At 45.9% G+C, this 288,358-nt stretch overlaps 1 protein-coding gene and 1 non-coding gene across 2 annotated transcripts; both read right to left on the bottom strand.

Annotated features, from left to right (window-relative positions):
• Nucleotides 1–89,179: 89,179 nt before the first annotated feature.
• On the bottom strand, nucleotides 89,180–287,435 carry MAN2A1 (mannosidase alpha class 2A member 1). Its single transcript, XM_069592653.1, has 22 exons — nucleotides 286,359–287,435; nucleotides 249,892–250,149; nucleotides 242,243–242,387; nucleotides 223,310–223,481; nucleotides 206,650–206,777; nucleotides 196,153–196,326; nucleotides 193,365–193,551; nucleotides 189,025–189,202; nucleotides 181,439–181,641; nucleotides 178,509–178,691; nucleotides 174,059–174,173; nucleotides 172,878–172,945; nucleotides 143,870–144,035; nucleotides 142,249–142,467; nucleotides 141,439–141,561; nucleotides 138,490–138,604; nucleotides 119,928–120,061; nucleotides 116,989–117,130; nucleotides 114,367–114,497; nucleotides 105,053–105,247; nucleotides 93,682–93,792; nucleotides 89,180–91,920 (listed from the first exon to the last, which is right to left on the bottom strand). Exons 1-22 carry the CDS (start codon nucleotides 286,491–286,493, stop codon nucleotides 91,768–91,770), a joined length of 3,435 nt encoding a protein of 1,144 aa, XP_069448754.1. The 5' UTR covers nucleotides 286,494–287,435; the 3' UTR covers nucleotides 89,180–91,767.
• TRNAC-ACA (transfer RNA cysteine (anticodon ACA)) lies at nucleotides 203,013–203,084 on the bottom strand. Its single transcript has one exon. It is a non-coding gene; the product is annotated as a tRNA-Cys (tRNA).
• Nucleotides 287,436–288,358: the final 923 nt, after the last annotated feature.

Genomic DNA, 288,358 nt, shown 5'->3' with positions numbered 1-288,358 from the left:
CATAAACTGAGATAACACCAGTATCAGCCTGTGATATTATAAAAATTAAATTATTTAAAGACTGCTCCATGTAAGGCATTTAAAACAGTGCCTGGTACAAAGTAACTGCTAAATATACGCTAGCTATTAAAGCTGATCATTTCTGCTGTCTTTCTTCTCTAAGTCTTACCCACATTAGCAAGTGTATGTATGAGCTCCTCTTGGGAATGAAAACTCTCATTCAAAGAGGAAGCAAACCATTCATTCAGAGAGAAAATTCTGTCCTTAAAATACGCCAGCATATATGTTTAAAACAGATCACTAACAAGGACCTCCTCTAGAGCACGGGGAACCCTGCTCGGTGTTCCGTGGCAGCCTGGGTGGGAGGGGAGTTGGCGGAGAATGGACGCTCGTGTATGCGTGGCTGAGGCCCTTCGCTGTCCACCTGAGACTGTCACAGCACTGTTAACCGACTGCACCCCAGCACAAGACCAAACGTCTTTTAAAAAAATAAAGTTAGTAACTATCCTCCAGTCGTGTGTATTTCGCCTGCACTTGGTAGGAGATGTCTAATATTTTTGTGTTCGTAAGTAGCATTGCTGAGCATTTTAGAAAAACCCTGCCAGCACACAGGGAGATGGGTGGGCCTCTTCAGCACACACGTGCGAGAGATGGGACCGAAACGGAGAGCTGGCTGCAGGCTGCCGGCGGCCCAGAGCCCGAGCACCATCCCTGCAGTGGCCTGCCGGCCTGTCCAAGCCCACCCGGGGTCCCGGGGGTGCCCCACATCACCGGATGCGGTGGAGGCAGCTGGGATCTGCCCGGGTCTTGCACCCCGTCCACAGCAGAGGGGAGCCGTGCCCACAGGCTAGCCCTGTGCTGGCCGGGGAGCCATGCAGTCACACTGGTTCTCACCGTTTTGTCCCTCTACCAGACCGCTCACGGTGCGTTGTTTTCTGTCTGGGTTCAATGTTCAACAGACTACAGTCAATTCACGTTGTCAATAATAACTGCTACCCGCAGCTTAGGACTGTCCTGCGCGGCTTGTCTCCAGTACAAACGCCAGCTCTGGGCTTCCCAGGTGGCTCAGCGGTAAAGAATCCGCCTGCCAACGCAGGCGGGTCCCATCCCTGGGTCGGGAAGATCCCCTGGAGGAGGAAACGGTAATCCACTGCAGTGCTCTTGCCTGGAGAATCCCATGGACAGAGGAGCCTGGAGGGCTACAGTCCACGGGGCCGCAGAAGAGTGGGACACGACCTAGGGGCTAAACAACAGCTCTAAGTCTGCGAGGCAGACACGGCTCGCAGCCATCATTCTAGAGCTCCAGAAAGAGGACGGGGGAGGGGAGGTAAGTTTCCCCAAGTCCGCGAAGCTACGCAGCAGCAGGCGTGGGATTTGATCGTGTGTCCACAGACTCTAGGCCCAGGTTCCTCCACCACGTTCTGCCGTCCTCTACCCAGCGCAGAGCCGACACCCCAGCGCGCGCTCTGCTGCCTCTGGAGAGCGGTCTGGGAGCATCTCTGTGGTCGGTGCATGTTGGACGGCCCCCACAGCTGCTGGGGGAGTCATCTTCACAGAACCCGCTTCTGGCACTCCAAGCTGCCCCCAAGCTTTCGCTGGAGAAAGAGCTCCTCCCATCTGCCGCTGAGCATGCTCAGAAGCGCTCTCCTCTCGGGATGGTGAAGCAGGCACTGGGTCAGCCAGAGCCAGGCTCAAGCCCCGCTCTGCTATTTATCAGCTACAGCCCCTGAGCAAAGCTACTTGGTCTAAACTGCTCTGAAAATGAGGATGTTGGTGCCCAGCAGGTCTCTGAGTAAGGGTTAGGTGAGCAGAGCTTCGTCAAGCGCCTGGCACAGCGCGTCACACACAGCAGCAATGCCTTAAGCTGAGAATAAGAGCCACACTTCCCACCAGCAGGAGAGGGGAGAGCATGCTGCTCACCGTAGCACCCCACCGCCAAACATGGGAGACTTATTCCCTGTCTTTCCCCTTCAACACCAAAATGCCCAGCTGGCCCAGCTGGCCCAGTTGGTACTGTTGATCCTGAAACTTCAGTGCAGTTCAGGAAGGTTAACAAATCTCCATCAAGAATAAGATCTTTAAGAGTAAAATCTTACTTTTTCCCTATTCATTTTGCTCACTCAGTTCACTAAACATTTATTGATCCTAGGTACTGATTTGTTGGCATCTATATTGAGCTGTGTTGTTCGAGAAGACTCTTGAGAGTCCCTTGGACTGCAAGGAGATCCAACCAGTCCATCCTAAAGGAGATCAGTCCTGGGTGTTCATTGGAAGGACTGATGTTGAAGCTGAAACTCCAATACTTTTGCCACCTGATGTGAAGAACTGACTCATTGGAAGAGACCCTGATGCTGGGAAAGATTGAGGGCAGGAGGAGAAGGGGATGACAGAGGATGAGATGGCTAGATGGCATCACCGACTCGATGGACATGGGTTTGGGTGAACTCCGGGAGCTGGTGATGGGGGAGGCCTGGAATCCATGGGGTCACAAAGAGTCGGACACGACTAAGTGACTGAGCAATAAGAGCGACATGTTGTTCATATATATATAAGGTCTATTTGTATATTATCGTGATACGTGTATACAGATCACTTACCTATGTTTGGGTCTATATGCTTACGAATACACGCATGCATACCTGTGTATTTGTACACAGATACACACACATGTACATAATTTCAAAGGATTCTAAAATGTCTATCCCAAGACCTCTTCTTAGGAACCTAGGGCAGACCGGGGATTTCAAAAGAAGCTTCCCTGTGAGTTAGTATTGAAACAACCGGGCTGTCCTTTGTGGAATCAGCTGTCTCTTTATTGTCTCCTCAGGCTGAACTTGGTGGGAAGGCCGCATAATCCCGCTGAATCAGCTCAATGCGTTCCTTTACAGTTTTCCACTGACGTGACTTTAAGTGAGAGCGACTCGGACCCTGTGCGTCGGTCGTGTCCGGGTCCTCCAGCGCCAGATCACCGCTGGCCTCCCCAGCCTCCCGGCCTTTATGGGGATGTTAACCATCCGCCTCTCGTGCTGTCTACCTATTTGCGCCTCTCCTGAGTCAGTGCTGACCTTGGAGTGGCAGGAGCCCGGGCATTAACATTCACGCCCACGTAGCCCACCTGCTGGCATAACTAATGCCCATTAACCTCACCTGAAACCACTCGGTTCAGAAAAGGCGGAGAGCAAGCTCCGGTCCACTGACGAGGTTAGCCGAGGCCCTCCAGGGCAGCGCCCAGACTGTCTCATGAAGCCTGCAGTGAACCACAGACCGTGCAAAGGCCACAGGATTTATTCCACTGGAGCTGTCTCCTGCTCTACTAGGGGTGATAGCGGCAAATAGCAGGGGCTTGAACATTTTGCGAGAGACGCTTTCTGCTCGCAGTAACTGAGCTGCTCAAGCTCTCTCTCCATCTTTCTCGTCTCCTTTGCTCCTAAACGTTCCAGCTCCTGACACACATGCAGTTTCTGTGTGTGCATGTGTGTTTAGACGTCGAGGAAAAAATTTCAAGGAGACAAAAATACAAGGAATACAACAAACGATTGACAACATTTATCAGTAACTGTCAGAGCAGCAACACTGACTATCGCTGAGCATTTCATCTCATACACTTCGGACTTTTATTTTGTAAAATTAAAATAGACCACATTGCAGTTTTCTTGGACCGTCTTCTCCCAATGCAGAGACACCATTAGCATGAATTGCTTTTACGCTATAAGTGTATATGTGTGTACGTCATGCATATGTGTGTACGCCATAAGTATATACTTCTGGTCCATTTGTTGTTCTTTAACATACACACAAATACCTATTAAAATGCATTAGTATATAGTGTCTATATATATACATATTGAAGTTACATGAACAACATCAAGCTATACTATTCTGGAAGTTGCTCTTTCTATAGTCTGTTTTGGAGACATACACCTGATATGCACAGATCTAATTGATTTTTCTTAATTTCCAGGATAAGGTCACAGGACAAGTTTGTGTAAGAGAAATAAAAATTGCCCATTTTATTACCAAGTGGTACAGAATACTAGGGACTCCAAATTACGATCAGCATACAGCAGTGGCCTTGAAAAAGTGTCCAGTTAATATTTATCAAATTACTGTACTCACCAAGAGTGCTCATCACACCTTACCTTAAGCTAGGCAAATTAAAACCACAAAGGGGCAGCTATCATTACCAGACTGACAACTGAGTAGGAAATGCCAATCTAACGCTTGAAGGAAATGAGAGATAGAGTAATTAGATTCTTAACGGTGTTGCTTTGAAGGACAAAATCAATTCAGAGCTGGGAAAGGTCTCTGAACAGGTGTAAAGAGGTCTTCTTGGAAGAGGCAGTCGTGGAGACAGGTAGTGGAAAATCAGAAAAAGTTCAAACACCATGAAGGCTAGGAAAGGCAGAAAAGACTCGGGCTTGTGAAAACAGGGTTCGCAGGTTGGAATAAGTATGGAGTGAGCAGGATAACCCCAAAAGGAGGGCGGAGGCTGGAGGAGGAGGGGTGTGGTGAGCGTGGAGAAGCTTGAGCTGGATGATAGAGCCCCGCCTGTCCACGGGGCACCCTCTCAGCACCTCGCTCGGCGCTGGGTCTGTGTGCAGCTCCGGAGCCTTCCATGCCCTCCGGCACCCTGGCAGCTCTGACACACTTCTTCCTCCACAGGGTGCCACTTCTGACCCTGCTCTGTCTGCAGCTTCCGGCTCAGCAGGACACCCACAAAGCTCCCTGCACACCCCTAGTCAGCTCCAGGTGTCCCTCCTCACTCACTACTTCAAGACCTTGGGCTTCCTTCCAGCATAGAATTTGTCAAACTGGTTTGTAATTACGGTATCTTTCCCACTGAATTATGAACTCATTAGGAAAAAGGACTTTGACTTATTTATCTTTTGGGTCCAGACTGTAGCCCATACGTGTTTCACAGAGGTACTGAAGCAGTGTTTGCAAGAAACCTTAATTAACGATTAAATCAAAGAATTATGGGTATTCACTTAATTTTATGTATTTTAAAATATTTATATGCAAATATTACTCACAGAGGCTAAAAAGAAATCAATATTTTGATGCCTCTTGACTTTTAGAATACTTCCTATGAGAAAAGACAAATTGCAAATGGTAGCAATATAAAATACTATGAAAGATAAGCCAGAGTTCTCTTTCTCCTGCAAATCTTCAAAACTCAAAACCTTTTCATCTACAGAAAAGAGAAACTAAGAGCGCTTTGATATTACTGACTGACACTTCAATCATGCCATTGCTAAATGGATGTGACGTCAGCGAAGCCCAGTAACAGAGTCAGCGAAATGAAAATGGAACCTGGGTAATAAAGCTCACCTTTCTTTCCTTAGAGTTTGGTCAGGTTTCAATGGCTCACAGGGTGCTGGGCGTGGAAGCCCGTCACGCCCAGCATTTCAGGACAGAGGCACAGGTGCCAAAGGGCTGTGCCTACACCTCCCTGGTGGCTCAGCTAGTAAAGAATCCGCCCGCAATGCGGGAGACCCCAGTTCAATTCCCTGGTTGGGAAGATCCCCTGGAGAAGGGAAAGGCTACAGTTCACAGGGTCAGAAAGAGTCAGACACTACTGAGCCACACACACACACCCGCTAAAGAGGCTAAAAGGGCACAAACACGCACACCCCACCCCCACTGCTGCTGCTGCTGCTGCTGAGTCGCTTCAGTCGTGTCCGACTCTGTGCGACCTCATAGATGGCAGCCCACCAGGCTCCCCTGTCCCTGGGATTCTCCAGGCAAGAACACTAGAGTGGGTTGCCATTTCCTTCTCCAATGCATGAAAGTGAAAAGGGAAAGTGAAGTCGCTCATTCGTGTCTGACTGTTAGTGACCCCATGGACTGCAGCCCACCAGGTTCCTCCGTCCATGGGATTTTCCAGGCAAGAGTACTGGAGTGGGATGCCATCGCCTTCTCTGCCCACCCCTGCTAAAGAAGGCTAAAAGGTCAACGTTTAGCCAGCCAATCACTATATAGTCTCCACACCTGGTTCAGGCTTTAGTGAGTTCTAAGGGAAGGGACTGTCTATCCCCTCAAAGGTCGATTCAAGTTCAAGCTATGCTTTTAGACAGTGGCTGCCGTAAACACCTGTGAGGTGCTGAAGCCTAGAGAAACGGGCCCCCGCAGCGTGACTGCATAGAAAGCGCTGCTGCTGCTGCTGTTTTCTCTCTAAGCCGCGTCTGACCCTGTGTGGCCCCGCAGACTGATCCCCACCAGGCTCCTCTGCCCACGGGATTCTCCAGGCAAGCACACTGGAGTGGGTTGCCACTTCCTTCTCCGGGGGGCCTTCCTGACCCAGAAATGGAACCCAAGTCTCCTGCCTTGGCAGGCGGATTGTTTACCACCGAGCCAGCTGGGAAGCTCATCTAGAAACCACAGCCAGGATCTATTCCAGTCGCCTGACCTAGGAAATGAACTTGCCCCAACAGGCAAGGCCCAGACGCCTTCATGTTTAGGGAAAACTAGACACATGGCCGTTTCCCCCTTGCCAACATTCGGGCCACATCCTGAATTATCTGGTGTCCTTTCTCTCTGAGTGTTCGGCCGTCACTCAGTCGTGTCCAACTCTTCGACCCCATGGACTGCAGCCCACCAGGCTCCTCTGTCCATGGGATTTTCCAGGCAAGAACACTGGAATGGGTTGCCATTTCCTCCTCCAGGGGATCTTCCCAACCCGGGGAACTGAAGGTCTCCGGCATCTCCTGCATTGCTGGCAGATTTTCTTACGACAGACTCTTTACCATCTAAGCCACCAGAGAGCCTAAAGGCTAGACAAATGGTGGCCGCTCAGCGGCAGGAATCGGCGACCCGAGGCCTGGTGACGTCCCCCACACTTACAGGCGGCGGGCGAAGTCCTGCCCCTCCGCCCGGGGCAGGCCGGCTCCCACTCAGCAGGAAGAGTTTCAGAGAGGAAGCTCACCCCTGGGAGCCCCTCGGAATGAGGAGCGGGAGAAAAGACGGAAGAGGGATTTGTCGCCGTTAACAGTTCTCGGGACATAAAAGTAGAGCCTGGCTAATAAAATACGGCCTAAGGGTGCTGCGATTCATGGGGTCGCAAAGAGTCGGACACGACTGAGCGACTGAACTGACTGAACTGAAGCTTTTCTCTCCTTTTCTGTCGGGCTTCACCAGCCGCACGCGGTCGTGGGTGCAGAGGCCTCCGCCTGCCGCCTGCCGTTTCGGGCTGGGGGACCGTGTGCAGAGACGGCGCTGCCCTCGGCTCTCCAGTTTGCGCGGGATCGCGGGGGGGGGCCGCACGGCGAACCTTGGCGGAGGCTGCTCAGAGGGCCCTCAGGACGCCTTCCCCGCCGCTCCGTCCGAAGCTGCTCTTCCAGCATCCCGGCGCCCACTCCGCTCCGTTTCTTCCGCCGCCGCTAGGAGCGGACAGTGCTAGATTCCAAATTGAGCCCTTCCTTGTCTGCGTCCTCCGTGGAGGCTGAGACTTCATTTCTACACCCATACCCTCGCTACCCGGAAAACAGACGGGTGAATGCATGAACACAGGCAAGGCCTCATGTAATGCTTGCAAATGCATAGGCGTATCACCACGTGCTGGGGAAGAAAAGCATGACCTCGTGAGGAGCACTGGCTGCTGGGGTCGCCCGGGTCCTCGCCTGTGCTCTCAGTCACGACAGTAGTCCGTCTGCTCTTGGCTCCACTGCATCCCGCCGACGGTGATGCTACCAGAGAGAGCGCCGTCGCTGGGACCCCTGCCACCTTGCGGCCCGCCAGAGTGACACCGTCAGGGCGGCGCCCGCAGCTCGGTTCAGCAGATGCTCGTGCCGTCTCTCCATCTCCCGGGGCCAACCGAGCCCCACTGTCCCCGCTCCCAGCTCTTTCCTCCTTGATCTTTTCTGGGCGGACTCAAAGACGCAGGCCCGTCGGAGGAGGGAATTGTGAGCAGAGCGTGTCCTTTGATGTCTTTCCCCAGCTGCCTACATTCTTCCGCAGAAAGGCTCCCTCCTTCTGGCAGAGGCCTCTTGGTGGCGCCTGACCTTCTGCGGTTTGATCTTTCCTCAGCCTGTCTCAGCCGTTCCCTCACACCTACAGGTCCCTTTCAGTGTTCGGAATACTGATTTATTTTGAAAGAGCCCCATCGGCCCGTCTGCTGTGCTCCGTAAGTTAATCAATAACCGAGACCAGCCCAGCAGCGGGTCATTGACATTCCCCTTCTGCTCAGACCAGCCTTCCAGTTCTGCCTCGCCCCCCGGTTAGGAGGTCGTGGAGTTCCAGGGCCTGGGAGGGGCAGGGCATACCAGGGAGCAGAAATGCAAGTGCAGATCAATGGATCTGCGGAAAGTAGGGTAAACTCAACCTCCTTTTGAGGAAAGACCTTTCCTCTGTTAGCTTTTTCAAAGGGAAACACAGAAAGAACCATTCATGCTGCCTCCACGCCCCTAGCTCCATGCAGCCCTGAACATCCAGTGAAGAGACGGGCTAGTTAGACACTTCCACCCCAGCAGAAGGGACTCGTTCAGGCCCCGTCTCCTCTTGACTTCTCCAAGCCTGCAAGCTGCGGGCTCACCAGGCTTTTCACCACACTGCCTTCAAAACCTAGAATTTCCCTCTGTGCCTCGCACCGTCAGGCGCGGGACTGAAGCAGCTACATCATGTGTGGAGGTGTTGAGTCAGTGCCCCCCTGCGCTTTCCCGTTCCCTCCCCCATCAGAGCCCTAGCCAGCGCTCTGATTCATGGCCTCAGGGCAGGTACACTACAGAGCGAAGACCAGGGAGCCTGCCAGACTCTGGCTTTGTGTAACCTGGAACCCCTGCAGAGGAGAGGGCTGCGGGGAGAATTGGAGGGGCTCGCAGAAGTCAGGAGGACAGCGGGGTCCCCTGGCCTGGGGAGGGGACACAGCTCAAGGGCCCGGGGAATGGGAGAACCCCCTGGTCCCACTTCACGGTGGTGCTGGGGGGCCCAGAGACCCCAGAGTGAGAGGGGACCATGGCACCCACAGTGGGACCCTCGGCCCAGACAATCTTGGCTTCATCGGAGCTGCCCACAGCCCTGCGTGTGGGAACAGGAAACCACCACGTGTCAGAGACGGCGAGAGTGAGGCCAGCAGCGGACACAGTGGGCCCACAGAGACTCTGGGGGTGTTGCAGACATCCCTGGAAGCCTGCCTCTACCCCAGGCGCTGGTTCAGTCCCAAGAGGAAGGACGAGTCCCAGCGACAGAGATGGGATGCGCCCCCAGGTGAGCAGGAAGTGGGCGCTCGGAGTCATAAATCAACTTGGCCTTCAAAAAAGCGGTATTTTTCCTCCCAGGAGCCTATTGGAACGGGGTTCACACACGGCTTTAGACCACCCTCCTGGCTTTCCAACGTGCTTTTCCCCAGACTCTCTCCCGTGAACCTGCTTGGACGCAGGTCAGTTCCAGGCAGACACTAGGGTATCACAGCCAACCCGGCTGCAGGCTCCTGCTCATCTGCGGGGACAGGAGGCTTCTTCAAACAGACACCCTAATTCACTAGCCTTGCCGGGTTAAGTGGTCCATTTTTCCTTTTATTCACGTTATGTGGATACCTTGAATCAAGCATCCCCAGAACTCGGCTAATGTCTCCCCAAAGCAAAAGCCCACAGTCAGCCAACTCCTTCCTCCTCCTCTACACAGAACCACTTTCCCGGAGATTCTGCAACAGAAATATCCTTCAGATCTTTCCTCTCCTCTTTGTCTCCACACCCTTATTTAGGACTTAATAATCCTTGCTAATAACTCTCTTAATTAATACAGCATGGCAAACATCTCATGAGTATTTAAATGAACACGTAGTAACAATGAAGTAAAGAACCACACAGCCATGCATTTCATTACCCCTTGCTTATAACCAATGAGTTCTAATATTGCTGGAATGTATTCTATGGAGAGAGCTTTATATTTAATAACTATCTTCATTTTACCATTCTCTAACAAGCATCTGTCATCTTTGCGTGCAAGGGCCTTTGAACTTTGCTCTCTCCAAACGCTGGCATCACTTGGAAACCAGCACGGGTAGGGCACTGTCACAATGCCCCAGTCTGCCAGCTAGTCAGCAGCCTGAATTCAGCTTGGGGAGCCAACCAGGGTCAGTGGTCACTACCTGATAAAGTCAATGCTCCAACAACCGCAGATTCGCAAACGCGCTCTCAAAAAAAAGAAAAAAACAGTTGAGACTAGAACTAGGATGGTTATTCTTTCTCGGTGGAACTGCCTTTGAACAGACAGCTTGCCAGCACCGCAGCAGCCAAGAAAAGGGGTCTGTTTCAGTGGATGTGAATCCACTGGGTTATGTTTCATAATGTGGAGATGGCAGGCTTGGTGATTAATGGCGGGAAACTTGGACACAGTAAGTTGTGAGAAGGTATGAAATCCGACGCGGCCATCACGCGGACATGGCCTCGACACGCAGACCCCCATCAAGGAGAGGCCAGCCCCCTCCTGCCAGAAGAGAGCAGCGGGGAACAGATGTCTCGCAGAGCCCCCCAGGCCTCCACTCTTCCACGTTTGGACGCAACGAGACACATTTTCAATATTCACAAGGGAGGAGGTAACCACTGCCTTCCAAATGGTTCTTTACCTTTAATTCATTTGCTATCTAGTTATCGTATTTCGAGAAAGTGGAAAAACTGATTTTTTTTTAATTTTGCATAGATTTCCACTGCGTATATATTTGGAATCAATTTTCGTTGATTCGTCATAGCTACAATAAGTTAGCTCTTATCAGTATATCCTTTCCCTCTGGTTTGTGCCCACACTCTCACTGTCCTAGCAGCGCAGATGTTTATCTAAGGTTTTTAGTAACTCCAGAGCTACAGGTGACGCGTGGGCCTCACTTAGGACGTGCTGTGGATGGGCTGGCTGGCCGCCTTCACTGACCTCTCACCAGGCATCCAGCAGTCACTGAGGTCCATGTCAACCCAATTCCCATCCGTGCAATTAACCCCTAGGACTTGCGGTCACTGTTTGAGAATCACTTCTGTGATTTTATTTTGGCCTGTGCCACCTGAAGCAGAACTCAGTATCTTAAAGTTCCATCATCTAAACCTGCAGACATACGTTGGCTGTGTGTTTGTTTAGACCCAGTGTTTTAGGAAAAGGGGCACACACCCAGTAACTGCTGCCATGGGGAGAAGCCCTTTGTCCCTCACCCACTCCTTTCCCTTAACAAAAATGCGTCTGTGGAAGATGAACAACTCCAGTCTTGATAATTAAAAGGTAGACACACTGGGCTTTCTAAGAATCAGAGATTTTAATATCACTGAAGAGGGAGAGGATGTCACCTCTCCCCACTCACTCTTCCACAATCCCGCCTTCCAGGCTTTCTTAATTTATGCCTCAAACTCTAACACCTTCTAATACTATGTCAGAGTGTGTTAGGCTTCTGAGACCAGGAGAATAATGACCTTGGTGAAAAACTTGACAGAGTTGGGAAAAGTACTATAAATCAAGCCAAACATTCTTTACAAACTATACAGAGATAAATTGACTGGGAGACAAATGATGGCTAGATATGGATTTATTAGCCCAGGCAAAACTGCAAGGATATGGATCAAAACGGTAGTGGTCTTTACCACTAAGAAGCATATTAGTGATTTGTATCATCTTATTTGGTTTTCAAGATAATTTTTAGGTGAAGTTTTAGGTTCAGAGCAAAACTGGAAGGAAGGTACAGAGGCGTTCCCGGTAACCCCTGGCGCTCCCCATCATCAACATCCCTCAGCAGAGGGACGCATCTGTTATCGCTGATGTCCCTGCACCGACACGTCTCAGCCACCCTAAGCCCATGCTTTCCCTCAGGGTCCACTCTCCATGTTATGCATTCTATGTGTTCGGACAAATGCATGATGAAACATTTCCATCAGTATGGTTCTGATGAGAGAGAAAAAAAAAACCGTTTCATAGTACAGTAAAATTAGATTGGTCTGAAAAATTTTCAAATGCTGGATAAGATTATAACCACCACTTGGGTTGCTTACATTAATTATTTGAGAGAATGCAGAACTTGCTTAAGTTGAGGTCCGAAAGCGGGCAGCATCACTTCTGCTGTGTTGTGTTGGACGAAGTAGCCACAAGTTGGCCCAGATTCAAGTAGACGAAGGCAGTGAAGCTGGTTCTCAAGACAAGTGACGTCATTCTACCAGAGGGGTGTGATCAGAAGGGGAAGAAGGCAGAAGCCCCAGGTGGTGTCGACTTCTGTCTGATTCTGCAGAGGAGCTCAATGGAGAGTCACGTCTCAAGGTACCTCAGTGTAAGGGACACAGCTCCATGTTCTCACACCAAGAAGCACTGGTCCCCAGGGAGGGTGAACCCAATTCAAAAATAAACAAAGGATACGAAGACGTTTATTCAAGGAAGATATGCAAATAGCCAATAAGCACATAAAAATCATTCCACATCGTTCAGTTCAGTCGCTCAGTCATGTCTGACTCTGCGACCCCATGGACTGCAGCACACCAGGCCTCCCTGTCCATCACCAACTCCTGGAGCTCACTCAAACTCACGTCCATCAAGTCAGTGATGCCATCCAGCCATCCCATCCTCTGTCGTCCCCTCCTCCTCCTGCCCTCAATCTTTCCCAGTATCAGGGTCATTTCAAATGAGTCAGCTCTTCACATCAGGCGGCCAAAGTATTTGAGTTTCAGCTTCAGCATCAGTCCTTGCAATGAATACCCAGGACTGATCTCCGTGAGAATGGACTGGCTGGATTGTCTTGCAGTCCAAGGGACTCTCAAGAGTCTTCTCCAACACCACAGTTCAAAAGCATCAATTCTTTGGTGCTCAGCCTTCTTTACAGTCCAACTCTCACATCCATACATGACTACTGGAAAACCCATAGCTTTGACAAGACTGACCGTTGTTGGCAAAGTAATGTGTCTGTTTTTTAATACGCTATCTAGGTTGGTCATATCTTTTCTTCCAAGGAGTAAGCATCTTTTAATTTCATGGCTGCAGTCACCATCTGCAGTGGTTTTGGAGCCCCCCAAAATAAAGTCTGACACTGTTTCCACTGTTTCCCCATCTATTTGCCATCAAGTGATGGGACCGGATGACCACTGGCATCTAGTCCACGTCATTAATCATCAAGAAAACGTAAGTTAAAACCATAAGAAGATACCATTTCACATTCACTAGAATGGCTAGAATCAAAAAGTGTGATGATAACAAGTACCGGTGAAGATGTAGAGAAATCAGATCCCTCCTACACTAACAGTGGGCATATACCATGGGTACAGCCACTTTGGAAATACGTTTCCAAGATATTTCTTTTGTTTGGAAAAGAAAAGAAATTGCCAGTTCTTCAAACAATTAAGAGTTACCGGTGATCTAGTCAATTCTGCTCCTAGGTGAAATGAAATATGCCAACAAAACACACGTACGTGGATGATTATAACAGCACTGTCCATTGTCGCCAAAAGGTGGAGACAACGCAAGGCCCACCACGTGATGAGCTAACAGTCAACACGATGGACTGCCACCGTCTCACAGACATGCGTGAAGCACTCGCCACCGCCACAACGTGGAGGAGCCTTGAAAGCTTCGTGCTGAGTGACAGCATCTATGATCCCACCTATATGAAATGTCCAGAATGGGAACACCTAGAAAGACAGAAAGCTGGTTAGCAATTGCTGAGGGATGGGGAGGGGATTAGTGGGACAGAGAGGAACAGCCACAGGATCCGGGCTTTGCACCTGAGGTGGTGCAATATTCTCACGACGACGGAGGACAGTTGCACGTGTCTGTGGCCACACTAGAAACCCCCGAGTTGAACCTGTGGTAGACGGTGTGAAATCACATCTCAGTACTAACTTTCTAGCACTGCCGTAACGGCTCACCATAAGCAACATAAACAGCAGGACGCACCCTCCCTAATTCTGGAGGGCGAGAAGCCCAGAATTAAGCTGTCAGCAGAACTGATTCCTCTTGGAGTCTCTGGATAGAACCCTCCCCGGGCTCGCTTCTCGCTGCTGCTGCGGGCCTTGGCTTGCTAGGCCTACAGCTCTAGTACTGCAGCCTCTGCGCCTATCTTGTTGTCTTTTTCCATCTGTTAAATCTCACCCGCCTCTCTACTATAAGTGCACCAGCTGAGGCATGCCTCGGGGATAGTGCTGGTTTGCTTCCAACCACTGCAATCGAGCAAATGTCACATTACAGGAAGCACGTGATGCTTTCGGCCTCCCATTGCACATAGAAGTTATGTTTACGCTGTACTGTAGACTATTGCGTGTGCAGTGGTGTTCTGTCTAAAATCAATGTACATACTTCAATTTTAAAATACTTGATTATTAAAAAATGCTAACCATGAAAAAAGGTTTTTTTAACAGGTCAAAAACAAATATAGGAGGAATATAGACTCCTGGGCACCTCCAGTTCCCTGTGGTTGAGGCAGAGTGTCTAGGGCAGCCAGGGAGGGGTCCTCAGAAGAATCATTATGAACAGCCCCTGAAAACACACCAAAGTTTTAAGGGTAGAGAGGGGAGAAGGCTCACAGGAATGGTAAAGAGAGAGCTCAGGGTCAGCTTAAGACCTATCCCTTTTCCTTAACCAATTACAAGAGAAAGTTCTGGCCAGAGCTCTGGATCCTGTGCCCTCTTTGAAACTAGACTGAAGGTGGGGAAGAGGGAGCCCCCAACGGGCAAGCGGGAACTCAGAGGGAAGGTGGGCAGCTGCAGGCGAAGCTCGCTCGCCGTGAGAACTCGAGTCCTACGGCCCACTCTAAGGAAATCCTAGAAGTGGAGCGTGGAGGGCTGCCACGGAAGAGACAAGGCCCCCTGAGCAAGAGGTCGTCAAGCAGAGCAGAGCCGGGGCTGGACGGGCCGGCTTCTCAGGACAGCATTTTAGAAGACCCTTTGGTGACTCCTGCTCCCTAGCACTGGTGCCCCTGTGTGACCCCGTCCCCGTGACTGTGGGCTGGAGGGAGCGACCCCCTTCTGGGGGAGAGGACGCAGTGGAGGCCACGGGAGGTCCCTTTTGAGCTTAGGTGGCTCCACCTTGGATGTCCTCCGCTTGACCTCCTGGGCTCCTGCTCACTTACTGCGAGGGCCACCACCAGCCACACTGGCAGCACCTGCGCGGGCCCCCGCAGAAGGCCCTGAGTCTCTGGAGCAGCCCGTGAGGAGACTGGCCACCAGGTCACTAGTGAGCACATATCCCCAGGTTGGGGATGGTGCAGACTGCGGATGGCATGATTTGAGGGTGAGGACTCCCCGCCCTCCATCTGGTTTGGAGGGGGCGCAGGATCCACAGTCTTGCTCAGAGTCTTCCCTCTCGGTAATCGGCTGAGGAAAGCGTGGAGGCCCCAAGCTGGCCCTGACTTGAGACGCTGGCGGCCTCGGTGGACACCGTGGTTGCAGCTCCATGAGACGCACTGAGGCAGAGGCCTCAGGCCAGGCTGGTTCCCTGACCTGCAGACGGTGAGATAATCAGTGCTCTTTTCAGCTGCTACGCTTGGGGGCAACGTGTAATGCAGAAAGAGATGACTCTCGCAGACCTGAAAGCGCCTTCTCATCCCAATACTAGCTTGAAGATGCATTTCATCACAGGGACTACGGCAGCGGTGTGCGTGTTCAAACAATGAACACGAGTGTGTGTCTGTATCTGCCTGAATGTGTTTTGAAAGGGAGGCCAGGAAGGTGACGTACAGAGAAGGAAAGATGACAGGAATGCCAAGGACCCCGCCCTCCTGATGGCGACGTGCCCTGGCTCTCCCTAGCAGCATGCTGGCCTCTGCCAACAGGACTCATCCCATCCTTCAGAAGGAGGAAAAGCAGCGCTGTGCCGGTGGTCACTGAAGAGCTGGAGCTTTGCGTCTTCGCCAGGCTTCCTGCCCTAGGAGAGACGGCCGCCAGCCGCTGAACCTTAGCCGCCAACTTAGGCCCCAGAGAAAGCATTTAAAGTACAATCAGCAGCATTTAGACTGTCTCGGGTCAGTGTGGACGTGGTCAGGAGCTTCTCGAGCACCATTTATCCCACCAGTTCTACTCATGGCTTCACAAGAACACGTTAGCTTTTTTTTTCCCCTCTGCCCACAAATGTATGACTGCCCATTCTGAAGCTGTCAATCATGCAGAAAGCTCTGACGTGCAGAGATCAAACCTGGACCGCTACCCAGCATTCATTCGTGCCAAGAGCCTGCCGCCTGCCCGTCCTGGAGGGAGGGGTCCTCCCACAGCAGGGGCAACACAAAACTGCGGACGCGATCAGAAGTTCGGCTTCTCTCCCGTATCCCTCCTGCCCCCACAATTAGCCTCGCTCAGAGCAGCAGCTTGGCCCCGTCCCAGGGGGGCATGGTAGCCAAACAGGGGCTGGCCTCGGAGAGCAGCGAGGGAGGGCCTGTCTGGGGCCATCAACACCCCCAGAGGCCGCTCAGGAGGGGGCGTCCCCGGGGCTGACCCTCAGACGCTCAGAGGGCCTGCGGGGGAAAGGAAGGCCAAATTGTCTCAGACACGCGGCTCAGACGGCTCGTGCAGAGCCCAGCACCACCTTTCGCTCCGGCCTGCCGAGGATGGGCCTGGGCACCAGCACACCATCCTGGTCCAAAGGGCTGCAGGGCAGGCCCCTCAGGCCCTGCTCCCACGAGGACAGAGGGGACCCGCCTGCCTCTGCAGCCAGCAGCCTGGCTCACAGGTCTAGTAATGCAGGCAAGACGCTTACCTGCGGACAGGAGGCCTGGACTCCAGTTTCGAGCCTTTCTTTAATCAGGTTGTTTTGGTCAAGCCTTTTCAAAAATGTATAATTAAGTAAAATCTAGTCCAGGACTTTCCTGTAGCTCAGACAGCAAAGTATCTGCTTGCAATGCAGGAGACCCGGGTTCGATCCCTGGGTCAGGAAGATCCCCTGGAGAAGGAAACGGCTACCCACCCCAGTGTTCTTGCCTGGAGAATCCCATGGACAGAGGAGCCTGGCGGGCTACAGTCCACGGGGTCGCAAAGAGCCGAACACGACTGAGTGACTGACATACTGCTAAAATCTGCTCTAGGCCCAACAGGTCTCGTGCGCAGGGCGTGCACAGACGCTCCAGAAGGAACTGGAGGCAGGAAGCCAGCAAGCCTCGAGGCGCTTCTCTCCCTCTCTAGGGCCTCTCCTCCAGCGTCGCCGGGCGGCTGTGTCTCGTCTGCCTCTGCTCTCGCACGCCCGCAGAAGTCAGGCCTCCAAACGTGAAGGCCCCTAGTTCAGACAGCCAGCTGCACTGACCAGCATCGCTGAACTCCCTTTCCAAGTTCCCAGGTGAGAGCCTGTGACTGGACACGTGGGGCCAGGGGCCCCCTGGTGCAATCAGCTGTGGTCCCCATGGGCCAGGGGAAGGGAAGAGACCCTACAGTGGACAGAGAGCCGTTAGCAGCGCCTCTGAGAACCGGGGGAGGAGGGTGGAGAGAGGGCGGGCACAGGCGGTGCTTCTTGGACAGGACACACATCCCCAGACACAGGAGCCTGGAGGGCTGCAGGCTCTGGGGCTGCGAAGAGTGGAATGCGACTGAGCGGCCAGGCACAGCCCGCCGTCGGCATTCATCCCTGCTAGTGCAGAGCCTGCTTGAATTCCGGCTCCTCCAGGAGCTTCACCTTCTCACTCCTCAAGTCCTCCCCTCCCTGTGAGCCTTGACTTCTGTTCAACAAAGTCTCAGCCTTGCAGTAAGGTAACATCACCTAAGGTTCGCCCTCAGGAAGGGCAGAGGGTCCAGGCGCCAAGTGCAGTAAGCCCTGCGGTCACAGAGGCGACGCGGCATCTCGAGGACTAGTCTGAAAAACGAGGGAGGCAGGTTATGTGACCACATGACCTCTGCGCCCTCCTCCCCCAGGGCCTAGAGGAAGGGGCAGGAGGCTGAGGGCGGAGCTTTAGCTGAACCGCTACAGGCCAATGCATTAGGCGATCAGAACTCCCCGACTCCCTGAAAGGGCCCCTGCACATTAGCACAAAGTGCCTGGGTCCCAAAGGCCTAGGAAGAGGCAGCGGGCCGCCCTAAGCACCCTGCTTGCTTCTCCACCGGAGCGATCGGAGCCCTGCAGAGGTCCCTCCACACGAGCGCAGCCGCATCGCGGTTTCCATGGAGACACGCACCCCACGTTGCATACGCGGGCCGGTTTAGGGATTCTCGCTCCAGTGCATTCATGTTGGTTTGCTTCCCATTTTAGCCCACAAGTCATCTCTTTTTCACTTTCCCGTCTTCCTACAAATGGTTGAGAAGTCTGGGGTTTCCTTCCCCGTCAGTCGCACTTGGATCAAGGACTTTTCAGTCGTCCTCTTGCTATTTTTCTAAATTACCGTCTTCCGTAAATGCTTCAATAAAACGGTCCTCTTATTATTCTGATGAAATTCGGGTCTATGGGACTTCTGTTTTTGTGAAGTACTCTGTTGCCAGGATACCCAGGGTGAAGGTGTCAAAGGGAGACGCGTTGAAAGGACCAGCTATGGTGAACATCCCAGAATCGGCCCCTTGCATACTAATCATTCTGATTTACCCTGCGCTGATTCTGTCTACTATAGGAAAGATAGGAGAGCCCAGTTTCTAAATAATAAACTATCGGGAGAACAGAAAACATGTATTATTCAATCGGGCAATGCACCCTTCACTCTCTTCTTTTTCCTTTCCTTTAAAATGTAGCCCTAAGACCGTTAGAGAGAAATTCTGGTATTTCATTAAGGTAAGTAAGGAGATGAAAGAGAAATAGATTCCTACACGGACTACTCCAGGAAATTTACAACAGAGTGAAAAGGAAAAAAAAGGGTGAGAAGAGTTAAAGCCACTTCCAACAATAGCAGAAAGACTCCATGATCACCTGATTATTTAAAAAGCATATACTAAGCACTTTGTTAACAAGCATCTTGTAAGCACCTTCCAGGGACATCATATACTAAATAAAGCCTTAAACTAGATTCATTTGAAGTAGTATAGATGTATGGTTCTATACTCAAATGAATATTAAAAAAAGAAAAAGAAAAGGCAATTCTACAAGTTGAGACCAAAGAGCTGAGATTGTCTTGGCAGTAACTCCCAAGGGCGCAGCAGACAACAGATTTATTATAAGCAAATAATGTGATGTGCCAGGCTCCCCAGGTGGCGTAGTGGTAAAAAATCCACCTGCCAACGCATGAGACGTGAGTTTGATCCCTGGGTCAGGAGGATCCCCTGGTGCAGGAAATGGCAACCCACTCCAGTGTTCTTGTCTGGAGAATCCCATGGACAGAGGAGCCTGGTGGGCGACAGTCCACGGAGTCACAGAGAGTCGGACACGGCTGAGCAGCTGAGCACGCGTGCAGGACTCATCAGGGGTGGGGGAGGGGGGACTTGACCCTGGACTCTCTCAGCAATATTGTTCTGGCCACGTGAGTACCCTGTACTGTTAGAAGGCAGACTAGCCATGCCAGACGACACCCAGGCCATCATGCTAATGCAGACACTGCAGGACAAGAAAACTGGCCACTACCTACATTCCAGATGAGAGCAACGGGCCTGAGGATGAGGAGGGCTAGCCAGAGGGAAAACTCTAGAAGTTACTCTACAGGAATAATCAAGAAACTGAGGGTGTTTAAACCAGAGAAGTTCACAGTGCTGCTGAAAACGCTATTGGCATGGCAGAAACCGCCAAAACCAGCTCTAAACTCATTCGTCTCGGCCAAACACTGAGCTCGAAACTAGCATTGTCCTCTCACTGTCTGCCAGAGTAAGAACTTGAATGGCACATTTCCCAGAGAAAATAAGGAGAATATTCGGCCAGGCACCGCTGGGTCCTCGAGTGGAGCCTGGGCTTTAGGGCATCTTGTTCTCAGAGGTGCCTTCCCATCTGCGCACAAAGTCGCTTCTGGGGGCGTCTGCTCCCCCCCGCACGGCAGAGCAGGAGGACTATTCCGAGGGCTGTTCGGCAGGAGCAAGGCTTCTCTCCCCCTCCCCTGAGGACCGGTTCAGAGAGAACCGCAGAGCCTGGCAGACCAGAGCTCTTCCCACCGAGGCACAGAGCACCAGGCTCCCCGAGACCCACTCACCGAGTTTCTAAAGGAAGAAATTTCCTCCCTGCCTCCCTGCCTGCTGCCGACCTAGACTTTAAAATAATTTGAGTACAATGATGGACAAGAAAAGGGGCTATCGAGACTCTCGGGAAAACATCAGGCCATGAGAAATCTGAAGCGTAACAGAGTCAGCCTATACCAACTGTACGGAGCATGGAAGAAAGCAGTTCTATACTGAAAAATACAGATTAATTTATATATTGGCCAGACCAGCATATCGTACAGAGAAAGGCATGGATTGTTGTGCTGTTTATGCTTTAGTGAGTGTTTAGTAATTATTAAAATCATCATGGAAAGAAACAGTGGTGAGCAGACCGTAGCATTTTAAAGCAGCCTCTTAGCTCTCCAATCTGCGTAAGTTTAAAAACTCCTCGCCTTTCAGCCTAACATTCCTCTCTTCCTTAATTTTCATGCAGAAGAACTAGGCCCAGGTGCACACAAAGGTTAACATTTCATACATTTGAAGCAAGTGAATTCTAATACTTTGAGAGTAATTATGCTAAGTTTCAGAAAAATTCATCCAATGGAACCTTAACATGATACAGTTACGAGCCAGAAAGGGTGGAGAGGGTAGAGAGCTGGAGCAATATGACCAAATGAAACAGCCGGAAGAGTGGGGCACTTGGATGGTAGAGACCCAGGTCATATTTTCCAGAGTAAAACCGAGGAGGATGGCTAAGTAACAGCACGTTAAAGACACGACTTCTCATGTAGTTATTCATACTCCAGGTGAAGCAGCAAGTGAGTCACAGAGAAAGGGAAAACAGAATCTGGTTGAGTCCGGACCCCTACACCTTGCATCTGCAGGATACCAGCCACTCAGCTGTAACTGACATTTCATCAGCTGAACCTAGCTGCCTCAGCACGGTTGCATCTGGACCAACTTTTCTGCTGGTCTTGCCAGCACGGCAATCTGCCACTTTCATTTCAGATGAATTGTCTTCTGTTACTGGAGACTCAAGTCCCAGAGAACTCACAAGCCTTTCCACAGAAAATGCCATGTTTTCAGAGGAAGCTGAGTTTGCTGCAAAAGATCATGAGAGAAGGGCTGGAGCCTAGGAAAGCATCAAAAGCTTCAATGCATGAAATGCACCGGGAGACCTCAAAGGGGGAGGATCCTGAGGCCATTATGACGTCCCCGAGAGGGAATGCTCTCCATGCTCCCGAATTCAGCACTCCTGTGTCTCATAGCAGGATGACTTGCGTTCATTTCCTCCTTTGCCCCCTAGCTCTCTTTTTCACTTATTTCTCTGCCCTATTTCGTTGTCAAGAGTTTGCTTCAGCGGCTGTGAGGTACAATCCAGCCTCACCCCCACCTCAGGTGGAAAGACTTTGTCCTAAAACAAACTTCAGGGCTCCCTGTTGAGGTTCCCACACTCTTCAGGTGTTCTCACTTATACATGTTGACCCAGTTAATTCTCATAAAAATTCTATGAGATTCTATTATTTGTATTCTCTAGGATAAGGAAACAGAAGCTCAGAAAATTTGAAAGTTGACTCTTCACGATTTCCAAACAAAGAAGTAGGCTTCCGCCAAACATGGAGGCCCCTGCCTCTTAAGGCCACCTCTTGGTGATGATTTAAGTGCTAACAAACTTCTTCTCTCTATACAAACAGCATGAAACCAGCGCAACACTGGTGTGAGCTTCCTTTTCCTCTCCAACTTGTAACTAAAATGCACTCAGGGTCAAGTTAACAAACAGCTGAGAACCACTGCTGGCTCTGCTGGCCGGCCTGAGACGGGTTTAAGTCAACGACTAAATTAAAAGGGACATTTGCCTCTCTTCCTCCTACCTGGACGTTCTCATTTCACTGTTTTTCCACGTATGAGAAGATGCAAGACCCAGGCTCACTGACGTTATGCCTCCGACACGCAGCTTCAGCGCTAGGGCTGGGATCACGGCACGGATGCCCCACCTGAGGGGGCTCAGGAAGCAGGAAGACAGAGCGCTCTGAAGTCAGTGACTTGAGAGCTCTGCTCTCTGTGATTAGCAGCAATCTTTTTTTGTTCACTTCCATGTTTTTATTTTTGTTTTTTTTCTGGCAAAAAATCTATATATCCCGCTCCTCTCTTTAGGGCAGTTCCTCAGAGCTACATGAGAGGCTGACGTCCAGGCCACAGTCCTCAGTAAAATCCCCGAATAGAACTTAACTCACAGATTTTTAGCCTGTGCAGACTCTCTTCAGTAATCCGACATCTCAAGGAAGCTCTTCAGCAGCCATCCTTAGAGACGCAGGAAGCAGCAACCACTCCGACCCAGGGCTCTGAGCCAGTGGGCTTTGCTCTCGAGCCAAAGGGCCAAACGAGGCTGAGGCTGAGACACCCTCAGCTGGCACTGCCGTGGTTGCAGATAAGCTACTGCCTATCAGGTAGAAAAGGCTGGAGCTGTGACCAGGAATGGCCACAGGAGATAAAGAAGAGGACGATGAAAGATGTCCGAAATGCCCGAGGCAGGCTGAGAGGCCGCGCGCTTCTCGTCAGCGTTGGAGATCACCATGAGAGACCCACAGACACCGCAAAAAAGCCTTCTGTGAAATCAAACTCAGTCATCCATGCCAAAGCGCGAGTCTCTAGCAGGATCTCCTGCAGTTGAGGAAATGACTGGGTTGTATTTAATCCGATGTCACCCGGTTCCTGAAGACCAGCTGTGTGCAGTCCCTCCAGAACAGGGGGGCCCATGTCCCCAAGCGCGGATGGGTGTGCGCATATGCTCTCCCCATCACACCCAGGACAGGGCGCCAGGCTGAGGCAGCGCAGCGCAGCGGTCAAAGGCCTGGAGCCGGGACTCGGAGACCGTGCTTCCAAGTCCTGGTTCCACGGCTTGTTAAACGTGTGACTTTGCTGCTGCTGCTGAGTCGCTTCAGTCGTGTCCAACTCTGTGCGACCCCATAGACGGCAGCCTGCCAGGCTCCCCTGTCCATGGGATTCTCCAGGCAAGAGCGCTGGAGTGGGTGTGACTTTCCTGTGTTACTTAATTTCTCTAGATTTCTGGTTCCTCCCTGTCAAAAGGTGGGGAAGGGGTAATCATGGTAATCAAACCCTGCGTGGAGTTTGGGAGTAGAGTCAGTCTATGTGAAATGGTTACACAGCGTCTCACAAATACTATACACCAAGCGAGTGCTGACTCTCATTACGGATAAGAGACGCACATGGACGGCTTCTCCCCGTTAGACAAATTCATACTTGTTTGAATCCCTCTTGTTCTATAAAGAATGTGAGGCAGCCAACAAAAATAAGTAGAATTACGGGAGACTAGCATAATTTTCAAGTGGGAACAAAAGAAATCAAAGCAAGAGTGGAGCTAAAATCGAGCCGGATCCTCATTGCACTCTTTATGCTGAGTTGACCTCACCAAGACAGCGACACGGGGAAGGAGCCCCCTCACGTACGACACGCAGTCACAGCAGAGGCGGCAGCCTTGCTCACACAGGATCTCCAGGTCGACGTGTCGTCGCTTCCTTGGAAGTCCACGTTTCTGCCAGTCTTGTTCTCTTTCGTTTGCATCACTGAGCCTTAACGCTCATCCTGTGTGTGCGTGTGTGTGTGTGTGTGCGTTACTTGCTTAGTCGTGTCCGACTCTCTGCACCAGGGCCCCCGTCCCTGGGATGCTCACACTGGAAACACGTAGAAGGGATGCAGAGGGCACTCCCAGAGGGAGGGGGCAGTGGGCTGAGAACAAGGGCGGGCGGGGCACAGGCCGGGGCGTCGGGCACCCAGCCCTAGGAAGATGAACTCTATCTACCGAATCCTACAGGCTCCCAGGATCTTCAGGGACCTCCCAACCCAACCTCTGCTTCCAATTAATGCTGCCCATTAACATTTTCACGAGGTGAGGCATTTGTCTTCTGAATACGGTAATGATCTGAGCTCTTCCCTGTCCTGGGAGAATTTATGCACCGAAAGGCTCTGCTTCAGGAACCAATTAGGAGAACCCTGCCTTAAAGAATCTTACTGCGGTCTGAACATCAGAATTAACTTCAGTGTAGGTCATGTTTACGTGTCACAGAAAGAGCACTGTTATTGATATTCTAAAACTTGGATGATCACAATAACGACTCATGCTCAGGTTCTCTAGACCAGAGGGGACCTTTGAGAGATCACTGCATTCTGCGTCCTCATTTTGTGGCTGAGGAGAAGTGGCTTTCCCAGGACCACCTTGTGTGCGTGTTAAGTGACTTCAGTCATGCCTGGCTCTGTGCAACCCTTCAGGGTTAGGGTTGCAGCCCGCCAGGCTCCTCTGTCCAGGGGACCCTCCAGGCAATGACACTGGAGGCGGTCGCCGTGCCCTCCTCCAGAGGATCTTCCGGCCCCGGCCCCGGGCTCGAGCCTGTGTCTCTTGCGTCCCCTGCACTGGTGGGCGGGTTCTTTACCGCAAGTGCCACCTGGGGAGCCCAGACCACCACCTCACCCTGACCTTGGAGAAAGGGCAGATTCACGAAAGTAAACTTTTTGTCGAGTGAGCTTGCTGGAACACCTTGCAGGATTTTCTCAGGCCTCAGTGTCGGGCACCTTCCCTCTCGGGTGCGAGACGCGCCGGGCGCCGCACTCACTCAGGAGCCGCTGTCCATTCTTCCCGGCCGCCCAGCCGCCTCTGTCAGCTCCGCCGCCGTCATTTCTCATGAGAATCAACCGCGACCTGAGACGAGGGGCCGCCGTCAGGGGGAAGCCGCATCCCCGAATGACTGCGTGGGTAGCATGCTTTGGTTCAGAATTTCATCAGTCACTCTAGCTGGAGAGCCGGAAGGTAACTGTGCGTGTGCGCGTGAGCGTGAGCTTTCTGCCACCGATTTTCCTGACATCTCACAAACACGGTGGCCACAGCAATGGCCCCTGGCAATGGACCGCCTTGGTGACCAGCCATGGGGTCGGGGGCCAACCTCTCCTAGGCGTCAGCTTCCTCCTGTGGGAACTGAGACTCTAACAACGGCGCCTGTGACACACGGTCACTGCCAGATGCAGATAAGATAGACCAGGGAAGGCGCTGTTACATGCAGGCGATAAACAAAGCCAGAGCGCTAGCTCAGGCCCGGGAGGAGAGAGACACTCGCCTAACACCGAAGGTGCGGAAGAGAGACCCCAAGCTGCCAAGACATCAGCCTCTCCCGTGCAAGGCATCCGACGGGGGCTGCGTTCAGAGACTCACTCAGCGCAGACCTCTGAGGGGCCTTGCTCCCCGCCCGTCTCCACCCTCACGACCCCACGCTTTTGCAGCTCCCCCGCCCCCCACCCCCCAAACACACATATCCCACTCAGCAGACAAGAGTGGATTGAGCAAGGAATGACGGGCCTCCGTGCTTTGAGGCTGAACACAGGGAACTGCAGAAACAGGAAGGATGGGAAGCAAGGGGTTAGAAGCGCTGAGAAACCGCAGGGAGCGCTATAAGGCGGGAGGGGGAGGCCAGCCATGCGTCCAAGGTCCCCGAGCCTCTGGACGGCAACCTGTGGGCAAACCGGGCAGAGCAAGGGATCTGTATTCCCTTCGCAGGCGAAGCAGGGGTGGAAGGGAGCACATGGGGTTCTTCCCCACCCCTGCCCTGACTTCCAGGAAATCACTGGGTCCCTCCATTTAGAGTTTGGGAGGCAGAGAGAACCAGGGACGCATTTAGCAGCCCTCGTAGTAACAGCTGACTCAGACCCATCAAGGGATGATAAAATCACTGGGCAAAAGTTTGATGAAAACCAGGGTGTTGCCATAGTTTCCAAATACTAATTACAAAGAAGAAAGTGGTAACTTGATAACCGATGCCTGATAACCACTCAATCCAAGCTCACATCGTCAACAAAGAGACAAACGGATGTTACCTTTGTAAATGGACGCCTCCTGATACGATTCATCAAGGAGGACACAGCGTCGCTTCGGTAGTGTTCCTTCCAAACACACATAACCTGAAAGTAATCGTGAGGAAAGAGCCAAACGCGTATCAGCGGGCATTCACAAAACAAGCCGGCCCGGTGCTCCTTCAAACTGCCAGTGCCCCGAAGGACAGCTAAGGATGAGGAGCCGTTCCAGGGCAAAAGAGATCAAAGAGCACAACAGGCGCGCCGAGCTCTGATCCTGAGCGAGCAGAAAAACCTGTGTGAGAGGTATTACTGAGACGAGATCTAAACATGAACTCCGCATTAGAGAATACTATTGTATCAGTGTTAAGTTTCCTGAACTGGCTCATTCCATCACAGATATGTAAAAAGTTTTCTTGTTTTTAAGGGATACACACAGAATTATTTAGGGGTAAAAGTCATGGGATTTCAAATCATTTAACAAGTTTAATAAGAAGGAAGAGGAGGAAAAGAAGTGTGTGATGGCGGTGAAAGTGAAATTAAGAATCACTTAGCCGTGCCCAACTCTCTGCGACCCCACGGACTCCATGGGATTCTCCCGGCCAGAGTACTGGAGTGGGCATCCTTTCCTTTCTCCAGGGCATCTTTCCTGTGGGAAACCCAGGTCCCCCACACTGCAGGCGGACTCTTTACCAGCTGAGCCACCAGGGAGCCAAGAATCCTGGGGTGGGCAGCCTGTCCCTTCTCCAGCGGGTCCTCCCAACCCAGGAATCTCACCGGGGCCTCCTGCGCTGCAGGCGGACTCTTTACTAAGCTGAGCTATGAGGGAAGCCCTCATGGAGCGGTGGGGCAGATAGAAGGAAAACACAAAGACAAGACAGCAAAATGTTAACACTGGCGAATCCAGGTCAATGGCGTAAGGAGATTTCATTACCTTATACTTGCATCTTTCTACAAATTTTGAGCTTTTTCAAAATAAAACATTTTGTAAAACATGAGCAAAAAAGGAAAAGAAGAGATGTGTATGAGGCGACAGGCTGACGGCAGGATGGATTTGCTGCGGAGGCATCACCCCTTTCCGAGGGGCGCAGGCTGACCTCGACGCCCTCCACCTGCAGTGCTAGGCTGGGTTCCTGTATTACCACAGGCCCCAAGATGTGACCACCAATCACGCTTCCACGGCAAAGACAGACTGCCGATTTTACGTGGCCTTAATTCTTTCTGAATTTACTAATTTAAACCAATTTACTAATTTAAATTAATTTAATCAAAACCACAATGAGGTACCACTTCACACCAGTCAGAATGTCTGCAATCCAAAAATCTGCAAGCAATAAATGCTGGAGAGGGTGTGGAGAAAAGGGAACCCTCCTACACTGTTGGTGGGAATGCAAACTAGTACAGCCACTATGGAGAACAGTGTGGAGATTCCTTAAAAAATTGCAAATAGAACTACCTTATGACCCAGCAATCCCACTGCTGGGCATACACACCAAGGAAACCAGAATTGAAAGAGACACATGTACCCCAATGTTCATCACAGCACTGTTTATAATAGCCAGGACATGGAAACAACCTAGATGTCCATCAGCAGATGAATGGATAAGAAAGCTGTGGTACATATACACAATGGAGTATTACTCAGCCGTTAAAAAGAATTCATTTGAATCAGTTCTGATGAGATGGATGAAACTGGAGCCGATTATACAGAGTGAAGTAAGCCAGAAAGAAAAACACCAATACAGTATACTAACACATACATATGGAATTTAGGAAGATGGCAATGACGACCCTGTATGCAAGACAGGAAAAAAGACACAGATGTGTATAACGGACTTTTGGACTCAGAGGGAGAGGGAGAGGGTGGGATGATTTGGGAGAATGGCATTCTAACATGTATACTATCATGTAAGAATTGAATCGCCAGTCCATGTCTGACGTAGGGTGCAGCATGCTTGGGGCTGGTGCATGGGGATGACCCAGAGAGATGTTGTGGGGAGGGAGGTGGGAGGGGGGGTCATGTTTGGGAATGCATGTAAGAATTAAAGATTTTAAAATTTAAAAAATAATAAATAAATAAATAATGAATTTACTAATTTAAAGGAAAAAAAACACAAAACTCCTGCTATGCTACCTGGGGCTTGCCTGATAGCTCAGTTGGTAAAGAATTCGCCTGCAATGCAGGAGACCGCGGTTCGATTCCTGGGCTGGGAGGATTCACTGGAGAAGGGAACGGCTACGCACTCCAGTGTTCTGGCCTGGAGAACCCCATGGACTGTCCATGGGGTCGCAAAGACCGGACAGGACTGAGCGACTTTCACTTTTGCTTTCTTATGCCGCCTACCAATCAGGAAGAATAGGTAGCTGGGTGAGCGTAAAAAGTCAGCGGAAGCAGCAAACCATTTTCAAAAATGGCACATACATGGCTTAAACACTTCTTTCCCTTGAAACTGTGTGTACTTTCTGCGAGTGGGTGTTTGCCAATTGGAGTTACACGTTGTTTTCCTTGAATCAAGCACATTCGTACAACTCATACGTCACCGATTATTTCCAGATTTAGGTTGTTTAAAGTTGAAAGTGCTTTTCTTCTAGATGTTTACTTCTTTTCAAGCATTTACAGGTATCTTACCCACTGATTTTACAAAGACTGTTTAAGCTCTTGACTTTACCGAGCTTCACCAGAACATTCACTTTTTTATAGGAAAATAAAAACCCTCTTTCCTTACATGTATCATCAGTTTTGTAATACAGATTTAAATTCTATAATTATAATCTGAAGCATAACTGGATGGATGGGATTTGGAAGTAAACGCAGTTAAGTCTTGGTAAGCACACAGGCTATAGTCAAAGCTCTGGTTTTCCCAGTAGTCATGTTGGGATGTGAGAGTTGGACCGTAAAGAAGGCTGAGTTCTAAAGAATTGATACTTTTGGACTGGGGTGTTGGAGAAGACGCTTGAGAGTCCCTTGGACAGCAAGGAGATCAAACACCAGTCAGTTCTAAAGGAAATCAACCCTGAATATTCGCTGGAAGGACTGACGCTGGAACTGAAACTCCAATACTTTGGCCACCTGATGCAAAGAGCTGCCCCACTGGAAAAAGCCCCAGCCTGTCGATGCACGTTAATTCTCTGTGAAATATACTGGGACTTCCCAGTGGCACAGTAATACAGAACCTGCCCGAAGTGCAGGAGACTCAGGAGGCAGGGGCTCGATCCCTGAGTCAGGAAGATCCCCTGGAGGAGGAAATAGCACCCACTCCAGCGTCCATGCCTGGGAGCTCCCACGGACAGAGGAGCCTGGCGGGCTACAGTCCATGGGGTCACAAACAAGTTGGACACAATTGAGCACACACGTGAAATTTATCGCCTTTCAGAGACGCTAAAAATAGGAGCAGTGATTTGGTTACATGCAGAAAGTTGAGTGCCCACCAAGTGCCCAGCGCTGTGCTGCGTTCTAGGGTGCAGATGGTCCTTTGTGGAGTCCCATCCTCACGGATCAGGTTCTGTGGTGGAACTGCTGGGCCTGTTTCTCTACCCTGGTGAAAGTGAAGTTGCTCAGTCATGTTTGACTCTTTGTGACCCCATGGACTGTAGCCCACCAGGCTCCTCCATCCATGGCATTTCCCAGGCAAGAGTACTGGAGTGGGGTGCCATTTCCTTCTCCAGGGGATCTTCGCAACCCAGGGATTGAACTCGGCATTGTAGGCAGACGCTTTACCCTCTGAGCCACCAGGGGAAGATCCCTGGTAGGATCCGGAAAAAAAAAAAAAAAAGCTTGCTTGATTCAATAAGCAAAGAATTAATTCAAGGCTGTCCTTTTTCTCTTCTGAGGAGCTGGAAGGATGAAAACGAGGGAACGCTTTACCCTGTGTCGAGTTAAATGATGTTATCATTTGCCACGCGTACGACATGCTGTTTACGGTGCAGTCAATTGATCATGACGCCGGAAGCCAAGTGATAGATGGGGTCTGGCTGTGGCGGCAGCAGGAAAACTAGGGAAAATAGCCACGGTTAACATATTGAGGCCCGCTGATGCAATTTCGTGTCTGCTTCTACTGAAGCAATTTTCTAAATTTGAGATGATTCCGTTAATTAATCATAGAGCCAAGGCTTCTTTGTTTTCGGTGTTTATCTTTGCCTTCAAATTACATTAAAAAGACTGCCACTGCTCTTGGTGGAAAGAACCTTGCCTTAAAGTGGGAAAGTCACCTTTGAGAAGGCCCCTGAGACACAGGGGCTGAGGGGCACAGCGCTAGGCCCAGCAGGGCTCTCTGCGCCACCCGCCCCCGCGCTGAGTCTGCCCTCCTCCCTGCCTCTGGCCGGCGCCCACTCCTCGCGCTCAGCTTGAGGCCCAGGGCGGGCCAAGCCCTCTGCAGATGCACACCCGCCCCCAAGCCCAGGTCTCCTGCCTCCTCTCCACTTTGCTAAATGCTCAGATGAAGGCTCCTCCCTCTAAGCAACTGTCCATCCCTGCTCCTGTCTCATGCATGCATAAAAGTGCACCTCATGAATATTTTTTTAGCAATGACCAACTTCAAACTCTGGAGTGGGGTGCCATCTCCTTCTCCACGGGATCTTCTCAACCCAAGGATTGAACTCGGCATTGTAGGCAGACGCTTTACCCTCTGAGCCACCAGGGGAAGATCCCTGATAGGATCCGAAAAAAAAAAATGCTTGCTCTTTTCCAAAGAAAACTGAGATGAAGAAAATGAACAGCACGGCCCCTGTCACAGGGTAGAATGGGAGCAAAACTGCAGTCTCCTCTGCCCCGGCTAAGAGCCATTTCCACTCTTTTTGTGAGTTTAGCACTTACTTGTGCAGCCGCGGCATCGCTGCCACCAACCTGCCTCCCAGAAAGAATCTATGGGTTCAGTTCCGTGGAGCTTGCCCATCTGAAGAGCGTGCAGGCTCCTTGAGGGCAGGAATGGTACCTTTCACGCCCCTGGCTTTCACGAAGTGAGAAGACAGAGTAAAGGACAGCCAGATTTAATTAGCTAAATCTCAGCTCAGACAGCACCAGATCCTTCCCCCCGGCCACCTGCCACTACCCCAGTAATCTCAGCTGGCACACGTCTCCCGACTGCATTTCCAGGTCCTCCCGGGCCTTTGATGAGCTTCTGTGTTTTTCAGCCGCTGCGTCTCCGAAGCAGCCATTGTGTTGCCCCAGGTGGGAGACAGCACTGCAGGGAACAGGCAGTTAATAAGCCTAACAGGTAGGGACAGAGGCTCGCTAATGGTTGCCCTGTGATTTGTGGCTACTCCCTCCCAGCCCCTAAATCTTGAAATAAATATATTCAGAGACTCCGTTATCCCGGAAGAGGACACGGAGCATTTTTCTTTCATTAACAATGGAGCCACCACAGCAACATGTGTATTTATACACACATTTCCAAGCCTAGAAGCTCCCCCTTTAAACCTGCACACATTTCCAAGCCTAGAAGCTCCCCCTTTAAACCTGCTTGCACTGAATTTTGGTCAGCCCTTGATGAAAGAAGTTACAGATCGCAGACAACCTGGTGGCCATCTGTGCCCAATGCATATTAAAGAGATGCAAATTCACCCGAGCTTCCCCAGCACAAATAGGTTTATCCACTCCAGGAAGACAGAGGACGATCAGATGATCTGGGACCAAATCTCTGGATTCAGCAGGGCCATGTTAATGAGGAACTTTGCTGAAGTGAACAGCAGGCAGGTACCCTCAAGGAAAGAAATTTCTGGATGGAGACTGTCTCCAATTTTCCTCTTTCTGGTTATCTCTCTGTCATGGTAGACACTTAGGGATGTCTCTGTCCAACCACAGGACCACACACACACATCCCTGAGCCCTAACAGGTGTGGGTCCAGGCAGCTACGTCATTATATCCCGTGACCCTCTCCCTGGGGCCACCTTCCCCGGTGCCCCGTGTCCATACATCCTTGGAGAAGCTTTTGGCCCAGGCTGAGAGGCGTCCACTGCGATCGGAACTCAGGCCATCACAATATCCTCCGTCTAAACCCTTTTAATCTGCTCTGACAATCTCAACTGCTCAGATATTTTTCTGTGACTTTGGAATGGACGCAGAGAGGACCAACTCAGACGTTTGACTGAGAAACATCCTTGTAAAGTTGGGGGTGGAAGGGGTGGCATCTTCTGCCATGTGCTGAGAGAAACAGGCAAGGCTGGTGCGGCGGAAGAGCAGAAACAAATCAGGTAGGTGGTGCCGAGCGGGGCAAGGCCTGCCAGTCCGGAGGGCGACAGACGGACAGGTGTGGCTTGCTGGTCCTTCCCGGTGCCAGCCCGGGCCAGCCTTCCCTTGAGCTCCAGGCAGCAGCCCCGTTTTGTAACCTCGGTGTTCCTCTCTGTTCAGTCTGGGTCAATCAGAGAGCCCCGAGGAAGGTCCTGGATGAGGAAGGGGGCTCGAATCCAGGCCCCCAGTGAGGCCCCGCGCCCGGGAGCGGCTGCTTCTTACAGAAGCAGCCCCTCCAGCCCTCTGGGAAGACTCTGCGATGTTCCGTCTTTGCCAGGAGCACGTGGAGCTGGAGGCAGAGACGTTGGGGATGCACAGGGGGCCTCTGGCAGAAAGGAGAGTGAATCCCACCACCTCGACAGCGGTGTCTACAGCTGGGACCCGGCAGGGTCCTGGAGCGCCCCTGGCCTGCCGGGGTCAGGGACGCAGCGACTGCCTCACTGCGGCATCTGCAGCCCGTGGCTGGGGGTCCCGAGCAGCCGGGGCACAGTCCTCTCCCGAGGAGAGGTGGGCAGGGCCCGGTGCCCACGAAGTGATGCAGTCCTTTACTGGAGGTGCTCTGGCAAGCTCAAGGGGGTGCCGTCCAACACAGGGAAGCTAGCTAGTACTTCCTGATAGTTGCAGAGGGAAAATGCCCACAAGATTGTATAAACAGTACAAGAGATGTTCTGACATGCGTGCCCCTAATATGATCACCAAGACGCTCACGTCGCCCCCACAGTGTGCCTGCCACAGAAGGCACCACCTCTTACTAACCCTGAGGACGCACAAGCTAAACACTAACTCAGGGGCTTCCCAGCAAATCCAGGACCAGCCCTCCCCCCAGGTGTCAAACCAGGAAACACAAGAGAAAGCAAAGTCTTGTCAAGGACCGAGAAGCCAAAGGGAAGCGGAAGACGGAACACGTGGGACCCAGAGCGGCTCCCAGAGCACAAAGATGGCTAATGGGAAAGCGGGTGAGCCTGAGTCAGGTCTGTAGTTACAGCCCTGTGCCAGGGCCAGCGTCTTAGCTTTGATAACTGTTCCATGGTTAGGTAACACGTTAACAGAAGGAGAAGCTGGGTGGGTGGGAATTCTCTGTACTGTTTTCCCAACTCTTCTGAGTTGAAAATTATCTCAAAATAACGGAGGTTTTTAAAAATCTGAAAAAAAAAGGAGAAAGATACATTATATGTGATTCCAGTTCCATTAAAAACTCTATACCCAACCTGCTCACAGTTCTGTCTTTCCCGACCTCTAATACATGTTCTTGGGTATCTGAACGCTGGAGCCAAACGGGTGCCGAAAGAAGGAGGGGCGTCTGGAGGAGAACGGACACGTGCGTGTGTGGGGAGCCCCCGCCATCCACAACAGCCGTAATCAGCCGACGCCAGCAGGAGTGTAACCAACCAAACAACAATCACGGAAGCCTCCTTCCCTGCCAGCAATCGTGTCTGTTCTCTTATTTTGTTGACTTCTTTTCAATCTCTAAAATGTTAAGTAAATTACTTGTTAAAAAGAAAAATCTCAGTCCCCCAGAGAGGAGCGTTATCTACACAGTCGCACCAAGGCACCACCCCACGCCCATCTCCCCACCACCCTCCCTTGAGAGGTTCCCCCCGGCACCTGCAGAGCCAGAGGGAGGAACTCAGCGCCACACAAGACACCTTATCCTCGAGGTGCTGCGTGCAAGTTCAGACTCTTCTCAGCCCACCTCGCAGGCTGCTTTCTCTGATAGAGCCACTCCCGATTTCTATCCGGCTCAGACTCCGGGCGTCCGGCCATGGATGGTTCCAGGCCTAAGCTGCATGGTGCATCCTGTGATCTGGGCTCAGGCAGTCACCCCATCCCGCCCCCACGGAACCGTTTAACCTGCTTTGTTTTGATTGTTGTAAAATCCTGCCAAGCCTCCTGGGGGTAATGCTCAGCTGAAAGCAGCCTCCTGTCGGCTCTTGGCACAACAGGGCTGTTGGCGATCCTCTGCAAGAGACCAGAAGCCTCTGCTTCCAAAGTGCGGGGCGGGGGGGGGCGGGGGGGCGGTGGCAAGAGTGGAGAAGGCACCCCCACCTGAACCTCTGAAGTCAAAGCCTACCCTCTGCCTGCGGCTCTGGCCTCAGCTCTTGGAAGGATCCAAGCAGCTGCAGAAGCGCCAGGTCTCAGGATTCAAAAGGTCCCACCAGCAGCTCTCTCTGAGTTTGTAATCAAAACAAAAGCACACCTGTGTTTTGGCAGCTTCAAAGGGGTTACGAGCGGGGCGGGAATGCCACGTGGTTAAGAGAGGCGCACTGTGAGCCTGTGCCTGCAGGGACGCACCCCAGCATGCTGGCACCACAGCCGCGTGGTGACCTCGAAGGGTCACCTGGGGGACCCCAGACATGAGAAAGTCACAGCTGGTTTGCCTTGAACAAGGGTGCCCTTGGGAAATCAGTCTATGATTAAAGACGCTCACCGCCTGCCTTTCCGAGGCTTGGATCTGTACCAGCCTCTTTAGCACTGAATCAAAACTTCCTGCAGCCTTCCCTTTGTTCTTGGCTCCTGGGATGTCCTTCCCTTCCCCAGCTCAAATCTGGCACATTTTCTAAGACCCAGCTTTAGCGACTTTTCCTTGGAGCCTATCTTGGCCGCGTACCACAGCCTCCAGTCTCCCCCCACAGCCCTCTCAGGCGGCTGCACGCCGTTCTGCAGTCCTGGATTCCTCTCTGCTGTTCTCGGCCATCGTGTCTGTGTTAGTATTGCGTCCTTTGATGTCATGGGCTCCTCCAGCCCAAATCGTTTGAATGCACTCTTGGATTGCACGACTGATTAGAGGGAAAGACGCTGATAAAACGGTGACAACGCAAATCTCAAGCCACGGTTTCTCGGCCATCTTCCCTCGGAATCCGTACCCTGAATCAAGAGCACGCAGCACCGTGTAATTTCCAAAGGTCAGAGCAGGGTGATCGGGGTTGGCGACAGAGGTCTGGTGAGCCTGAGCACCCGGGCGTTCCTGCTGTCTATTTCTGGGCACCCTCCCCACAGCGAGGGTGTCTGCAGGGCCAGTGGAGCTCGCTTCCCATCCGTGATCACAGCTCCCTTCCTTTAGACCCGGGTTGGGGGGGAGGGGGTCAGCCCTGAGCCCCTGCCTTGGCAGCCGAAGGCCTGACCCAGCTGCCATCAACTTCAAGAATAGCAACAGGACCGTAAGCCTCCTACAGCTGCAGGGACAACCACAGAGGACCACAAGCGCCGGAAATGAGAAACAGAGCCCAGCCTGCTGGCTTCAACTTGGGCGCTCTTAGAAGGCCAGGCCCAGTTGAGAGAGGAGTCAGGAAAATTAGAAACGAGACTTTGCAATGAAGCTGTCTAAAGGGAAGGCTCCTATAGACCCTCTGTCTCACTGACCCTGTTCGTGATGCCAACTGTCTTGCCGTCCACACTGCTTGCTGAACCCAGGGCAGACAAGTGCAAGCGAAGAGGCTGGAAGGAGACTCGAGGAGCCATAGGAACTGCAGACATGTGTGCTCTCTGCTGGCTGGGACAGCAGCCATAACATGACCTCTCATAACATAACCGTAACGGAGGCCACAGCATGACCTTGTGGCACAGAACCACAGTGTCGCCCCAGTGCAGCCAGGGCTTTCCAGGAGGAGCTCACACAGGGGCACCACGCACGGCAGCCCATGACCAAGCGGGTCACCTTGGGACACGCACACACAGAGCTCTAAGTGACCTCGGCTGCAACAGAAGCATTATTTACAGAACGTGGGGCAAGAGTGCCTGCCCACAGCGTCTTGGCTCGTGTGCCCTTTCTCGGCACTCCCTGGTAAAAAGGCCTACGTAACAGCAGCCAGCGACCCCATCGGCATCGCTCTCGAGGACCCACAAAGAGGGCCTGCGGCTGCAGCCGACCAAGCGTCCTCCCTTCCACTTCCACAGCCCCTGGGCCACAAACAGGGCCCTCGTGGGCCTTGGAAATCCTGGTCGCTCTCAGTGGTAGAGAGGAGGAGCAAGAAAGAAAATTTGTCCAAAGTCAGCTTGTGGCAGAGTCCGTGTAAGATTAAAACAAAAAAAATGCAAGTCAATTCAGAAGGATCCAGGAACTCAGGCATTAGCGGATTTCTCTGTACTCAATCTATTGTAGACGATAAATGTTTTGGCTCAAGTGTTTCTTGACTGGGGTATGAAGAGAAATGTTATATCTTTTATCTTGCCCAGGAGGAGAAACAAATTTGCAGGGGTTGAGAAAGAGGAACATAAGCATTTAATTTAAAAAAAAAAAAAAAGGGAGGTTAAAAAATCAGAATGGGATGAATTGAGAGAGTAGCATTGAAACGTATCCATCACCATTTGGAAAACAGAGAGCCAGGGGGATTTGCTGCACGACGCAGGGAGCTCAGCCCGGCACTCCACGACCACCCGGGGGCGGGGCGGGGCGGGGCGGGGCGGGGCGGGGCGGGGCGGGGCGGGGCGGGGCGGGGCGGGGCGGGAGCTCCAGAAGGAGGGACGGTGCATACCCACAGCTCGCTCATGCTGGTGTACGGCAGAAACCACACAGCATGGTAAAGCAATTACCCTCCAATTAAAAATGAACTAATTTTTAAAAATGCCAATTAGGCATATGAAAAAAATTAAATGAATACATTCAGAAACGCCTGTGAGACTGCAAATATCACGCTGCTGTACCTTTTACGGAGCTGTGTCTGCTCTCAGAGGCCTGGATGCCCCTTCCCGGAATGGCCTGCTCTCCACCCTGAACTCCCCCCACATCCCGCATGCCAGGACCCCCGAGCTCACCCCACCCCTCAGCATCACACATCAGCGCAGCACCTCCTCCTGGCAGGAAGTTCGCCTGTTATCGGGCTTCTGTGAGATTAAATTCGGTCATTATCTTGGAAGAGAGTTATCTGCTGTTGACAAAGTGGCTCAGAGTTCGCTGTGGAGAACTTTAATTTCCACGTTCACACGAGAGTTGAGTTTGGTCGGGCGTCAATTAAGCACTGTGTACCGCGCAGGGACCTAGCTTCGGAAGAAGACGCACTCCCCACCCCGGGCTCGCTCAGCTCTAAGGTTCTGTTCTTCCTAAAACCATCATCTGAGGTTGCAGGGCAGACTCGGAAGTAATGGGCAAGACGTTCACAGTAGCACACACGGGTTTGACTGCGGCTTTTAAAAAGAGCCGTAGCATTCTAAGTCACAGGCTCCCTTTCCTGGGTCAGCTCAGTCTCAGCGAGGACAATAACGTGCGGCAGTTGGGAGCACGCAGGCAGACCTGAGCCCCAACCTCACGCCGTCGGGTTCACCCCTGCCACACCAGGCCCATCAGCTAGCCTCTCCACATTCAGGCTCCTCATCTGCAGCCCAGGAAATAACAAAAAGACGGTGAACACAGAGGCGTGGCACAGTGCCTAATACAGCATGAGTATTCAGTGAACAACGGCTGCCATTCATCAGAAGCCCTCTTAGGGTTTTAACCATTTTCTACTTTTGATTATACATTTATTCAGTCATCAAACATGTGTTGAGAACCTTCAACCCATCAGGAAAAGTAAAAGAGATAGAGAAATAAAAATATGTGGTCTCTATGACCAACCTAGACAGCATACTGAAAAGCAGAGTCATTACTTTGCCAACAAAGGTCTGTCTAGTCAAGGCTATGGTTTTTCCTGTGGTCATGTATGGATGTGAGAGCTGGACTATAAAGAAAGCTGAGTGCCAAAAAATTGATGCTTTTGAACTGTGGTGTTGGAGAAGACTCTTGAGAGTCCCTTGGACTGCAAGGAGATCCAACCAGTCCATCCTAAAGAAGACCAGTCCTGGGTGTTCGTTGGTAGGACTGATGTTGAAGCTGAAATGCCTATACTTTGGCCACCTGATGCGAAGAGTTGACTCATTGGAAAAGACCCTGATGCTGGGAAAGATTGAAGGCGGGAGGAGAAGGGGATGACAGAGGACGAGATGGTTGGATGGCATCACTGACTCAGTGGACATGGGTTTGGGTGGACTCTGGGAGTTGGTGATGGACAGAGAGGCATGCTGCAGGACTGGCGTGCTGCAGTCCATGGGGTTGCAAACAGTCGGACATGACTGAGCGACTGAACTGAGCTGAACTGAATCCTCAAAGGGCTTAGAGTTTGTTTGTTTTTTTTAAGGAAAGTTTGCAGATGGGGAGCCTGGTGTGGTACAATCCATGGGCTGTAAAGAGCAGGACACAACTCAGCCACTGAACAACAATGGAGGGGGTGATCACTGGCAACTGGTGGGCAAAACTTTCATAGGTGACAGAAGGGGGCTACATGCAGAAAAAGCACAATCAAAGAGCTGACAGTTTTGAGGTGGGACATACTTCTCAGCAAGCGTCTGAGTCTGTACACAAAGTGCTGTGAATATATTAGAGAAGAAGCATCCCAAATTGACTGAAGAAATCAAGGGAGGCTTTATAAATAGAAGGGGTAGCTCTTAAGCTCAAAACAGGACGGTAAGCGTGCGTGAGAAGCACAAATGCGGGGAGGCCATCCCCTCCAGAGGAAATAGCTCATGCTAGGCCCTGGGGGCTTGGGAGTCCAGCTCACCCCGTAACCCCAGGCTGGGCCGGCCTGCCCGGTGAGGAGAGGCGGAAACAAAGCTGAAGGTGCAAGCAAGGGCTGGGTAATAAAGGGCCAGCACAGGCCCCCAGGAAGGGACAGTGTTTTAGCAGCTTTGCACTTGGAGGCTAGGGCCCGGCTCGTATAGGTGAAGGTACCCAACCCAGAGACATGCTGAGACGCTTCATTTTACGTGTCAACTTAAAAGGGGCACAGCATGCCCGGATCTCGGGTTCAACATTACTTCTGGGTGTGTCTGTGAGAAGATTCCCAGAGTAAATTAGCACTTTAACTGGTGAATTGGAGGAAAGCAGACGGTCTCCCCAAAGTGGGTGGGCATCAGCTCACCCTCTGAGAGCCCAAGCAGAGCAAACAGGCAGAGAAGGCTGCGTTCAGTCTTCTGCCCAAACGTGCGAGGCGAGACGCTGGTCCGCACCACGGCGCTTGCACCACCAGGCAGTCCTGGCGCCCAGACCTTCACTCGCACTGGCTTTCCTGGGTGACAGCTTGCAGACAGCAGGCCGTGGGACTCCTCAGCCTCCGAATCAGGCTCATCTGTGCCTTTATCGATACTTATGTCAATATTGATATTGGTATCTATTTCCCCTATCCTGTTTCTCTGGAGAAACCCATCCGCACATAGTAATGCTCTTTAAATGCTACTCAAAAGACAAATTAATGAGTAGAGCATCCCAGGATTACCATCTCACTTTCAGGAATCAGATCAAATTTTGAGAGGGAAGGGATTAAAAAGGAGGAAATGGAACCTCCCGCATAAGTCTGATCCAAAGCCTCTGTATTTTTGCACAGAGAAAGCAAGGCGTCACACGTGAGACCCAGGATATACGTGGGCACACTTCTCTAGCTCTGAACTAGCACAGAAGCAGTTTCTACTCAGGTGACACCGCATTCCAACATCAGTGTTTCCACCCTCAACCGGGGGCGCTTACTGTAGGGTAAGGCAATGTCTCTGGTAGGAAAGCCCAAGAACCTTTCAAAACAGAGGGCTCGGGAATTCCGCAGAGCCAGAGCCAGCCCTCGAGTCCGCACGCGCTTCTGACGTGGGAGCGAAAGAGGGGCTGGGTTGGTGGGGGGGGGGGCATGGAGGAGACCACGGGAAGGAAGCTGGCGTCTCCTGGGTCCTCTGCAGAGAGGGCACCGGGGGTACCACAGCTGGTCCTCCTCCATGAAGCCCTGCCTTTCCTCATTAACCGTTTTGCTTGGCGCTTACCCTGCACGTCCCGACGGGCAGAAATTTACTTAAATGTGTGTTCTGTACTTTGCTTATTATTGCCACCCAAGAAAATACTGAACAATAATGAAAACTGTGCCTATGTAAGTCCCACCCGTTAGCTCATAAAGGGGGAACACAGAGGCCACAGAGAAGGGGTCTGCAGAGCGGCCAGCTTTAGGGGCTCACCCTACACTCCTCGGTTGTTCAGGATTACACAGGGCCTGCTGCTGAGTCAGCTCAGTCGCATCGGACTCTTTGCAACCTGATGTACTCTAGCCCACCAGGCTCCTCTGTCCATGGGATTCTCCAGCCAAGGATGCTGGAGTAGGTTGCCACGGCCTTCTCCAGGGGGTCTTCCTGACCCAGGGATCGAACTCGCAGCTCTTCCACCTCCTGCACTGGCATGAGTTTTTTAACCACTAGGGCCACCTGGGAAACCCCCAGATTACACAGTAAACCAGAAGGCGTAAACACCATGTTTCCATGCTCACTTGCTTTGGTAGGCACCAAAAAATAACTTGAGAATCTAGGTAAAAGGGGGCTAAGGCGGCTGATTCTAAGAGTTCAGGGGGAGCAGGACCCATTAGTTATGAGGACAGAAGACCAAGAACGCTCTGCTCGGCGGAGTGTTCCATGAAGGGTTTGTCGAGACCACTTTCTCAGAGAAAGAGCACTCTGGATGAGGCTTCCGTTGATTTTATTGCGTGTTCTAAGTTCTTCTGTGAAGACGATTCTGAATAGAAATGAGCTTCCCAGGGTCACGTAGCAGCGTTGGTAACAATTTCTTTTCCCTTCATTTACAGTCCATCCTTTCTCTGACCTTCAGCAGGAGTCAGCCAGAGCGCACCGCAGACAGAGCGTGTTCTGAAAGCCGGCGCGTCCTTTGCTGTCCACGCGATGGAGTTCAGTCGCATTCTCCTAGGCCGGCCGCAGCTCCCTGCCCACGCCACCAAAACCATTGTTTTGCCGCTCAGAGCGGCTTCTTTCTCCTTCGGAAGGTCTCCCTGGCAATGTTAGCACACACGTGAACCCTAATTCTCACATGTTGGTCAAGACCACGCTTGTTAATTAGATTCCACGGTGGCCTGGGTGAGTGGGCAAAATCAGCTTTTGTCTCATTAACAGCTTCACACTTGGAGTCAGGCTTCCTGCAAGCCACAGCTGCCCAGGGAGGCTGAGCTGGAAGAACCAGAAAGAGCCCTTGTCCAAAGACATCTGCACCAACCAGAAGCTACAGGGCTAGAAACTTTGCCATTGTCAATTCTTTTTTCTTTTTTTGCAGAGTTAGCATAACTCTTTCAAAGAGTTCCGTGTTTTCTATTCCGCAAATACACATCACGCGTGCACAAGCGCTGTGGGACACTCCACAGTAAGACAGCTTGTAGCACAGAGGCCATACGGAAGATGGGTAAGCGTCGACAACCGTCTTCTAGAATAAAAGCAAAATGTCTTGAGAGAGCTTCAGATAAAATGCTTTGGGAATTCAAAAGGGGAAGTTGTTGATTATTTCAGACTCAGAGGATGGTTTGGCATTTGAGCTGTGCCCTGAAGGTGGGTATGGTTTACACCTATCTGCAAGGCTTTCAAGAGGCAATGAAATTGGTGAGCTTTCCTCCTGTCTTTTTAACAGTAAGTATTCTAAAATAAATATGTGATTTTCTTCTTCAAATTCTGTCTGTGGCTTGAGAGGTTTGAGCATCGTGAGTGTTTCATCTGGTACCACACCAGCACGTCAGAGAACAGCCACCAGAGCAGCTGATCACTGAGCGCTTCACTCTTCCCTGCAGCAGGGAAGACTCTGATACAAGTGACAGAAACCGATGCCTGCCAGTAACTCCTCTGGGGGATATGCGGCCAGTGGAGGGATGTGCAAAGCCCTGGCCCAGAGTGGCAGGGCCCCCAGGCCCATCAGTGGTGGGGCGAGGGAGCTCGGGGAGGCTCTGTCCTCAGTCTGGAGCTGCACGTAGGGGCAGTGGGCCAGCCACGACCAGCCCAAGGTCAGCAGGTGATGCTCTGAGAGGGCGGGCATCAGTTCAATTCTAGCAGTTCCCTGAGATACTCAGATTGGTCATAAGGGTCTTTTTTAAAAATCTTTTAAAATTCTAGTTATGATAAAATATACATAACATAAAATTCACCATCTTAACCGTTTTTCAGTAGCGTTAAGCTCATTCACCTTGTTGTGCATCCAATCTCCAGAGCTCCACTCACCTTGTAAACCTGAAACTTTACACCCAGTCAACATTTTGCCTTCCTCCAGCCCCTGGCAACTGCCATTCTTTCTGTTTCTGTAAATTCGACTATTCTAAATACCCCTTGTAAGTAGAATCAAACAGTATTTGTCCTCCATGGGGCTGGCTTGTTCCACTTAGTTAATATCCTCAAGTTTCATACATGCTGTCAGCTCAGTTCAGTCGCTCAGTCGTGTCCGACTCTCTGCGACCCCATGGACCACAGCCCGCCAGGCCTCCCTGTCCATCACCAACTCCCGGAGTTCACCCAAACTCATGTCCACTGAGTCCGTGATGCCATCCAGCCATCTCATCCTCTGTCATCCCCTTCTTCTCCAGCGTTCAATCTTTCCCAGCATCAGTGTCTTTTCCAATATGCCAGCTCTTCACATCAGGTGGCCAGAGTATTGGAGTTTCAGCTTCAGCATCAGTCCTTCCAATGAATATTCAGGACTGATCTCCTTTAGGATGGACTGGTTGGATCTCCTTGCAGTCCAAGGGACTCTCAAGGGTCTTCTCTCACACCACAGTTCAGAATCATTAATTCTTCAGTGCTCAGCTTTCTTTATAGTCCAACTCTCACATCCATACATGACTACTGGGAAAAACCGTAGCTTTGACTAGATGGACCTTTGTTGACAAAGTAATGTCTGCTTTTTAATACGCTATCTAGTTTGGTCATATCTTTTCTTTGAAGGAGCAAGCGTCTTTTAATTTCATGGCTGCAGTCACCATCTGCAGTCATTTTGGAGCCCCCAAAAATAAAGTCTCTCACTGATTCCCCATCTAATTGCCATAAAGTGATGGGACCGGATGCCATGTTCCTTGTTTCTGAATGCTGAGTTTTAATCCAAGTTTTTCACTCTCCCCTTTCACTTTCATCAAAAGCGCCTCTTTAGTTCCTCTTCTCTTTCTTCCGTAAGGGTGCCGTCGTCTGTGTGTCTGGCGTCGCTGACTGATGCACGCTGTGGCATGTCACATTGCACACACACCGCAGTCTGCATATCCATTCGTTTGTTGACGGGCACTTGGATTTTTCCACTTTTAGCTGCTGTATAATAGCTACATAGATTACTGTGATTCTAATTTTATATTTATATTACTATAGTAGTATAATGTGATATTCAATTAAAATAGAATAATACTGCAATGAGTATGGGCATACAGGTATCTCTTCCAGATCGTACTTTCGATTCTTGGGGTATATATTTCCAGAAGTGAGGTTATTAAATCACAAAGTTGATTGATACCTGAGGAACGGCCATCCTGCTCCACCCAGAACCACCCCGTCTGACACGGCCGCCGACAGTGCACAGGTTCCAGCTTCTCTGCATCGTGCCAACCCTCGTTGTTTTCTGGTTTTCCGAAGGTCCCAGCCAGTTGGGCAGGCAGGTCACAGAGATTTATGACAGCACTGAGTGGGCGCACGGGAGCGTGTATAGTGAACCAGGAAGCCCGAGGCCAGCAGGCCAGGTGCATTTTTCCCAGCCTGTCCGCAGGGAGGGAGCCACTAGGCTAGAGACCAGGGCAGCTTCAGTCACCACGCAGAAGAATGGGCAAGAGCGGCTCCCGGGAGGAGTCGCCTGCCTGAGTCAGGCCCGCCCCGAAGCCCCAAGAGGCGCCCTCTGAAGCCGCGGGAGCAGTTCCGCCAGGTGAGGTCTGGGTTGCAGCCTTGCTGCAGGGGACCTTGTTCAGAGGAGCAGGGTGAGGCGCTGGAGGTGGAATGCCCACCCTGTTCTCTGAGGCCTGATATGCAAGCCCCAAACAGCACCCCAAGAGTTGCCGAAGGAGCCTCAACCAGCAGCAGGTGGCCCAGGAGACTAAAAGTGTCTAGCTCTGTGCTAAGACTAAAACAATCTAGATTTCACGGAACTGAACCTTCTTAGCGACGCCAGATGATACGATTAGCCCACCAATTGTAGCATGAACTCTCAGAGGGAGGAAGGTACAGGGTGTTTTTTAGGACACTGGAGTGAGTGTTGTTGAAGGGGACAAACTGGATTTAAACCGCATCTCTGGCCCGTGTAGACAAGGCTCTGGGATTCTGGGTGAAAGCTTCAACCACAGAAATATGAGTCTCTGATGCAGACGGACCCATCTCAGACGGAGAGGTGGTGCCACGGTCGAGGCGACACCTAGCTCCCCTCAGAGATCAGCTGCCCTGTCGAACAGGCCCCCGGCCCTCGGCTGATGTGAGCCCCGCCGGCTGCGGCCCCGGCGTCAGACGCTGGTCCCCATCGGGGTGCTCTGGAACGCAGGCATGCCCGCAACTCCTCCCTGGGTTCACCGCAATATTTGGGATACAGTCTGCTGTTTCAAACGGCTGCTGCTGATTTCCTTGGGACACATGCTGGTTTTATGTCAAACAGAACGTCACGCACACTTCTCCACGGAATTCTAGTGGAAACGAGATGCATAAAGAAGATAAGGACGGCTTTTATAAATGTTAGCCTACATTCTAGACCCCCTGTATAACGTTTTTCAGACACCCCGGGAAATACTGCGCCTCTCTGTCTGACTTCAAGGTTTCCTCTCCCATCACGCAGACTCCCATGTCTACATGAGCCAAAGAGGGACGGGAGAAATGTCTTTTGACATGAAGCACCGGTCACACGAGGAAGCCTCTGATAAATACTGAAAGCATCATGAACAAAGTGACAATCCCTTATTCTCAAGGAGGGAGCTCACCTCCTCAGGCCTTCTCTTTGCTGGCCCTTCCTTTCATCCCCTGACCTTAGCCACTCGAGCCTTCCTTGAGTCCCCTGACCTTCTCATCAGCTTTATCTTTCCAAACTGAAACCAAATCTGTTTGGTTTAACAAAGACTTCTGTTCACAGGGTTACTGAGGACAAATAACACATCACACTGTGAGCACTCTGAGGATATAGAACAGATATTTCGGCTATCAGAAAGACTGCCAAATGTGGGCACTTAATAAATTCCTAAAAAAAATCAATCCAGCTGAATGAAGAGTTGGTCAGGGCTCAAGAAAGAATTATCTGAAGGACTCGCCGAGTGGGAGTTTGTCTCTCCTTTATCATTACGCCCTCTATCCTGCACATAAGCATCTGCTCATATGACTCAGCCCTACACTAACCCCCCTCACCTTGCCCCAGGCCGTCAGTAGCCGCCCGCCTCCCAGGCCCCAGCCCCTCTGCTGTGCCTGGAGGTGGCACCTGGGTCTGTGCCCACAGGATCTGTTCTCTCTTCATTGTGCCAGAACCACCCTGACCTGGCTTCCTATCTTGCCAGCTCATTCTCCTCCATTCTCAAGACCAATTGCTTCAAACCACGGTCTTCAAGCTGACGCATCTGGGCTTCAGGAAAGCAACCAAATAAGAAGGACCCAGTTGGGGTTTTTTTATAGCTTCACCAAAAAGCCAATTTCAAAGCAGATCCAACTGGTAAATTTCCCTTGTGATCCATGATACACTGACGTATATAGGACTGCTTAAAGGGAAAGGGAGGGAAGTCACTCAGGCGTGTCTGACTCTTTACGACCCCATGGATTTTAGCCCACCAGGCTCCTCCATCCATGGGATTCTCCAGGCAAGCGTACTGGAGTGGGTTGCCTTTTTCTTCCTGCTTAGGGAGGAAAAAAACACAGAAGGCTAAAGAGTCAGTCACTAAATAAACTGCCGCCCACCGTCACGATGAGAATCAAGAGGAACACGGAGCAGTTAGCCACCACAGCAGACGTCTTCTGATCCCGTAAACAAGACCTGGTCTCTTGATGCATCAAGAGTTAAACAAAGCAAAGCAATTTTGAAAGAAATTTGAAAGGTGTAGTGAATTAATCAGATGCAAAAAAATCACTGTCTGGCAGGTCTTAATCTATTCAAGCTTCTGCAACAGAAGATCCCAGGCTAGGCCGCCTATGCAAACACTAGGAGTTCATGGCGGATCGTTCCGGAGGCTGGCAGGGCCAAGGCGGGGAGCTGGCATGGTCGCCTGCCGGTCAGGCCCCTTCCTGGTTCTCAGCCAGCCCCTCCAGCTGATGTCCTGACAGAGCGAGGGAGCCCCCTGGGACCTCTTTTACAAGAACACTACTCTCCCGGTGTAAACTGGTACAACACCGTGGAGAACAGTGAGGCGTGTGCACGCTCAGTCTCTCAGTCGTGTCCAACTCTGCGACCCATGGACTGTAGCCCACCTGTGACAGGCTCCTCTGTCCACGGGATTCTCCGGGCAAGAATCCTGGAGCGGATTGCCATTGCCTTCTCCAAGAACCGTACAGATGCTCCTTTAAAAACTAAAAGCAGAATTACCATGCAATCCTGCAATTCCACTCCTGGGCATATAGCCAGAGAAAATGAGGGTTTGAAAGGACACATGCAGCCTGCTGTTCACTGCAGCCCTGTTTACAAGAGCCAAGACGGGGAAGCAACCTGTACGTCCATCAGCGGAGGAATGGAAAGGAGGCGTGGCACATCGTACACAATGGAACGCTACTCAGACACACAGAGAGGGAGTAAGACCATTTGCGACAGCATGGATGGACCCAGATGATACTAAGCGAAGTGAGTCAGACAGAAAGACAATTATCACATGACGTCACTTGTAGGTAGAATCTAAAAACTAATGCAAATGAATTTATTTACAAAACACAAACAGGCTCATAGACTCCGGAAACAAACTTATGGATACCAAAGGGAAACGGTGGGGGATGACTAAACTAGGGTTTTTTGAGAAACATATATCTAATAATAAATGCTCTGAAGAAAATATAATCAGATTGAGGGATCGTGGTGAAACAGTGGTGGGGCAAGGACTATTCTAGGTTGGATGGGTGGGGAAGGAGCCCTTATGCAAACTCTTCCAAAGATCTGGAGGAGACTGCTCAGACAGGAAAGAGTGACTGCAAGAATCCTGAGGAGCAGATAAACCTGGCATGCTCACAGAACCTGAGAAAGACCCCGTGATCCCAACAGAGTACATAATAAGGACAAAAACAGAAAACTAGATTAGAGAAATAGGTCGAAGCCTGTGGGACTTGTTGGACATGATAAAAGTTTTTATTTTAATCATAGGTGTGATAAGAACATAGGACTTTCCAGGTGGCCCAGTGGTAAAGAATCCGCCTATCAATGCAGGAGACGCAGGTTCGATCCCTGGGTTGGGAAGATTCCTGGAGGAGAAAATGGCAACCCACCCCAGTATTCGTGTCTGGAGAATCCCATGACAGAGGAGCCTGGTGGGCTGCAGTCCAAGGGGTCGCACAGAGTCAGGCGTGACACGACTATGATAGGAACACGGTGGAGAATTCAAGTGAAAAGTGGCACAATCTGACTTAGGTTTTAAAAATGCCATCGAGGCTGCTGGGTGCTTAGATCTGAGGCAGTTTCAGGCAGAAGCAAGATGACCCGTAAGGATGCTTTTGCGTGAGTCCAAACAACAGATGAGAGTGACGAAACAGAAGAGCACTCTCGAAACTGAAGAGTAGTCAGATTTGAGATACAATCTGAAAAACAGAGAGGACTTTTTGATGGGTACAATCTAGGATATCAAGTCAACAAAGGATTAAAAGATGGCTCCTATCATTTGACCTCAACAACTCAGTGGTTTTTGGTACATGCTAAGTCTGAGAAATTTATTGGACACTGGAGATTTCAACAAGGCTGTGATTTTGCAGTTCAGAGGAGGGGATGAGGCTGGAGATGTAGGATATACATGACATCCTAAGATATGAAACTAGGGGATCATCTTAGGATATACAGAAGGCAGAGCCCTTAGCCAGGAGCTCCAGTATACCACAAGTACGTCCAGAAAGAAGAGGTGGGTCCAGCAGGGAAGGCTGAGAAGTACTTGAGGATACAGAATGAAGATCAGAAAATTGTCTAGAAGTGAAGTGTGTTTCAAAAAATAAGGAGTAAAAATTCGTGTCAAATGATGCTGAGAGTTCACAAAAGAGGAGAAGTGTAAGGTGGTCACTAGAGTCAGCACCAGGGCAGGGACTGGGGACCTCGCCAGGAGCGGGAGAGCAAACACAGGGAGATGAACTGGAAAGGGGGCCAGAGAGCTGGGGCGGGCCGAGGACCGCCAGCGGCATCCGAGCTTCTTCCCCGAGAGGAGCCGGGAAAGCAGGCTGTGGGTGAGGAAGACCTGAGACCCGGCGTCAAGCTTCTTGCCTTGTGGCTTGTTTTAAGATCGGAATTATTAAGAGTATTTTTATACTATCCAGTAGAGAAAAGAAAATGGATTATACACCATAGGAGCTGAAGGCTTCTGTCTCCCCAGCGTCGTAAACTGAAGCCCTAGTCCCTAGTGTGATGGTATTTGGAGGTGGGCCCTCTGAGATGTGATTAATTATAAGGGCAGAACACTCATGAAGAGGATCAGGGCCCTTATAATAAGAGACACTACGAGTAAACTCCGGGAGACGGTGATATACAGGGAGGCCTGGCGTGCTGCAGTCCATGGGGTCGCAAAGAATCGGACAGGACTGAGCAGCTGAGCTGAACCGAATAAGAGACGCAGAGTACTGGTGTGGCTCCACCATGTGAGATACAGCAAGGCGTCTCTGCAAACCGGGAGAAGGGCGCTCTCCAAGAGATGAGTCTGCCACACCTAGGTCAGCGCTCACACTGTGAGAAGCAAATTCCTGTTGTTAAAGTCACCCAATCTATCAGGGAACTCACCCCGAGGTTGGTAACAGCCCAGCGGGGTGGGAGGGAAGGGAGGTGGGAGGGATTTCAAGTGGGAGGGGCCACGGGGAAACCTTCGGCTGACCTATGTGGCCGTTTGGTAAAAACCAACATAACACTGTAAAGCCATTATCCTTCAATTAAAAATAAATGATTTTTTAAAAAGTCACCCAGTCTATGGTATTTTGCTTGTAACAACCTGAACTAAGACAATACAGGATGGAAAATGAAGAATTGCTGGAGTTTAATTAAAAGAGGATCAGCTCCAGTTTCTAAATGAATTGATGAGTTAGCTTTGATAAGACAAATTTTTCTAATCTAAGTGCTTTTTTCTCCAAATAAATATACTAATTGCTTCCTTTTTTTCTCTCCTTTAATAAAAGCAACCCTGTGAGATACATATGAAAGATAAGGATTATTTATTTCCTCTTTCACTGGGAAACTGAGACAACATAGTTAAGCCACGTGTCTGAAGCCAAGCAGCGACTCTCAGTATCAGAGCGGGTCTCGGGCTCTGAGCTCTGAGGCCCCATCCCCTGTTCTTCTTGCTTTTCCCACAGCACCTGAGTCAGTGACGCAGGGGAAATGCCGCTCTTGGGAGGGTGAGTCAAAGTCACTGGCTTAGCATCTTGCGGAAATCACGTAAGGTCGTCTTTTAACGAATTCGAGACACGTGTTTCTTAGCTTTGATCTGCACCCTTCTGTTCCCCAACCAGCCTGGCCCACAGACTCAGAGCTGACAGGTGGCTGTTAAGACCTATCAAGGGAGCTTCCCTCCCCCTTCTCTTCTGCCAGTTCCTCCAGATGTATTTCTTCTCAAATGGCAGGCTTATCAAGGATATAGCCTGTTCTGCTAGCCAATAGACAGGGGATGGACCAGAATCATACCAGACAGCAGCAGCAAGATGGTCTGCAGTTACACACTGGCTGGGACCAAAGCTCAAAGGCATAATTAACAGCACACAGTTGTGGGTCGGGCATAGTCCTGTAACAGTCAGACCACCTATAGTACCGAAACCTGGGTGTTTGCGATTCTTCTCGCCTCAGTATAAACTAGGAGGTTGGAAGCTTTCTCTTTTAAACAGATTACTTCCTTTTTCCAAGTCTCTACCACCACCTAACCTGTCCTTTTAAAAAAAATCTGCTCAGATTCTCTCAAGGATAAGAGCAGAGTGAGAGGTAAAGAGGCCATGAATCTGAAAGGTGCTCTTTGCTGTTTTGCCACTTCTGCAGGGAATCCCGCAGCTGGCAATGAATCCCAGAGATCACGGGATTGACTGTCAAGCCACACGGGTCCCAGCTGTAGATGTGCTTGTGAAAACGTTCAGGGATTTGACCACAACTTTTCAGCATCAGGAAGGAGAGGTGTGAGAGCTCTCAGAAAGCAGCTCACTCAGCTCCTGCCAGGTCTGGAATTTTCCCTCGTGGATGAGATTCTAGCAGATGCTTTCCAGACTCTTGCTTCAAGTGTCCTCACTGAGTGCACCCTCCCCTTCCCGAATGAAAGGCTATTTCACAGCCCAGCGGATCTGATCACCAGGCTGTGTTCTCCAGAAAGTTGCCTGAAATCCATCTTTGGTTCATTTCTTGGCATAACTCGGGTTTCCTCAGTTTGGCAGCTCACCTGTGAGCAGCCTCTGTCCCTGGACGGCAACTAAGCGAGTAAACCATCAACTGAGACTCTCCGGGAGGCTTTCCTCCCGGGGTGGGCGTCCCCCAGGTCCTCCTCCCTGTCGGGCACACGCAGCTCGCTGAGCGGCGCTGGGCACTGGACACCTGGTGTGGCTGCGGCCTCTACTCTGTCTCTTCAATTAGCCCTCGGCACTCAGCCCCTGCCCGGAACCGGCCCGCCCAGCAGGCTCCGCCGGGGACGCGGTCATCCGCGCAGGCGGTTACGGGCCGCGACCCCCTCCCGGCCCCGGCCACACGGGCTTCTGCACCGTCTGCACCGTCAGGGGTCTGGGGCCCTCCCTGCTTGCCGCCCCCACGCCGCCCCGAGCGCAGATCCCCCAGGCCCTTCCTCCCGCCCATCCTCGGTCTCGTCTCCGCACACGGCCCTGCTTTCACCTCTCTGAACCCGCTTCTCTTTCTTCTTCGCCTTACAGCTCTTACTTGGACTCCTGCTCTGAAATACTATTAATCACTTTTATCTTTCCTTTGAAAATGACAATCCTGGGGGATATATACATATGTTCATATATATATTTCCACTTTTCACACACCGGGAAACTGAGACAGGTGGTCAGGTGACCTGTCTGAAGTCAAGCTATGTTATCAGCATCAGATCCAAGTCCAGTATCGGGATCCGGCCCACAGGACCAGCCCGCCTGGGCACCCGCGGCCCCACGCCGCGCCTCCCGGCCCCCCTCCCGCCCCACGCCGCGCCTCCCGGCTCCCCCGCTGCGTGTGCTTGACGACAGACAATGCAAGCGGCCTTCGCTGGGGATTCCCCTGTTCTCCCAGGATGTACTTCACAACTAAATATACTTATTTTAATGCCAGAAGGAATCAGCCTTCTAACTTTCCTTTTTATAAGATTGGGTAGTTTGGATGCTTTAAATGATTAAAAACAAAGAAACAGGTTTTTTTTGTTTTCTTTTAGCATTAAGACTAAATGTGTTTCACTATCTAGAAACGCTTCGGTACATTAGATGATGACTGAAAAGGGATTTCACAGAAGCTACATTTTGAATCTGAGGAAATTCCATTAGGCTACGGATTTATAAAGACAACTTTTATTTCGCTCTTGCTTGAACTACACACCCATCCTGCCACAGCCAAACAAAACACTGCTTTTGTCTTCCCAAACAGATGTCACTTGCGTTGCTCTGTTTTAGAATCCACAGGACTAGAGCGGAAAACAAAAACAAAACAAGCAGAAACTGGAAAGCGGGCAGGAGCAGGAAGATGTGACTAGCACACCTGCATGCTGCCTACTAAATCGCTGCAAATTTCCACACAGTCTAAACGACGCGGACTTCAGTTTCCACATGGCATGTCAAGAGCTTTTGCTTCACTACTCTGGTTTAATTTCTAAAAAAAACACAGGGTTTCACAGTTATGGCCAACTGCTTATCCCAGGCAAATTAAATTAAGCCCCTGGCATGCAACTAAAAGTCTGTTTCGCCTAATTGAGCAGCTAATGGGTATGGATGAATTTGAGCTACAGATAAAAATATTGTTTTCAAAGAGCCTTTCTGATTAGCATGCTCTGAAACAAGCAAAGAAAAATATTTGCAGCCATTTTTATAAGCCTGTTCAAATCTATTCGTTAGGCTCAGGGAAGATCTTAAAGGGCCCGGTCCTGTCTTTACGTGAAGCGAGCTCTCAAGTGCTGAAAGAAGACTAAAACCCTCCACTAAAGACATTCTGACGGTCTGCTGTACCCACACCCAGCCAGTGGAAAAGTGTGCTCTCCCCATTATCAGCTTGTGTCTCCACTCGAGGACTGAGTGTGTCTCCGTTCCAACGGAGCTCCACCGTTTCATTGCATAAATGGCCCTAGTGCTACCGTGCCACTAAAGCAACTAGCAGGGGCTTAGAGCAGCGAGGAGACACTAACCTGGAACTTGTTGCATTTGATTTCTAGCCTTCTGCTGTGTTTGCTTGGATAGTGCTGAATGTCAGGGCAGATGGCCATTTCGCCCTATGAATCTCCTCTTCATTACTGCCTTTTAAAAATAAGTTTTCATCAACAGCAAAACCAATGTATTTATTATTTCCTACAGCTTATAATTAGAAAAGAAATGCAAAAAGACATCATGCTTATAAAACTCAGTTTAAAATAAGTTGGTTAAAGAAAACCTTAGAGACAAGCTATTTTACATGTCGGCTGTCCCCGTGACAAAGATGCCGCGCCCTCAGCCAGTATTCCTGTGCACACACACACAAGCCTCCGAGGGCCTCGGGTTTGTCTGTTTGTTCTTCAGATCTGGTTTTCTTTTTAGCTCTCCTGCCCATTTACAATGAAAGAACATGGGTATTGGGTCAGATACAAAAGGCACACAGATTATGACCCAGAAGCTACCCTCCCTGAAAACTGAAGTCAGGTTGTCCTGGGGCTAATTCTCCAGCAAGTGCATGACTTGATGGGTCTCCATCCACTGGCTTCACCTGGCCCACAGGTGAATGGTCGCATCACAGTTACACAGAGCAATGAATCATACCGTTTCCAGTACATCCTGGACCATAGGTGAGCTCCTACTAGAAACATTCTGTATCCAAGTAACCTATTTCCCAAACCTTGGTCCAGAACTGACTGTCAGGGATGAACATGTCACCATCTTAATATAATCTGGCCCCTCTTTTGCTGAGGTAGGAGCATAGCATTTGGCAGACACTTTCAAATTTCAGAACTGTCATGAAATTCAGTTACATCCCCCAGCCCCACCTCAGATTCACATGTTGAAGTCCTAACCACCGGTGCCTCAGAAGGGGACCATATTTGGAGACTGGATGTTTACAGGAGAAATCAAGTTAAACTGAGGACACAGCGTGGGCCCTACTCCAACGTGACGGGGGTCCTGGAGACAGGGCCACAGAGATGGGGGTGCAGTAAAGACACAGGGGAGGACGGCCAGCTACCAGGCAAAGAGGAAAGCCGGGACAGACCGTCCATTCATGGCCCCGGAGGAGCCCGTCCCGACAGCCTCCAGAGCCACAAGCAAACACAGCTCTGAGACTCACACCACCCAGTCTGTAGCGCCTTATTGTGGAAGCCCTGGAAAACCAAGACGGATAGTCGTTTAGTAGCCACGTCCCTTGCTCATAAGAACCAAGGCTGACCTGGAGAGGCTTCCACATCCACCAACAGAAATCCCCCACTCTGGGTACTGGACAGGATTTAAACACGAAAGTTTTTGTGCTGTTTGTCAGTCTGCCTCTGATTAAATTCATTCTTACACCTCCTGGCTTGTGTATGAAAATGTCACTCTCGTTTGTCCCATTAAAGTGCAGAACTTTTTATCCGGTCCCATCACTTCATTGGAAATAGATGGGGAAACAGTGGAAATAGTGTCAGACTTTATTTTGGGGGGCTCCAAAAACACTGCAGATGGTGACTGCAGCCATGAAATTAAAAGACGCTTACTCCTTGGAAGGAAAGTTATGACCAACCTAGATAGCATATTAAAAAGCAGAGACATTACTTTGCCGACTAAGGTCCGTCTAGTGAAGACTATGGTTTTTCCTGTGGTCATGTATGGATGTGAGAGTTGGACTGTGAAGAAGGATGAGTGCTGAAGAATTGATGCTTTTGAACTGTGGTGTTGGAGAAGACTCTTGAGGGTCCCTTGGACTGCAAGGAGATCCAACCAGTCCATTCTGAAGGAGATCAGCCCTGGGATTTCTTTGGAAGGAATGATGCTAAAGCTGAAGCTCCAGTACTTTGATCACCTCATGCGAAGAGCTGACTCACTGGAAAAGACTCTGATGCTGGGAGGGATTGGGGGCAGGAGGAGAAGGGGACGACAGAGGATGAGATGGCTGGATGGCATCACCGACTTGATGGACATGAGTTTGGGTGGACTCTTGGAGTTGGTGATGGACAGGGAGGCCTGGCGTGCTGCGATTCATGGGGTCGCAAAGAGTCGGACACGACTGACCGACTGAACTGAACTGAACTGAACTTTCTTCCCCCAAACTGACACTAGCCCTGCAGGTCGTCGGTCTCCACACTGAGACCAAGATTCCCACCACATTCTCCTCTGGGGCAGAAGTAACAGATGGTCATCACGCCGCATTTCTTTGCTCACCCACTACATCTGAACGCGCAGTAAATGTATGCTCCTTCATATGACGCACGTACATTCATGAGCCACATGGACACACACGCACACTTATCACCCACCCTGCTTTCTACAGAGTCTTGCTGTGCACCAAGAGCTGGCCTATCCTAGAGTCCAGGTGGAGCTCGCACCTGGAATGGGAGGGATGGGAGGAAGGAGCTTAACCTGCATTAACCACCTACTAAAAGTATATAAACTTAAGGCATACATTAGCCTAATTAACCCTTGCAGCGATACTGTGAGAGATGTGCTGTTTTACAGATAACAACAAAAGGAACTCAGAGTGGCAAGGCTGCTCACGTTCAGGGTCCCGGCTGGGACAGAAACCTTTCTTTCACCCTAAATCTTCGCTGCGTCCCACCCATGCATTATATCCAGGCTTCCTCCTCAGTCAGAAGAAACTTCTGAAAGGTCCGGAAGAAGGAGCACTGGCCGGCCCTCATGGCCGCGGCAGAGTCTCCTCCTTGAAACCCTCCATGGCGAGGCTGTTACTGGGGCCGGGAGTGCCTGGAGGTGGGAAAGCCTAGCCGTCCAGACTGGCTCCAAATCCACCATCTCACGGGGTGGGGAGCATTTAATGGGGCCAATCGGACCAGTGGAGATTGGTGTTTAGGCTGCTGTCCAAGACCTCTAGGATGGCCCGGAAACGTGACCGTTGTTGGCAAGGAGTCCAGTGCTTACTGTGGTTTTGTTTTTAAATAAACCTCTCTAACAGTTTTTTTAGTTGCCTTTTCTGTTGAAAGTTCTTTCAGTTCTTCAAATCAATTCAGTCAGAATTCATTGAGCACCTATTCTGTGCCAGACACAATGGGAGTATAAGAAGATCGCTAAGACACCGCGACAGGCGCCTGAGGAACTGGGGGGTGCAGTCACCCTGCAAATACTGCTGAGAGGCAAAGATGAGCGCTGTAATGGAGCACAGATAAAGAGCTACAGGAGCCCAGACAGAGGAGACGCGCCCCCTGCTTGGGAGAGGAAGACTCCGCGGACGAGGAGCTAGCATTTGATACAGACCTTCAGGAATTATTCGGTCGAAAAGTACTTACTGGACGCACATCATGCGCCAGGCACGTGCGAGAACTGGAGACACAAGAGGAACGCGATCCGGGCCTCAGGCTGCCTGCGTTCTAGCGAGTACGCAGGCCGCAGGCCAGTAAGCAGGTCACTTCCAGCTTGCTACGGATGTGAGGACTGAAGACCAGGAGGCGCTGGCTGCACCGCCCGGGCTGGGTGGCGCTGGGGGCGGGGCAGGGTCCTGCTTGGGCAAAGGGGGCAGGGGACGTCTTCATGAGCTTCAGTGGAGATCTGAGGCACGAGGGAGAACCAGCCATTTGAAAAGCGGGGTTGGGAATTAACAAAATCCTGTGAGCCCAGGTGAAAAGTTCTTAAAAAGAACTGGGGATTATCAAGAAGGACTCAAGGGCCAGGCAGCTTGAGAAGGAGCTGAGAAGCAGGTGGGCTTCCAAGGCATCCATCAGGAGAAGGAATCTGGATTTTCTCCCAACTGTAGAGAGACTTTCGAAGGGCTTCAGGCTGAGCGGTGGTGTGAAGCCAGTTTACATTTTGAAAAGAAAGTCAGGGAAGAGCACCGTGTGGAGAACGGGCTGGAGCTCGGGGGGGAAGCGGACGGCAGCGGTGGTCCCTTTGGGGCAGCGTGCTTTAGACCAGGGTGAAGTTGGGAGGTGGGTAGATAAATTTGAAATACATTTTAGAAGAAATGACAAGAATCACTGGATTGAAGTAGCACAGAGCATATGAGGAGACAAAACCACATAAGCAAAGATTCAGAGGAAAACGGTGGGTCCACGTGGGCTGCCTTGAGACTGGAGGAGCCCTGGGTCAACGAAGAGCACCACCCTAACTGCAGCTGTCCTTCCCACCCCCAACTCCAGCCTCCACATAAACTCACTGTAACAAAAGGTAAAGGTTGCAGAGTTCACAGACACCTAAGCAAACGGCAAGGCCAACGTTCCCCAGCACGCAGTCTATGTGATACTTGCTACCCTACATGCTTCTTGTACAAAGAAAGAGGTTTTGTGGCCAAGTAAGTTTGGAAATGACTCTCACACCCCTTTCCTGGATGACTACAAAGCACATTGGCACACTAAAGACTTGGGGATTTTCTTTTAACACAGCTGTTTCCCTACTGTTAACAGTGAACCACTGTTTCCATACCTATAGGCTTTGGGTCCCTTAGTCCATAGAACAGCTGACCTGGCCCACAGGACCAGCTGAATAATTTGCAGGGCTCAGCGTGAAGTGAAAATGCCCGGCTCTTTATTCAAATATCGTCAAGAATTTTCCAAGCCGGCGAGAACAGAACACCAACCCAAGTGTGGGACCATTTAAACGTGGGCTCCAGGACTTCCCTGCTGGTCCGGGGCTGAGACTCTGAGCTCCCAACGCAGGGCGCCGGGTTCTCTGCCTGGTCGGGAACCAGACCGCACATGCCACAGCCAAGACGGAAGAGCTACAGCCGCAACTAAGACCCAGGGCGGCCAAGTAAATACATTTTAAAACAGCCAAGCAGAAAACAGCCAAGCCACGGGGCTCTGAGGGGCGGCAAAGCCCCAGGACACCGTGAAGCCAGCCTTCTGGAGGCGCGTCATCTTCCAGCCAAGGAGGAAGGACAAACCCAGAGCAGCGAAGCGGCCTCCCCCGGGATCTCACGTAAGGCCAGAGGGGGCCCTGGGTCTGCACCCCGGGCCGTGTGATCGCTTACGGGATGCAGGCGGGCTTCTGCAAGACGAGGCCGATCCCCTGAGAGGCGGCTCTCCCTGCTGCATCATAAGGGACCTCACTCCCGAGCCGGGAACAGCCTCGCCGTCTCTGGCCTTGACCCACTTGGCAGGCCCCCTACCCCCGTGAAGGACCAGCCCCTGCACAGCTTGCTCCAATTTGCTACCCAAGCCAAGGTGCCCGCTCTCTCCAGTCGTCACCCTGGCTTACTGCAACTGGTCACAGAGCCTAGTTACCACTCTAACAGCAGTGTGGGGGCAGAACCCGGTTTATAGAGGTGCTGAGGACTGTCTAACTAGAGATGAGTAAGAAAACCAGGCTAGCAGGGCGGAGGAAAAGACCATATTATCTGACTCTCCCCCTGTTTGTGAGAAAGAGAGAAGTATTTCCTATCCATTTTCCATAAAACATGTGACACCGTATTTTATACACAGCAGGGACCCGAGAAAGAAAGAGCTTTCCCTCCAGTAAAGGCAGGGAGACTGAAGCAGTTAGCGAGGAAACAGGACGAGCAAACTGAAATATGCTTCCAGTGCCCGGTGAAACTCTAAAGTGGGTGATGACTGGCTCTCCAAGAATAAACTCAGGGAGGCCGTCAAGGAGAGGATACGAAAGAGCTCCAGAACAGACCTCCTGAAACAGACAGGCTTAGGGCGAAGACAGCAAGAGTTTCTGCTGTTTATCCCACCCTGCTAGTCAGCACTCTGCAAGGAAACAGACCCCGTAGGCTCTACCGACCTGCCCACACCCACAGAGAGGGACCAGGCGGATCATGGCTCATGTGACTGTGGAGACTGACAGGTGTCAAGTCTACAGGGTGAGCTGGCACACTGAAGAGCCAGACGATCCAATGAGGCCGGCAGGCTCAAGACCCAGGAAACGCGAGGTGGGGACCGCTGGGGACACCTGTGTGGAAAGGACGCACCTAGGAATGCTGTCAGCACAGGAGAGCGGAGCTGAGCAGTGAGGGCAGGGAGGAGCTGGGTGCTGGTGGCGTGGTCTGAGGCCCCGACTCAGCTTTGCTCCAGCACTTTAGTGGCCTGAGTTACGAGCCTCACTGCCTGCGCTTCGTTTCACGCTTAAGCTCCCTTAAGGTGTTCTCTTCTACACGCAGTCAGCCCTGCCATGTGCTGTGGGCGCATTATGCTCAAAGAGCAAGCCAAGGGAGTGGGCTCCCTTATCGGAGGAGCAGTGGGCTGGCTGCCTCTGCCGCCCAAACGTTCCCTTTGAAGGAGTTACAGGGTCGCTGAAGGGGGTGAGTGAGCTGGACTTAGCGCCGGAGGCTGCAGCGAAGTCTATGAACTACTTGCTGCTGCTAAGTCGCTTCAGTCGTGTCCGACTCTGTGCGACCCCATAGACGGCAGCCCACCAGGCTCCCTCGTCCCTGGGATTCTCCAGGCAAGAACACCGGAGTGGGCTGCCATTTCCTTCTCCAATGCAGGAAAGTGAAAAGTGAAGGTGAAGTCGCTCAGTTGTGTCTGACTCTTAGCGACCCCATGGACTGCAGCCCACCAGGCTCCTCCGTCCATGGGATTCTCCAGGCAGGAGCACTGGAGGGGGTGCCACTGCCTTCTCCGATGAACTGCTTGCGTCATGCCATTAACTGGAAATCCTGCTGTTCCTGCAATTCCATCCATCACTTTGACCATGAAAATCACCTGGTGTAATCTGATACTCGCGGGGGCAGTGTACCGTCAGGGCTGGGATTGGGAGAGTGAAGTAAAGCTTAAAATTCCAATTCCTATTGGCGCTAAGTGTGGGGCTCTGGATGGCTGCGGGGAAAGGTTAGCAGTGCTGGCTGAGGCTCCCTGATGTCCCCAAGAGGGTGAGATGAGAGGCGCTGATCCAAGCCGGAAAATGAATGAGCGGCTCCTGCATCCAGACCGAGTGCAAACCCAGCGACGCCAAGACCAAAAAACAGAGAGAACGCCCCCGTACCGCTACCCCTCCCGGCTTAGGACCCTGCGATCAGGAGGGACCCCCGCTCCAGGCTGCTCCTAAGGGGCAAAGGAGTTGGCGCAGCCCAGAGTCCCCGCCTTCTGGGCGCTGCCCGAGAGTCCGATCGCCCCCGCGCGTCTCAGCAGGCTGAGGGCCCGGCACGCGCGGGCCCCTGGAGCTCCCGAGGACAAGGCTGACCGGCGCGGGCCCCCGCGCGGCTCGTCCCTGCAGCTCCGCGCGCGGTGACGGCCGCCAGGCCCAGCTTCCGGCGTCCCCCGAGGAGGACAGACAGGTCGGGCGCTCATCTCACGTCCCAGCTCTCCGAGCAGCCGCCCAAGGGCCTGTCTTCTCGTGTGCCCGCTGTGCCGACAGGACCCGGCACCCCAGACCCCCGAGGGCTGCCGAGAGGGAAGCACACGGGCCCTCAGCCCAGAGCGCGCAGGGGCTCCGCGGTCCCGACGGCACCTCCTGGGCGTCTCCTCCTAGGGGTCTCCTCCTGCGCCAGGCATCCATGGAGACCGCGAGCAGCAGCTGTTTCAGGTAAGGAGCAGACACCCACGCCGAGTCTCTGTCATCTCGCTCTTTAGGATTTTCCCTGAGGAAAAAAAAACAGCCTGCGGTGAGTCAGCTTCATGTTATTAGGATTTGGATGGAGCATTGTGCAGAGTGCTGAAAAACTGGAAATACCCTAAGTGTCCACCCATAAAGGAATAATCCCATTGATTTCAAATATAGTGCAAATAGGGAAAAAAAACTCATAAAACTTTCAAATATATTGATAACTTTTTAAAAACTAATGATGTTAAAATAACTTTAAAGTGCTGAAAACTATGATTCTAAGACTATGTAGATAAATATAAAAAAATACCATGCAGCAAGAATGTAAGTGATTTTTAAAGGAAATCTTTTTCTCAGTCATCTACAGTGAATGCATGTTAACTTTAAAGACAACAGCAACATTGTTAAGTGTTGAGGAATTTTCCAGAGAAAAGAAAATTCATTTCTTTTGTATACTTGACTGACTTTCAGCGAGGAACAACAGACAAAGTTATACATTTAAGAGGAGTGCATTTAAGTCTCCCGTTCCCAAAGCTTTCCTGGTGGCTCAGAGGGCACAGCATCTGCCTGCAATGTGGGAGACTGGGGTTCGATCCCTGGCTTGGGAAGATCCTCTGGAGGAGGAAATGGTAATACACTCCAGTATTCTTGCCTGGAGGATCTCATGGACAGAGGAGCCTGGTGGGCTACAGTCCACGGGAGTCAGATACAAGTGAGCGACTTCACTTTATTTTCTTTCTTTCTTTTCGCAAAGAAACCCCAGAAAACGTGGTCCCTCAAGCTCCTACCACTCACTCAGAAGGACAGTCGCTGAGTGCAGTCTTCCTGGGCCTTCCACGGTCAGCCTGCACCGAGGGCCCCTGCAGCTGCTGTGCTGGGGGCGGGCAGCAACACCGCCCCTCGGCAGGGCTGCCGCTCCCGGGTCTTTGGACAGCCTTCGGCAGCAGAGCCAACCTCACAGAGTAAGGGAGGCTCAGCAGTCACGTCTAAGCATGCCATATCAGACTAGATGCCGAGGAGCTGGGTGAACCTGGGCCTGGCCGGCAGAGACGCCGCCTGGAGCCTGCAGGGCAAGAGCCTGTGCTCCGGCGTCTCCCGAGCGGGTGAGCGCTAGGCTTCCCTCCTCCCTGCCCCTGCTAGTTGAGGGACAGCAGCAACACTGCTTGACCTCCTTGAGCTCGGCTTCCTCGACTATAAAGGAGAAATGCTCGTCTCTTCCTCCCGGGGTCAGGCGCAGGGCGGCCAACCAGGCAAAACTCACCGGTTTGGCTGTATTGACTGAGAAAATATGAAAACCTTTCAGTGCAAATAGCTAAATAGTTACTTCCCGAGTGTCCGCAGGGTTCCCCAAGGCCCGGTCACACGTCTCCATAATCCTCCAGCTAAGGACTTCCGGGTCTCTTCGAGGGTGCCCTTTGAATCATCTGTGAATCATCTTCTTGGTTTGTTAAATGTTTTGAATACCATCTGTTGTTGTGGGAATTAGATATGACTGAGGTGGTCCACATCCATGAGATTTTAGACTGCAGAGATTCGCAGATTTTTTATATATATACTTTTTTGTATATACTCGCAATAACTGACCCAGGTCAAAAGGAACAAGATACCTCCTCTGAAAAGGTGAGGAATACTTGAAGGGGAAAGACCACTGAATAGTGAGACCTAAAAGCAACCCTCTCGGCCAAGTCAGAGGTGTGGGCAGCTCCGACGTTTCAGCAAGCCTCATTCTGTAATCGCCAGAAGTGACCTTCCTCAGTCTTGCTGTTCTGTATGTGAAGAGCAGAACTAGCTTTTTCACAATAGAAATAGTTTCTCTACAAGGCCATAGATTTTCATAGATGACCCGAGAGTTTCAGACACTGATAAAGTTTAAGTGTTGAACTTACCGTCCATCTGGTTTCAGGGCTGGGCTGCCAACCCCTCAGAAAACAGAGGCTTTAAGAGGAAAATTCTTAATTTGTGATTTTATGATTGTGGACTTCTCTCCAGAGGCATTTTGTCCTTTCTTTACAAAGAAGGCCCAGAGCAGTCTTCCCAGAGATATTTCCTAAGAGTGGTCAATAAATAAGGTAGACAGCACTCATAAAGAACAACTCCCACATACTTTTCTCCAAAGCATTTTGCTTGCCCTTTTATGAGATAATATTGAGAAATCTGGATACTGATAGTGACACAAAGTTGTTAAGAAAATGTATTGTCTAAATGTATTGTCTAATATTCTAGAAATATGCACATTACTGATACCAGAGTGAATACAACTTAAACAGAATTACTTCTTTCTTATTCTCGAAGAAAATGTTACCAAAAATAACATGATGTTAAACTAGGCCAGTTTCCAGGGGCATTGTTATTTGGCTGGAGTGAGAATTACGCTAATCCAAGTATATGTAAGTGGGATAGAATTCAGATACTTTTTTCACATATTAGGTTTCCTGTTAAAAATGTGGCTATCTTAGCGCTGTCTGTTCTGCTCACTCTTGGTCCTAATAAAGTCCTGGGGAAAACAGAACAATCCAAATTCTTTCGTGCCCGTGTCCATTTTTTTGGCACTTAATTCTTCACACCTGCTCTGCTCGTTTGGAAACCTGATACTCAGAGGCTCCAGGGCCCCTAAAGACAGTCTCCTGAGCCAGTAGCGTTCTCTCCCTCAGGATCAGCAAAGCGTGTGAAGCTCATACCCAGACTGTGCACGGGGGAGGGGGGGAGCAGCATGCCCTGGGCACAGGTGTTCCTAAATCAAGTCTCCGAAAAGACTCATCTGCTAGCTTTTCCTGATGACTTCTATTTCAAGGTCTTCTCTCTCTAATTAGCCTCCCCAAATGGACTGTTTAATGCATAACTAATCTTGAACTTGCTCTTTTCTCTGACTGGAGAGAAAATTGCACTTCATTTTGTGGAGCTATGGCGCTTGCGTCACACATTTAGCAAGGAGTGATATTTTAGAATTCTAGATGGCAGCTGTTCAGAGTTTCCTCATTGGCAATTACTAATGGTGAATATATAAACCCTCTTTAATAGGCAATCTAACCAAAATTTTTCTAAATATTTAGCTTCTTAAATTCAAATTATTTTCTAAAGAATATTAGTCTAATGTGAACATGAAACATTCTTTTTAGGATCCAGAGGAAAGTGGGAAGCGTTTATAGCCTTTATCATGTGGCCAAATAAATCACTGATCACACTAAAATGCTGTGTGTTGATTTTAACATCTTCCTAGTTATGCCTTAACATCATTTTACCCATTTCTATTATTGTCTTTTAAATATTAATCTGAAAAAACCATACTTGTTGTTTCCCAAGGTCATTTTTTAAAGTTTGTTTTAATTTGCCCTCCTACTACAAGTAAAGACGTGGAACAAAATGATACACACAAGCTGAAATCCTACAGAGAGTTCACGACATGACTCTTCTCCATGCTCGAGGCCTCACTTTTGTGGCCAGTGCACAATAGGGTCTCTCCTGTTCTTACGAGCAGACAGAGCTCCCTTGGTGCAAATAGGAATCTGTGACAGAGAGCCCAGGCCATCGAAGAACCTTCCTACACTTTTCTGAGAAACACAGTCCTCACCTTTCCTACAGGACCCTTGAGCTGACTAGAAAGTGGGCACCGAAACTGAAAAGCTTCAGGTGAGGAGGTAGGAAGTGTCCACCAAAGCAATGATAAACTGGGAAGAGTGACAAAACCGAAGAGTGAAAACGGGGGAAACAGGGGCTCCAGGATTGCCTCCGCGAAAGGAGGCACTTGGGAGGTGGAAGAGGAGGTCGGAGTCCCAGAGACAAGGGAGCGGAGCGGACAGGAGCACCCGCCGTCACGCACACACCGACCCGCCGCCCTGCCGCGACCTGTCTGCAGGAGCCTCAGGGATCCCAGGCTTGGAGTAGGCTGAAGCTCGGACGGTAGGTGGGAACTGCATTCAAAATGATGCACACAACGACGAGGTCTGCGAGGCTTGTCACACACACGGTCCAAACCCAGTTTTGACTTTCTCAAATTAAGGGTAGAGAATGGTGGATTCCCTGGTGGCTCACACGGTAAAGCGTCTGCCTGCATTGCGGGAGTCCCGGGTTCGATCCCTGGGTCAGGAAGATCCCCTGGAGAAGGCAATGGCACCCCACTCCAGTACTCTTGCCTGGAGAATCCCACGGACGGAGGAGCCTGGTGGGCTACAGTCCATGGGGTCGCAGAGTGGGACATGCCTGAGCGACCTTTCTTCTTTCTATGGTCGAAAAGGATTCCTACAAGGTGGTTAAAGGGCAAATGGGCTGTGTTTGGGCAAGATGTTGCATCCAAAGATGGAACTGCACCACAAGATATCCAGGGACGGTGAGAGGAAGCCGGTGATTGGGACAAACTTGCACCCACATCAAAGGAAAGATCAGTGAGAGACTGCCAGCAAAGGGAGGCTTCCAGGAAACCCAGGAAAATGTTCTGTGGCAAAGCCAGCTTGGGACGTCCACCACTGATCGAGGCCAGTCAAGGAAGACCCCCGCCGCCTCCCTGCCGCCTTGCCTCTCCTCCCTCCCTCCCGTCAAGGAGCTGAGGGCGGAGCTGGCTGGGGGCCTGATGGAGCTAGTCCCACGCCTTTCCCTTCCCACATCGCCAGAGCTGGAGGAAGGAGAGATTGTAAGTATGAATACAATTCGGAGTTTTGACTAGAAATCCAGGTGTTTGCATTGAGGCTACTCTACAGATTAATTTTTTTTTTTCTAGCTATGACCAGAAAGGTTAATGGAACATTTCTCCAATTTTATCTGGGGACAGAAGAGAACCAACCCTTGGAGTGGGTTTGCTGCACCAGCTATAAGACAAAATAAATTTGAAATTACTATATGATTGTTCCTTAAAAGACCTGTTTTTTCATTGTAATGGTAACATAGAAATGTACCTAAACAGTTAAACAGGTAGGTGAAAGCAATGACTTTCGAATAACTCTAAAAATGAGACAACACTCCATGGAAGAGATGTAGAATTAGGAAAGACTGAAAACCTGCTGGAGACACAGAGGAAAGTCTGCAGTGCATTTAGGGAAACATGGGAATGGAACCAAAGGGGCCCTGAATACAGAAACTGTCTTTTAGAAGAAGCTGTTGGTGGGGATATAAATTGGCACAATCGTTACGGAGAACAGTGTGCGGTTCCTCCAGAAACTAAAACCAGAGCTACCGTATAATCCAGCAGTCCCAGTCTTGGACATATATCTGGAGAAAACCGTACTTTGAAACGATGCGTGCACCCCCGTGACCACTGCAACACAGCTCGCAAGAGCCAGAACGCGGCAGCAACCCAAAGGCCCGTCAGCGGAGGGAACGGGTGAGGACGGTGGTGCGCATGCGCAGCGGGTGCCGCTCAGCTGCGAAAAGCATGAGGTCAGGCCACTTGCAGCCACACGGGTGAGTCCAGAGCCTGTCACACTGAGTGAAGTAGCTCAAAGGCAGTTACACTCTGGCATCGCTTATACGTGGAATATAGAGAAAAAAAAAATGGTGCAAACGAACTTACTCACAACACCGAAGGGGAGTCACGGAGATAGGAAGCAAGCCAGTGGTTACCAGAGCGGGGAGTGGGGGAGGGATAGGCTGGAAGCTTGGGGCTGACGCGCACACATCACTCCACACAAAATACACAACTAGGACGGACCCACCGCATGCCGCAGGGGACACTTCTCAGCACTCCATAATGACCTGTGTGGGAAAAGAATCCATAGAAGAGCAGATATGTGTTCATGAATAACTGATTCATTCTGCGGCACAGCAAAAACTGACGTGGCATTGCAAATCAACTGTGCTCCACTAAAAGTTTCAAAAACATTTTAGTAAAATACTACAGCAAAAACGATGAAAAGATAAACTACCTTTGGACTGAAAGCCTAACTTCCTCTTTTATAGGAAGATGAAATAAGAACTGTCTACACATGTGGACCAGCAACCAGCCCGTCCTAAAGGACATCAGTCCTGGGTGTGCACTGGAAGGACTGAGGCTGAAGCTGAAGCTCCAGTACTTTGGCCAGCTGATGCGAAGAGCCGACTCACTGGAAAAGACCCTGATGCTGGGAAAGATTGCAGGCAGGAGGAGAAGGGGACGACAGAGGATGAGATGGCTGGATGGCATCACCGACTTGATGGACACGAGTCTGAGTGAACTCTGGGGGTTGGTGATGGACAGGGAGGCCTGGCGTGCTGCGATTCATGGGGTTGCAAAGAGTCAGACACGACTGAGCGACTGCACTGAACTGAACTCATGTGGAAGCATTTCTCGGTCAACCCTTAAATCAGAAGGAAGTGACATTTGTGATTTGATGACTGGTCTGTTTTGGGGCCCTGTGCCTCCCGTATAATTCAGGAAATCAACTTCCTAAGACAAAGTAGCCGCCCTCGGGTCTGTTCCCCCAGAACCTCCTCACTGAGGTGCACTTTCCCCCGTGCGCTCTTAGCTCTAGTCATGACGTCTCGCCTGTGACTTCTTTCTCTTCCCAGGCTTCCTCTGGTCCGCTGTGTCTTCTCCCCCGTCCCTGCCAGCGATACAGCACATGGCAGGATGGAAGAAATGGGGTGATGTCCAAAGCTCAGCCCTCTAGACGCCTTCCTCAGCCTTTTCTAAAATCCAGCCTGGCACCACGCTACATGTAATGTCGTGCCAACTGTGGAGATGCTCTGAAATACATCCCAGGATAAGCCACTCTTCTGGAACATGTTTGTGCTCCATACTCCAACAATTAAAGCCCAAGGGGCCAGGCAGCTGGGACAGTCACATCTGATGACTTGCATTTCTTCTTCTTTCTTCTCTTAGCAACCTCCTCTCAAAAAAGGAAGGGCTTTCCCTGTCTCTCTAAGGGGGAAATGTCCCTTAGAGCAAATATCAGTCCTCGCTACAGTCATCCAGATCCTGTAGGCTTAGCATTTGATTTGTAATGGGAATTTTGGCAAATTTAAACCACCTTCCCCCGCTCCATCTCCCCCAGCAGAGCCTGGATTTCAACACTATGCTCTCACTGTGAATTTTTTAAAATATGGTTTTCTACTCACTGCCAAGAAATGACTTCTCCATTTCAAATTCCCCTGAGTTTGAAGTGAAGTCCATTGATCTGTTAAATACAGAGCTACATAGCTACATGATTTCTGAGAATGAAAAAAAAAATGTCAGGTTAATGTTTGCAAAAATATTATTCCTGTAAAAATTAAAATTTAGACTTATCTGCTTGTTGGAAATTGTCAGCTAAAAGAATGCTTTATGCGAGCGTTACCATTGCATGTAGGATCATAGATGATAAACTGCCTAAGACCAAATGCTGTTGAGTTTCTACACGTTTGGATCCCTTGAAGGTGCTGGAATCACAGAGACACAGGGGGTATAGGACGCTATAGAGATTATCACAGAGAACTTTGGTACGATGAGAGATGACGTCTCCTGGGAGCCAGTGAGATCAGTAGTGCCCCTTATATCGCAGTCCAGCACTGCAGCCATGTTTTCCATCCCTCACCTGTGTCAGCCGTCTCTTCCAACAAAGCCAGCCGCCCCACCGACCCCCAGACTCACTGACAGCTCTCCTACATCTGTGTCTCTGCTCTCGCAGTCAGTTTAATCGGACTGCCCCCAGTTTAGAGCTTTAAAGAGCGAAAACCCACCAGAACTAAGTACCAAAAGTCTTGCTGACTTCTCACACATTTCCACCAATTAAGAGAATCTTGTGTTGTTATCAGAATGGAAACACAATATTTCGTTCCATTGCTTTAAAATTGGACCACAGTGGTATCTTACTTTGAGGGAAAAAAAGATCCAATTTATCCTTGCTACAGTTTGTCTATTCTTTTCAAAAGGACATCTGACGGGGAGTCGTGAGGCTGAGTCTGGCTCTAAGGAGGGGAAATGGGAGCAGAAACACTGAGCAGGAGGCAGGGAGACGATGGTTGTTGCCATGGCGATGAACACCCAGTCTGGATGGTGCTGTTGCCGGCTTGTGTTACTGAGTGGGAGAAAACCTCCTTCCTTCTGGACTGGTGGAGCTGAGGACAGAAAAATCCGAGTTGACCAATTTAACTCTCCAGTTGAGAGCTTAAACTGTATTTCTACAGATACAGCCAATGTTTATTAAGCATCAACGAAGTGGTTGGCAATGTGCTGGATACATTAGAAGATTTAATGTGTGTAAACCCCAAAAGTAGGGACTAACATCCCTATTTTAAATGTGAAGAAAGTAAGTTTGAAGTGGGTAAAGAATTTGTCAATTACCTAGTTAAAAAGGCAGGGCTAGGGTTTAAATCCAGGTCTTTAATTCAACTGAATTTACTTTCAATGTAAACCTATTTCTACTAAGCTGCAACGATGCCTGTCAAGGGACAAGGCAGGAAAATCACGTCCATCTGAATAAGGCAAGCTCAGAAAGTCCACGGCTAACCCAAGCCTGGACATTGTATAGTTTCCTTCTCTTGCAAGTTTTCTAGGAAAATAATTGACTTTAAAGCTTTCTTTCCTTCATTTAAAACTGAATTGGTTTTCTGGTAACAAATAAATTAAGAAATTATCCTATATGACAGCTTTCAGTGTATTTTGCATTGATGTGACAGTATCAATGATTTATTGACTGTAAACATCATTTTATAGATAATCCAAAAGTCATGGAATTACCTCACTTGTTCTTTTTCTTCCCAAATAGGAGAAAACTTTAAAATTTTAACAATAATCACTTATTGCCAGTAAAATAAATAATATCAAGATACTAAAGGCCCTAATAGTTCTGTTCTGATTCCCACCCCCTATCTAAAATAAGAAGTTGGCACTTGTCCTTTTTGAACATTTATGGACCATGTAGTGATTCAGAGTGCAAACTGACACTTCAGTCTCACCACTTATAAGCTGTGTGGCTAGGCAGATCAACCTCTTAGACCTCAATTATTTATCTGTAAAATAGGGATAATAATACTACCTAAACACATGTGACTGTTGTATGGGGTAAAAACGAAATTTATTTTTGAGATAAATTATGCCAAATGCATAGCACAGTACTGGGCACACTGGCAGTCAGTCAGGTCAGTCGCTCAGTAGTGTCCAACTCTTTGCGACCCCATGAATTGCAGCACACCAGGCCTCCCTGCCCATCACCAACTCCCGGAGTCCACCCAAACCCATGTCCATCGAGTCGGTGATGCCATCCAGCCATCTCATCCTCGGTCGTCCCCTTCTCCTCCTGCCCCCAATCCCTCCCAGCATCAGAGACTTTTCCAATGAGTCAACTCTTCGCATGAGGTGGCCAAAGTACTAGAGTTTCAGCTTTAGCATCAATCCTTCCAAAGAAATCCCAGGACTGGTCTCCTTCCAAATGGACTGGTTGGATCTCCTTGCAGTCCAAGGGACTCTCAAGAGTCTTCTCCAACACCACAGTTCAAACGCATCAATTCTTTGGTGCTCAGCTTTCTTCACAGTCCAACTCTCACATCCATACATGACCACTGGAAAAACCATGGCCTTGACTAGACGGACCTTAGTCGGCAAAGTAATGTCTCTGCTTTTCAATATGCTATCTAGGTTGATTATAAATTTTCTTCCAAGGATTAAGCATCTTTTAATTTCATGGCTGCAATCACCATCTGCAGTGATTTTGGAGCTCAAAAAAACAAAGTCTGACACTGTTTCCACTGTTTCCCCATCTATTTCCCATGAAGTGATGGGACTGGATCCCATGATCTTCGTTTTCTGAATGTTGAGCTTTAAGCCAACCTTTTCACTCACCTCTTTCACTTTCATCAAGAGGCTTTTTAGTTCCTCTTCACTTTCTGCCATAAGGGTGGTGTCATAGCACTTTATAAGTATATGCATATATATATATGTATGTATTATTTACAGAAATGAATCATGTTATATATATCAAACTATAATTCTCACTTAAAACATCTTAAGACATATACCCATGGCTATATGCAAGGATTCACTCTATCATTTGCTGAGTAATACTCTGTAAGACAATGTGTCCTCCGTGTGCGTCTGTGGAGGAGAAAAAGCAAGCTCTCCGCTGTCTGTTTCCAAGGGCACTAACCCCATCATGGAGGCCCCATCCCCATGACCTGTCTAACACAAATTACCTCTCAAATGCCCAAACATCATCACACTGGGGGGTCAGGGTTTCAGTTGTAAATTTTGGGGAGATGCAAACATTTGGTTCATCCTACACTGAGCAAAGAGACCGGTTTTTAAACTGTGTGTTAATATGCATCGTCAGAGTTTCTGCAGTTCACACTCCTACCGCAGTAGGTGAGAGTTCCCATCTCTCTGCCTCTTATCATTAGCAGTTTTCATCACGACTCACCTCATTCTTTGATAATCTCATCAAGCACCACAACTAACTTTGGTTTACATATATTTGATTAAGCCTGAGGACAGACATTCTTTCTTTATTGGTGAACCATATTTCTCCATTTGCGCATTTCCAGTATATATCTGTTGATTTTTCTATGTTAACGTTTTTCTCATTGATTTCCATGAGTTATTTACACACTGTAAATATTAACTCTTATCTGTCAATACCCCTCCATACCATATTTTCCCGTGGCATCCAGACTTGACCTTTATAATGCTTAAAGAAAGTGAAAGAAAGTGAAGTCGCTCAGTCGTCTCCGACTCTTTGCGACCCCATGGACTGTAGCCCACCAGGCTCCGCCGTCCGTGGGATTCTCCAGGTAAGAGCGCTGGAGTGGGGGCCATTTCCTCCTCTACACTGTGCAGTGAGCTCCTTGCTCATACAGTCCCACGCGTTACGAGGTGTGGTCTGTTCTTACCTTATCCACCGTTTGGTTCTCGGCACCAACTGCAGTGTCTGGCCCAGAGTTACTGCTCCAGAGCTACTGAGTGTATTAATTAATAACGTATATATTGCAAATATTTACCAGTGTCTGTTATTTTTCTTTAACTATTTCTGACATCTTGGCCACGCCATTTCATCAGATTTGTCTAACTGTCTTCACAACTCTCAAGTTCTCACCGTGCATAGACATGCCTTCTTCAATCCAAAATCTGTATTTTATGTATTGTCTTAACTTTTGCAATTAACTTTTTGACCTGACAATTATTTTTCTGTGTTTGAGTAGATTGACAATTTTATTTCCCTCTAAATAAAGACCATGCTATTTATTGAATAATCTACCTCTTTGCTACAGATGGTGACTGCAGCAATGAAATTAAAAGATGCTTACTCCTTGGAAGAAAAGTTATGACCAAGCTAGATAGCATATTCAAAAGCAGAGACATTACTTTGCCAACTAAGGTCTGTCTAGTCAAGGCTATGGTTTTTCCTGTGGTCATGTATGGATGTGAGAGTTGGACTGTGAAGAAAGCTGAGCACCGAAGAATTGATGCTTTTGAACTGTGGTGTTGGAGAAGACTCTTGAGAGTCCCTTGGACTGCAAGGAGATCAACCCTGGGATTTCTCTGGAAGGAATGATGCTAAAGCTGAAACTCCAGTATTTGGGCCACCTCATGTGAAGAGTTGACTCATTGGAAAAGACTCTGATGTTGGGAGGGATTGGGGGCAGGAGGAGAAGGGGACGACAGAGGATGAGATGGCTGGATGGCATCACGGACTCGATGGACGTGAGTCTGAGTGAACTCCGGGAGTTGGTGATGGACAGGGAGGCCTGGCGTGCTGTGACTCATGGGGTCGCAAAGAGTCGGACACGACTGAGCGACTGAACTGAACTGAAGTTGCCACCAACGTGAACTGGAATCCTTATCGTACTCTATATAAGATGTTACGTCTGTATGTTTTAGTACATGATAAGGGGCAGATCTGTATTTTTCTTCTTTGAAACTTTTTTTCCTGGTCTTATTCAGGGACACAGCCAGGTAAATATGGTGTGAATTTATCAAGTCCCTTTTGAGTCACATCAATCCCTAGCAAGCAAGCCAATGAGCAGGGCATTGGATCAGAATAAGCTACCTTCCAATCATGCTGCCTTTATTAGTTTTCCAGCTTTAAGATGCAGAGCTTTGAAAGATCCACAATCATACCTATCTGACCTTCTTCACAGAGGTATTGTGAGACGAGAGCGTGCAAATTAACTTGCATATTAAAAGTGCTTTGCAAATGAAGCTTCTGGGAAGTAAAACTCAGTCGTATTGTTTATTATTGACAAGTATCCCACCCCCTCACCTTGTGCAGATTTACGTAAACTGACTGGAAATAGAGAGAGAGCCTTCTGTGGTGAATGGGGGCAAATTGCTGCGCATGCGTTCCTGCTCTTTCTCCCCGGCGTTCTCTGCACCGCCAGCGGGTGGGGAGCCCCACAGAGTGAATCAAACGCCGAAGGGGCTCCGGTCTAGTCTGGTGCTCCTCTCTTTTTGGCAAAGCGCCGTGTCTGCCGAAGATCAGCATAATCCCACAGCCTTTCCTTCTCGAACAGGATCCCAGGGAGACTGGGGAAGCCCTGTGGGCGTCCCCAGATGGGCTGGATTAGGGCGGCTCGGAGAGGTGTGTCGCGAATCCCCCATTCCTTTCCTGAGGCTGCTGGAGCAAAGCACTGGAACTGCGTGGCTTAACACAACAGAAGGGTGTCCTCTCACAGTGGCAGAGGCCGAAGGCTGAAATAGGCGTCATCGGGGGCACGCTGCTTCTGGAGGATCTGGAGGAGGACCCCCGGGACTCCTGAGCCTGGGGCCGCGTCACTCCAGTCTCTGCTCCGAGGTCACTTTGCTTCCTGCTGGCTATGTTTTCCATTTTGTCGCTTATGAGTATATTTGCATTGGATTTAGGGCCCATCCAGATAATCCACGTCATTTTGAGTTGTTTAATTACATCTTCAAAGACCCTTTTCCCATTTAGATAGCGTTAGCAGGCTCCAGGGGTTAGGATATGGACAAATCTTTTGGGAACCACCCCCCGCCCCGCCCCCACACCCTCTTCATCCCACTACAGAAGCCTGTATCTTCAGAAGAGATCAGTCTCAGCGGATGCAGTGCTTTACCACTTTGAGATGTAACGGGCCATAGCTGATGTTAGCCGAATGGAAGTTCATTACTAAACAGTGGACCTCAAGTTCTGACATCTTTCTCTCTCTAAAATATTCATAGAGCGTCTTTCAGATTCAAGCTTGACTGAGGTTGAATTCAAAGATATACATTTAATTACCTCCTTCCCACTCCCATTCCAAATCTTTATACTTTTGATACAAAAGAGTCACAAGCGTATCACCAGATTAACACAGTCCTTGCTTCAAAGGACCACGATGCATTATGGGAAACTGAAAGTCACTCAGTCATGTGTGTCTCTCTGCGACCCCAGGGACTATACAGCCCACGGGGTTCTCCAGGCCAGAATGCTGGAGTGTGTGTGTGCGTGCGCGCGTGCACGCTTGGTTGCTCAGTCGTGTCCGACTCTTTGTGACCCCATGGACTGAAGCCCGCCAAGCTCCTCTGTCCACGGGATTCTCTGGGCAAGAACACTGGAGTGGGTTGCCATGTGCTCCTCCAGGGCCTCTTCCCAACCCAGGTGGTTCTTTACCCGCTGAGCCACCAGGGAGGCCCTGCGTTACTGGAACAAGATATAAGTCCCATCGCCAACCTTCTCATCAAATCCTCTTCTCATAAGACAGGATCTCAGGCACTTATCACAAGGCAGCCTGTAGTTTTCCCAAGCAATCTTTCCCTTAATCTTTGGGTAAAGCTGCACCAGGACTGATTTTAACCACAGATGGCCAAAGGCCAAGACTCCCTGAGATTTAAAGTGATTTCTCATCTTCGTCCTGCAATGGAAGACTCTCTCGTTCCACAGGTCCCCACCTGACCGCAAGCCCACAACGTGTAGGAGCTGTTGGTGCTGATTCGCAGCTTGAAACTCAACGGTGTTCATACACTCCTTTTGGGATTTTTTATGTTACTCTTCACATTCAGCCTTCTGTCTTCCCAGAGAAAGCTTCAGGCTCAGGTGGTTTTGGTGGAAGGAAACCCTGGCATTCACAAAAACAGAACAAAGATAAGTTGAACAGACATTATATCCCCATTCTGAAACATTCTTCCACCCAAAGGTGCTGCACCCCTAACATGCAGAAATGAGACTTCAGAAGGTTATTTGCCGAGAGCTGTGAGCGTTGCCATGGAGAACTGGTAAAAAATGCATTTTATTTGATCAGTTAAAATAGCTTTTTGTAAACCAGAAAAAGTGTTTGGGGAACCTTTTAATTTGGAAGCTTGGCAGTGTAGCTTTAATGAGCAGATCAGGGGAGAAAAATATTTTTTAGGAGTTAGAGTGACTTTTCCAAGGACCTAATGTTACTTTTTGCAGAACTGAGAGCAGAATCTAGATTGTCAGCCTCCCTAGCCTAGAGCGCCTTGCACTTCTGCCGCATTTTCCATTCTTTTACGATTAGCACATTCTCAACATTCACTCAAGTGGGGATTCTACGTCAACTGGACTCTATGGTCAGACAGATAAAAGGTCTACTGTTTTCTCTCATGGACCATTAGTAAATATTTTCAGCTTTGTGGGCCATGTGGTCTCTGTCACCCCCGCCATAGAGTAGCCATAAAAAGTATGTACCAAGTGGTGTGACTGTGTCCCATTAAGACCTCATTTGTACAAACAGGGAGTATGTTAGCTTTGACCTGTGGATCACAGTTCTCAGATCCTCAAGAGACCAAGAGTGGAACTCACTTTCCTTTTCTGTAAAATGGGTATAATAACAGTATAGCCTTTATACAGTGGCTGTAAGGCGTTCCTAGATACGCCATGGGTTTACAGTGCCCGGCACATAACACTCATTAAGTGTTGGCAATTTTTTTTATCATCATCTTATTTTCCTTTTGGTCATGCCTTCTGAAAAGGGGAGAGAAAAAGGAGTCAACACTTGGCTCTGCTTTATTTCCCCTTGCCCCTGACATTACCCACCGGCCGCCAGGAGCCTCTGCAGCCCTGCGTGCGTTGCCAGGTAGCTGGCGGTCACAGCCCCGCAGGGGGCTGCACCGCACTCCACAGGCCCAAGACGCACTCCTGCCTTCCACCTGGAGCTTGGGCGAGCCTGGAGCCCCTGCAGCGCCCTGGCCCTGTGGTGCCAGGCGCTCGGATAGGGGCTTTCATTTCAGAGTCTACTCCCAGAGACTGCAATGAAGCCAGGCGCACAGTTTTAAAGGCCAGGCATCTGTGTCTGTGGCCTCTTGACCCTCGTGTTCCCTTCTAAGCCGAAATGTCCCCAAAGGGCTCTGCTTTGGTCGTGTTGTTGAAGCTGAAAGAACTGGGGCTACAACGGTTGGAACCTCACTCACCTCTCATCTCCAAAAGGGTGGGGCTCAGGCTAAGACGGACTAGTCTTCACCGTGCATAGGCTTGCTGGCGTTCACACCCTCGTCGCGAGACTGCCGTGGCGCAGGCCCAAGAACGCCGCATACGACACCCTTTCAGAGTTCACAGTACTGCAGGGACGTGTCTCACGAGTTCTTTGATTCTTAGCTGGGTGACAGGTACTCCGGAGTGTATAGCTGACAAGCTGACCCCAGAGAGAGCCCCGGAGCAGACTGGCGGTGGACTGACAGGAGGGGCCAGCGGCTCGGTCCCCTGGACCACGGCTCTGCCCAAGCTTGCGGGGGAGGCTGCTGTTTCACAGACAGGACCGCTGCAGGGTTCTCACACACAAGAGACTCACGTTTCATAACTGCCTTGATCAAACAGCACATGGCTACACTGAGAAACGTTAATTTGGATACACGTTTCCTTTTCTTCACAATGATCGACAATTATTAAGGTTTCCTGAAAATGGCACTCACACTTCTTCCCTTCCGCCTTCTTAGCTGTGCTCACCAGCCGATATGCACGTGGATACCCCGGCTCTCTGTTTCCTTCTGTAGGTTCAAAGTCTAAATACAGAGCAGGGGGAGCCTTTAAATTATACAAAATCATGTCCAGCCTAACTTCCAATGACTTCCCCTCACCACACTTGCCCCAGACACGAGCTTTCTTGTTTTGTGTGTGTGCTGGGGTCACCGCCCTCCACGTCTAGCTGGTGATACGCTTCCATCCTCCCACTCAGCTCATACCTGCCCTCCCCTCAGCACTCCAGACTGAAGCCACGTCCCCTTCCCCTGGGCTCTGCTTACCTCATACCAAGGGGCCTCTCAGCCTCTGACCTTACGGCACCGTAACTCCAGGCAGGATCTCTCTCCCTCACCAGACAGGAGAGCAAGACGATTAAAACCCCACTCCCCCAGAGTGCAGAGTAGGCATCCCGCTCAAATGCCGACTCCCACTAACGTTTATTGGAACTCAATGCAAAATCTAAAACCAATTGCCAGCAGGCTCTATTAAAAGGCGTCCCCACATTCAGTGAAGAGGAATCTGTAGATTTTCCTTAATAGATTTAAACTTCAAACTAATCATATTAACTGCGCTTTAAAAATCCATTTAGGAAGACAAAATAAACAAATGAGTCAAATTGCTTTTTTTGGAAAACTCCCTTCCACACAGCCGTCCCGAGATGATTTCAATCCTGCGTTTGACAAGGACATCCATCCCAAGGAAAGCAAGTGCTCTGATCTGATCCGGGGTTAGGGGGTGTTTTGGATCAACACAAAGGCCTCCCTGCAACTTCAGATCATGCTTTGAAAGCCAAGCAATGAAGGTTCCATTTGGTTTATTTTATTTATTTTTTTTTTATTTTTATTTTTTTAATTTTAAAATCTTTAATTCTTACATGCGTTCCCAAACATGACCCCCCCTCCCACCTCCCTCCCCACAACATCTCTCTGGGTCATCCCCATGTACCAGCCCCAAGCATGCTGCACCCTACATCAGACATGGACTGGCGATTCAATTCTTACATGATAGTATACATGTTAGAATTCCCATTCTCCCAAATCATCCCACCCTCTCCCTCTCCCTCTGAGACCAAAAGTCCGTTATACCCATCTGTGTCTTTTTTCCTGACTTGCATACAGGGTCGTCATTGCCATCTTCCTAAATTCCATATATATGTGTTAGTATACTGTATTGGTGTTTTTCTTTCTGGCTTACTTCACTCTGTATAATTGGCTCCAGTTTCATCCATCTCATCAGAACTGATTCAAATGAATTCTTTTTAACGGCTGAGTAATACTCCATTGTGTATATGTACCACAGCTTTCTTATCCATTCATCTGCTGATGGACATCTAGGTTGTTTCCATGTCCTGGCTATTATAAACAGTGCTGCGATGAACATTGGGGTACATGTGTCTCTTTCAATTCTGGTTTCCTCGGTGTGTATGCCCAGAAGTGGGATTGCTGGGTCATAAGGTAGTTCTATTTGCAATTTTTTAAGGAATCTCCACACTGTTCTCCATAGTGGCTGTACTAGTTTGCATTCCCACCAACAGTGTAGGAGGGTTCCCTTTTCTCCACACCCTCTCCAGCATTTATTGCTTGCAGATTTTTGGATCGCAGCCATTCTGACTGGTGTGAAGTGGTACCTCATTGTGGTTTTGATTTGCATTTCTCTAATAATGAGTGATGTTGAGCATCTTTTCATGTGTTTGTTAGCCATCCGTATGTCTTCTTTGGAGAAATGTCTATTTAGTTCTTTGGCCCATTTTTTGATTGGGTCGTTTATTTTTCTGGAGTTGAGCTGCAGAAGTTGCTTGTATATTTTTGAGATTAGTTGTTTGTCAGTTTCTTCATTTGCTATTATTTTCTCCCATTCCGAAGGCTGTCTTTTCACCTTGCTTATATTTTCCTTTGTTGTGCAGAAGCTTTTAATTTTAATTAGATCCCATTTGTTTATTTTTGCTTTTATTTCCAGAATTCTGGGAGGTGGATCATAGAGGATCCTGCTGTGATTTATTTCTGAGAGTGTTTTGCCTATATTCTCCTCTAGGAGTTTTATAGTTTCTGATCTTACATTTAGATCTTTAATCCATTTTGAGTTTATTTTTGTGTACGGTGTTAGAAAGTGATCTAGTTTCATTATTTTACAAGTGGTTGACCAGTTTTCCCAGCACCACTTGTTAAAGAGATTGTCTTTACTCCATTGTATATTCTTGCCTCCTTTGTCAAAGATAAGGTGTCCATATGTGTGTGGATTTATCTCTGGGCTTTCTATTTTGTTCCATTGATCTATATGTCTGTCTTTGTGCCAGTACCATACTGTCTTGATGACTGTGGCTTTGTAGTAGAGCCTGAAGTCAGGCAAGTTGATTCCTCCCGTTCCATTCTTCTTTCTCAAGATTGCTTTGGCTATTCGAGGCTTTTTGTATTTCCATACAAATCTTGAAATTATTTGTTCTAGTTCTGTGAAAAATGTGGCTGGTAGCTTGACAGGGATTGCATTGAATTTGTAAATTGCTTTGGGTAGTATACTCATTTTCACTATATTGATTCTTCCGATCCATGAACATGGTATATTTCTCCATCTATTAGTGTCCTCTTTGATTTCTTTCATCAGTGTTTTATAGTTTTCTATATATAGGTCTTTAGTTTCTTTAGGTAGATATATTCCTAAGTATTTTATTCTTTTCGTTGCAATGGTAAATGGAATTGTTTTCTTAATTTCTTTTTCTACTTTCTCATTATTCGTGTATAGGAATGCAAGGGATTTCTGTGTGTTGATTTTATATCCTGCAACTTTACTATATTCATTGATGATCTCTAGTAATTTTCTGGTGGAGTCTTTAGGGTTTTCCATGTAGAGGATCATGTCATCTGCAAACAGTGATAGTTTTACTTCTTCTTTTCCAATTTGGATTCCTTTTATTTCTTTTTCTGCTCTGATTGCTGTGGCCAAAACTTCCAGAACTATGTTGAATAGTAGCGGTGAAAGTGGACACCCTTGTCTTGTTCCTGACTTTAAGGGAAATGCTTTCAATTTTTCACCATTGAGGATAATGTTTGCTATGGGTTTGTCATATATAGCTTTTATTATGTTGAGGTATGTTCCTTCTATTCCTGCTTTCTGGAGAGTTTTTATCATAAATGGATGTTGAATTTTGTCAAAGGCCTTCTCTGCATCTATTGAGATAATCATATGGTTTTTATTTTTCAATTTGTTAATGTGGTGAATTACATTGATTGATTTGCGGATATTGAAGAATCCTTGCATCCCTGGGATAAAGCCCACTTGGTCATGGTGTATGATCTTTTTAATGTGTTGTTGGATTCTGATTGCTAGAATTTTGTTAAGGATTTTTGCATCTATGTTCATCAGTGATATTGGCCTGTAGTTTTCTTTTTTTGTGACATCTTTGTCAGGTTTTGGTATTAGGGTGATGGTGGCCTCATAGAATGAGTTTGGAAGTTTACCTTCCTCTGCAATTTTCTGGAAGAGTTTGAGGAGGATAGGTGTTAGCTCTTCTCGAAATTTTTGGTAGAATTCAGCTGTGAAGCCGTCTGGACCTGGGCTTTTGTTTGCTGGAAGATTTCTGATTACAGTTTCAATTTCCGTGCTTGTGATGGGTCTGTTAAGGTTTTCTATTTCTTCCTGGTTCAGTTTTGGAAAATTGTACTTTTCTAAGAATTGGTCCATTTCTTCCACGTTGTCCATTTTATTGGCATACAACTGCTGATAGTAGTCTCTTATGATCCTTTGTATTTCTGTGTTGTCCGTTGTGATCTCTCCATTTTCATTTCTAATTTTATTGATTTGATTTTTCTCTCTTTGCTTCTTGATGAGTCTGGCTAATGGTTTGTCAATTTTATTTATCCTTTCAAAGAACCAGCTTTTGGCTTTGTTGATTTTTGCTATGGTCTCTTTTGTTTCTTTTGCATTTATTTCTGCCCTAATTTTTAATATTTCTTTCCTTCTACTCACTCTGGGGTTCTCCAACTCTTCCTTTTCTAGTTGCTTTAGTTGTAGAGTTAGGTTGTTTATTTGACTTTTTTCTTGTTTCTTGAGGTATGCCTGTATTGCTATGAACTTTCCTCTTAGCACTGCTTTTATAGTGTCCCACAGGTTTTGGGTTGTTGTGTTTTCATTTTCATTAGTTTCTATGCATATTTTGATTTCTTTTTTGATTTCTTCTGTGATTTGTTGGTTATTCAGAAGTGTGTTGTTCAACCTCCATATGTTGGAATTTTTAATAGTTTTTCTCCTGTAATTGAGATCTAACCTTAATGCATTATGGTCAGAAAAGATGCTTGGAATGATTTCGATTTTTTTGAATTTATCAAGTTTATATTTATGGCCCAGGATGTGATCTATCCTGGAGAAGGTTCCATGAGCACTTGAAAAAAAGGTGAAATTCATTGTTTTGGGGTGAAATGTCCTGTAGATATCAATTAGATCTAACTGATCTAATGTATCATTTAAAGTTTGCGTTTCTTTGTTAATTTTCTGTTTAGTTGATCTGTCCATAGGTGTGAGTGGGGTATTAAAGTCTCCCACTATTATTGTGTTATTGTTGATTTCCCCTTTCATACTTGTTAGCATTTGTCTTACATATTGCGGTGCTCCTATATTAGGTGCATATATATTTATAATTGTTATATCTTCTTCTTGGATTGTTCCTTTGATTATTATGTAGTGGCCTTCTTTGTCTCTTTTCACAGCCTTTGTTTTAAAGTCTATTTTATCGGATATGAGTATTGCCACTCCTGCTTTCTTTTGGTCTCTATTTGCGTGGTATATCTTTTTCCAGCCCTTCACTTTCAGTCTGTATGTGTCCCTTGTTTTGAGGTGGGTCTCTTGTAAGCAGCAAATAGAGGGGTCTTGTTTTTGTATCCATTCGGTCAGTCTTTGTCTTTTGGTTGGGACGTTCAACCCATTTACGTTTAAGGTGATTATTGATAAGTATGATCCCGTTACCATTTACTTTGTTGTTTTGGGTTCGGGTTTATACACCCTTTTTGTGTTTCCTTTCTAGAGAATATCCTTTAGAATTTGTTGGAGAGCTGGTTTGGTGGTGCTGAATTCTCTCAGCTTTTGCTTGTCTGTAAAGCTTTTGATTTCTCCTTCGTATTTGAATGAGATCCTTGCTGGGTACAGTAATCTGGGCTGTAGGTTATTGTCTTTCATCACTTTAAGTATGTCTTGCCATTCTCTCCTGGCCTGAAGAGTTTCTATTGAAAGATCAGCTGTTATCCTTATGGGAATCCCCTTGTGTGTTATTTGTTGTTTTTCCCTTGCTGCTTTTAATATTTGTTCTTTGTGTTTGATCTTTGTTAATTTGATTAATATGTGTCTTGGGGTGTTTCGCCTTGGGTTAATCCTATTTGGAACTCTCTGTGTTTCTTGGACTTGAGTGATTATTTCCTTCCCCATTTTAGGGAAGTTTTCAACTATTATCTCCTCAAGGATTTTCTCATGATCTTTCTTTCTGTCTTCTTCTTCTGGGACTCCTATAATTCGAATGTTGGAGCGTTTCATATTGTCCTGGAGGTCTCTGAGATTGTCCTCATTTCTTTTAATTCGTTTTTCTTGTTTCCTCTCTGATTCATTTATTTCTACCATTCTATCTTCTATTTCACTAATCCTATCTTCTGCCTCCGTTATTCTACTATTTGTTGCCTCCAGAGTGTTTCTGATCTCATTTATTGCGTTATTCATTATATTTTGACTCTTTTTTATTTCTTCTAGGTCCTTGTTAAACCTTTCTTGCATCTTCTCAATCTTTGTCTCTAGCCTATTTATCTGTGATTCCATTTTGATTTCAAGATTTTGGATCATTTTCACTATCAATATTCGGAATTCCTTCTCCGGTAGATTCCCTACTTCTTCCTCTTTTGTTTGGTTTGGTGGGCAGCTCTCCTGTTCCTTTACCTGCTGAGTATTCCTCTGTCTCTTCATCTTGGTTATATTGCTGCGTTTGGGGTGGCCTTTTTATATTCTGGTAATTTGTGGAGTTCTCTTTATTTTGGAGCTTCCTCACTTTGGGTGGGGTTCTATCAGTGGCTTGTCAAGGTTTCCTGGTTAGGGAGGCTTGTGTTGGAGTTTTGGCGGGTGGAGCTGGGTTTCTTCTCTCTCGAGTGCAGTGGAGTAACCCGTAATGGGTTACAAGACATCAAAGGTTTTGGGATAATATTGAGCTGCCTGTATATTGAGGCTCAGGGGATTGTTTCTGTGTTGCTGGAGAATTTGCGTGGTATGCCTTGTTTTGGAACTTGTTGGCCCTTGGGTGGAGCTTGGTTTTGGTGTAGGTATGAAGGCATTAGATGGGCTCCTATTGCTTAATGTTCCCTGAATTCATGAGTTCTCTAATGTTTTCAGGCTTTGGATTTAAGCCTCCTGCTTCTGGCTTTCAGTTTTATTTTTACAGTAGCCTCTAGACTTCTCCATCTATACAGCACCGATGATAAAACATCTAGGTTAAAGATGAAAAGTTTCTCCACATTGAGGGACACTCAGAGAGGTTCACTGGGTTATAAGGAGAAGAGAAGATGGAGGAGGTAGTTAGAGGTAACTGGAATGAGATGCGGTGAGATCAAAAGAGAAGAGAGTAAACTAGCCAGTAGTCACTTCCTTATGTGCGCTCTATAGTTTGGCCCGCTCAGGGGTATTTACAGAGTTATACGGGGAAGAGGAGAGGGAGGAAGTGGACAGAGGTGACCAGGAGGATCAGAGAGAGGAATGAGTGGGAGAGAGACAAATCCTGCCAGTAACCTGTTCCTTAGGTGTTCCCCACCGTCTGGAACACACAGAGATTCACAGAGTTGGATAGAGGAGAGATGGGGGGGGGGAAGAGACAGAGGCCACCTGGTGGAGAAAAAGGAGAGTCCAGAGGAGGAGAGAGTGGTCAAGCCAGTAATCTCGCTCTCAGGTAAACTGGGGTAGTGAAGTTTGGGTTTTTAAATGTACAAAATTGGCAATAAACACCTAAGAGCAAAGATTAAAAATCTAGAGTAGAGTTTGGATTTTCAAAGATACAATATTAAAGAGAAGCAGAAGGAAAAAGGAAGAAAGAAAAAAAAGAATTATTAAAAAACAAACAGACAATCAAAAAAAAAAAAAACCATCAACAACCATCCAAAGACTATATATGGTGTTTGCCTTAAAAAAAAAAAAAAAAAAAAAGGTCTTTAAAAAAAATTAGTAATAATAGGTTATAGAAATAAAAATTTAAGGAGAAAAAGAAGACAACAATTAAAAAAAAAGTTAGAAAAAAAAGCAAAAAAAAAAAAAAAAGGAGTGCTTTTAAAAATATTAAAATATATATATATATATATCTTGCCCTTTCTGGTATTATGGGCCGTGTGGGATCACTTCCAAGGTGGTTCCCTCTGATTAACTTCTTCTGTTTGCTGGTTTTTTAGGATCACTAGTTCAGTCGCGCTGTGGGGAGGGGGGATGCTGCAAACAAATAGCACTGTCGTGTGCACACAGTATCTCTGCTCCGCTTGACCTGTCCTTTCTCGCGGCGCACAAACCGCTCCGGCTCTACGATGCTCAGCCGGGAACCGTCTGGGGCCGGCCCTAGGCTGCGTGCACTTCCCCGGTCCAAGCCGCTCAGGTTCGGCGCTCAGGCAGCCCTCAGAGGCACAGATTCGGCTGGAACTACGCTTTGTGCCCTTCCCAGGTCCGAGTAGCTCAGGAGTTTGGCGAGCGCGGTCACCGCGGCTTGTCACCTTTTCTGCCGCTGCTGCTCAGCTTTCTGGGCGGACTGCTGGCGCACCCCGTGAGGCAAATTGTGACTGTCCAGCTCCCCCAGAAGTCTTAGCAAAGGAGCCTGCTTGCAGTTAGGTAAGCAAAGTCTCTCCGGGTCTGCAGTTGCCCCTTTCCAGACCTTACGGCTCTGGCTGCCTGTCCCCGGCGGGGGATGGTCTGCAGCCGGCTTTTTCCGTTCCGTCCTTTGTTCTGTGCTCGGTCCTGGCGGGGTCTTATGTTCGAGCTTTTCGCGTGGTAGCTATCCCACAGTCTGGTTTGCTAGCCCAGGTTAGGTCGTTCTGGTTGCGCGTGGGGCGTTCCTGCCCGATTCTTACAAAGCTCTGCAGCCCGCGCCTCCCGCGCGTCCCTGCCCTGCCCCCACTTCCCAATGGCGGATGCAGGCGTCTGTGCTGCTTTTCCGCTGGGGGAGTTACTGGTGGGCTTGTAATCTGTTGGTTTTAATTATTTATCTATTTTTCCTTCCTGTTATGTTGCCCTCTGTGTTTCCAAGGTTCGCCACAGACTCGGCAGGGAGAGTGTTTCCTGGTGTTTGGAAACCTCTCTTCTTAAAATTCCCTTCCCAGGACGGGCTTCCCTTCCCGGGACGGAGCTCCCTCCCCACCTCCTTTGTCTCCTTTTTCGTCTTTTATATTTTATCCTACCTGTTTTTGAAGACAAAGGTCTGCTTTTCTGGTTGCCTGATGTCCTCTGCCAGCCTACATAATTTGTTTTGTGAAGTTTGCTCAGCGTTGAAATGTTCTTTTGAGGAATTTGTGAAGGAGAAAGTGATCTTCCCGTCCTATTCCTCCGCCATCTTTCCCTCCTCCTCCATTTGGTTTAGTAAAAGTGTTTCATACATCCAGACCCTAGAGACTCATCTTGCTTGCTAGCATTGCCATTTAGATTTGGGATCAGAAAATGAGCTCCAAGACTACACTGATGACTCAAGATTTGGAAAGCTACACAGGGCATGGGGGCCAGCTACACAGGGCATGGGGGCCAAGAACGCTCGGCTCCACGGAGACCCTTAAAATCGGTGCTTAAAACCGCACAGTCACAACTGCCTTTCTTCACCTGGTTTGGAGATTCAGAAACTCACAGTCCTCCAAAGAGAGAAATCTCCTGGAAAAACTCTTATAGCAGCGAAGAGGTAGCTGAGCGCTTCACAGAGGCCCGGCCCCGCGCCTGCCCCGCCCCCGGGGCCGCCCATGCCCACCCGTCAGCTCACCTCCCCCCGCAGAGGCCGAGCCCGCTGGGCTGGCGCTCAGGGCTGGGCCAGAGGGGCTCTGCGCCCCTCGGCATGTTGCTGGGACAGACATCCTGCGTTCATCTTGCCTTTGTTATCTTTCCATCTTATACTTGAAAAAAGTGCCTACGCAATATCCTTCAGAACAGTTTCATTAAATATTTTGAGCAAATGTGCAAGGCGGCGGGAGCAATAGGGACAGAGTAAGAGGCTGTGTTCTGAGAAACCGCCCTGAGAACCCGAGCCAGGTGGGCACACGCGCACCACTCTAGACGGTGTGGGGTGCCGAGGCAGCCGTGAAGAGCAGCCGTTTAGACGCCTTCGGTTCTTTGTGACCTAACACTGAACTCCGAGGGGCTGAAATACTGCCGTGTCACGACTTCATGTAATGAAAAGGTGGGAGTCGGCTCACGCAGCAGCTCAGCACCGACAGGGACCCACCAGGCTCTGCTCCTTTTTATTGGGTCCTCAGGCTTCTCTCTGCAGGGCTGCAAAATGGCTGCACCGCTCCAGCATCAACACTCCCCAAAACTGCCTTTGAACATGGCTGCATGAGGATGAGGCGCTCTCCCCTTTTGAAGATGGGGGAACCCTCCCTGCAAGTCCCCAACTGACTCCTCCTGACAGTTCGCTGGCCAAAACTGTGTCACAAGCTAATTCTTAAATCAGTCATCAAGGCTATAGAAAGAAATCGTGACTGATTTAGACCAATTACAACCCACCTCCTGAGGCTCTGATACGTAAAGAAAATCCGGATTTCATTAGCAAAGAAGCCAGAGGGCCAGTGGCTGGTTGTGAAGCAAGCATAATACCTTCCATAAGGTCACATCCTTGAGGGAATTAGGAATGCAGCTTGAAGCATTTATGCTAATTTCGGGTAATGGGAACTTATTGAGGGTTTCTTGAGCAGGAAAATACCATGAACAAATATTTTTTGATACAATTAAGACGTAAAGGACTTCTCAGTCTTCTGTTCTGAAAACTGCAATTGTCTCTCAACATTCAATGGTGATAAACATTTTCACTAATTTATTGAACACACATTTTCTGAACACCTGCTGTTCCAGTGTGGAAATACAAAGTTGAACAAACAGCTGGGGTCCCTGCCCTCAGTAGCGCTTACATTCCACTGGGGAAGGCTAACTGACATTCCACACTTGGCTCTGTTAAGACGAGAAGCGGGGTAATAGATACTCAGTGAGGAAGAAGGGGAACTAGTATGAACTGGCTGTTCCAGGGGGATCCTTGAGAAAGTGGCAGTGGATCGGAGCAGAACAACAAGGAGCCTGCTACAGGAAGGCGTGAAGGCAGGAACACTGGGGCAGAAGGGACAAGGGCAAAGCCCGAAGGGCAGCAGTGGCAGCGTGTGAAGCTGCCCTTCTCTCCACTCCCTTGCCAACACTTCCTACCTTTTTGGTAACAGACCTTCTGAAAGGCGTGAGATTTTCCTTCTTGAAAAATGTTCTAGGCCAGTGCTTTAATGCATGCTAACCCTCTGGGGAGGGGTCTTGTGGAAACGGAGTCTGTGATTCATCGGGCCTGGGGGTGGGCCTGAGACTCTGCATCCTGACAAGTTCCCAGGTGTGCCCATGCTCCCGGTTTGAGGGCCTCACTGCATGGCAGGACTGTAGCCCAAGGTGCCCAATCAACGAAAAACGCCAACAGCGTGGATCTCTAGTTGTTTTTCCTACCGGTATCTTACACATGCCACGTGCTGCAGACCAGCGTTAATACTGTAGATGCACGTTGCTATTCAACTAGAATGAGCTATTCAGTTCCTCACTTACACGCAGCTCATCTAAATGTTGGTGGACCACACGTGGCTAGTGGCCGCCATACTGGACGGCACACGTAGAAAGAACCTTGCCATCATCACAGAAACGCTTTACTGGACAGCGCTGCCCCAAACAGAAGGAACCATTCCCAGTTCTTCAGGCTTGCTGTTGCGTCTTCCCTTATTCTGGTTTTTACGGAGAACATGCATACTATTTCTACCTGCTGAGGTCGAATGTATCTTTTAGGCACTACTTCCATGGAGCCTTTCCTGAGATTAAAGCCAAATGTGCTTTCTGCACCTTAAACTCTGCAAGTTTGCTTCTTCTCAGCTGCGTTATTTCTTACTCTTGCTTCCTTAGGATCCAAAGTACCCTAGCATGCAACTCCCTTTTCTCTTGTTTCTATGGGGTAGGGGGTAAGGGGCAGGCTACTTCTCATGTGTTTTTCCCATGTGACTCAGTTGAGCCTAACTCTACCCCTAGTCATCCTCACCAGGATATGAACAAGATGACCGCCAGTACTGTCAATGCCGGGACATTTGCTGAAAATCCGAATGAAGATGCTCTCACCAGTGAGGTTACGAAGCCGGCTGGGTGCAGGTCTGTCTCTGCTGGGAGCCATCTTGCCACTCCATGTGCAGCCCCTGCCCGAGAACTCAGAGGGACACAAAAAAGAGAAGAAACCACATCCTGGATGACATCACCCTATAGGTGGGTACAGCTGTACTTGGAGTTCCATCTGCCCTAGGTGTTGCTACTGGGGACAGTAAGTCACTTATTTTTGCTCAGGCCAATGGACATTGCAGGGGCCTCATTCACTCCAGCAGCTCTTCAGCCGCCCCTGGGACCATTTACAGCCACAATCGCCCTTAGTTGGCTTCACATCACAGCTTCGTAGGAGCAACTTAAGTGTATGCCCATCTAAACTAAATTTTTCCTTACCCGTTTTAACTTTCAAACGGTTCTGGCATGTTGATAATCAAATAATATGGAGCCAAAAAATTTTCATCATCTGATTATGAAATTAGTATTTTTATTCATATTTCTCTAGGGTTTTACAGCTCAGTGTATATTATAAATTGATTAGTCTCTTCACGTTGTAAGTCACCCAAAACAAGCATAAACTTCCTAGTTAGCGAGTATTCTTTGCCTGGCTAACACATACGTATCTCTGGAATATGTCTCCCTTTCCCTCCCCCAACTCCTGGCTTTGAGGAAATTCCTCTAAAGCCACTAAGCTGCGTGCTGGCCTGGCGGGCAGGCTGGAGGGTGTCTTCAGACCCCCACCCTTCCAACACACCTTACCTTCCACATCTGCTCACACGGACCGTCTGTTTCACATCTCGGCTTACTCTCATCTTATCCTGGAATACTGCACTGTGACCACAACCTCCCCCTCCTTACTGGACCAGAAGATTCCACAGGCACAGTGTTGCTGGTAAGGCTTCTGAACCCAAACTCATAGCTGACCCCAAACCCAGACATGAAATTCACTACCACCCCTGCCTGCCATTTGCCTGCTATTAGGTTGGCCAAAAAGTTCCTTCGGTTTTAAAGTACAAGTGAGAGACACATTTTTCATTTTCACCAAGAACTTTATTGAACAACATATTCACCGCCTTTTTCCCCTACTACGTTCTGCCATTTTCCAGGCAACTTCATAATCTCATCTTCCCAAAAACCTTTTATCTTTTTGAGCAAAGAACTGTTTCAAGTGTGTTTATGGTCTTCCAGGGAACTGAAATTTTTTCCATTAGGAGAATTCTGTAAAGACAAAGATAAATGGAAATCCAAAGGTCTGGAGAAATAGCTGGATGAATCAGAACTTCCCAGCCAAGCTGTAACAATTTTTGTCTGGTCATCAGAGAAACATATGGTCTCATGCAAGCCTGGGAGGAGATGATGCCTTTTCTGCTGACCAGTTCTGGATGCTTTTCCTTGAGTGTTGCTTTCAGCTGGTCTAACTGGACGCAGTGCCTGTTGGAATTAATCATTTTCCAGCAAGAGCTCATAAAGAGGACTCCCTTCCAATCCCACCACATATGAAACATCGCCTTCTTTGGATGAAGACTGGCCTTTGGTGTGATTGGTGGTGGTCTCCCTTCCAATCCCACCACATATGAAACTTCGCCTTCTTTGGATGAAGACTGGCCTTTGGTGTGATTGGTGGTGGTTCGTTTTGCTTGCCTCACAATCTCTTCCCTCCCACATCACTGTACAGTATCTATTTTTCATCACCGATACGATTTGTTTTAAAAACAGAACATTTTCATTACCTTCCACTGGAGAACTGCACGTGGAAAGATGGTCAAGAAGGTTTTTCTCTTCATTTACGAGGAACTCACACATCACAGCAACTGACATAACCAAGGCTGGCGCAAGCGGTTCTCAGCGCTTGGTTTGGGCATGCTGAGAGCTGCAGCGACCTCCCTGTGGCATACGCTGATTGCTCTCAACGCCTCCCTTTGACTGCGATCAGCATCAACTGGTGTACATGGCTGTGCAATACTGTCCAGCAAGGAACAGCAGCATGAAACTTCGCAAACCACTTTGAAAAGCTGGATCAGTCCCAACACCTTCTTCATACACTGCACAGATATTCTGTGTGTGTTTCAGTTGTATTTTTACCTTTCTTGAGTAAAGCATAATATGTCCAAAATGTTGCTTTTTCTTCCATCTTCATTACTGAAATGGCCAACTGATTTTTTAAAAAATACACGCTGATATGACAATAGTCACAACACAATCTAACAAAACTGTTCTGAAGATAAAGACACCTAGATAAAGTGCTACTAGAACCATCCATCGTAGAGGAAAAAACTGAATAAACTTTTTGGCCAACCCAACAGAAATGGACCAAAGAAGGAGCAGTTCACTCATGACAGAAGACAAAACAAGCCCTTACTCCTCCACTCTACCCACCGAAACAGTTAATATACCTTGTTTACAAAATCGGATTTAAGAACTACTCTAGAGGACCATGCACATGGTAAGATTTATCTTTTATTAGATATCTTATATTACATATTCCCAAAGAGATATAAAATCTTCCGAGAAAATATCAAAACCTATTGATTTCAAGGAAAGCAACATAATCAAAATAAAAGCAAAGATTTTCTTCCAAACAAAGGAATGTGAAAACCTTTCAGCACAAATACAACAAAGACGTGGAAGGTAATTACAATGTTTTACAACATGTTTTACAGCATTTTGTTTTAATCAGTATTTGCAGAAAACAAAGATGCTGAGTTCTCAAACACTGCAGTTATAACCCCAAATTACATTTTAAAAAAAAAAGAGAAAGTCATCAACTACTTGGTCAACTGAACATCTGTGATAATGAACGTAATAAAACCTAAGCAAACGAATATGCCACTGAGATCGCCACTGAAGTGTACGATTAGTGTGCGCCAGGGACACTAGATCATTTAATCAGTTCTTGACCACAACCCAAAGCAAAAGCATCCTCTCTTCATTTCCCTGATGATTTATTCTAAAAATAAAAAGCAGAAACTTGCTGGTGAAAGGGAATTTCTGCTTTACCTGTGAGCAGCCGGTGACCACACACACTGTAGAAGACCCCGACGGAGCGCAGGACAGACCCGTCTCAAACAGCCTGGAGTGGCAAGACCACTGTTATTGCATCGAGATTTTTTATTTCAACTGATCAGAGATTCCAGAACGATTAAGTACAGCCACTTGCACCCGAGAACACAGTGAACTCCTATAGGAAGGTTTTACACTTAAGATGCGATGGAAATACTGATCTTATTCCTGGGATTTGTGTCTGGCCATCCTAGCGTCTGCAGATGTTCACAGAAAGTAAGTTCGTTTTTTGTTTTAGTTGTTTATCCCCCCAGAACAAGGAAGGACACTTACAGTACATGGTTATTGCAAGAAACTGCTCTCTTGTAATATCTTCATCAACACTAGTATTATTTCCTTAATTATTAAAGGCGAAAGGAGTTTATGAACTTAATGGAACAGTGATCTAAGGAGCTGCATCTTGACTGAAAACACAGATGATACTCAGGCGACATAAAACAGACGACGTTTTTATTTCTGTATGAAGATGTTGGAATGGCAGGAGGTGAGACGGAAGTTTAAAGTCAGAAAACACTAAGTCTATCAGTTAACACAGAATTTCCAGCAGCGCACATAGTCAGGAATCCTTTCTATGCTAAAATGGAATACTCTAAATGTCGGTTTTATTTTAATGTCAAGTTAACAATGATCCCAAATAAATTTTATCAAAAGTACTGTGATGGCACATAGGTTTAGAACTTCATTTTGAGGTTAGCACGTACAAAAGTTGGAAATTCACTGAACAAACATATTCTTTAATATGATAAATTATGATGAGTTACACATAAGTGGGTTTCAAAATGGTCTATTTTAAAGCATTCTCTCTTCAAAATGGTGAGCTTTTGTGAAATGAAAACAGTATGCGGATTCTGCTTGTTACAAAATCCTAGCTTCAAGCTGCAGTCTCCTTGGCAGCAGCATATTTTAATTAACAATATTTTTCTTCCTTGTTTTGTTTTCTAACATCTCAGTACATTCAAATAGTCAAAATGTTTAGAGTAACATCACCACAAATTTAATGAAACAGATCAGAACGTGGCCAGCATTGTCAGGCAAAAATTATACAATTTATGTGTCATAGAAAGTACCCGCCCCTCCCCCAGCCACTCCCCACCTTCCCCCAACAGTAATATGGACACCAGAAGATTTAACAAGACTTATAAAAAAATAAGGCACATTTATTCTGATATGATAATTTTAAAATAGAAAACCCCTTCTCAGAACATCTGTATTCAAATGAGCTGTGTAAAAAGACACCTTGTGGTACCCAGAAGAGGTCACGGTACCTGTAGAATTGCTTCTCCTAGCTCAGTGACAATGGATTAAATTGCACCTACCCCACATTGTCAAGTAACGAAAATATGCCTCTTTGTCTACTACTGAATGATTCAAAATCTGGTACTTCTGGAAATACTCACAAAGGACAGGAAGGGAGGGGTCAGGTGGTAGAAAAGCATGTAAGAGCAACACTGTATATTATCAGGGTGATGGATTGCACTTTCCCACATGTTCCAGCACATATAGTTCTGACACGTATGAACGACCGCAACCATTTTGGCCATTAGCTATCACCCACCAGCGTTTTATTCCATTTTGGTAAAAACGGGTATCTTTGTAAAACTAACAAAGGGTCAGCAACAGGAATACTTAGGACAGTCTCTTCACAGCCCCCAACGCAGATATAATTAGTCAGCATTTAACCTGAGGCGCAATCTGCTGAGGGGCCGCCTCTAGACATTGCTTCGCTTGCTGCGTCAGTTCATACCGATGATAGTAGTTCATGGGAGGAACTTAAAAAAAAACTAGTTTGTAGCATGGCTTTTTTTCTCTCCTACTGTACTGGTTTAAGAAAAAGAATCACAGAATTCATGTCCTCACAGTAGCCAGAAGCTGAAATAATGTGCTTCTCCATTGCACGTAAAACCCAGAAGTACGTGAAAGCCAATGCTGGAGGCGGATTGGAAAATCCACGTCTGAAAGCCAGGTTCACCTCAGGCGGATTCGGAATGCGCTGATCTCCATGGGACTCAAGTTGATTTCACTTATATTTCGGGCGTCTGGAGGAGAATGCATCAAGGATAATGACGAAGGTATGATGCTCACAACAGTGAACGTGCTAAAAAGTTTCTGGACCAGTATCTAAAAGTAAATGATAAACAAGTACATGGTCAGGATAGCTCTGAAGCAAGATAAGTGCGCACCTATACACTCAGCGTGAGACACAGTGAGAACTATGTTTGGAATACTGTCGTTTAGTGAAAAAGCAGGGGTGAAAAAACAGGGGAGGGGAGGAGACTGAGTCCACCTCCACACACCTGAGCACCGAGACGAACTCTGGCAGGAGACCGGAGCCCAGGAACAGGAGCGCTGTCTTCCGGGCCCCTCTCAGCTGCTTAACAATGCATCGCATGCGAGGGCCCTTCTCAATGAAAGAAGGGCTACACAGACCAAGAGCGTGAAACACAGCCACTCCCTCTTTCAGTCAGCATTTACCCCAACAGGGGTGCTTCTCCACCATCTTCCTGAGCCAGAAAAGCCGGGAGACAGGCCCCAGGCCCCCCAGGAAGGCCCTCATGTAAGCAAGCCACTGACAGGGTAGGAAGGTCGTTGGGAAAAACCTACTCTCACTTCTGGCAGGCTCTTCTAGTGTGTCTCTCTGGATCATATGACCCCCTTAAGACTCAACACCTTAGTGTTTGAGTGCAAATGCTCACACTCAAATGTCTCAGATCGTCACTGAGCAGGGAGAGAGTAAGAGCAGTGAAACCAGCAACAAAGATCAGTGCTCCTCCGAGCGCCAATGACATGCAGCGTGGGCAGGAGGAATGGACACCTGTCGCCCCAAGCAGCTTCCGGCCTCCCCACCGCCTCACTCTCCCCTCTTTCTGCAGCCTCGGCTATGCTCATGACAACTGCGTAGGGCAGAACGGACTGCCTTGAGTCTGTCTGACACGCCGTCTAAGAGGTCTTCAAGAGTGGGTCGGCTAGCTGACTTGGTGTGGGAGGTCTGCCAGCATGCTGCAGACAGCCCCAGCCTGTCAGAGCCAGAGGCGTAAGGCTGGAGGTTCCCTTCCCTCCGAGAGTGGCTGATGAGGACCGCCAGCAAGGCCAGCTTGAAGAGAAATCAGAAGGTGCAGCTGGCGGTCAGCACTCAGCCTGAGGACCCACTGGGCTGCACAGGGTGGACTCACGCACACCCGCTTAATCAGAAGATCCGGCCGTGGGAGACAACGGGCGGGGGCGGAGTCCAGCTGCCCCCAGGGCCTCCGCCGAGTCACCCCGTCGGCCAGTCTCTCGTCCCCACCACCCCTGCTGCAAGCCTGCACCCGCTTTGTGTGTGTGCCAGTCACTCAGTCGTGTCCGACTCTTTGTGACCCCACAGACTATAGCCTGTCGGGCTCCTCTGTCCATGGAATTTTCCAGGCAAGCATTCTGGAGGGGGTTGCCATGCGCTCCTCCAGGGGTCTTCCCCACCCAGGGATCAGAGCCGGGTCCCCTGCACTGCAGGCGGGCTCTTTACTGACTGAGCCACCTGCAGTCACCTGGCCCCCGCAGGAGCTGGGGTTGCCATCGCTGAACTGGGTCACACCCGAGCGTCTGAGAGAGGTGGGAATAGAGGGGTAGGCAGAAGCCGCGTTGCGGGTGGGAAGCAGAAAGGCTAAGACTCGGCGAGGCCCCGTCTCCAAGCACGACCTGCCTGCCGGGGCAGTCTGCTGTCAACAAGGAGGGGAGACTGGGCACTGGGACAGGGCTCCCTTAAGAAGGGAGAACGAGCAAACCGGAAGCTGGGGTGAGGAGTCCACAGAGAGGCAATGAGACCGCTCCTTCTCAGGATTATCTGCAGAAAGTAAGCCTTTCAAAGCACACCAAATCAACAGGGAGAACAGGCTCTCGGCTCACCTTTCCCTGGGTTGTGGAACACAGCAGCCCGGGGTCTCTGCTAGAGAAGCGGCAGTCAAACCCCTTCCTGTGGAGGATCAAGGCGGCCTCGCTGGAGTGCTTGCCGTCCACCTATAAGTGAGCAGAGAGCAAGATGCCACGGGGACGCTGAGAGCGAATCCTGACCCCACTGCACACCCGCGACGTCCCTGTCCCCAACCACGAATGCTCCCGTATCTGAATCTTAAAGTGACCTCAGGCCCGTCCACTCCCATTCAGTCTCCGTGCGGAGCCTGCCCACTCCCCGACGACACCGCCTTCCCCAGGCGCTCAGCTGACGTGCTGAGAGTCCCTGGCAAGTCACTCAAGCCTCGGTTTCCTCCACGGTTCCTAGGGACACGGGCTATCTTTTGTCCACATGTTACATACCAGTTTGTCAAAGTTTCTTCAAATAAAGTGTTTCATTTTCACTTACTTTTAATAAATCCATCAACTGAATAAAGTATACCTGAATTTGGTCCTTATCTGGCCACTGAATGATGTATCATCCATCTTAAAACCGAAATGTGCTTCTTCACTGAATGCTAATTTTTGTTAATTGCATTAACATTTTTAATCTTCAATGTATTGGTTCATGATTTTTATATAAGAGACATTTAAATCAAATTAGTTATGCTTATCACTTGCTAAGCCAGCCACATTTATTGGCTTGATGTATCATTTAAATTCACATTACAGAAGCTATTCTTCTTGCTCAAGAAAAAAGGAAAACACTAAAAATGACAAGTCAGCTGCAGCAATCAGTATACACTTTCTTGCACCCAATTCAAGTAACAATGCCTTGAATGCTTCAAGTCCTTGAACATTTAAAATTATAACTATTTAATAAGTTTTACATTTTCTAAACCAGGCAATGTTTATGATAAATAAAATGGATAAATAAAATCTTTGGAAAAGTTAAGCAATGCACACTTACTGTATAGACACATTTACCCTTTTTTTTTAAAATGTGACCACAGATGTGAATATGCCGAGGTTCTTGATCAACGTTGAAAGTGAAAGTGGCTCAGCTGTGCTGACTCTTTGTGATCCTATGGGCTATATACAGTCCGTGGAATTTTCCAGGCCAGAATACTGGAGTGGGTAGCCATTCCGTTCTCCAGGGGATCTTCCCAACCGAGGGACCATACCCAGGTCTCCCGCATTGCAGGTGGGTTCCTTACCGTCTGAGCCACCAGGGAAGCCTTGGTCAGCCTTACTAGGGCATAAAGCTTTTTTAATGTGCTACAGAGACATCTTTTCTGAACAGCTGCCAGCATTCCCAACACTGATTTGAGTTTAATGTGACTGAACAATTTAAATCTGTCCTCACCTCAGACTCTTGGCTGGAATAACCTGTTTTATGACATTTTACACTGGTATTTTGCAGTGGTACTGCTAAAAATTTTTTTTGAAGGAAGAGAAAAACGTCATTTAGGGATTCTGAGTCATCACAGGACCACATAACACACATAGCAAGCTGAAGTAATATGATAAAGATTCCTAATGAAATTTCAAACAATCTCATAGTCCCTAAATAGCATGAAGATAGCACATTAGAAAGCCCTGTATTCAGTGTGTACAGAAGGATAGCAGTTATGCCAATTCTGAAACCCTGGAACACTCTCTTATTCTTCCTGAGTGCCGGGCCTCCTCGTCTGTACGGTAGAGCTACCGCGTGCCTCCTCTCCTCCAGTCACAGCACCGCAACAGCCCAGCTCCTAGGGCAGGCTGCGCTCTCGCAGAGACTGGAGAGATGAGAAGGCCCCCGTCTGGGCTGGGAATCAGACAGCCCAAGATCTGTAGCCTACTTCTGCAATTTACTAGCTGCTGATGCCAGCAAAACTGACCTCAAAAAAAAGATAAAAAGAGGCAGCATAGTAAGGACTTAGCCCAGGGTCTGGAGCAGAGAAAGACCTTAATATATTATTATTTATATCAGCATCATCCATCAAATAAACAGTGGTTATTTTCATAACAGTTACAAGTTAAACAATATTCTCTTTTAACTTCTTATTCCCAAATTTATTTTATTGGCATCACAGCTTTGTAACTAAGGAGTCAGGATAGTCCTAAATTATATGTCCACAACCATACATCAAAGTCCTAAGAGTTCTGATTCAAATTCACAAACTAGACAGCCTCTTAATTAAACCCCAAAAGCACTTATCACTATTATCCTTGGCATCTGGCCATTTTAGCTCACTGCTGCTGCTGCTAAGTCGCTTCAGTCGTGTCTGACTCTGTGCGACCCCATGGACTGCAGCCCACCAGGCTCCTCCATCCATGGGATTTTCCAGGCAAGAGTACTGGAGTAGGTTGCCATTTTCTTCTCCAATGCATGAAAGGAAAAGTGAAAGTGAAGTCGCTCAGTCGTGTCTGACTCTTAGCGACCCCATGGACAGCAGCCTACCAGGCTCCTCCGTCCATGGGATCTAGACCATCCTTAAAAAAACACTGATAAGCAGGTGTTGTGAAAATTCCTGCAAAACATTTGTCCTGGAGTAACGACCGTGCGAGGTCTTTAGCAGACTGACGAAGACCCAGAAAAATGGGAAGGGAGACACTCAGGACTCTGCCATCGAGACTTAACTTTAACAAACTGTGCAGAATTGGAGATTAAAGTCATACAAATTAATTTACACTTACAGGAAAAAAGTTTTTACTTTCTCTAAAAACTAAAACTGCATCATTTTCACAAGGACTAAAAGACTAATAAAATGGCATTCATCTTGGGCAAGTTTTTAAAAATCAAATATTCATGAAAGGATCAGTTTTCAAGCAAAAATACCTGAGGCAAAGCAGCAGTTTTTCAGTTTCAAAGTCTGTCTAGACATTTTATTTCCAAGAAAACTGTTTTTCAAAGTAGGGAAACTGTGATTCTAACTTGAGTATGTATGCAGGAAAACCAGTTGCCCGCAAGTAGTCACAGCATACACTCTCGGAGAGTAAACAAAGTTTGAAAGACCTCTTTTTATATTCATTAACACGCTAATAAAATACAGACCTCAAAAAGCGGGGGCATGGGGAAGAAAGCTTATAAACCTGAAACTGCGTCATCACTGTGCTGGGGGAGTGTCACACCGTCTTTGTAGAACAGATCACTGTTGAGGCTCAATCACTGCGTGGATGTTCCCAAGCTGTACCAGGAAAATCCACTGTAGAACTTATCTCAAAGGAAAAACCAACACCAAGTTTCTAGACTAAGCAGGGCTCATGAAACTTCTCCAGGGACTGAGGAAAGGCTGGGCAACAAGATCTGGCTACAAGTGATGTCGGCAGGCTCAGAGAAGGCTAGCCTGGAGGCATGGTCTGGCTCCAGCAGGAACCAGCTTAAGGGATTGAGGCTGTCATTTCCCTCTGGAAATTCAGGGAACCAGGTGAGACTTGGGAAGAGTCCCTTCAGCGGTCAAGGGCCAAGCGCAGCAACAGTAACAGTACCTGCAGCTGACACTTGCTGGGCACTTGCTGTGCGCCAGGGCTGTGCAGAATGCTTTGCAGGGATAAAGTCATCTCCGCTCACAACCCCTCTGAAGTAGCCAGGCAGCATAAAGACGCACGGCTATATTTAAAGGCACAGGACACTGATCGCAAAACACTCCCTCTCGCACGCAAACAGCAGTTATACTAGCAACGCCACTTTCGCTTTTCATGATCTTTCCTCACCAATGGGTGATGCGTCCTTCCATGAGTATCCCACTATTACTGAGCAGAAAGGAAGAGAGCAAGCCGGGTACTGCCCAGCGTTGTCCGCACTGTCCCAGACAGAGGGCAGTACAAGGCAGTGAGCAGGCGTCTGGAGTCAGACTCCCCCGGCGCGCCTCCGAGCATCACCACTCCCTGGCTGTGTGACCCGGAAGGTTTCCCACCACCCCCAGGGAGTGGTGCCCCTTCCTCTTCTACACAAGGGGCCCGGGCACCGCCTCCTCTCCTTGCGCTGCCCTGAGAGCTAAATCAAGCTCACAGAAAGCACTCAGTGCAAATGCTGGGGACAGAGGCAGCCTTAGGTACGTCGTGTTGGAGCAACCTGAGAAATCAGCAATAAACTATATAAGGAATACACATCAAAGTTACATCAAAATTTACTGTGGCAATAAACTTCAACTTTCTCCAATTAAAAAGAAAGTGCTAATATTTTTATTTCAGCATTAGTAACAGTGAAACTGCTGATGACTGAACGATCACAGTTGAGAACCTTGTTAAAACTTCGTGCTCACCACGTGCCAGATGCCACTCTACATGCTTGACAACTATCAGTCTACGGGAGCCTGACGGGGCCTCTCTTGGGTGACACTCTCACTGCCGCCTGGCCACTGGGGGGGGCACTGGCGTCGGAGGACGCAGGGCCTGCTCTGGGACAGCGGGCAGCGAGCGGCGGCAGTGCCCTCGGCCCCGCGGGCCCGGCCCCCAAGCCTGCGCCGGCGCAGCTGCATTCTCTGCCTCCGCTCTGCTGCGCATCGCTGCAGACGGACACCGGCTTGAGGGGAAGGAGGAGGGTCGCTTTTGACTTAATACAACAAAAGGTTATCAACTTAGGGAGATCACTTAAGGAGACTTTCCAGCTTCTGATCTCAGGCTGGAAAATGCGAGTATTTAATCAATGGTTCCAACAGAACTAAAATCATGATTTACTAAAACATTCAGAAAGAAAGGTTTAGAAGTTATCATTTCTACCCATTTACAACCTGCCCAGCCATCCACTCATCTCATTTTAAAAGATTTAAGAGACCTGAAGACGGTCTCTTCTAAGCCAAGGAACAGGGAGATGCTCCTCCCCCACAGAGGATGGAGCTCTGCAAATGTGAGAGCGGAGCCGCTCCTGTGGGGCTCACCACCCGTAACTGCTGCAAACCATCCACGGTGCCTGTGGATACACTGTCCCCTGAGGAAGACAGGGGCCGAGACTGTGGCCGGACTCTCCAAGCAGGGTGTGAGCCCGCCCTCCTCGGAGGACGCGCAAGGCACACACAGACGACGCCTCGGCTCCAAGCTGCTCAGATTCTTTGGCGATGCCAGACACCTCTCATATTTCAGTGCATTCTGGCAGGTGGCAAGGCTAGAAAATCTCACACTGTGTTACATACAAGTCCTGAGACAGGAAATAACCAGTAGAAATGCATTTTCCAGGGCACTTGTAAAAATGTCAATAACAGTTATCCTGTTTTAATCAACAAGGTAGCATGACAGAAAGAAAGGGGAAGGTGGATGGTTGTCCTCAGATATGTACAACAAAGAACATTTTTTTCCCAACAATTTTCACCTTTCCAGAAACTAGGGAGATCAATAAAGCACCAATCAATTCTTTTAAGAAAGGCAAAATAAAGTATAAACCTTAAACTGCCTCTTACAAGAGAAGGAGGGGGTGGTGAAAGAAAGTTGAGAGAAGACCTTATTCAGTAGGCGGCGCTGACATTGAAATGGCTGGTTAATTCTCCGCAAGAAAGAGTGAAGCACAAACCAAAATAAACCCCACACAGAACAGAGAGTCACATTCAACACGTGCAGATAGAGAGCGGAGGCATACACACAGGTGTCTAGGGATGAGGGCGTCCCTGGGGCTCGGATGGTGAGGTGCCCACCCACACCAGGATCCTCATCTAGAGAATTCCACGGACAGGGGAGCCTGGGGGCCTACAGTGCACTGGGCCACAAAGAGTTGGACACGACTGAGTGACCAACACTTTCACTTCACATCTACGGATAAATGAAATAAAAATATATTTGAATATAAAAGCAGGGAAAACAATCTGCAAAGAGAGAGGAAGTAGATATCACTGCTCAGAGCATCAGGCACAACGGCTCCATGATGCTGAGCTGAGCAGCTTAAGTGAGTTCCTCCTCATCCCTGGAAAGCCAGCATTCCAGACGGAACTTTTCACTCTAGCTTGATCCACGGCTCATCCTCCCGTGAGATTCTCCCAGCATCCTCTCTCCCAAGGCTCTCCTCTCCCTAAGTCACTTCCCTCTCCTGAGGGTGCGGTTTTCCCAGTTAGTGCACTTGAGTGGTACTCTTATTCCCCAGTTTTCAAACCTTCATAGAAGCTTCTTTTTATAACTCAGACTGTTGACAGTGCAAGAAAAGGGAGTGATGAAGAGAAAAGAGTTGGACACCATATATACAGGCTGAGCAGGCTAACATTTACATTCCTAACAGTGGCTGGAGCACGCTGGGCCATACAGCTGTGAGGCAGGGTTTTAAGAGATGTTTATTCTCCTCTTCATCTGACTACAAATATATGACATAATTAAAAAAAAAAAACTATAAACTAGAAAAGCAAGATATGTCTATGTAAAAACAAGCTCATCTATCAATATAGAATAATTTTTGAAAACTGGACCTTTTTTGTTGCTGTTTTGTTTGTTTTTCTGGAAAGCTGGACTTTGAGAACAGATTTGGTAAATCTTGAAATCTTAATGTGACCCTCTGAGATCACAGTCAGCACCCAGGTTCAGAAGAGCTGGTTGTGGCTCCTGATTCTGCCATTCACAGGTAGGTAATTTAATTTTAATTATTTAATCTACCTTATTTTCCCAATTCAGTAAATGCAGATAACAGCAATTTCTAGAATCACTAGGAGAGTTTTTAAAAGTTACTAATTCCTAAGCTCTCCACCCCAAATGTACAGAATCAGAATCTCAGAGATGAAGACATCGAAGTCTGTTCTATAATCTCCCTGGTGTCACCTGGACACAGTGAGTTTGAGGACTTTAGCTGGAAAAGCTGCTAACCTCAGGGGGTTAGCAGACTCCCCAGGCTCCACATACTCTTTGAGCTTTGAGTACACAGTGCCTTCCTCCACCAGGAGTGGGAGCCCAGGGCTAGAAGGGGAGCCTGCAGAGAGCGGCCTGGAGCGGGGAGCCCAGGGCTAGAAGGGGAGCCTGCAGACAGCGGCCTGGAGCAGGGAGCCCAGGGCTGGAAGGGGAGCCTGCCCGCAGAGAGCGGCCTGGAGCGGGGAGCCCAGGGCTAGAAGGGGAGCCTGCAGACAGCGGCCTGGAGCAGGGAGCCCAGGGCTGGAAGGGGAGCCTGCCCGCAGAGAGCGGCCTGGAGCGGGGAGCCCAGGGCTGGAAGGGGAGCCTGCAGAGAGCGGCCTGGAGCGGGGAGCCCAGGGCTGGAAGGGGAACCTGCCTGCAGAGAGCGGCCTGGAGCGGGGAGCCCAGGGCTGGAAGGGGAGCCTGCCTGCAGAGAGTGGCCTGGAGGGGGGAGCCCAGGGCTGGAAGGAGAGCCTGCAGACAGCGGCCTGGAGCAGGGAGCCCAGGGCTGGAAGGGGAGCCTGCCTGCAGACAGCGGCCTGGAGAGGGGAGCCCAGGGCTGGAAGGAGAGCCTGCAGACAGGGCCTGGAGCAGGGAGCCCAGGGCTGGAAGGGGAGCCTGCCTGCAGAGAGTGGCCTGGAGCGGGGAGCCCAGGCTGGAAGGAGAGTCTGCAGAGAGCAGCCTGGAGCAGGGAGCCCAGGGCTGGAAGGAGAGCCTGCAGACAGCAGCCTGGAGCAGGGACCCCAGGGCTGGAAGGGGAGCCTGCCTGCAGACAGCAGCCTGGAGAGGGGAGCCCAGGGCTGGAAGGAGAGCCTGCAGACAGGGCCTGGAGCAGGGAGCCCAGGGCTGGAAGGAGAGCCTGCAGAGAGCAGCCTGGAGCAGGGAGCCCAGGGCTGGAAGGAGAGCCAGTAGACAGCGGCCTGGAGCGGGGACCCCAGGCTGGAAGGGGAGCCTGCCTGCAGAGAGCGGCCTGGAATGGGGAGCCCAGTGCTGGAAGGGGAGCCTGCCTGCAGAGAGTGGCCTGGAGCGGGGAGCCCAGGGCTGGAAGGGGAACCTGCCTGCAGAGAGTGGCCTGGAGCGCAGGCCACAGAGGGCCCCCCATCATGCTACGGAAGGAGGGGTCAGGCAGCAAGGGCCATGCGCCCCTGTTCTGTTTCGGAGGTCTGCAGACACTTTTCTCATGGGAATACAGTGAGGTGATGGGCCAAGGCAGACCTCCAGTCCTGCCTGGAGGCCAATCTCTCTCGACATTATTTTAGTGGGGAAAATGCACTGCAGTCTCTAAACAGAGCACGCATCCTTTTATGCTGGGAGATGCCAACACACCAAAAACAAGAACACGATCCAAAATGCCCAGCTCTGGCTTCCGGATTGAGTCACTTTTGTCTTTCTTCTAGCATAACCGTGGAATTACTCTGGATACCTTTTAAGTACTAAGTTTTCTTTGAATGAATATGTACATCAGCGTCCTTCAATGATTACTTTCCCATTATCAAAGATTAGGGGATGGAGAGCAGTTCTTTAAAGAATCCCTTCGGGTTCCTGGCAAGGTTTTAAACTGTTAGAAATGTGCGCTAAGCGTCAAAGACTAACACAGAAATCAGAACCGACTGATGCCTAACGTAGAGTGAGTGACGTTGCTCAATCGTGTCCGACTGCGACTCCACGGACTGCAGCCCACCAGGCTCCTCCGTCCATGGGATTCTCCAGGCAAGAATACTGGAGTGGGTTGCCATTTCCTTCTCCATATATCTAATGCAAAACAGCCCCAGATGCTTAGTTCTGACCACGTGATCAGGCATTAACTTATGCCTATGGCATTTCCGTCTTTGCTCTTCCTGGTCAGACTGTTAAACCGCTTATCTCCTCTGCTAAAGCCCCAGTCTGCACCTGTGTTGGCCTGTACTCTAAGTATCATCAGGACAACAATGCGTGTCTACAAAGCTGTGAGACCTTTCTGTTTCCAAAAGTTCTCACAGCATTATCTCACCCGTTTCTCACACCAGACCTGAAGCAGGCGTATCTGCCATGAGGCCCATTTCATACATGGCAGCGGAGTCAGTGGGCATGCAGCGGAGGGTCTGCCCAGAGGTGAGAGGGGCAACGGGACACCACGTGACCGCAGCCAGTGGGGGCCAGCCTGCAGGGTCCACGGCTACGAACCAGCTGGGAAAAGTAAAGTGTTAGTTGCTCAGTCCTGTCTGACTCTTTGCGACCCCATGGGCTGTAGCCCTCCAGGCTCTTCTGTTCATGGGATTCTCCAGGCCAGAGTACTGGAGTGAGCAGCCATTCCCTTCTGCAAGGGATCTTCCCAACCCAGGGATCGAACCCAGGTCTCCCACACTGCAGGCCGCTTCTCTCCTGTCTGAGCCACCAGGGAAGCCGGCCCTGGGAGGCAGTGCTTATGCTGGCAGCCTGGGTGCTGGCTGCGGCCTGGGGGATCTTGGTGGCCACACGCAGGCTCTCAGGCGCAACGTGCAGGATACAGCGCTCTGACCAGGGACTGAAGCCACCCACTGCACTGGAGTGCAGAGTCTGAACCACTGGAACACAGGCAAAGTCCCGGCAATGGGATTTTCAACCACAAAAGTGATTAGATCTGTATCACAGGAAGACAGCCGACAGCAGGGAAAATGAATGAAACAGGTCACCATGACAAAGAGGTAATCTGGAAAACAAGCGAAAACCCTGGAGGGAAAGACCCTGCACTCGACACCCCGCCTCTACCCTGTAGAGGGACAAGCCTCCACAGAACCAGCCGGTGCTGCTTCCAGAACACCATCACAGGAAAGGCTGCCCGAGAAGGGAGGCTAGGGAGCAGCGGCCACTGAGGACCCGAAAGCCCCGGGCGCCTTCCGCTGGCCAGTGCCCTCCACCATCCCCACCCAGAGGGCGCGCCAGGGGCTCGGAGCCTGGCGTCTCCACTCTCTCGCATCTTTCTCTCGAGCCCAGGAGTCACCTCAGGGAGGCTTCCCAGCTCGAGTGTGTTCTTTCCCTGAGTCAGAGTAGGCCCGCAAAGACCACAGCAAAACCCTAGAGGGAGCGCTCTCAGGATGCACTTGTTCAACAAAGGGTTACACAGTGCCTACGGGGTGCAGATTCTGCACTCAGTGGAGGGACACAGCAAGGAGCCAAAGGAAAGTGCAGGTCTCAGGGCGCCTCCATCCCGACCCGCGCCAGGTCTCGGGGCGCCTCCATCCCGACCCGCACCTCCTGCCTTCAGTCCTGTGTGCTGGCAGCTCTTCCCGACGACTCTACCCCCAGAAATCTGCAGTCTCCTATTCCCCGACTTCCTTCAGATTTCCACTCCCTCATCATCTTTCCTCAATGCCTTCTCCAACCGTCCTATTCAAACCACCTCCTGAAGGTGCTCTTCCCTCCTTTTCCCCTTCAAAACCATGCTTATTACCATCTAACATGTGTTCTCTGAGTTTTGATCTTCATTTTTCTCCTCTTACTAGAATCTAAGCTTCAGAAAGGCAGGGGCTCTTGCCTGCTTGGGTCATGGCTGCGCCCCTCAGTGCCTTTAGTGATAACTGGCACACAGCAGGTGCGGAACAAACCCTAAAGCTCACGCGCATGATCCTCTGTGTACCCGAGACACAGAGGTGCACGCACAGGCCTCTAACGTCCACTTGCACGCCATCACTCCTCGTCCATGTACTCTCCCACACACTCAGGCGCAGGCTCCCTGTAGTGGACACCCAGCTTTAAAGCACTAAACGTCCAAGTTTGTATGTGCTGATCCTTCCTTTATTTGATACGCTTTAGTTTTTTATTCTTAGGCTACACATTTTTTCCCTCTTCTGCTGTCTTTGAACATGAACTCTCTCTTCTCTTCACACTCAGGTAATTTTTTTATATTTCCCACAGAATCCATAACCACTTACTATTTCCAGCTAAGTGTATGTCAGTCCACAATATCAAAGCAGCTCTACAAAACATAAAAATGCCAAACCTCTCATCTTTTTTTTTTCAACGCAATCTGACTTTAAAATTGGGCATATAGGTAAACCCAAGCGATCTGAGTTAACATTCCGTACCTAACAAAGTCTTCCCTTGTCACTTCCTCTAGCACATCTTTATACCTCTCCTACATACCTGGTTTCTCAATGCTAAGTTTTAGGAGTATTTTAGGATTTTTTATGTTTTTTAGGAGAACAGATACAAACGTACAAAGCCTCTGGTACAGAAATAATTGAACACTGTGCTTTCTGTCTCTAACTCCTGAGAAACACTGGCTAATAGGCAGAAACAAATGGCAAACACCAGCAGAGCTGATCTTCAGGCCTCCTCCTCCTTGTTCTCACACCTACTAGTTATGTGACCTCAGGCCAGCTTCAGCTTCTTTCTCTGTAAACAGAAGCTGATTCTTCCCGATCTGCTCACCACACAGGACGGTTATGAGAATAAATAAGTCTAAGGACATTCTCTGCACTCTACAGCACCAGTCAGACAGAAGGCATAATGATGCTGCCTCAAGGTGAAGTGCTCTTAATCATTCCCTAAAGCAGAGTAAAACTCACAGTTTTCTTACTCCCACCCCCTTACACCAAGTATAATATAAAAAGCCAGTTTTCCATGGACATGCTTGGGGACATACCTTCGACTGCACTGTCCTCAGATTGACCAGGTGAATGTCACAGGGCAAAGGTGACATTAAGGGAGAGAACCCGCCCAGCAGCTGGAGGGCGGGCACAGGGGCCTTTTCTGTCATTGGGAAGACTGGGTGATTCAGGAAAGAAGAGGTTATGTGGCTAAGGAGCGAAGGGTAACTGACTGCCTTCTGGTCTTCTTCCTGTCAAGATAAAACAAGAATGCGGAACAGTTAGATCTCTGCAAGCCTCCGTATTAACTACATCAGCAGGCAGGGTTCAGACAGGAAAGAAATATCAAAGTATATTGATACTTTGGTTTCACTACATTTTATAAATAAGTTTAGACAATGCACAGCAGATTACCAAGTTCAGTTCTAAGCAACAGAAGAAAACAGTGTCCACTTAACATTAACTTCCATGTTTAGAAACATCTCCTCTCCACTGCTTTAAAACTACAAGTCTCGAGGACATTTTCCACATTCTAGGACAAGGAATTACTTTATATGAAGATTCTTTCTCAATCTACCACAAAACTCTTAAAGTGGACAGATTAGGATGTTCATATATCTTATACATCATCAAATGTTATCTCTTTTCCCTCAGGTTTTATCTATCATATTCTCATGGTTTCATTTATACATTTGACTAAACTGTGAAGTTATGTACCAATCCAAAATTATGTTCTATAAGTTCTATATATAGAACTTTATATGAAAATTCTTTATATATATATTCTATATATAAAATATAAAGTTATGTTCTACCCAATGATAGGATTTTTTTAAAAAATCAAAATAAATAAGGCTTTAGAATAACACAGGTAGCATATCTCTACCACCTATTTTCTTTGAATTTGGTAAAATCACTGCAGATGTTTCGCTTTACTTTATTCCAAACGCTGGAACTGCTGCATCTGTTATAGAATAGTTATCACACGTTTACACGGTTTACAATTACTCAGTATAATTTCAAAATACTTTAGTCTTTGCTATGGTGTGTGGTTACAGATAAGCATTTCAGCACGTTCAAACATTAAGTAAATCTACCAGGACTGGGGACTATACATATGGTAGATGACATACACAATTAATAAAATCAGCGACTAAGTTGAATCTTAACCAATCATGTCTAAGGCGTAAAAGCAGACCCAGAAAAGCACTAAGAAGAAAATGTAATTTATGTAGAAAGGCCTTGTGATCACCAAAAACACTTGGGGACATTTCCATTTTGTATCGTATTTTTGGAAATGACTATTTCACTGATATCTTCTGATTTTGCATATGTTTTAATAGATGGCTCAAATAAAAGGTTTGACAACCTATCTGTGTGAAAAGACAAGATTTATAGAAGACAAAGAGCTTAAAATTCAGAATGTCAGATCAGCACTGAACAGAGGGTGTTAGCAAAGAGTGGTGAGCATCTTGCCAGCAGCAAACTGCAGATGACATTACAATTCAGACTATGAATAGAGAAAAAAAATGAAGGCAACAGAGGGACACTACAATATTAAGAGACTGACAAAAAACATTAGGTAAAAATATTAAGTGAAAAATTTATCCATCCCACATTCCTTTTTAAGGAAAGATTAAATAAAGTATACACAATAATATTCTTCAACAACATTGAAATTTAATGCAGCCTGTAGAGTAACATGAAGAGAGAGGGAACATTTTAAACAAGAAGCTTTAAATGGACTCAAAGATCAAAGGGCTTCATAATCTAGGTCAGGACTGCTGACAAAACCACTTTTGAGTAATAAAAGATAAAAGCTTCTTACAGAAAGGAAAACACCTGCCTTATCAGATTCAGAGGCATTAAGTCCCTTCTAGGTCAAGATATGTTCAGAAACAGCTCTCTGGCTTTGTTCTACGTTCTTGGAGGAACCCTTGGACACTTCAGTGAGATGGTCGGATACTGACTGATAGATTATCCATGCCTCAGAAGCAATAATGTGCAAACCAGCACTCCTGCAAACCCAAGTCAGGTCTCCTGGCCTCCAGTGTTTCCCCCAGATTGACCAGACATCAGAATGGCCTGGGAAGCTTTTATGCAACCTAGATCCTTGGACCTGAACTGAAATCTACTGAATCAGAATTCTAAGGAGAGGGGCCTGGGAAGGTCAAGTTAAAAGCCCCCAAGTGACTGTCACAGTCAGGCCCACTCTGCTCTACTGGCCTGTATGATACAGCAACTGCCACCGCAGCACCCTCCCAACCTTTCAGAGCAAACAGAGCTCACTCTGGAATTAAAAGTATAAGCCTTACTGTTTAACTAGTTTAGGATGAAAAAAAACAGATGCAGACTCAGGAGCACGTTAAGGAAAAGTCTTGTCAAACAATACACTGTCGTGAATGTAAGTATTTTGGGCATGCAAGAACTGTGCTATTTATGTTCTCCTAAGCAGGAAAGGAAGAGAGGTTTAGGTAAGAGTGTGGCTCAGTGCCAGAAGCGCTCTGAGAACACAAACACTTCTGGACGCTGGCCAGGCTGGATGAGGCAAAGACTCAGGCAGAGCACCACGATTCACACGCCTTCGTAACAGCTCTATAGCAATAAGGGCTTGACAATATATCTAACTGTGAAGCTCTCACTACTTTGATTAACCTCCTAGAAAGGTAACCTTTCAACCATAACCCTGATGATAAAATTTATAAAATAAACTTGCTATAGGAAATTCTACATGTTTGTGTAACCTATAAACCAATGTCACAATGAATGATATACTACTACTACAAACATTACTTGGTTTCTTGCAGGTTGGGAGGCTTCAGACTATCTATGTCTGGCTTTCTCTCTGCAGCCTACCCGAGATTAAAGAGAATTTCTAGCACATTCTGATGCAAACCACATTAAGTTGAGATCTTCTCCACTGGGTTTACGCCCTTATTTCATTAGTCAGAACTTCTTGCCAGGCTCCTTGGTGCCCCTCATTAAGCCCGCTTGAGTTATCCACTGCCTGAACATCAAAGCTTTCCATTTCATCTACATAAAAACCTGCTAAATTATTAAGAAAGAGATCATTTTTAGTCACCCTTGTTTATTCACAATGACCCAACACAATGAGAACCACATGTTGATGATTAATTAACTATTATATTAATAAGTGATGCAGTATAAACGAATGGGAGAAAATTACTGTAGGAGAAAGAATGGGGTAAAAAGACAAACAGGGAGAAGGAGAGAGAAAGAATGAAAATATACAGTGGTAAGATTTCGTGTAGAGCTGAAGCCTAGCAATATATGGGCCAAGTTACCCTGTTAGACACAGAAAACACCCTCTCCCACAACACGGGAGATGACTCTGCACACAGACATCACCAGATGGTCAACACCGAAATCACACTGAGTATATTCTCTGCAGTCGAAGATGGAGAAACTCTACACAATCAGCAAAAACAAGACCAGGAGCTGACTGTGGCTCACATCATGAACTCCTTCTTGCCAAATTCTGACTTAAATTGAAGAAAATAGGGAAAACCATTAGACAATTCGGATATTACCTAAATAAAATCCTTCACGATTATACAGTGGAAGTGACCAACAGATTCAAGGGATCAGATCCGATAGACAGAGTGCCTGAAGAACTATGGACGGAGGTTCGTGACATTGTACAGGAGGCGGTGATCAAGACCATCCCCAGAAAGAGAAACGCAAAGGCACAGTGGCTGTGTGGGGAAGCCACACAGACAGCGGAGAAAGAAGAGACGCGGGAGGCAAAGCAGGAAGGGAAAGATCCGAATGCAGAGCTGCAAAGAGTAGCAAGGAGATGAGAAAGTCTTCCTCAGTGATCAGTGCAAAGAGAGAGAGAAAAACAATAGAATGGGAAGTCTAGCGATCTCTTCAAAAAATTAGAGATACCAAGGGAACATTTCATGCAAATGTTCATGAAGGACTTCATAAAGGACAGAAATGGTAGGGGCCTAACAGAAGCAGAAGATATTAACAAGAGGTGGCAAGAATACACGGAAGAACTAGACAAAAAAGATCTTTATGACCCAGATAATCACAATGGTGTGAACACTCACCTAGAGCCAGACATCCTGGAGTTCAAAGTCAAGTGGGCCTTAGGAAGCATCACTACGAACAAAGCTAGTGGAGGGGATGGAATTCCAGTTAAGCTGTTTCAAATCCTGAAAGATGATGCTGTGAAAGTGCTGCACTCAATGTGCCAGCAAATTTGGAAAACTCAGCAGTGGCCACAGGACTGGAAAAGGTCAGTTTTCATTCCAATCTCAAAGAAAAGCAATGCCAAAGAATGCTCAAACTACGACACAATTGCACTCATCTCACACGCTAGTAAAGTAATGCTCAAAATTCTCCAAGTGAGGCTTCAACAGTATGTGAACTGAGAACTTCCAGATGTTCAAGCTGGATTTAGTAAAGGCAGGGGATCCAGAGATCAAATTGCCAACATCCGCTGGATCATCAAAAAAGTGAGAGAGTTCCAAAAAACATCTATTTCTGCTTTATTGACTATGCCAAAGCCTTTGACTGTGTGGGTCACAATAAACTGTGGAAAACTCTGAAAGAGATGGGAATACCAGACCACCTGACCTGCCTCCTCAGAAATCTGTACACAGGTAAAGAAGCAACAATTACAGCTGGACATGAAACAATGGACTGCTTCCAAATTGGGAAAGGAGCACGTCAAGGCTGTATATTGTCACCCTGCTTATTTAACTTATATGCAGAGTACATCATTCAAAACACTGGGCTGGATGAAGCACAAGCTGGAGTCAAGATTGCTGGGAGAAATATCAATAACCTCAGATATGCAGATGACACCACCCTTACGGCAGAAAGTGAAGAGGAGCTAAAGAGCCTCTTGATGAAAGTGAAAGAGGAAAGTGAAAAAGCTGGCTTAAGACTAAGATCATGGCATCCGGTCCTATCACTTCATGACAAACAGATGGGGAAACAATGGAAATAGTGACAGAGTTTCTTTTCTTGGGCTCCAAAATCACTGCAGATGGTGACTACAGCCATGAAATTAAAAGACCCTTGCTCCTTGGAAGAAAATCTATGACTAACCTAGACAGCATATTAAAAAAGCAGAGATATTACTTTCCCGACAAGGTCCATCTAGTCAAAGCTATGGTTTTTCCAATGGTCATGTATGTATGTGACAGCTGGACCATAAAGAAAGCTGAGTGCCAAAGAACTGATGCTTTTGAACTGTGGTGTTGGAGAAGACTCTTGAGAGTCCCTTGGACTGCAAGGAGATGAAACCAGTCAATCTGAAAGGCAATCAGTCCTGAATACTCAATGGATGAACTGATGCTTAAGCTGAAGCTACAACAGTTTGGCTATCTGATGCGAAGAACGGACTCACTGGAAAAGACCCTGATGCTGGGAAAGACTGAAGGCGGGAGGAGAAGGGGACGACAGAGGAGGAGATGGCTGGATGGCATCACCGACTCGATGGACAGGGCTTTGGGTGGACTCTGGGAGCTGGACAGGGGAAGCCTAGTGTGGGCCAGTCCATGGGGTTGCAGAGAGTCAGACACGACTGAGCGAGTGACCTGACTGGCTGCACCAGACGTGTCCTGGCAGCTCCACATGGTGTTAAACCAGTGCTTGTTTTCCAGTCCTCTCAAGAAAAACAAACAGACAGACCCAAGAGATTTCATATTTAAAATCACCAAAGTGACTACAGTAACGAAAACTTATCTGGATACTTTATTTTTTACCCCAAGCACTGGGAAATAAAGTCCCAGTGGGCCCCCACCTCGAGTGGAAACAGCCATCTGGGGCTGCGCTGTGGCTCTGACGTGGGCCAGGCAGCAATCCTCATGTTCAGCAGACCCTCTGGTCACCTAATGTAAGCATCTCCCTTAAACCTGACCAGCCTCCTTCTTGGTATCATTTTCCAGAGCGCACTCAGCACATGCGACTGTTACCTGATAGCTCCAGAATTCCTCTCCTTGTATGTAAAGGGCTGGTATCCAGAAGCAAAAGGCCCAGCTGCAACACACGAGCACCTCCCGAGCAATGATTCCTAGTTCCCCTTTACTATCATTCTAGTTGCCAGGAGGAAGGGGGTAGGGAGTAGGGGTCAAAGAAATAAATCCTAAAAAGTCAACGCTAATGAGACAGTTTCTATCTTGTTCTTCTGCTGAGCCTTGGGCATCATTACTGTGAAAGACCCCACAGAGTCGCAGTCCCCGCTGGGCATCTGCTCCTCTCCCCGTGATATTTATCGTTCCAACCTTGTTCTCACTGCCTCTGCAGAGGACTTGAGAACAGGACGCTTCCATCTAGTCGTGCAGGATTATCACCATGAGGCTCCAGCAGGTTCAACGCTTCCCACTAAGAAGCCTTCCTTTCCAGGGAGTGCCTCCCCGCGTCAGTTTCTACCACCAACATTTTAGTCATTAGTGTGGTTGGAAATAAAAACATTTTCAAGAAAACTTAAGTTACGTGATGTGTAACATTTCTTAATCAAATGTCATTTTAATTAATTTCACTAGAAATTAAAATGTTATCTTCTCTTCTCTGGTTCATTTTTTATTTAAAAGAAACTATTGACTTAAGCCCAAGAATCTATAGTTGAGCAAAAGAAGAATTTAACCAAGATAGGATTATAAAAACTTTGAATCAAACTGAAATCAATCACTATGCAAAGAGTTTTGAACGAGAAGGAACAAATTATTTAACTTCTAAGTGAAAGCTTTATAGAGCTGACATAAAAAAGTTCTTACTGCCATAGTTAACAGAAGTTTTGTCAAGAAGTCAGTATCTGTGGAGAGAAAAATCATCAAAGCCAGAAACATTTCAGGAGAAGCAAAAGACAGTAGCTGCCAGCACCCAGACAATGATTTTTCTATGTCATTTTAGTCCTAAAACTAAGCTATCTTGTCAGTAATTGATTTAAACCATGAGTCCCAAGAACTGGTATAAATCTTGACATCTAAAATGGATATTAAAACCTTTTTCCTAAAAGATTCTAAATACGGAGAGAATTGTTTGCCTTAATTAGCTGCTGCCATTTCACTGAAGCAACCAGTATTTTATTTATAAGATGCCTACCGCCGGCACGGAGCCGGGCGGGGCACACGCAGCGGAGCAGATGCGCCCCTGGAATCCAGGGGGCAGGATGCGCGCGTGGCGACAGGCAGCGAGCAGTGACTGCGTTGAGGACAGCGGGGCAGCGTGCTCTCCCAGCTCAGGCCCTGCAGCACTCGTGTGCTCACGCACGCAACACACTGGGTATCTGCTGTGCCAGAACCATCCTAGAAGCGGACGGAGATGCGACTCAAGCCCACAGGAGGAGGAGGACAATGACCACACACACACCACAGAACACGTGCATGATTCTGAGGGCGGTTCGAATCCGGGCAAGCCGCAGAAGCTGCTGAAGGAGACTCAGATCTGCAGGCCTAATTACAAAGAACCGCTGGGTGGAGACTGAAAGGCGTGTGTAAAGCTGCGGGGAGGGCCGGGTGCCCACGGGCCACTGAGGACTGAGGGAAAGCAGCTGGCGCAGAGCAGGAGCAGGGAGACCGCGCATCAGCAGAGGAGAAGGCGGGCCAGGTAGGGCCGCGAGCACCGGGCTCCGCGAGCCACTGTCGGGAGCAACGCGAAGGCAGACGCGGGGAGCAGGGCTTCGAAAACAAAGCTACTGCTCGGTGGGTTCACAGCAGACGGGCAGAAAGAAGCCGGCAGGGTGGGCGCGCACAGCCGCCCTCCAGAGAACACAAGGGGCCAGTGAGAATTAGCAATCAAGTGTGTAGATCTGAAGTATTTAGGCAGCGACACAGCCTAAACGAAGGTGAAGGCTGCTGTGCGGAGAGAGCAGGTGGAGGGAATGTCCACCGAGGACGACCCCCAGGGGTCTGCGCTGCTCGGAAAGCAGTGCCGGGTATCAAGAGAGGGGGCGCTTGGAAGGGGGCGATCAGGCCCGCGGCTCTGAGTGTGTCAGGCTTGAGATGCCCTTACAAATGCACAAAGAAACGCCAGGGAGCAACCAGACGGGTGGGTCTCAAGGCGAGGGGCGAACCTGAAGCGGAGGGTTTCTATCTGTCAGTCCCAGCTGACGCGGAGGAATCACACACAAAGTGAGGAAAGGGAAAGGCTGGGGCTGAGCCTGGAGGGCTCTAATACTTAAAGCTGAATACGGCGCTATCGGAGAGACAAGAGAAAGAACCGTCCAGAGGCAGGAGAAAACCCAAGTGCACAGGGCCCCCGGGAGCCCTGGCGCGGCAGTGTTTCAGGACCGGACACCGGCCAGAGTCAGATGCTGTTGCGGGAGGAGATACGATGACGACCGACCACGCCTGCTGGGGCGAGCACCGGAAGCCCAAGCCTGCCCGGAGCACAGCGGCACCGGCACGAGGGGAGTGACGGCACCAAGGCAGCCCGCAGCCCAGCCTCAGCGGGGAGGGGCCGGTGCAGGAAGACGCGGATGAGGGGCTGAGCGTCAGCTGCGTGCGGGTGTGCGTTTAACAGAACATGAATGGTGCTTACAAGCTAGCACAAAGGCTGCAGGGGCAGGGCCGGGGACGCAGGGAGGGTGACTACTGAAGGGTCCTGGGGAGGGCGATGGGTTGGCCCCGGGACGGTGGAGGACCGGCCGAGGAGGAGAGGAGGCCAGCACAGGCGGAGGGAGGCGGGGAGCAGACGCCTGGGGTGCAGCCCAGGGAGCCCTAGAGCGCAGCTCCTCTGCAAGGTGGACGGGAAGCCACCGGCTGCACAGAGCAGCGAGGCCTGGCGGTCTGTGCAGAGAGCCAGAGAGCAGAGCAAGGAGGAGGGCCGCGTCGGGGCCCTGAAGCGGAGGCCTGCAGCTGAGGGCTCTGCGGGGAACTGGTGTTGCCTTCTCAAGAGTACACTGTCAGGTGAGTTCAGGCCCAACAGAGTCTTTGCCAGACTCTGCATAGAATGCTGGATTTCTGCTTTGAGAAGTGAAAGCTGAAGAAGAAAGCAGACAAGTAAGCCCACTTTCAGTAGAGGAGCCTAGACTAGCACGAGGGCACTGAGGCTTCAAGCACACCCCACTGACCAAGCCTAACCTCCTGAGCATGTGGCGAAGCTCGTCTTTAAACTGAACTCTTGTTTCTGTCAAAGTAATTTCAGGAAATTTCATCCAAACTGATGGCTTAACATTCTTTTTCATATCTACATAATAAGCAAAAAAATAAAATGCTTAAATATAAATCTTACATGATACACATAACTGAAGTTCTCTTTCTTGTGAATATAGGCTAAGTCTAATATAAAGACACCTCAATATCAGAAAATGCCAAAAATAATAAAAGTATAAGTTCACATTTTTGGATGGCAAAGAACAGTCAACATTGGAACATGAGAGCGTCTTTCCTACCATATTCACACTTCTTTCTTCTAGAAGTATTCGAAATAAATTAGCTGTAATCTTGTTATCATGGACGCCTTGCTCAAGGCCACGATTATCATCCTGCATGAGTCTTCGGTCCATGATAACTTCAATCTGACCTAGCAAACAAGGAAACAGACAGGCCAGGGTTATTCACTGTGCATCTCACAGATACAAAGCGGAGTCTAGGTCCACGCTTCCCCTCCAGCCCGGGAAGCCACGGGGTTCCTTCTGGTAACAGCTCAGCACATTTAGCATAAATTCACAAAACAGGATTGTATTTCTCCTTGTCTTCATCAGCATTTTGTAAAATCTAGTAAGAAGTTTAAATGGGACAGAAGAGATCAAAATGAAAGTAAAACTTAAAAATATTGATCGAAAGAGTAAAGTCCTCTAAAATTTTTAGCAACAGCATTTGGAATTGAAAAATGTTTATGAGGTTCATTAAGAAATATATGTATCACACATGGAGTAATAAGAAAAATACAGAGGACAGATCTAAAAAGGGTCTGAAGTAACATTTTAGGTTACTTGATGTGTGGAGACTCTCTGAAGCCCGAGGATCTGGGGACACCCACTGTGTAACCCCTTCCCTCTCTGATACTGCATCAGTGATTTCCTAGCTGTGTTTTCTCCTTTGGCTCAAAAAGTTGTTAGATTTGGCTCCTCTATTTGCTGTGCAGTAACTCTACAGCTCCTCCAGCTTCAGCTCTAACTCTAATGGTTAGGTCACGAAATTACAAACTAAACGAAAATCACCAGAGACACATTTACATGTCTATGATTACACCAAAAAAACCCCATTAAGGTTATACTACTTTAAATATATTGGAGAAGGAAATGGCAACCCACTCCAGTGTTCTTGCCTGGGGAACTCAATGAGCAGAGGAGCCTGGTGGGCTACAGTCCATGGGATCACAAAGAGTCGGACACGACTAACACACACACACACACACACACTTAAATATATATATTCACCTATCCATCCATTAATATTTGCTACTATACTGACCAATCACTTGGAGTAAAAGGAAAATTTATAGAATGTGTTAGTAACTAGCATGCTCACATAGGTAAACCAACTCTGGTTCCGTCCTTCCAGTTTGGGTAACCAGTACATAAAGTTATCATGGAGGGTTAGAGTTTCCGTCGTCACTTTCTCCACACTTTGTAAGACAGTTGTCTAGAAGGTGCTCCTCAGGCCCTGGGGCTAACTGTCCCCATGCTTGTCTCGAGTTCTATCACTTCACATCCAAAGCAGTCTATCAACCTCCCGGTCCTTTCTAAGTCTTCTCCCTGACTTCAAATATTAGCCACACACTATGCGGCACAGAGTAAGCTCCTCGCCTATACGCAAACTGCTTTTATGTCTGTAGTTACGCAAACTCGAGGGCACCTGGGTGTCTGTCGCGGGTTCTTCATCAGAGAAGTGAGGCAACACTGTTAGGGGCGTGACTGCTTGAGCCCTAAGGTCTAGTCCCCTATGTAGAGCCCAAATTGGGGAATTTTAGGCAGGGTTTAAAAATGGGTAGCTCAGGAGTCGTATCTGACACCAACAGGTTTTCCATTCTGATTACTAAAAAATTATGTCAACAGTGACAGAATGGGAGACTTCCTGTAAAATTCCAGATGGGCTTTCTGTAAAAAGCTGAAGAAGGTGGCAACACTGGGCCAGTTCCCCAGGGCAACAAGGTCTGCACACGGGGGGGTGCGCTCTGCAATCCACCCACATCTCAGCACTCCCTACCGGATCCCCGAGGTGAGGCTATTCTTATTTTTATAACTGCATTCATGTCTTCATGACCTGCTCTCAGGACTTTGTGTCATGAAGGCCACAAGGAAAAATGATAAACAGCAGAGTTTTGTGTGTGTGGAAGTACAGAAGGCATGCATGTGCCCAACATGAAATGGAGATGCCAGGCAAGTACACTCATTTATTACCTGCCCAGCTCTATGACACACTTGTCTTAGCAACCGTTAGTATGTAAGCAAAGAGGAGCAACTGACATGTAAATAGTTAGAAACAGGTACTATGAAGGACAAGTCCCCCAATAGAAAGTTTCACAGGAAACAGCCAGCGTCTGCTGTCTCTTTCCTCCCTCCCCCCGTTTCGGTCTGTCTGGCGTCTGCGCAGTCGGGCCTGCCGCCTCTTTATCACCATGTCCGTATCATCTCTGCTCCCTTTCTCCTTTCAGGTGGCAGCATCCTAGGAGGACGTGACTCAGAAAAGGACCTAAGTCTGAAGTGCAACTTTCCCCTTTTGCAACCCTGGTTAATTTATTAATATCTGAGCTTCAAATTATCTAAACTTAGTTTAGTCGGAGTCTGAATTTCCATATGCCTTCAGTCACAACAATGACGGAATTTTGCAAACAGTGGGCTACTGGGGAAAGTAAATCATCTTTAAAAAGCATCAGTCGTGCGAGCTTTTGGGTCTGTCTTCATCTGAAGGTCGAGGGAGGGTATCATTTTATGTCAGTCTCACAAAGCTTGAAACTCACTGACGGTCTGGTTCCAAAAAGAAAGACGCTTGTGACTGAGGAAGACAGCCAACACATGACCAACCGAAAGTGAGGCCAGCAAGGGCCAGAGAATCTATAGAGTACGCACCACTTTTCAGACTCGAAACGCCCAAAGACTGAGCAGAGAGCAGAGTCAAGCGGCGCTCGGCGTCCTGGATATACGCCATTGTAGTCATGGGATAGACGTTCGCTTGAAGAGGCAATTTGCTCATCGTCACTCTAGGTTGAATCTGCAAGACCAAACAATTATTGTTAAGAAAAAAAGAAAATTCAGTGATACTTACACATGTACTTAAAAACATTAACTACTGACTACAGATGGCTTTTTTTCCCAAATGGAAAAAGGTACAGCACCTTTCTTGTCTAACAGAGCAGCTAACTGAGAAATTAAAACATTCTTCAAGATGAAGAAAAATCATGAGCATCTTAGAAAATTTCTAAGTGAGAAAGGTAGAACTTATCTAGATTTTTTAAACAGGCATCGCTATTCAAATTCAGAATAAAGATCCTTAACAGAAGTCTTCTAGCTCTCCATACCTGCATAAAGCAAGTTATAAAGGTATTAAGTATTCATTTCTCACCTAATTCTAACATACTGCTTTTGTAATGAATGCAAAGCCTAAGAGCTCCCTATCCCCTTTCAAGAAATCTCTCTCGTAATTCTTGAATCGGTTTTAATAAATACCACACATCTCGCCACCATATCCTCTAACATACTATGTTGTACTAATCAAATACATTCTTATATTTAAAAACTATTCAGTGCTTACTCTTCTCGTTTAGTTTCAATGCAGGCAGTTCCAAATTCCAGTTTTCCTTGGTTTAGTATCTGAGTGCATGAAATACAACTCTACCTTTTTGAGAGAGACTGATAATGAACTAAGCTGGCTGGGTCAAGGAGACTCACTCAAACCTTAGGAAGAGATGTCAAAGAGACTCTATTATCAGAAATCTTACTCATACCACATAAAAATGTCATGTCTTCTTTTAAACTCACGAAACTTTAACATGGAACACAGAACAGGGGAAGTACAATGTAAGCATACTAGATAACACGCGCTGAGTGTCCATTAACACCGGGCAGAGCACTGGGTATTTCACAAATAAGATCTTTAATCTCCACAGCAACCCTGCAGTAGGCCATTCCGTTCACTGGTTCTCAATAGAGCTTCCCCAAACTCATGTTCACTCAGAACCTGTGAATGTGACTTTATTTTGAAATGTGGCCTCTGCAGATATAACAAAGTTACACTGGGTTGGGGTGGGTGATAATCTGAAGAACGGTATCCTCATGAGGAACGGGGAACCTGGACATACAGACATGCAGAGTCACGAGGAGATCGAGTGAGAGCAGAGGCAGGAACCGCGGCGATGCACTCTGTGCAGTGTGCAATGCACGGAGCGCCAAGGACTGCCAGCGACCACCAGGAGCCAGAAGAGGCAAGGCCACCCTTTCCTGGAGCGGACCAAGGGGCAGGCCCTGGCTACACCTTCATTTTGGCTTCTGAAGTCCAAATCTGTGAGGGAATACATTTTTGTTGTTTTAAGCCACCCAGTTTGTGGCAGTTTATATCACAGCCCTAGGAAATTAACAACCTGGTAGGGGGAAAAAAAACAACAACAACAAAAACCCTGTAAAATGTTTTTTAAAAAGGAAGGAAGGAAAGCCAGCTAGCAAGAAATCGCCGATCCTGATCTTCATACTCCAACTAAGTTTATACTTAAAAAAAAAGACATCTAAAACGGTCACAACTGTGCAGCTGTTCCCCTCCTCATTTGTGGGTCTAGATTTCTAGTTTGGCCCAAGCAACTATTATTTTCAAAGCATAAGAAATGGCCTGTTCTAAAAAAGAAGCAACGTTTAGCTTACAGTCTTAAAAACAATGTTTTCCTCTTTATTAATGTGCTCTATCTTTGTAAAGAAAATTCACATTTTCATTTTTACTGGTCTTTCATTCATGTATACACCCACATATACAAATTATTGCTTCTGTAGGACTTAGAAAAGCCTTTCTTTTGTACACAAGGAAGATGAATCACCATAAAGCCAGGGCTTCATCTGAAAGCCAAACAGGTGTAGTAGAATTAACAAGTTAATTTAAAATGCATGCTGCAATTTTTATGCTTTGCAAAGGTTTAAATTTAACTTTTGCAGGAAACTGTAGAAGAGAAAATTATCACAATCCTTTCCACTCATCCCAGTTGAAAATCAGAGTAATAGCATTTGTGAAATTATTTCTATTCGTAGTCAGAAATTTCGAAAATGCTAATGTCTCAGAGACATGCTTATGTTTTTAATAGTATTATTTCAAATATATGTTGTTACACACATATACTCTGCATACAGATTTAGGTAGCAATCAAAAGAGCTCTAGTAAATTAGAGAAATGAAACTCTGAGAAAAATTTTATGAATCAATTTTCCCATTACTATTTCAAACTATTTCACAGACACTTTGATTAAACACAGCTATTCACATTTCTAAACAGAGAGATGCTTTTATCTTTATGTGTCTATGCACACAGATATGTGTGTGTGTAAACGTACACACACACACACATCAGCAGAGAAGGGTTTCCTGGAACTGAAAAGAGCGCGTTGTTAAATCACACATTTAAAAACATATGTGCAACAAACTAAATACGGATAGACCAATTTCTTGTGAGGAAATAAAAGGTATACTCTATCAATCCATAATTAATATTAATATTTCCTTTTACTAGAAAAATTCATATATATTTGAGCATCAAGGTATTTAACATGCATAGTGGTCCCCAAATTTTCCTTTGAGAAAACAAATCCTTACAAATAGATGTTTTACAAAATAGTCTTGCAAATATTTTTTCTATCTTTGAAAACCTGGTTAGATACAGAACCTAAAAGTGTCTGTTAAAATTCAGTTTTATTTTAGAAATAATTTGCAACCTTAAGTATATTTTTTCAAAAGATCCAAAATTAGCTTGCCTGTTATCATATATAAAAGGTATATACTATAACCATCATTTAAACATTTTAATGGAAAATTACCTGGTATCCATTTAGGTCAGTATAAAATCTGTTTTGGCTGTTGATGCCGGAAGAAATTCTCATTGCAATCTCATAGTTGTGCTCTTTCCGGATGTCTACAATGTTGGAAATCTCCACGGACTGTCCTTCTACGCCTAAACTCAAAAGGACATTCACAGTAAGATGTTGGGAACGAATGAGGGCAGGGTGCCAGAGGATGAGACGGTTGGATAACATCACTGACTCAATGAGCATGAGTTTGAGCAAACTCCAAGGGACAGTGAAGGACAGGGAATTCTGGCGCGTTGCAGTCCCTGGGGCCGCAAAGAGTCAGACATGTCTTAGTGCCTAAACAATACATTAATTAAAAAAATGGCCCCCTTTGTCTTAAATATACTATACAGAACGCCTTCCAAAGTTACATGCATTTCCCTGTTTCCGACTTTCTATCTTTACCATCCCTCATACACTGAACGGTGTCACAATTCATCTTTTTTAAAAGTCAGACCATAGAAAACATTTACTCAGATCACATCTAACTCAACAGAAGGATTAAGAGGCTGGAATGAGATACAGGTACATGAAAGAAAGCATGCAAATGACTCTGCAGGGAGGTACCCGAGGGGAAAGACGACACTGAAGGACAGCAGGCCAGCCCACTGCAGGCTCGTCCAGCACTCGGCTGAGCTGCCACCCCCAGCAGGGCCACCCAGGGCTGCTTCTTCACCAGGCCATCTTCACCCACCGAGAATTATAAGCAGGGAAATTTACATTCTGCTGGTTCAAGAGACAGTATATTACTGTCGATGATCTCTCTCCAGGAAAAGAGACAGGAGATCCAGCGAGATGCTTTATGGCTGAAACCGATACTACCGTATTAGTATTTGTGGAGTATAATCTGGAGAGCTCCCCAGAACTTCGGTCAATTTTAACTGAGTCTGATATCTCTTAGGATCCCTTGTTATAGAGCGATTCATTTTGCCCTTTGCTATATAAAGCAGAGTAGAGCTTCAAAAAGTCCCAGATGTAGGACATTTTAATTTTTATTTTGGATAAGCCTAAAGTATTTACTAATTTCTATCTGTCATGCTATACCTGAAGTATATCTTCAGGTCCCTGGTGAACCCTTGGGCCTATTTCAGAGCTGGAGGGGAGTTATAAACAAATGGAACCCTTAATACAGTTAAGTGGGTAGAAAAGATATCACAGGATCTTCTAAGAAAGACAGCAATTAGGAAAGTGGTCAAAGTAGAAAGACTGGCCACATACAGCTCAAGCTTTCTGAGGCTCCTGGAGCCCGGGACACTTTCCCACAGCTGTGACTCGTGACTCAGCTCTCCCCTTCCTCACACACAACCTGTCACCCCGCTGATAGCCAGCACCTCTTTAGACACAGAGGGCTGTCTACAGAAACACAGCGAGGGGAGAAATACAGTGAGGAAGACTTTCTTCCAGGAGCTAAGAGGAAACCCCAGAGCTTATAGAAGGTGGCAGTAAGCAGAAAGCAAGTCTGGATATGCAGGATTTGAGGGAAAAACATACATGCAGCTGGCTTAAGCATTACAGGCTTATGTGAAAAAGGCACTGGCAAGTGTACACCATAAATAGTAACATGGTAACAATACGGAACGGGCCACAGCTCCACTGATACAGTGTTCAGAATGCTCACAGAGATTCTCTTCCGGTAGATGTTGCTCTTCTGACTGAACAACCTCACCAGACCCAGCCTCACTGTCTCACGATGACGAGCACATCTTCACGGGTGGAGGAAGGACATGCCACTCCCCCCCCTGCTTTCTAGGCTTCCCAGGAAAGCGGCGCTAGTGGTAAAGAACCCACCTGCCATCGCAGGAGACACAGGGGTACAGGTTCGATCCCTGGGTCGGGAAGATCCCGTGGAGGAGGAAATGGACACTCACTCCAGTATTCCTGCCTGGGAATCCCATGGATGGAGGGGCCTGGCGGGCTACAGTCCCTGGGGTCGCAGAGAGACAGACGTGACTGAAGTGACTCAGCACACACACAGCCACAGTGTGAGCCACTAACCTCTACTAGTCAGATACATACATGCACCTACATGCATTTTCTTCTGAGGATTACGAGATCAACCTACCAACACAGCTGATGGAAACTTCACCACCACCAGGAAGTCTGGGATGGGGGCAAGCAAACACATATGCTGGTAACACAGCAATAGTAACTTCTTTGAACTAGAAATGCATTACTTTTAAAGTAAAGTTTCCCTCCAGTATACTTACAGTAACCAGATTATTTTTCTACAACCAAATGAATTCTATAAAAAATTTAATAGACAAGTATTCACAAATGAACCAAAGAAGCCCCAAACCCAAAATGTAGCACTAGGGATGCTAGTGTTAACAGGGCGTTAGGAAAAACGGCAGACAGCAAGTGATTGCGTTACTGGGAGCGTTTGGAGGGTTTTCAGTACTGCTTTCTGTTTTTTCCTCTCTAGACAGAACATTATAACAGGAGCCAACAAAATACATAAAATGAAGTAGTCTTCATCAAGGAGGGTGTCATGTATCTCCGGAAAACACTGACCAAAAAAAAATGCTCTGAGAAAAAAACTAATAATTTCTCACTACTTCTAGCAACGATAAACTACTTCTATTGAGAAAATCATCTTTCTCAAGCTCAATATTATTATGCTCAGATCCTATTGGGGCAACAAATGCTTAACGCTCCTTTAAAAGGAGCTTCCATGTCCATTCGCACTTCAGTTCAGTTCAGTCGCTCAGTCGTGTCTGACTCTTTGTGACCCCATGAATCGCAGCACGCCAGGACTCCCTGTCCATCACCATCTCCCAGAGTTCACTCAGACTCACGTCCATCCAAGACATTAATTTAAATTCTGTGCCAGGACAGAGTTTTAAAATAAAGTCAGACTTAATATACTTATAACAAACCAAATAAATGAGACCTGTAATGGTAATAAAAGCAAGAAGGTATCCTTGAGTTTTCAAAGAAAAATTATTATTTTTCAAAGAAGAAAATGTTTGAAGGAGAAAGAGGACTAAAATGGATGGGAATGGATGAGTTTAACTCAGACGACCAGTGCACCTACCACTGTGGGCAAAAATCCCTTAGAAGAGATGGAGTGGCCCTCCTCCTCCACAAAAGACTCCAAAATGCAATACTTCGGTGCAATCTCAAAAACGACACAATCATCTCAGTTCATTTCCAAGGAAGACCATTCAACATGACAGTAATCGAAGTCTGTGACCCAACCAACAACATCGAAGAAGCAGAAGTTAAACGGTCCTATGAAAACCAGTAAGACCTTTAGAAACAGCACCCAAAAAAAGATGTCCTTTTCATCACAGAGGACTGAAAAGCAAAAGCCGAAAGTCAGAGAAATCGGGAGTAACAGGCTAACATGACCTTGGAGTGAAAAATGAAGCAGGGCAATGGCTAACAGAGTCTAGGCAAGAGAACGCTCTGGTCATAGTAAGCATCTTCTTCCAACAAAACAAGAGATGACTCTACACATGGACATCACCAGATGGTCAACACTGAAATCAGATTGATTATATTCTTTGCAGCCAAGATGGAGAAGCTCTATACAGTCAGCAAAACAAGACCAGGAGCTGACTGTGGCTCAGATCATCAGCTCCTTATTGCCAAATTCAGATTTCACTAGAAGAAAGTAAGGAACACCAGGAGATCATTCAGTTATGACCTAAATCAAACCCCTTATGATTATAGAGTAGAAGCGACAAATAGATTCAAGGGATTAGATCTGATAGACAGAGTGCCTGAAGAACTATGGGCGAAGCTTTGTAACAGTGTGCAGCAGGTGGGGACCAAAGCCACCCCCAAGAAAAAGAAACGCAGCAAGGCAAAACAGTTGTCTGAGGAGGCCTTACAAATAGCTGAGAAAAGAAGTGAAAGGAAAAGGAGAAAAGGAAAAATATACCCATCTGAATGCAGAGTTCCAAAGAACAGCAAGGAGAGATGAGAAAGCCTTCCTCAGGGATCAGTGCAAAGAAACAGAGGAAAAGAACAGAACAGGAAAGACTAGAAACATCCTCAAGAAAATCAGAGCTACCAAGGAACACTTCATGCAAGATGGGCTCAATAAAGGACAGAAACAGTAAGGGCCTGTCAGAAGCAGAAGAGATTGGGAAGACTGGCAAGAATACACAGAAGAGCTGTACAGAACAAAAGGCCTCACTGACCCAGACAGTCACGATGGTGTGGCCACTCACCCAGAGCCAGGCATCTTGTGGTGGGAAGTCAAGTGGGCCTTAGGAAGCATCACCATGAACAAAGCTAGCGGAGGTGATGGAATTCCAGCTGAGCTATTTCAAATCCTGAAAGATAATGCTGTGAAAGTGCTGCACGCAATATGCCAGCAAATTTGGAAAACTCAGCAGTGGCCACAGGACTGGAAAAGGCCAGTTTTCATTCCAATCCCAAAGAAAGGCAATGCCAAAGAATGCTCAAACTACTGCACAATTGTGCTTATTTCATATGCTGGCAAGGTAATGTTCAAAATCCTTCAAGTTAGGCTTCAACAGTATGTGAACTGAGAACTTCCAGTTGTTCAAGCTGGATTTAGAAAAGGCAGAGGAACCAGAGATCAAATTGCCAATACCCGCTGGATCACAGAAAAAGCAAGAGAATTCCAGAAAAACATCTATTTCTGCTTTACTGACTACACTAAAGCCTTTGACTTGCTGGACAAAACACATTGTGGAAAATTCTTAAAGAGATGGGAATGCCAGACCACTTCACCTGCCTCCTAAGAAACCTGTATTCAGGCCAAGAAGCAACAGTTAGAACAGGACATGGAACGATGGACTGGTTCAGAACTGGGAAAGGACCACGTGAAGGCTGTACACTGTCGCCCTGCTTATTAACTTTCATGCAGAGCACGTCATGAGAAACGCTGGGCTGGAGGGAGCAGAAGCTGGAATCAAGATTGCCGGGAGAAACATCAATAATCCCAGATATGCAGATGACACCACCCTTATGGCAGAAAGTGAAGAGGAACTGAAGAGCTTCTTGGTGAAGGTGAAAGAGGAGAGTGAAAAAGTTGGCTTAAAGCTCTGCTGCTGCTGCTGCTGCTGAGTCGCTTCAGTTGTGTCCGACTGTGTGTGACCCCATAGACAGCAGCCCACCAGGCTCCCCCGTCCCTGGGATTCTCCAGGCAAGAACACTGGAGTGGGTTGCCATTTCCTTCTCCAATGCAAGAAAGTGAAAAGTGAAAGTGAAGTCGCTCAGTCATGTCCGACTCTTAGCGACCCCATGGACTGCAGCCCACCAGGCTCTTCTGTCCATAGGATTCTCCAGGCAAGAGCGCTGGAGTGGGGTGCCATTGCCTTCTCCGGGCTTAAAGCTCAACATTAAAAAAAAACGAAGATCATGGTATCTGGTTCCATCATTTCATGGCAAATAGATGGGAAAACAATGGAAACAGCGACAGACTTTATTTCTTGGGCTCCAAAATCACTGAAAATGGTGACTACAGCCATGAAAGTAAAAGATGCTTGCTTTTTGGAAGAAAAGCTATGAAAAACCTAGTTCAGTTCTGTTCAGTCGCTCAGTCATGTCCAACTCTTTACAACCCCATGAACCACAGCATGCCAGGCCTCCCTGTCCATCACCAACTCCCAGAGTTCACCCAAACTCATGTCCATTGAGTTGGTGATGCCATCCAACCATCTCATCCTCTGTCGTCCCCTTCTCCTCTTGCCCTCAATCTTTCCCAGCATCAGGGTCTTTTCAAATGAGTCAGCTCTTCGCATCAGGTGGCCAAACTATTGGAGTTTCAGCTTCAGCATCAGTCCCTCCAATGAACACCCAGGACTGATCTCCTTTAGGATGGACTGCCTGGATCTCCTTGCAGTCTAGACAGCATATTAAAAAGCAGAGACATCACTTTGCCTACAAAGGTCCGTCAAAGCTATGGTTTTTCCAGTGGCCATGTATGGATGTGAGAGTTGGACTATAAGGAAAGCTGAGCGCAGAAGAATTAATGCTTTTGAACTGTGATGTTGGAGAAGACGCTTGAGAGTCCCCTGGACAGCAAGGAGATCCAACCAGTCAATCTTCAAGGAAATTAACCTTGAATATTCATTGGTGGGACTAACACTGAAGCTACAATACTTTGGCCACCTGATGGGAAGAGCCAGCTCACTGGAAAAGACCTATTCCTGAGAAAGATGGAGGGTAGGAGAAGGGCACGGCAGAGGATGAGATGGTCAGATGGCATCATCGACTCAATGGACATGAGTTTGAGGAAACTCCAGGAGATAGGGAAGGACGGGGAGGCCTGGTGTGCTGCAGTCCATGGGGTTGCAAAGAGTTGGACATGACTGAGCGACTGAGCATTTCCTACTCTGTGTCAAGAGTCGGAAGATGTGCCTTTCCCAGCGAAGCTCACTGCACTGAGGGGAGAAGTCCTCAGGAAGCAGGGATACAAGCCCACTGGTCCCAGTGACCTGCTGCCTCTTTGCAGGATGTGGCAGCAAAAGATACTTTTACTTTTTAAAATGGTGCTACCTGAGCAATGGCTCTTGATGGCCAGGGGTTTTAAAGGCCCTCTAGTTTTAGCTCAATCCTGGGAAAGAAAACCTCTGACTTTACAAAAGTAATCCACGGGGAAGTGAGAGTTGGTGTGAGGACGTTCCAGGTTCAATAGAGAACTAAGTGCCCTTTAGCTATTAAGCACCTCATATTCTGTGCTCTTGCAGAAGAGAGGATGGAGACTCTTCATCCTCATTAATACATGCAATGCAAAGTGAAATTCAGCCAGTTCACAGGTGGAAAGCTGTAGCAGAGAAGCCAAAGGAGTCTTTCAGAACCCTGGTTCTCTTTCATTTCTGCTCCCTACAGCCTGTGCGCGTCTCACAGACACAGACTGTCTTACACACACCTTCACACTTCAGTTTTTAGCCACGTTTTGGGCACATGCTTGGGGCCGAATGACTGTTAGAAAGAATGAATACGTGAGAGGCTGTCCCTTTCCATGCAGCAGTGGGCTGGCAGGGGAGAGAGCAGACGGGCTATAGATGAGGCTCACATGGAAAGATGAGGAGGGAATCCTTTCGTTTTGAGCAAACACAAGCCTGTTACAATGTCAGCTCCTCGTGTAAAGGGACCATGTCTTATTTATCTTTATGCTCCCAGCACATAAGAGGTACTGAAGAGTTGAGTGAAGAGAGGCAGCTGTGTGGGAGAAACATAACCAGCAGGTACCAAGTGCTTAGTATGGACCATTGCGTACACCTAATAACCCATTCAATTCTGACCCCAAGCCTAGGAGGAAATAATCTGCCCCAGATCACAAGGTCTGGCAGAATCAGGACTAAACCTCTCCGGCATCATGTCTCAATGGCAGACCAACTACTAGAAAATGTTGAAACTGCCTTCAGACCAAGGATTGAGAAATGTTTTTTGGGAACTCTAAGCAGAGAAGAGAGCTCCAGATTATTTTTAAACAAGGAGAGAAGGCACTGATCTGCGATCTGATATTCTACAAGAGCTACTGAATAAAATAAAAATAAAATTAAGGGACAAGGCTTGCTGGAACCTAAAATTTCATTATAACAATCTCAGAATCTCTTCTGAAGTGTCACAGACACTTTAGAAGCCAATAAAGTAATCTACATTCAATATTAAAGTCACATCCCTAATTACCTCTTACCTGCCTTAAATGAACAGCGATCACGAGCACAAGTGTATGTGCAGTGCACTGGGGCCGAGAGTAGAGATGTGGGGAAACACACTAGAGGCCCCCAACAGGCAGATGAATAGTCAAACCAGGGAGGTACATCCGGGCTATGGAAGGCTCTGCAGCAAATGACAAGGATGAGGCAGCGCTCTGTGCCGGCAGAGGAGGGGCTGATGGAGAAAGCACACGGAGCAGCCTGATAGACTTCACGTGTGTGCGTGTGCGTGTGTACACAGAGGACAGGGACATTTTCAGGGAGATTTTATGTTGTATCTGTGCTGTTGTTGCTGCTCAGTCATGTCCGACTCTCTGTGACCCCACGGACCGCAGCTCACCAGGCCTCCTGTCCATCACCAACTCCCGGAGTCCACCCAAACCCATGTCCATCGAGTTGGTGATGCCATCCAGCCATCTCATCCTCTGTCGTCCCCTTCCCCTCCCACCCTCAATCTTTCCCAGCGTCAGGGTCCTTTCCAGTGAGTCAGCTCTTTCCATCAGGGGGCCAAAGCATTGGAGTTTCAGCTTCAACATCAGTCCTTCCAAAGAGTATTCAGGACTGATCTCCTTTAGGATGGACTGGCTGGATTTCCTTGCAGTCCAAGGGACTCTCAAGAGTCTTCTCCAACACCACAGTTCGAAAGCATCAATTCTTCGGTGCTCAGCTTTCTTTATTGTCCAACTCTCACATCCATACATGACCACTGGAAAAACCATAGCCTTGACTAGACGGACCTTTGTTGGCAAAGCATGTCTGTGCATTTTAATAAGGTGTCCTGGTTGGTCTTAGCTTTTCTTCCAAGGAGTAAGCATCTATTACTTTCATGGTTGCAGTCACCATCAGCAGTGATTTTGGAGCCCAAGAAAGTAAAGTCTGTCACTGTTTCCATTGTTTCCCCATCTATTTGCCAAGAAGTGATGGGACCGGATGCCATGATCTTAGTTTTTTTAATGCTGAGTTTTAAGCCAGCTTTTTTATAGCATGTGAAATTTTTCTCAAAAGAATATGTGTGCACACACAGACATAAATACTATGTATTTGGCATTTTATACATACAAGTAATTTTAAGCATTGTTTTTTTAAAGAACATTTTCTGAGGCAGGGAGAAAAATGAAACTAAGTAGGCAAGAGGTAAGGGTCAGAAAGCAGCACCCTCTGGACTCTTGCTCAGCACTGGTTTTAAGGAAATCAAGAAGAGCAGTCCTTTGTGCATGGGGAGAGAGACTGGGTGGCACTTCCAATGTGTCCCCTGGGCCTTAAAGAAGAGGTGGGACAAGCAGCCTGGAAGGGCTCATGGCTGGGAGCTGTAGACAGAAAGCCCGAGGCTGCGGCTCTGACAACAACTTGTGAGCATCCCAGGCATACCTCCTCAGCACATACACTCTCTTCATCAGATCGTTCTAAATCCACCCAGAGCGGCCGAGTTCAGCCCTCTCCACCTGTCTAGGTCACCTGACTCTAGCAATTTTGAAACGCACAATACACTCTTCCAAGGAACATGCCTGATAGGCAGGCAGCTGGCTCACGGTAGTGAAACAGTTACAGCAACGAGAGGCAGCAGCGTGGGAGAAAGAGCAAAGACAGCCCCACTCGCGGCCCAGCAAGGATTCAGTATCTTATTCAGTGGCACTCAGTATGCGCTGAGGACAAGTCACCAGAGCAGATGGAGAAACAGCACCTGGCCCACCCGCACCTGGAAAAACAATAAGTGATGATGGGGGCCCCGAGAGAGGTGTCTAAGCCACCAAACGAAAGTTTAACTGAAATTTGGCACAGGTAGGATATCAAGCAGAGTAAATCCTAAAAGAAACCCATCCAAGACTTAAAGCAAGGCCTTCAGTGACTGTCCTCAAAAACGCTGGCTCTGGGGCAGAAACGGAACTTTGCGATCAATCTGCTGTCCTCAGCCCTTCTCTCAAATCTGTGCCTCAACAGAGAGGGCTGGGCCCTCACATCAGAACAGAAGCAGGACAGGAAAAGCTGTCGTGAAAACCAGGGCTTCTCATTTGGAACAGCTCCCCTTCAATCTGGGGAATATTCTGTTTCATACTTAAGTGATCAAAAATTGAAAAATAATGTTCCTGGTGTGTGTTTACTTTGTGACATTGTTTTTGTAAACATATGTATCCAACTTAACTGGGGACTGACACGTGGTCATTACTAATAATTAACACATACTGCTTAGGTAGGCACATACATTTAAATGACAGTTCTCACAACGATGATAAATTTAGTAGGTCAGCATGGAGATGATGTTTCTTTAAAGCAAATATTATCATTACTATATTTTAAAAAAATGTACTCCTATCTGAATGTACCAAGAATAGAAATGGTAGTAATTCCCATAACCAGATGACCTTTTTCTTCATGTTGACTAACTCAGCTTACCATCCATTACACGATCTAATTTATCCTCTAAGGTACTTGGTGATTTCCAGGTCTGTAAATGTTCACATTATTTCTCCACAAGTGAAAATTTTAACATCTGCTTTCATGAATACAAAGTTTAGTAAATTTCACTCCAAGACTCAAATTTAAGAAAGTGATAGCGCATCACTGTGTTTCACTCATAAAGCACTAGATAACTAACTACCGCTACTTACTCATCAACTTGCCATGGCTAGGCACTAGTCAACAGGTTTTATGCTTTTCAAGTCACGTACTCTCAAAATGACGCAAAAAGTAAGTGCATACCAGGAAAGGTACAACATTCTGCAAGTTCTGGTTAAAGGTTATACCAATCGAGCACACCGTGGGTGAATTCTGATCACGCAGACTGCAAGTTCTGGTTAAAGATAATACCAATTGAGTACACCGTGGGTGAACTCTGATCACACAGACTGCAAGTTCTGGTTAAAGGTAATACCAATTAAGCACACCATGGGTGAACTCTGATCACGCAGACTGCAAGTTCTGGTTAAAGGTCACACCAATCGAGCACACGGTGGGTGAACTCTGATCACGCAGACTGCAAGTTCTGGTTAAAGGTAATACCAATCGAGCACACCGTGGGTGAAAAGGCCCTGATAACTGAAGCACAGACAACGCAAACAGGAAGCCGTCCTTTTCCTTTTTTCCCTCTAATACACACTGATTTTAAAAAACAGCACGCTTTCTTGGAAGTCTCATTTTGGAGGAACATAACACCTACATCACTAACATTATTCAGATCCCAAACAGAATCGGTCTCACTAACCCTGGCTTCCTCCCAGAAGGTGAATAAACAGCTCATGATCTGCATTACAGGTTTCGGCTGGTCTAGTGCAGGCAGCGAGTGTTGGTTTTCAACAAAATTGAAGGTTACCTAATAATGTTGTCAGACAGTAGATCATTAAAAATAATTGACTAATGTTTGGCAATGGATCACTGTGATTTATGGAACATAACTCAGAAGGAATTCAAGGAATTAGATGACATGCCCATAACTAAACTCCTTCTATTCCCACCTACTTATTTATGTTTGCAACATTCCTTTGCCTTAAATTTATAAGAACCAAAAATAAGAATAAAACAAATGCTGAAACTTATCTCACTCTAGCAGTAAGTACATTCACCAGTGAAGGCATAAACATTTAGGATACAAAAGGTACAATTCATTTCAATACGAAAAATATTTCCATTAAAGTTTATAAAATAAATTATCAATATGGTAATATATATATTAATTATGTTTTGATCAATTACATACTATTACTAACAATTTTATAACTCAATCTAGAAGAAATTTAATACTTTGAGTTTTAGGATGACAGAATCTTAAAACATATATGTGTCAGAAGAATAATGAAAAGTTGACCAATAATAAGACTCTTAAGTATAAAGTATTATACTGAGGTAAAATTTGGTGGGGGAAGTTGAATGGAAACATGAATTCAAGGAGAAAATAATGATATGAAATTAACTGTTAAGAAGGGCTTTTTCAGGCTTTTCAAAAATGCATGATTTAGTATCAAACTGCTATGGACTGGTTATGCTTATTTTAAAATGGCAATATTTACAATGTGCCAAATATAACATCCTTTGCAAAAATTTAAATGTATAAAGAAAAACTAAATGTCAACTTACAAAAATGTCAAGGACACAGATTCTTCAAATTCTTATAAGAACAAGGGAATTTGATCTCAACAAATCCACTTTACACTTTGTGATCTACTTTTCCTCCTTTCTGTCCATTCAAATGACATTTCTCCAAGACCAAGCCTCTCAAAAGCTCACTTTTTAAAATCAAATCTTCCCCAACTACCTCAACTCTCCAAGGACTCACTGCGTAACTGGGCCTGCACCCGCTCAGGAGATCCACCACTCAGGATGTGCCGGGCTTTAAGCACATGGGCTCAGTTCATCCTCCAACACTCTGAGACTACTGTCACTGTTTGCAGGATAATGAAACCGAGACGGTGCAGTTCGTAGCCGACACAAGGTCAAACGAAGCTGGTGTGAGGGCTGGCCTGACAGCCTGGCTGTCTCTGTGGCCTGGGCTCTGGACCATCACGATCCCCTGCATGCCCCACCCTGGCCCCTGCGTCTCAGCTGAGCTCGGCACACACTTGTGGAGGACGATGCGATTTCCTACTAGGAAGCTGTGCCTTTGGTGCAGCAGCTGCTCTCAAACAGCCCCCAAGATGACCTTTGAGTTCTGAATCTGCAACCAGAATGTGTGCACAGTCCCTTAGAACAACTTTCCCTTTCATGCCTCTAGGGAATAATCACATTCAACACATAGCCACTTATTTCATTTTTTTTTAAGTTCCAATTAACAGAAAAAAAAATCCTTAGCAGTCAATTGCATATTCTGATATTCCAGAAACGTTTTAATTACCCAAGTCTGTCTAGTCATAACTTACTTAATGCTTTTTACTCTTCAATCAAGCTAAATATGGAATGTAGTCCTGGGAAAAATGAGAGATTGATTGCAAACCATTTTAATATCCTCATGAATCTTTTTATGGAAATAAAAACAATTTCAAAGAAGCTCTGAGACCTTGTTTGTAAGTGAAAGGACTCCAGGGATGAGGCCCCAGATTCAAGCATTCTTAGGAAATGAATTTAGAAGCAAGCAGCCAAGCACCAAAGAAACTTCATGTGAAAGTAAGTTTTGTGAAGACACTTTGACGGTGATCCCTAACTGACCACCTAGTCTTCCTCTCTTAAGAACTTACAGAACAAACTCAAAGTCATTCTAGTTTGCTTAGAGGCAAAACTAAAGGCTCAGATCTCTCATTCCCAGTGTGAACTCTCTTCACATGTTTAACTGGATAAAGTTCATTTCGATTCTCCGGAAGTTAAGGGTCATGTTATGAATCCTTTTAGATTATATATTCAAAACAGAAGGAAAACTGAGCAAGCTCTCTTTGATTTCCAAATATGCCCACGGAAGAAAATCATCAGTCACTTCAGCCAAAGGAAAGCCTTTTCTCCCCACTTCTGATGGCAGTCCATCGCATTTCACGCCAGGCTGCTCTGTGCTCTCTGCCAAAATCCATTACATGCCACACTTTCATAACACGACTGGTGGGAAACAGGTGAAAGTACTGCATTTAAGATACTTCGCCTAAGGGCTTAAACATGGTTCACACTGACACACTCACTCACTCACAAATAGCTGCCTAGGAGAACAGAGTTCTGAAGGAGGGAAAAGGGCCTTGCGGGACGACAGATCTGAGACCCGAACGGCGTGCCAGTGACGACGTGCACGGCACACTGGCGACCAACCAATCTAAGTCTTCAAAGCAGCAGCTGATGTCAGACAACGAGGCGCCCGAGTCTGCAGTTCCAGCCCTGAAGACCAGTGAGGCTGAGCCCTGAAGACCAGTGAGGCTGAGCCCTGAAGACCAGTGAGGCTGAGCCCTGAAGACCAGTGAGGCTGAGCCCTGAAGGCCAGTGAGGCTGAGCCCTGAAGGCCAGTGAGGCTGAGCCCTGAAGGCCAGTGAGGCTGAGCCCTGAAGGCCAGTGAGGCTGAGCCCTGAAGGCCAGTGAGGCTGAGCCCTGAAGACCAGTGAGGCTGAGCCCTGAAGACCAGTGAGGCTGAGCACTGAAGACCAGTGAGGCTGAGCTGGCGAATGCCACTTGCCGATCATCGCTGCGAGGCGGGTGTCCTCTGGTGCCGGTAAAGCATCCAGCTACCTAACACAGGGGGGTAGGGCTCTCGGCTTGTGTCGTAGTCTACCTTCTAATCCAAGCTTAATGATAAAAGCTAACGTAGCATATTCGGGAACACTTAAAGTTTCCATTTAATGAAGGAGGATTACACTACAATAAAAAATTAATCCCTACCTCTTTCACCTGTTCCTCCAGAAAAATGTTATTTTCTACAAACAAAAGAATCTTTTAGAAATCATGAAATGCTCTAAAAGGGCATTTCATTAAATTATGGTCACCATGAAAAGGGTTTCTTATTTAACCTTTTATGAGGCAAAGCATGACGTTTCATTAGAAATCTCTGAAATTTCTCTGATCTTTTGGAGGTTTTAAAGCTCATGAGCACAAGATTTCCTTTAGTTCAATATTTCTAGGAACCTTTTTGAATATAATGTCTGAACGATAATGAAAATAAAAGCACAGTGTTTTTAATAGCTTAAATGATGTTAAGGAGAGACTTTAAACTGTACTGCTTATTATTTTCAGAATCTGGAAAGAACACAAATAAAGAAACTGAAGTTAAATACCAAATCAAGAACAAACCAGAAGCCAGGCTGAACCCAGGCCTCCCATATCAGTTTGTTTCAAAATCAATAATGAACACACAGTTTATATAATTTGGGAAGTGTTGCTTGACTTTTGTCCTTGACTTTTTCTGATAAAGCTTAATTTGGGCAAAAGTTACTTTGTGGAGAGAAGAATCAAAGAGTAACTAAAAAAGATTCTGAGGAATTTAAATATATTTTTTTCACATTTGCATTACCTTAGGTTTTTAAAAGAATGTTTCAAGTAAACAGAATTTGAAAGGTTTAATATAACAGACATTCAGTAAGACAATCCATAATATTAACTCATTTTCTGTTTCTATACTCTCGTTGCTGAGAGATAAGACAATCTTTCGTTTGATTAAATGGTTTAGTAAACTAATAGTTACAATATGTAATCATAAAATATCAATAGTTTCCCTCCCTTCAGTCCCCGTTTGTCCTTGGATCCTGAACTTAGTACTAACAACAGGCTCTAGTCATTAATACTCATTTAAATAACCGTATTCTCAATTTAAAAGGGGAAAATTCGTCTATGTCAGAAAATAGATCCATAAGTTACATTCAAGAACAGATATTTCTGTTATCTTAAGAAATTTTAAGCCAAAGTCAATTTACAAAAGCATGGAAGTTGGCTGAAATATTTGTAGCATCAAACATCAGGTCCGTCTGCCTATGCGTTCTGATCGCTTACTCAGCTTAGCTTACAAGGAGTCCTACACGAGGCAGAAGTTTAGAAGCGTTTCCCAGTACAGACACTGGAGCGCCACAGACCGATCTTCAGGTATCGGGAACACCTAGAGAGGCAAGCACCCTGAAGGTTTCGCACCTCCGTCCCAGGCCTGGCTGAGTGATTCAATTAGAACCCAGGGAGACAGGATCCAGACAAGCTGTGCCCTCATGCAGCAGCGTGTGAGACAGGACAGACGCAAACAGGTGACAGAGGCCACCGGGAAAAGGCTCTGTCTCCACAGCTGGGCTTTTTTTTTTCCCAGGACAGAGACACGTTGAGAGGGTCTCAGCTACACACACGGAGGGTGCACAGCGTGGAAGAAAGCGCTTCAGGTGGCCCAGCGCCTCCACTTTCTGCACAGTCTCGAAACGCGCTCTAGGCTTGAAGGAGTAAAAGGGAAGACGGGTCTGTCGCTGTGAGAAGTTACATGCGCTGGCTGCAGGCTCAGTCCAAGCAGGCACAGTAAAGCTCATCTGGAGAATCACTTTAAAATCACGTTTTATCTAACTATCTGTCATTTCACACCGACTTCTGAAGCTTCCTGCTTTCAGGCTGCAAAAGTCTAGTATCAGCTCAATCTATCCCACCCACTGAGACATCTAGGGGCAATCTGAACTCTTTTTTAAAATTATTATTTTTGTTATGCTAATCCTCTAAGCGCCCAGTTCAAAACCACCTCTATTTCTTAACTGACTAATCAGAGCCAGCCTTGCCACCTTGGAGAGCAGGGGAGGCGGGTGGGGAGCTAGTGATATCTCTTGCCCTGCTCCTGCCTAAGGCCCCTTTCTGACCGCTCAGTGCAGGTCAGGAGGGGAGGAGAGGAGGAAAGACAAGCTACTTAGTTCTGAGAAGTGCCTATCTGTTGGGCTAAGCAAACAGGCCACGGCGGAGCATAACAACTTCCAAGCTGGCAGCTGAAGCAAGACAGCAAGCTAAGCTACAGCTACAGAGGTGGACGAGGGCCCCTGAGTTCACAGACACCACCCTTTGATATGAGACCCAGATCCTGTGGACAACGAAGAAAACTCAGAAGTGGCACTGATGAACAAATGCAATTAAACAAAAGCAGCAGCAGTTACCCAGACACGCCTGTGGGAATCTGACACGCTGCTTCGGGATTCACTCCGAGACAGGTTGCCACTTAGTTGCTCAGTGTCTCCGACTCTGCGACCCCGTGGACTGCAGCCCGCCGGGCTCCTCTGGCCGTGGGGTTTCCCAGGCAAGAGTACCACAGTGGGCGGCCATTTCCTTCCCCAGGGGATCTTCCCAGCCCAGGGATCAAACCTGCACTCCTGTATATACTACTCAGCCAGCATGGAAGCCCACTCCGAGACACTGCCTATTTCTCAAAATAACTGGTGACAAGCAACAGTAAACCGAGCTTGACCACGCAGGTCTGGACCAAGGTTGCCCCGTGCTGAATTCAAGACAGAACCTCCCCATCAAAAAACAATCGTTGTAAGCAAATTTAAAAGGAGACAGGCACACCTTCTGTGTGATCATGCTACTTTATATCTGTAAGATGAAACCTTTGGCCATAGCTGAAGATGGAATTTTAGGGCTCTCACAAATGCTAAACAATGGCCTATGGGTAACAAAGGATACAAAACAAAGGCCAAAAAGTGTTTCTGACTTAAAAGCTTTGAAAGATTATTTCAAAACTACAGACTTTCTTGTAGTTTTCAAAATGTTTGCAGATAATTGCAAAAGACACCAAGTTAGTGTCTAGTACGATTTCCCCTGCCATCTAGAAGAACTTTTACTTTTCAACTCAACCTATGAATCATGGGTTACCCTGAAAATCTACCACATAAGACATCACATCATGAAGTCTGTTCATACCTGAAATTCTAACTGGGTACTTGGAGTATTACCAAAACAGAAACAATGATTAAGAAATAAGTGCCCAGACCTTAGATGGCCTCTAGGTGTCTCAGTGCGGGGGATACACTTGAGCTGCTGTTAGATTTTTGCATCGATGAGATTTGAAGTTAAAAAAAAGTTAGAAACAAAGTCAAATTTAGACACTGAAATCTGAAACTGAACTTAGCTAAATAAGAAATTCCCTGGACACAGTAGGCTTTTGTTATTGTTTAGTTGTGAATTTGTGTCTGACTCTTTTGCAACCCCGTGGACTGTAGCCTGCCAGGCTCCTCTGTCCATGGGATCCCCCAGGCAAGAATGCTGCATGGGGCTGCCATTCTCTTCAGAGGGTCTTCCCAGTTCTGGGATGGGTCCTGCATCTCCCGCACTAACAGGCAGGTTCTTTACTCCCAGGCACTACAGCAGCCCAGAGCAGCCTCTGCTTCCCACAATACCCACAAAGTGATCAGGGCCTGCCCATGGACTTCATTACTTGCTTTGAAATGCCTGTCTACAGATTCAGGAAAAGAATATTTTCCTCTTCTAATTTTTTCATCTTAGCTTACAGCAACAAAACATTTAAAGTGGCATTTTTATGAGGTTCTTTACTAAGAGATTTGATACAATAGTAAATGGTCTGGTTACTAGGATTAGAAGTGTGGTTGGAAAGGTACTCCATGCTAAAAACAGTGAATTAAAAATCAACCAACCTAACTATACAATTCTGAGACTGGGAACCATAGGTCCATTTAAATCGTATGGAAAAACCAGTGCTACTGGTTACAGTTCAGTTTCCAAACAGATCAAAGGCCTATTCTTACCGCTTGATGAACAAAGAAGCTCCTTCAGTACTGTGCTAAAAGCGATAAACTGCCTGACTTTATGCTACAAGCTGATGAGTTGTGAGCAAACAGAACGAGCACAGAATATGTCTCTTCTAAAGCGAATTCTAACAATATTCACTACGGCAATAAATTCTATATTTGAGGCAGGCTGTGTGTATGTGAGAGAGAAAAAGGGAGTCAGTGATCCATTCATTGAAAGCCACATTTGATATAATTTCTACTTCCTAAAATAAAAAAATACTATACTGTTTTTAGATCTGAGAAAAGAGCTCACGACTTACGACAAACACTGCAATAAGAAAGAGAAAGTTAAAGTGAAGTCGCTCAGTTGTGTCTGACTCTTTGTGACCCCGTGGACTGTACCCCGCCAGGCTCCTCTGTCCATGGGATTCTCCAGGCAAGAGTATTGGAGTGGGCTGCCATTTCCTTCTCCAGGGGACCTTCCTGACCCAGGGATTGAACCCGAGTCTCCCGCACTGCGGGCAGACGCTTTACCCTCTGCGCCACCAGGGGAGCCCAAGGAAGAGAAGATGTACAGAAGAAAAAACATGTCTATGCGGGAGCTAAGTGTTCCCGTTTTTGATTATCGAAGGGTAAATACCACCATTTAAAGTCATATGATGAGTATGATGTCAGGTTCAGACAGATGATTACGTCATCTTCAAAAACCAACTGCTAAATGATTAAAACTGACACAGGAAAAGCAAGAATTCAAGAGTCAGTACACATCCGCTTCACAACTGCATTTCTCTGTTTTCTTACCGTGTATGTTGTACAGTCGAACTCTGTGGGTAACATGTTCAAAAAAGCAAGTCACGTCCGAATAAAACCTTCCACGTTGTACTCTGACAAAGGGTGGTGTTGTGTAAACGTAAGGCTGAGGAGGAAATCACATTTTTAAGAAAAATGTTTTGGCTTTCAATTTTTCCAAGGAATGTTTATTATAGCTTCCAAACTGGCAAATACATATCATGTGATGTTTGTAACAGTAAGAGAAACTCAAACCTTATAAGGCATCAGATGAAGCACATGCTATAAGAATTGAATACATGGTTTTACATTAGACAAAACTGCTGGAACAGAAAACGAAAGTGTTACAACTTGACTGGTTTAGAAGACCTGCAAACATTTCTCCCTGCCATAAAAATTTCTAATTAAAATTTTTCTACATGGTTCCTATGTTATCTATGAGAAAGAGCAATACTTTTACAGCAGTGACGTTTCCCAGGCAAACATTATAACCACGGCCCCCTAACGTTCAGGGTTTGGAGCATGTGGCTGGAATGACCACAGGGACTCATCTCAAACAACCTGGAAGCAGGCTTCAGAACACGGCCCACTCCCAGCCAGGCTCACTGCTCTATAAAGCACGCTGCCCTGCTACCTGAAAGAACTAAGCGGATATGAAGCCAGCTCACAAACTTGGGAGAACTATGGCAACCACTGGTTTAGTTTTCATTATTTGGAATCTAGAATCAAGAAACTGTGGGAATAAAACATATAACTTGTATGGTAAAGAAATGAAATCTAAAGCACTTGTGAAGAATTTTATTTTAAGTATTACACATCTTAGAAAGCTCAACAACAGCATACAGAGCTAGTCTGCAGTGTAGCACGAGATTGTCAGTACTGTGTAATTTTCTTCCACATTTGCCTCTTTGGTTAGAGAAAAGTATTCTGAATTGAATATAATGCTCTACAGCTAACAAAGTTCTTGTACCTAATTACCACATAGCTAGACAGTCACGGAGCAGGATGAAAACTAGGAGGGTGATGCCTGGGCCCCCACCTTCTCTGGCACACCCAGCTGTCTCTTTCCCTGGTGTTCTTTTATTTCTTCTTTGTGAATATGTGATGATTCTCTTTTTCCTACTGTCTAATATTAGAGTTCTTTAAACATAAAATAATTTTTAAAAAGAAAATAAAATTGCAATTGTCTGTGTATCATATTCTATAGCACAGCTATTTTTTTTTTAAGTCAGTCAAAACAAAATGCCTGTGTAATGACAAAAGCTGTTAAATGAGAAAACACTGATGTAGCTTATAATTAGGATCAACTGCTCATCCTGAAATGTCTACTATGATCTATAGCTTACCTTTAATTCCTCAATGATTTAAAAAACAGAAACAACAAATAACTAGAATTCTGAGCATGACCTAAACAATCCCTTAACATCTATATTTGATTTTGGTTAGTAGGCTTTTCTAGAGCAAAAGTAACTTTTTCAGGAGACAGGACCCTAGGCAACAAAACACAGAGAATATTTAATTTCTCTTAAAGTGGAGAAAGTTGGTATAAGTGTAAAAGCAAAGGAAGAAACTCCAAAGAAACAAATACAAAACTGACCACACAAAAATTAAAAACTGCTGTAACAGAAAAAGAAGATAACAAACTCAGTGATGCATGGAGGGGATATTTTTCAATAAGTAGGAAAAAGGGTTAATTTTATAATATATGAAAAATCTTTATCGATCCACAAGTCATATCAATAGAAAAATGGCCAAGAACTTAAATAGGACACTCACAAAAGAAATATGAAAGATAAATAAAAGCACTATAAAGTTCAGCCTTACAAATAATCACAAAAATCACAACCGTGAAATATTTTTCATTTACTATTACAGGTTAAGTATTTAATATGGCTAATTCTCAGAGTTTAGAGTAGTATGCCAGACAGCTACTTTCAAAAACACACTGCTGTGAATGAATACGTATCTTTCTAGAGAGGTAAGGAAGATAAGTAGTATCTATACGTCAAAAGCCTTAAAAGACTCCAGACACACAAAATGACTCTTCTAGAAATTATTCTCAGGAAATAATTAGCACTGTCCAAAGAAAGCTCATCACAATATCACAGTAATGAAGTATTGGGGGAAAATGTAGAATGTACATATGCAGCAACAGGAAACTCTGTACTCCCACATATATATGATACTCACACACTCTTTTAATGTGAGAAACTTAAGTTCTACTCTTTCAGCAAGTATCGATGATCCAACACAGTGCTATCAACTATAGTTACCATATAACGCATCAGACGCTCAGACCTCGTTCATCTTAAAGTTTTAAATCACAAAAGTGTGCGTTAAAATGTGTTTTCCAAGAGCATGTCAGACTGTGAGCATTGTCACAATGAAAAACAAAATATATTCACACAGGAAGGTAAAACTTTAAAATGGGGGAAAATGATACGCACAGAATAAAATGTGGTAAAAACACAACAACACTGGCAAAGGTTTCCAAGGGCTTGCAGCATAGCCGGCAAATCTTGTTTTCTTCAGTTTTCCACATTAAGTGTGCAGCCCGGGTAGGAGAACACCTGTTTGTTTGTTTCTGAAGTGCTAAATGTTAAGGAGAAAATGGCTCAGTGGTCAGCCTATCTTCCCCACATGGCTAGGCATTCTGTGTCTGCATCTGTGCCATGCCACACAGGTGCGGAGCAGCTCAGCAGCACTCTAATCCTAACTCAAATCCAGCTTCTTTCCAAACAGAGCCCTTGTCCACTCTAGCATCCTTACTGAATCCCAACACTGAGAAATTATTGTTCACCTAACACTCACTAGAAATTGCTAAGTGTCGATAATGATACGTAAGAGTGGAGCTAATCCAGCTATCCCTAATAGATGACCACAGCATTGAGATGCATTCAGGATGCTCCTCACTATTCTTCCAGTAAGCGCTTACCCACTGCTCCGGGCATCAGCTCTTACCTTGGCTTCCCCGTCGGGTAAGAAGAGGTAGGCACCACTTTTGTCCTTTTTACTTGTGGTTCCATACCATGAAAACTGTACTCTCACTTCAAGACTTTTACCATCTCCTTTATTTATCATTTCCTAAGGATAAAAAATAAATTTGTTTTAGTGTGAGTCAGTATTAAGACACAAACTTACTGTATCTAGCTACATGCGTATGTCTATTTTCAAAAATTACCCTGTGATAGATTTATAAGTGATTAGCATCCAGCCTGTAATATTCACAATTCTTGGATGAGCACTCCAAATTTTATACTTAAGACCTCCACAAAAAGAACACATTTCACCAAAGAAAGAGATAAACCAATTAAGACATTACACCAGTACTTCTCAAACTTTCTGTATAAAGCAGTGAATTTATTTTTATTTCCACTATGCATGGAGCAGCATTTTGGTGAAGTACAATGAAAGTGAATTAATTAAAAAAATTAAAGCGATATGCCAAATATAAACTCATTTTTTATTATTAGATTTAATAGGCATAAATTTACTCTAATTACTTTCAAAGTTTCCATAAACATTTCTAAATAGCCGCCAATTGCATACTTGTCTTGTGGACTAGTAACCAGTCCATGGGGCAGCACCGCCACAGACCACACTCGTGAGCAGTAGTGGGCGCTGCGGACCACGAGGAGAAGGCACGCTTACCTCCCCATGCTCTCCTCCAGAATATCGGGGTCCCCTTTTCCCACTTTACGTAGGTAATCTGTGTATGTTATAATAAAAGTGACACGCCTTCTGTAAATTTCACAACTGCTTGGAACATACCTCCAAAAGCCCAGATTGACCAAAGCGCAGCTTAATAAAGGAGTTCTCTAGAGTTATAGCTTCTTGAGCACTTTTTATATTATTCATGTTGAAAATTCCTTCATTTGCTATATTACCATTATATAGGTCATATTTGGCTAAATGTGGACTTGAACTTGATGTCTCCAAAATCTTATACACTTTCAGTCCCAATGGTGGCATCTCTGCTAGAAAAGATATCTTTAAAGATAAAGGAGAGAAGTTATTAAAGAGAAATACAATCTACTGAAAGGAAACTATTTACATTTCTAGTAAAAATAAGAAACTACTGTATTTAACAAAGAATATAATACTATTCAATGTCTCTATAACATGGGTGGAGTATTCGCATTCCTGTTTATCCAGGGAACCTAGTAAATTCAAGAGGGTAGGCCCATCAAAGCCACTAAGGCTTTTAGTCAATGCGTGAGGTCACGTGGCCACCCTCAATTCTCCTGCAGCGCTCCTAACGGAGGCTCGGGTGGGGAAACCCCCCTGACGGTAAGGGCTTACTGTGGCAGTGGCTTCAGGGATCATTTTATAATATACTATGGCCGTTCAGTACATTGAAAGTGGGAGCTAATAGATGTGACAATGCAAACATCAGGCATGTTAGTTCAGTCAGTACCAGACGTCAACGCCTGGGGGATCCAGCAGACGCTGAACAGGCACGGAGGAGGCACCACCAAGGGACACGAGCCAACCTCTTAGGAGCTTCTGCTCCATCTCGAGGTGAGGGGTTTCCTGTAAAATCTGATCCAAACCTGTATCATAGCTTCTTTTCTTCCTTAAGGATAATAAATTCATAAGAGCAACCAGCAATGGTTTTTAATTCTCTTTTAGATTCCCTGTCTGTGTCTTCAGAAATACAGTTTAAGTCGTACTCTGAATTCTAGCAGTCCAACATTTCCAGTGATGGGGGGCACAATTTAACACTGCGTACTTCAAGACATTTTCCCAAAACACCTAGGACTTGAACCCAGACATTTTTTTCACCATTATATCTCAGAAAAGAAGCATCTTATTTATTTAAAAAGTCTTTCTTTCTTGGGATATTACTGTCATCTTTGCAATGAAAAGTTGAAAGTATCCAGTTATTTAGAAGGAGGTATTTATCTTCATTTCAATACTTACAACTCATTAAATTGAGTTAGAAATTTTACAAGGAATGATGACCTCAGGACATCAGGAGAGTTAGAATATACAGACTTACAAAAAACGAACAGTATACATGCTCATAATGCACTAAAAATAACATCGATCTACACACTAACAACAATGTTACCATTGTGGAAAACAAAGGGTCCATCTTCCTTTAGCGTCATTCACTGGCCAGTGGGGATTCCCTGGTGGCTCAGCGGTAAAGTGTCCACTTGCCAGTGCAGGAGACCCGGGTTCAATTCCCGGGTCAGGAAGATCCCCGGGAGAAGGAAATGACAACCAACTCCAGTGTTCTTGCCTGGACAGTCTCATGGACAGAGGAGAATGGCGGGCTACTGTCCATGGGGTCCCAAAAGCGTCAGGCATGACTGTAACTTAACAACAGCAGCATTACCAACTACACACTGGCCGTGCCTCCTTCCGCCCCATGGCGTGGGCATACCTCGTAGACTGTCTGTGAGGCAGTATTTGCCGTGTCCCACACTGCACTCATCTGGATTTCCACAGGCTCTCCTGAAGCAGAGGACACCTGTGCTGCGGGTGAGCTCACACAGACGGAGACCACAGAGCTTCGAGCTTGTTCCAAGGGGTTATAGACCACGAGGTACCTGTAAAAACAGTTGCTTTACTAGTGGGGTCTCAAAATATTTGTCCTTTTTCCACATTATTCATTAAGATTTCAACTCACAGATAAGCACAAAGCCAACAAAAGGAGAAGAATTTTCAGAAAGAGTCCAGTAAAACTTTCAGAGAACAGGCAATTTTCATCGTAACAAATACCACACTGCGCAAAGGGTAATGAAACAAGGACTCACTTCTAAGAATAAATGTTATACACATGGAAGACAGCAACAGAACTATCATCGTTATTTCCAAGCCCTATAAAATGACATTTGTGCATTTTATTAATCTAAAATAAGCAGCCCTATACAATACCCTGATCCTTGCCTAATCTGAATAAGAAAATACATACACTGCCTGTTTGCATTTTGTGTCCAACTCTTTGTGACCCCATGGACTATTCATGCAGTCCATGGAATTCTCCAGGCCAGAACAGTGGAGTGGGTATCCTTTCCCTTCTCCAACCGGGGATCAAACCCAGGTTTCCCGCATTGCAGGTGGACTCTTCACCAGCTGAGCCACAAGGGAATCCCTTCACGTTTGCATTTTAGTCACAGTTAATTTCAATTAAAATTCTGACGCTCGTCTTAGGTGACTAACACAGTGAGAGATATGGCTGTGCGTGCGGCCACACATGTATTTTATAAACCGGGTCCTTATTATCCCAGGAAGTCGGTCCCAGAAGAAAGATCATCTGAAGCAAATTCATTTAAAATAAGAGGCTGAAACCTTATAATAAACAGTGGTAAAAAACTGACTGGAACTTAGCTCGAAAAGGGAAATAGAGACTATTAAAAGAAGTTTAGGCAACATTTGCAAATAAGTGCAGTTCTTAGAATGAAGTGGGGTTTTGGCAAACTTTTTCCAACAATCCTTTATATTAGCACACATCCATCACGTAACATTTAATTTTTACATGATGGTTTTAAACATAACTATATTTGTTAAGAGTATTCAAGGTTTGACTTATTTTTCCTAAAGTTCTCTCTCAATTCCTTGATATTTAAATAACTGTCAGTTGAGGCCCTTAACAGCCTTGGTTTCTTCAATAGCATTAGGTCCTCACCGTCTCATGGCTTTGCCTGTGAGTAGAAACATTCTAGATCACGTCACGGACTTCAGGAATTACACATTCTTTGTAAGACCTATGATTTCACTTTATAATACGTTTACAACCTATCTTCAAATAAAAGAAACAGCATTTCAGAGAGGAAACCTGACTAAGACCACAAGCGCCTCATCAGTGAGCCCTTTCAGGGCACCTCCTATGCCTTCACGTGCACTCCTGCACACTCCCGCGACCTCAGGAGCACAGAGCCAGGCAGCCCAGCGCGCCTCCCTCTCGCCTGCGACTCTAGCAGACAGGGTCCCAGCTGCCGCGGTGTGCTCAGGGCGCCTCAGAGTCGAGCAGCGCGTGTCCTGCACACTCCAGCTGCACTGGAAATGGCTCATTAGGAGATAAGATAACTACAGTGGCCAAAACGAAAGCGAAGGGCAAAGGAAAAGGAGGGTGCGGCATGGAACCCAAGACGCTGACTCACGCATTATCAGGAGAAGCACTCTGGACTGAGACACTGCTGCAGCATACCGAAGGCGACAACATAAGAGCGCCTTAGCTCCTGTTAGACTTCAGCTCCTATTAGCTCCTACTAGACTTACACCTCAGGGTGACGAGCGCTAACGTCATTTACGTTCACGGAGATCCCACGTATATTTGAGAAAAGAGCATCGGAAGCTCGCAGTCAAAAACAAGACAAAGCAAGAATCTACGAAAGGCCCCGAGGCCCCGAAGTCCTAGACCAAACCCCACTGTGTCCACGAAGCAAGGAGAGGGGGCACACCGCCCCTGAGAGGCGTGCTGGGCAGGCTCCCCTGGAGGCGCCTGCCGACCCGTGTGTACCCGCTCGCCCACCACCCTCCACTGGAGCCTGGCTCCCCCGACCGCTCTCCAAACACACTCACACCTGGAAAGCCAAAAATGCCAGGGCTCAGCGCTGCCCACTAGACGGCACTGCCTCCCTCAGCCGCGAGAGGGCAGGAGGCGGTCGAGGACCACTCACGTCCAGCACCAGATGTGCAAGCCAGCGTCCCAGAAACAAGTGGCTTACTACTGAACCCCACACATCCAGAGGCTTAGCGCCAGTATGAGAAGCGCTCTCTGTAGCCTGTGTCTGCAGGTGAAGGCTTAGGCCAGCCTCCTAGTTCTGTGGAAGCCCTGAGGAAGAGCCAGGGATGGAGTCCAGAATCTCCACTGCGAATCTCTGGACGCCCCACTACGCAGAGCTGGTCATAAAGGCTCCAATAATGGAATACAACACATCCAAGAAATGAACTCAGGCAGCAAGCACACAAAGCGATGATTCTTTCTGATAAGAAAGAGAGTGATTCACATTTAAAGCAAATACTAACTTTAACCATATATTTCATTTTGTACAGTATTAAACAGATTTTTATAACACGCTGTGAACTACGTTCTGTTTTGTTTCATGTTAGTAGCTAATTAGTACTTGACCAGAATGATGTTTCTACTGCACTAAATGAGTGCGTAACTATCGTGCCAGGAGTCTACTCACAAGCGAAGTGTGCGGAGTAGCTGAGTATGATGCTGCACTAAGAGAGCAACTTTCTCACACAGCCAGGGTTCACAGCACGCTCAGGAGCGTCACAGCACACAGGCGCCCGACGCAGAAACTCCCATCTACGCACACGCAAGCAGAGCACGGAGAAAGCATGACCACCCATGAGGCACACAGGCGCCCGATGCAGACTCCCATCTACGCACACGGCAAGCAGAGCATGGAGAAAGCATGACCACCCATGAGGCACACAGGCGCCCGACGCAGAAACTCCCATCTACGCACACGCAAGCAGAGCACGGAGAAAGCATGACCACCCATGAGGCACACAGGCGCCCGACGCAGAAACTCCCATCTACGCACACGGCAAGCAGAGCACGGAGAAAGCATGATCACCCATGAGGCACACAGGCGCCCGACGCAGAAACTCCCATCTACGCACACGGCAAGCAGAGCACGGAGAAAGCATGACCACCCATGAGGCACACAGGCGCCCGACGCAGAAACTCCCATCTACGCACACGGCAAGCAGAGCACGGAGAAAGCATGACCACCCATGAGGCACACAGGCGCCCGACGCAGAAACTCCCATCTACGCACACGGCAAGCAGAGCACGGAGAAAGCATGACCACCCATGAGGCACACAGGCGCCCGACGCAGAAACTCCCATCTACGCACACGGCAAGCAGAGCACGGAGAAAGCATGACCACCCATGAGGCACACAGGCGCCCGACGCAGAAACTCCCATCTACGCACACGGCAAGCAGAGCACGGAGAAAGCATGACCACCCATGAGGCACACAGGCGCCCGACGCAGAAACTCCCATCTACGCACACGGCAAGCAGAGCACGGAGAAAGCATGACCACCCATGAGGCACACTTCTGGGGAAGTAAGCACACTACCACACACGGAGCAGATTTTCATCGGCACTACTGTGTTCAGTGGTAAGACACCGGTTACACTGTCAGTATCTCCAAACATGAGCCCTTTTCAACCTTTCAATTATGAATGGAGCCAACAGGTTTCATATTAAACTATCATACTCACTTATTAAAAAATAATACTGTTTCATCCACACTAACAAAAGGAAAGAGTAATATTTCTGAAAAAGGGGAATAGTTCATTTCTATGTTACCTTGGAAGAAACGGCATAGCAAGCTCAGAACTACCTCCCCCCAATCTCTCCTACGTCTGCCTGTCACCAAGCCCGCTTCCTAGTCCTTATTCTGACCCTCAGCCCCCACGACTTGGGGCTACAGGCACTTAGCCCATGTCTCTATATACAGAGAACAGCCTTCGCCTCATGAGGACGGAGCACTCACACGCCAGCTGCCAATCAAGCGGGAGACGGCGCTCTATCTTGGCCGAGAGAAAACGGGAAGGAGAACATCTGCCTGTTCATGTCAAACTGGGCATTGTTCCATGAAGAACTAGAATTCCGCTGGAAATGTGATTCTGTCCTTGCAGATTCTAATGGAGAGGAGTCGAGTTAAAATTCCCTAACTTCTTTTGTAGAAATGATCTGAGTCACGTAAGGCAACAGTGCTCCTCTGGGTCCTATTTTTGAGGCAATCTAACCAACACCTACTATAAACAAATGACTAGGCCCAGGCGGACCTCCTGCCAGGGCTGGACCCAGGGCAGCATGAAGGGAAGAGGGCCCTTGGCGAGAGTGGCGCAGGAGACACCACTCACAGAGCGTTTCCTGTATGCCAAGCTCAGCCCGAAGGCTTGTGACCTACCAGACATAGCGTTTCATCCGTTACTGGACAGTTAGGAGAGCTAAGGTTCACGGGGTCAGGTATGCTGCAAGATTCCACCAGTTACAGGGGCCAGAATGGGCTCAGCACGCAGCCGCACCCCTCACCATCCTAACCACTTGACTCACAGGACATGCTCATAACAACCATTCTGACAAATGGGGTTTCCTGTGGAGATTCCCTTAGCTCCAAGTCTACTTGGGAAAAACTCCACAGATGTGAAGACAGATTCTTCACTCATGCCAAAGATCCCCACAGACACTCTCTTTTCAGAAAGCTCAGGATGAACAAAAAGCTATTTACATTTCAGTACATTTGTGAAAGAAAACTTACAAACTAGAACAGTGGAATAGAAAAAATCTTATATAGCAAAGAGTATATAAGAGTACATACTTACATACAAGTATATAAAAGTGTATAAGGTCATTTATCTAATGACCTTACTGCATACTCAAACAACAGTCAAAAACATTATTCAAACAATATTAAAAAATATTAGAAAACTAAACTACAGTTTTAAAAAACATTAAAAAATATGACATGCATTTATGGAGGTGAAAGGAAGATACAAACAAAAAATGCCACCTGTTAGTAAAGTTTAAAACCAATTAAACAAACACCAGGTTATATGAAAAGTTATTGTAACTTCATGTGCCTAGTGTAGTACCTTGCATGAAACAACATTCAATAAATAGCTGACGAATGACTAAAACAAGAATCTCGGGGGGGGGGGGACTTTATCATTTGTGAATAATACCTACTGGTGTGGAGTCTTATGGTTTTATCAAATCATTTTCATTTTGATTATTTTAATTCCTCAAAAGATATGGTTGAGAAACTATGTAATTAACCCCTCTGCAAAAATGAGGGAAATGGCAGATTCATGATCAAAGAGAAAGTTAACAATAAAAGCAAAAACTGGAGTTCAGTCTGTCTGATTACTAATCAACGACAGCACATTAAAAAATTCACCTCAAACGATACATGCAGCTTCTCTAAAGAGCCTCATTAGTGGGCATAATACAAAGAGGAGTAGTAACCTTTACATTAAGTTATTCTGAATATGAAAATATGTAGTTTTACCTGTTTACAAAAGCTACGATTTCTAGATGGGAACTTAATTCATCTAGTCCACCTAGTTCCCTAGTTTTAAAACATAATGCTCACCATAATAGCCATCAGAATAAAAATCAAGATATTAAAAACCAAAAAGAAGCCTTTCTGAGATACAGTAGACCTTCAAAAATCACAACCAGCTCTGTGACTCCTAAGCTCTGGAGTCAGATACACTCAAGTTCAAAAGCCGACAATCATACGTATAATTTGAGAGGCTTTGGACAAGTGATTTCATTTCTCCAAGCCTTAAGATCCTTATCTATAAAATCAGGAGATGGGCTTGCAGTTAGGGTTATATAATAAAATGTTTGGAAAATCCCAGGGCTGAGACCTGGCACAAAGAATATCAACAGCAATCAGATCTCTCCTTTCTCTTGCAAGACCCTCCTGACCAAGGACCCTGGTATACAAATCACATGGATGGTGGGATCAATGTTTTAATCAACCCAGGTCTCTGAGCCACCTCACTTGCTTTTCTAGGTAAGGCATATGTAAATCTAAATGAGGGAAATCAGCAAGACCACACATGTTCCAGACACCTTAAACAAGAGTTCAGGTACGATGCGGGGAGGCAGTGAAGGTGAACAGGTGCACAGAACACAGGCACGCAGCCACCACACGACGCCCGGCCACACTAAGGAGCAGCACGGAACGGGCCGTGCAGGCTCCTCCTGCCGAGCGTGGGTACAGACCGACACCTGTGACCGCACAGCCCCTGTGCTGACTGCTGCTGAGTTCAACACAACAGGGAAGGTAGTGAGGGCTCTGTACACCCTATTACAGAGCGTGTTTCCATACACACATAGATGGCAGTCAGGGCGGAGAAGGCGATGGCACCCCACTCCAGCACTCTTGCCTGGAAAATCCCACGGACGGAGGAGCCTGGCGGGCTGCAATGGGGTCTCTAGGAGTTGGACACGGCTGAGCGACTTCACTTTCACGTTTCACTTTCATGCATGGAGAAGGCAATGGCAACCCACTCCAGTGTTCTTGGCTGGAGAGCCCCAGGGATGGGGAAGCCTGGTGGGCTGCCGTCTATGGGGTCGCAGAGTCGGACACGACTGGAGCAACTTAGCAGCAGCAGCAGCAGCAGCAGCAGGATGGTCGAGAATCAACCAGGAGAGGATTCAAACTACAAATCAACTTTACTAAAAATAAGCAGAATATATACAAAGAGGCTGACAGAGCTTTATTGAGGGACATAAAAAATGAAGAGAAATATACTTTTCTAGGTGAGAAAACTAAACTACTGTAAAATATACAATTCTCCCCAAAATTAATTTATGAATTTTATGCACCGCCAACCAAAATCCCACTGAAATCCTCTTATTGGGAGAAAGGGAACAAAACAATCTTATGATATTTCTACAAGTAGATGGGCAAGACATATGGTTAAATAAATGCACTTAAACACAATGCCAACATTGATTCTCAATGAATTAAAAAATTTAAAGACAGAAAAAAATGATGGAAAACAAGTAGGAAAAATAAATGTAAAGTTTGTGGTACAAAACATCTTTTTAACCATAATAGAAAATATAGCAATAAAGTAAAAGGCTGACAGATTTGATAACAAAATGCTTAGAACATTTTCTATATTAAAAAAATTAAAGAATGAAAAAATAAAAGGAGATCAAATTCAGGAAATCTGTAAAGTGTTCTTAAAAATCAATAGAAATATAAACACTCAAGTGGAGAAAATGAGCATTTCTCTTTCGCCAAATTGAAGCTGAACACTAAACGGTGCTTCCACTTCCAGCAGAGATAAAGTAGTTGATGACAAGAGCTCTCGCTTCTGTGGGCCAACTAGGAAACCAGATAAAACATAGTAATCGTTTGCTTGAAGGCAACAGAGAATTGCTGAAAAGAGAATTTCAGAGGAGAGAGCTGCCTTCTCGAGCCATTTTCTACTCTGGGTTGTGCCAATTCTCAGCACAGGAAAGGCTGAGTTCCATGCAGAGCCCAGTACAAAGCCTAGAGGAGCTTCACTGTGCGGGCAAAGAGGCTAAAAAGCACTTGGAGGATATGCAGGAAGCTTCATGTATACACTTGGCTTTCCCATTAGCACACGTACCAAACATTGGGAACTGCCCAGAAATCTAAACATTTCTTTTGCTTTTGAAGAGTAGAGCAAGACATGAGATTTTAGAACCTGCCAGAGATAGGGCAGTGTGTGGAAGGGACCGCAGGCCAAGCACTGCAGGGGGCCACGAGACACTGATGCAACGGGGAAACGGGGCACGCTGCGGTCCACGGGCCGCAAAGACTCGGACTCGCCTTAGGGACACGACGACAGCAAGAAGACACAACAGGCAGGGACCAGAGTTGTCCCTCAGAGCCTCCACACGGGACAAGCCCTCGAACACTCGTCACCCAAGTGAAACTGATTTTGAACTTCTGGCTTCTAAACGTTTAAGATAATACATTTGTGGTTTTTCAAGACACTGAGTGTGTATTTGTCAAAACAGCACTAGGGAACAAACACACCGGGTCATACTGCTCCTCCTGAAAACGAGGGCCAAGCTCCGGCTTCCCAGCAGAGACCACACTGCACACGGAAGAGAAGATCCCGAGTGCTGGAAACGGGGGCAGGAGGCGGGGAGAGCAAAGGGTAGTGGGCAGAGCTCAGGGCTCCTGGAGCTGGGCTCAGCAAAGACTGAAGGGCGTCGCCTCTGACCCCTCCCCCAGGGCGGACTCTCTCCTGCCTTCTCATCCGCCGGCTACGAGGTCTGAGGAGCCCAGATCCACACTGACCCTGAGCAAGTGCACACAGCTAACAGAAGCCAAGAAGCGAGGAGAAAGCTCCCAGACCTGTATTTCGTAGAAAGCAGATAATCACCAGTCCCTTACACTGATCAAGGTGGTTATTCCTAACCTTTTAAAATCCTGCTTACTTTTTAACCTTTGAAATGTGCCCGAGACTTTTCATATGTCTCAAGGCCTCTCAGTTTAAAACTCCTGCTATTTCTATAAAACAGGCCTTCTTAACTAGACATTTAACGGTTCTTCCACAAAAGCTTTCTTAGAAACTATATAAGAACAATCACACTTCTCTTCCATGACCAGATATAGAATTTATACTTGCAAGAGGAAAAACAAAACACAATGTTTTCTGGAAGCTTCCAGTTGATTCAGTAACAAATATTATTTGGCCTCATTTAAGAAGAAAAATAATTCAACACTTAGGAATAGAACACTTTCATCTCAGCAATCAAAATTAGGATTTTACTTGAATACAGTAGTGCATAAATGTAGCCTGAATTTCTTAACACGTGAAAGTTTATTTCAGCGATTTTTCTACATTCAGGAGAAATAAATTAAAATTCATGGACAAAAATGTTATAAATCTAATCTCATGGAAGTCATTCACCCAAGGACAAGATTCAAAAGGCAAGTAAACAAAGGCACTGCCAGTGTGAAAACGCCCTTCGAGGACCAGCAAGATGATGGCAGCAGCTGCCACTGCCGGCGCCAGCCAAGCGCCCGATCTCTCAAGATGCCTTATACGAAATCCAGAACTCCACAAGACACTGCTAACAAGAGCTCTCCCTTGAGACCAGTAACAGGCAACTACTAAGTAAAGATTCCAGAAAGTTCTACATTAGAAGATATTACTTGGTGTAGAGAATTAAGTTTGCTTATAATACTAATAGGCAAAGCAGTAAATCAAAAATAAAATTGTAAAAAAAAAAAAAACCCTGTATCTTAAGGGAATATTTTTACTACTTTTAATTCAAAGTAAAACTGACTTGTTAAGTGACAGAGATTTTCAGATGTTAGTCAGGTCACTTCAGTTCAGTCGCTCAGTCGCGTCCAACTCTCTGCGACCCCATGAACTACAGCACGCCAGGCCTCCCTGTCCATCACCAACTTCCGAAGCTTACCCAAACTCTTGTCCATTGAGTCGGTGATGCCATCCAACCACGGCATCCTCAGTCATCCCCTTCTCCTCCCACCTTTCAGATGTTAGCAACAATAAGAACACCACCAAACAGCTAGCACTAATGAGCCTTTAGAACAGGGCCTAAAGCATACAGGATGTGCTTTCCTTAACTCTGTGAAGCTTTATAGCCAGCTTATGAAATCCTAAAACCATGAAGAGCCAGGAATCACACTGAACCAGCCAGGGCCTAAGGCCTCTCGGAGGCAGAGCAGGTGGCCTGCCCTTCTCCAATGGGTGAAGGCCTTGGGGTGCACGCGCTGGAAGCAGAGGTCTACCCCAGCTCCAGCTCTCCAAGGCTTTCAGAACGCTCCTTGATCAGAGTGCTCCACGCCACTCCACCTCAGCCAAGAGCCCTCACTCTGATGGCCCCCACCCAGCTGCAGGGGGAGGACTGGGGTGGACGGGCTTTCTTTGAGGGGGTGAAACGAAGGCTACTTCTCTAGATGACTCGAGTAACACACAAGCTACTCCCGCAGGATTTTACTTTCTGTAGGAGGCAGTAGAGATGTGTGCGTGCCTAGTCGCCCCGTCATGTCGGGCTCTCTGTGACCCCATGGACTGGAGCCTGCCCAGCTCCTCTGTCCATGGGGGTTCTCCAGGCAAGGATACAGGAGTGGGTTGCAAGGCCCTCCTCCAGGGGACTGTCCCAACCCATGGATCAAACCCAGGTCTCTCACACGGCAGGCAGATAGATTCTTTACTGTCTAAGCCACCAGGGAAGCTCAAGAATATGAAGGTGGGTAGCCTATCCCTTCTCCAGGGGATCTTCCCGGCCCAGGAATCGAGCCGGGGTCTCCCGCATTGCAGCTGGATTCTTTACCAGCTGAGCTACCAGGGGAGCCCAAGCTATATCACAGGTCTTCATTTTGCAACACTGATATTTTGGAAAATAGTTTCTTTCTCCTGTGTCCCAGTTATTGAACCAATTTGGTTACTTTCTAGAGTTTTCTACCTCCAAACTTCCTTTCCCAGTGATTATGCAAGTGAATGCTTTATAAATGATTTGTATATAACAGACAACTAAATGTCAGTTGGACATCACCCTGGGGATTATCCACAGCCCTCTCTTCCTCAAGACATACTGCAAACAGAACTAACGTTTAAACACATAGAGCGGGCTGGTGACAGAGGCGGGACCGGAAGGAGCCTCCAACTCTCAGCCCCCGCTCCCTTCACAGCTCTGCTCTTTCCAGGCATCTGACAGCAAGCCCCGCCCGGAGCCCAGCAGGACAGGAGCAGAGTTAGTGTCATAAATGTTACCAGGATTCACAGCTGCAAATGCAACTCAGTACTATAAAGCTTTAACCATCACAAGTACAACTACATATTTCAGTCTTTCCTACACTGAGAAAAGCATTTCTAAAAGCAGAAATAAAACCACAACCAAAGTAGAATCAACACGTCATTTTATAACTTTTTAAAACAAAATAAGGTTGAAAAATCTTGCAACTATTCCCACAGTATAACAGAAAACAGCAAGTCAATGACAAGGACGAAAATTCCTATCCAACTATTCTAAAGTTTTCGATACTAAAGCAATAAAAAGAAACAGACGCAAAAACTGCGCATGATTTGGCTGTGACCCCAAGAGCCTTGTCCCCAGTGAGGCTGCCTTTACTCTGAGACAGCTTTGCCTAAAACAAAGATGCCATCTGTTTTACCTAACACATTAAGATGCTCTATTTTCTTGTCAATTCAGAAATCACATCTGTAGCCATTTTCTGAAAAGACAGCAAAAGACATTATATTTATGGATGACTGCATAAGGAATGATGTTCAATCAAAATGTAATTTTCATCTACAAGAAGAAAACTTCATTTCTCCAGTGACTATAATGCTGTGACTGTGGAGGAATGCACAGTACATAAACAGGCTGATTTTCACAAATAAAAAGATCTTAAAAGTTAACACAGTCAAATAAGGTTGTTTTGCTGCTGAAGACAAAAGCGGCGAATGTTTGCATACACTTTGTATCTCCCTGTTGACAAATGAAAATCTATCTTGTGTGAGGTTTTCTGGTGAAGAGCAGACCACTTTTTACCGGTGCTACGTCTCTCCAAGCTAGTGAGCCATCTTGTGAGAGGTAGAAATATGGAAACAACGAACAAAAGCACTCTCTCTCTTCACAACACTTTCACACAACAGCGGCTCTAGGACAGAAACGCTACACTCCCGGGAACGGACGGAAGAAGACACAGAACACTAGAGAAAACGTCACTCACAGTGAAGGAGACACCACGTCACAAGGGATAAAGAGCACGTTTCTAAGAAAACAACACACGCCACCCAAATGCCTACAGTACTTTGAGTACATGTTAAGCACCTACAAAATATCAGCATCTAAAACCAAGTATGTTTCAGTTCAAAAAGTACCCCAATCTCACATTTTGTTTTCTTGCCTAAAAAATAAAATAAAGCTGCTCTCCAAATAAGGGTGAAGTAAGTCCAAAGGCTCTATTTAAAATGCTTCTTTTACCACAAAGCTGTGAAGTGTTCTGAAGTCCAGGATGGGCTTGAAGCCCTCCCTGACTTGTCAGGGTCAGGACACCTTCACTAACATCCTCTTCCTTGTTGCCCTGGTAGTGCACGATTTATTAATCTGCATTTAGAAGGAAAAAGAAATCTGGTTCAGAGGAATGGAAGACTGGAAGGAGAGCATCTCCTCCGCCTGTGCTCGGCACTGCTCTGTGTTAGCGGTTTCAGAAGGCGCGGCGGACGCTGGGAGAAGGGCGAGAGGACAGAGGGTAAGAGTGCAGAGCCAGGAGAAATGCGCACCCGGGGAGCCACACCCGCACACGCGTGGCCCTCCCAGACCCTCCCGACACAGACACTCAGAGGACTCGCTTCCGCACTTCCAGAGTGCGCAGCTCCAGCTAACGGCGGGAGGGAGCTCGGGGTCCGCAAGCAGGAACAGAACAGAGCCGCTCACAATCGGCACTGCCCGCGGGCACACTGAAGCCAGTGCCAGCTCCTCTTTGACAGTTTCGTCTCCTTTACAAGTTTTCCTTAGATTCTACAAATTACTCCCAAATATCATGACTGGAAATTATTATACTCCTTCTTAGATATAGGTGACAGTCCCCAAGCTAACCCTGCCTTCGTATAGTAAGGTATCAAAATAATAGCACCCTTCTACACAGACAGGGGCACACGCTACTTCTCGCCATCTCCAGCACTTTCTTGACTGTGGTCCTCGGAGTAATCATAAGATGAGGTGTTCAATGTGCGAAATCACTTTAATTTCATTAGACAAATCACACAACTAAAACTTGAGTGTAAACTTAATTCTCTGTATGATAATCTGACAACAATAAACTGGCACCACACAGCTAGTTAGTAAAGTTTGATTTAAAGTATAAACAATAAAAAGGCAATTAAAACATAGCACCTTAGCAAATGTTCTCTGAACTCACAACTACTTCGCCATTGCTCTTAAACAAATAAACTTTAAATACTTAAAACAGTCTGTTCAATCACTTTTCAAAATAAAATCTAAACCTAATAAATCTAAAATAGTTTTGTACTGAGGAAAAATGAAAGCAGACTAATCATAAGGACCAGGGAAGAGTCTGAGCGTTTCAAGTTTAAGCAAAATTGATAAAGGAATGATTTAAGATACGACGCTCTGAAAGCACTAAGGAGAATCATTAGGAAACAACATGGGAGTCTGGGAGTAGCCTACTGACAAACACTGTCTGCAGACGTATAAAGGACAGCCAGAATGTATATGTAGTCGATAATTATATTATTTAAACCGTTCCATCATAAACTTTAAACTGGTTAATGCAAGAGTTATAAAAATTATTACTTCAGGAGGTACAAGAATGGAATAAGCAATGCTGTTTGTTTTGAAAAGTCAGCAGCTAACTATGTCTGTGATCAGGAGACGGGATACAGCGAAGTGGACAGATGGCACTGCTCAAACTGCAAAGACTTCCTGAGAGGCAACATTTTCCAAGAGATCTTTGAAAGGGATAAAGTCAGACAGAGAAAAGTCGAGGCACTCTAACATCTTGGTAATAATCTGATGCCAGCTGGAAGAATCATGGTGGCTTCTATACCTTTCGGGGGAACTCACTAATTATGTCAAACAATTTCATCCCTCTTCAAACCACTAATCTACAGTTTTACAAGATTTTTCAAAGTTCTTTTGGTGGCAAAACTTAAACTGAACTGACATGAAGCTATATATAACTACTTATCCCTTTTAATATGAATATTCAGAATTTTTAAAGTATTTGATGAGTTTTGCCCCGGACTCTGAAGTATTACATAGTACGCCATGTGTGTGTTCCTATCAGGTTCCTACAAGTTTAGAAATTCTGAGTCCACACATAAACATCCAGCCCTGACGGTTTCAGGTAAAGGCTTAAGGACTCGTATTTACAGGCTATACCGTAATGTGAGTTACATACTACTTGTCGATTCTGTCCATATTCTGAGCAAGAAAGAACCAACAAGTAAAAGGGGGGAAGAGGCACTCATCCTACACAGTGCTACCGAATCTGGCACGCAACGGCCAACGGACTGAACCACGGAACACGTGTGCTTCGGCCCGGCTGTGAGCAGGCCACTGAGGAACAGCGGCTGATGAAGAGCTCTGTGTCCTCCACACGTGGAACCCAGGCCCCAACAGGACACACGTCTGCTTCTGTGAGACATCCCTTCCGCTCTGTCTCAATGCGTAACTGTCACACTCAATGACGTCTCGGTTTTGGAATAAACAGAAAACTCCGCTTCTTTAATAGCTGTGATTGATAAGACCTCTCCTTTCTTAATGTTTACTTCTGGCTGTGTCTGGTCTGAGATGCAGCTCCTGGACTCCTAAGCACGTGAGCTCCAGAGCTGAGGTGCAGGGACTCAGCTGCCCCACGAATGTGGGTCTCGGTCCACCACCAGGGGCTGACCCATGTCCCCTGCCTCGGAAGGCAGACTCTTAACCACTGAAACACCAGGAAGTCCCTGACAGGATTTTTCTGACTGCTAAGATAGTCTTGGGGACATATTTTTAAGATGCTTTTAATACTCAGGACTGATGTACTCAGCACAGATCTGTTTCTATAATACACAAAACACAAATCCACTGAGCCGAAGGGAGCAGGAAAGGGTAAGCCAATGATCAGAAAATATGGCAGCTGCCCTGTGGCCTAGTTAATAAGCTCAGTGAGCACACACTACCAGTTGGCTACTCCATAGCCATTCTCATTTTCTACTTTGCCAAAAGAAACCCAATTTTACTTCAGATCACAACAATCCTAGCTTAAAAAAAAAATCAAAACATTTGATCTCCCACGCCTGGGGTAGGCCACATGATATAGTTCTGGCCAACAAAAAATCTAATTGGAATTCAATAAGTAGTGAAAGTGAAAGTCAATCAGTCGTGTCTGACTCTTTGTGATCCCATGGACTGTTTAGTCCATGGAATTCTCCAGGCCAGAATACTGGAGTGGGTAGCCTTTCCCTTCTCCAGGGGATCTTCCCAACCCAGGGATCGAACCTGGGTCTCCTGCATTGCAGGTGGATTCTTTACCAGCTGAGCCACCAGGGTGGAGCTTCCTAGAAAGTTATTCTGTGTGTGCGCACGCGCGTGTGTATGTGTGTGTGTGCTCGTGCGCACGCACGTGCTCAGTGGTTCAGTCACGTTCAACTCTCCGTGACCCCATGGACTGTACCCCACCAGGCTCCTCTGTCTGTGGGATTCTCCAGGCAAGAATACTGGAGCAGGTTGCCATGCCCTCCTCCAGCGGATCTTCCCGACCCAGGGATCAAACCTCTGTCTCTTGGTCTTCTGCAATGACAGGTGGATTCTTTACCACTGTGCCACCTGGGAAGCCCAGAAATTTACTATATCACCAATTTAATAAAGATCAGCAGGCTCAATTGGCATAATTTTCATCCTTTGCTCCTCCCACTTCTGGCTGGAACACAGATGCAATGTCTGGAAAAGCAGCAACAATCTTAAAACCGTAAGAACAACAGCTATAGGCTCAGGAAGGCAGAGAGCTGAAAGGTAAAAAAAACGCCTGATTCTTTATTGACCCCATGAGATACAGCGCAAGTCCCGGACTGCCCACCTCGAAACTTGCACATAAAAAAATTTACCTGCCTTCAATTTTTGTTGTAGGCAGTTGAATGTAACCCAAAGTGATTCATTAAACACATAAAAAATAATACTGGGTAACATACGGAAGCCAACTAGTACCAAAAACTTAAAGTAACACTGAATGCAAGAGATAATTCTCCTAAAGTAGAAAATTCCCCATAAAGATTCATCATTATAGACATGCTTCTCCTTAAAGGGTTGTTTATTTTTTAAACAAGTCCTTAACTGCCTGTCAAATACTCCACATAACTCCTTCCTCATAACTGTCACCTCCTCCATTTCAATTTTTAGTTTTCAACTCAGCAAACATGTCCTACAAGCCAAGCACTTTTCCTTATTTGACTCAACTAATCACAACTTCTTCCATTCAAACAAGTCATCTTCCTTTCCTCCATGGGACTCGGAAGAGAGATTTCATAAAAACATAAAACGAAAATCTCAGGATTTACCAATCCCATTCTGCTTTTATTTAAAAAAATAAAGGCAAGTTTGGCATCTTTGTAAAACTTCTTTATGAACACAGAAATAAATGCAGAAAAGTGAAAGCGTTAGTCGCTTTCATGTCCGACTCTTTGTGACCCCATGGACTGTAGTCTATGAAATTTTCCAGGCAAGAATCCTGGAGCGGGTTGCCATTCCCTACTCCTGGGTATCTTCCCAACCCAGGGATCGAACCTAGGTCTCCTGTATCCCCGGCATATTCTTTACTGTCTGAGCCATCAAGGAAGTCCCAGCATAGAACATCTGACAAAGTCATTGATAGTGTTGATGAACACTGACATCTTTAACACTCTCTTCACATCTATACATGACTATTTCTGCAGGGTGGCCCTCTCCCAGCACACTGTCCGGCCCAAACGCTCCTGGCGCACACTACTAAGTGCCTTTCCCGAGACCATGAGGCACCATGTTTGGGATGATGAGCCAGACTCAGCCTCTGCCTTCAGGAGGCTTATAGCAAGTCTCGCCACATCGCACATGTAGCGAGAGAAGCAACGGTGAGTAAGGACATGCTCCTGTGAGAGCGCGCAGAGTGACACCCAGCCCCGACCCAAGGGCATCAGGAAAGGCCCCAGAGGGCGCAGCACCAATGCTGAGTTCTCAAAGACAATCAGGAACGGATCAAGCCGAGGGGGGGGGGGGGGTGGTGTGCATATGCGTGTGTTTGGGGGCAAGGTGGAAAGGGTTTTTGTTTATTTTTTTCCAGGGAGCAAAGACCTGTAAGACAAAACATAGCAAGTCAAAGAAACTGATAGCTTTTGAAAGGTTAGAGCTCATGGTGCAGGCTAGAGTATCCTATGGAAGATGATACAAGAGAAGTCAAAATGCAGACAGAAAAGCCAAGTTAAAGACTCTGGGAATTTTTCTTTAGGGCAATGGGAAAAAGAAGGGTTTGAGCAGGAGAGTTACAACATCATTGCTAACACTTGCCGAGTGCCTACTAAGCACTAGATCCCATATAATTAAGTTCATATACATAATCTTACTTAATTCCTCAAACAAATGTATGCAGCAGGGACACACCCAAGGGAGAAAGAGCTGGCACTGAATAAATACGGACAAAATTGAGATACATTTAATAAACGACACAAGAAGACACCATGTTTGTCTGGATCCAAGCTGAAAGTGAAAGAGAAGAGACAAAAATAATCACAGTAAGCCCACGATTTCTCGTGCAAACAAACAGACTTTTAAGAGTGAAAGGGGACACTAAATGAAAAACTAGAGCGCATGATCACTTCCAAGTTGAGGCCCAGGTTCCTGGCCCGGGGAACTGGATGAGGATGCGAAAATTGTATCACAGAGCTTGGGACCACAAAACAAGTTCAGGCAGAGAGGAATTCCATTTAAACACACTGAGGCAGAGGTGTGAGCGGCCGTCCCAGTGGAGCTGCCCGCAAGGCCTGCGGGCGTGTGGGTCTAGACCTCCAGGCACTTCTCAGCAGAGCTGTGTATTTTTTTGAGAGGCAGTGGGGCAGTGACAGTAAGTGACGGCAATGGGGAGGAAATGCCACTCTCACCACAAGCTCCTAGCTTTCAAAGCTTCCCAAGGCAACACGACCGTTTCTAAGGTCTCTACGTGCTCTGCTTCTCTGCCTCTTTCAGGTGTCACCATAATTCGAAGCTATAGCTCAATATACCATTAGCAAACTGCCTTCACATTATAAAAATTCTGCCAAAACTAGGTGGGAAATTCTGATCCAGTTTAATGATCAAATTTACAATAATGATTTGGATTTTCACTATGTCTAATTATTTCCAATGCCTTCTTAATTTTGATGCACTTATCAGTCAGGCGAGTTAAGTTTAGCAGGAACATTTTTAAAATTTCCTTTTTAAAAGAAGAAAAGAATATCTGTGGTATGCTTTATAAATGTTTTCATATTGAAAATGCCTCTTTGTTACTTTCACATATGAAAGATAACTTTGAGTAAAAAATGATTTCAAAACTCCACAGACCTGTTATAGAGCAGAAATCTAAGTCAGTCTAGCTTTTGTGCCATATTACACAATATCTGTCTTTCTGCCTGGGTACTTTTACAAAATGTCCTTTTCCTTTTAATTGAAATAAGTTACCAAGATGCACTAGGGGTGACTCTCCTTTCATTTACATTACCAAGAACTCAGCCCTTTTCATCTACAAAGCAAGGCCTCCTCAGCTCAGAACACTTTTCGTTGTATCTTTGATTACTGCATCTGCTAACATTTTTCCTACAGAAAACCCACGATTCTTCTGCTGAACTCTTGTCCCTCATCCCTGTCACTGTCCTCCTTCCCCTGCATTCCTGAAGAGCATCTCTTTCTTCATGTCGCTGACACACCTTTTCACCATGTCAGCTTCACTCCTAAATATCACTAATGAAGATTCTGTCCCTCTCATCCTAATAGTCTCCTCATCTCACACCCCCGCTCCCCCTTTCTATAGCATCTTGCCATTTTTGTCTTCCACTGTTACTTTTTCCTTAGGGATTATGACTCAAACTAAGAATTACAAAGAGTTCAAATTTTTTTTTCCTGGTCTCTGTAATAAACTATTTTAAGATAAATTGTTCTTCTCAGTCTTCATGTTACCCCAGTTTTCAGAATTCTGTAGAGCTTTTTCACAAGCTCTCCTATGATAAGTCCCCATTTGCTCCTCCTCATAGAGACAGACATCCAGCTAGGTCCTGTGTGTGAGAAAGGCGCCTCGCGGTCTTCACGGCAGTACTGGCTCGAGTTCCTCTCTTGTCCAGAGTTAGTTATTCCACAAATATTTGTTGATCACCTGTTATTTGCCAGGGCATTCAAAAATAAGTTCCCTGCACTCATGAAGCTAACATTTTAGCAAGAGAGATGGAAAACCAGAAATAAAGGAAATAATCAGTTTGTTACTAAGGCCTGAAGAACGCAAAGAAGACGCAGTGACAGAGGAAAGGGTGAGTGAGAGAGAAGCTTTCAGGCACAGAGGCGGCCTGACTGATGCTCTGGAAGGCTGCTGCGCAGGGGGCCGCCGTCTGCAGCGACGGGTCTTCTACACCAGCTCCGCTGCTCTGGAAAAGCACAGGGCCTCTTCCTTCAGCACACAACGGCAGGTATTCTCCTGGCCCATGCCACCAACAGTGCTTTCCCCGAGCGGACCCTGTGCTAGATCAACGCTCTATCACCGGTTCCCCTATTTGTTCCTGCCCACTTTATTTCTGGCAGATTCAGTCCCCAAATCGGTTGTAAAGTACAGGCACGGTGAAACCCGCCAATGTGATGAAGGCTGGCAATAGCTCTGTTAACTGAAAGGGTTAAACCTGCCTTGAAAGTAAACACTAAAGTAAAACGTCTTTAAAAAAAAACCAACTATTTATTTTTAATTGAAGGATAACGGCTTTACAGAAGTTTGTTGTTTTCTGTCAACATGAACCAGCCATAGGTATATCTTTAAGGACATCTTCCATCAGTCATCATTCTGCAGAGCTTCACCATGAAAGACTTCATCATAAACCATGCAAATACGTCTCATGCCCGAGTCTACTGATGCAAAAGCAAAGCTTCTGCTTTGATTATGGGACCACTAATCGGCATTCTATGTCATATTTTCTGCATAACCATGGAACGTGAAGTCACTCAGTCATGTCCAACTCTTCACGACCCCATGGACTGCAGCCTACCAGGCTCCTTTGTCCATGGGATTTTCCAGGCAAGAGTGCTGGAGTGGATTGCCATTTCCTTCTCCAAGGGATCTTCCCAACCCAGGGATCGAACTCGGGTCTCCCACATCGTAGACAGACGCTTTACCGTCTGAGTTTCTAGCCTAGTTTTTCTAAAGAAGACCAGGGATTTAAATACTCAAAACTATTAGGCAATCTGAGCCCAGAGTGCTTCTACATCTTTACAATTTCTTCCCAAATCTTTTGTAGGCATCTTGTCGGTATTTATCGGTGACTTACCGTTACTGAAAATTTCCAAATCACTCAACTTTATGATTAAAAAAACTTTACACTTAATTCATCAGTTTAATAAAAATCAAATTGTGAGAGAACAGTAACAAGAAAAACTGACTGGGGAGTAAGTAACTGCTTTCAGGTAATCACACGGTTCAGCTGAACTCCTGGCGAGGGAGAAGCCCCAGCCGGGGGCTAGCCAGCGGTCTGCTGGCAGCAAGGGCAGGTGCCGTGGGCACAGAGCACCCGTTGGTCTAGCTGGCCAGTTAAGCGGGATTTGTAAACAGAGACCTGAGGCACGGAGGATGAAAGGGAAGAACAGCTGCCTCTTGAGCTACGGAAAGCAGCACCCTCTCGTCCGTTTCTCCTGTACCAGAATCTCAAAGCCTTGTGCTCTGTGCTCAGCCACGTCCGACTGTGCGACCCGGTGGACTGTAGCCCGCCAGGCTCCTCTGCCCATGGGATTCTCCAGGCAAGAAAGAACATTGCAGTGGGTTGCCATTCCCTTTTCCCGAGGATCTTCCCAAACCAGGGATCAAACCCGGGTCTTCCACACTGCGGGTGGATTCTTTACCATTTGAGCCACAGGGAAGCCCCTTCAAAGCCTTGTGGGTGGACCTAAAGGAATCAATCTCCACGCCTGCTTTTAGGAGCCTGCACGCCATTTTTATTTCTGTTTATCACTGGCTGGTGAGCAGGTGTGTTTTTCAGTCCAGTGTGACCAGCAATGCAGTCTGCAGTCATCTTAGACTGCCGCAAGGGTGCCCGTCAAGCCAAGGCTTCGGTGCTCCTTTGATTGTCCAACATCTGAGCTTTAATAAAAACCCAGAGTCAATTTCAGGGTTCCTAGTCAGTCACCATATAAAATCAAAGTGTCAATATAAGTCAATGTGAGACTGAAAGAGTATTTTAGGAGTTAATACACATCATTCCTGATATGATAAACTCAATAGAAGTATTAAGAGTAGGGAGAACAATGTGAGAGAGGTGGAGTCTTTCCTCCTCTTCTCTCCTCGAAGATCTATTTTCCTTAAAAGTCAGGTGAACAGCAGGCCGGTAAATGACTAATTTAGAATGGCAAACTCTAGACAAGGTTATTTTATTTTGCTTATCAGACATGACTGTTCCCAAACCGTTCCGACTACTAGGCAAAGAAGTTTTAACACAAAATGTACCATGTGGAAGGTGGTACATTTCTTCCAATCCCCTAAGAAACTTTGGTTGTTTAAATAATGTACTATATTCCACTCAGTCATCTGGTTAAAACATCCTCTCTAAAATATTCCAGATAACAAACAGGCTGAAAAGTGTTTCTGGATAATCAGAGAACTGGTCAATCTACATCTTAAAAGCAGTCAACGTCAACAAAACACAACTCAGATGGAATGCAGATAAAAATACACAAATATCATTCAAAAGTAATTAGTACTTAAACAGAATAGTCTCTCAGAGGAGAGTCTGGGAACTCCTCCTTCAAGTCCAGTAGTGAACACTAATTTGCAAACAGACTACTGGAGAAGGAAATGGCAACCCACTCCAGTATTCTTGCCTGGAGAATCCCATGGACAGAGGAGCCTTGTGGGCTACAGTCCACGGGGTCGCAGAGAGTCGGACACGACCGAGCGACTTCACTCACTCACTCACAGACTATGCACTTAGCACCCAGACAGACTTGGACTAGTCCAGCTCATTCGTCTCCAGGACTGCTGGTTAGGGCCCCCCTGGGGCTCAGGGGTAAAGCATCCACCTGCCAATGCAGGAGACGTGGGTTCGATCCCTGGGTCAGGAAGATACCCTTGGGAAGGAAATGGCAACCCACTCCAGTCTTCTTGCTGGGAAATCCCAGAGACACAGGAGCCTGAGGAACCTTCAGTCTGTGGAGTTGCGAATGAGTCGGACACGACCATACAACTGCCATTAACAATTCCTCCATTAAAGACAAGTTATAAACTAGTTTTCTAAGTAAGGGTTCAGTGTCAGAGCCTAGAGAATCCTGTATTCTATTATCACCTTGAATTCCCTTGTGATAATTATAATATGTAGCCATTTCCAAGGGAAAAAAAAGAAACAACAAAAAAAACCCTTCTTGATTGTATCAATTTATTTTTCTGCTAACTAATGTGAAGACATTTCCACACTAGCTTTCTAGGACATGACAAGACTTGAGCTCGAACCTCATAAACCATGAGCAACAAGCACAACCCTCACACTAATTAACACTGTGAACACTGCTTCATCTCCCCCAAAGAAAAAGCCAACATTCCAAACAAAACAATTAGGCTCTGAACTTGGTTTCTTCACTTAAAACTTATGTTTAAATAAATGGAAGAGATGTTAGGTACTTCCTTAGATATATTCTGATTTTATGACATAATGACCCATCAGAAAATGCTCCAAAGCCTTGAACCTCATCCCACTAGTGGAAAACTACTATCAGAATAACCGTGTCTGATGACAATATTAAAAATACAATGGCAAAAACCATGATATTATATCACAACATTATAAATCAATTTTCCCCCAATTAAAAAATACAAAATGCAGAATTAGGCAAATAGTCTATGTCAACAACAATAGCAAAACTCTTATGACAAAGTAAACTCATTCAGGTATATGGGTGTATCTTTTGAATCCATTCATTCTTTAGAGACCCCAAGAATGCAATCCCAACAAAGTCAACTCTGAAGAACGCAGTGGTGCTGAGATGCGATGCCAAATTTGTCAAGTCTCACGGTATTATACTCTGAAATCTCAAATGAACAGCTGTCTAAATGCTGAACAAATTTAAAGTATATTGAATTACTGCTTATTTTTATTTATATTAGTATTTAGTGGTTTGGGAGTCTTCTGCCACTCAGCCTCCAAATGTCAGATGAAAGATTCTATTGAGGAGAATATATACCAGGATACCACATCTTCACATAGAATGTGAACCGTATTCTATGCATCTGTGGTATCTGAAGTTTAATCTTCTCTTCAAGCAATAACACAATGTGTTGTAACACATCTTTCTTAAATTCTCACCATGCTATCACACCACAGGCACAGCGGTGGACATAAAGAAACCCTCCAGGAGTTTACAGTCTTGGGGGACACACTTCAGTTACACCGGCAGAAAAAAAGCCAGCATCAACCCCAGTCACACGACTGAGCTGCGCCAGACCCATGACGGGATGAGGCCCCAGGCGTCTTGGGAGGAGGGGGCATTTGTCTGGTTTTGCCCTTGGGAAACACGTGAACTCTGAGGCCAGTGTGAGCTGTGGGAGGTCCTCTCCCAAGCCGCTGCCATTCTTTCCTCTGTGTCCCTACAGGTGCCTCCCATCAGGCAGTGGAGAGTAACCACCACCCCCCCTCACACCCCAGGTGGCCTCCCTGACTTCTCGACTTTCGAGTCTAGGTCTGAAGCCTAGCCATTTCTATCCAAGTAACTTTTTCAGAGTGGCTTTGGGTAGACTCGTCAGAGAGCTGAATTATAGTTAATAAGTTAGGTACAGAGAAAGGCCTAGGGACAGTAAGCTATTACTGTAGTTCACGAAAAACATAAAGGATTGGTCAAAACCAAAAGCAATAGAAAGAGAAGAGGATGGATGTCAGAGCTGAGTAAAGCTAAAATCCAAATGACTCTCTGATTGATGACAATTAAGGATTAAGAAAAAATAAAAGTCAATGTGGGTTCTGGCGCTTCAGAACCTAGACAGCTGCAAAGAAAATGATGCTGTCAATCAAGGTCCTCCAACAAATGAATGGCCACACTTCAAGTGAGTGGGGTATTGAGTGCCTGTTCTGGAATTCTCCTTTTTAATCTGGCTGATATTCTGAAGTAACCTAAGCCTAGAAAACACTGACTTCCTTTTTGTCTCCACATGGTTAATGCTATCTTTTCTACTTAATTCATTTTTTTTTTTTTTCTGGCCAAAAATGATGTTCAGTTTAGTTCAGTCACTCATTTGTGTCCGACTCTTTGTGACCTCATGAATCACAGCACACCAGGCCTCCCTGTCCATCACCAACTCCCGGAGTTCACTCAGACTCACGTCCATCGAGTCGGTGATGCCATCCAGCCATCTCATCCTCTGTCGTCCCCTTCTCCTCCTGCCCCCAATCCCTCCCAGCATCAGTCTTTTCCAATGAGTCAACTCTTCGCATGAGGTGCCCAAAGTACTGGAGTTTAGGACTCCTAACTAATACTTTTCTAATAATTAGAAGCATTTAAAGGTAAATTTGTAATAGTGATTTCAAACTAAAAACTTATCTACTTGAAAAAGTTAAACTTTCAGATTCACAGACGCCAGCTCGTATAATTTTGACTACACTTGTGTTCAGTCGCTCAGTCTTGTCTGACTCTTGGTGAACCCAGGAACTGTTCATGGATCTCCCAGGCAAGAATACTGTAACGGGTGGCCACTTCCTCCTTCAGGGGGATCTCCCTGACCCAGGGGATCAAATCTGCATCTACCCGTGGATTCTTTACCACTGAGCCACCAGGGAAGCCCTTTTATCACATACTTGGTGGCATTTCAAAGTATCCACCATTCAAAAACAGTTACTTTACACCCTGCCAGGCCACATGACTTGCAGACCTGTGCTGTGTTCACCCTGTCCTGCCTGAGCAGACGGAATACTGAGAGGAGACTGAAATCTCCTTGTGTGTCTCAGACTTTCAGCTTGCAGCCTCAGTCCCTAATCTTGTTAAGTCTTTGTATTAAATGTTCTCACAATTGGCTTCCTTAGGCAGCTGTGAACATAAAAAGAAACAGCAACATCTCTGTGTATTTAAGAATTAAGGCTAGACCATTTATGACTTGTTCAGGGTACCCTAACTTTTAATTTGCAATTTCATATGCTTTCTGTACAAAGGCTAAGAATATATTTACTATACAGCTTACATAACCTTGTGAACTAAATTAGGCACACGGGCAAGTGCTATGTCACTTTCAGCAAATCATGGACTACTTTACATACTCACAAATGAAATCATGTCAGGTTATAGCTATAACTAATGCTGCCAAAAGCATGATAGAATTCATTTTACATGTATTATTTAAACTGCATGGGTTTAGACCAATGTTTCTGAATCTTTTGTCAGAACTGCCGACTTAAAGCCTGAGCAGCACAGACGCGAGCTCTGACGCCCAGGACCTGCAAAACAGAACCAGAAGCTCTCCCGCTTTCAAGGGCACCAACAGTTCTCAGTCTTGACCGACTTTACCGAAAGAGCAGCAGCTCATGTAATTTGTGGCTAACAAGTAAAAAGTGGATTTAAAACCAAAATGTAAGTGGTTTTATTCATGAGGTTCTAGAGTTCAAAAAGTACAGTAAAGATAAAAAAAAGAATCTGACAATCCTAAGCAATTTCCAACACACTTAACTATGGAAACAGTAGCACTGACATTTGGTACAAAAGAACTCTAAAGATATAATATTAAAATGAAGAACACTATTTAAACAGAAACTATTTAAAATGAAATATCAAGAAGTGCCTGTTTTCCTAATAGACTCAAAAAGTCTATGCTTATTTTTAATTAAAAGTGTTCATTATTAAAGCTCAAAAATATATTTATCCTCAATTAACAGACTTCTGTCTCCTTTCTCCCTCTAGCATCAGGACAGCTTGAGTCTCACGCACAGCTGGCCAAGGCAAGGGCTGCACAGAGAAGAGACACCACAGAGCGCGGCTGTCCCCCTGGTCCCGGCACAGCCCACCCGCCCTGACAGGTGCCCAGGGAGACGAGGGGCGGGGGTGGAGCCCGGCTTCCTAAGAGCACACAGGTCATTCTCAGAGTCAGCAAAAAAGGAGATCTGCCACCATCAGAATAGGAAAGGATAAAAAAGGTAATAGATAAGAGGATTACGCCTAAAGCCAAATAGATTTACTGACACCACAGCTTATTAGGGACACAACATATTAAGAAGTGCCATACAATCCCCAATTCATCAAAACATTACTTAAGACAAAGCAAATGTTTTATAACTGATTCTTCTTTCAGTATCATCATCCTTTCATCCTAACTATGGCTTGGCTATATGAAAGCTTTCAAGACTTTAGCAAGACTAAACTTAAGACTTAAATTTTCTTTTCAGATCAATCCCTTCTTTTTCTGTCAGCCAAAAGAGATGCTCAGTTTCTTTAGTGTCACTTTAGTGGTGCCCAGCGTTACGGAGATATGCTCTTGCTCGAAGGTGTGGCCTAGGCCTCCTGCGAGTCCCTTCGCAGGGAAGAGGTGCGGTCATCAAAGGCTGCAGCCTGTGTGTGACCAAGCCCAGCTCGCCTAGCAACTGCGGAACTTCTGCAGTCACTCTGATCCCATTTATTTAAAAAAACCCTTAATAAAGTGTACCTAGTGAAAATAATGCATTACACTTCACAATTAGTCTTTTATTCTAAAATTTATGAGGTGATATTCAGTTTCTCAATTTAGACAGTAAAAACTTATATCACCAAACTGTAAGGTGGCAAGAATACACAGAAGAACTGTACAAAGAGATCTTCATGACCCAGATAATCATGATGGTATGATCACTCACCTAGAGCCAGACATCCTGGAATGTGAAGTCAAGTGGGCCTTAGGAAGCATCACTACCAACAAAGCTAGTGGAGGTGATGGAATTCCAATTGAGCTATTTCAGATCCTAAAAGATGATGCTGTGAAAGTGCTACACTCAATATGCCAGCAAATTTGGAAAACTCAGCAGTGGCCAGAGGACTGGAAAAGGTCAGTTTTCAATCCAATCCCAAACAAAGGCAATGCCAAAGAATGCTCAAACTACCCCATAATTGCACTCATCTCACGCTAGTAAAGTAATGCTCAAAATTCTCCAAGCCAGGCTTCAGCAATACATGAACTGTGAACTTTCAGATGCTCAAGCAGGTTTTAGAAAAGGCAGAGGAACCAGAGACCACATTGCCAACATCCACTGGATCACGGAAAAAGCAAGAGAATTCCAGAAAAACAAGTATTTCTGCTTTATTGACTATGCCAAAGCCTTTGACTGTGTGGATCACAATAAACTGTATAAAATACTGAAAGAGATGGGAATACCACACCACCTGACCTGCCTCTTGAGAAACCTGGATGCAGGTCAGGAAGCAACAGTTAGAACTGGACATGGAACAGATCAGTTCCAAATAGGAAAAGGAGTATGTCAAGGCTGTATATTGTCACCCTCCTTATTAACGTATATGCAGAGTACATCATGAGAAATGCTGGGCTGGATGAAGCAGAAGCTGGAATCAAGATTGCTGGGAGAAATATCAATAACCTCAGATATGCAGATGACACCACCCTTGTGGCAGAAAGTGAAGAACTAAACAACCTCTTGATGAAAGTGAAAGAGGAGAGTAAAAAAGTTGGCTTAAAGCTCAACATTCAGAAAACGAAGATCATGGCATCCGGTCCCATCACTTCATGGCAAATAGATGGGGAAACAATGGAAACAGTGTCAGACTTTATTCTTTGGGGCTCCAAAATCACTGCAGATGGTGACTGCAGCCACGAAATTAAAAGATGCTTACTCCTTGGAAGGAAAGTTATGACCAACCTAGATAGCACTTTAAAAAGCAGAGACATTACTTTGCCAACAAAGGTCTGTCTAGTCAAGGCTATGGTTTTTCCAGTGGTCATGTATGGATGTGAGAGTTGGACCATAAAGAAAGCTGAACACCGAAAAACTGATGCTTCTGAACTGTGGTGTTGGAGAAGACTCTTGAGAGTCCCTTGGACTGCAAGGAGATCCAACCAGCCCATCCTAAAGGAAATCAGTCCTGAATCTTCACTGGAAGGACTGATGTTGAAGCTGAAATTCCAATACTTTGGCCACCTGATGTGAAGAGCTGACTCATTTGAAAATACCCTGATGCTGGGAAAGATTGAAGCCAGGAGCAGATGGTTGGATGGCATCACTGACTCAATGGACATGAGTTTGGGTAAACTCCGGGAGTTGGTGATGGACAGGGAGGTCTGGCATGCTGCAGCTCAAGGGGTTACAGAGAGTCGGACACAACTGAGCGACTGAACTGAACTGATATTGTGTATCTGGGTACTGACTGATTGATACTTGGGATCACTTAAAAATAGATAACTTGGTTAAATAATTCTCAATAAAAACATAAAATGTTTTTTGTAAATCTAAATTAAATGTCCCATTTTTAGGTTGACTGAGCACCTTTCCCATTTAAAGATAAATCTACAGTGTGAAAATAAGGCAGTTTTACAAGCACAATGAGAGTTATCTAGTAAACAATTTACAGTAGGAACACTTATCTTCTAATAGTAATTACGTATCTTCTTCCATTTTAAAATACATGATCAGAGATTAATGAAAATAAGGTAAGTAAACAGAAAGTTAATTAAGAAAGAGTATACTCTAAAAACTAATCAACATTATTTAAATGTAAGGTAATTTTTATAAAACTACATATTCACCACCCCACGTTAAGTCTCTGCTAAGAACTATCCTCACAGTTATGTGGCTGTCCGTGTCCCAGCCAGCGCTGCGTTAGCTGCTAGCACTCAGCATGACCCCGCCGAGGCTTCCGCGGTGGTTCCAGGGCAAAGGTTCACCTGCCAACGCAGGAGACTCAGGCTCCAGCCCGGGTGGGGAGGACCCCTGGAGCAGGGCATGGCAACCCACTCCAGGACTCTTTCCTGGGGAATCTCACAGACAGAGGAGCCCGGCAGGCTGCAGTTTATGGGGTCGCAAAGGTTGGTCATGACTGAAGCAACTTAGCACGCACACACACGCATGACACAGCCATGGGAGAAGAAGCCACTCTTCCAAACAGGTGTTTTAAATTAATAAGCTGATTAAATGAAATACTGTCTTAAGATATACGCTGGATCCAGAGCAAAACCATGAAAATCCAAAAAGTCAAGTCACAGAAGTGGTCAAAGTTTATGAGAAATTATGTTATTTACCTTGGCTCTGCACTCAGACTTATTACATGTTTTTGTGGCAGAGAACTTTGCGTTCTTTGTTTCAAATCCTAGAAAAATGAACAGAAGTTTTTATTTTACTTTTAAAACAAGTTTCAAAATTAGCTGTGTAATAATACCTTGAGGAAAACATGAAAAGGGCACAGTAGAAAAGAAAAAACAACCCTCTTCCCAGCTACATAAAGTCCACCCGAGTTCAAAGTAAACAGACCTTGTGTCTATGAATATGTATCGCGCACTGAGATTTTAAGCACAGCATATGCTACAGGGACGAGCGTCCATAACGGGTAGTTCTAATTAGTAACCGAATGAATCGAATTTCTAGGGACGATTCTGCAGAAAGTTCCACTATGTTTCTTTTGTGTCACATGCTTCCTATCTTTAGAAACATAAGCTTGATAAATAAAAACAATTTTTAAATGTCTGAGTTACTAAGTAGAAGTATAAAGAGGACTGCAATGAAACCAATTTTGAACCGTTCGTCCTTGCTGTAGACACCAAGCTCTTCCTCTCAGGGCACGGTCTGTCCCACTAACTCATCCGAGCCCAGCGAGCTAAGGCAGACATCGCTCAGCTCCACAGAGGAAGGAGGGCCCACAGATGTAGAGGAGCTCCCTCCGCCCTGCAAGGAGCAGAGGTGAGACCAACAGCTAATCTCCCGGCTCCTCAGCCACTGCTCTGCTCTCCTGTGGCAACACTGCCCAGAGCACTGCCTGGACTCATCCTAAAACCGGAAGCAAATTTAGGATCATTCAAGAGGAAGTGCAGCAAGAACAGGTTCAGGACTTACGGCAGTTCACGCATCGCGGAGCTGTTCATTAAGGCTAAGGAAAATAACTAGTATAAAGTCTAGTTACCTTACAATATCATCTCAAGTGTTCTAGAAGTCTGAATGTTTTGCACACCTTGAAATAAGTTCATTATTTTATTTTTCATGCTTAGATTTCATGGGAAAATACACATCAAAAATCAAATAGAGACACACTTATAGGAAAGAAGAAGCACAAGTAGTTTATATAAAGTGATACAAATTATTTCAAATAATTTACAAAGAAATAATTATACTTCAATGTCTCTTTTTATTAAGCTTCTCACTCCCTTTCCCAATCCAGGAAGAAAAGAATCACTCATTTTTATTATGAAAATAGAAGATATTAACTAACCATTTCTAGGAAGGTGTCCGAAGAGTAAGAGTCGTATAAGTGTTTGTCCTTCAAAATAAGCAGCAGTGCAGAATGTCCAATTACCTTCTTTAAATTCATCAGTGAATGAAAGAGTCTGCGAACCAAAAATTTTACTCATCTGAGAAGTGATTCAAACATCAGTATACAATATTTTCATAGCGATCAGACTTGGTGCCAAGGGAGAGAGAAGGGGTGGATTGGGAGTCTGGCATTAGTAGACGCAAACTATTACGCATAGAATAGATAAACAACAAGGTCCTACTGTATAGCACAGGGAAATATATATACTATCCTGTGATATGCCATAATGGAAAGGAAAATTTAAAAATACATATATAACTGAATCACTGCTATGCAGTAGAAATTAACACACTGTACATCAACTAATCTGTATACAATATTTTCAGTTGTTTTATTTATGGCCAAACCACCATCATCTTCATCCTAAATTCAAACTAAAGCCCATCATAAACCTATGATGACTCTCTACCCTGAATGAAGTACTTAGGGAAAAAAGTTAACCAGAAGGTGTCGCTGGTAAGGATTCACCTAAATGGCGACCTTCCTGGACGCAGTTGAAGCACATAAACGTGTCCGCACTACTTGTGTTCTCCGTGAACATCAGACTAAATAGTAACAGTAGCCAGCACGGCGACCCCAACAGCTCTAAAGCACGCTACCAACAGCAACGAGCTGACGTTTCACTTTAGAAAAACCCTTAACAAGCACTGAAATAACAGCAAAAGAAGACATGAGATTAACTCTCACTCACAAGAAGATTCAATCAGTACACACACTTCTAAGAGTTCAAATTCCTAAAGAATTCGAATAGATATTTTGTTGAATTTAGTTTCATGTTCTTGTTCAAAAGAATTAGAAAAAAGTTTCTCTCAGATCCAGATAACAAAATTGTCTTTGTCCTTGTTCTATTTCTTTGTCACTGAAATTCTTAACTGTATTCAAACTGTGCGTTTCTGTCTGAGGAACAAAAGAGATGCTTATGAATCGACTGATTCAAGTTCAAATCTAAAATATAATCTTGGAACATTACCAGCTATTGCTGAAGCACTATACATAGGAAAAAAGACTTGACTTTTTTTTTTTTTTCCCCCAAAGTCCCATCTTATTTCTTTAAAGATTTAGAGAGCAGGTGTCCCTAAGTAAACTCATAATGGAGAAATTGGTAGAGAAACTTTTATAGTCATTCTTTCAATCAACCCTCAGATGCTTATAGAGGGATTATATTATTTTCCCCAACACAGAAAGCAATTTTGGATCTATGTGTTAAAATATTTTTGTTGATATTCAACAACAAAATAATTGTACAAGAATTAGATAACTTCAAAGATGCAAGCGATCATAATCAGTAAGTTATTAATTAAGTACATTTACATAGTAAATCTGTAACCAAAGTATTAAAATCTGATGGACTGGAGTTCAATCATCCAGCTAAATTTCTCATTTCTATTCAAATATTTTACTAAATAATAGTAAGTGTTTTCATAAGACTAAGACCATATATATGAAAGAACACAATTCAGTTATGAAAACAACTCCTTCAATCTAAGTTTATTTTTATTATCTACATGGCTATCTTTATGAGGTTATCTGAACCTGCAGAATAAAAGCCATGTTCCGCACCTGCTGAAATCTTACTATTAGTGTTTTAAAGAGTCCTAATTAAACTGAATAAGTGCCATGAATCAATGTCTGTGTCCTGAAGGCACATACGTGGTCTTCTTCTGAGATGAGCACTAAAGACAGTGCATTTCCCAAATACTTTCTCAAGATGCATAAAGCTATTTTGCTAAAAACAAAATAAAGCTAAACCCAGTAAATAAGTTTGGGGAAAACTGGGACAAACAAAATGTAATACATTTCAACACTTCATCAATGTGGGATTAAAATCTCCTCTAATCTCCTACTCTGCCCGTATCATACTACGGAACAAGTTTAGCAAACATCGCTGAGGGGTCAGTTTTTAGTTTGTTACCACTGCTGCTGTTTCAAGAGATGTCATCATGATCGCCATTCAATAGTTTAGACTACACGTTAGGAGCCTCATTCTCACCCTCTGTTCATTCTTTTCTCCTACCTACCTTTATTACAATTTAGCCAATGGCAGAATTCTTAATCTCTCTGTAACTGACCTCATTACCATCCCTTCTTCACACAGTCCCAGGGATTCACTTTTACGCTAAACACCCAGCAAAACACTGCCTAGTCTAATTCATTTTTGATGCCATGATTCTTATGCCATAATTAGAATCACCCTCCAAATATGCCATGATGCACACGTGCTCTCCGATTTATAATTACTTAAACACTCAGTCTACTGCTGAGAACATGACGGAAGAATCACCCTGAGGAGGCAGAAGAGAGGGCTCACAGGGCCTGGCGCTCTGACGGCCTGTGCGGCTGTCACACCTGAGCACAGCCTGGAAACGTGGAGGCGGGATGCATTCCATTTCCAGGTACTATCACTAGCAGCCGAAGTCGGCTCCTAACGCACACACTGGCTCACAGGGACATCTCTGCCAACATCCGAATAAGCAGGAGTCAGCAATCCAAGAACGAGAACTCGCCCTATACCAGCTGCTCCTTTAGTTGTAATTCTCTGACTTCTGTTTTGAAATTTCCTGTTTAAAAATGTGTGCTAATGACTTGATAACTGTTTATGGCTTTTCAATGAAGCATGAAGGGCTGACAAAGCAGATTTACAAATGTCAAGGACAATGAGAATTACTATGGCTTTTTCCTCTAAGATGCAGTTTTCTATTGGAATGCTTTCATAACTTAAAAGCAACACCAAATACATGGAGGAACTAATGGCAGGCCTTCTGGAGAGGTCATGAGACAGAAAATATTCTGTACAAAAGCCCTGTGACCTGCACCCTAACCCCCTTCGGTAAGGCAGCCACGGAGAGAGCAGTCAATGGAGGAGGAGGGCTCTCCGTGCCCTCCTAGGAGCTCTGCTCTGGCCTGACTCCCAGCAGCCTCACTTTCACACTCTGAGAAACCAAGAGAACAGGAGCAGGTGGAAAGGAAAATGGAGCGTCTGACCTGACTCTCAAAACCACCTTCTGTGCGAGCGATTAACATCATTATCATCCAGTAATATCTTCCACTTTAAGCTCAGCTTAAACTCGGACCAATGCCAGATATATCTGCCACAAGAAGACTGAGAAGATATTTAAGGTACTACCTTGGACATATTTTTTTAAGACTCAAGGCAACTCATGGAACCTCCAGAATATTTGTTACCAATTTTCCTGAAAGGCAGTCAAAATATCATGACTACAAACTTAGTTAACACCATTACAATTAGTAGCGTCAGCTGTGGGTCAGGTTTTAAGAATGACTTTATGTGCTCTGTACGTTTTCTACCTATGAGAACGTCTATAAAAAGAGATTCACTTTTTAACTTTAAGAAAATCAGATTTTTAATGATTTTAAAACATTATCAGAGTAATCTGGAAGAAGTGCTAATCTAAACTACGGTGAAACAATAGGCAAAACTCCTCCTCCAATGTCAGACTCTCACAGGCACCAATCCTAATGAACGACAGCCTCAACTCTGGTATGATGATGGAAATCCCACTATTACAAAAGGTTAAGCTTACTGGGAAGCACGGTTTACACAGTGCCCCGCTATTCTGAGGCAAAGCCAGTAATCGTTGTTTCTGATCTGCAATATGAAAATAATGGACTTCTACTCCCTCATTCATCTAACAGACCATCTAAGAGCTGAAGATAGCTGTGATATCAATATTCAGACCATCCCTCATCACCCCAATTCTTTATACCATCTATATCTGACAAGGTTTCTCAGCTCTTCTACTTCCTGGCTATTCTCCTAAATGTAGCGCTTTTTGTCAGTGCCCCTGTTAAAAAATGAGGTATCCAAGAACAAATGGACATGATAGGATGGAATTAGATAGCTATATAATGAAATGGAGCTCTGCAGGGCCCTGGATTATAGCTATGGTTTACTTGATACCAAATCCTTGGGCAAGAAGGCAGCGGCAATTACCACTCTCTACTTGGGAAAAGTGGGGTCAGTTTTGTAACGATGATTTACTGCTCCATTTACAGAAAGGCACTACCATGCAGAGCTGGGACAGCCAGCACTTCTTGTCAAGAGATTCCTTAAAAAAAAGATGGTTGTGACTACTGATGGTTTTTCTATAGCAACACTTATAAGAGATGTGATTATTAAAAACTTCATCAAAGATAAGCATTTTGGGTTGTCAGCATAACTGAAAATGTTTTCTTGGCATGACATATGTATCTTTGAAACTGGTTTGATTTAGTGCGCTTTCCTTCAATAAAAATTCAGTATTACAATAAAAAAAGTTCATCAAAAGATAAACGCTTATGACCCCAAATTTTAAAAGATTTTAAGTTCACTTATCAGTAATCACGTTACCTGGTGCCATAGTCCACAACCACCCAGTCTTTCGCAGTTCCTGTGATCGCATCGTGATGCTGGAACAGTCCCAGATTCCGTCTTGCTTCTGTCAGCATCACATAATGGGATGATGAAAGAAATTTACTTATCTTGTACTGCTTAGCTTGTTTCAGGGCGAAATAGTAAAGGATTTCAGCAGCCCTAATTGCATAAAACAGTCATTAATTTTTATTTCAAAGCAAACATTTTAATTTATTACCTAAAAGAGGTATCAATGATACATTCTCAAACTTAAAAAAAAAAAAGAAATCCATGATTTCAGTATGATCAATTTATAAGACAAATATTGATAATAAACATTTCTATAAAACCACCAAGGTACACACCTAATACATCTAAATTCTTAAGCATCAAAGAAGACCATGTCTCAGTGACGCAAGGGGAAGAAGTGAGTGTCTGTTGGGGGCAAGACATGTCCGCTCCCATGTAACCTATGATAGCAGCAGGCCTAGGTAAGTGTCTCTGTCCTTCCATCTCCACAGTGTAGACATATACTGTGAACTTCACCAGAAGGCCACTGACTCTCACACGTACAGTGGAGGAGATGGTGGGGAAACGCGTGGCCCCTGAGCGTGAGGCTAACAGCAGGGGAGAGGAAGGGGGCGGCGGCCTGACGGCTCAAGGGCAGGAGCCAGGCTCACAGCTGAGTGGCTGCACACGCCAGCCGCAGAGAGTTGAGCAACATCACCCGAAGGGCAGCACCTCAGGCACTGGCGCTCCTCACTTTAAAAAGAATCCAAACACTGTAGCTTCAGAATAGTTCTGAGCAAGAATATGCGAGTTTATAACTTTCACCTTTAAATTTTTCCATCCAAGGGTATGGTTCAGGTAGGTTTCTGAAAGTTTCTTTAAAAAGAGACAGCTTGATGGAGTAAAAAATGTAAGAAGGATCTTTCTGACAAACGTTAGGATGATGGATAGAAAAATCAAGGCAGCATGAGAATGTAGCAAGATATCAGGAAAAAAGAAGAGATTCAAACTGCTTTTTTTAAAAATTCCTTTGAATTTTTGAAGACACTAAATAATCTCTACTTTTCATAAACAGATAAAAATTTAATATCCACTTTTTAAAATTATAAGCCTTCTTGACGGCATGAGAATCCCTCTCTTGGAATTAAGAAGACTACATGTATGTAGGCAGACATATCCAGAGCAAATGCACTGAAGAGTACATATACGTATAAATATTCCAAAATATTAAACAAGTGAATTTTAAGAAAATTTTCTTTTTTGTACTTTTCTAATTTATACACCTATTTTTACAAATGAGTTGAGGATCAAATATAATTTTTCACACAATAAACTTAGTTTCAAATAAATTAATTACATTTTGAAATTCAAATTACTGTATGGCTTATTGTTTTATTTTAAAGCAGGAGAATTTTCAAAATACATTACCAGTAGTAATATATTCAAGTAGCACCTTAAATAAGTTCAATAAAATAAGACTGAACCAATACTCATAACTTTTCACCACCAAAAAATACTTGACAGGTAAAAATTACGCAGTGGCCCCAGAGGATTTCTGCATCATGTAGTACTTGCACTGTTCTTGCCATAGATCGTTTAGAATAACGTGTCAGATAACTAATATTCTATTGGTTAAGGATGCAGAAATCTCTATACTATATACTTTTTTGTTATAAATATAATAATATACATACACCTGGCACGTTAATGACTATCCCCTCAAACAGTCAAAGGTTAGGGTTGTTTTTAGTAAGTTACTGCTAGTTTGTGGAAACAGTATCACAGAAACAGTAAAAATAATAAACACACACACCACTATACCAAAGTACAACACTGAAAGAAATGAATGATTTTTAGAAAAACACTGTCCAATATATACTTAATATCCACTAGTACCTAGAAGAGGGTAGGTTTCATATAATTTATTATCTTTAATACCAAGATTCATCATGGAAATTACTCATCATGATTTCCTATTTTGAACTTGACGGACAATGAATTCATCATGAAAGCTCCTCTCCTGGGCTTCACATACAGAAAAAGCCACAGGACTGCCTTGGGAAGGTTTCTGAGCGTCTGAAAACAGTGAGACTCAGCTGTTCAGAGCAGCGCTCTCCACTGTGACAGCCACTCGCCACGTGTGGCCACGTACATTAAACTTAAGTAGACCTGAGACTTCATTTCCTCAGTCACGGTGGTCGCACGTGGCTGGTGGCCCCGATGCCGCACAAACAGCAGAGAGCTGAGCGTCTCTCGCTACGGAAAGGGCACTGGCTGGTCACCGGGAGGACTGGATAACGCGGCTGCGGACAGCGCTTCCATGCTTCCCTACTGACTCTCTCTGTCTGCTCCATATCAGCTCAGCTTTTCAGCCAGCCACTGTGCCTACATCAGTTCCCATCTCTTAATTTTCTTCTTTAAGCAGAAAACCGTGTCTATAGAAATGTGTTTTAAAATAAGAGCTGCTACTGGGGACTCCAAATATGAATGCAGCGGTCTCAGAGGATGGATTTTGAGGCCTGCCCCAGGTGCTGAGAGCCTGGCTGTTCCTTCTGACCCCTGCTGCTGCTCTGTAACCCGGCTGACCGGGCTCCGGCCTGCAGGCTCACAGCGATGCCACTGAATGCTATGACAGTGCGCAGAAAATGCAGGGAGTCTCAAGGAAACCAGAAAATACTGAGGACAACTCCCAGAAAACCTAACTACAGAAACTGTTTTTCCTTCAAGAGCAAAACCCTTGTAAAAATCTGCTTATTTCTGAAGATATAGCTCTGATCGCATTAAAATTTCACAATTACATTAAACACATCGTAACACATACAACATAAATGCTGTATACCGTGCAGAACTCTACAGACAGGTTGTGACGCCATAAAAGAAGTGAGAGAGCAAACGCAGCTCTCTGAAGGCAAACGTACCTTAAATGGGATTCCAGTGTCCTGTCCATCCGCTTGTAAAAGGGTCTGGATGTAAAATAGCCACTCCAGTAATGGTCATCTCGGTCAGCATAGGTGAAAAAATCTCCACTCAGAACAGGGAATATTGATTGGCTATTCCTACTATTGGCCGAAGCTTCTTTTTCTAGTGCATCAAAATAGTCTGATAAAGTCCCAAACTGTATCTAGTGGGGAAAAAAAAAGTAACATTTCATTTATTCACACATTCATCTGTACCTTAAAATTACTTTTAGTGCTGAAAGGAAAGCTCCTAATAAATACTTAAGGCATGCTTCCAAATTAGGACAAATATATAGCTCACATTTACGGAAACGCAGGGAAAAGCACTCCGTGACTGTCACTTACTTACACCAAGTCCCAAAAACTAAGAGAACAGGCACATGGATGCAGTTAGAAGAGTTAATCAGAGCTACAAACATGTGGGTCTAAAACTCCTTATATAGTTCTAGAATCTCTAAGCGTGCAAGGATCGGGCTATGGCATAATCCAGAGATGAATGGCAAGTAGGGGAAACAGCAAAAATAAAAGGCATGTATTTTAAGTCCATGTCCCAGCAGTCTGGAAGAACAGCTCTGTTAGCTGGTAAGCATTTCCGCACATCGTATGCACGCATTCTCCTCTGGCCTCCACTCTCCTCGGTCTGTATTCTTACAAAGGAGAGAAGAGAGACTTTAAGAACAGCAGGTCATTAAAAAAAAAAAAGGACTTTCTCTACCAGTAGGTAACAGTGAACAACAGAAGTAAAACAGAACAGGGGATGAGAATTGCAAGGCTGACTGCTCAAATGAAAAAGTTTTTCTGACTAATGACTCAAATTACCAGTACATAAATCCATTTTTATGATCTCAAACTAGTCTACAAATCAGAGGAAAAAAGAAATATTATACAAGACCGCATAAACATATATTGAAAGGTAGTGTTGCTATAAGTAAATAGACAATTAAACAGGGAATGAGTTCTTTTAAAAAAGATGCTAATTTTTTTGTTTCTGATCTTACACATACACACACACACACATATGTACATGGTCAATGAGTTAGTTTGAGTTTTTCCATAAGATGTAATGAAACCCAGGAGACCTTTCTGGCCAACCCAATACATATATACACACACAGATACTGAGAGCCATTTTGATTCAATGTTGCAGAAAAATAATTAACGTAGTATAAACCAGTTAGCGGCCCTCCAGCAGTTACTAGGAGCAGCACAGAAGCTGGGTCTGACGATGTGGGTTTGGACGCTCTCTCCACCACTTATCTCACAGGCGGTTTTGAGCATATTATATGATGCTTCTTCACATCTCCACGGTGCAGCTAACAGGATTCTAAGTAAAACGCTTAGAAACACGACTGCCAAATAGAGGCATCGGGTTTGGCTGTTACTCCACCACTGCAAAGGCAAAATATCAACTGGAAACACAACAGTGGCATTAGTGAGACAAATGTAAGTTTTCATCATCTGTGATATAATAAATTTTGTAGCAGCAAAATGGATGATTATTCCAAGTCCTTATGCTTACATTAAAGAAAAGCAGCTTTCTAAAAGTTCACTTCTTACATTCGTTTTTACCTGGAGGATAACCGTCCTACATGTTGTGCTGGTCTCTGCGGCACAGTGAGGTGAAACCCTGTGGGCACACGCGTGTCCCCGCCACCCGCACCCCCCTCGCCCCACCCCCGGCTCATCCCAGAGCTGGGCTGGGCCCCCCGTCGACAGCAGCTCCCCAGTAGCTGTCTGCTTTGTACACAGCGATGCACTCTTGTCAACGCGCCTCTCAAGCTGCCCCACCCGCTCCTTCCCGCGCCGCGTCCCCGCAAGCCTGTTCTCCACGTCTTTCTCTCTACTCCTGCCCTGCAAATACGTTCACCGGTACCATTAAGAAAAGCAGATTTAAACTGTATTATCTACTCTGATCTTGGCTTCACCAAATACAGTTTTTCTTGGGCAAGCAAATCTATTTGTGCCTGTCTCCTAAAATATAACAGGAATAATTATGTGCTTACCAGAAAATGCTCAGAGAATTAAATAACTGTTAAAGCAAAGCACTTGACTAGAGGACATTATGCCAAGTAGATAAAGAGAAGGAAAAATACTATATGACCTCACTTACATGTGAAATATAACAAAAATGAACAACTCAGAAAAAGAGAGTAGAGGTGGGGGCAGGGAAGGAAACTGGCCAAAGGTGGCAGGAAGGTACACACTTCCAGGCATACGAGCAGTAAGCACCAGGACTGTAATATACACCAATGGCGTGTACAGTGAACACTGCCGAGTGAAGCGTACGAAACCATGGAGAGCAGATCCTAACAGCTCTCATCGCAAGGGAAAGATTTTTTCTTTTTTTATTGTATCGATACAAGATGATGGCTGCCAACCAAACTTACTGTGGTAATCATTCCACAGTATAGTAAGTCAAAACATTATGCTATTAATATATACCTTAAACATAAACAGTGATATATATTAATCATATTTCAATAAAATTATAAACAAATTAAAAAGTAAAGCACTTTAGAGAGTTAACAGCACATCAACCTCTCAATATACTTTAGTTTATCTAATATTAAGTATTACTCCCCAATCTCACTACTAGGAGGCAGAATACACTCACTAGGAAGTAGATTGTGAACATACAAGAAACGAGGGTCACAAACACAAGGACGCGGCATTAGCTGCAGACCAGCAGGCACAGATGAGGTCAGAGAAGCGTGCGTGAGGACAGCGGCAAAGTCCTCACTGACCCAGACGTTGCTGAGTCTCACTTTCCTCCCATACGGGCTTCCCTGGGGGCTCAGCTGGTCAAGAATCCACCTGCAATGTGGGAGATCTGGGTTTGACTCCTGGGTTGGGAAGATCCCCTGGTGAAGGGAAAGGTCACCCACTCCAGTATTCTGGCCTGGAGAATTCTGTGGATGGTACAGTCCATGGGGCCACAAAGAGCTGGACACAACTGAGGGACTTTCACGTCCACTTCCTCATCTATGTAATAAGGGGTTACTATCAGATAACAAAAATCACTTTCAGTTTCAAATTTTAGGGATCTGTGACATGCTAGAAAGTTAATATCAAAACGAGAGTACACCCTTTTGAAAATATTTCAGTTAATTTTTGGTACTACCCAGAATGAAAATATTTCCTTCTTGGCAAAATCTCAGAGCAAAGTTGATGTAAGTGACCTGATGAGCTTTCTCATAAACTTAAAGGACTGAAATATAATCCTCTAGCAATGCTAGAGTAGTTTCCAAAACAATAATAATTTAAAGTAAATTTTTCTATAGTCTCTTGGTAGCTCAAATAAAGTATTTCGGATACCAAAGAATAACCAAACAAAAATATTTAAATGTTTTACACTAAAAAGCAACAAATAATCTTAAACATAACCTTAATCTTAAATGTAATATTAAACTCCTCTACCAGGACAACATACAAGGACAGGCTACATAGACTGCTAAATAAGTCATGATCAATGGCAAACTGGCTGACTGAGCTAGTCCAATGTCAGTTTCTCAGTCACCTAAATCCAATTGCTTATTTTTGTTTGTCCTTTCATTACAAGAAAATAAGCTTACACTTTCAGCTTAAGCAACTTTAAACATCTCACAGAGAACAGATACAACTAGACAAATAAGTTTTAATACACAGAAAAAAATGTTTGAAGATATCTAAGGGCCCTCAAAGCAGCCAGGATTTGAAGGACAAAAATTCTTGAAATAAAGGAAATCAATAACCTCAGATATGCAGATGACACCACCCTTATAGCAGAAAGTGAAGATCAACTGAAGAGCCTCTTGATGAAGGTGAAAGAGGAGAGTGAAAAAGCTGCCTTAAAACTCACATTCAAAAAGTGAAGGTCATGGCATCCAGTCCCATCTTCAAGGCAAACAGAAGGGGCAAAAATGGAACAGTGAGAGACTGTATTTTCTTGGGCTCCAAAGCCACTGCAGACAGTGACTGCAGCCATGAAATTAAAAGACGCTTGCTCCTTGGAGGACAAGCTATTACAAACCTAGACAGCATCTTAAACAGCAGAGGTGACACTCTGCTGACCAAGGCCCATACACTCGAAGCCGCAGTTTTTCCAGTAGTTAGCGTATGGAAGTGAGGGCTGGACCATAAGGAAGGCAGAGCGCCGAGGAGGAGACTCACTATCAGATGGTAAGATCTCCTGTGAAGCTGAAAGTATGAAACTAGTCAAACAGACAAAAGTGAGTAGAAAGTCTAGACACAGACCCACACGTAAATTCATCTCCACTCATGATTAATAACAGGGATGACACTGCATAGAAATGGGCAAGCGATGGTCTTTTCAATAAATGGTGCTTGATATTCACATGGGCAAAAAGTATCTTGATCCCTCCCCTCAGACAATATACAACAATCTATTCCAAACATTATTAAGAAGCAGAGACATTACTTTGTCAACAAAGGTCAATCTTGTCAAGGCTGTGGTTTTTCCAACAGTCATGTATGAATGTGAGAGATGGACTATAAAGAAAGCTGAGCACCAAAGAATTGATGCTTTTGAACAGTGGTGTTGGAGAAGACACTTGAGAGTCCCTTGGACAGCAAGGAGATCCAACCAGTTCATCCTAAAGGAGATCAATCCTGAATATTCATTGAATGGACTGATGTTGAAGCTAAAACTCCAATACCTTGGCCACCGCCTGCGAAGAGCTGACTCATTTGAAAAGACCCTGATGCTGGGAAAGATTGAGGGCAGGAAGAGAAGGGACGCCAGAGGATGAGATGGTTGGATGGCATCACTGACTGGGTGGACATGAGTTTGAGTAAGCTCCGGGAATTGGTGATGGACAGGGAGGCCTGGTGTGCTGCGGTTCATGAGGTCACAAAGAGTCGGACACGACTGAGCGACTGCACTGACCTGACTGATTCCAGCCATACTATCGACCTAAATGCTGAAGGCAGAACAACAGCACTTCTAGAGCGCAGCTTCATAAGAAACAGGTTTTCATGACCATGGGTAAACAAAAGTTTCTTAAGCAAAACATAACAAGCACTAACCATAAGATTCCATTAAAATTCACAATTTCTGTTCCTCAAAAGATAGCATTAAGAGAGAGGAAACACAGGCTACATAGTGGGAGATAACATTTGCATAACTTTTATCTGGAAAAAGACTCAATCCAAAATACATAAGAGAAATATAAGTGGTTAGGAAAAAGACAGACGATCCAATTTAATAAAATAATCATCAAAAGACTTAGCACTGCTCAAAAGAGGATACCCAAATGGCAATAAACTTATGAGAAGAGATTTAACCTCATTAACTACTGGAAATACAAAATAAAACCATCACATACATCATAAAAGGAAAAAAAGTGTTCTGATAATGCAAGTCTGAGTAAGGAAGTAGAACAATTCAAACTGTCTTAGGATGTCCAGTGGACCTTCTTTGGAATTTTATTTGACAATATCTACTGAAGTCGGACGTGTGCATACCCAAGAACCCCAAAATGCCGTCCCACTTTATACCCCCATAAACTCAGGCACACACACTGCACAGAATGGTCAGTGCAGTGTCACCTGTAATGAACCAAAGCTGAAAACAATCCACGCGTCCATCAACAACAGAGCGGATAAACAGTGGCATGCTCATCAATATCACACGACACAGGTCACATGTAACACATAACAGAAGATGAATTTCAAAAACATAATGTGCAGCAAAAAAAAAGTGAGACACAAAATAACACGTATTTAAAAGTCCCTTCTCATAAAATTCAGAAACAGGCACCAGAGATCACAAAGATGCAACCCAGAAGAGCGGGACGGGGTGGGAGGTAGGAGGGAGGCTCCACAAGAAGGGGACAGACACACACTCATGGCTAATTCATGCTGATACACGGCAGGAACCAACACAAAGCTGTAAAGCAATTATCCTCCAATTAAAAATAGATGAATATAAATTAAAAAATACAGACGAAAGCGATGGCTACTCTCGCAGGAACTGGTAACGACTTGGGAGGCTAGAGATGCTCTACATATTGGACAGTGCTTACATGGTGTTTTTTTCTTCTTTCAAATGAAGTATATTTGGTTTACAATGTTATGCCAATCTCTGCTATACAGCAAAGTGACTCAGTTATACATACATACAGACACATATATATATTTATATATCCTTTTTAATATTACATGGGTGTTTTAAAACTTGAAAATATTCTCTGTGTACTTAATGGTCTGTGCACTCCTATGTACATGATACATTAACTTTTCAAATTACTTTAAAGATTTTTCTAGTGGGCAAAGGAGGAAACAGGTGAAATGTTAAAGACAGGATTAAACTTTTCAGAGTCATGCAGCGGCTCCATTCCCCAAGCAGGTGCGTTTCGAGGTGTATGCGTGCGCCCCTCTGATCAGCTGCGCCTGCGTGCGCCTTCCCTTGGAGGGAAGCACAGAGACAACTTACACACGGGGTCAGCACTCACAGTTTATGCCTTGGTTGAGACTCAAGTTGAGCATCTCGAACCCCCGTGGCGCTTTCTTTAGGCTTACTCGCCTGCTCAGCGTCGTGTGGTTCTCCTTCGTAAGCTCGGATCCGCTTCCCACGGGCGACCCCGCCTCCCTCCGCTGCACCCTCAGAGTGCCTCGCTGTCTAACAGCTCTGCGTGCGAGCATGACACACTGCTGGGCAATCAGCTTCTCACCTGGGGCCCACAGGGCTCTTGCTCAAGTCCTCACTCAAGCAACCCGCCTGTTAAAATGCTTTTATGAGATGAGTAAAATTGGAATGTGTCTGGATATATGCTATCACTGCTAGTCTTTCAGATGTGATAGTGGTATTACGATCATATTTTTCCACAGTGTCCTTATCATTTGGATACATAATGAAATGGTTATAGACAAAAGCACGTGCCGTCTGAGATTTGCTCTGAATTCTAGAGGAGTGAGATGGTGGTGGAGCCCAGCGGAAACAAGGGTGGCCTTGAGCTGCTGAGTGCTGTGCCGGGTCATGGGTACTGGGGAGCAGTGGCGGGGGCGGAACTCATGCCATTCCCAAACCTTTAGGGCGCATTTTAAATTTCCCAGAGGGGGAGAAAAAGAGCAAGAACGACAGACGAATGATGAATTTTAGAAGACTTCTCATCTAAGAAAAACGCGGGTGTAGTCGCTGGATACAAGATGTTTGTTTGCAAAATTCCTGACATGCGCGTCTGCATCTGCCAGGCACACTGCTAGATCACAGGAAGCGGCCGAGAGCAACAGCGAGCTCCCCGCGCTAGCAGGAGAAGAGGACACACGGAAAATGAGCATCCCAGCTCAGGAGGTACGTGTTTTCAGCCACACAGAGGAACGCCTCTTTAATCCTCAACGAGTGGTAAGAGAGGGACAGCTTTAGAAACGGACGATATGAAATGGACGATAATTTTCCCCTTCATGAATTATTCTCTTACAGAAGAACTACATGTTCTAAGAAATACCAGGATGCGGGACAAACAAACTAAGGCTGCTGTGTTTCCGCCTCCTTTAATAATGAAGGTTCACCTTCAACTACAGCATCATGATAAAGTATTTCTCATTACCTTAACATTATACTGAGGATGAGAATTCATATAATCAAAAAGCAGCTGGTAATTCTTGAACTGATGATCCCATTCGGTGCGTTCAGTGTAGCGGAAATCGTCTCCCAGCGGGGCCAGGACAACTGTGGTGCGGAAAAGCTTTGACTTCTTTCGGTACTGGTCCAGAAGCATCTCGGCCCTGCAAAAGGGAAAGAGGACTGCTAACACCGTGGGGCCACTCACGACCAAGTGAGCCACAGTCAAATAGAGGAGCGTGTATTCTGCCTGTGTTCTAGTTTAGCATAATTTACCAGGCAGACTGTTGTAAACTACTACACTAATTTTTACTGTCCCTCTAAAATATTGGTAAATTCTTATCAGAGGGAAAAACCCCACAGCTTTTCCATGGAACGTCCTTAGAGAAATAAAGGCACATGGCAGCTTTGGCATAAATTCCTGAGGGCATCAGTGCCCTCCCAAAGGTCAGCCACAGAGACTGACTGCCAGATAGCCTGTGCCATAAAATAATTCAGTCCAACAAGATAGATTTCTCATCTACATGAACTCTGCTTGCTTTGAATTAATATCCCTTTCTCTAAGTTAATCTAAAATTGCCTAATTAAAAAAAATAAATAAAATTGCCTAGTTAAACATAAAGTTATTTTGAATGAAGCCAATTATAGAACCGTTTTCCTTTTCTAAAGGAAGAAACCAACTCACTCAACTTCTCCCATCAATACTCTGAGTATCTGTCGGTGTCCTCCATATTGATCAGCAGACACAGCTGAGCAACTGCATGAGCTATTCTGGCCTCTCTCTCTCTCTGGGCCCCAACCCCCGACTCGAAAGGGCAGCTAACTGCAGTGCGCTGAGCCCCAACCCACGACTCAAAAGGGCAGCTAACTGCAGTGCACTGGGCCTCAACCCCGACTCAAAAGGGCAGCTAACTGCAGTGTGCTGAGCCCTAACCCACGACTCAAAAGGGCAGCTAACTGCAGTGTGCTGATAAGCTTCTATATTCCACTTACTTATACTCTCTAGAAAACCTTTCGGGAGACGCTGACTGGGGGCCCCGTTTGAGAGAGTCTGGGAACACAAAGGAAGAGGAAGAGCTTCTGAAAGTGAAATTAAACAAGCAGATGAGCCCCGAGGAGGTCTCCGTATTTCTAGCGCCAAAGCTTAAAACACAGTGATAGATGACAAACATGTTTTTTTACTCAGTATTCCAATTTTCACTTCAAGGATTATCCAGAAGTAGATTCTAATTCACGATATAAAAATTTATGAAGAAATCTCAAAGAACATCAATGATGGAAAGAGGCATTTTACAGAAACTATGAAAAACACTGAACTAAATGTAGAATCTCATATGCTCTTTTTATACTGATGGTCTCTGAAATTGTTCTGCAAATATTAAATTAGCAAAAATTTAATAACTTGGAGAATAAAATATAACATAATATTCTTACTTAACATATAATACTTAAGTTTTTTGAGATTACCATTCAATATAGAACTTAATTTTTACTAGTAATTTACTAATTTTCCATAGTTCCCCAAAACCAATTTTAAATTATTACTTATAATTAAAAAGCACACATACAATGAGATTAATCACATAGGAAGATGTCTAAGACCTAAAGAAATAAGAGGAAAAAAGAGTACATAAGTCACAGATATAAGATGAAGTATAAACGAGCATCCAGCTAGACCCTCCAGGCAACCGGCGCAGAAGCGCATCCCAAGGCTCCTCTAGATGCGCCACGCGTGGCGCGCGTGCGTGCGTGCGAGACGCAGAAGAGGGAAGCAGGCAGAGACTCGGGGAAGTGCCTCTTCCGCACAGCGCCCGTCCCGACTCCCAGGCTGCTGCTCAGCGAGTGTCAGTGCTGGGAAGCCAAGGGCCACACTGCCCAGCTGCGGGGAGTGGACGCTCGCTGCACACACGGCAAGCTCACGGCAAGCGCATCCATCAACGCCACAGGGAAAGGCGCGCAGCTGCGGCTGCTCTGCACTCACTCTACCCGGCAGGGCGGGCACCTGACTGGAAGGCACCTCAGATCACCCGAGAGGCAAACCACCACCATATGTAAAACAGACGGCGAGTGAGCAGCGGCTGCTCAGCCGCGTCCACCTCTTTGTGACCCCCTGGACTGTAGCCCACCAGGCTCCTCTGTCCATGGCATTCTCCAGGCAAGAATATTGGAGTAGTTAGCCATTCCCTTCTCCAGGGGATCTTCCTGACCTAAGGACTGAACTCCAGTCTCCTGAATTGCAGGCGGATTCTTTACCATCTGAGCCACCAGGGAATCCCAAATTATATGGTACGAGAAGGCAATGGCACCCACTCCAGTACTCTTGCCTAGAAAAATCCATGGACGGAGGAGCCTGGTGGGCTGCAGTCGATGGGGTCGCTAAGAGTCGGACACGACGGAGCGACTTCACTTTCACTTTTCACTTTCCTGCACTGGAGAAGGACGTGGCAACCCACTCCAGTGTTCTTGCCTGGAGAGTCCCAGGGACGGGGGAGCCTGGTGGGCTGCCATCTCTGGGGTCGCACAGAGTTGGACAGGACTGAAGTGACTCGGCGGCAGCAGCAGCAGCAGGAGACCTAAAACCAATCTTGATGAAGAATGGAGCTTCTTTATCTTCAAAGTAGAGAAACCTCATCAACTACGCATGCTGCGTGTACCACCTGTACATGACAGTTAGAAGCCGCTTTCTTTAGGTGTAAAAACCCAGCGCCACTAAACTGCAATGCCCATGTCTGGTCTCTGAACCTCACGAGGAAGGTGCCATCTGCATGGGCAGCAAGCAGCAGAACTAAGACTCCGAGGCTTGTGAGCTGAACAACAGCAGCAACGAATCCACGTGAGCATCATAGAGTCACTCATCTGCAGGGCCCTGGTGCCTGGAAGCCCCTTTCAGAACCGCTGGAACTGACTGAACACAAGGTGTGTTCTGAGGGGGTTGGGGAGGGGGGCCAGTGGTCTTTGAAGGGTTCCATGACCATCAACAGGATTGCGCAGAATGGGTCTCAGGCACTCTCACAGCACTCGAGAAAGAAAAAGAGGGGCCTCGCACCATCTATGGGTGCGTGGGGATTCCCCGAGCTGGCCTGCAAGAAGTCTCCCGGTGCCCCTGACCACTGGACTAACAGGAGGCATGCAAACCCCACTTAGCGGCAAATAGCTGATCTCCCGAGAAGGCAGGCAAGGACCCCCCAACCCTGACCAACCCACCACCATCCCTTTCCACTGCACCTTTGTGACATAATCTACTGAATTATCCTCTTATGTCTAAGTAGCCTGACCCTAACAGGCTGTTCAGGTTCTTCACCACTCCAAGAACCAATAAAAGAAACCAAACAGATCCCAAAGCTTGGGATACTTTTTTCCAAAACAACTGTAAAAGAAGATTTTGATATACATAACGGATCCATGACTTTAAGAAGCCTCCATGCTGAGATGCTTCTGTGTCTGCCACAGCACGAGGCTCACGAAGGACTCAGCCAGTGCAAGGAGACCCAGATCATGCCTTCATCCTCACACACTCTTTTTAAAAACAGATTTTACTGAGCACAGAGCAACAATCTTACTTTATTTAAAAGCCTATATTATTTTTCTAGCAGAGTTGAGTGTCTTATATTACAACACAAGTGTTTTATTTTAGTGTATTACATACCATTAATTTTACAGTGAAGAAATTAAACTTTTAAAAGCACCAGAATGAGAAGTATAGGTAGCTTGGTTTAATGAGATGCTTCCATCTTTAGGACAGTTTTCTTCTAAGAAAAAACAAGTAATTCATTTCCTGATTTTTAGTTAAAAATTTTTGAGAATAAGTATTCCTAATTAAAGTTTTCAGTAAGTCAAAAACTTCAGAAAGATGCAAAGATATGTATTCACCAGAGCTGGGTAGCGTTCACTATTACTGAGATTGTTATTAAGAGAACAGATAATTACGCTGTTTATGTGATCCATTTCAATAAACGTGCTTTTGCAACTGGGTTGCTTTTCTTACCAATTTATACCATAGAGACCATAAGTTTTATTATCAACAATACATGAAATCAAACACAACAGGAGGCTTTTATAATAAAGGCAAAGGAGATCATAGGAACAGTGTGTAACAGGTTATCCACCGTACACTGACCTGCTATTGTTCACTTTCCATTAAGTTGTAACACAGAAGGCAAACAGGCAAGGCTTTGGCATTTTTCAGCTGCTTTAAATCTCGTTTGAATGAATGCCTTGAGAAAGGATAGTATTGGCTACCAAAGCCCATTTATATAACTCTTCAGCAACAAGCCACTAATGCTTACTTGTTCAAGATGCTAACTTATAAAACGCATATTTCCATACCTGTTCTGGAGATTTCCAGGATATATTGTTTCTGGGGGGACTCCCCAGGGACAACCGTATCTGCCTCCAGGAAGCCGTTTAAAATCAAACTGGCAGCAGATCTTAGGGTCGGGCCCACAAGTGTGGGGGATGTCGTAGCTGTAGAAGGGCATCATATGGCAAAGGATGTCTGTGGCAGATCCCAGGTCTGCAACGAAGAGCAACACACAGACCTGAGCAGACTTGCAGATTCCATCCCCGAACTTTCAGAACGCCAGTGCTTCACACATACACAGTGCAAGCTCCACCCTAAAGCAACAGCCCCTCTAACTACTAAGACACACCCCCCAGCAGCATTCGATGGCTACCGGCCAGAAGGACGACACTTGTATCTCAGCGTCTACCTACATCTTCTGTCTAAACTTAACTGAAACAGAAAGGCCCCATCCTAAAACAGCATCTGCTGACCTGGAAGGATATAAATGAGCAGAAGTTACAATCAGCTCATCCAAAGTTACAGCCACCCCTGGCTGCCAGCGCCTGCCGCATCTGCGCCTGCCGCATCTGCGCCTGCCTCGGGGAGCAGGGACTCTGAGAGGGACCAGTAGCTGCAGAGGCCGGGTGTGAAGACAAGAAGACAGCAAAACGGGGAACTGGGAGAATAAGGGAAGGAGAGGGAAGGGCTTGTGGAAATACCGGGGAAATACTCGTCTTGCAGTGACGAGAAATAAGTGCACTCAACAGAGTTTGTAGAGGGCCCCTTACCAGTGAAGGGCCAGTCTGACTGTTGTCCTTAGAGGCAGAGGAAAAGTAAAAATAATTTTCAAACGCAAAGAGAAGAATCAAAACAAAGCCAACAAAAAAGTTACAGAAAACAAGTACTGGTTCCCGACACAGAATTGTTTTTAATTGAAACTTCAATGCCAGTATGTGTTGGCATCACTGCCCTTGAGAGGTAAGAAGCCTCCCACAAAGTAAGATTGGAGGGCTTTAATAAGAGTTAAAAATGGCTATTTTTGTTTTTTAATTCTGACCTGTAAATACCTCTTCGTCTCTACATACAGATCTCCAATTCTCAGCAACGCATTGCTTTTATAATACAGACAACAAGAAAAATCAAATAAGCACCATATACATTTAAAAAATTTGAAAACAACTGCTTCATTAACAACCACAACAAACAAAGAAGCTCACCTTAATTCCAAAACATCATTTTCAAGCAACATGTCCAGAGACACCGGGTAGGTCCACCATACTATTTAGCAGCTCACCTACACATCTTGGTTTAGCTGCTGCATTTGCTGGTGTTAGCCTTCTATCAAATTAAGACTATAATTTTACAGGCAACGATGTTTTCTATATTTCTTCTTAGCATAGTATTAGGTGCATAAAAGTATTAATTTTATGCCAACTGATATTTATAAGCAATTTGAATGTAAGCAATAATTTAAGTAGGGCTTCCTCAAATAAATGATCCTTTTTCTACAAAAATAAATATGCTCCTAAGCATCTGATAAAATTATATAGGATGCAAGCCCCCAGAAGCTCCTGTCTGCCCTACAGGTTCAGTTTCCCACGACAACAAGTTATACAGTTAATTTGTTTCCTTTTGAAAAAACAACAGTGCCCATGAGAAAGATACTGTCTAAATTTACAAATGATGCTACTGAAACACTTAATGAGGGTCTAGAGTACACAGAGAACAAGTATGATGTAATGCAGTAATGGCTTAACAGTCTTAATAATGAAATCCTTTCTTCAGATGAAATTTTACTGACAACTTGCTACAGCTGGCAGCAGATGCTAGGGGCCAGGGGGCCGAGGCCTCGGAAGAGCACAGAGCTGGGTGTAGATCGAGGCTTCGTACCTGTCGCCTGTTGAGTTCTGGCAAATGGCCTCCACTTTTCACATTAAAAAGGTCCTATAATAACAGACCCTAGCTTAGCAACGGCTACGCAGGCTCAGGGAGGGGTGACTGAAGCGCGTGGCACAGCGCACGTCCCGCAATAAGGGCTCATAAATGAGCACAGGCGGGCCGACCACGGCCCGGGGGCGCAGCAGGCAGAGGCCCCCACCGCGTCCCCCCTCCTCCAGCACAGAGCTGGAGGCGCACATCCGCGGGCACCCCAGGGTACCAAGACAGTGCGAAAACAAGCAACACGGGAGGCAGGAGAGCTGCTCCAGGAGGGCACGAGGAAGGCTTCAAAAGGCAATTCTAACTTAGCTACAGAGACAGGAGAGGCAGAAGGAGCACTGGCGGGATTCCACCAGGGACTCAGTGGAAAAGCGTCAGCCGGCTGCGCAGGAGACGCAGCAGAGCCCCGGGTTCCATCCCTGGGTCGGGAAGATCCCCTGGAGAAGAAAATGGCAATGCACTCCAGGACTCTTGCCTGGAAAATTCCATGGACAGAGGAATCCAAAGGGCTACAGTCCATGGGGTCGCAAAAAAGTCAGACGTGACTTAGCAACTAAATAAACATCAGTTCTAATGCAATAAACTTTGTGGTAAAATGGGTACATTTAAAAATAGAATCAAATGAAAGCATTACTTGCAAAAAACTAATTTCTTATTTTGTTTACTTCCTTTAGGCTTAGAAGAATCTACCATGTTCTACAGATAAATATTTTTACCAATGCTTAAAAGACTCGTGACACAATTATATTGAAAAAATAATTATGTATATCTTTAAGCAACCTGATTCTCAAGACTGACATGTTGAATAAAACCCGTAACAGCAAGAGGTCATAACCCCTGTGAAATAGTATCTAGGTCAAGTAAGAGCTTCTACTTTCATCTAACTCTACATACCCCAATTCTGTCTCCAAAAAAACTCCAGTGTTTTATGCAATGCAAAATGTTTTTTAACTGCATAATGAACTCTCTGAATAAGCATGTGAGAAAATCCAGCACGTTTTAGAAGATAAGCCATTGTTGGTGAATGTCCAAACGGGTCGATAGCCCAACCAGACCGAGGTTTCACTCCTGTTGATAAAGAGAGTAAGTGTTATTTTTTTAAATGAAAAAGAAGTCACAACACATTCAGACCCACCCGAGCTCCCTGGCCTCCTGGATTCCAAGATAAAGGGCTGTCCAGAGCACCCTTAGTGAGACTCCCTGCAAGACCCCCTGAGAGGAGGATCCTGCCCCGGCCGTCCTCCCAGGCAGGGTGCCTCACACTGGAAGTGAGTTGGCTGGAGCTAAAGTGAGCACTCTGTCATCTGACAGATGCTGGAAAGCTGCTGCAGGCAGTGGAGCCCTGATGTGGAGAAACACAGGACGAAGCCGCTGCCCTCCAGGAGCTGACAGTCCCGTCTTCTGTGGAGCTGCATAAGCCTGCAGCTTGCTCTTATACAACACAGAAAACTCATCCAAGTCATTTCCACTTGCACTCTCCAATCCCAACAACAGGGGTTTTAGGCTCTCTTTCATGCCGCACAACAATGCCAGGCCATCAGATAACATGGCAGCAGAACTGGCCCAGACAACTGTGCTGTTATGTCATCACGGACCTTCAGACGCTCGGACGCCGGCACCTGCTATCAAGAAGGAATCAACAGAATTTTTCACACCTGACTCACACCAATTCTGGTAAAGGACTAAAGATACACCTCAATTTCACAGAGGATAACATATGAAAAACCAACAGAATAAATGCACAGGTTAGAATGAATGAAATAAGATTATTCACTGGGAAGTATGTAAATATTTTATTTATTCAGGATTCTCAAAGAAGGCTTCTATAGGCTACGTATACACAGACATAAGTAATCTAACTGCACATTTTTTTCACGCATACATCTATTTAGCACTTTCCATATACTGAAGGCTAAGAAAGGATTACATTGGCCTAGGATTACACAAATGAGTTAATCTTGATCCTGATTATAGCTGTAAAGATTACCATGCAAGGTGTTCACATAGAATAACAGAGAAGAAAACAGAGAGAACGCTGCAGAACACTGAAGGTGAGGCCAGCCAAGGAGACTGAGAGGGGACGCTGAACGTCAGAGAGCCAACAGTTCACGTCAAATCTCAAAGAAGCTGCCACACAGAGCCTGCCCATTTCCCATATGGGATTTACCTCCAAAAAATTATAAAGAAATCGTGAACCTATTTAGTATTTTGGGTTTTTTTTGTGGTGGCATCAGTTCAGTTCAGTTGAGTCGCTCAGTCGTGTCTGACTCTTTGCGACCCCATGAATCGCAGCACGCCAGGCCTCCCTGTCCATCACCAACTCCCACAGTTTACTCAGACTCATGTCCATCGAGTCCGTGATGCCATCCAGCCATCTCATCCTCTGTCGTCCCCTTCTCCTCCTGCCCCCAATCCCTCCCAGCATCAGAGTCTTTTCCAATGAGTTAACTCTTCGCATGAGATGGCCAAAGTACTGGAGCTTCAGCTTTAGCATCATTCCTTCCAAAGAAGAGCTGATCCTTCCAAAATCCCAGGGCTGATCTCCTTCAGAATGGACTGGTTGGATCTCCTTGCACTCCAAGGGACTCTCAAGAGTCTTCTCCAACACCACAGTTCAAAGGCATCGATTCTTCAGTGCTCAGCTTTCTTCACAGTCCAACTCTCACATCCATACATGACCACAGGAAAAACCATAGCCTTGACTGGATGGACCTTAGTCGGCAAAGTAATGTCTCTGCTTTTCAATATGCTATCTAGGTTGGTCATAACTTTCCTTCCAAGGAGTAAGTGTCTTTTAATTTCATGTCTGCAGTCACCATCTGCAGTGATTTTGGAGCCCCCCCAAAATAAAGTCTGACACTGTTTCCACTGTTTCCCCATCTATTTCCCATGAAGTGATGGGACCAGATGCCATGATCTTCGTTTTCTGAATGCTGAGCTTTAAGCCAACTTTTTCACTCTCCTCTTTCACTTTCATCAAGAGGCTTTTTAGTTCCTCTTCACTTTCTGCCATAAGGGTGGTATCATCTGCATATCTGAGGTTATTGATATTCCTCCCGGCAATCTTGATTCCAGCTTGTGTTTCTTCCAGTCCAGCGTTTCTCATGATGTACTCTGCATATAAGTTAAATAAGCAGGGTGACAATATACAGCCTTGACGCACTCCTTTTCCTATTTGGAACCAGTCTGTTCTAGGTTTAGCAATTCTGAAACTTTCATGAATTCCAAGACTGAGCAAACTAGTAAGGTAAAGTAGCCAGGTTCTCTATTTTGAGAGAAAGAACTGCAAAACAGTTCCTATAAATGTGCGAATAGAATGGACCCTATGATACTGAGCTGAAATAGGAGACAGCAGTACTAACTTATGAATAAATATACAAATAAACACACAAACATACATCTATATTTAAAGAAACTACATCAATATGTGTGTGTCTGTATGTCTGCACGTGTATGTGTCTGTGTGTGTGTATGTCTGTGTGTCTGTATGTGTATCTGAGTCTGTGTCTGTGTGTGTATGTCTGTGTATCTGTGTGTGTGTGTCTGTGTGTACGTGTCTGTCTGTGTGTGTGTGCCTGTGTCTGTGTATGTCTGTGTGTCTGTGTGTGTGTGCCTGTGTCTGTGTGTATGTGTGTGTGTCTGTTTCTGTGTGTGTGTCTGTATGTGTGTCTGTGTGTGTGTCTGTGTTTCTGTGTGTGTGTGTCTGTGTGTACGTGTCTGTCTGTGTGTGTGTGTCTGTGTGTACGTGTCTGTCTGTGTGTGTGTGTCTGTGTGTGTGTGCCTGTGTCTGTGTATGTCTGTCTGTGTGTCTGTGTGTGTGTCTGTGTTTCTGTATGTGTGTCTGTGTGAGTCTGTGTCTGTGTGTCTGTGTATGTCTGTGTATCTGTGTGTGTGTGTCTGTGTGTACATGTCTGTGTGTGTGTCTGTGTGTGTGTGTGTCTGTATGTCTGTGTGTGTGTCTGTCTGTGTGTGTATGTCTGTGTCTGTTTCTGTATGTGTGTCTGTGTGTGTGTGTCTGTGTTTCTGTGTCTGTGTGTGTGTGTGTCTGTGTGTACACACACATTTCCTAGCTCTCTGCACTACGAAGGCCTAGATGCTGCGGCACTGTAGCATCAATTAGCAGAACTTTGCTCCTGGATTTTGACCTCTAAATGCTATGCTCTATAATAACCTCAGAGAAACAGCTTATTTCAGGCCTGAGACTGGTAAAGTACAAGATAACCCTAGAACAGATTATTTGGGGCATAAAGTAAAGAAATGGCCAGGGTCATGGAAACATATAGAAATAGATCAGGAGATAGCTTGAAGGGGCTTCCATTGGCCAAATGTGGGACAACTGGGGATCAAGATACAGAACAGTCGTACTAGACTGGAACCCACTGAATAAAATAAACCCACAAGCTCACAAATAAAGAAAGCTCTTCCTTTTAGTAAAATGCAAACAAATAATTAGGTCTTCCCTGGTGGCTCGGCAGTAAAGAATCGCCTACTAATGCAGGAGATGTGGGTTTGATCCCTGGGTCAGGAAGATCCCTTGGAGAAGGAAAAGGCACCCCACTGCAGTATTCTCTGCTGGGCAATCCCACGGACAGAGGAGCCTGGCAGACTCCAGTCCATGGGGTCACAAAAGAGTCAGATGTAGCGACTAAACAGCAACAAAACCAACAGTTACAGAAGGGACGGTGGAGTTAGAAAGTCCTCAGCAGATCCTAAAACTAAAATACTGAAGTCTGATGAGGAATTTTACCTGTTCTCAATGTATCTCCCACAAAGCAGGGAAACGTAAAGTGCAGAGAAGAAGCATAAGACATGACTGATCACGGGCAGCACCTCTGACATGGAACAGGAGGCGACACGCACTTCCTGATGAGATGCACTGAGCCCACAGCAAACAGCTGTGGCAACACCCCAGGAAAATAACAGGCCAGACAGGGCCATCTGAAGCTAATGATGAGCGGAAACTCAAACTGAGAGATGGTTTACAGCAGAAGTCTGACCTCCTCAAAAATATCAAGGTTAAGAAACCGAGAGAAAGGCTGAGGGAGTGTTCCAGGTCAAGGAGACAAAAAGACGTGACAACTAGATGTCATATGTGATCCTGGACTGGGAGAGAAAAAACAGCAGCTTTCACTGAAGAACATTACTAAGACAACTGACAAGATTTGAATACACTGTGAACTAGATTGTGGTATTGTTGTTAAAACTCCTGATTTGACAACTATCTTCTGCTTATCTAAGAAGACATCTCTGTTTCTTAGGAAATAACACAATGAAATGCTGAGAGGTAAAGGGACAAGATGTCTCCCGCTTACTCGCAAACGGTTCAAAAAACATGCACGGGAGTCTAACTGCAGTCATACTTTGGTATCCGAGGGACTGGCTCCAGGACACCTGGAAAACCAAAATCCCTGGATGCCAAGTTCCTTATCTAAAATGGTATTCTATGTGCACATAACCTACACACATCCTATTGCATACAGGCATACCCCAGAGACACTGAGGGTTTACTTCCAGACCGCTGCAATAAAGAGAGTATCACAGAAAAATGTTACCCAGTACATAGAAAAGTTATGTTTACATAGTCTATTAAGTGTACAAGAGCATTATGTCTAAAAAAGTGTACAGACTTCAGTTAAAAGAAACTATATGTAGAGAAAAGAGAACCCTTGCACTGCTGGTGGGAATCTAAGTTGGTATAGTTACCACAGTAAACAGTACAGAAAATTCTCCAAAAATTACAGAGAACTACCATATGACCCAGCAATGCCACACCTGGGAATTAATCTAAAGGAAACAAAAACACTAATTTGAAGATACATGGACCCCCACATTCACAGCAGCATTATTTACAGTAGCCAAGACACAGAAGCAGCCCAAGGGTGCACAAGTGGATCGGTGGACACGTATGCACACCCACACACGCGCATACACACACAGATAGACACGCAAGTGCATACATACACACATGTACAACAGAACCCCATCCAGGCATATGAAAGAAGGCAGTCGTGTCATTTTTGACAGCGTTTACCAGGCTTGAGGCAACGTGCCCTATGAAGTAAGCCAGACAGAAAGAGACAAACAAGGTGAGCGCTCACTGGCACGTATAAGCTAAAACCAAATGAACAGCAAAGCAGAAACAGAGTCACGGACGCGGAGAGTGAACCAGCGGCTTCCAGAAGGGGGAGACTGGCAAGAAGAGGGAAACAGGTGAGGGAGACTAAGAGGCACAAACTCCCAGCTGCAAAATAAGTCATGCGATTCCACATTTGAAATGTATGGAAATACGGAGTCACAATGTTGTATGTCAGGAACATAAGTTGTAGATCAATTATACTTCAAAGGCAGCAAACTCAGAAGCGATCAGATCTGCGGCCAGCAAGGGCGGGAGCGGGAGAAGGAGTCGGATGCAGGCAGTCAGAAGGTGCGAGCTTCCAGTTTCAAGATAAACAAGCACTAGGAATGTGATGCTGCTGGTCAGTCACGCCCGGCTCTTCGCAACCCGAGGGACCGCTGTGCGCCAGGCGCCTCTGTCCTGCACTCTCCCGGCGTTTGCTCAAATTCGCGCCCGAGTCAGAGATGCTGCCTGATCATCTCATCTCTGCTGCTCCTTTCCTTTTGCCTTCTGTCTTTCCTAGGATCAGGTATTTCCCAATGAGTCGGCTTCCCTTGCAGCTCAGCTGTAAAGAACTCACCTAGCAGTGCAGGAGATGAGGGTTCAGTCCCTGGTTCAGGAAGATCCCCTGGAGAAGGAAATGGCTACCCACTTCAGTATTTTTGCCTGGGAAATCCCAGGGACAGAGGAGCCTGGCGGGCTAGAGTCCATGGGATTGCAAAGAGTCAGACACGACTGAGTGACTTCACTTCTTCATATATTGTCCAGAATAACAAGGGCAGAATAAGCTTACAAACAAGAGTAAAATCCAACATGAAAAGTTACAGCGATGTCTGAGATTTTATCACTACCAGTGATCTTTTCCAATAAAAATCACCTGATACACAGGATAGAGCAACCTAGCTGCAACAGATTCAAGAATCCCTGGGGTATAATGACACAGAAAAGAGAGAATTTTTAAAACCTGATATGAAAGGAGGTGAAAGCTATGGAGAGACTTAGAGGGAAACCCAGTATGCCACCAGGACTTTTCTTGGTATAAGTAAATATTTTTAAGAGGGGGTTAAGCGACAAACTTAAGGGAAAATTCAGTATAAGAAAAATCCAAAATTTAAAAAGAGGGCACATGTCAATAAAACTAGGAAAGATTTTGTGTTTTCATGCTAGAATAAGACTGTTAAAATATATAAAAGTAAAAGCAAGAAAAGTTACAGGAAATAATCATTAAAAAGAGTAAAACATACCACGTAAGTGATAGCAGATCTAACAGACCTAAAATCAGACCACGAGCAACACGGATGACACAGTCAGCAGACCTGGGCCATTCCAGACACACCTGACATTAGACCTTAAGAGGGGCCAGAGGACAGTCAGACAATGCAGCTTTAGGCAAAACACAACCTTAAAGCTCAAACTTAAAGTTCCAATGGTCAGTTCTCTATAACAAAACATATAAAAACAGAAATTAACAACCAAAGACTAAATAATTTTCAAGTGAAGTGAAATGAAGTCACTCAGTTGTGTCCGACTCTTTTGTGACCCCATGGACTGTAGCCTACAATGCCCCTCCGTCCTCTGTCCATGGGATTCTCCAGGCAAGAGTACTGGAGTGGGTTGCCATTTCCTTCTCCAGAGGATCTTCCCAACCCAGGGATCGAACCTGGGTCTCCCGCATTGTAGGCAGATGCTTTACCATCTGAGCCACCAGGGAACTATAATGGAATAGTTATTTTAAATTATTTAAATAATTATCTATTATTAATAAATATTTATTAATTAATAATTATTAAAATTATTATTTTGGATAATTTTAAAAAGTATCTCCAAATCAAATGTAAAAAGTATCCAAAACAAGCTGCTCCAAATTGTTCAGCAAACAAAACTGAGACCAGCGCAGGTGTCCCCACTGCAGTCCTCACTGCAGGCAGAGCCACAGTCAGGAAGTTCACGTCCTCGAATGTGCCCATAAACTCTGCTCCTAGGTATGCATCCAGAAAAAGGGAACTTCTGTCCTCACGGAACTTACACAAGCGTGCGCAGCAGCAGTGCCCAGAGCAGCTGAAAAGGAGAGCGATGCAAATGCCCACTAGCTGAAGGAGGAAAAACAACGGAGAAACAGACACGGCATATCCACACAACAGGACATTATCCAGTCATTAAAAAGGGACAAACCCCTGAGACGCTGTGGATAAACCGGGAAACCATTACGCCAAGTAAAAAAGCTAGTCACAGAAGCCCACGTTGTACAATGCCATTTACGTGAAATGTCCAGAGCAGTCAAATCTGCGTGTGCGTGCGTGTTCCACTAAGGAGATGAGTGGTCCCTGAGCCTAGGGCAGAGAAGGAAGGAGCCAGAGAGGGGTGTGACTAGCAACAAACAAGAGGTTCCTTTTGGGGATGCTGATAAAGTTCTAAAGCAGGTGGTAGTTATGGCTACACAACTCTGTGACAACACCACAAACTGCCGCACATGGTGACTGAGAGGATCCCACAGTATGCAAAGCGGTAGTTACCTACAATACAGTAGGAAAAAAGTCTATGCTGAGCAAGAGAAGGCAGACCCAAAAGTGGTACCCCCTAAGTCAGTGGAAGTGATCTACAGCGATAGCAACGCAGAGCACTTGGCTGCAGGGAGAAATTCGGGGGGTGGGGGGATGAGGGAACTTTCTAGAATGATGAAAACGGGGTGACAAGGGTATATACAGCCGTCAGAACTCCAGAGTTAAGACTTATATGCTGCACTGCATGTAAGTTACATATCCATAAAAGCTGAACATAAAGAAGAAACACACAAGATCCACTTACTGAAGTCTTCACAAAATTCTCCTAATGGAAAAAGTCTCAATTCCTTGGAAGACTATAAAAAGGCACCTGGAACAGTTCTTTGCTCAAAAAGACAAAAAGTTTTGGGAAAATGCAATTATAAAGTTGCCTGAAAAATGGCAGAAGGTAATGGAACAAAATGGTGAATACTTTGTTCAATAAAGTTCCTGATGGGGGGGGAAAAAAGTGTTTTTTATTTTTACTTAAAAACTGAAGGAAATATTTGGCCAACTCAACATTTAAGAAAAGTGACACTAAGTAGGGGGTCCCTAAGTCCACCCCCAGACTTCTTTAAGAAAACTTATAGCACCCAACATGAAGTCATACTCACTGCTATGATTTATTATAGTGAAAAGATACAAAGAAAAATAGCAGAAACAAAAGGCACACAGGGCAGAGCCCACAGGAACCAGGCCCAGGCTTCTAAGAGCGCCCTCTCTGACGGATTATCCAGACGGACTCAGTTACTGCACCAGTGAATGCTGACAACACCAGAAAGGCGGGCCACCAAAGCCGCTCACTAGAAACTGTACCCAAGCCTTTCACTGGAGTCTGGTCATGTGGGTACTCACTGTCTAGTTCATAATATGATTCGACTCCCAGAAGGAAAACCAGCGTTTATCATACACTACACTGGGCTTACAAGCAGTTTAAACACAGTGAGTTACTCATCATTGAAGAACTCAACTCTGCAGACACCCACCAAAGACCAACCCTGCAAGCAAGAGCTTTCTAAGGACAGCAACATCTGACCTGACACGTTAACTCTTTTCAGAACAGGTATGGTCTCTGCAACTTACTCTACAAGAATCACAACAACAACAACATGGAAAGAGAAAAAAATTAAGTAAATGTGTCAAAATGTTAATAACTGGTGAGTGTGATTGGGGGCTTTATGGGAGTTCTTTGTAGTACTCTTAGAATGCTTATATTTGAAATTATTCCAAAATAAAAAGTCAATATTAATGGGGTGGGAAGGTGTCATTTCTAACAGAATATTTTAAAAATATTTTAAAATAATAAAAAGTATCTAGAATTTCAATTGCAAATGTATATTTACTATAAACTACAAAACTGTACTGAGAAGTATTTGAACACAATTACACACACACTGTTTGCTGTTGTTTTAGTCTTTTGTGAGCCCACGGCCTGTCGCCTGCCAGACTCCTCTGTCCACGGGATTTCCCAGGCAAGAATACAGGAGTCGGTTGCCGTTTCCTGCTGCAGGGGATCTTCCTAACCCAGGGATCGAACCCACATCTCCTGTGCTGGCAGGCAGACCTTTTACTACTGAGCCGTCAGGGAAGCCCCACATACCGTGATGCAGAGTGCAAACACCACACATCACGAAGCTTTCAATTAGTCCCACGTTCTCACGAGTTGTGTGAACTGACTTCATCAGTTCAGGATCCTCTTCCCCTTACAGGACCCAGTCACCTGGTTCAAGTGAGGCTGGCCCTGCCTCAAACCTCTCTTTCCTTGAGACCATTTCCATCAAACTAGCCAGTTCTCAGTGATTTCAGCTCCTATCGCTATGGCCACAAAACACTGACTCGGAAAGAAGCACAGAGCCCGGTGCGGGCCAGTGAGGCAAGGTATTACTTGCAGGCTCCTCCTGTTGGGCGAGGAAGACCAGAGTCCTGGCCGCCTCCGGCCATCGCGCTCCTCAGGAGGAGGGGCAAGAGGGAGCAGGCCTGACAGACAGCGCCCAGGCAGCACAGTCCAAGTCCTCTGGGTCCAGTCTGCCCTGGAGCTGCCCCATCTCTGGCAATTAGGCTTTTGCCTTTTGTGATCAAGAGTCTTAACTAATATATGATTAAAATTCCAGTGGGATATTTTTAGGAGAAAATACTAAAATTAATAAACAAAACTGATAAAATAACAGGTAAAACAAGGTAGATGATCCTCAAGTGACCATGTTATACCTATATAACTGAGTTTATGATCCAAAAAACACAAATCAATGAAAAAGAAATTATTCAGTAATAATCAGTCCTAGAAAAATGAATTATTAAAAAAATAAAAGACCCCATCTCACCTTCCCCAAAATGAATGGCCCAAAGCAGTCCATGTGAGCTACCAGGGCTTGCCTGAGAGCTCAGCTGATAAAGAATCTGCCTGCAATGCAAGAGACCCTGATTCGATTCCTGGGTCAGAAGACCCCCTGGAGAGGGCACAGGCTACCCACTCCAGGATTCTTGGGCTTCCCTGGTGGCTCAGATAGTAAAGAGTCTGCCTGCAATGTGGGAGACCTGGGTTCGACCCCTGGTTTAGGAAGATCCCCTGGAAGGGGGCACGGCAACCCACTCCAGTGTTCTTGCCTGGAGAACCCCCATGGGCAGAGGAGCCTGGCGGGCCGCAGTCCGTGGGGTCGGGAAGAGCGGGACACGACTGAGCAGCAAAGCAGAGTGCCTAGCACAGTGCGCACGACAGAGGAAGACGCCGCTACGTACCTAGGTTTGTCTCCAGCCACTGATGTCCTTCAATTAGTTGGTCAATTATGGCAAAATAATGTGCACCAGCTTCATCAGGCATTACCCAGCCACCTGTCACAATTTCAAACTGACCATTTTCTAGCAAACTAGGGAGAAAATAACATAAGAATTTACATTAACATATTTAAGACAAGTTGAAATAAAAAAGTAAGACATCATAAACATTAGGTATACCCTTTAAATGTAACCGGTATTTACACTAATTAAAAAAAAAACAAACAGTGAATGAATTCCAACTCTGGGACACTGGTGATGAAGCACGCACGGTGAGGCAGCTGAGGGGGCCCGTCCTAAAGACAGAGCCACACAGGCAACTCTGGGAGCTCTGTTTCATGAAGGACACAATCTCCCACAGCACTTCCTGAAGTCAGCAGCCACATCTCATTCGTTTCTGGGTCTTGCTGAGCGCCAAGCAGAGTGCTTTACTCAGAGCCTATGCTTGATGAGTGTTTAGAGGTGGACAGTCATTTTAAGCACAGTATTTGTTTCATCATCCTCATGCTGAAAAATCAGCATTTACTTCAGCACTTCTGGCATTAATGAGTCAATCATGCAACTACAAAAGGAACAATAACAGAGGTAACGCTAGTGGGACCACACGCTTCCGGGGACACAGAGGCGCCACGGAGCGCCTGCTCCCGAGTCAGTCAGAACACAGGCGACGAGGCTCGCCGTTCATTTCTGAGTGAGGAGCTCTGGCACCTTCATCATCTGTTCACTGGGTTCTCACCACACGAAGCAACTAGACAACTAAAGGGTTACAAGACATCTTCCTCAGAGAAAGAAAACGTCATCCACTAATAAAAACCTGGAAACTAAACGGGGAAGTGTAAACGTCAAGGACTTCAGCAAACATCTTAAGGGCCACAGGCTTCTGAGTGTGTGACAGGTGGTTTTGAAAATGCTGTAAAATTTCAGAAGGAAAAGCAGTTTTCATAAGGATAAACATCACTGAACACCTATAACTTAACAGCCAAGCATGAAGCCAAATTTAACTAAGACCAGAAGCATAAAGAATGACTAGTTCCATACAAAGCATGTAACAGAAGCTACAGCATTAACTAAACACTGATTTTTTCAAACACAGAACAACGACAGAATGGATACGGACACAATTCCCAAGAGTGAGTGAATGAACGATTTCCTGTGTAAAATGAAAAGGTATTAATCACACCTGTGTTACCATGGGGATCACCCACTAACGCAATCTCACATGGAAAATATGATGGCTCATTACTGTACCTAAAGAAACCCAAACATCCAGTCAAACCTCAGATTCTCCGCTTCTCACAGGCCCACATCAGAACTTACAAGAAAGAAGATGGGAATTCCTAACACCTGTATCTCTTTAAGAACACAGCGGAACCCAAGGCGATTCTGTCCCACTCTTCCTGCCAACGGGACTTCATTAAAGGCTCGCTCTTCCTCTTCTCCTTCTGTTGACCGCCTGCTGTAGCCACACTCCAGAGGCCGTGGCCAGCCCCAGCCCCTCATACCTATGGCTGGTGCTTGGAAGCCTGAGATGTCAGGAAAGATTGAGAGTTTCATCTCTAGCCATCATGACCTCCTTAGCTCAGTATTTCAGTAAATAGATCTTTTGGAAAATATCACAAAGAAACTGGCCAAAACAAATTCTGTGCTTCTCCTGAACAGAGAATAGAAACTATAAAGTAACTAATCTGAATACTATTAAGGTTAAATGGGAAAAAAAAAAAAACACTCAGACAATGGAATTTTTCACCTATTTCTGCCAGTTTTATTTTGCTACATATTTCCTGTCCCATAGGCATAAATGGGCTCCAAGAAACAGCCGACCCAGCACATAATCATGATATTAAATTTCTTCAACTCCATTTGTGAATACTTTACCCCTTCCCCTCCCCATGATGCCTGAGATACTGCTGAGATTAGAGACTGAATCCTCATCTGCACACAGGGATTATTTTAAAGACTATCCTACCTGTAATACAGGGGAGGCATGAAGGCCCCTGCTCATTTAACTGCTTTTCATAATTTTCTTATCTATTTTCTCCTGTCTTTCCTTTCTCAGCTCAAATAAACCCGCCCCCAGAAGTCTCCAGGATACCCATTCTTCCTTGTCCTACCAACCACTGCAATATAAGCCCCAGGACAGAAGGGACCAGGACCTGCTGCTTTGTTCACTTTTCCAGGCCCAACACCGAGAAACTTACTTGGCATGTAATGGGCACTCTTTTGCCAGATGAACAGGGAATGCGTGAATGAGATTCTTAGTTTAAGACCAGTATTATCATGAAGTCTTTGATTAGCTGAAGCACACAGACACAGGCAAATAAACTGGACAGGGCAGGGTCAGCTAAAACGGGGTGTGAGTAACGCAGGCACGCAGTGACGGGACCTGGAGTGCGGTTCACGTATGAAAGATGGACACGGAAGGAGAGCGAGGAGGCGCTTCAGGGAGCAGCAGCGGGGATTGAGAAGCGCCTGAAGCAGAGAGCGCGTGGGATTCGGGCCCCAGGCGGCTAGCAGAGGCGCTGTTCACACACAGGGCAGTTCAGCTGAGGAGGGAAGCACTTTACAATTCACATGTAATACGGATAAATCTGGACAAGGCTATTAGATGCGACAGTGAGGCAGTCAAAGGAAACTAACGAGAAAGAGAACTAAGCTCAGGGGAAAAGGCCGAAACAGACTACACCTTGAAGAAACGACGCAAAGAGGAAACAGAAAAGGGCAGGAACTTGGAGAAAACAGTCAAAGGAGAGTTAAGGAACAAGGGGAAGGAAAATGTGAGAGGAAACTGAGGCCATAAGAAACGTTAAAGGCGAAAATAAATCTGAGACTGTATCCTGAAACAACCTAGGAAAGAGTGACGAAGAGCAACCCGCGCCTCTGCTTGGTAAAAGGCATTTTTACAGCTTAAAAGCTACCATATAACTGCAACTTAGAGACAGACACATCAGTGGGTCAGAATATAAAGTTGAGAAATAAATTTTACAAATATTTATATTATTAAAATAGCTATTAAATTACTGGGGAAGCATGGGTTACAGTTAGTTTTCCGAATCTTCAGAGCGATTTGAAACAAGCTCATAAGAGAGTCAAGGTGCTCTGTCACGGAGGACAAAGAGCTGGATGTGCAGTGGCTCAGAGAGATTTTTAACAAAACTACAGGAGCCGGCCCCAAGAGGCCTAAGTTGCGTCGTGACAGCAAGCCAGGAGGAACACAGGTTTTAGCTCTTCTTAGCACAGTTTCCCTAACCCACAGGACAGAATGGGAGAGGACAGACAGCATGATTTGAGACAGAAAGCAGTGTGGCAATCAGTGGACACCTGGCCAGATCACCAGGTTAGTGAGCACTAGTTCCCTCTCTAGTCCATACGTGTGAATGCTGAAAGCCGGATTATAAACCAGACAGTCTTACAGGCAGGAAGGTCAGGCTTAATATAATATACTCACTATGTTAAACAAAACTGCCCCTTGACCAGTTAAAAAAAGAGACCCACGCACACATAAAAGTTGCGGCAGTACACAAACGTGCCAGCACACCCCTGACTCCTGGGGCACACACAACAAGCACCCCAGAAGCATCTGGGGACGACAGAACAAGATGGGCCACATAAACACGGAACCAATGGCCCAACGAAGTGCAGCAGCCACCAGCATCATGCAGTGACGGGGACAAACCGCAATCCTGACAGTTGTGCAGAAATAACGCTCCAGGAACTAACTAGGAAAAATCTTCATAGGCAGCAGCAGAAAGGCCACGCTATCCTACAAAAAGCTCCATATGTAAAACTGCCATTGTTACGGAACCAAACAAAGTTAAGACAGACTGCAAGCTGTACATTTGACACTTTCATAATTTTTTAAAATCAAGTAACGGAAACAGAGAAGACGCTACTTAGAGCAAATACAGGTGTTCCCAGGTGACACTTCCATTCGCTTAGCACTCAACAAGCATGAACTGAGCCACTCCCCTGCCACTGTCAGAGCAGCACAGCAACAAGGACCTAGTGAACGGCCAGGGAAACACACACCTCACAATAACCTGCGATGGAAAAGAACCTGAAAACGCATACGCGTAGTCATACACAGATACACGCATGACTGAGTCACTCTGCTGTATACCGGGAACTAACACATCACTGGAATCAACTATGCTCCAATAAAAGGTTCTTTCTGAAAAACAAGCAAACAAGCATACTCCTTTCACTACTTTTAGGAGAGCAATGCCTACTGTTCTAATGATAAAACTTAAAGGATGAAGAAAACTGTAAACAGAATCACCAGATCTAATTCCCCAATAACAACCACTATTATCACTTTGGGGGGGGGGGGGGGAAAGGAAATGCAAAATCGAAACTGCCATGCCCACCTCAGAGGGTCTCATTGTCTAATTTCTGCCAAGGCAGCCTCTGGTTGCCGGTCAATGTCTTGCATGAACGCCCTTCCTAACATTTCCTGATAAACAGATCTAGAAACAAATGGAAAGGCAAGGAAAGAGGCGGAGAGAAAGGCGCATGTGCATGCAGCAAGTCCAGAAGACAGGAAACCAGGCACTAGCTGTCACAACTAACACCACCCTTATTTCACGGTTTGAAATAGCTGATCTGTAAGCCACTATGCACTTCTCTCTACAATTTCTCTGCTTGAAAGCTTGATGTAAGAGGCTATAGAAGGTACTGATCAAAAGTAAGCTGAGCATCTCTGTCACAGCTCACTGTGCTGCGAAGAGTGAATTTACTCGTCAAGCACAGGAAGCGGCAAGCCCTCTTCTCTGAGGGTCCCTCTCCCCATGTAGACACACCACACATTCAGACTCTGGTCACACACAGAAGGACAGACGCACAGAGCTTTCTTCCCCTAACGGGGAAACTGTTACAGATAACTTAGTAGCAAGCAATGCATCATTCTGCCGGCATCAAAGAATCACAAATTAATTTCACATGACAAAACGGGTGGAATTTGTAATCATACATCCAGGGAAATATGAAATTACACATGATGATACACAGGGATTCATTCTCAAATAAAAAACTAGTTAAAGGGAAATTTAAAAAGATGGAGGCTCCCAATGAATCAATAATTTTAAAACATTTGCTCATCAGATTATCTGATTCATATGCCTTTCATGAGGAGTGTCTAATAGGAGAGTAAAAATAAGTTTTGTCTTAAAACTCCTCAGAAAATAATTCGGGAAACTTACCACATTCTTCTGAGTATCTTTAGAGGACATATGAGGGGCAAACGGCCAGAGAGTCATCTGTCCTCATCCCCTCCTCACTTCACTCCAGCCGCATCCTGTCTCTGAGTCTGCAGTCTATGCTCTCTCTGTCTGGAGGACCCTCTCCCAGTATTTGCCTCACTGGCTCATGATGCATCCATTAGGAGCCCTCTCTGGCCAACACACTCCACCCAAACCCCACCTAAATTGTTATCTTGCATAAAATCCATAAGTTTCCTTCATGGCACTTTTCACAAAGTTCAATAACACATTTTCATGTTCATGGTCTTCGTCCCCCAGTAGACTACAGGCTCACGAAGGCAGGAAGCATACCTGTTTTGCTAACCATTTAAATCTCGGTGTTCCTATGAGAAAAGACTACCAACAACCCCAAAGAAATGCAAACAAAAGATATGAAGCAGGTATTTCAGAAATAACAAGCTGCTAAAAATGAAAAGAAGTTTAATGTCACTCATGAGGAAATGCAAATTAAAACTTCAATGAGATCAAAAAGTTGTACAACACACTGTGATGTCAAGGATGTTTAGAAAAAGATATTGTTACTTAAGACTAGCAATAACTATCAAATTTTAGAATGCATATATACTTTTATCTATGCTCATTAAAATGAAGTCAGAAAATAGATGAAAACAAACAAAAGCACTGTACAGTCAGCCCTACATATCCACAGGTTCTGTGTCCACAAACTGAACCAACTTCTGAAGGAAAATTTTAAAAAGAAAAGGTTTCCAAAAAGTCCCAAAAGCAAAAATTGAATTTGTCACACACTGGCAACTACTTACACAGCACTGACATTATACTGACAACTATTAACACTCCATGGCAAATAGAAGGGGAAGCAGTGGAAACAGCGTCAGACTTTATTCTTCTGGACTCCAAATTCACTGCAGATGGTGACTGCAGCCAGGAAATTAAAAGGCGTTTACTCCTTGGAAGGAAAGTTATGACCAACCTAGATAGCATATTCAAAAGCAGAGACATTCCTTTGCCAAGAAAGATCCGTCTAGTCAAGGCTATGGTTTTTCCAGTAGTCATGTATGGATGTGAGAGCTGGACTGTGAAGAAAGCTGAGTGCCGAAGAATTGATGCTTTTGAACTGTGGTGTTGGAGAAGACTCTTGAGAGTCCCTTGGACTGCAAGAAGATCCAACCAGTCCATTCTAAAGGAGATCAGTCCTGGGTGTTCACTGGAAGGACTGATGCTGAAGCTGAAACTCCAATACTTTGGCCACCTGATGCAAAGAGCTGACTCATCTGAAAAGACCCTGATGCTGGGAAAAATTGAGGGCAGGAGGAGAAGGGGACGACAGAGGATGAGATAGTTGGATGGCATCACTGACTCGATGGACATGAGTTTGGGTGGACTCTGGGAGTTGGTGATGGACAGGGAGGCCTGGCGTGCTGTGGTTCACGTGGTCCCGAAGAGTCAGACATGACTGAGAGACTGAACTGAACTGAACTGATTAACATAACATTTACATTGTATTAAATATTATAAGTAATCTGGAGATGGTTTCAAGTATGCAGGAGAAATGTGTATAAGTAAAATGCAAATATTACTCAATTTCATATAAGGATTTTGGTATCCGGGGCAGGCTCTGCAACCAATCCTCTGAGGACTATCAAGGGTCGACTGCATACACTAAAGATAAAGATATACTCCATGCATTCACAAAAGACCGGAAAAGAAAACACAGGGCCATTAATCAGGAGAAGTTAAATTAAGGCCCACTCATAACAAAGACTTTTATACAGTCTTTAAAAAAGAAAGTTTCCTGAAAGATTCTCTGAGACACATCAAGTTTGAAAAGCATGGTACAAAACTCATTAGGATGGCTATTATAAAAAAGGAAGAAAGAAAAGAGAAACAGGAAACAGGTGTTGATAAGAAATGCAGAGAAGCTGGAAACCTCAAGCACTACTAGTGGCAATGTGAGATGATACAGCTAGTACGGAGAACAGTGTGGGAGTTCTGCGAAAAATTAAACACAGAACTGTTATAGGATCCAGCAATTCCACTTCTGGGTATACACACAGAAGACCTGAAAGTAAGGCCTCAAACTGGTGTTTATATACTCATGTTCATAGCAGCATTTTTGCAACAGCCCAAAGGTAGAAACAATCCAAATGTCCACTGACGGATTAATGAATAAGCAAAACACAGCATATTCATGCCATGGAATGCTATTCAGCCCTGGAAAAGAAGGCAACCGACACATGCTTCAATACGGACGGGCCTCAAACACATTATGGTGAGTGCAATAGGCAGACACAGAAAGACAAGCGTTGTTTGACTCCACCTACAGAGTGAGCCTGGCAGAGACAGAGGCAGAACAGTGACTGCCAGGCCAGCGTGAAGGGGCTGGGGAGCAACTGTGCGCCAGGCGCAGCGCTTCAATCCAGGGCGAGGAGAGAGTTCTGGAGACGGTGATGGGTGTGCCGCAAAGCTATGTGAGCATATGCAATGCCAGCGAACGCCACACACAGAAACACCAAAGTGATAAATTTTAGGTTATATACATTAGACTACAATGAAAAAGGTGCACTCAAAACAGCTCAGTGTGCACATATGCACAGGAACGCATCTGTTCCTATTTCTCCATAAACCATACATGCCTGATCACAACAGCTGCCCCCTGTGAAGAGTTAGATGACAAAGAAACAGCAGCCAGCACCTTACCTTCCACTGTGCACCCTTGATGTGTTCAGACTTATGTTAAAATATGAATTAAACTTTTTTCTAAACTACAAATGCCATACTACCCTGATTTCTTTTAAGCACTAAAAACAAACAAAACTATAGCATAAAATAGTCATGAAATTTCATTTAAGAATATTTATCATATTAGATGGTTTAACTAATAGTTTCTGTAAAATTTCAATAAGATATACTTTAAAATTTCATTGGATTCTTTTTAATGGCTGAGTAATACTCCATTGTGTATATGTACCACAGCTTTCTTATCCATTCATCTGCTGATGGACATCTAGGTTGTTTCCATGTCCTGGCTATTATAAACAGTGCTGCGATGAACATTGGGGTACATGTGTCTCTTTCAATTCTGGTTTCCTCGGTGTATATGCCCAGCAGTGGGATTGCTGATGCAGGATACAGCATGCTTGGGGCTGGTGCATGGGGGCAACCCAGAGAGATGTTATGGGGAGGGATGTGGGAGGGGGGTTCATGTTTGGGAACGCATGTAAGAATTAAAGATTTTAAAATTTTTAAAAAAAATAAAATAAAACTGATGTATATAGAAAAAAAATAAATAAAATTTCATTGGATAATAAATAGTATTTCATTTTCTCATTTAAAAAAATAAAAACAATAAAATTTTCATTCAAATAAATCAGAAAATACATGAGCCTGAAGAATAAAATTGAAAAACTCACTCTTAATGTCCTTCTATAAAGACATAAAAGGTTATGGTAGAATAGTTTTTAACCAGTTTATTTTACTTAATACTATATACCATAAACATCTTTCTATGTCAATACATAGACATATATCATTATGTTATGGCTGATCATTTTTGCTAAAGTATTTATAATTGAGACAGAGCAACACATAATATACATGTGCGCAGTCTGATGTATTTTGACAACTGTTTATACCCGTTATTGCCCCAAATTGTACCCATTACTACCAAAAATAAGACATAAGCTATTCAGAGATATCCCTTCTACCCTTTCCAATCAATTCCCCCCAACAATAACAACCAAAAAAGGACATTCTTGCCTTGTGACTTATATCCCAACAGATCAGCCTAGCTACTCTCAGGCTTCATGAAACAGAGTCACACAACATGCTTGGCTGTCAACATCCTTTTGCCATCGTGTTTGTTAGATTCACCCATATTTCTGTGTATTTCAGTACCATTATTTTCCATTGCTGAGTGGTAATTCAGTGTTTAAATATGGCACAAAATTTTAATTCATTTTTCTGTTGATGGATATTTGGACTGTTTCCAGTCTGAAGTCATTATAAGAGATTCTGCTATGAAAATGTCTATGTAAGTCTTTTTTGTGAACATGTTTTTATTTTTCTCAGATAAATTCCTAGGAGGAATTAGACTTACCTGGTCTCAGCCCTGAGAGCAGGGCAGGCACGACAATGGAGTGAGAACTGCATCGCAGCAAGTGGTTCCTTCTATGGAAACAAGCAGGTCTTGGAAAGCTGATGAATATTTACCTTTGGGAAACTCAGGCAGCCTTTCAGAAAGTGGACTTCTCGTTTTATATTCCCACTAGCAGTGTAAGAGAGTTACAGTCGCCGCACACTCTCCCCAAGCCTTGGTGCTGTCAGTCCTTTTGATTGTAGCCCTTTCAGGGGTTTTGGATAGCACCTTGTAGCAATTTTAATCTGCATCTCCCTGAGGACTACACTTGCTCAGCCCCTGCACACACACCCTCCCCTGCTCTCTTCTTTCAGGCGTCTGAACAGGCCATGTTCTTGCTAATCCTGCCCCATAATCACAATTCTCCTCCCATGACCTGGAATCCTTTCCCCACCCTCTGCTACTGGCTATTCTAATAGCCTTTCCAGTTTTAACCTGAATATCACTTGCTTCAGGAAGCTTTCCGAGACCCCCTTGTTTCCACAGAAGGAAAGACTTTATTGCCATACTGTGTTAATTACATTGTCTTCCCTCCCCTGCCCTGAGGGCTGGGACCAGGTAAATCTAATTCATTTCTTGTATCCCTGGAATCTAGCACAGTAAATACTTGCTGAATAGATGATGGAGAAAATAAGGGAAGGCTTTGGAGGTGAGGTAATATTTCAGTTGAATCTTAAAGAATAAACAGCATTGAGATTATCCAATACACAAACGGGAAAAAAAAATTCTCAGCTAAACTCATGAGCAAATTTCTAAGAAGGAGAGAGTAACTGTGACTGAGGACATCCACGTGGTTCAGCAGGGCTTAGAGAGGGGTATGAGGGGAGAAGTGACGGAGGGAAGAGCAGACAGGCGAGCAGGAACGTGGCCAGAGCAAGGGCGTGTCCAGCGGAGGGGCCGAGCTGGGCCTTTGGACGCTGGATGTCACTGAGGCATCTGAAGCCAAAGAGAGACACGGGCAGGCTCATACATACGCTGGGACCCGAGGCACACTCCTGACCCCCTCTGCCCTGGTTTCCTCAGCAGGAGAATGAGGATAATGCAGGATCTCAGCACAGAGGAACGATCTAGGACCAGCTAAACGAGTCCATAGCGCTGCTGAGAGAATACGCCTTCCACACTGCGTAGAGTGACCTCTCAGTAAGTGTTAGCTGTTACTCCTACCCTCGACTAGGGAAGAAGATAAAGTGAGGTTGGAACTTTAGCAGCCTGCACACTGTGGCGTCGCCCGCAGACTGAAGAGGAGAAGCAGCAGTCGCCCACAGGTGAGAGCTGGAATGTGTAAGAAGGGGCAGAGGAGGGAGTCCCCAGGGGGAGGAGAAAGCTCCGTTCAGCCAGACACGCCTGGGGCTGCAGAAGAGCTCCGGGCCTCAGAAGACAAATCAAGGCGCACTGCGGTCAGCGAGAACGCTGCCAAGAAACCCCCCTGGAGGGCTGGAAAGCACCCACAGACGAGCACTCGTCAGCGCCCCAGGCTTCTGCCCCAGGCTTCTGCCGTCTCTGCAGCGGAAGCCAGCCATGAACTGAAAGAGGGGGGAGGGAGGAGCTGGGACTGGAGGGCAGTGCCGGGATGGAGTAGGTACTTCCTGAAATAAGCATACCCCTCTGCTTCCCTACTAGAACCAAAGTCATCTGGGACAGCAGGCGCTGCTTTGACTCCTCTGATGAAACGCTATGTATCTTTAGGCTCTAAATTCTATCCAAACCTGCAATTTACTCTGAACATCACAAGACACACTGTAACTTCTCACTGCTCTGCAAATTTTATAGCAGCCTTTGGTTAAACACCATAAAATCTGACCTGTATAAAATGTATAATAAATTAGCTAGTGTAAGAACTTTAAAGGTTATTTTTCCAAGTGAGCTCAAGATAAAGAATGTATGTAAGTTTGCAATATGTTTGCAGTTGTATTATTTGAGAAAGCAGCCTCAAACATTTCTCTGATTGCAATAAGCAGAGATAGTTACTAGGACAGGGTAGAAGGTTCACTTAACTACACACCTAGGGAGAAAAGCTGTAAGGGGACGGTAGAAAGATGAAAGACTGCAGGCCTGGCAAAGCAATGCAGTCCAGAAGCGCGGTCAAGACAGTGTCTGACACATACATTTGGAGCCTTACTTCCTGTCAGAGGTCCACGCAGAGGAGCTGCTCAAGACACTGGCAAACACAGAAACTAGTCTAGGCTCCAGCGGTCCAATGGGCTTCTCACTTGAACACTGGTCTCAACAGCAGAAGCAAACGCTACGTAAAAACCCTTTCACTATCTCAGAGCCAGAGGGGAAATGAATATGGAACATGCTGGGTGGCAGTCAAAGGAAATGCTAAGGCCGACGTCTCAGCTATTTGAATAAGGGTCCACACTTCTATGTGTTATAAATACCACACAGTATTTAAACTGAATTTAGCTAAAAAATATTCAAATACGAAGTTTAGAAAGTGAAAAGAACGTTAACATACCAGTTATTTTCAAAATAAAACAAAAGCAGACAGAAAATGGGCTGATTATAACAAGGCAGCTTCTTTTAAATCCACTGCATCTTGTGTTACAGGTGGGAACCATGACTCTGCTTGATTAAAGTGAGCCACATGAATAAAGAAGGTAGATGTTGTCTGCATGAGTCTCCTTCTGGCTAACTGGATTTCTCACTTTAAAAAGCTTACAGAGCTGAATCCTGCTACCACAGGGGGAAGACTCAAACAAGTCGTTGCTAGCACGTATTATGAAGATCACTTGAGCTGTATTTCTGTTAAATTCCCATTATCAATTGGTATTCTTCAGGGACAATAAAGCTCACAGAGAACTCTGCTAGAATTAACAGGTTCTTCTCTGCAACAGCTAGCTTGCAAATTTAGCTACAGATATTTAATCCATAGATTCATCTTCAAAAAGGGAAAAATAAACCATTGCATAACCATTACACTAGCAGTCAAAAAAAATCCTATCAGTAATGCCACTTAGTAGAAGCTCAGAATTTAAAATAATGGGAGCAAAACTGTGTCTTTTTTTTTTCTTTCTGGAACTCTGCTCTCCAACAAAGGATCTGAGGAGAAATATATCAGCTAAAACATCTACTTCTGCTTCATTGACTCTGATAAAGCCTTTGACTGTGTAGATCACCACAAACTGTGGAAAATTCTTAACAAGATGGGAATACCAGACCACCTGACCTGCTTCCTGAGAAACCTGTATAAAGGTCAAGAAGCAACAGTTAGAAGTGGACATGGAACAACGGACTAGTTCAAAACTGGGAAAGGAGTCCGTCAGTGCTGCATTTTGTCACCCTGCTTATTTAACTCATGTGCAGAGCACATCAACGCTGGGCTGGAGGAGGCACAAGCTGGAATCAAGACTGCCAGGAGAAGTACCAATAACCTCAGATACGCAGATGACACCACCCTTATTTATGGCAGAAAGTAAAGAACTAAAGATCTCTTAATTAAGGTGAAAGAGGAGAGTGAAAAAGCTGGCTTAAAACTCAACGTTCAAAAAACAAAGATAATGGCATCCGGTCCCATCACTTCTTGGCAGATAGAGAAAATGTGGAAACAGTGTCAGATTTCATTTTCTTGGACTCTAAAATCACTGCAGACGGTGAGTGCAGCCACAAAATCAAAAGATGCTTGCTTCTTGGAAGAACAGCTACGACAAATCTCAACAGTGTATAAAAAGCAGAAACATCACTTTGCCAACAAAGGTCCGTCTAGTCAAGGCTATGGTTTTCCAGTGGTCACGTATGGATGTGAGAGCTGGACTATAAAGAAAGCTAAGCACCAAAGAATTGATGCTTTCAAACTTTGGTGCTGGAAAGGACTCTTGAGAGTCCCTTGGGCTGCAAAGAGATGAAACCAGTCAATCCTAAAGGAAATCAACCCTGAATATTCACTGAAAGGACTGGTTCTGAAGCTGAAGCTCCAATACTTTGGTCACCTGATTGAAAACGCCAACTCTTTGGAAAAGACTCTGATGCTGGGAAAGTGTGAGGACAAGAGGAGAAAAGAGTAACAGAGAGTGAGATGGTCAGAGAGCGTCACTGACTCAGTGGACATGTTTGAGAAATCTCAGAGAGAGGGTGAAGGCCGGGGAAGCCTGGTGCGCTGCAGCTTCCGGGTCATGAAGAGCAGGGCACAGCTGAGTGACTGAACACAGCAGCGCGCCAGCCAGCTCCTTGCCCACAAGCAGCACTGACTGACCCTGAACGGGGAGTGTACTGGGGCTGCCGTGGGCACCCAGGGCTGAGGGCCAGCTGCAAGCCCAGGCTAAACAGAGGCCTGGGAACACTGAGGAGGCACGCCACAGGCACACAGGGGCTGCCCCAGGGCAGGAAGCCTCTTGCGAACAACCTGTGCTACACGGGGTGGCCCCACGCTTCCCTCCATCTGTTCCCTTCCTTTCACCTGCCTACCTTCACGTCACTGTCCAAGGACTGAAAACCTTGGGAAATAATAGACTGACCAGCTGCGCTCAGATAACAGCTGACCTGTCTGACCTGGGGCAGGAAAATGAAAGGTGTGACTTCTGTGTTTGGAGACCGTTTCCTAAACGGAAACCAGGAAATGCGATGGCAGCAGCCCAGTCAGAAAAGGAAGGGATGCGATTCAAGGCACACTCTCTGTTCCGAAACAGAGTCCAGGTGTGGACACGCTATTCCTCACGGGATGGGTTTAAAAAAAGAAGAGAAGACGTTTGGACACATAAACAACAATATAAAGAATCCAGAGCTAAAGGGTAATTAAAAAGCATAGTTAAAACCATGCACTTGAAGCCAGAAAATAATAGGCTCCACATGACCGATAACCAAATGTGAAGTGGGAAGAAAAAACCTTGAAAAAAATCTCATAAAATGCAGCAAATGTAACAAAAAAACTAAAAGCATATGCCAAAGAGAGACCAGAGGCAACTAGATAACTGAATTAGAAGGAAATGAAATAAAAACTAATTAGTAAGAGCAGAACAGATAAGATGAAAAGTATTTGAATTGATAGATGAAAAGTTTGACAATAAGTTATACACACCCAGATATATGGCAAAAGCAAACAATAATACAGTTACAGATGATTTAGGAAAAAATATCATATTAACAAAATAACACATAAAAATGTGAATGCTAGTTAAGAGCAGTGCTAAAAGGCAAACACAGAGAGAAACATTGGAAACAGGCAGAAGGAGTCAAATGAAGACAGAAAAGTCAAGAGGAAGTGTCAGTAAAGCGCAAAAAAGGCTTTAGGAAACAAGTGGGGGTACAAAACAAATGAAACTAGTAAGAGCTTCAGCCAATCTAATCAAGATAGGAAAATAATCAGGTCCCACCAAATAATGAGGAAAAAGAACCTACAGATGGAATAAAATCTTAAAATCTGCACAATCTAAGTAAAACGCTATAAAATAATAATTTAAGAAACTATAAAGCATCATTTATATTCAAGGAGCAACATAAGACCTAGACAGACAGAAAATGTGTCTTTAAACTTAGTTAAAAAAAAAAAATTACATATCTGACAAGCACCAATTCCATAGAGTGTTACAGGGCAGTTCTTAATTTTTGAAAAGTTGCAAACCAGTGGGTAGCTTGATTTTAGCTAAGGATGTATATGTGTGCATGGTAATCTAAATTGGCTGCTAACATTTCACCTTAGAAAGTCAATACATCTTATGTAGTGTCTTGGAATCCCAGCTTGCCGTGACTGACTGGAAGGCTGTGCTGACAACCGTCTCCTGTGGCCACACACTGCAAGCGAGGAAGAGCTCAACCTCTGGGTGCCGCAGTGACTCCTGGTGAGTGCAGGCCTCTCAGAGCCTACAGCCCTCACTCCTGACATCTTCTGACCACTCGTGTAAGCATTTTAAGGATGCTATCAGGGAAGAAAAAATGTCTGATTGATAGATAATAATGGAAAGCCAATTCTCCTGTAAATACCTTTAAACATTTAGGTCAATACCTCTCAAAATCTTCCCCCTCTTTTTTGGGGGACAGAGTAGGAAAAATTAATTCCAAAGCTCTCTGGGAAAATTAAGCAGTCACTCATTAAAATAACTTTTCAGTAAAGAAAAATAAGGGAAGATTTAAACTTTCTGTTAATGAAACACCTCTTAAGCTTGCAACAATTACAGTTACACGGAACAGTCTATGAACGAGGTCAGAAAGCCCAGAAATCAATGCTTATTTAAATACAATAAAGATGGCACTTCAAGTCAGTGGAAAGAATGAGTGTGTAAGGGAACAGCTTATGGGGCTGGGGCTGAGGCTGGACGGTAAGCAGTGTGGCATGTCCAGCTGGGTGACCCCAATTGTACAATCAGGACACTCACTGGACTCACTACACAGGATTACTGCAAAGATGATCAGTTATCACCTGTAAGGTACTTAACACAGGAAGTGATGCCGCAAGTGGTGCACACTGGACACTAAGCAAGTGAAAAAAGTAGCTTATGCTAAGGACAGACCTCAAACTCCCGGAAGCCGGGCGCGCGGCGAGAGGAGGGAGACAGCAGAGCAAAAGCCCCGTCACACCACAGTCAAGAATAAACCGGAGGGTTATAAAAGGGAGCAGTAAAAACACTTGAGGTGGGGAAAGATCTGCTCCTAGGCTGGGTAAGACTTGGGTATGACAGAAAAGCCAGCATCAAGAAAACAGACTAACACATTAGACTACGTAAAAACTTTTGAAGTCTATTTGTCAAACACTAACAATTAAGAAGAAATTTAAAGCTTCAGAAAAAACAAGGGTTCACATGTGTGCATAAATACTCTCAGAAATCAGTAAGGAAAGTACGTGACCAAGCAGTTCACAAGAGTTCTGCCTGCATATACGAGAAAACACGTAACACTATCACTAATCAAAAGTGCAAATTTTCCCATACTTGAATTGACATGTTTTAGAAAAAACTACATTGCAAATACACAGAGAATTTCATCTGCTAATATGCAGAGAAACTGGTACATTTCTAAATGAAGAATACACTGAAACCACCCTTACGGGGATCACTCTGATTCATATGCTTCAAAAAAAAATCTTTAAAACAGTAAGCCCCTCTGATGTAGTAATTCCATTGCAAGGACAAAGCTGGAACATGAGAATTTCAATGGAGAAGTTTCAGGTCACTTTTTCAGAAATGAACCAGAATCAAGGTAATAAAAGGATATGGAGAAATATTTTAAGTTTCATTTATAAAGCTAAGAATTTTCACCTTCTGAAAAGTCAACACGTTTCATTGCAAAATTAATGTATTTAATATTACCTAATTTCAAAAAGCAATAATTTTAAACAACAAACCTTTTAACAGCATCCTTCTTCTGAACATCTATAGTTTCCCACCACTTCGAAAGGTAAGAGATCTCAGACCATATAAATTTTCTCCGGGGGTCTTCTTTCAACTTGACAACCATATTATTAAAAATATACTGGGTCTTCTCTCTAAAGTAGTCATCAAAGGTCTTCAACCAACCTAAATTAAGACACAAATATATCACAAAGGTCTGACTTAAACTCAGTCACACTCAATTGCATTTTGTATAACCTTAGGGGTTTCATTCATACAAAGACAACTAAAAATTTACCAAGTATTTTCAGTTAGTGAAATTCCACTGAATGGACATGAGACTCAAAAAGTCACTAATATTGAAATGATAAAAAGACTCTGAAAACTGTACAAATTCAGATATCAATGAAAAAATGAGAAAGCCAAAAAACATTTATTCATCCTTAGCAATTACAGTATCTAATTCAACTACTTATAATTTATCTTGAATTTAAGGAATTTTTTTTAATTTAAAAAACCCAAACAGCATTAGCAAGTTGGACGTAATCTTCTTTTAATATGGAATCAAAATTTTATTCTCTCTGCTGCCGCTGCTCAGGCCCGTCCAGCTCTGTGACCCAGGGACTGCAGCCCACCAGGCTCCTCTGTCCGTGGGATCCTCCAGGCAAGAACACTGGCGTGGGCTGCCAGCCCTCCTCCAGGGGATCTTCCTGACCCAGGGCTTGAACTCTGGTCTCCTGCACTGCAGGCGGATTCTTGGCCACTGAGCCAGCAGGGAAGTCCGTTTACTCTCTCACATCTCATCTAAAGCTTCTTCTTCATTAAGTACCCAAAACTAAGAAAAAGAAAATCACAAGTGCAAACTATATCAAAAGCCTACAGAGCAATGAGGTAATTACAGAAATATTATGAATACTAACAAGAAGAATTCTGCCAAAAATAGCCATGCGTTCCCAAAAGACTGCTCATTATTCCATTTTTTTGAAGAACAAATTGACAATAATCAAACAACAAATGTATACACATCCATATAAAGTTGTCTTCAAACAAGAATTGTGACAACTCAGTTCTTTGCCTTTTCCTACTACTTCTCAAATATCCTGGAAATTTTATCTAAAGACATTTACAATTTGACTGTTAAGAAACATTTTTAACAAGATCTATAGTTCCAAATGCAGCCCCATCCAGCGAAGTCATAAAGCAACACGACAAGAAGCTGAGGCAAAACACACACAGCCGTCAATCCCACCTACGGGCGGGAGATAAAATGCACTGTGTGAGAATCACCTCTTATCCGGGACATCTTATAGGAAGGGGCATCTCTACACAGACAGGTGAAACTGCTCTTCTATCGTTTCCAAGTCTCAAACATGTGGGAGGTCTAAAATACAAAGGGTCCAACTAGTTACTTCTTTTGTCTGTCTACAATCAAGTGAACATTCAATGCATCCTGTATTTGCTGACAAAACAAATAACAGAAACTTGCCAGGGAGTGGCAATGTGCTTTGGACAAGGCAAGCACGAGATTCTACTGGGCACTGCCACTGTGGCCGCCTCTCTCCCTTTTGCTCTAACTGAAACCTGTTCATTCTACAATTATTTACTGAGCACGCACAAAGTGATGGGTATTGGAGCTATGAGCCACATAGGATATAGTTTAGAATATTCTTTAAAGAACTTTCTTGATCTGGGACATTTTTAAGCTAGTTTGTCACCAAAGAATACTACCTGAATAATTCAACTTTTCCATATTTAGTAAAAAGCCTGCACCTACAGAAAACTCAAAAATACCTCAGGAATTAGCGGTTTACACAGAATTCCGTCTTGCTTAACAAAGGAATGAACCCGGACCCTGCCCCAGAGCACTGAGGCCAGGATCTACATCTAGATTCCCAAGGACAAGCAAAGAAACTTCACCCTGTCCTGAAATGGAGATGCCCTAATTCCCTGCTCACAATGCAGCACCCCGAGACACAAAACTCTCCAGTGCTCAGATCCGAGCCCAGGACACACTACAGCACTTGACGGGGCGGCTTCCGCTGCTGCTGCTATAACCATCATCAGCCTCTAACCACCCAAGCCCAGGACACTCTAACTACCCAAGCCCAGGACACCCTACAGCACTTGATGGCGTGGCTGCTGCTGCTGTTATTATTATAATCATCATCAGCCTTTAATTACCCTTTAATTACCCTTTTCACCATCTGTATAATCAAACCAGGTCAAAGGAGAAATAAAAGATATTCCTAACATCCAATTTTGAAAAGTATACAATTTATTTACAAATTAAATAAACTGCTCCACATCTTAACCATACTGGTTACCCAATACGTTAGCACAGAACTCATTCTATGTCCCTTTAATGAGCTGGATTTATCCTTCTGAAATGCATACGTTGAAGTCCTAACAGCCAGTAACTTCAGAATATGACTGTATTATGGACATAATTTCGCCAAAGAGGGGCTTCCCTGGTGGCTCAGAAGGTAAAGCGTCTGCCTGCAGTGCAGGAGACCTTGGTTTGATCCCCGGGTCAGGAAGATTTCCTGGAGAAGAAAATGGCAACCCAGTCTAGTACTCTTGCCAGGAAAATTCCATGGACGGAGGAGCCCGGTAGGCTACAGTCCATGGGACAGCAGAGTCTCACATGACTGAGCGGCCTCCCTTGTCTCTAAAGAGATGATGGAGACAAAGTGACGCGGTGAGAATGGAGCTAATCCAGTCCCGGCACGACTCGCTTCATCGCACTTTGCTTTGTTTTGCTTCACAGATGTTGCATTTTTTACAAATAGAAGGTTTGTGGCAACCCTCTGTCAAACAAATAGATCAGTGCCATCATTCCAACAGCATTTGCTCACTTTATGTGTCTGTCATACTTCAGTAATTCTATTTTTAAATTGTTAATTGTAATCATATTTGTTACCATGAACTGTAAGCAATGGTCTTGAAGTTACACCTGCAATTGTTCTCGGGTTCCACGAACCACACCTGTATAAGACAGTGAATTGAATGTTCCGACTGCTTTAAAGACTGTTCTTCATCTCCCCCTCTCCTCCAGCCTCCCTATTCCCTGAGACAAAATAAAATTGAAAGTAGACCAATTAATAGCCCTACAATGTCCTCTTAAGTATTCAAGTGAAAGGAATATTCCCAAGTCCCTCACTTTTAATCAGAAGCTAGAAATGATTAACCTTAGTAAGAAAGGTTTGTTGAAAGCCAAGATGGCCAAAAGCTAGATGAATTGCCCTGCAACAGCCAAGCGGTGAATGCAAAGGAAAAGTTCTTAACGGAGAGGGAAACTGCTACTCCGAAGAACACATGAACGATAAAAAGCTAAACAGCCTTATTGCTGACATGGAGAAGGTTTTGGTGGTCTGGATAGAAGATCAAACCGGTAACACATTCTCTTAAGTCAAAGCCAAACCTAGACCAAGGCCTAACTCTCCCCAGTTCTATGCTGAGAGAGTTGAGGAAGATGAAGAAAAGTCTGAAGCTGGTAGAGGCTGGTTCATGAGGTTCAAAGAAAGACGCCATCTCCGTAACATACAAGTGGAACAGCAAGGGAAACGGCCCGTGCGAATGCAGACGCTGCAGCAAGTTATCCGGAAAAAGCCAGCTAAGATCACGCATGAAGGCGGCTACGTTAAACAAGACACTTGCAGTGCAGATGAAAGAGCATTCTCTTGCAGGGAGATGCCATCTCAGGCTTTCTGAGCTAGAAAAGGGAAATCAATGCCTGGCTGCAAAGCCCCACAGGACAGGCTGACCGACCTGTTAGGGGATAATGTAGCTGGTGACTTGAAGGCAAAGCCAGTGCTCATTTACCATTCCCAAAGTCCGAGGGCCTTAAGAGTTATGCAAATCTATTCTGTCTGTGCTCTATAAACGGAAGAGCAAGCTTAGATAACAGCACGTATGTTTACCATAGGATGTACTGAATATTTTAAGCCCATTACTGAAATCTTCTACTCGGAAAATAAGATTCGTTTCAAAACAGCCCTGCTTATTCACAATGGTCAGCTGGTCACGCAGATCTCTGATGAAGATACACAACCTCATTCACAGTGGTTTCATGCCCACTCATACAACATCCATTCGGCAGCTCGTGGACCAAGCACTAACTTTGACTTTCAAGTCTTATGCTTTGAGAAACACCTTCCGTAAGACTATACAGCTGTCGTAGATGGTGGTTTCTCTGATGGGTCAGAGCCAAGGCAATTGAAAAACTTCTGGAAAAAACTGACCATTTTAGATGCCATTATTAACATCTGCGAGAAGGAAACGGCAACCCACTCCAGTGCTCTTGCCTGGAGAATCCCAGGGATGGGGGAGCCTGGCGGGCTGCCGTCTATGGGGTCGCGCAGAGTCGGACACAACTGAAGCGACTCAGCAGCAGCAGAACATCTGCAATTCACGGGAGGAGGCCGAAACATCGATGCAACAGGATTTGGGGGCGGACTGACTCCAGTCTTCACGGATAATTTCAGGGGTTCAAGAGTTTAGCAGAGGCAGTTGCTGTAAACGCGTAGAACTAGCAGTGGAGCCCGAAGGGAGCTTCCCCGGCAGGCCAGGGGCGAGGGCTCCAGAAGACCCTGGAGAGCCCCTGGGCTGCAAGGAGACCCAACCCGTCCATCCTAAAGGAGACAGCCCCGAGCAGTCCCTGGAAGGACTGGTGCTGAAGCTGCAGCTCCCATACTGTGGCCGCCTGATGCGAACAGCCAACTCACTGGAAAAGACCCTGATGCTGGGAAAGACTGAAGGCAGGAGGAGAAGGGGACGACAGAGGACGAGATGGTTGGATTTTCTCACCAACTAAATGGACATGAATTTGAGCAAACCCTGGGAGATGGTGAAGGACAGGGAAGCCTGGCCTGCTGCAGTCCCTGGGGTCGCAAGGCGTCAGACACGACTGAGCGACTGAACAAAAAAGACGTCACATCTACCACTTTCTACCTAAGTTTTAACAGAAGTCAAAATTAATCCCCATTATTTGGCTTATAAATGCAATTAAAGAAAAGAACTATGAACAGTGAAATGACTCTGAAATTAATTTAATAATAAAATACCAGCATAAGAGGCAAATTTAGAAGAAACAGTCTTTATGAAGTTTAATAAGTTAAAGACTTTTTTAAAATACAACTACTTATTTTCATCAGTTATACTTTGTGATGAACTCAGCCCATTTCAAAGAATAGTTTATCAGGGGAGTGTTCATAGAGAAATCACAGTGGCTGATTAATCCATTTTGCCTTCAACACTTCATTCGCCCTTCAACAATCATGCAGACAATATGTCAAAGATATTTACGTGAGCCAAAAGACAAGCTCAGAGATGTCAACTTAAAAGGCTTCCATAAAACTCATCTATAATAGATATGAGTATCACTACAATACAGCACAATTAATGTAGAATGAACAGAAAGATAGCCTCTTGCAGTTTTCAATACTGAGTAATATAACAGCAAATTAGCTTTTATTGCTCTTATACAATAGGGTAATCAAGTATTCCCTTTTACACTGAATTGACTCTTTCTTCTCTAAATTACTGTAAAACTCCAACTGTGTATTAACATGAGACCAGTCACAAAGATAGCATTTTATAAAATATTGTATGGGATGAATTTTTGTGATATAAAATTACATTCCTATGTCGAGATTTAATAATCTTGGGACATTCAGATGCAAACTGATTTACTTAAATGGTCAATTCACAGCCTTTTTCTTTCCCTTGAATACACTCAGAAACTGAAACAGGGCTAGAACAGCATTAAGAATACCTTTCAATTTATCCTTTTTCATTCTAACACCACCAACACCCATAAAACAGCTAATCACTATTTTAAATAAGTGGGGAAATGTTAAAAACAAAGAGTACACAATTAGAAGTTTTATTCAGCCATCATAATTTCAAAGTCACTATCATTTTTATCAGAAAAAATTTTAATTTCTAAAATATAAAAATAACACAGTTGAAAACTATTGCTTATTCTTAATCATAAGCAAATACACATCTAATAACTGTTCACTAACAAAACACAATTTATTTTTTAAATTGTCGACTTCTGATCTAGCTTACAGTCTGCACGCTTTGTGGGATCTGAGTGTCTGAGGAGTGCTTTGTCTGTCTGGTAGAGAGCACATACAGGACCAGCCAGGGGCCTGGGCAGGAGCGCCTTCCCTGCGCACTGGACCCCAGGGGTCTCCCTGCTCCTCCTCTGAGCCCACCCTTTCCACATGACAAACCCACCAGGCAAAGGCCATGCCCAGCCACTGTCCTTACCACACAGCCCTGCCCTTCTGCGTCCCCGGGGCTTGGCCCATGCCTGGTCGCCCCGCAGCCAGCTCTGCAGCACACAGCCCTGCCCTTCCGCGTCCCCGGGGCTTGGCCCATGCCTGGTCACCCGCAGCCAGCTCTGCAGCACACAGCCCTGCCCTTCTGCGTCCCCGGGGCTTGGTCCGTGCCTGGTCACCCGCAGCCAGCTTCGCGAGCCCCCCAGGGCCTTCTGCTAGGCCAACCCTGCCAGGGCTGGTGGACGTGCAGGTGGCCGTGAGCCCGGCAGTTGCCAGGAGGTACAGTCTGCAGGGGTGTGGGAAGCGGGCTGCGGCGTCCGCAAGAAGCACCCTCCTGGGTCCAGACCGGGCCGGGCTGCCCAGAGGCCAGCGCCCCCCGCAGCAGCAGCACAGCCAACACAAAATTGGAGCCCAAGCGCTCTCAACTCTCACTTGGCCTTCCAGATCACTGAGCTGTTATACCCTAAGGCAACAGGAAAACATCTATTTTATTTAGCAATGTATTCGTTTGATTTATAACATTTAAATGTTTAGACACAGTGTTTGAGGGCCTCCATGTACTTTTTCCCCAGGTCATGCAAGTTTTAGAAGCAAGCCTAGATAAACACTGCAAGGTGAACTTCAAACAAGTCAGTTCTCACGACTCTAGCACCTGGTACAGTCCACACAGCAAAAGGTCAGGAAGTGCTTGATAGATGAATGAACTGTATGGCCAAAAGGACTGGGAAAAAAAATGCAAATTTACTACTTCAGCTGAAAATGAAACCAAAGGTCAAAGACACCACGTACTATTAGCTCTATCATGTTCACGGTCCTGATACTAACCTGATAATCTTTAACAACATCTCCAAGTTTCTGTTTTATACTTATAAAGGCTCTGTCAGCCCTAAGATGATTTAAAACACACACATCCGGAAGAAGGCATGCCCCTCAAATCATTGTTCCACTGTTATCGTTTTAATTGCTACAATAATGACTTTTTAATGAGCACATTCATTCCACTCAAATAGGTACCAACTGTTAAGAAAACATAAACAGATTCTGAGATATACCCAAATAGACACTGAAAAAAAATCCAACATGCTTCAAGTTATTTCCATTTTAACATAATATTTTCAAATTGAAAAATAGTAGTAGAGTTCATTAAAAAAGCTCCTTTATTTTAGTAATTAAGTTATTCTATATTAACAAATGATCAACAAGTTTCTTCCATCATTTGTCAAACCTTTCAATGTTCAACTGCAACATCCAATCCTACACTTAAGGGGTTACAAACAACTTTAACTGATGTTACCATAACTCACAGGCTGATTAATTTTAATTCCACTATTTCTAGTATAAAATAACCTTACTTTTCCCACTGATAAACTGTGAAAGAGTTTTAATTAACTTTCTGTTCTGGTTTATTCATTCAAACACAATCCAAGCATCTAATAATGATAAAGCAATAAAGCTAAGTTGGATGAAAACATTTTACAGTGAAAATATAAAAAAACACTGTGGGAATAAAGAAATGCTAAGTTCCTATTATAAGAATAGAAGAGAGATTCTTAGATTAGACATCATTTGGTTAGAGAGAAAAGGGGCAAGAGGAGACAGAAGAGACATTAAGCCGTGAAATGATGCATCAGTCTCAGGGAGCAGAAAGCAGCTGGGCATGGCCTCACTGCACCTCACACAGTGGGGATACAGTAAGACACTGAGCAAACGGAAGCGAGACCAGACACTGAGAACCGTCTAAACCATCCTTGTTTCTCACCAAAAGCTTAGAAGGAAGTGAGTTAAGGTTCCTGACCTGGGTTTTCAAGACCATCTGCACTGTGAGTGCAAGGTGAAGGAAAGCGCAGTCGCCCGGTCGTGCCCAGCTCTTGGCGACCCCAGGGACAGTGGCCCAACAGGCTCTGCCGTCCACGGGGTTCTCCAGGCAAGAGTGCTGGAGTGGGCTGCCATTTCCTCCTCCAGGGGATCTTCCCAACCCAAGGATCGAACCCGGGTCTCCTGCATTGCAGACAAATGCTTTACCGTCTGAGCCACAGATAACAGATAAACTAACAAGGTAAAACAGACCGTGCAGAAGTGCGCCGCATGCGATGGACTGCGCGGAAGTGCGGCCGAGAGGAGCTACACCACATCCGAGGTGAGGGGTGGCTGCCAAGAGGAACAGCCTCACGTCCAAGGAGCTGCAGCTGCGTGGGTGCAGGAGGGCCGAGAGGACTTACTCCACGTTCAACGTCAGGAGGGACGACCCCGTCCAAGGTAAGAAGGACTGGCTGCATTTTGCTGGTGCAGCCATGAAGAGATACCCCATGATCAAGGTAAGAGAAACCCAAAGGAGATGGTAGGTGTTGCGAGACGGCATCAGAGGGCAGACACACTGAAACCATAATCACAGAAAACTAGCCAATCTGATCACACGGACCACAGCCTTGTCTAACTCAATGAAACAAAGCCATGCCCTGTGGGGCCACCCAAGATGGGAGGGTCATGGTGGACAGGTATGACAGAATGTGGTCCACTGGAGAAGGGAATGGCAAACCACTTCAGTATTCTTGCCTTGAGAATCCCATCAACACTATGAAAAGGCAAAATGATAGGATACTGAAAGAGGAACTCCCCAGGTCAGCAGGTGCCCACTATGCTACTGGATATCAGTGGAGAAATAACTCCAGAAAGAATGAAGGGATGGAGCCAAAGCAAAAACAATACCCAGCTGTGGATGTCACTGGTGACAGAAGCAAGATCTGATGCTGTAAAGAGCAATATTGCATAGGAACCTGGAATGTCAGGTCCATGAATTAAGGCAAATTGGAAGTGGTCAAATAAGAGATGGCAAGGGTGAATGTCGACATTCTAGGAATCAGCAAACTAAAATGGACTGGAATGGGTGAATTTAACTCAGATGACCATTATATCTACTGCGGGCAGGAATCCCTCAGAAGGAATGGAGTAGCCATCATGGTCAACAAAAGAGTCTGAAATGCAGTACTTGTATGCAATCTCAAAAATGACAGAATGATCTCTGTTCATTTCCAAGGCAAACCATTCAGTATCACACTAATACAACTCTATGCCCCAACCAGTAACGCTGAAGAAGCTGAGGTTGAACGGTTCTATGAAGACCTACAAGACCTTTTAGAACTAACACCCAAAAAAGATGTCCTTTTCATTATAGGGGACTGAAATGCAAAAGTAGGAAGTCAAGAAACACCTGGAGTAACAGGCAAATTTGGCTTTGGAATGCGGAATGAAGCAGGGCAAAGGCTAATAGACTTTTGCCAAGAAAATGCACTGGTCATAGCAAACACCCTCTTCCAACAGCACAAGAGAAGACTCTACACATGGACATCACCAGATGACCAATACCGAAATCAGACTGATTATATTCTTTGCAGCCAAAGATGGAGAAGCTTTATACAGTCAGCAAAAACAAGACTGGGAGCTGACTGTGGCTCAGATCATGGACTCCTTATTGCCAAATTCACACTTAAATTGAAGAACGTAGGGGAAATCATTAGACCATTCAGGTATGACCTAAATCAAATCCCTTATGACTATACAGTGGAAGTGAGAAACAGATTTAAGGGACTAGATCTGATAGATAGAGAGCCTGATGAACTATGGACGGAGGATCGTGACACTGTACAGGAGACAGGGATCAAGACCATCCCCATGGGAAAGAAATGCAAAACAGCAAAATGGCTGTCAGGGTAGGCTTACAAATAGCTGTGAAAAGAAGAGAAGTGAAAAGCAAAGGAGAAAAGGAAAGATATTCCCATTTGAATAGAAATAGTTTCAAAGAATAGAAAGGAGAGATAAGAAAGCCTTCCTCAGCAATCAATGCAAAGAAAGAGGAAAACAACAGAATGGGAAACACTAGAGATCTCTTCAAGAAGATTAGAGATACCAAGGGAACATTTCATGCAAACATGGGCTCAACAAAGGACAGAAATGGTATGGACCTAACAGAAGCAGAAGATATTAAGAAGAGGTGGCAAGAATACACAGAAGAACTGTACAAAAAGATCTTCACAACCCAGATGATCACGATGGTGTGATCACTCACCTAGAGCCAGACATCCTGGAATGTGAAGTCAAGTGGGCCTTAGGAAGCATCGCTACAAACAAAGCTAGTGGAGGTGATGGAATTCCAGTTGAGCTATTTCAAATCCTGAAAGATGATGCTGTGAAAGTGCTGCACTCAATATGCCAGCAGATTTGGAAAACTCAGCAGTGGCCACAGGACTGGAAAAGGTCAGTTTTCATTCCAATCTCAAAGAAAGGCAATGCCAAAGAATGCTTAAACTACCGCACAACTGCACTCATCTCACACGCTAGTAATGCTCAAAATTCTCCAAGCCAGGCTTCAGCAATACGTGAAACGTGAACTTCCAGATGTTCAAGCTGGTTTTAGAAAAGACAAAGGAACCAGAGATCACATCTGCTGGATCATCGAGAAAGCAAGAGAGTTCCAGAAAAACAAGTATTTCTGCTTTAAGGACTATGCCAAAGCCTTTGACTGTGTGGATCACAATAAACTGGAAAATCCTGAAAGAGAAGGGCATACCAGACCACCTGACCTGCCTCTTGAAAAACCTATATGCAGGTCAGGAAGCAACAGTTAGAACTGGACATGGAACAACACACTAGTTCCAAACAGGAAAAGGAGTATGTCAAGGCTGTATATTGTCACCCTGCTTATTTAATATCTATGCAGAGTACATTATGAGAAATGCTGGGCTGGAAGAAGCACAGCTGGAATCAAGATTGTCAGGAGAAATATCAATAACCTTAGATATGCAGATGACACCATCCTTATGGCAGAAAGTTAAGAGGAACTAGAGAGCCTCTTGATGAAGGTGAAAGAGAAGAGTGAGAAAGTTGCCTTAAAGCTCAACATTCAGAAAACGAAGATCATGGCATCCAGTCCCATCACTTATGGGAAATAGGTGGGGAAACAGTGGAAACACTGTCAGACTTTATTTTTGGTGTCTCCCAAATCACTGCAGATGGTGACTGCAGCCATGAAATTAAAAGACACTTACTCCTTGGAAGGAAAGTTATGACCAACCTAGACAGCATATTCAAAGCCAGAGACATTACTTTGCCGACTAAGGTCCATTTAGTCAAGGCTATGGTTTTTCCTGTGGTCATGTATGGATGTGAGAGTTGGACTGTGAAGAAAGCTGAGCACGGAAGAATTGATGCCTTTGAACTGTGGTGTTGGAGAAGACTCTTTTGAGTCCCTTGGACTGCAAGGAGATCTAACCAGTCCATTCTAAAGGAGATCAGCCCTGGGATTTCTTTGGAAGGACTGATGCTAAAGCTGAAACTCCAGTACTTTGGCCACCTCATGTGACGAGTTGACTCACTGGAAAAGACTCTGATGTTGGGAGGGATTGGGGGCAGGAGGAGAAGGGGACGACAGAGGATGAGATGGCTGGATGGCATCACTGACTCGATGCACATGAATCTGAGTGAACTCCGGAAGTTGGTGATGGACAGGGAGGCCTGGCGTGCTGCGATTCATGGGGTCACGAAGAGTCAGACACGACTGAGCGACTGGACTGAACTGAACAAGGTAAAATAGGAGGAAAACAAGACATGAGGCCACTGCAACCATTCTTCTACATATGGTGATGGATCTCAGTGGAAACAAATACCGGGAAATAGAGGCCAAGAAAGCACAGTGAAGGGAACTGAGTAATTAAATCTTCAGGAGAGAGTAGAAGCAGAGTCAAAAGTGAAGATGAGTCTTCGAAAACTTCCAAATCTGCTGATTCTCCAAATGCTTTCGCACTCAGATATCCAAGATAAGCCAACCTTTCTGCCAGCCGATTCAGTATCACCTAGTAGTCTTAAAACCGTATCACCTCGCCATTAACCTGTTTGAGCTGCAGCATGTTTCTAACCTGTGTAAGATGCTGTCACCGGGAGCCCTGCCCAGCACCCCAAGGACCCATTTGCATGGCTGTCAGGAGAGCCGGGTCTGGTTCACACGCAGCCGGGCACTGACCAGACGCGGCCTCTTTCTGTACTGCTCTTCTAAAGGCCCTTTAGAAGGCCTGCATACCGTAATATCTGACACCTGCACTTGTGAGATCACCTCCAAAGTGTTTTCTACGTCTGTGCTTCCCTGCGTTACTTCCCTCCTGTGTTAAGAATTTCATCCATGAGTGTTTATCTGGACCAAATGAGGACACTTCTGGACTATTAAGTGGTGTCCAATCAAAGTTTGGTCATTTGAAATAATGAAAAGTATCTATGAGAGACATGTATATTCCTTCGGGGGCATTACTCTTAGGATGTGTTATGAGCAAGCCAATACTGGGCAAATTATCAAAGTTTCTAGAAGAAATCATTTAAAAGCTGGAAAATACTGCTTCTCAATCACTTTCCAATGGTACAGTATGTAGCAATGAGAAAAACCACTCACCATTTCATGTACTAATGTCGTATTTAAGGACTAAGCGTCTGTTTCGGTCAGGACAGAAGGAAGGAAAGAAAGGATCGCATACAGCGTAGTGAGGTGTCTGCTTCAGCAACGGTCACTAAGGTGTTTTATAGGACTAACACTAACGTAGCTGACATGTGGCTTAGAAAAACTTAAAGACATTCTTCTAGAAGCTCTTTTTGTGGTTTCACAAGTATTACCTGCAAGAGGCCATATTAAAATAGTTATGAACTCTGATTCCAGACCCAGGTGACTTGGGTTCAGACTCAGCCCTGCCACAGACACATTGCTTACCCTCTGTTCTGTCTCAGTTTGCTTTGCTTTTTCATCTGTGAAATGAGGGTGAAAACACGATTTTTATCATAAAGTCACTGCCAGGATTGATGGATTCAAAACATGGCTCAGGCAGTAAAGCATCTGCCTGCAATGCAGGGAGAGACCCGGGTTCATCCCTCGGTCGGGAAGACTCCCGGAGCAGGAAATGGCAACCCCCTCCAGCAGACTTGCCTGGAGAACCCCATGGACAGAGAAGCCTAGAGGTCTACAGTCCATGGGGTCACAAGAGCCAGACACGACTGAGCGCCTCACACACACAAACAATACCTAGAACAGTGCCTGGAATATGATAAATTTCCCTTGTACCGGCAGTTAGTTGTATAGCCAGCATAGTGGTGAGCTCTGAAGCACCCAGGAATGAAGACAGACAAAAGTAATCAAAAAGGGGAACTGGAAGATGTTTAATGATCACCTACATTTCAGGCGCCACCTGACATTTGTGTTCCTAAACAATACAGTCTAGTGAGAGCCCAAACATCAGACTTTTTTCCTCTAAAAAGGAATATCAATGTACCAATTGTAGGGAATCTCTTAAAAACAAATGCCAGAATTTCTTAACATTTAAGAGTGCCAGATAAAATACAGGATGACAGGTTAAATTTGAGCTTCAGATAAATAGTAAATGTTTAGATCAAGTGTGTACCATAGGATATTGCAGCACACGTAAAAAATTATGCATTGTTTACAGAAGTTAAAATGTAAATGAGCAGCCTGTTGTTGTTTTCTTTTCTGCCCAGCTAAATCTGGCAACTCTATTAACAAACCAAAGTTCAGATAAACGTGCTGAATTAGGCAATGCCCATAAAGCAAGAAGAAGAGGAATAGCAGCGTCCTCTGAACTAAAAGCATCTTAAGAGGCAGTATAGTAAATGGAAAGGACATGGGGCTTAGAACCAGGCAAATCTGAGCCCACATCCCAACGTTGAAAGCAGCTACACTGGCCCCAGCCCCACTATCCCCGCCTGGGAGACGGGGTTTGCAGGCACCGCTCATCAGGGCTGCAGGACAGGCTACACTGGACGACGCACACCAGCACTCCCTGAGGCAAGACGGCAGTGAGGGCCACAGTGTCCCAGCCCCAGAAACGCAGAGTTCCCATACAGCAGTGAAAACCAAAGAATTCACTCCACCCCACAATAACTAAACAGGGAAACATACGCGGTCCCCACTGCTGCCACAGACACAGCTCGCCTTCTCCCAACCGCCTCCTTCCCCCGCCGGTCTCCTCCGGCAGCCTGAGCTCGGTCCCCACGGCCTTTCACCTGCATGGACGTTCACTCACCCACGGAGAACCAGAAACGTTCTCTCCAGACTGTGCTTAACAGTATTTGAATGGAAGAGCTGGGAAATAACAATACCCTGTGACGTCCTCACGTTTCTCTTTTCCACAGACTTTTTAAGAATAAGGATACATAAGCAAATTCATTTCAAATTATAACACAAAATAAAAAAATTGTTCTCTTAATTTTCAAAAAAAGGCTGAAAATCCTAAACACTCATTTCAGTCAAAAATTCTGCAAAAGAACTGAAAACTTATGAAAGTAAATTATTTCCCAGTGTGACTCTTCCTTCTGTTTTGGAGTCACACCACATGGGGGGATTATTTTCTAATGTTCATTTTACAAATTGCTTAACTAGCAATATGCTGTCCAATTTTTCATTTAGTACACCTTATCTTCTCTCTACACACTTTTTTCCTTGGAAGGAAAATTAACTATTTCCACAGTTAACTAGCAGGAAGCAAAGAATTAAGATTGTAGATATAAAGGTGCTGTAATGGTGTTTTAATCAGCCTATTAAATACAACATGAACATGTATCAATCAACTAACATTTAATTTCATGGTCTATGATTCAAAACTTCAAAAGCGTAACGGTACACAATTATCAGCATTTACTTAATTCCTTTCCAAGTCTGTTTTAACTCATGTAAACCATATAAAATATTACATGATAATTGTTACATGTCCTTATGTACTGGAAGAAGACATAGTTAGAAACTTTATTAATATATAAATATAATTTGAAATGTACCTTTTCAGTTCAATCCACAAAGAAAAATATCTCCATACACAACAATGCAGGAACATAATTTTTTCAGTATGGTGACTTAATATAGGAATTTCCTAAAAATTTATTTCAAATACTTCTAGCCACAACAGACAAAACTCCACTGATGAAATCAACTACTGGGCTAAAGTTTGTTTAAAATTGTTGCTGCAGAAAAGGAAAAGCTCTCTATATAGATTTCATTTACAAGTAAACTGCGCATTCATTTAGGAGTATTATACCAATACTTCCCATCACAGAGCCACACATGAACTTGGAATGTATGTGTACATACTCACCTCTTTTCCTCTACTGAAGAGTGGTTTTTCGTGATCTCAATGACTCAGTTTTTTACAGAATAATTTAGCTCTCTAAATTCTATTTTTGTTAAGGAGCAATGAAAATTAAGTCAGCAGGTTCTTTTCTCCAGCATTTTGCTTGATAGCAAAAATTGCTTTAGTTTTAAAAGGCCTGTTTCTGACCATTACTTTTGACTCAAGTGGAGAAGGGCCTAAGGGTAAAGGTCATTAACATCTTTCACTAAGACAAAAAGATTCCACTGTGGTTGCTAGGATACCAACAGACAGATTCATTTATTAGTCAGAAACAATTATTCAGAATGCCTTCTCACAGAACAACACGATAACTGCAACAGGAAGCTTAATGCAAACTAAGTTTAAAAGGCAGAGACAGTCCCTGCCCTTTAAGAGCTTAATATCATTTGTTATTGGTGTTCAAAATGATACAGTGCACTTTAAAGAAGCCATTGTTTAAAAGAATGGAAATAAGTAGGCAACAAGAAGGAGGGCAGTTAAAAGTATAGGTCAAAGAATAAGCCAACTGTTCCATCTGAGTCCGCAGAATCAGATTCCTTTGTTCATTAGCTTATTTAACTGAATGGGTCTGTACTATGTGCTGGTTACTGTTGGAGGTATTAACAACCCAGTGGTTGATAAGACAAAGCTCAAGCCCTCATTGAGCTTACACTCCAGTAGGAAGACCAATCAAAAGTTTGTATCTGTGCTGATATGCAAGCACGAAGTGTGTGTGAGCACACAGTGTGAAAAAGTTGTGGCGGGGCACGGAGGCAAGTTAGTGAAGGCTTTACACAGATTTAGCGAAGACTAGACGCCAACTATCGGGCTAGGCAATGAGGACAGCGCCTACCAAGAGACCCACGTTCTCTGCCGCTCTGCCAATCCAGGTAAACCAACAGGGAAGTACCCTGGTGCCACTTACTGCCTGTGTAGCCTCGGCAAGTTGGTAACACCTTCATCATGAACGGTGGCCCTAACCTTCAAAAGTCATCGTCAGCATTAGCTGTTTATAAAACATCTGGCACACTGCCTGGTAACTACAGATTTTATCATTCCAGTTAAGAGCCCACATTATAGAAAAACAAGAAATGAAATCAGTGGAAAATGAGGATGGCAGAAAAGAGGAAAGGATAACGCTGCTGCTGCTAAGTCGCTTCAGTCGTGTCCGACTCTAGCTACCCCATAGACGGCAGCCCACCAGGCTCCCCTGTCCCTGGGATTCTCTAGGCAAGAACACTGGAGTGGGTTGCCATTTCCTTCTCCAGTGCATGAAAGTGAAAAGTCAAAGTGAAGTCGCTCAGTCGTGTCTGACTCTTTGCGACCCCATGGACTGCAGCCTACCAGGCTCCTCCACCCATTGATTTTCCAGGCAACAGTACTGGAGTGGGGTGCCATTCCCTTCTCCGGAAAGGATAATAAAGGTCTCTAAAAAATAAAAAAGAAAGGAGAGTTGTGTTCACATGAGGAGGTCTTGTGAAACACACTGGTAAGTGTATTTATAAACCTGTAAGGAATTCCTTGGAACTCCTATTATGGATTTGGAATTAGGAAACATAATGGAATCACATCACAAACCCAATTAAGTGATAAGAATTAAACTATACATGATTGGCAGAGAAAAGAGGAGAGAACAATTTAAAAAATAAAACCCGATTGGCCACTATCTCACTCAATGAAGGGATATTTCAGAGTGAGATTTCTAGGAAAAAAAAAAAAATCTGCAGTCCTGCAGTCTCAGGTCCCATACGTGAAGTGTGAGCGCCTCACCTCAATGAGTGAATCCAAATATAAATGAAGATAGTATGTCTTTCATAAATGTCCCCTAAATGCAAATGTACTATTTAATCTGGTGCTCAAGAGGGTAAATAAACAGTAAAAGAAATTTTCATTAGGTGTGATTTTCATCACCTTCTGCATCTACTTTATAACTCAATCTCGCTTAAGATGCTGCTCCACCTACACGACCTCCATTTCATAGATACACAAATAAACAAGCCCGAGGACACCTGGAGGGCTGCCTCATTCAGGCTGGCCCCAAACCTCCAGCCTCTACACGGTGGGGCTTTTTTGCATGCTTAGTCGCTCAGTCGTGTCTGACTCTCTGTGGCCCTTTGTACTGTAGTCAGCCAGGCTCCTCTGTCCACGGGATTTTTCAGGCAAGAACACTGGAGTGGGTTGCCATTTCCTTCTCTAGGGGATCTTCCCAACTGAAGGGTAGAACCTGTGTCTCCTGCATTGCAGGCAGATTCTTTACCTGCTGAGGTGATGACTTAAAACACCTAAGAGGAAATGTGACTGAGACAAACAGAGCTAGATGAAGACATCAAGACCAAAGACAAGGGAACCAAATCAGAGGCTGGTGTGCAGTGACTGCTCATCACAAAGCTTCAGAATGCTGATTTCACGTAGATCTATATCATACTTCTTCTCACACTAACTATTGCAGTATCCTAGAGGGTCACACGTTTCAGCACCCAAGCTCTATGTTGCAGACCATCTTTCACATCTGAAAGCAGTGTGTGTGGGCAAACACACACGTGCAAGTCTTCACCAGAGCACACGTCCAGACATAAAGTAAGAAGCTCTACTGTCGTAGAAATACATAGAAATAAACTATGGAAAAGAACGTGACGAAACTGAATGCTGAGAGCCAGCGCGTGCGAAGTCGTGACTGAGCACTGCGCCGCAGAGAGTGGCGGTGAGACGAGAGAACAACAGGCAGGAGCACGAGTCGGCCGGCCCTGCGGGAGAGGCCCCGGGAGCACAGCTCAGGAACTCTGCAACCTAATGCATGGGCCACTCACTCATTACCAGTCCTCACACCAACGAGCACCGAAGTACACTTCCCATTATCATTTCAGCAACTTTCCTCTACCCTGGGTGGAGAAATCTCTGGCCCCAATAAACACCAAAAGGTGTCCCATGAACGAATATCAACATGAATGGTAATGACAGCAGTTACCCCTGGACGGCACCACATGCCTTTACTCTTTCACTCTATGAACTGAATGCTTCATCCTGTCTCCACCTGGCAAAAACCTGACTCTGGCCTAAAGTTGTCTAACACTGTTGGGGGTGGGACTCACACTCATGCATGCTTGAAATCAAGGCTCTTAACCACTTTTATGCTGTTTCTATATTTTAAAGACACAAACCTTACCATGAGCATTCTGCATTCTCTAATGCAGAGTTTATGGACATGAAATAGCTCTCTCACACAATATTTAAGAAGCAACCAAAATGAACTATCACTACCTTAAATGCATGGGACTTTTCATCTCCCAAAGCTAAGGCCTTCTTGTGTTCACTCCTGTTTCACAGTGCACAAGTATTATCCTTGAATGGCCCATAAACTGATAGAATGACAACACTGTGACATGCAAAATATGTTCAAAGTCAGAGAATAACATCCCCAAAATTTGAAAAGTAGGTTTACCTCATTCTCATTAAAATACTTTGGGCCTACAAGGGCTTAATAACTTCCAGATTTCTGAAGTGCAACTTTTACCTGGGTCATTATGGGAGTGAGGCACCACAAACACTTGAAGGGGCTTAGTGTCCCATTCATCAGGCTTATAAGTGATGTCAAATCCTTGCTTCCAAACTCCACCATCTGGATTGTCAAAAGGAATTAGACTGTAAACATCCAACATCTAAAAATAGAAAGACAAAAACAGTTAGGTCTGACCATGCGTGCACGTGTGTTGGTGAGCCATGTCCAGCTGTTTGTGACCCCGTGGACTGTAGTCTGGCAGGCTCCTCTGTCCATGGAATTCTCCAGGCAAGAATACTCGAGTGGGTTGCTGTTCCCTTCTCCAGTTAATCATGTGAAACCATTATTAATTTAAACTTAATGTTGGGAATATTTGCTCAAAACTACTTGTTGCTGTACTCTGTATATATATATTTAAAAAATGAAGCTACTTCTGTAGACCTTAACTAAAGAGGCTAAGGCAGAACACATTTTACCATCACTCAAAGGGTTAAAATAAAGGTTAAAATTCTGCTACATAATAAACCAGATAAATAACCCCATTCCTCTTCTGTTCCTAAAAAAAATAGCTTCATTCAATTCCTCTTCCCCTACTTTACTTCCAATACAATTTAACAGAAAAGGATGGGAACTGAAGAGCTAACAAAAAATTTCATTATGACCAAATATTTTAGCATTTTCAAACAAAGTACTGAAAATTATTTTACAATTTGTCTTTATTTTACAACCAATCTCCTATATTTTAACTTCTATATCTGAATGGAAATGGATCTATAGATATTCTTTAATTTAGCTTATGTATGTTTACCTTTTTTATACTAAAAATAAAACTATAACAGGGTCAGCCAAGTTTAAAATAATTTTTTTTAATTGAGATTCAGCTTTTAAGTGTTCAAATGTTTGCTAAGTTCTAACGTAGTATTTCTTCTAAATAATAATCCATTTGGGGAAAAAATATTACAAGAAAACAAAGCCAAACAAACCTAAAGGCTTATTTTTCATACTCTCTGTGATTCTAAGTGTGACAAAGAACACAGCCCTCTGGGGAAATTACACCCTAATTAATACACAAATGGGTTACAAAACAATGTTTTAAGATAGCAAGCAAATTATACGAAAGTGAACACAAAATATTTTAAGAAAATAACATACCTTTCACTTGGAAACTTAGGATGTAAATACAATGCCCCCAAAGATAAGAAGGGCTGTCTGTGAAGCAGCAGGAAGGCGAGACAGTCCCGCAGCCCTGCGGGTCCCTCTCAGGCCCTGTAGCCCCCGTGCCCTGCTGCCTCGCTCTGCCGGAGCTCCGCGACTGCTCTGCAGCTCCTTTCTGGCTGGCCCAGATTCAGGACTACCTCCAGAAAAGATTTCATTGTTCTCCTTTAAAGGTACTTAATTAAAACCTAAACACAGCCAAGCCCAGGATCTGCATCCCATCTGAAACTGGCCACACACTAGCTGATGAGGCTGGAGCGCAGAGCCAACCCCACCAGCTTCTGGCTTAACACGTGGGCCACGGCCTCGAGAGCATATCATGCTCTCTGTCCCCAAGAGTCAGTGAACGCTTCCACACTGAAGCAAGGCCGGAGCCAGCTCCTTTTGCCCAACTTTAAAATATTCACTCCTTGGGGTCCTGCACCAAGATCCAGTTTCTGGTCCAAGGTACAACGTTGAAATAGCTCTTTGTCAATTTGTAGAACAGAGTAAATATGAGCAACACATCCAAAGCTTAGGGAAGGCAGAGTCCTTTCTCACCTTGGTTCTCAACACCACCACTCTCTGAGAACAGTGCTACTAGGGGGAAAAACTGCATTGGCCAAAAAGCTTGTTCGAGTGTTTTCTAAGCTATTACAAAACACCCAAATAAACATTCTGGCAAACCAATATAATGCAAGCTAAATACATGATTTAAATTTCTCTAATGAAATGAAATCGGTAACCTGAGTTCAAGACGGTGGAGCAGAAGACGCACTCATCTCCTGCCAAAGCACCGAAATCACGACTAGCTGCTGAACAGCCATCGACAGGACACCAGAACCTAACAAAAAGAGACACTCCGTGTCCAAAGACAGAGAAGACGACACAGCAAGATGCAGCAGGGCACGATCACAATAAAGTCAGATCCCATACCTATCGGGGTGAAACGTGGAGTCGCTCAGTTGTATCCAACTCTTTGTGACCCTATGGACTGTGTCTCACCAGGTTCCTCCATCCATGGGATTCTCCAGGCAAGAATACTGGAGTGGGTTGCCATTTCCTTCTCCAGGGGATCTTCCTGACCCAGGGATCGAACCTGAGTCTACGGCATTGCAGGCAGACGCTTTATCATCTGAGCCACCAGGGAAGTTATCGGGGTGGGTGACCCACACACTGAAAAGCAGTAACACTAAAGAAGCTTTCCCACTCTTGGGAAGGTTCAGAACCCCATGTCACGCTTCACGCTTCCTAGTCTGGGGACCCTACAAAGGGACGGGAACCCCCAGGGTATCTGACCTTGAAGGCCAGCAGGATTTGATTACAAGACTTCCACAGGATTGGGGGAAGCAAAGATTTCAGTCTTGGAGGACACAAACAAAACCTTGTGCACACCGAGACTCAGAGGAAAGGAGCAGCGACTCCACCGGAAACTGAGCCAGAGCTACCTGCTAGTGTTGGAGGGTCTCCTGCGGAGGCGTGGGTCAGCAAGGGCTCGCTACAGGCACCAGGGGACTGGCAGCAGCTGTCTGGGAAGGTCCCCTTTGGCATAAACTCGCTTGGAGGTCCCCAATAACCCAATCACAGAGCCAGCAGACCCAAGGGCTGGCTGGCCTTAAGCCAAAAGACTACCAGGGAAGGAGTGCAAATCCAGCAGATAACTGGATTAAGGCTTTACTGAGCAAGGCACTGCCCACCAGAGCAAGACCCAGAGTTTTCCACCACCAGTCCCTCCCATCAGGAAGCTTACACAAGGCTCTTAGCCTCCTCCATCAGAAGGCAGACAGAAGAAGCAAGAAGAACCACAATCCCACAGCGACTAAACCAAAATCACCATGAAAAGGCAGAAAGTTATGTCCCAGATGAAGGGACAAGACAAAAACCCCAGAAAAATAACTAAACGAAGTGGAAATAGGCAACCTTCCAGAAAAAGAATTCAGAATAATGATAGTGAATATGATTCAGGATCTCGGGAAAAGAATGGAGGCAAAGACTGAGAAGATGCGAACAGTGTATACCAAAGACCTATAGTGGACATGTTTTGGGTGGACGCCGGGAACTGGGGAGGGAGGCCTGGCGCGCTGCGGCTCATGGGGCCGCAAAGAGTCTGGCACAACTGAGCGACTACAAGAACTAAAGAACAAACAGAGAAGAGTAACTGAGGCAGAAGCACAGATAAATGACCTGGAGGGCAGAATGGTGGAGATCACTACTGCAGAACAGAATATAGAAAAAAGGATGAAAGGAAACGAGGACAGTCTAAGAGACCTCTGGACAACATTTAATGCACCAAAATTCACAGTATAGGGATCCCAGAAGGAGGAGAGAGAAAGAAAGGGCCTGAGAAAATATTTGAAGAGATAATAGTTGAAAATTTCCCTAATACAGGAATCAACCAAGTCCAGGAAGCACAGAGTCTCAGGCAGGATAAACCCAAGGAAGAACACAACAAGATACATAGTAATCAAACTGACAAAAATTAAAGACAGAGATAAAATATTAAAAGCAACAAGGGAAAAATGACAAATAACACACAAGGGAACTCCCATCAGGATACCAGCTGATTTCTCAACAGAAGCTCTACAAGCCAGAAGGGAATGGCATGACGTATTTAAAGTGATGAAAGGGAAGACCCTACAGTCAAGAATACTCTACCCAGCAAGACTCTCCCTCAGATTTAACGGAGAAATCAAAAGCATTCTAGACAAGCAATGTTAAGAGAATTCAGCATCCTCAAATCCAACTTTACAACAAATGCTAAAGGAGCTTCTCTAGGCAGAAAACAAGGAAAAGCCCTACCTATAGAAAATGAACGCAGAACAGTTAAGAAAAAGGTAATAGGGTCATGTGTGCAGGCATGCTAAGTGGCTTCCGCTATGTCCCTATGACTGTTTCTTCACCTCTGTGACCCTATGAACTGTGTCTCACCAGGCTCCTCTGTCCACAGGATTCTCCAGGCAAGAATACTGGAGTGGGTTGCCATCCCCTCCTCCAGGGGATCTTCCCAACCCAGGGATCGAACTCTGGTCTACATATCAAGAATTACCTTAAATGCAAACAGAATAAATGCACCATCCAAAAGACACAGCCTGGCTTAGCAGACGAAAACACGCGTGTGTGTGTGCATTTCCACTGAGCACATCACTCTGCCTGACCCCTACACTGCATGTGACCATCTATACTGCCAGAGTCATCAAGATCAAGTTCCCATTATACCTCGCAACTGTAATCTACCCAATTTTTTGTACAGATTTTATTTTTTTGTCTGGCAATTGATGGTGAAAACTAATAAACATCTTTTACTATTGTGATGATGTAACTATTACTCACTTAATATCACTGTATCATGATTGGTCAACAGAAAAATCATAGATAGGATTCTGTATCAGCAAAACTACCATTTAACAGAAAAGCCTGTAATCACTTCTTGAAATCTAGATGCACAGCAGAATTATTTCGGTATTTTTTTCAAATACAAATGTCCAGGTATTGCTTTTTTGCCAGAGGCCCAGGTATGTCTCTAATGAGCAGTCACGTTTAAAAGCAACCAGACTGTGCGAGAATCTGTCACTTTTATCTAGCCTGTGCCACTTTTATCTAGCCTGTGTCATCTAGCCTGTGCCATCTAGCCTGTGTCATCTAGCCTGTGTCATCTAGCCTGTGCCACTTCTTCTATTTCATATCTGGTGTTCCCACTTCATTTAGTTCATGTTTTCCAGTTTCTCCATCAATTTTGCTTTTTTTTAATGTTCTTTCTCAAGCCTTTTTCAAGCATATTGGAAAAGCTTTTGTATACATATATATATATATAACATGTATATATTTTAGAAAACTTATGAATCTTTGTCTAACTAAAAAGTTTATGACATTTTGATTCCACTTGTTTGACTTAGTATGAATAGAATGCTAGATTTCTAATTTTAAAAAATAGATATGCAACAAGCAACAAAGGTTTTCTGTATAACACAGGGAACGATAGTATCTTCTAATAACCTATAATGGAAAATAATTTCACAAATAACATATAACTGAATCACACACACACAAAAAAAGAATTCTAATTTCTGAAATTCAGTTATGTCTACCTTTTTGCCAGCTTTTCTAAATGTCCCATGCACATCTAAAAACAATGTGTGAAATACAACACATTAAATATCTTTGTGCAGGATATGATTAATATAAATTAATTAAATCACTGCAGATGGTGATTGTAGCCATGAAATTAAAAGACACTTACTCCTTGGAAGGGAAGTTATGACCAACCTAGACAGCATATTGAAAAGCAGAGACATTACTTTGCCAGCAAAGGTCCATCTAATCAAGGCTATGGTTCTTCCAGTGGTCATGTATGGACGTGAGAGTTGGACTATGAAGAAAGCTGAGCACTGAAGAATTGATGCTTTTGAACTGTGGTGTTGGAGAAGACTCTTGAGAGCCCCTTGGACTGCACAGAGATCCAACCAGTCCATCCTAAAGGAGATCAGTCCTGGGTGTTCATTGGAAGGACTGATGCTGAAGCTGAAACTCCAATACTTTGGCCACCTCATGCGCTGAACTGACTCATTTGAAAAGACTCTGACGCTGGAAAAGACTGAAGGCAGGAGAAGGGGACGACAGAGGATGAGATGGTTGGATGCTGTCACTGACTCGATGGACATGAATTTGAGTGAACTCCAGGAGTTGGTGATGGACAGGGAGGCCTGGCGTGCTGCAGTCCATGGGGCCGCAAAGAGTTGGACACGACTAAGTGACAGAACTGAACTGAATTAAACATAAATCAATTATATTTAAATTATTAATGACATCATTCAAGATGCTCCTATTCTTATTTTTTCCGCACTTGATATTCTCAGAGAAATGTTAATGCATCTCATTATGATTTTATATTTTTCTTTTCCCTCATATTTCTTCTGATTTCTCCTTTACGTATCTTTGCTTCTTTATTGTTAAGGTGTCTAATGATTTAGGTCATCTCTCTTCTTTGTGAATTGTACCTTCTATCATTAAAAATATTCATCTTTGTTTCATTTAAAAAAAAAGAATCCAGGGTAGAGGAAAGTCTCTGTAAATAAATGCAAAAGTGTAAAGAAAATAAAATCATACTACCTAGATAGGAAAAAAATAAACAAATAAATAAATGAAAGATAGAAGTTATTTGAAATCCAAAACGCAATATCTCAAAATTAAAATCCAGTAATTATTATCTGAAAGTAGCCTTAAATATTACTGGGCAGCAAACTAAAAATAGTAGAAATAAAAATGGGATCAAACTAAAATTCATAAATAAACCCTTTATAAGAAAGGAAATCAATCAAAAAAATGAATAGCCTTATAGATGATAAAGAGAATGAGAATATCTCATGAAAATGGTAAAACTTACCATGTTTAGGGAAATATATATCCCTAAACATTACACATACACACACGTATACATACATACATACATGTATGTGTGCACACATGTATATACATGTATCTGTACACGTGTGTGCATGTATCATATGTATACATATATGTGATGTGTGTATATGTTTATATATATTTATGTATATAAATACATATTTCCCTAAATTGATTATGTTTAGGGAAATATATATCAACTTTCTTTTAAATAACTGCATAACTAATTTTTAAAATACAGCTCTGACTAAACCGAAAAAAGGAAAATTGTTGACATTAATTTTGATGATATATTTTAACCCAATATATTCAAAATATTACCATCCCAATACATAATCAAAATAAAATAAGCAAGATATTTTACATTCTTCTGTCCACACTAAATCTTCAACACTGTGTGTGGATCTCAGTGCATATCTCAACTCAGACTCGCCACACTTGGCGTGCTGCACAACCACAGGTGGCCAGCAACCTCCATCCTGGACAGCTCCAGAGCTCTTCCCTTCCCCTCGCACACAGGCATATGCAGTAAAAAGAAGGCAGCAGTACACGTGTGAGACTTGTTATGTATAACAGATACACAGCAAGAGCAGGGCTTCTCTTGTATTCTCTAAAGGAGGGGGAAAAATTCTCTTTGCCAAGATTTAAACCTCTAAAGGTCTTCAAGTAATATAGAAAATAAAACCTAAGAAGCACACAGAAAAAGCCAAAGCCACATAGTATAAAAGAAAGAAAAACTAGGAGAAACACAGAATTATAGAATTTTATCGCTAAAAAGAACATCAATGATCATGTGACCAATTAAATGATTTTACAAAAATAGAAACTGTAATCCAAAGAATTCAGCAACTATAAACAGGTACCAAATCAAATCTAAAAAGACAAAAACAAATCAAATCCCAGTGCTTATTAATGAATGCGTACGTTACCTGCACATCTGGACTGTGGCTTCCTACAAAAATAGAAACTGTAATCCAAAGAATTCAGCAACTATAAACAGGTACCAAATCAAATCTAAAAAGACAAAAACAAATCAAATCCCAGTGCTTATTAATGAATGCGTACGTTACCTGCACATCTGGACTGTGGCTTCCCCTCTGTGAAGCAAACAGGCAGTCTCCAGGGTCAACTGCGAGGGACGGATGTTTCGCCGGCAGAAGAGGCGAGCCAGCACCATGGCTGAAGTTGCCTTTCGAGTTTTTCGTACCATCCTCCACAGATTCACTCAAATTGATGACCGAGTCTCTAATATTTGAGATGATTTCATTATTCTCAGCTAGCAAACGTTCCAAATGGTCTATTTTTTCTTGCAACATTGAAAGCTGGCCCTATAATAAAAAAGAAAAAGACAGCTATATGAAACTCTAAGATAGCTCTACTGACACAGACAATGTTTTTCTTTAAACTGTGTGCCTGACCAAGAGGGTAGCCACTCACCCTTCACTCTTCTCTTTCCTCGGTGGCGTCACTGACAGCATGAGCAGCTGGCAGGGTTAACCGCCAGTGAACGGCAGAAAGCCTGCTCCATGGCTGCGGCCCTTGTTTAGTCCCATTTTAAACTGTGCAAAGCACAGACCAAGAATATTTGGGCCTATAGTTCCTACTGCCCCAAACCCAGTCCTAAAAGACCTTCAGGCCTCTAAAATCACTAAGTGCAATGCCATATTATATGCAGGTACGAAATTTTAAATTGAGGTACAAATGAGTCCAGTTACTTAAAAGAACAAAAAAGTATGAAGTGGAAAATGGCCATTCCATTTCAACCAGGAACACCAGTAAACAATCCTAAACAAGAGCTACCATCAACAGAAACATCTCGTCAGCTCTCTCAATGAGCTGTGCTAAGAGAAGCCCGGCACAGGCCTCCCCGGCAGCTGCCCTGGAAGCCATTTAGACTGCTGCTGCCCTACTGTGTGCCTCTGTTCCTGTTAACTGATCCTCACACGCAGGGGCCTGCCGCCTCTAAACAAACACTCTCCTTCATAGAATAGGCCTGCAACCTCTGATCTATAGGAGGCTGCTATTTCTGTCACGCATGTCCGAATAAAGGGGCTTCTCTGGTGGGTCAGTCAGTCAAGAATCCATGCAGTGCGGGAGACTGCCTGCCATGCGACACATAGGCCAGGGTTCAACCCCAGGGCCGGGAGGATGCCCGGGAGGAGGAAGCGGCGATCCACTTCTGTCGCCATCTGCATCTTGTTCACTCTGATATCCTGGGTCCCAAGACACAGTACTTAAATGCATGTCACAGAGCTCTCTACACTTCCTCCACACAACAAGACTGCTTTAGTGAACACCCTCTGTGCAGGCACAGTGCTGCATGCTAGAAAGGCAGATGGGCATGAGATATGGTTCCCTACATCGAGCCAACAAGGCGACCCCGTGTCCATGCCACAGCAGCAGCCTGCCCCACGGCTGCAAAGAAGGCCACATGAAGGGTTAACAGAATAAACACACAGCAGCAGCCTGCCCCACGGCTGCAAAAGCCACATGAAGGGTTAACAGATGCAAAAGCCACATGAAGGGTTAACAGAACAAACGCACAGCAGCAGCCTGCCCCAGGGCTGCAAAAAAGGCCACGCTAAGGTTTAACAAAATAAACGCATAGAAAGCAGAACGAATCTGGACACCCAGAAACAAAATTTCTCTCACCAGTAAATAACGCAAAGACAGAAAGGAGAAAAGGAAAAACATCTACTTGTCCCAAAGTAAAGGGCTGGTCAAACAATAACTAACATCACGAGTAGTTTTTACTCACTAAAAACTTAAGAAATACGTCTTCTTTTAAAAATTGAGAAGCCATTTTCAGAAGATAAAGTGATGAAAACACAGTTTTAAAACTGTATGTATAACATGATTACTCACCTTTTTAATAAAAGATACATACAGAAATAAATAAGCAGGGTGACAATACACAGCTTGACGCACTCCTTTTCCTATTTGGAACCAGTCTGTTGTTCCATGTTCAGTTCTAACTGACCTGCATACAGGTTTCTCAAGAGGCAGATCAGGTGGTCTGGTCTGCAGATGGTGACTACAGCGATGAAATAAAAAGACGCTTACTCCTTGGAAGGAAAGTTATGACCAACCTAGACAGCACATTAAAAAGCAGAGACATTACTTGGCCAAAAAGGTCTGTCTAGTCAAAGCTTATAGTTTTTCCAATAATCATGTATGGATGTGAGAGTTGGACTATAAAGAAAGCTGAGCACCAAAGAGTTGATGCTTTTGAACTGTGGTGTTGGAGAAGACCCTTGAGAGTCCCTTGGACTGAGAGTCGAGCCAACCAGTCCATCCTAAAGGAAATCAGACCTGAGTGTTCACTGGAAAGACTGATGCTGAAGCTGAAACTCCAATACTTTGGACACCTGATGCAAAGAGCTGACTCATGTGAAAAGACCCTGATGCTGGGAGAGACTGAAGGCAGGAGGAGAAGGGGATGACAGAGGATGAGATGGCTGGATGGCATCACTGACTCCACAGACATGAGTTTGAGTAAACTCTGGACAGGGAGGCCTGGACTTCTGTGGTCCATGAGGTCGAAAAGAGTCGTACACAACTGAGCGACTGAACTGAACTGAAATGCACTATCAAAGGCTGTCTGAAATAAGGGAAAATTTTTCTTCACTCATCATCACAATACCCCAGACTGAGGCTTTGTGAAATCACTTCTGATGAGTTCTGTTGAATATTTCCAGCACCAGACACAAGCCTACTTCAGTGATACTTACAATTTCTACCACGGCAGGTAACAGTAAATCAAGTTCCTCTGATTCCAAGCAGAATTCGAGCGTGTTGACTTGTCTGGCCTGCAGTAAAAGCTACACACCTATAAAATAAAACCTTAGTCTAAAATACCACCATTCCAGAGCTTTTAAAGATGCCACGTATTTTACCAGACACTTACAATGTATAAATTAATTCACGGGTGCTAAGTCTCTCCAGACCTTTCTGTACTTTGAGGAAAAGATGATTTTGGAGCCAAGCACAGTGCAAAGTTACTTGCAGCTTAAAAGAGCACACTGAAGAGAGAGTCGATTAAGCTCCTTTCGGGAACGTTCTCACTGAGACCCCAGTCCCATGATCCATGGATGACAGTACCATGCAAAATAAACATTATAGGTGATCGGTGTTCCACGAAAAAGGATCCGGCCGGCACTTAAGATGACTTTTAAGTTCATTGTAGCTTTAAAGATACAATGAATGATCAGTACCTAGAATTCTGTGCTGAATAATAAGTCCATAGAGAAAATCATGGCCTGAGGATATGTTAGCATAATGGTCTAGTGAGAATCATTTTTTAAACTATATTATGCGATAGAATAAAGTCTTGCTCCAAACAGCTAAAATTCCTGAAATACACATACTTCCATAAGCAAAATCTGTATACATGTCACAGAAGAGTGATATGACTTTAAAAAGATACACTTGCAGTCTGCATTAAAGTAACAGAAATCATAGATAATGTTTCAATTATGCTGACAAGTCAAAGAACACTGATAGTAATATTGAAAAAGACAATTTTCTGCAGGGCAAGAAAGTCACTTGTGAGAAAAGCACTTTACTCTTTGATTTGCTAATCAGCTCTAAAGGAAGGCACAGTGTTGACCGCCACGGAGTGGGAAAGAAGGCCACAATACTTGATTTATTCTGCTTTTGGTGAAAGAGAATAACTGAGTAAAGGAAAAAAAAAATCATCACTGATAGCAAAGACTTTTAAGAGAAAATTCAGAGCCCACTACCAGCAAATCAGGACCAGTACTCACAATGCCCTGTGAGCAGAATCAATCTATGCACATCTACTGCTAATTAAAAAGTCATCATGCAATTATCTGCCCATATAAGGCACTCGCTCCTGGGGTTGGCCTCACTGTGATCACCCGAGCACGGCTCCATCTGCACATCACTCTTCCTTCCTGTCACAGCTGAAAAGAGTATGTGCCCTCCTCTCTCTCTGCTTCAAAGGCCAACACTCCACTGGTGATCTCTACACCCATCAATGGCTCAATTCCCTCAACACTGCTTCATCAAATTCCCCTTCAAAAGGTAACGCCACCTCAATAGTATAACATTCAGTTCACTTCAGTTCAGTCGCTCAGCCCTGTCCAACTCTTTGAGACCCCATGAACCGCAGCACGCCAGGCCTCCCTGTCCATCACCAAATCCCGGAGTTTACCCAAACTCATGTGACCACAGTGAGGCCAACCCCAGGAGCGAGTGCCTTATATGGACAGATAATTGCATGATGACTTTTTAATTTAGCAGTAGATGTGCATAGATTGATTCTGCTCACAGGGCATTGTGAGTACTGGTCCTGATTTGAGTCGGTGACGCCATCCAGCCATCTCATCCTCTGCCGTACCCTTCTCCTCCTGCCCTCAATCCCTCCCAGCATCAGGGTCTTTTAAAATGAGTCAACTCTTCACATCAGGCGGCCAAAGTACTGGAGTTTCAGCTTCAGCATCAGTCCTTCCAATGAACACCCAGGACTGATCTCCTTTAGGATGGACTGGTTGGATCTCCTTGCAGTCCAAGGGACTCTCAAGAGTCTTCTCCAACACCACAGCTCAAAAGCATCAATTCTTCGGCACTCAGCTTTTTTCACAGTTCAACTCTCACATCCATACATGACCACTGGAAAAACCATAGCCTTGACTAGACGGACCTTTGTGGCCAAAGTAATGTCTCTGCTTTCCTTTCAAGGAGTAAGGGTCTTTTAATTTCATGGCTACAGTCACGATCTGCAGTGATTTTGGAACCCAGAAAAATAAAGTCAGCCACTGTTTCCACTGTTTCCCCATCTACTTGCCATGAAGTGATGGGACCAGATGCCATGATCTTAATTTTCTGAATGTTGAGCTTTAAGCCAACTTTTTCACTCTCCTCTTTCACTTTCATCAAGAGGCTTTTTAGTTCCTCTTCACTTTCTGCCATAAGGGTGGTGTCGTCTGCATATCCAAGGTTATTGATATTTCTCCTGGCAATCTTGATTCCAGCTTCTGCTTCTTCCAGCCCAGCGTTTCTCATGATGTACTCTGCATAAAAGTTAAATAAGCAGGGTGACAATATACCGCCTTGACATACTCCTTTTCCTATTTGGAACCCGTCTTTTGTTCCATGTCCAGTTTTAACTGTTGCTTCCTGACCTGCACACAGATTTCTCAAGAGGCAGGTCAGGTGGTCTGGTATGCCCATCTCTTTCAGGATTTTCCACAGTTTATTGTGATCCACACAGTCAAAGGCTTTGGCATAGTCAGTAAAGCAGAAGCAGATGTTTTTCTGGAACTCTCTCGCTTTTTCGGTGATCCAGCGGATGTTGGCAATTTGATCTTTGGTTCCTCTGCCTTTTCTAAACCAGCTTGAACATCAGGAAGTTCACAGTTCATGTATTGCTGAAGCCTGGCTTGGAGAATTTTGAGCATTACTTTACTAGCATGTGAGATGAGTGCAATTGTCCAGTAGTTTGAGCATTCTTTGCATTGCCTTTCTTTGAGATTAGAATGAAAACTGACCTTTTCCAGTCCTGTGGCCACTGCTGAGTTTCCCAAATTTGCTGGCATATTGAGTGCAGCACTTTCACAGCATCATCTTTCAGGATTTGAAATAGCTCAACTGGAATTCCATCACCTCCACTAGCTTTGTTCGTAGTGATGCTTTCTAAGGCCCACTTGACTTCACATTCCAGGATGTCTGGCTCTAGGTGAGTGATCACACCATCGTGATTACATTAGGTCAAAGAATATGAAATTACCATTCTCTTAAGCTAGAAATAGTCAAATGTAACCAGTTTCTCAGGGTTCAACTTAATACTACAACCCATCCAAAAAAAACCTCTGGTGCTTCCCTCAGCCCCGCCATTCCCTTCAAGGGCCCTACCCATTACCAAAAACACCAGTCCGTGTGCCCCTGCAGAGCGAGGCCACACAATAGTGAACACTGGCGTTTGGAACAGAGACAGGCTCATTACAGGGCTATGGGGGGAGGTGGGGGGCTCAGGCCCCAAGAGCCCCTGGTTACTGAAAGCTTCAGCACGCGCTCTTCTAGAAAGGGGCAGGAGGGACGCGGTGAGCTGATGCAGGCTTCGTAGTGTCAGACCGTTTGTCCTAGAGGTCACCACGGTCAGGTAACCACGGTCCTGCAGTCTCTCTCGAAGGGATGTTTCTCTCTGTCCTCACAAGAAAGGGCAAGTCCAGGTGCCGGCTAAGAGGAGGCAGTCTCAGCGACGATCCCCTCAGGGCCAGGGCCCAGACCCTGCCCTGGTCATCTGAGGAGCCGGTCCGGACCCAGCTGGCCCGCAGGCTCCGCAGGCGCTGCGAGGGCGGGCCCAGGGGCCCAGGCTGCGTCCCTGCACGTGGCCGCTGACGCTGGGGGGCAGAGGTACGCGGGGGAGGGTCCCCACCGCCCCAGGCCTGGGCTGTGGGGAGATAGGAGCCCTCGGGGGCCGCCCCACCTGCTCCCGGGCCCGGCGGCTGCTCGGAGGCCAAAGAGCCGGGTGCCTGTGACCTCTGACCTCGCTCTCTGCCCAAGGACCACCCTCTGGGTAGCGGGAGCACTGAGCTCACTCAGGGACTGCTGGCATGTGGGAGTGGGAGAGGCCCACCCGGACCAACGGCGGAGCAGGACCTCCGAGGGGTCAGCGACTCCTGCCTGCTCGGGAGCAGAGGCCAAGGGCGCAGGGCAGTGGCTGCACTTTGGGCCGCCCTGGCTGCCCTCCATTACAGCCACTGCTTCCCCATCTATTTGCCATGAAGTGATGGGACCAGGTGCCACGATCTTCGTTTTCTGAATGTTGAGCTTTAAGCCAACTTTTTCACTCTCCTCTTCCGCTTCCATCAAGAGGCTCTCCAGTTCTTCGCTTTCTACGCAGCCACACCCTTCTCCTGTGCTGCTCTTAGACACTCAGGCGTGTCCGACTCTTTCCGACCCCAAGGGCTGTAGCCTCCAGGCTCCTCCGTCCACCAGATTCTCCAGCAAGGACACTGGAGTCGCCATGCCCTCCTGCAGGGGATCTTCCTGCTGCAGGGACTGAACCCAGGTCTCCCACGCTGCAGACGGGTTCCTCCTGTCTGCGCCGCCAGGGCAGCCTACCCCCCATCTCACCTCCGCCCCCAGCCAGCCCCCCTGCCTCGCCCAGGCCTGCGCGGGCCCCTCTGTAAGCCGCGCTTCGCCGCTTCCCAGATGCCCGCTCTGCATGGTCTTCTCCAGGCGTCTGCTCCACAGTAGGCCTCCCCGTGTCACACTTCAGGTCAGCTTATTGTTTTGCTTCTTCCACTGTATTTTTGCCTATTTTATTCATGTGTTTTTTCCCCATCTTCATCACTAAATGAATCACTATAGTTAGAACAGGCACTACAGCTGCTTACTCACCACTGTACCCACGGTATGCTGATGCCGAGCACAATGCCTGGCACAAAGCAGAACTGAAAATATTTACTTTAAAAAAACAAGTGTGTAACATTTTTTTCTAAGACAAAGAAGTAGGAACTGTCATTTTGTGGCACATATACCTATAGTAAAATACAAATAAAATGAAACTAACAATTTTTGAAGAAAGGTAAAATCTTCACTGTAACCCAAAACGTAGGTAAGAAAAGAGTGAGGAGCCCTAAATAAACAGGGTGCTCTTTATGGACCGTCTGGGAAATGAGAGAGAAAGTGATCCTGTTCAGCCACAGGGTGACCATCATGACCTCGTGAGTAGAGCAAAAAATGTGGTTTCCTTTCTAAAGCAAAGATTACGGATTCTGTACAGTCCAATCAAATGTTTGCAGGTCTCACAACCGTCACTAACTGCAGCCCAATGAGCTATGACTTTCAGCTGACGAGGGTGACTGAGGGCGTTTGAACCCTGAGACAATTCTAGAATCCTTCCTACCACGTTAGTGATATGAAATCTTCATGCAACCAAGTCAAACTTATAATCAAGGGAACTCTAGAGGAAACAATATCACAGGTATATAACCAGCATTCTGAAGAGGCAGCATTCTAAAGAAGAAAGCTTGACCCCTGATGCTTCTTCCCCTTTAAATCTAATTTTGTTAGAGTCAGCTATCACTCTATCACATCAGGAATTTTCTGCATTTGGACTCTGTCACTAAAGTGCCCTTCATGTAGTGAGTGTAGCTGGGTGAACAGGCTCCAACAGTGACCATCAAGACTCACTGTAAAGGCTGCTCAAAAGTACAAATCCCTGGGATCCACCCTGGAATGCCACGTGGGGCCCCAGGAACTGGAATGCTCGTGCTCCACAGGTCACTCTGGCGATCATTCAGGTTTGGGACCTGTGGCTCTGAAGGCACGCATCTCAGTGAGGCAGCGGGGGCCCCAGCCTCCAGAACCTAATGCCTGATGGGCTGAGGTGGAGCTGACGCAGCAATAAAAAGGGCACAAGATATGTGAGGCGCCCCAATCTTCCCGAACCTCACCCCCAACCTCGGTCAGTGGAAAACTCTTCCACAAAACCGACCCCTGGAGCCAAAAAGATTGGAGGCTGCCGCCTAAGAGGATGCAGCAGTCAGCCAGCCATTCGCAAAAGCACCCCCGGCTCCCACAGGGGGCGTGAACTGACAGCCACACCACCAGATACTCCGCTTAAGCCAGGCAGCGGCTTTCACCCATCTCAGGTCCTTGCGGCAGGAGGTCACGTTTTTATTTTTAATAGCAGCAAATAATGGTTACTTTTATTTTTAATGATTCCTTTTACCAAAAGGACATGGGTTCTGGACCACACTGTGTGGGTTCTAATCCTAGTTTCAGCACTCACCAGCACTGTGACCTTGAGAACGTAGCTTAACTTTTGGAAGCCTCAGTTTCATTCTCGGCAAAATGTGGTGCTCATACCCACTGCTTGCAATGGTTATAAATGAATTAGTACTGAGTCTGCCACCCACGGGACGGGCTTCCCTGGAGGCTCAGACAGTCAAGAATCTGCCTGCAATGCAGGAGACACAAGAGACCGGGTTCGATCCCTGGGTCAGGAAGACCCCCTGGAGAAGGGAACGGCCACCCACTCCAGTGTTCTGGCCTGGAGAGTGCCATGGACAGAGGGGTCTGGCGGGCTACAGTCCATGGGGCCGCAAAGAGTCAGACACGACAGCGACTAACACTTTCACCTCTGCCACCAAGTAAACACTCAAGAAGACATCACTGCTGCTACTGCTGTAGCCAAGGTTTGGCTTTCTAAAATTACGGTGAAGGGAACAGCAACTGTGATTAAGAGCAGACTCTAAACCAAGTCAAACGAGTGGCGTCACCAAAACAGCGGCATGGAAGACCCTCACCTCCATCTTCCTACAAAGATCAACAATTAGACAGTTATCCACAAACAAAATTGTTCTGGGAGAGCTCTGGAGGCTACTTACAGAATTTCAGCAACACAGTGGAACAAAAAACCCTCGAGAATACCACACACAGAAAGAAGGACGGCAGCTTCACTGTGCCTGCCTCACCCCATCCCCCAAGCTGGCGTTGCTCAATGCCGAGAGGGAACTCCACAGCTGGAGAGAGTCCCTCTTTCTGGGAAAGGGAAGCAGAGTAAGGGGCCAAGGCCTTCGGCGCTCTGGAGCACTGCGCGCAGAGACACACAGAGACCAGGAGGCACGGGGAGAGCGGGCTCCGGGGAGCAGTCTCAGAGCTGGGGAGGGAGAGGCTCCGAGGCCTGTCTCCCGGAGAAAGACTCAGCTGCCGCCCCTGGAGGAGCCCCGCAGGCCCCACCAGCTCCCGCCCACAGGCAGGCACGCTCCCCGACACCAGCCCCCAAGCCCCGTCCTGCTCTCCCCACCCAGCCTCTCTGGAGCCCGGCAGCCACACCAGCAGCCGCTTCAGGCCTCTGGGGCGGTCAGCCAGGCATTGCAAGATGCTGCCAACCTGATGCCCGTCAGCAGCCTCTGTTGCCTCCACACACAACACTGTGCAGCCTGGGAAGGCAGGCCAGCAGCCAGGCCCCGCAGCGGTGTGTCAGCCAGGATGAGGCCACGTCTGCGGTCACTGCAGGCACCACTGTGCCCACAGGCACAGGCCCGCCAGCTGTCATCTGCATGACACCTGATCGCCTGCCCCCAGCGCTCCACTGCATGCCCACCATGGGACTGAGCCGCCACCGGAAGACACAACCAGCAGGACGCCTGCCACCGCCTGAGCAGCCACAGTGGCCCCAGCTTTGCTGCCCGACTTGGAGCCCCACAGCTACATGTGTGTCTGCAACCAGCCGGGCCACCGCACTGGGCCCTGCAGCCGGGCCCCACAGCCAGATGCATGCGCACCCCCACGCTGGCCATCGTGCCATACGGTCTGATGTGGAGCTGCTGAACCCAGGAGGGCCCCTGAGGACTCAAACAGCCCTGGAGCCCTCTGCAAACAGCTGCAGCTCTCGCCAGCAACCACACACACCAACGCGACAGGATGCAGGGGCCTGAGCGAAAAGATATCACACTGCCCCCAAAGCTGATGCAGCCACATGCGGCTCACTGCAGCCTGACCCACCAGACCCGGGGTCGCAGCGCACTCGGCATGCCGCACACACGGGGAGAGGCTGCAGCCACGGAGCCTGGGAGGGGACACTGCTTCTTCAAATGCAGGTACCTTTACTAGGCTACAGGCGACACAGGAATCAGGGAAGCATGACTCCACCAAAGGAATACAGTAAACCCCCAGTAACTAGTCCCAAACAAAGAAGATACAGGATTGCCCAACAAATCATTCAAAATACTTGTTGAAAAGGTGCTCAGAGATACAAGAGAACACAGATAAGGAATACAAGAATATCAGAAACACAATTCAACAACAAAATGAGACGCCCAATGAAGAGAAGGAAAGTACATGCAAGACCCAAACAGGAAATTGTGAGCTGAAGAACACGGAGACCAGCAGAAGCGCTAACGTCAGACGTGACCAGCAGAAGAAAGGACGTGTGAGCGCAAAGACAGACCAATCGAAGCCATCCCACCAGAGTAGAAACAAGGAAAAGGAGTGAGGAAGAATTTACATGCCTGCATGTTCTGCGGCATACCAGTAAAAGACCCAGTCTGCAAACGACTGGACTTTGAGAAGGAGTGGGATGCAGAAAGCTTATCGAATGAAGTAACGGCAGAGAACGTTCCCAAACTAAGGAGAAATTTGGATATCAGGTTCATGAAGCTAACAGGTCACCAAATAAACTTACAGAGATCCACACCAAGACACAGCATAATAAAACTGACAAAAATCAAAGACAAAGGAAAAGCTAAACAGCAAGAAGAGGAAAAAAGCCCGTAAATTTTAGGGGAACCCCCCATTACGCTGCTGGTGGACTTCTAAGCAGGAATCTTAGATACCTTGCAGGGCAGGAGAGAGTGGGATGATAGATTAAAAGTGCTGAAAGAAGAATAATGCCAACCAAGGATGCCTCACCTGGCAGAACTGTCTCTCAGAAATGAAGAGCAGATAAAGACTCTCCCAGACAAAAAAAAGTCAAGAGAACTTACTACCACAACACCTGTCTTATGATAAATTCTGTAAAAAAAATCTGAAAGCTGAAAACATACTTATTAGTAGCACAAAAACATAGACAATGCAAACCACACTGCTAAAGGTAAGTATGTAGTCAAATTCACAATACTTTAATACTGTAATATGGTAGCCTGTAGTGTTATTTCTAACTAAAAAAAAAAGTAAAAGAACAAGAGCATTAAAATAACTATTAGCTACAGTAACTTGTCAGTGGATATACAATATAAAAAGAAGTAAATCATGATATCAAAACATCAAAAGGGAGAGTAAAAGGTAAAAGTTTTTTGTCTATGATCGAGGGTAACTTGTTATCATGGTAAAATAGACTGTTATATAACTATAGAATAGCAAGGAGAGATAAGAAAGCCTTCCTCAGCGATCAGTGCAAAGAAATAGAGGAAAACAACAGAATGGGAAAGACTAGAGATCTCTTCAAGAAGATTAGAGATAAGGGAACATTTCATGCAAAGATGGGCTCGATAAAGGACAGAAATGCTATGGACCTAACAGAAGCGGAAGATATTAAGAAGAGGTGGCAAGAATACACAGGAGAACTGTACAAAAAAGAGCTTCACGACCCAGATAATCACAATGGTTTGATCACTCACCTAGAGCAAGACATCCTGGAATGTGAAGTCAAGTGGGCCTTAGAAAGCATCACTACGAACAAAGCTAGTGGAGGTGATGGAATTCCAGTGGAGCTGTTTCAAATCCTGAAGGATGCTGCTGTGAAAGTGCTGCACTCAATATGCCAGCAAATTTGGAAAACTCAGCAGTGGCCACAGGACTGGAAAAGGTCAGTTTTCATTCCAATCCCAAAGAAAGGCTATGCGAAAGAATGCTCAAACTACTGCACAATTGCACTCATCTCACATGCTAGTAAAGTAATGCTCAAAATTCTCCAAGCCAGGCTTCAGCAACACATGAACTGTGAACTTCCTGATGTTCAAGCTGGTTTTAGAAAAGGCAGAGGAACCAAAGATCAAATTGCCAACATCCGCTGGATCATCGAAAAAGCAAGAGAGTTCCAGAAAAACATCTGCTTCTCCTTTACTGACTATGCCAAAGCCTTTGACTGTGTGGATCACAATAAACTGTGGAAAATCCTGAAAGAGATGGGCATACCAGACCACCTGACCTGCCTCTTGAGAAACCTATATGCAGGTCAGGAAGCAACAGTTAGAACTGCACATGGAACAACAGACTGGTTCCAAATAGGAAAAGGAGTACATCAAGGCGGTATATTGTCACCCTGCTTATTTAACTTTTATGCAGAGTACATCATGAGAAAGGCTGGGCTGGAAGAAGCAGAAGCTGGAATCAAGATTGCCAGGAGAAATATCAATAACCTTGGATATGCAGATGATACCACCCTTATGGCAGAAAGTGAAGAGGAACTAAAAAGCCTCTTGATGAAAGTGAAAGAGGAGAGTGAAAAAGTTGGCTTAAAGCTCAACATTCAGAAAATTAAGATCATGGCATCTGGTCCCATCACTTCATGGCAAAAGATGGGGAAACAGTGGAAACAGTGGCTGACTTAATTTTTCTGGGTTCCAAAATCACTGCAGATGGTGATTACAGCCACAAAATTAAGACACTTACTTCTTGGAAGGAAAGTTATGACCAATCTATGACAGCATATTAAAAAGCAGAGACGTTACTTTGTCAACAAAGGTCCGTCTAGTCAAGGCTATGGTTTTTCCAGTGGTCATGTACGGATGTGAGAGTTGGACTATAAAGAGAGCTGAGTGCTGAAGAATTGATGCTTTTGAGCTGTTTGTTGGAGAAGACTCTTGAGAGTCCCCTGGACAGCAAGGAGATCCAACCAGTCCATTCTGAAGGAGATCAGTCCTGGGTGTTCATTGGAAGGACTGATGTTGAAGCTGAAATTTCAATACTGTGACCACCTGATATGAAGAGCTGACTCATTAGAAAAGACCTTGATGCTGGGAAAATTGAGGGCAGGAGGAGAAGAGGACGACAGAGGATGAGATGGCTGGATGGCATCACTGACTCGATGGACGTGAGTGTGAGTGAACTCCGGGAGTTGGTGATGGACAGGGAGGCCTGGCGTGCTGTGGTTCATGGGGTCGCAAAGAGTCGGACACGACTGAGCGACTGAACTGACTGACTGAACTACAGAATGTTTCATGTGAGCTTCATCTTCATGTTAACCACAAAGCCAAATGTTACAGCAGATTCACAAAAGATAAAGAGAATCAAAGCATAATGCTACAGAAAATCAAGTTACAAAGGAAGGCAGCAGGAGAGGAATAAAGAACAAGGGAACTGCAAAACAGCCAGACAACAAAATGACATTAGTAAGCTCTTACCAATTAGTAATTACTCCAAATGGATATGGATTTAATTTGCCAATAAAAAGAGTGGCTGGATGGACAAAAAGCAAGCCTAACTATATACTGCCTACACAACACTCACTTCTGCTTTAAGGAGACACAAAGATTTAAAGTGAAGGAGTAGAAAAAAGACATTCCGGAGAATTCTCTGGTGGTCCTGTGGTTGGGACTCAGTGATTTCACTGCCAGGACCCAGGCTGGATCCGTGGCTGGGGATGTATGATCCCACAAGCCGTGCTGCTGCTGCTGCTAAGTCGCTTCAGTCGTGTCCGACTCTGTGCGACCCCAAAGACGGCAGCCCACCAGGCTCCCCCGTCCCTGGGATTCTCCAGGCAAGAACACTGGAGTGGGTTGCCATTTCCTTCTCCAATGCGTGAAAGTGAAAAGTGAAAGTGAAGTTGCTCAGTCATGTCCGACTCTGAGCAACCCCATAGACGGCAGCCCACCAGGCTCCTCCATCCATGGATTTTCTAGGCGAGAGTATTGGTGTGGCGTGCCACTGCCTTCTCTGACAAGCTGTGCAACTGGGTCAAATAAATAAATAAACTAGCAATATTTTTGAAAAAAAGATACTCTGTGCAAATAAAAACCAAAACTAAAGTATAATTCTATCAGACAAAACAGACTTTAAGCCAAAAATGGCAAAAAGAAACAAAAAAGTCACTACATATCGACAGAATAATCAATTGATCAATAAGATAAAACCATCTTAAACATGTATGTGCCCAACACTGAAGCGCCAAAGTGTATCAGGCAATCATCAACAGACTCGAGGGAAAACAGACACTACAGCAACAACAGGAGACTTTAATGCTCAAGCTTGATCCCAACGTCCGCTGGATCGTCAAAAAAGCAAGGGAGCTCCAGAAAACCATCTACTTCTGCTTTATTGACTACACCAAAGCCTTTGACTGTGTGGATCACAAGAAACTGTGGAAAAATCTTAAAGAGATGGGAACACCAGACTACCTGACCTGCCTCCTGAGAAATCTGTATGCAGATCAAGAAGCAACAGTTAGAACTGGACATGGAACAACAGACTGGTTCCAAATAGGAAAAGGAGTGCGTCAAGGCTGTATATTGTCACCCTGCTTATTTAATTTCTATGCAGAGTACATCATGAGAAATGCTGGGCTGGAAGAAGCACAAGCTGGAATCAAGATTTCTGGGAGAAATATCAATAACCTCAGATTTGCAGATGATACCACCCTTATGGCAGAAAGTGAAGAGGAACTAAAAAGCCTCTTGATGAAAGTGGAAGAGGAGAGTGAAAAAGCTGGCTTAAAGCTCAACATTCAGAAAACGAATATCATGGCATCTGGTCCCATCACTTCATGGCAGATAGATGGGGTAACAATGGAAGCAGTGACAGAGTTTATCTTTTGGGGGGCTCCAAAATCACTGAAGATGGTCACTGCATCCATGAAATTAAAAGACGCTTGGTCCTTGGAAGGAAAGCTATGATCAATCTAGACAGCATAGTAAAAAGTAGAGACATTAATTACTTTGCCAACAAAGATCCGTCTAGTCAAAGTTATGGTTTTTCCGGTAGTAACGTATGGATGTGAGTGTTGGACCATAAAGAAAGCTGAGTGCCAAAGAATTGATGCTTTTGAAGTGTGGTGTTGGAGAAGACTCTTGAGAGTCCCTTGGACAGAAAGGAGATCCAACCAGCCCATCCTAAAGGAAATCAGTCCTGAATATTCATTGGAAGGACTGATGATGAAGCTGAAACTCCAATACTTTGGCCACCTGATGCAAAGAGCAGACTCATTGGAAAAGACCCCGATGCTGGGAAAGATTGAGGGTGGGAGGAGAAGGGGACGACAGAGGATGAGATGGTTGGATGGGATCACCAACATGATGGACGCAAGTTTGAGTGAGCTCTGGGAGTTGGTGACGCGCAGGGAAGCCTGGTGTACTACAGTCCTTGGGGCAGCAAAAAGTCGGACACGACTGAGCGACTGAACTGCACTACACTGACAGGACTTCACGGCCCACTTCCAGCAACTGAGATCATCCAGACAGAAGACCAACAGGGAGACACTGGTCCTGAGCCACACTTTACAACAGACAGATCTAACAGACACACAGAAGACACTTCATCAAGAGCAGCAGCACACACGTTCTCTCTGCACACACAAGGAGCACTCTCCAGCACAGATGGTCAGACAAGATGACATGACAGGCCACAAAGCAGGGCCGCCATGTGAGAACACTGAGAGCGCACCGAGGACCCTTCCCCTCCAGAGTGGACTCTAACTAGAAACTGACTGGAAGGGTGGTGGAATATTCAAAAATATGTGGAAATTATATAACACACTTCTGAATACCTGATGGGTCAAAGAAGAAACCAAAGGGGAATCTAAAACTACCTTCACACAAATGAAAATGGAAACACGGCATACAGAAACCCAGGAAATGCGGCAAAAAGCCAGGCTGAAAGGGAAACTTATAGTGGTAAATGCCCACAGCAAGAAAGAGAAAGGTCTCACACAACTTAACTTTACAACTCAAGGAGCAGAGAAACAGAAATAAACTAAGCCCAAAACTAGCAGAAGGAATCAACATATATCAGAGCAGAAACGGAGAAGGTGATGGCAGCCCACTCCAGTGCTCTCGCCTGGGAAATCCCACGGACAGAGGAGCCTAGCGGGCTGCCGTCCATGGGGTCACACAGAGTCGGACACGACTAAAGTGACTTAGCAGCAGCAGAGCAGAAACGGAGAAGGCGATGGCACCCCACCCCAGTGCTCTTGCCTGGAAAATCCCATGGACGGAGGAGCCTGGTGGACTGCAGTCCATGGGGTCGCTAAGAGTTGGGCACAACTGAGCGACTTCACTTTCACTTTTCACTTTCATGCATTGGAGAAGGAAATGGAAACCCTCCAGTGTTCTTGCCTGGAGAGTCCCAGGGACAGGGGAGCCTGATGGGCTGCCATCCATGGTGTCACACGGAGTCAGACACGACTGAAGCAACTTTGCAGTAGCAGCAGCAGAGCAGAAACAAATGGAAAGATCTTTCTTGTTCATAAGTTAAAAGAACAATTATTATTAAAATGTCCGTATTACCCAATGCCACCCCTATCAAAATTGAATGCAATCTATATCAAAATTCCAAAGGCATTTTTGACAGAAATAGAAAGAACAATCTTCCAATCTGTATAGAATGATAAAAGACCTCAAAAAGCCAAAGCAATCTTGAGAAAGAATAAAGCTGGCATTTCCTGATTTCAAGCTGTACTAAAAAGTTACAGAAATCAAAACAGTATGGCAGTGGCATAAAAAGTGACCCGCAGGCAATGGAACAGAATCAGAAGCTCAGAAATAAATCCTCCCATATACAGTCAACTAGTATTTAATAAGAGAGGCAAAAATATTCAGTGGGGAAAGACATTCTCTCCCATAAATGATGTTGAGAATAATGAAAAACCACAAGCAGAATGACTGAATTAGAACCCAAACTATACCACTGAAATGGACTCAACAGAAGAATTGCAACTATAAAACCCTTAGAAGAAAACACAAGGAAAATGTCTGACAGGGATCCGGGCAACAAGTTTTTGGATATGACCCCAAAGCACAAGCCGCGAAAGCAAAGTCAGTAAACTGGACACATCGAACTAGGAGTCTCTGCACAGCAAAAGCAGCAAACAGCACAACAAAAAGGCCCCCACGGAATGAAGGTGAAACGCGCACACACGCATCCAGTGTGGGGTGGATGCCCGAGACATGAAGAGCTCATACAGTCTAGCAGCTTAAAAAAAATCTGATTGAAAACTGGGCAGAGGAACAGATTTTTCCAAGGATGACAGAGAGATGGCCGAGAAGCACATAAAAAGGTGCTCAGCCCCACTAATCATCAGGGGGACACACATCAAAACAACAATGTCACCTCATCGTGGGTGAAATGTTGTTGACAAAAAGACACGCGGTAACAAGTGTTGGTGAGGGTGTAGAGAAAAGAGCACCTTTGTGCACTCTCCATGGGAATGTAAACTGTATGGTCATTACGGAAAACAGCATGGCGTTTCCTTGAAAGATCAAACACAGAACCACTACAGGATCCAACAGCGCCACTTCTGGGCACGCACAAGAAGGAAATGAAAACACGGTCCCAAAGAGCCGTCCGCACCCCCATGCTCACCGCAGCGCTCCTGAGAGCCGCCGGGACAACACCGCCGTCCAAGTGTCCACCAGCAGATGCAGAGAACGTGGTGCACACACCCCTCAGTCACAGAAGCCGGAAGGAACGGCCGATCCACAGTACAGATGCGCTCTGCGGGCGTTGTGCTAAGGGGAGTAGGTCAGAGAAACACACGATGTGTAGTATCATGTGTATGTGGAATCTAAAAGTCACAGAAACACAGAGCAGAGTGGCAGGCGCTCGGGGCCTGGCAGAGGAGAACACGGGGAGATGCTGACTCGAGGGCACAGACTACCAGCTGTGAGATGAGCACACTCTGGGGCTCTAATGTACAGCACGGTGACCACAGGTAAAGACACTGTATATGTATGTTTTCTCACCATAAAAAAGAAACAGTGAGTGTGTGAGGTGACGGATTTGTCAACTAACATTATTTCACTGTACCTGTATCAAATGATCACTTGTACACCTTAAGCTTATGTGCTATATGTCAATTATTTCTCAATAAAGCTGGAAAATAGAACAGGATAAAAATAAAGCCAAGCCAAATTTGAATTATGGTTCCACTATAAATGGCTCTATAACCTCGGGTAAATTACATAACTCCTCTGCTTGAGTCTCCTCATCTGTAAAGCAGGGATCACAGGTAAGAACTAATTCACAGGACACTTACGAGTGTTAAGTCAGCTTTCACTCGCAAACCAGGTTAGACAGCACCAGGTGTGGCAGCAGAATGGCCCTCAAAGATGTCCACGCCCTAACCCCTGACATCTGTGAGTCTATTACTTTACATGGCAAAAAGGACTTTGCTGATGTGATTAACGAAGATTTCTGAGATGGGGAGACTTCCTAGAATATTCAGGAAGTCCAAGCATAATCACACACAGTGGAAAAGCAGGTGGCAGATGCATCAGAATCAGAGGAGACACAGAGACAGAACGGGGTGACGCGGAGCTGCAGGGGGGCCTCAGAGCCAGGGAGCACGCGCAGGCTCCAGAGGCCGGGAGGGGGGGAAACACCCCCTCGTGAAGCCTCCACAAAGAGGCAGCCCTGCCATCGTCTTGATTTTAGTCAAGTAAGACCTATTTCAAACTTCTGACCTGAAGAACTATAGGATAATACATTTTTTTCTTGTATAAGCCACTGTTTATTGTGATTTATTAGGAAACGAATACACCTTCATTGACTACACTAAAGCCTTTGACTGAGGATCACAAAAAAAATGTGGAAAATTCTGAAAGAGATGGGAATACCAGACCCATAGCTGCCTCCCAAGAAACCTGTGTGCAGGTCAGGAAGCAACAGTTAGAACTGGACATGGAACAACAGACTGGTTCCAAATGGGAAAAGGAGTACGTCAAGGCTGTATATTGTCACCCTGCTTATTTAACTTCTATGCAGAGTACATCATGAGAAATGCTGGGCTGGAGGAAGCAGAAGCTGGAATCAAGGTTGCGAGGAGAAATATCAATCACCTCAGATATGCAGATGACACCACCCTTATGGCAGAAAGTGAAGAGGAGCTAAAAAGCCTCTTGATGAAAGTGAAAGAGGAGAGCGAAAAAGTTGGCTTAAAGCTCAACATTCAGAAAACGAAGATCATGGCATCTGGTCCCATCACTTCATGGCAAATAGATGGGGAAACAATGGAAACAGGACAGACTTTATTATTGTAGACTCCAAAATCACCTCAGATGGTGACTGCAGCCATGAAATTAAAAGACATTTTCTCCTTAGAAGAAAAGCAATGACAAACCTAGACAGCAAATTAAAAAGCAGAGACATTACTTTGCCTACAAAAGTCTGTATAGTCAAAGCTTTCGTATAGTCAAAGCTATGGCTTTTCCAGTAGTCATGTACAGATATGAGAGGTGGACTATAAAGGCTGAGGACCAAAGAATTGATGCTTTTGAAATGTGGTGCTCAAGAAGACTCTCGAGAGTCCCTTGGACTGCAAGGAGATACAACCAATCCATCCTAATGGAGGTTAGTCCTGGGTGTTCATTGGAGAGACTGATGTTGAAGCTGAAACTCCAATACTTTGGACACCTGATGCGAAGAGCTGACTCATTTGAAAAGACCCTGATGCTGGGAGGGATTGGGGGCACGAGGAGAAGGGGACAACAGAGTTTGAGATGGTTGGATGGCATCACCGACTCAATGGACATGAGTTTGAGTAAACTCAGGGAGTGGGTGATGGACAGGGAGGCCTGGCGTGCTGCAGTCCACGGGGTCGCAAAGAGTCAGACACGACTGAGCAACTGAACAACAACAAGACAGCGGGCAGAGAGCCGACCTACATGGAGCTCAGCCAGCACCCTGACCCTTGCAGCGGAAGGAAGTCTGTCCAAATGTGCGCAGAAGGGGTGGGGGGCTGCGAGCCTGAGGAGCTGGGAGCTCATACCGTGGAGCAAGGAAGGTTAGACCATGTGACTTTATCCACTACTTTCCCAGGGGTGCTGTGACCTAACAAGATTGTCTATTATCTTTACATAAAGGAGGTGGGGAAAGACATGGTTACACATATTTTACCAGGAAAGAAACACCCATATCACCGTGGACGCTTTGGGATCAAAGAACAAGAAGCATTTTAAAGCTCCTCTGGAACTGGAGCGCAGCAGTGGACTAAGAGGTGGCTGCAGCTTGCCAGGTAAATACCAGGGTAACCAGGGCCAAGGAGGCCAAGGGGGAGGAATGTGAGAGGCTCTGCCAGGACAAATGAGCCGGGGCGGTGGGGGGGCACCAGGAAAGAGAGAAAAGCGGCCCCTTAGTTTTGCTCAGGCAGCTGGGGAACTGAGAGGGTGGGGTGGCATCCTGAGATAACAGGACATGTGGGGAGGAACCGAGAGGGGCAAAGGTTCCGTCCTGGGGCCATCAGACAGCTCAGCGGTGGGGTCACACAGACGGGCACGTCTGAACGGCAGGAGAACGTGTAAACTCGAGTGGTCAGTACGACTGTGGATTTGAGGCAGTGGGGACAAACGGGATCACCCAGAGAGAGTGCATACATCTGCCCTGTATCATTTTTTAAAGGGCTCCCCAGGCGGTTCTCACACATCCCCAGCTAAGAGCCACTGCGTTAAAGCTCAGTATGGGAGCAGTGATTTGGTAAAGCGAGTCCGCGCTTCCAGCAGGGGCATCACCGGTACCACCGCAGCCCCGGCAGTCAGCTGCTGTTCAACCATTCAGAGAAACCCTCCTATTTAGTCAGCTCTCAGGCTCTTAACAGGAAGCATTTTGGTCTGATTGAATGACAAGTCACCCAAGTGACCACGCACCCCTTAAGACGTGCACAGAAAGCATGTGAACTAAGGCTGTGGCCACAGTTATGCATGCAACTCTATCAACAAGCCACAAACCCATTACTAAGGAACGCTGCATGATCTCCCAAGCCTGTGCTTATCGTGCCTGAAGCTCTTCCAGGGTACTGTCCATCCAAGGAAATAAAGGCCCTCATGATGTGAGCGCCAAGAATTCTTAATCACATACTACCTTGTCAGAACACAGGGGCCAAGGCACTCTCGGCCCCAGAAATCGTCCCTCGTAGGTCACGCACCCGCGAGGCACGACAGTCACACAGGCAGTGTGGCGGAGCGCCAAGTCGCTCTGGAGGGGCGAGCTGGGACTCCACATCCACCCTTACTTCCTGCAGGGGGCCCAAAAGAGCCACAGCCACACGTGGACAACCACCCTGCAGCTGCTGGAATCCCCGCAAAGGGTCCAACCCAGACCCAGAAAACCAGCAGGCCCCATCCTCGTGATCACATCCTGCCCACGTCCCAAAGCGCGGCCAGCACTGCCGCTGCCAGCAGCCCCTGCTGGCTCGCCTGCCCTGCTGTGGGCGCCCAGCGCTCACTGAGGTCAGAGCCCAGCCGCGCCCACCCGCACTAACCCAGCGCAGCTCCTCGGAAGCCACCTCCTGGTGGGGCAACCTACAGCTGTGGGCACCCAGCACTCACTGAGGTCAGAGCCCAGCTGTGCCCACCGCACTAACCCAGCGCAGCTCCTCGGAAGCCACCTCCTGGTGGGGCAACCTACAGCTGTGGGCGCCCAGCACTCACTGAGGTCAGAGCCCAGCTGTGCCCACCGCACTAACCCAGCACAGCTCCTCGGAAGCCAACTCCTGGTGGGGCAACCTACAGCTGTGGGCACCCAGCACTCACTGAGGCCAGAGCCCAGCCGCACCCACCACACTGACCCAGCGCAGCTCCTCGGAAGCCGCCCCCTGGTGGGGCAACCTCCTGGCACACAGGCGCCGCACAGAGTGAAGTCCTGCAAAACGGGCCTCTGTTTAACAATGATGATGAGAACGCCAGCAGCCCCTGCAGGCTCGCCTGCCCTGCTGTGGGTGCCCAGCGCTCACTGAGGCCAGAGCCCAGCAGTGCCCACCGCACTGACCCAGCGCAGCTCCTCGGAAGCCGCCCCCTGGTGGGGCAACCTACTGGCACACAGGCGCCGCGCAGAGTGAAGCCCTGCAAAACGGGCCTCTGTTTAACAATGATGATGAGAACGGGGACTTGTAGACAGCATAAAATGTTTCAGCTGTAAAATATTTTCATACAGTGCAATTTTATTACTTTCAAATACATTTAATAACTACAATCGACACTAGCAAATTAGGTGTTGACTAACAGAATTCTTTAATTCCATGCTTTGCAAACTGTTCTAAGGAACATTACTTTTCTTTATATTTTGCAACGTTTAAAAAAAAACCACACTGATTTTTCTAAAACATTTCATATTTTAATGGAATTTCTATTCTTAAATACAGCACTCTGAAATAATATGTCAACATTGTATCCCACCCAAGAACCTGCATAAAAGTTCATGAGACACACTTTCAGAATGCAAAAATTCCCAGAGAACCAGGGCTATACATCACATATTTATCTCATCAAAGACTTCTGGTCTATGTCTCCTATTTTTTGACATATGCCTGTCTTTGTGCACAGGGTTACTATGCATGATCTATTTATACTACCTAAACTCATTTTCCACGAAGGAAAGGCATATATTATATTTTAGGTTCTCCTAATAAAAGTTCTATCGACATAATTTTACACAAGTGGTCTTGAGAAACACGATTTTAATGTAAAAAGAGAGTAACTGCCAATAATGGAAAAAGCAAATCAACCTAAACAGCATCAGCCTATTAAAATAAAGGCAACTGCCACATCTAAGACAGTTTTTCACAGAGAAATTGTTCAGGGGAACCTCCTGAAGGCAGGGCTGTAGTGGGCAGGTAATCAGCCTACCTTCAGTCTTATTTATGCTAACCACTTCCTGAATAAGCCCCTCTATCCCCCACTCACAAGAGTCAGGTGTTTAGACAAGCCCCATCTTGATTATTGTATATTCCGAATTCCCTTACTTTTATTTACAAGTGTCAAATATTCTAGAGTTTACCAGTCCTCTCCTGCTGCTGCTGCTGCTGAGTCGCTTCAGTCGTGTCCGACTCTGTGCGACCCCATAGACGGCAGCCCACAGGCTCCCCCGTCCCTGGGATTCTCCAGGCAACAACACTGGAGTGGGTGGCCACTTCCTTCTCCAATGCATGGAAGTGAAAAGGGAAAGTGAAGTCGCCCAGTCGTGTCTGGCTCTTTGCGACCCCATGAACTGCAGCCCACCAGGCTCCTCCGTCTGTGGGATTTTTCAGGCAAGAGTACTGGAGTGGGTGCCACTGATCCTTTCCTCGTGACTATAAAAATCAGTATGATAGTGAACAGACTTGTGGTTGCCAAGGGGTGGGGGATGGATGAGGAGTTTGGGATTAGCAGATGCAAATTATTACACATAAACAAGAAGGTCCTACTGCATAGTGTAGAGAACTATACTCAACATCCTGAGACAAGCCATCATGGAAAAAACATGAAAAATAATGTGCAAATATTATATATATGTATAACTGAATCACTCAGCTGTACAGCAGAAATTAACACAACACTGTATATCAACTATACCCCAATAAAATAATTGTTTCTAAAAAAGGGTCTGAACCAGCTGCTCTACAGGGTGCAGAGGAGCATGATGCCCGCGTGGGCACAACAAGTGTGACAGTGAGGTGTGCGGCATTTCACACGCAGAAACACAACACAGCAGCCTGCTAAACACGATACTGTCGGCTACCAAAGAGCTAGAGATGTACATTGCTTGGGTTCTTCTTTTTTTTTTTTTTAACAATTACTAGTTTAATCTCCCCTGAAAGTCACAAGTATCTTGCATCTTGAGTGCTATCATTTGGCCCTAAAAATTTTCAAGAATTGCCCTGAGGACCAAAACAGTTCTTCAGTTTGGGGTGAGAGTGGCGTGGGGTCCAGTCACCAGTCAGATAGGAGAGGCTCTCCTTTGTTATGAACAAAAGGTAGTTCGCAGAAGTCTGAGATCTTCAGACCAACCTTGAGCTGTGAGGCCCTTGAAACTCCTCTCTCTCTCCCTCTCCCTCCTCCAGCCTCCAACACAAACCTGCACACATAATCTATTTTCGTTCTTATAACCTAGAAGAAATAATTCCGGACCAGAATTTGGGCCAAAGATGAGATGGGTCTTTTTTCATTTCCTACCAAAATGCTTCTTTGAAATCCTTCTTTATGATAGCATTATCTGTTCTGAGATACACTCATCAATAAGCTGGTTTCTGAAAATTTGAATACAAGCTGCTGCCTTTTATTAACATCTGCTACACAGTACTCTCAACCTAAGACGCGTGGGTTCTGGCTATAAGGAACGTTGTTTGGCGCATGGCTCTCCGTTCACAAAGCCAAGTCCCAAGTGCACGCCCCATCCGCCCCTGCGAGGCTCCTCACCCGCGTCTCCCTCCCCTTCTCTCCCTCCGGCAAGCCAGCACACTTGGCTATTTCCACGCACAACCACCTCATCACAAACCAAACTGAACTTGGCTTCCCAAACCAGCTTATCCTTCCAACTCCCCCCTCTGCAAACAGCACAGCAAGCAGCCTCCAAACACCCCGAAGGACAGAGGCGGGAGGGCTTGTTCTAACTCAAGCCGCCTATCCTCACCCTTTATCAAATCTGTGAGGGAGCCTGGATACTTCTTTTCACAAAACGTCTCCACACTGCCCCTCTGCCTCTTGATTCCAGCCAATTCAATACTGGTACAGGGATTTACTCCCTTATGTCTGTATTACCTCAAACAGATTCTCAGCTGCCTTCCTGCTTCTGAGTCTTCCTACACACTGTTACCAGAATAATTCAGACTGAATATTCTCTTAGCTCCCTTCCAGGTCTAAAATTTTCTATGAAATTAATTCTCCAACACTGGTTCTCTCAAGCAGCTTCCTGACACACTCAACAATTCTGAATGGTTCGCCCCCATAATTCCCCGCACTGTCTTGCAGGGCAATTCACAAACAGGTCCCAAACGACCAACTGTGTTTTCCCCAGCCACTCTACAAGTTCAAAGGTCATAAATGAAACCAATCCCTCACCCCTCGTCACGCGGCCAGGGACTCCAAGCCTTCGGGGTGTCCTGCTTCACACAGGAATGTTCTTTCTCCCTTCAAAGTCCCACCCACCCAGGAAGCCTGGCCCTGTCCTGTGTCTAACGCTGCTTGCGCTGGGCCACTACATGAACTTAGTTCTAAATCCTAAGGCCCTTGCCCTTATACAAAAAATACACATTAAGACCCTGGACTCTTGTTTCACTCTTAGTTCCCATGCTCCCAGAACCTACGACGGTGCCTGGCACCTGACATGCACTATTTAAAGCTGTTCATCAGTAACAGCCAGCATTTACTGAGCATTTGCTATGTGCCAGGAAGTCTTCTAACTTCTGAAAATTAACTCTTTTAAAGAACAACTAAACGCTCAACTGTCTCTAGCTATCTCACAAATGGCAGTTGTGTCTCCACAACCAAGAAGCTCTACCAAAGCAAGGCACATTTCTGGTATGTCGGTCACAATTTGCACAGGACCCAGCACACAGTGCATCAGCAAATGATGCTGGCGATGGTGCAACAGGAAGCTCCCTGAGTTATGGGACAGCGAGCATGCCCCAAGAAGGCCGCGACAAGGAACGGGACGCAGACCAAAAAAATGACCGCTGAGGCCCAGTTCACGTCTGCGTCCTTACCTGAAAAATCAAACATTAAATCACCAACCCTGGAAGGGCCTGCCCAGCTCCAAAACTTGCGTGAAGTTGTCATATGACTTTTCTGGGATTCTGATGACTGCTAAGAGAATCACTACCTCAATGGATTTTTTAAAATGCACATTCAGGATTATTTTATGCAGAAGAGAATTCTGAGAATGATTCATACTGTCAGGTTTCTATCCTCTAATGCTCCAAGGGTAAAAATGTTGCCACAAAGGCCAAGACCAAAGAGTCCGCGTTCCTCCTCACCTGCAGCAGGGAAGAGAGCGCAGACGCCGCAAAGCACACCATCAGCCCGAAGCACAGCTTCACTCTGGGGAGAAAGAGCTCCCCGCCTCCCACCGCAAGACTAAGCACTGGCAGATCTGGACAAAACATGTATTTAGAAGAAAACGACCATCGGCAGGTCCCCTGGCTCTCCAGACCCCTGATTCAGGACAGTGAGGTTCACTGGTAGGATCAGGCCTCACTTGAGACCTGCTCTGACTCTCCAAAAGGCATTTCATTTCTCTAGACTTCTGAAGCGGAGAAGGCAATGGCACCCCACTCCAGTCCTCTTGCCTCGAAAATCCCATGGACGGGGGAGCCTGGTGGGCTGCAGTCCATGGGGTCGCTGAGGGTTGGACACAACTGAGCGACTTCACTTTCACGTTTCACTTTCATGCACTGGAGAAGGAAATGGCACCCCACTCCAGTGGTCTTGCCTGGAGAATCCCAGGGACGGGGGAGCCTGGTGGGCTGCCGTCTATGGGGTCGCACAGAGTCGGACACGACTGAAGTGACTTAGCAGCAGCAGCCTTCTGAAGGCGACGACACACAAAGGAAGCAAGTGTGGAAATCTGTTTACATATGAAATATGAATGTATTTTAAAATGAGGGAAAAACTTTAAAGCTGCATCACTCAATGAGATGCATTACACCCGTTTTGCTCATGTGAAATGCACTGCGTTTTAATGGCGACAGCAAAGTCTCTGAGGATGCAAACGGGAGAGCGGCCTGTGCCACAAGGAACGCTGAAAATCACACATCATCTTTAAGAAGCATGAGGAAGGCTGGGAACCAGCGGGAATTAATTACTCCTAGATGGACAGACTAGCACAGGGCCCTGCCGACGCCCTGGAAGTCAGTTCTTCGCCTCCAAGCTGACCAGTCCTCGGGGTCCCAGAGATGACTGCCGAGTTCTGGCCTGGATCTCTGGCTTATGAAGAAGATACCTGGGCCTGGGCAATCCAAGCAGTCAGATCAGACTCAGGATTCAGCCCGCCTGTGAATTACAACAAATCTAAAATGCGGCAAAGCCACAGTTTGCATCTCAAGACTATGGATCAACTTTGCATAGTTCATGCCCCAGAACCCTCCATCCCAGAGCAGTCCCAGAGTAAGAAATCTTTAGGTGGGAGAAGAGAAACAAATTAAACATGTCAAGCACATCAGTGCTATAACACAGAAGTTCCCCAAGGACATCTGAAAAAAATCTATGAAACATGCAGACAACGGGGGTTTTAAACGATACGCTCAAAACACAAACTGAGTCTGAGTAATGCTAACCTAATAACCAGCTTAGAAGAATTTTGTTTGTTTTTAATTAGCCCACGTCTGCTTCAACAGATCTAACCCCACTGTTTGCTTCCAATGTTAATAACAGAGAAATACAGTTTAAAGCAAGGATTGGCGAACTTCTGCAAAGGGCCAGACAGTAACTTAGGCTATGAGGGCCATGCTGTTTTTGTCCCAACTACTCATCTCTGCTCTTATAACACAAAAACAGCCAGAGACATTCGATTCACAAAGGAACAAGCGTGACCACGTCGTGAACTATTTAACCATTTAAAAATGTAAGCTCCAGTCTCCCATTGTGGTCCTGCAACAACAGGCGGCAGGCCAGACCGGCTGAGTTTCCTGACTTCAGAGTTCAAGCCCAGAGGCCTGAAAGAATGCAAGGAAGTAGAGCACTTGCCTGGAGCTTTTGGCACTGTTGTCCCACCCGTCTCCACCCCCTTCTTTAAAAGGCCTAGTTAGGACAGAATGAAATGAACAGGAAGGAAGTCTCCATCAGCGACTTTCTAGTTTCCTTCCCAGATTTTTCTGACCTCAAGAAGGAATAAAAAATGCAGTAACCAAAGTCATCAGAATTAGAAGAAATAAAACAAATAATACTCTGAAGAAAGTAAATAGCTTGCCTGAGAAAGTTTCAGATCTCTCAAATTATGTTTGCATATGCCTTTCGTACTACCTTATTACTAACCAACGTATCTTCCTGTGCTAAAAGGCAAGGGGAATAAATCTAAACTTTTAACTAAGTGTGCATAAACGAAAAGATGGCTTATTTACTATCATTTGATCAAATGCTTTTCTCAGAATAAAAGGCTCGCCCAATTTTTTTTTGTTTCATTATAATAATATTCCATTTTTAACTTCCATATGAACATAATCTACTCTTGTATTTTCTGTAACAGATTGTAATAAGGAATCCTAAAAACGTAAGTGAATTTTGGGCATCTAGTTAAAGGACACATTTCAGTCATGAAAAACAAAAAAAAGCTAGTTATCCCTGAGTATTAGAATTAAGCCCTTTGATTTAAATACACGACAGGACACCATAAAACTCCCAGAAGAGAACACAGGCAAAGCATACTGTGACAGAAACTGCCCCAGTGTTTTCTTAGTTTCCCAAGGCAGCAGAAATACAAACAAAAATGCACAAATGGACCTACTCAAACTTACAAGCTTTTGCACAACAAAGAAAACCATGCACAAAAAGACAACCTACAGACTGGGAGAGATGATTCGCAAACAATGAGACCAACAGGGCTGGACTTTCAAAATATACAGACAGTTCATACCACAAAAAACACAGTCGGAAAATGAAAAGAAGACCTAAACAGACACTTCTTCCAAGAAGACACACAGCCGGCCAACAGGCACCTGAGGAGGGCCGCTCAGCTCCTCTAAGGCCAGAGAAATGCCAATCAGGACCGCAAGAGGCACCACCTCACACCGGCCAAAACGGCCATTGTTAAAAAGTCTGCAAACAAGAAATGCCGGACAGAGTGTGAAAAGAAGGGACCCCTTCTACACTGCTGTTGGAAATGAAAATTTGTGCATCCCCGATGGAGAACAGGAGGTAGGTTCTCAAACAACTAAAAATAGAGTTGCCATGTGATCCTGAAATCCCATTCCTGGGTATATAGTCAGACAAAACTATAACTCGAAAAGATACATGTACCCCTATCTTCACACTAAGTGAGTTGCTCAGTCACGTCCAACTCTTTGCAACGCCATGGATGGTAGCCCGCCAGGCTCCTCTGCGCATGGAATTCTCCATGCAAGAATACTGGACTGGGTTGCCATTCCCTTCTCCAGGGGATCTTCCTGACCCAGGGATCCAACCTGGGTCTCCTGCACTGCAGGCAGATTCTTTACCACTGAGCCACCAGGGTAGCCCCCTATGTTCACAGCAGCACTATTTACAATAGCTAAGACAGAGGGAAAATCTAAACGTCCCTCCACAGACGAACAGATAAAGACGACGTGCCATACTCGCACACACACACACGTAACGGAGTATTACTCAGAAATAAAAGAACAGAACAGGATAATGCCATCCGAAGCTACATGGACAGACCCAGAGACTGTCGTACTAGACAGAGTGAGCCAGAAACAGGAAGCAAACACTGTATGATATCACGCATACGTGCGGTCTAAAGCACGACACACATAAGCTCACTGTGAGACAGAAACAGACTCACAGACACAGAGGAGGCCTGTGGCTTCCAAGGGGCCGGGGGCAGGGGTGGACTGGGACCAGCAGACGCAAGCTATGCATAGAGAATGGATAAACAACCAAGTCCTAGTGCACAGCCCAGGGAACTATACTCGATATCCTGTAATAAGCTGCAGTGGAAGAGAGTGCGTGAAAGCACACACACGCGTGTGTAACCAGACAGACTCTGCTCTTCCCCAGAAACTAGCGTAATGTTGCAGATCAACTCGAATTAAAAAATAGATAAGAACTGGGCCTTTTAACCACTTTTTCCTAAAATGCAAAATTCCAACATAGTGTGATCAGCATAAACAACACATCTTTGGCAAGAGTGAAGTCAAAGAGGTTTTCAAAGGGTTGATTTTTCCTCAGGAGGCCATTAAGCAATGTCTGGAGACATTTTTGGTAGCTCCCAGTCAGACAAAGGCATTTCTGGCATCCCGTGGTAAAGACCAGGGATGCTGCCACACATCCTAGGGTGCGTACGGATCCTGGGACAGCTCCCCACCCTGCAGACCGCAGCCACAGACGCCATCAGCAAAGGCAGCGAGGCGCCAGAGGAGGAGCGCGCACATGTCTAAACCAGGGTGCACCGGGGGGGATCCTTCTTCAGAAACAGTTAATTTAACATAAAATATTTACCGGCTACCAGCTATGCACTGGTTGGCATAAAAGTATAAATAATACTACCTTAAACTTAAATACACTGTCTCACAGAAAAACTACATTGTAACCTCAAGAGACTGAATTTACTCAGTTCAAATTATTTAATTCTTCCCTATCATAAAGCAAACTTAGCAATACCAGCAGTAGGTCTGAATTCCATTTCAGTACAATCGACCCTCAAACCTGTTTGAACCTAAACATGGTTTCGACCTTAAAAATAGCAGTTTTGCTATTAACACCTATTACTGAAACAGAAACCCGTTTTAGCTAAAATGGTCTACCTCCTCTCCTGATCAACTTACTAATCACAGCTATGAACAGAAGCAAAATTTGCTCTTTAGAGTTCCTCCTCCTCTCCTGAGCTTTCCATTCACTGTAAGAGATGATGCTACCGGGACAGAAGGTCCAATCCAGCAGCTGGAGATTGTATCCTAGTTGCTGAATATCCTCCTGTTTTCTTAAAGACCGCCAAGGAAACGAGGGGACACGGGAAAACTAGGAGCAGAGCAGGGATCAGCTGCAGCTGCTGGACTACTCCTTTTAGGAAAGCTCAACACTTAGTCCAGTCTGCTAAAAAAAAAAAAAAAAAAGCCAAACTTTTAACAGCTATCACCAACAGCAATAGCTAACTTAAAAAAACAAGTAAAAGTGGTAATTTTAATGTTTTATCCACAGCCCAGATATCCCTTAATGCTAATTAATGAGTCACAGAGAAAATCTCCTTTAGATAAACAGGATTGGAACATCTCCCAAGCAAAAGTATTTGGTTAAGTCCTAATAGCAGTGCTGATCTAGAAATAAAACATTGAATTCAACTTAAAAATTAATCAATTTAAACCTTCAAACCAGGTGCAATCCTGAGTGTCTGTCTCTAGGAAGCCCCTTGAGTCTTAGTGGAACATGCAGGTACAAGGAGTGCCGAAAGACTGCTGGACTCGGGAGGAGGAAGAGGAAACCAACTCTCTCCAGGGCTTTCCTGTCGTGTTGCTCATTTCTCTGAAACCCCTGGACGCCACCACGGTCAAAGTTCCATCACTTCTCAGAAGCCGCAGATCTCCAACAGCAGACCTCAAGAAATGAAACAAACTCTGATACACACCTGCACAAACCCCAGCAACAAGTGCTCCAGTTTATAAATGGAGTGCACTGAAGTGCGGGGAAGCAGAAAAGACCACGTTTTCTATTTATTACTCTTAAGAGTCACAGATTTTAAAACCAAGAAAAAACAAGTGGGGAGCTAAGGTCAACTTTTATTAAACATATACTATGTGAACCCTTAAGGAAATAGTAGAGATGCAAAGTGTTCTAGCATATTTTTATAGGTGTATTATATTTTCATAGTCAAAGACAAAAAAACAAAAGGGCAGAAACGTCTCCCTCTACCAGCGTCTTTCCATCAGATACTTACAGACATTCACACTCTGCCACTTGATAAATGTTATCTGGGCACAAAGATAAAATCTGAACTTCAATTTTACATTTGCCATCAATCTCAATCTCTGAACTTTCAAGAGGTAAAATTAATCCCTATATCATATGCTATAGTAAAGATCGATAATTTGTCATACACAACCTGAGTCATTAATTCTCCAGATCCAAATATAAGACATTAACACGCCATCTGCTTAAACACAATGTAGACAGTAAGCAACGTGTGAAATCTGCTTGTGGAAAGTGATGAAGAATTTCGGGAACACCTTAACAATGTCTCTCCTTTCCATTTGCTTGAATTCTTACATTACCTCAAAGCATCTTCAGGGCATTAGGCCCTGGTCAACCTCTCATTCAGAGTGGAATTTTTATTAATTTTTCCAGCGGAGATTTATTAACCCTGAAATAGAAACACAAAAGCCACTGTTGCCTCAAGGCTTCAAAGGAATTCCTCCAAGAAACAGAGAGGAAAGCCCTCTAAGGACTATATGCAGGGTGGAGAAAGTGGAGCATTTTTTTTTTCATGTTTGGGAACGCATGTAAGAATTAAAGATTTTAAAATTAAAAAAAAAAAAAGAAAACATCAATGAAAAATAATAAGGAACAAACTTGTAACAACCTGGATGTCTCTCCAGAGATTTATACTGAGTGTAAAAAGCCAATCCCCAAAGGTTGCACACTATGTGATTTCACTTGTCATTCTTGAAATGACAAAATTATTGAAACTGAGGAACAGATGAGTAGTTGCCAGGGGCTAGAAGGGGAAGGGATAGGAAGGAAGTGGCCGTGGCTATAAAAGGGCAATGTAAGGGGTACTCCTGGCAATGGGAATATTCTGTATCTTCATTATCTCAAGATGTTACCCTACAGTTTGGGAAGATGTTACCACTGGGGGAAACTGTTAAAGGATACATGTTATCTCTGTATTATTACTTATACTTGCATGTGACCCCACAATTATTTCCAAACTGACGTTTTTTAAAAGCATCAAAGGAGAAAAAAAAAAGAAGCATGTTCATTAGGGCTTCATATTAAAAATTCTTTTTTAAAAAGTCATAAGCTAAGAAGCCACAGAGCAACGTCCTCTTTTTTTCTACAAGGAAGCTGGGGCCTAAACAGTAGGCAAAGGATCACTAGGGGCAGTACAGCATAGTGGCTGAGAGCTTAAGACTCCAAAGGCTGCCTGTTGAAATCTCAGCTTTTAGTTGTGTGACTTTGGGCAAGTTACTCTCTTCATGCCTGAGCTTCCTCACCTACTAGGTGGTGACTGGGTGAACGCAGTTTATCAAGACTAAAACACATCAGCTAGTATCAGACATACAAGGGTGTAAGACTATTTATCCAGTCCATCTGCCTGGGGATTCAGTGGCTCTTCAAAACTAAATCAGCAAAGGTATCTTTTGCACTAAAAATCCAGTATGAAAATCTCAGAAAGACAAACTAAAAAAGTTCCACTTTCCAAACCCTCTCCCCTTGCTGCTGCTAAGTAGCTTCAATCGTGTCCGACTCTGTGCGACCCCATAGACGGCAGTCCACCAGGCTCCACCGTCTCTGGGATTCTCCAGGCAAGAATACTGGAATGGGTTGCCATTTCCTCCTCCAATGCATGAAAGTGAAAGTGAAGTTGCTTAGTCGTGTCCTAAAACAAAATACACAGAAGGCCTTCTCTTCCAGCAGCTACTGTCACTTTCCATTAAATGCTTTATGTTCTAAGCAGAACTTCAGTCCCTTGATGAGAACTAGGGCTGGATGCTAAAACATTGGAATTAACTTCACCTAAGACTTTCCAGAGACCAAATGAGTCACTCACTATTCTTTAGAAATAGTCAAATGTCAAGGTTGCCAGAGAACCCAACCTCAGATGTTTGCATAAATCATTTCCAAGTGATCGTCAAGTCAAACCCAAAGGATATTACTCAAGATAACATTCTGAGTAAGATCAGTTTTTATGGTTTTTCCTGTAATGGAGAAAATTCTGAAAGTGGGACTACTGGGACGAAAATCACAGCAAGTTAAAGCCCCCAAATTCTACATCATATTTAGAAAGGCTTTTTAAAACCCCAGGGTGTCACCCCTCCCCCCACTTTTTTTAAACTGTTTTATCCAGTCTCATCAACAAGCACTGGACACACTCTAAACTCCATATTTAACGATACCCCATAGTGCTCATCCCACCGTATTTTCTCTATAATACGACCTTAAAGTGTAGAGAGCAAGACGACTGCAGCCCTCAGAACAGAGCCATTGCTGCGTATCACTACGCCATTAGCAGGTAACAGGTCCTGCTCAGCCATTGGTCAGCACCGCCCACTGGCAACCAACGGTCAATGAGAGACCGTTAGTGGTCCTGCTCAGCCATTGGATGGCACCGCAGTGGGCCCCGCCCACTGGCAACCAACGGTCAATGGGGGTTTCGGCCTAGAGTTGTAGGGTGGAGGTCACCAGGTGGAGAGCGAAGCAAGAGGCGGATCCTGACCTCCCCCCACCCCTCCAGCCTGTTCTCTGGCCTTGGGCAAGTGGATGAGCTGCGGGTCGCAGGGAACACGGCAGGGCCGTGTCCTGCCGGGCTCCAGAGCCCTCCCCAAAGTCACCTCTAGCCTTGGCCAGGGCTTCCCGGGCAGCTCAGCTAGTCAAGAACCCGCCTGCAGTACAGGAGCCCTGGGTTTGATCCCTGGGTCGGGAAGATCCCCTGGAGGAGGGCCTGGCAACCAGTGTTCCTGCCTGGGGAATCCCCACGGACACAGGAGCCTGGCGGGCTACAGCCCAGTCGGTCACAGAGTGTTGGACATGACTGAGTAACTAAGCCCAGCACAGCAAGCCTTGGCCCAGGCCTGGAGGCGCCGGTGACCCTCTCCTCCTTCCCTGCCTCTGCGACCTGATGGCAGTAGCCATCTGCGCCGACACAGCCTGGGCCCCTGGGCCCGCCGGCCAGAGCCTGAGGAGCCTGCCGGCCAGCTGGGTTCTGGGGCAGGGTCTGGGGCCCTGGCCCTGAGGGAGCCGCAGCTGAGACCGCCACTTCTTAGCCGGGACCTGCACCTGGGTGGGGAAAGTTGTGCCTTGGGATCTCGCCCTTTTTTGTCAGGACAGAGAATAAGATTTATTACATAGAGATTTACAGGAACATCCTTACCTTACCATGGCTTGACGTCAAGAATAAAGGGTTTGACACCAAGAAGTCTGCAACAACTAACCATGCCCCTCCCTCACCTTTTGCTTTTAAAAGGGCTTTCGTGAAAGCTTTGAGTAAATTTGCGGCTCTTAAGACATGAGCCACTCATTTCCTTGTATGACCCTCAATAAACCTGCCTCTGTTCCAAACCCCAATGTTTTAGTGTTGTTTGGCCTCACTGTGCATCAGACACACAACTTGCATTTTCAATAACAAAAGCAAAAGCTTTTAAATTTTTTGATACATCTGTTTACCATCAATTATTAATATCTTTCATCTGCAAAGCATTTTGAGTGCACTGTACTGATGGCACCATTCACAATGGTGTCACGTGGTCTTCACTTTCATAAATCAGGTAAAATCAGTCTAATTTCATTAAATTTAAGCTTTTTGTCCCAGTGTATCACCGGAACAAAAGGCAAAAATATTCTTTGGTTATTTACACTGGCACCCAAAAGATAAAAAAAAAAACAAAAAACGCCAACTTGTTCACGTCCTACGTTTCTCTGCTGTTAAGTAGCTGATGTATCAGCTTGTCGGGGTTTGGGGTTCTTCAGGTTCATTCATTGCAAGGGATATACTACACGTTACCCAGTTTTACTAAAATTTCTCGATCTTACAGATCATTGGCAAATAACGAAACAAATCGCACAGGCGGCGCGGTATCTTCCCAAATAGGAACCGATTGTTCCGTTCGCTTATTTTTAGTAACTTTAAATAAAAGACTGAAGCTGGGTCGTTTTCCCAGCTCCTCTGACAGTGTGGCCGTGGCCCGGGACGGAGCGCCCCACAGCTTCCGGCTGGAGAATGGCACGCGCTTCCCCGGGTTCTCCCGACTGCGCCCAACAAACCCGAGGTAACAGCGGAAGAATGACGACACCAAAATCAACCCTACAGATCTTCGTCCTGGAGGTCTGCAACACCAAATAAACTTTTATGTCTCCGGAGACAATGGAGTTAGAAAACAAATAAAACACCCAGATGGGGTGTGCTCGATCGGTTTCCGCGACCGAGGTCGCGCAGGGGGTCTGCGGCGGCTTAACCCTGTGCGGGCCGGGGACTCCCCAAACAGCTGTCAGGGGGCGCTGCGCGCGAGCGAGCCGCACAACGCGCCGGCGCCCCGGCCGGCAGGTGAGCGCCCCCGCAGGCCCGGGCCCCGGGGCGTGATCCCGCCACCGCAGGCCGCCCGGCACTTTGCTAACTCCGCGGGCCCCGGGAGGCGGCGGCTCCCCCGGCCGCGGCCAGCGCCGTCCGAACGCCGCGGCGCCAGGGTGGGAGGAGGATCCGAGCCTCCCCCGTCCAGTTGGGCCTCGCCCTGCCCGAGCGCGGAGCCTCGGCGGAGCAGCGGGTAACTACCGGCTCCGCCCGCACCCTCCCGGAGCCCCGCGACCCACCCCCCGGGGCTCACCTGCGGGAAGGAGCCCTCGCGGCGCGGGCTCTTGGGGTAGTCCAAGTGACCCCGGTCCAGCATCAGGTAGAGCGAGAAGATCACCACGCAGAAGATAGCGCTGCCGAAAACGGTGAACTGCCGGCTCAACTTCATGTTTCCTCGATAGACCCGGCTCCCGAGCACGCTCCCCGCTCGGAGCCGGCGGAGCGCGGACTCCGGGAAGCGGCGGCCGGAGGCTCCCGGCTCCTGGGCTTTCGCCCTGTGCGCGCTCCTCTCCGCCGCGGGCGCGGGTCCGGGCGGCGCTCCTCACCTCGTCTCCGGCGCCCCCACGCGCCCTCGGCCCTCGGCCCGGCCCGCCGCCCTCCCCGGGGCGGGACGCCTCACGCCCGGAAGGGGCCCGCTCGCCCTGGCCGCGGATCTCCGCGTCGGCCGCCGGCGGGGCGCGCGGGGCAGGCGCAGGCAGGGTCGCCGCGCGGACCTGCTGCCACCGTCGCGAGCACCGGGTCGGTAGGAAAAGTTTTCTCGAGCCGGGCCGGCGCGTTCTCTCCGCCCAGGAGTGCGGGCGCGGCAGCTCCGCGCCGAGGGACCAGGTCCGCGGAGCCGCGGGGAAGGAAATCAGGCGGGAGGGGCCGGGCCCCACAACTTAGCGCCGGGACGGCCGGGCCCGCCCCGAGGCGCCGCCCCCGCCCGCCGGCGGAGCCCCTTCCTGCCGCCGCCGCCGCCGCCGGGCCGGGGCGCGCCCGGCTCTGACAGGACTTTCCTCAGAGTGCGCGCCCGCCGGCCGGCCTCCCGCCCCCGCCGCCCCGGCCTCCGGGCTCTCGGGGACAGGGCAGCGCCGGGGGCGCAGGGGGCGGGCGGCGGCGGCGCGCGGGGGAGGACGACGGGGCCAGGAGGGGAGCCTCCCCTGGAGAAGCCCGCTCCAGCCGCAGCCGCGAGTCCCCGCCCGCCCGCCCCGCACGCACGGCGATGGCGGCGGCGGCCGCGAAAGGCAACGCCGGCTCTGCAGCGCCCCTCGGCGCCCGCGCGCCGGCCGCCGCGAGCCCGCGGAGACAGCGGCGGAGCAGCGCCGCGCGGTCAGTGGGCGCCCGCGGCCCCGGCACAGAGGCGGCGTCAGGCCCCGCCCCCCGACGCGCGGGCGGGGGGCGGGCGCCCCGGCGGCCAATCAGCGCGCGCCGCCCGCCGGGCCCGCCCCGCGCCGGCCTCGGGAGCGCCGCGGCGGGAGGGCGGCCGCGCGGGAGGGCTGACGCCGAGGCCCCGGCTCCGCCGCGCTCGCTCCCCGCCTCCCTTTCGTCGCCCGGGTCTCCTGACCTCGAGGCCCAGGCCTGAGGGGCCGTGGGCAGAAACTCGTGAGGAGAAAGGGGCTGCGCGTTGTGCTCAGACTCACCCTTGCCTCCGTTGCCTACCTGACTTCTGGTCAGACCTGAGGGCAGGAGCCCCCCGACAGGTATAGGCACCAGGCCACAAAACCTGAGGGAAACCGGCCTGCCGGCGGTGTCTCCACTGCGCCTCAGCCCAGCTCACCCTTTTTGGCTGCACTGGGAAATGGATCTGGGCCTTGTGAAGTGAGCGTTCCTCTGACGGCAGAGGCGGAAGCCTTGTGCATGGAGAAGGCTGAGTTGCGTTTTCTGCCGGGTTTGGTATATGGGCAGGCAGGCTCCGGCGGCATTCCCGGCTCCCCCCGTGGCGCGCTCCGCTGTTAATCAGGGGCCAACAGTCTGCGCGCACTTCAGCGACTCTGTTTTTGTAGTTAAGGCAGTTCAGTCGCTCACTCGTGTCCGACTCTGCGACCCCATGGACTGCAGCTCGCCAAGCCTCCCTCTCCATCACCAACTCGAGAGTTTACTCAAACTCATGTCTATCTAGTCAGTGACGCCTTCCACCCATTTTCGTAGTAGAGGGGCTAAAAACAGACTCGACCTCCTGAATAACTTTCTGAGCACCCTGCAGGCAAGATTCATAGCCAGCTCCAGAGGGCGGATTTTTCACGAGGAATGCCGCCACAGTGCTGTCTCTGCCAT

This window comes from Ovis canadensis, chromosome 5 (assembly GCF_042477335.2).
Source record: "Ovis canadensis isolate MfBH-ARS-UI-01 breed Bighorn chromosome 5, ARS-UI_OviCan_v2, whole genome shotgun sequence".
Taxonomy (NCBI): Eukaryota; Metazoa; Chordata; class Mammalia; order Artiodactyla; family Bovidae; genus Ovis; species Ovis canadensis.
This window is presented reverse-complemented; position numbering and strand designations above follow the sequence as displayed.

Bases quoted from the DNA above. Each gene is read 5' to 3' on its own strand.
- MAN2A1 (XM_069592653.1), bottom strand. From the start codon at position 286,493: ATGAAGTTGAGCCGGCAGTTCACCGTTTTCGGCAGCGCTATCTTCTGC. The intron at 144,036-172,877 runs GTAAATAACATA...CTGTTTTTACAG, and splicing joins AGTCTGAGTGCAGAGCCAAG to GTACCTCGTGGTCTATAACC. The intron at 117,131-119,927 runs GTAATTTTCCAT...TTGGTCTTGCAG, and splicing joins CTGACCTAAATGGATACCAG to ATTCAACCTAGAGTGACGAT.